The sequence below is a fragment of the Drosophila tropicalis genome, unplaced genomic scaffold, assembly GCF_018151085.1.
Source record: "Drosophila tropicalis isolate 14030-0801.00 unplaced genomic scaffold, ASM1815108v1 contig_573, whole genome shotgun sequence".
Taxonomy (NCBI): Eukaryota; Metazoa; Arthropoda; class Insecta; order Diptera; family Drosophilidae; genus Drosophila; species Drosophila tropicalis.
The window spans coordinates 103,316-379,673 of NW_027173049.1; the positions used below are offsets into that span (position 1 = coordinate 103,316).

Genomic DNA, 276,358 nt, shown 5'->3' on the forward strand with positions numbered 1-276,358 from the left:
ATATCACTGTGTAGATGTGTGTGTGGGTGTGCCCTACAAAGCAACCTTTTGGTGTTCCAAAGTACACACAGAGCAACAGCAACAAAAACTACTGCGACTACGGCGACTCTTTGGCTGCCTCTTCTCTCTGTGTGTGTATGTGTGTGAGCAGGAACCGCAGTTACGTAAATACGAAAATCCGATATTACGTTTCCATTCGTCGGAAAGTGTGTGTGTGTGTGTGTGTGTGCTTGGGTGTGGGTGTATATATAAATATATATATATGTATGTGAATATTTGCTTGTTACACAAGTGCTGCGCTTTGGCACTGCACACTCTAAAGTATGGGAGCTGGGAATGAATCTGGGACTGCGACTGCCCCTGCAACAAAAACAACAACAACGGAAAAAAAACAGAAGAAAACTTTGCACGCAAAACCAAAGCCAAAGCCCTCATTTCGAATCCTTTTAGAAAACACTACAAACCGAAAAACCCAACGGTAGAAGCAGCAGCTACAAAACAAAAATTTGAAATGGCAAATTCAACGGCAAAAGACAAGCAAACTCAAGTCTTTTGGTCTCTCAGTCTGCGTCTCTTGGTGTGTGCATCGTGTGTGGGTGGATGTGGATGTTGATGCATCCAGCAGCCACACCCAATACAAAACGTGCCAGGAAACTGCCATAGCAGCTGCTACCGAATGCCAGAAGCTCTGCTGGCCCTAACCAGACAACAAAAACGAAACAGACATCAGTATAAACTTGGTCTCATCATGGTCGACTGAGTGTTTACCCTGCAGTAAAGTGGGAAATGCTTTACGAACTTTAACTGATATTCCAAGGGATTTCGAAAAGTGAAGACCTTCTGCAAAGCAAAGAACCCACTGAAATTTACTTTGTGTCCGTTATCCGATCTTATATGTATCTCAATCGAATCACATTGCTGGAAACTATTATCGAGTGCCAATATACCCGCCACAAATACCCTATTTGACGATAACAAAGAAATAAAAAACTGAAAACTTGCAGTACATGCAATACGGCACAGAAAATGTTCAAGAGTGTGCCCGGGGCCAGTCAGAGAGTCAGAGTCAGTTGGCAATGGCGGCAGGGTCGATTCGACTGAGGTAGATTGGATGGGAGGAATTGTGGGGGCACTGTGGTGGTGAGGGGGGCCGTAGAGCGGGGCAACGGCGACGACACCACCTTTGTAACTTTCCGCAGACATTCAACACTTTCGAGGAACAAGAAAAATGTAAAAAGCAAATGCAAGTACGAGAAGAGTATCTGAAAGAAAAGAAAAACAGAAGGCAGGAGCCTTCTGGTGAAGGCAACGGGCAAGCAGCAACAACTTTGCAAAAGATTTCAGCACATTGTTGTTTTATGTTCCACTGTATGGGTTGTTGTTGTTGTTGTTAGTGTTGTTGTTGTTATTCAGGCACAATTGCTGGCACATAGCGAATGAGAACGAGCTGAAAGTTTTCAAGGAGCACTTTGGACCTTCTTCGCGCGTCTCCTCTTTTTGCTCTATATGTTTGTTTGTTATATACGCGTTGATGTATAAACATGCCACACAGATACACACACACACACACACACACACCTAGAGAGACATACAGACATAAATGCACACGGCAAGGCAGGTGGAACCCGCAACTCAAACGTAAAACACAGCCAGAGCACTTTTGAATTTTTATTCTGAAATGCGAAACTCAATGACAGCCATCGACAACGATGTCAGCAACAGCAAAAGCAACGGCACCAACATCCCCAACAACAGCCCCACCTCATCCCCCCATCCATGAGCACTCGTTGGAACACATAGAACCCCCTCAACTTGGTCTCCAGCAGAGTCATTGTGGCATAAAAATCACATTGTCAACTTGAGAGCATCTATCAATTCTTTTAATTGATCCTTCTCCGTTTTATTTTTTTCTTCGACATTACCAACGAGGACGAGGACGATGACGACTACGAAGACATCGAAGATGATGACGATGATGGGTGATGAGAATGTTGTTCCCAGGCTCATGTATGTACATATGTATGTATGAATTCCACATGGAAATATGAATGGAGTTGAATTTGAATAATTGCTGCCAAAGAATCGTAGGCTATTTGAATATTGTCAGCCGTAATTGGAATAAGAAAACATATATTTAAATATCCATCAATCATTCGAATCAGCAGGCACAAGTTCATTTATATAAAATTCTAAGCCAACCAGTTGGGAATTACAACTAAAGTCAACCTTATATTTTAGACAACTCTTTATTCAAAGAAATCTCTTTTGAATACATTTGTCACTATATAAAAATTGATATTAATCACAGAGTTTTCAATGATATTATTGAAACTTAATCTCTTAAAAATTAAATTATCAATAACCTTTAATTTAAGTCTTTAAGTTAGGCTAAAAGTCTAAAGTTAATAGTTGCCATTCAAAAAGGTTTCAAATTGCAAAATATTTATATATTTAAATAATAATTTAAAGCATTTTTCGATCAAATTGCATGAATTTACTAACATAATACATTTAAACTGTTGCCAAACAATTTACATATTTTAAGAAATCAAAAGAGAAAAAAAATCAACTTTTACACAAGTATTTAAACATGGAAAGGAGCGGATCCAATTGTAAGAGGTTTTTCCTTATAGACAAACAAAATACCAACAAAATTCGAAAGAAACTACACAATTAGAAGCCTTAAATTTTAATTTCTCTTCTCTTCACTGACTAACACCCCGAAAATCTCTGGTTTTTTGGTAGTGATCAAGAGATCACATCAAGGAAGACCTTAAGTTGGTAGTTTCCACATGATTTAAGGAAGATTGAACAATTGAACAGATCCAAGAGAAGAGGGGCGCCCAAAACAAATTCAGCCCTTGAAATCCATCACTGATTGCAGATACTTCTATATATTAGGAAATGTATACTAAATACGAAAAGCTGACAATGCGAATCCGATACTTACTGCCAAAAAAAAAATGAGAAGAAAGAAACCCCCTGAATACGCCCTCTCCACCTCCCCCCGTTTTCTTACTCTCTAGTCCTCCTAACCCACCTCACACTCTTCTCTGTCCCGTGTCTGAAGCTGGTTGTGTTTCATAAGCCATAAAAGCAACAACAACAAAAACAACAACAATAAGAATGCAGAAGTGGCAGTAGGAGCAGAAAAGAAATCGACAGCAAAAAGAAAAAAAAAAAAAATAAAATAAAAAACTTTAAGAGAAAGATAGAGACAGAGAGAGAGAAAAGGAAGAAAAAAACACAAATAAAAATAAAAGAATAAAAAAAAATATCGTAAAATGCTCCAAAGCAAAAATCTAAATAAATAAGACCTGCTCGATTTTCTTAAAAAAAACTTTTTTTTTGCCTTTTACAGCAGCAGGAGCAGGAGCTGCCGCCGCCGCCGCCGAAGGAGTCCAAGCCCAGTCGCCGCCATAGAGATCCAAAGGCAAACACACAACCCCAACCCCGACAACAACAACAGAATTAACAACAAGAACAGAAGAAACAGGCAGCGACAAGCAAAAGTCTTCTTACTCTTATGTACCCAGCCCAGCAGCCAGCGTCTTCTGTGAGAGAGCACACGTTTATTCCTGTCATGGGGTCCCACTGCTCCCCTTCCCCGACTCCACACTCCCACTCTTGAAGCAAACGCTATGAGCGAAGCGGGGGAGAGCATATGCGGCAACAACACCACGCCCACTTTGAAGAGAAAGAGAGCGACATACTAGCACACACGCAAATGAGCTGAGAGCGCCGCCATTTGCCGCAATGGCAGACAGGGAGAGTAAAAGAGTAGGCAATACGAACCCCCAATACCAGCACCAACACACGCACACACGAGAGTACAGACACACACACACACACAGATACAGACACACAGATACGAACAAACGAACGGCTAGCTACGAGAGACCCAGAGCCAGGGAGGGATTACGTTCGAACGTTCTGAGCAAACATTCCCAGATACGCAGCTCTGCTGACTGGTTGTGTGCACGCGAGAGCTCCGGTTAACGGGTACGGATACGTTTATACGTCGAACACGAAGTCGAGACTGAGGCTTTTGAGCGAAGTCATCGAAACTGTTTTTTGTTGTCGCGTGAAAAGAAACAAGAAAGAAAAACCGTCGTAACTCTCACGTGTGTGCGTGGATCTGGAAAACGTGTAACGCGGAAGTTTTTCCCCATTTGGCAGAGAGCAAAATCTTAGTGGCTGTTTTGCCGCGGGCATTAACCACTACTCTATCACCTTCTGTCTGCAGCACCTTTTAACCTGACCCCCGCCGGCGGCGTTTTGCACGACCTATGACCTACAGGCAGCTGCTTATTTAGTTATCAAAGGAAAAGAAGAAGTCACCTAAAATACGATCGGTGGGATCTGTCGGCAATAAAGAGCTACAAAGCCGAGGCGCATCCGCCTCACTAATGCCTTATCAGTAGCAAACATCTTGGGCTGCCGTACAAACTCGAACCGATCTCCGATGTGTCCTCAAGCAAACACACAAAACATAACGACCCACTACCACTCAATTTGGATTTCGGAGTGCCATTCTCTCGCGCTGTCTCGTAAATTAATGTCATAAATTAATTTGGAACTCTCTCGCTCTGTCTCTCTCACTCGCTGTGTCCGTCGTTGACATTGCAACCGGTGTCGCTTGTCCGTTCGCCGTTGCCATTGCCGTTGCCGCCGTCGCGATCGTAGTCCGTGCGGCCAGGAGCCTATATCTACCAATATCTACCTGACATCGAGTCAAGTGAATTGTGTCTGTGTTTGTGTTGTTGTTGTTGTTGTTGATGGTGCTGTGTGTTTTTTCGTGTGATTGTGTGTGTGTGTCTCCATCATCGTCATCGTCATCGTCATCGTCATCTGTGTGCTCGTGTGTGTGACCCTAATGTTCCTTAAATTACCTTGAATCTAAAAAAATACAAAAAATAATAGAAGATATCGAATCTACATTCATATTTAGTGAATTAACCAATACAATAATAAATCTCAATTTATATACACGCATACACACACACACACACATCTGCAATAAACGCCTTCAAAAGCCAAGCGAAGAATTGTTAAAGTCAAGAAGAGAAGATGCCAAACATGCCAATAAAAGTGCACATAAAATCTTAAGCCCATAAATCGACAACGTTCAAAAGAGTGTTTTCGCCCCAACTCGATCGTAAATTAAGCTGTCTCTATCTGGCAGGTCCAAGTGGCAGCAATAACAATCATACGCAAATACCCAACATAGATATATACAAATTTACATACATACTTATACATATATGCGACAAGTGTCAGGATTAATCAGGACCAATATACCGCCGTAGCCTTCTCCAATACTCAACACGTCAAACGGATAAAAAGCAACGAACATACAACCCGAGACAGACATCATCCTTGGAAATAGACCTCGTGTCATTCCAAAAGACGCACATGGGCGTCTGCACCGAGGAGCGCCCTGTGATGCATTGGGTAAGTTCCAAACCAATCGAGTCAAATGGAATTGGGATTGGGATTGGAGTTGGAGTTCAAATTGGGGGGCAGCGTCCACGATAAGCCCATCAGACATCCCTGTCAACGATTATGCCTGACAAATTTATGAAACATTTCATTTCAACTCATTGTCAGTTGTGATCGTTGGAACACACACTTGACTCAGCATCGGCAGCATCAGCATCAGGTCCACGATCCACACAAAGTGCTGATTAATTTGTGATTTATCTCGCAAACCCGGGTTACCAATGTTATCAATACCAGACCGAAAAGCTAGCACAAACCAAGCACAGCAATGTATGTATATAGCCTAGCCCGGTCCCGGCAGACAACAAATCGAACGGACGGAACGACGCACCGACGGACGGCGACAGCAAAGGCCACTGCCGTACTGATAAGAAACCCCCTTGTGCATTTGGAAATCCACATCGTGGGTAGTATAATTCAAAGGAATTCTCGTACTATGGGGAATTTTGTGTGATTACCAGTGCACTTGATGGTTGTGTTCCCTACACAACAGATCAGATTCAGCTGAGATGAGCTTTTCGAACTCATGAGCTTGCCCACAGCCCAAGGGTATCGTCACAACAATGAGTGTGTCAGAGCAAAGTGTGTTCTGTGCAGTTCAAGCCCATCTTATATTTCATTCCGAAAGTGTGTTGTTTCTACTATCTATCAAGATTGCTTCTATCCGGACATAATCGTCACATTTTATTATCATTAATCTACGATTCGTCCGTATTCCAACTTCAGTGGGATTATTTCTTAGCAAAGTCGAATGAATAATAAGTTCTCTGCACTAAATACACTTTCTTAATATGTTTGATTTGTTAAATTTAATGCAATAATACTTCCAAATCGTATGTTATTCAAGTTCAAGTTAAGTATTGGGTCAGAAATCAGTTGGGCAGATAGAATGAAGAATCTGTAGAAGTTATGTCCCCATATCAGTTATTCAAACAACTTTATTTATATCTTTGGGGCATCTAGGGAGGTCCTGGAAATTTGACTTAATACTTTAGTGACACAATCAAAATCATCAATGAATTGAATACCATTTAACCTTTAATATAACCAAAAGGATTTAATTTTTGGTTAGTTTCTCCTCGACTCTAAAATTCTAATGTGACTGTTGTGATTCCCAACTAGTTTTAGCGTTGATATGTTTAAAATCTACCTGATCCACCTGATTCAAATTGTAGGTTTGGATGATATCTATCAATAATAATTCTAATAACTGGCAATTAGATTGGAATCAATTATTGTCAATTGGACAATAAACCAGGTATCATTATACAACAAGTGAGATACTGTTAATAATAGGATATTGCCGGCAAATTAAGACATAGAAATTTCAGTAAATTTTAACTTAATATTGTTTTATTTGGCTATATAACTGGTTTTATCCAATCAAATGTATTAATTGTAATGTACAAATCAATTGAATAGAGTGTTTAAAATTACTTTTACTTTAAAAGGCAGTAAAGAGCAATTTATATAGTCATTAGTACAAATTTTAAATGAACTCATCGTTTTAAAACTTTGTTGAAATGCTTTTGACTAGAGATTTATGATTCAGAATTCAAAAAAGTTAACAGAAAGCAATTAGATGCCATTTTTAATAGTTTGAATACTATTTGAAAATGAGTAAATCAATCTTTTTGAAAAGTCTCTTAAAAGTTAATTTAAAACTAATTGCGGCACGTGCGAAACACAAGGTTGTCAGTCATAAAAAAGGTTTATATATTATTCCAATTATTGTCATTGTATCCTTTTAGCTGTGAAATTTGCCAAGCCTTTTTCATTCTAACTAATTTGTTTATAAATTAATCAATTAGAGAGGGCTTTGAAATCATTTTGTAGTGTACATTATAAATATTTAATAAATTCAAGCAGCAGTGAGTCCAGATTTAGCTCAAGTCTTTTGTTCCCTGAATGCTGATTGAACCATTACTCGGAAGGCAAAGTAAGGGAGGGTAACAAAAGTAATTCCCCTATGTTCTTTTACTGGAAAAGTTAACTTTATTTAGAATCGCACAATAACGTAAGAACTAAAACTATTGATCGAAATTGTGACCCCTTTTGAAGATTCTTTTTTAGGTATGAAGTTGAAATACCTCATTAGTCTTGTGTCTGATTAGTTATTAGTTATTTTTGACAAATTTAATAAACTTACTATTATAGGGAAATACTTTATCTTCATATTAGATTTATATTTAAGGGTATCATAAAGTTGGTCTTATGTTTGTTTGCTTCTCAGAGAATGACACGTTTCCGACTCCATAATTTATATACATTCTTGATCAGCATAAGAATCTAAGCTTTACCTACAACTATTTCAGTTAGTCCTTAAATAGATCAGAAGTGTTTTCATTTACTATAGATATTGTTTCCATATTTTAAGCCCCAGCAGGTCCTTAGGCCTTTTTTATTATATTTTTTTGCTTGCTTCTTATTTATTATTAAATTTGTGTCCCAGGAAGGGTATTTGAACACAACTTTAATGTAGGGGATTTCCATACTCTTCGATTATCGAATCTCAAACAAGCTGAAGTTTCTTTCAATTGCACTTTTAAGTTAATTTGAAAGGTTTATTATGAAGATTGAATAAATGAAATGGAAAACTAATTCAAAATAAAATTATGAAATTATTCGGGGCAATGTCATACCTAAATATAGGATAGAATTTCATTCGTTTTCACAAAAAACAACAAAAAAAATAAAGGAATATATTTCTATATCAACATTTTAGCTGGATGGGCATTTAAAGAAAAACCTGCCAACCTGTAATTTAATATTAAATTAACCTAAATAAATAATTAAACAACAAAGAGACACACACTTTTCAATGTACAAGCACTTGAATTAAATGATCGAGTTTGCCTAGTTCTTGTTATTAATTTGAAATACTTTGCATATAGTAGAGATACTTGGCTCACCTGTGCTCACACCTGCACACACTCACACACACACACCACATTGGCTAATACGCACTTCTGTAGGTGTCTAGGTGTTTTTTTTGTTGCAATAAGTAACAACATGTTGAGTTGAGGTTGAGTAATGGGAACGCATTTGTAAGAAATGTAGTTATGCCTTGTCAATGGACATTTTTGTAGATAGCAGTTACTATTATGTAGTGATTCAGGCCTAAAAAGCGAAAACCAAAATGGCGAAATTCGAGCCAAGATGGCAGCCAGAAATGCACGACGAATGTTTTGATATTTTCTGCTCTTTTTTCGTTTTTGTTTTTGGCATGAGCCTCCTCATATGTTGTTGTTGTTGTTCCCCTTAAGGTAACAACGTGTTCCTCAAGCAAATACAAGCAAATATGTACATAACAAAATATTTTGTAAATTTCATAAAATCGGCTAAAGCAATACACAAACTCAGACATGGACACAAAACAAAGTGAAGTTTTATTTGTTTCTACAGAGAAAAAATCACAAAAAACGCAAAAAACCTGTCATCCTTCTAACTCACCAAAAAAAAAAAATGTAACTAAAACAAAACAGACCGAGGGAGATGGAGATTGGCGCACAGTTGCAATCTATTTTCAACTAATTAATCAAAAATAAGTAAACTGGAGCATCGATGATTCGTGGCGAGGCGAGACGTGAGCACAACAGAATTGCCTGTATGAGATCTTTTACTTGGCAAATGTGCGACATGATGTCTGTCTGATTTCTGTCCCAAGTCCCAGTCCCCAATCCCCAGTCCGTGCCCTGTCTCTGCCTTTACTCCGCTCTGACAGCATCAGTAGGTACTCGAGAAATATGGTGTTTTTCAATGAATGCACTGGCATCATCATCCTCATCATCCTCATCATCTTCATCATCATCATGAGCATCGTTTGTTCTGGCCTGGGCAATGGCGTATATACATATGTACGTATGTATGTATGTGTGTAGGACCTGTTCTCGTAGGTTTCCCTCATATGTTAGAGTGTCTCAAATGTCGCGCAACGTTTTCTTGGAAAAACGCGAAAAGTTTTTGTTTCTTTAATTGAAATCAACTTTGACTTTGCCTGTGCCGCCATAGCCATTGAAAATTAAATGCACCATTTGGTGAACAGCCTCGAAAATGATTCTCAAAAAAACATTTCAAAGCTGAGTGAGACAGCAATGAGCCATAAGCGTATCTCACATATCGTGCCACTCCCCCTTTGATTATCCTTCTGGGGTTATTTCTTTTTTTTGCCTGTCCAGCCCGACTATTAACATATGCATAAATCCGTTTTTATTGCTCGCAAATTACAGCAGCAGAGCGCAAGATTTCTTGGGCCCGGCGCAAGGGAGAAAAGTCCAACACCACCTGTAGCACATCAAGGGAGCAATCAATGTGGCAGTGCTGCAGGTGCAAATAACAATCACCCATTGTTTCGCACATGCTCCTCATCCTCGTGTCCAGATATTTGTGATCACAGTACAAAGCCATTTGGCAATGCATACGGCAGCAGTGAGTCATTTAGAAGGTAAGCTGAAACCATTCAACTAATCCAAATGGATGAATCTAGCTAATTTGTTCTCCCTGTGGTGCAGCTATGAAACCGCCGATCGCGCCACATTCGAAGACTCCACGGCCAAATTCTCGATTAGCCGCAGTCGCACGGACTGCACTGAAGTCAGTGATGAGACCACATCGGGCATATCATTCAAAACGGAACCCTACGGACCGCCCAGCAGTCCCGAGTCCACCAACGATAGCAAAATAACCCGAAGTTTAGATGATTGCGCCGGCTGTGGGCGACAAATCCAGGTAAGTGCTTCTTCTTTCTAACTATAACAGAATAATAGACAAATATAGATCAATTTACTTAATGGTTTTTCTACCATGCACCCACAGGGTGAAATGGTATATTAAAGTCGCCAAAATGACAGAGGGAACATTTTTAGATCTTATAAAGTATATTTAGAGACGATCTAGATATGTCCGTCTATCTATCTGTCTGTCCGTTCGTCCGTTTGAACAACCATCAAAAAGTTTTTAAAGAAAGCAAATTATAAAAACTCTTTCTGTCTTTGTTATCATCAAATTTATAATTTACAGAAGTAATTAAACATTTAAAACAATAGTAAAACGATTTTTCGGATAATTTTTAAATAATTTTGATTCTTTTTGAGGAGAACAAAGGAAATTATTTATGGTATACTGATAGGAACAATGACAGACGGACATCTAATTGTTGCTTAATTCATATTAATAAAATTTTGTAGCTAAAATACTAAGGTCTAATTTTGATTATCAACAACTGCCTTAAAGACATGGAAAGATAGTGAAAAGAGATAAATTCGAAGTAAGGGGAATTTCAATACATTTTCAAATTAACTTATTTAAGTATATGACTTATAAGTTACTATTCCATACGATTCTCAAGAGCCGGAAACGGTTAAAAATATATAACCGATATTCATTAACTGTTTCTAACTTTTAAAGTTTATACTATTATAAAGGAGTCATAATTTGAAGTGTTTATTCGAATATGAACATTAATTCTTGTAAATTAGAGCAAAGAATTGCTTGTTTTCAAGCTGATGTCAATAGTATTCTTATTATTGAAGTAAAATAGTTGCCAAATCAAAGAAAAACTAAAATTGTCTTTAGACAACAAAACAAAAATGTTGTTTATAATATGTAACAAAGTTAAAAATAATAAACTAAAGCTCAAAATGCGTAGAATTAATGATGAATTAAGTTGAATTGAATTATTTCAAAGTTTTTCTTACTTAGGTTATTGGTTCTCTGTTAAAAATATAACATTAGAGAAAATATTACAATTACAATTATTTTTTTAAATTTATTCAATGAAAGACTTTGCTTAAACTCTAAACTTCAATTCCATTTCGTTTATAATCTTAACATTAAATATACATTCAAATAAGACAATACTTAGTTATAGGATAATATAAGTTTACTGCAGAGAGAAAAAGTTTAGGAAAAACTCTTACAGAAACACTTTAAACTTAAGATCTAATATTTGTTAGCATATTTTAAAGGACAAATACTTTAAAGAACAGTTTTCAATCTGATTGTTGGCCTTTGACCTGAGCCTATGCATAAATAAGATGAACATTTATCAGCTGTTCTTAAAATATTCTATCGAGCTTCAAAATATGCGTTACTTTAAGCAATAAACAATTAAAGTATTGCATAATTTGATCTCGAAACACAAATGTTCTATAAGGATGGATGATTTTAAGATTTAGCCACAGACTTTCACTTTGTGTTTATTGTTTGATTTTAAAAGATTTCCCTTGAGTGCTTTTTATTCTTCCCGAAAACGGCATCAAAATGGAGTTCTTTATTTAAACCGGTTTAAAACCACAGCGAAAAAGGAAGTTTTAGCCATTCTGATTAAGCCATTTCGCTGGATTGGTAAGAAGGGACTATTCTTAGTTAGTATTAAACTCGTCTCTCTCCCACTCTCTCTGTGTTTTCATTAGTAATTATGGAAGTAATGCAAATGTAATCTTCTTAAGCTTAAGAAAAGCTTCTTAATTATTCGAAAGAAGTCGTTGAACTATATTGAATGATGATGGCGGATGCACGTCATAGTTTAGTGTCTATGTAGTTGCTATTATTAAATTAAAATTTCGAGTGTAAGATATCATGTGGTTATAAACTCTTTGTCGGAACCATTATGATCCGCTATACGAATTCATATGTAATCTGTCATTTATGGAATGCACCCCGCCTGACCGCCTCTCCCTCTCTCTCTGTCTTTCTTTGCAGGATCGTTTCTACCTCTCCGCTGTGGAAAAACGCTGGCATGCCAGCTGCTTGCAGTGCTATGCATGTCGGCAACCGCTGGAACGGGAATCCTCATGTTACTCACGTGATGGCAACATTTATTGCAAAAACGATTATTATAGGTAAGTCGCAGGTCGGAGTGCCAAGAGACGACTTCTGGGAAGTGACTTTTACACTTACTCTCAATGAGTGTGTGTGTGTGTGTGTGTGAGTGTGTGTGTGTGTAGGGAATAGGGCGCAATGGGGCCTAAGTCTGATGAATCAGATAAAACCTCAAACCTCCGTGGCAAGACATTGACTAGAAAATGATTGCCAAACACGCAAATGAAATATTTATGCATGCAGCTTTTCCGAAAGCCCAAAAGCCGCCAAGAGCCACCGTCATTGTTTTGCACCACTGTGCGAAGGCTAAGCGTATGACGGTGACGAGGCGAAGCAGACCGCAACGGAGATACCACCAACACCACCAAAACCAAAACACCAATTTCCAATGCCATGCCCATAGACACACTACCAACTCCTCCGCGTGGCTGAATGGGTCTGCGTGTGTTCTGCTGCTTGCATTCCGCTGCATTCTCAAGAACGCTCACTCACCTCGGCGCACGCTACCCCTACGACCAAGACGGCTAAGATGTGGCCTGAATGTGAGGCCTGAAACCCTGGTTGACACTCTTTGCTTGGGTGGGTGCCTACCGCTCTCTTCATTGTTTGTGTCCACTCCCCTCTGCTCAGGTCGGAGTGCCTACTTTGTAGTGTGGAAATAGGAAGCTGCAGCAATGCAATTTCACGCGCTGCAACAAAACACGCGAGAATAGCGCATCGACAAAATGGAAACAGAAACAGGTTATAATTATACCAAAAAATATCCAGATCCGCTGGCATTTCCTTCAATTGTATGAATTGTATTCCCTCCCATTTCCACCTCTCAGCGTTTTGTTTGTAAACTCTTCTGGAGGAGAAGGAGGGGAGGAGGAGGAGAAGGCAGCAACACCTGCCTTGAAACTGCGTAAATCAGAAAAGTTTATCATTGATGCGGTGCACCGAAAAACTACAAATATTCTCTCTCAACTTTTGCCTTCTGCTCGGCGTACCATAAATTCAATGCAAGTCACGCTCGTCACTCGTATTTCCTCTCAAATGATTCTTGTGACATTTATTACCGCTCCATATTTCAAAATATATGTATGTATGCATCATCGTAGTCGGATTCCCAGTTGCCATAGCCCGTTGCCGTCGGAGATGGAGTCGGAGTCTGCGGCTGTGGCTGCAACTGCAACTGGGGTCGGTTTTTGGTATGAGTATCTGTGTCTTGTTTGTGGCGCAACCGCTTCGCTCCGCTTCCACTCTCACTCACTCACTCACACACACACACACAGACGGGTCGGATCTGGTCTGGATCTGTCAGCTTTTTCTTTTGGGGGGGATGCGCTTGGCGACCGCCATGTCATGTCATACACAATCCATTCCGCCGTAATGTTTCATTTCGTTTCGTTTCATTCCGCCGGCTTTGGCATTATCAATCAAATCGAAACCCGTGGCCATGGAGCGACCTCTTATCCCCCTTCTCCATTGTCATTCTCTCTCTATCTATCTCTCTCCCTTTCTCTTATCATACACATTTTCTCTTGATTTATATTGCACATGTCAAATATATGACAACGCCGAGTCGGGAGCAACAGCAAAATTTATGCCCTATGCACCGTTAACTGTATGTAAATCTTGTGGGTGTTTTCGGGTCGCAGAGTTGGAATGGGAATAGGGATGACGATGATGATGATGATGATATTGGGGACCAGGCACAGGGATTCCAATGAACCAACATCAACGCATCCAATGAAATAAATTCATGTTTTGTCAAATTGAAAAGCAAAAAATAACAACAACAGGGAACGGCGCGGCGCGGCGAAGCGTCGGTGGGCATAAAAACTCATATAAAATATCGCATACAAGTGAAACATATGTTTTTCCCATGCTTTATATGGAAATAACGAAAAATGAAATAAAAATAAAAATCATATATTTAATACACGCTTGAATTGGATGGCATGCAAAGCCCATCAATTGCCAAGTAACAAGTCACACAGAAACAAAAACAAAACAAACAAACTTTTGAAATACTTTACGAAAGTGACTTTTAATTAGACTTTAGGTGATTTGCCCTATTCAAGTGGTATTAAAATTTCATTCATGTGTGCTGATGGCATTAGTTTTTCTAGATTTTACATTATTTGTAAGTTTTTTTTGGCAAAACATTAAATATTTCATAAAAAGCTTTATTTAAATTGAAAATATCAGTACAATTAAAGATACTTCTTACATTCAGTTTATATACATTCAGTTATTCTCATCTGTAACATTCTATTACTCATAGATGCTAAGTATATAAACAGATGAAAGTGAAATTCAAAATAGAGGGAGATGCAAATATTAATTCTTGATTATAGATTTTTAAAATATATCGAAATAGGGCAAAGGATATCTATGTCTTTTGTTGTTGAACTAATCTGACCCGACAGATATTGGACTAACACTGTTTAGACCAATTCTAGCAAAAATATTTATCTTAAAATTTAGTAACAAGTCTTCTTTAGTGAGGAACACTTATCTTAAAATTCACTGTTTGGTCCTATACTGGTTAAAATAATATAACTTTGACATATTTCAATTTAGTTCAACTCAATTTACTTCATTAGTTTGTAAGAATATAATACTGAAAGGATATCTAAGGTCTTTCGATCATTTCTCGTAAATTATTTCAAGTCAAATATAAGGTGGGCCAAAAGAAGTCATCCGATGTTATTTGGTTCTATATTTGGCTATAGATATCTGGCTATACTCATAGGATGAAATGGTATATCAAAGTCGCCTAAATGTATGTAACAGGCAAAAAGAAGCTTTTCCGACCCCATAAAGTATATATGTACAAACCTACATATATTCTTGATCAGCATCAACAACCGATTCCGTTCCTTCCGTCCGTCCGTTTTAACACCTAGATCTCAGAGACTCTTAGAGCTAGAGTCACCAAATTTAGTACGTAGACTCGTGTGGCAGCAAAGGTGGTAAAGTTTACTTCAAATTTTCGCCACGCCCACTTCCGCCTCCGCTATTTCAACAAACTCGATTTTCTTAAAGACTATAATATCTAGACTCATCAAATTTGGTATGAATAATCCTTTAGTAAGCGCGCAGACATTAATTATTTGAAAATTTAGCCACGCCCACTTATGATAAAACCTATTACTACTTTTATCTATATTTGAATATGTTTTTTATTAGTTTCTATCCACAATTATTCTTATGAGTTTCTTTCTTTGGCATAATATCATGATTATGTCCTAATTTTGTAGCTTAAATATCAAATTTGGTAGATTTTGCAAACAAAAAAAGAATAGAAAAGAATAAAGAATAGAAAGTGATTGAGATTCTCTAACAAAAAAGTGTGGTATAATTTATAATTTAAGATTAGTTTTGAAGCATATCTTTAACCCGTAGTAGGTTAGAATTATATATAGATTATCTTTGACCTAGTAAAAACACAATCTAGAAACTTAATTATATACACCTTTAGCCATTAGTTTTTGGACTAATCGCTTTTGTTTATTGCTTAAACTTTTTAATTTTCAAAACACAGAAAATCTTAAAAACAATTTTAAAAAAATAATTCTCTATACAATCTGTTCTTTAACCCTGAAAGCCGAACAAATAGTTTTGAGAGATTGTTTAAAAAGTTACATTCTAAGTGAAGATGAAATTTTCATTGTACGCAAATGAAGTGAATCAACCCATTATTTACTTATTTATTAACTAAATTAAGATTTTGACATCAAGTGACATGACCAGATTTACTATAAGTTTCGCAAAAAAAGAAATGATTATAAATTTGAGAAGAGAAGAGAAACCACAGAATTTGAAACGACCTTCATTGGTGGAAACCATTGGTAATTGGTTCACAGTGGAGCACTTAGTGCCTAAGATGCCAATTTGCCGGTGAACAAAATATCCGATAAGCTCTAAAACATATGTTCACCTGGGCTACCAGTTGACCAGAAATACATACAAGCATATTTTACATAGATATGTATATGTATATTCACTTTTTGTCTCTCACTAATCTCGTCATCAAAACACATGTTCGGCATCGCCACACCGCCTCCGTTAGCCATTGCCAGTTCCAGTTCTGTGGACGGTGGTGCTGCTGCCATCGAGACCAGGCCAAGAGACCCGTTCATAATTTCGTTGTTTAGGTTTTAAGCTCTCAAAGCAAATAATTGGATTGTTGTGGATTATACGACACCGTTGCAGTTGCATGGTAAGCTTCCCGCTCTGTTGGTATCCGATCGTCGCTATGTTCCCCCAACCCATTCCCATTCCCTTCCCTTCCCTTGACTTGTCCCCCCTTTCTCAATGAAATTTTTACAATCATGCAGCACCACCGTGTGTACCTGTTTTGCTATGCAATTCTTGTTTTTTCCTACCCATGCCACTCGACAGTTGGACAGACCGACGAAGGAGAAGAAATAAAAATTGTATACTGTCACCTCATTTCTGCATATTTCGTGGCCACATCTCGTGGACAGTGTCATAAAAGTCCAAGCAGCAAGTGCTTATCTATCACGATGATGTTATACTGATGGCAATAACGGATAAGGCCAGTTGGATTTATCAGGCGACCGAGGACAGACCGAGTAGACATATAGGCAGGTGGCCTGTACAGTGAGGCTTCTTCTTTCCGTACCCCCAATAAACTGTATTTCGATGCAAGCCCAGTGTTATAAGTTTTATCTCTATATTGGGGACTGGGGATTGGCTTTTCATTCATTGAGAGGAACGAGAACTCATCCACTGATTGGCTTCGTTATCAGAACTCCACTCGAATGGGTTTTTTTTCCTTTTCATTTTTGGGGTGAAGACTAAAAAATGTCTTAATCAACAACAACAACGTCGTTCTCTACCTCTCTGACGATGATGGGGGGACACGACCAGTGACCAGAAGTAGGCAAGTGGAATAAAAATAAAGAAAAAAAAAAAAAAAAAAAAAAAAAGTTTGGCATAAAATGTTTACAGTTTTGAAAGTCAGCCAAGCGCGTCCATTTAATTGTGGCCAACGAGCAGGAGACTCGAGCACCGAATTTACGACCACTCTGAAATCGCGCGTTATGCAATAAAATAATTTCTTGTAGCCCCGTAGATACAGATAGATATAGAGATAGCCGAGATGGAAAGCAACCCAAAATTTCTGGAATCTAAAAAAAAAAAAAAAGAAAACGTTAAAGAATTCATTAAGTAAACAGTGCAAATGGCATGAGTATTAACTTGAGGGGGTCCAAAACCTCTGACGAAAAAAAAAAAATAATAAAAGAAGGCCCAGAGCGTTTGAAATTGAAAAACAACCAGACAACTGGAAACAACAACAACAAGAACAACCCAGGTCAAGCAGTTTAACGATTCAATCTCATGAAGGTTTTGTTTTCTTCTTCATTTTTATGTTCTAGCCAGGGGCCGCCTTGGCCGCCCCCAAAGCCAAGACGAAAAAACGGTAGGCATCTACCTCAAAAACCCTCTTAGAGTCGTCTTCGCCTTGTGTTGGCGTCGTCAGAAGATTGAGCAAAAGTTCAGGTTGTTGGAAACATGCACACAGAACCACAACAACAACAAAAAGTCTGAGAAAAAAGCGCAGTATTTATATTTTATGAGCACTTGTCAGCAGTGCCGTGTCCCATGTAGCGCCGCAATATCACTACTACCTACAATGGGCCCCATCGCCTAAATATGTAAACAGAAAATATCTAAAACAGAAAATTAAAATCACAGTAGATTCAATAAATGGGTATCCTTGGGCTTCTCCATTGTGATGGAAAGGTTCCTCCCTCTCCTCCCCCTCCTCTTTAGCCTTGATCATGAGGCACCGCAGGCCATTCGCTTGGTTAAACTTTTCTGGACACTTGCAGCTGGCAGAGATGGGAAGAACAAATATAAAAAAGAAGTAAAAGAACAAAAAAAAAAAACTATTCACAGCGCGCAACGCGATAATTAAAATGTTTAATGGGCATCTTAAAAAATCATTTTACGCCGAAATGATATGATAGAGACAGTGAGCAGGGCGGAAGGGAGGGGGGATAGATAGGTCGAAAGGTATGAAAGGTAATCTAATCAGCTCGACTATAAAATTATAAACACAATTTCACTGAGCATAGACTGGGGCAGGGGATGGGACTGGTCTTCTTTAGTTTTCTTGGAAGCCGGAAAACTCCCATTAAAGAACGTTTAAATATGTAAATCAAATTGTTTTACTATTGAGACCGTTCATGCTAATGGTCAGCACCACACAAAGGGCACAAAGGGCTTAGGAGATCGTTTGTTTATGCCACCGCAAACCTCAACGAAAAGACAACAAACCCGAACTAATTTTCCAGGGCATTTAACACGTAAAAAACACAAATATATAGAAATCTCTTTCGAAGAGGATTTATCAATGGCTTGCGAGAGTCACAACAAAACCAAAACATAACACACATTACCAGTAAGAAAAAAATGCAAATAATTATTGTATAAGTTTAGTTAGGGAGAGGGAGAACCTAGAATCGAATTATCACCATGGGATGTCCAGAGCCCTTCCCTTGGTTCAAGGAGAAACTCTCACGGCAGCAGCATTAAAAAACGAATACGAAATATTTGCAAAATGCATTGAACGGGGTTTATTTTCTGGGGTGATGTTTGGGATGGATGGGGGGTTTTTAGGTAGTCCGTGCTGCTGGGAAATTCAAAGTTGCAGCCCCCGATGATGTTGTTTTTGTTGCTGTTGTTGTTTGTCCTCCTCCCGGTGTTGTTGTATGTAATCGGAAGAGCCAGAGAACCAGCGGGTGGCACTTGAAACTTTAGCCTGAGAGCATCGCAGCGCAAAACAGCGCCGTCGCCGCTCAATCCCAATCCCGATCCCTCAACGCGTTACAAATGCTCTCACGTTACAAAACGTGGCCGACGTCCCTGCCGGTTGCGCCACACGTCGGTTTTACACTTCACTGTGCAGGAGTGGTGCACTCCTTCTTAGCCTAGCCGTATTCATAGGTACATATACATATGTATATACAGAGTGGTATTCCGCCTTCCAAACAACCAGAGTGTTCTTCTCTCTCTTTGTCTCTTGTCTTTAGCTGCCTCGGTCTATTCAGGTTTTTGCTGCCCATCGAGATCAGGCCATCGAGTGGCCGCGAGTGGCCCATTGCAGAGTGGAACGCTGTGCGCCACTTAACCACGATTTCGATGGTGGTGCTGCTGTTATCGTTATCATTTCAGACGCAGACGCTTGCAACTTATCTATTTGCGTAATCAGAGGCAACAAAAAACTTGACTTTTCTGCTACAGTAACATTAAATATGAGACAGATACGTATAGACACGACAATACATATCAGACAAAAGGCATCTGCATAGTGACACAAACACACACACACACACACAGAGTCCTCTTAGTCCTTCCCCCATCACAGATGTGAGGCAATCTGAGTGGGTTACGCCTACTCTGCTGAACGTTTTCGGGTCACAACGAAACAAGTGCAGGATACTGAACGATCCGATGCGGTTAACCGAGGTAGTTGATGTACTGGACTCGGTGCCGGGTCTCAGGATTGATGTGGATGTGGATGCGGATATGTGGTGGGAAATAGTAGTCGTAACTGCGGCCAGCTCAGCAACGCCAGAAGCCAAAACAGCTTCGGGGGCACACAAAAACACAGACATATCCACATATCCGTGTAGATATATCTACATACATCACAAAGCTGACGTTGCGGTTGAGTTTGGGAGGCTGGGAGCTGATTGGGAGCGGAATGGGTCGCTCGGTCGGTCGGTCCAGTGTTAGTGTGTGAGAGTATCAGATTTCGAGCGTCGAAAACATAATCATATATTAGGCGTTGTCACTTTGACATTTTGCCTGCTCTTTTACATGGCAATAATCATAATTCATTTTTCTGTTGCTCTCTCGCGCGGGTCTCTGTGTTACTTTTTGTTCCCGGGAGGGGGCGCAAGGGGCGTGTCAGCAGCGACGGCTGGGGCCCCATGAAATAAAGTCTGCAGAGGCTGTGGCCTGAAACAGTTTTATGAGTTGGTAGCAGGCCCAGCGTCGCATGTTGACGCTGCCTGCTGCATCCATGTTTAATATTATTTATGGGGCTTACGTCTTGCTCAGCGCAAGGTACACACATACCCCGAAAAAAAGGGGCGGGGGCAGCGGAGGGCAGATGTAGACTGGAGACGATCCAAGTGAAAGATCGGGTGAGAGTCCATCGTCGCCGTCGCCGTCGGAGCCTTCCTTGTTGTGGTGTAGCTACAAGATGTGCTACAAGGCAATGTGACAAAAATCTCAGCGCCTCATCCCAAATAATTTTCAACCAAAATGAACACACACACACACAGACAGAGAGAGAGAGAGAAAGAGAGAGTGTGAGGTATGTGGGGATCTTAAAGTGCGCTCTATATATGAATATGATAAATTTATATGGAATTGTTTTTGGTGTCTACTTGTTGGTGGAGCTGGAGCAAGGAGCTGCCTAGGCCCCCTTCTCGGACGACAAAATGTGAGAATGAGTCTGTTGAGCGAAGTTGAAGTTGAAGTGAAATGCGCCAATTATTTTGATTAATGTCAAAGAAATCGCGTGTCTCGTGCATTTGATGTTTCATTTCCTTTTTTTTTTTTTGCTTTGCTTTTGGCTACATAGTCTCCAGCATAGTCCATAGTCAATGGCAAATGGCAATGGCAGGCTCATCATTTTTGGCACGAAACCAGCAAAGAGCAAGCAGCAACTCCCCAATGATTATGGACCTCGATGTTGGTAATCTTTGATCTGTCATTTGCGAAAGTGAAAACAGTAGCCCAAGATGATGATGATGTTGGGTGATGACTGGGATGACGATGAGTAGGCGTTTGCCGGCCACTCATTGTCAGATCGAAGAATCCAAATCTCTATCTGTCTGGGATGCCCCATGATTACTATTACTGAGTTGGCGCGGGTTGTTTCCTGCCAAACATGTTATTACTTAAGAAATCATAATTTAGTGGGATGTATTTGGGTTTTGAAGTTTTCGAAATATTTCTCATCATCATCCTATATAATTGTGCTAGCCCAGAGAGAGTGAGTGGGGGCTGAGGTCGATTGGAAGTGGAATTTAACCACTTTTGATTGTGTTAATGACATTCCCCTACTTCTTCTTCTTATTATTATTGCAGTTTTTTCGGTACTCGTCGATGCTCGCGCTGCCTGGCCTCCATTAGCTCCAATGAGCTAGTGATGCGTGCCCGCAATTTGGTCTTTCATGTCAACTGCTTCTGCTGCACGGTCTGCCATACCCCGCTCACTAAAGGCGATCAGTATGGCATAATCGATGCCCTCATATACTGCAGGTGAATACCTTGAAGTTCTCCTTGTTATTCAACATAATTAACCTTTCTATGATTACCACTATTAGAACCCACTATAGCATCGCAAGGGAAGGAGATGCCGCCTCATCCAGTATGAGTGCCACATATCCATATAGCACGCAATTCGGTTCACCGCACAACGACTCCTCGAGTCCACACTCGGATCCCAGTCGAAGTATTGTTCCTACGGGCATCTTTGTGCCCACATCGCATGTCATCACCGGACTGCCACAGCCGGCGCGTCAAAAGGGTAGACCGCGCAAGCGTAAACCCAAGGATATTGAGGCGTTCACCACGAATATAGGTGGGTACACACTACTACATGCTGCAAAACGATTGTAAAAAACTCAAGCCATAAAAGCAGCAAGAGGAGCATTGGGCATGCTGTTCTTGTGGTCTTGGTCTTGGTCGTGGCTGTGGCCGTGGCCGTGGTCTTTATAGCCACTACGATCTGGACATGGGGCATGGGTGATGGCGCCAATCATCAGCAGCAGCAGTCGCAGCCATAAAACGGCGGACTGCTTGGGGAATGAGACGCTGTAAAATGAATACATACGAATTTTTGTTGTTTTGCAGATCTCAACACCGAATATGTGGACTTTGGGCGCGGTTCCCACATGAGCGCTTCATCGCGTACCAAACGTATGCGTACATCGTTCAAGCATCATCAGCTGCGCACCATGAAGTCCTACTTTGCCATCAATCACAATCCCGACGCCAAGGATCTGAAACAGTTGTCGCAGAAAACTGGTTTACCAAAGAGAGTCCTACAGGTAAGTGGCCTTGATGATGGACCTAAACACAGATTAGGTTGATGACAGTTACTAAATAAACTCCTATATCTTCTTCAACAGGTATGGTTTCAGAACGCCCGGGCAAAATGGCGCAGAATGATGATGAAACAGGACGGAGGACTGATGGAAAAAGGCGATGGCACTTTGGACCTGGATAGCATTTCTGTGCATAGTCCCACATCATTCATAATGGGCGGTCCGAATAGTACTCCGCCACATAATATGGACTAACAGCTGCTGAGGGAGAATCACGAGACATCCGCCTACGGACTGCAGCTCGCCAATGACAATTGCTCCTGTCCCGAACGAAGCTAAACAACAAAAGAAAAGCAAAAGGATATCGAATCAGACTACTCCATGTCACTCACATGGATGGATAATACCCAAATATATACATACATATTATGTCTAAAGAATGATGTTGTTAGACAAAAGCTGCTAGCTGTTGAAATGCGCATATATATATATATATGTCTTTATATATATCTGATATGTATTTTTGTAGCTGCTTCTAGCCCATAACGCCAGCACTTTGCCCCGACAACTATGATTACTGGGTTTCAGAGAGCTCCAGAACTCCGCCGTTGGCTTTCGTTAGCATCAAAACTCCAAGGTCCTCAACTCCATCCCCCACCCTCCGATACCTACCTACCTTCGTCACCAAGTTGTTTCTATAATTCTATCGTTCATTTGTAAATATGTACTGGAACCTTATAGCATATGTATTTGCCTAGACACACGGATATTGTTAATATTATTATACATAGCATAAACATTAGACTATATACATATGTATGTATGCACGTATATATGTATATCTATATATGTATACATATAAATTTAATATTTATTGCCCAGATTTTATAGTTAGAGATGAATTTAGTTTAACGAGAAACGATCTATATAAATACAAAAACAAAAACAAAAATAGTGCATATATCGTAGTATTACTATTTGCTTCGCAAAACGCTGAAAATAACACACAAAAACCCAATCCAGAGATCAAGTTATGAGCAATGAAGGAAACGCAATTGAAGCAAAGTATATAAACAGAGAGATTTGTACTTACAAATAGTTTAAACCATAAGTCGTACCATAGAAGCCAAATAAAAATTATTAAAACAAAAGTCCAAATTCTTGATTTACTCATCGGATTTTAGCCAAAGCGATCAATAACAGCTTTCACTTTCTCCAAATATAACAAAAACTGTTTGGAAAAATGTAAGTACACATGAATTCAATGGAAATTCGCTTTTCTTCCCAGTCATTTTAGATTTTTCTAAATTCAAAATTTATAATAATATATACCATGCACCAACTGACTTAAATACCTTATACTATCTCGTTCACTCTTACCAACACTTAAGCCCACTAGCGCCGCCACTAACCTACGGCCAGTTTCACCCTTATGGACACTTCTTACGATTATTTGGTATCTTTCTAGTTCGATATTAATAAAATTTGGTTGGTTGGTAAGAATCAGTAAGATTAATAAGTGTTCTGAATCCGTTTTTTCTAACTTATAGATACGGAAGTGGGCGTGGCAAGACTTTTAAACAAAAAACTCTGGGCGCCGACTAAGCCATGATATACGCCAAATTTAAAGTCTGTGTCTAATATAGTCTTTGAGAAAATTAGGTTTTATCTAATTTACGGCGGCGGAAGTGTGCGTGGCAAAAATTTAAAATAAACTTGATCATTGTACACACTACACGAGTCTACATACCAAATTTGGTGGCTCTCGCTTTTATAGTCTCCGAGATCCAGGTGTTCATACGGACGGACGGACATGGTTAGTTCGTCGTGTCGGCTGTTGATGCCAATCAAGAATGGGTTCGGAAAGGCTTCCTTCTGCTTCCTTTCCCTTCCCTATGGGTGCATGGAAAGAAAAACTAATTTGTTTGACTGAATTAATAAAAGTTACAAATTATTAATAATTCTGGTCTTGGGAACACTTCTCAAGCAAGCAAGTAAATTTGTTCATTTGAAGTTTGTTTCGAGAGTAATTTTTATTTCAAACCCTAAAAGTAGGTTAAATGGTGAAATGATATATTATCCTCCGTCTATATAAATACCTAGATCTCTCGAGCCTACAAAAGCGAGAGTCGCAACATTTGGTATATTGACTCGTGTGGCTTAAACGCAACTCGCGTTTATTTCAAATTTATTACTACGGCCCGCAATCATATTTTCTCCTGAAGTTATATTAGTACAAGATTTATAAGATTATTTGAAAAATGTGCCAAAAAACTATCTCGAAAACGGTGTTTAAGACAGATTTTAAGTTCCTCGAAATCAATCAACCAAATTGGAGGTCCATCAATGTCATTTCTAGTATATACTATATGCGTATTGTCTCCCCACATAAATGTCACATGAATAGTAAGGTATTGACTTGGTCTTTGTATTGATACATTATGTAATCATTTGGCAGAAAGATATTATGGTCGAAAAAACATTGTTTAAGTTCTACTTTTCTCATGCTTTGATATATTTGGCCTAAAAATTATTTTTCAAATTTCTTTTTTTTTATCATGGTAACACTTCAAAAAACAAATGTTAACTCTTACATTAAGATGTGTCAAATGGCATACTTTTGACTGTCGGACTCTGACTTATCATTATTAGTATTGGATTCGCAACAAATAATTATTGTTTTAAAATGCGTAAGAATTCAATCTATAAGTTCTCTTTTGCTTTGCAAAAGGATTCAGCAAGAAATTTCTTTGGACTCGAAGCCAGAACGAAACATCGATGTATACCATTATATAGGATTATTTGAATCACATGCCTAAGTACTAGCTTTTTACGAAAACCTCGAAAACGGTGCGTATGAAAAATAAACGGATATCACAATCGAGTTTCTCGACTTCCGGTTATCGCAGGCAAGTCGTCATCATGAAATAATTATAGTAATCTTTTGTTATTCATATCTATAATCATGCCTATATCTATTACAACTAAAATAAGTGCCATAGTCGGTTGTTTTTTTTTGTGGCGATCTGTATGAACATAATGTTATGTCTTCATATTGTCTAACTTGAATTATTTAAAAACTCAAACTGAAGTTGAGAAATCTATAAAAAAAACATAAAATAATGGGTAAATTATTCTGAAATTATACAAAAAAAAAAAATTACTGAAATATTTAAAGATAATTTTCTAATGTAAATGCAAAATGGAGTATCTCATTTCCTAAAATGAAACTAAAATCCATGTTTTATTTCAAAATTTCTAAACTATTGATTAAGCATTGTTATTTCACTTTAAAGACTTTCTGACAAAAGAAATGCATTATTGCCGCAACTTGAATAGAGTTCTATGGTTATCAGATAATGCAAGACAGACTTCAACTTATATAAACTCTTTAATCATCTGTAATAACAAACCGAATAGTTGAACGTGGTATTCGATATACTAGTGTAAATATTATGTCTCTGATCGATTACATCAACATGTGGTTTTGAAAAGTCGTAGAAATGCCAGGATCGTTACCTAATCATTGGATTTCCTAAGAAAGTCTGGTAAGTCATATAGATATCATTAAAGAGTTTATTGTTTTATAGAAAAATGACTAAACAATATTGATTGCATTATGAGTGAAAAATAATTTATTACAAAACATTATAAATTAATTGAGAGTGAGATTTCCTTAACTTAGAGAATAATAAATCTCATGACATCATGCATTTTGTTAATATGCCAAAAATAAGTAAGTTTTTTGTGATTTTCATATATTAGAATTTAGATTCGTTTCGTTCATATCAGAGGGGAAAAAAAACGAAATACATTAAGATCAATTGTTGTAATACAAAAATTTGTTAATTTGTTGCTCAATGGTTGTACTTAAATTTCTATTACACAAGAATAAATGTCTTTTATAAATGTAATAATGTAATTACAAACAATTTGATTTTGTTTTAAGAGTGCACAGCAAACTTATTAAACGAGCGAAAATACACCCAGATAAGGCAAACACTGTTCATTATTCATGGTTTTGTATCGGTTTTTGTTTTGTTTTGCTTTTTATAGTTAAATAATTTACGGCGTAACGCTCTATATAGATAGCTGCATTCTTCCTAGTTGTGACACCTTGTGACACTTTGCTACTGCTTGGATTATGCAATTTGAATTAGAAGCTCCACTTTTTGTATTCTTTTTGCCTGCGACTAGTTAAGGATTAATTCAACTAGGAATTTCTAAGCATATGTTGGTTGTATGAGTGTGTGTGTGTGTGTGTGTGTGTGTTTTGAAGGTGTATGTAAGTAATGTGTTAATTAAAATAAAATACATGTATAACTAGAGAGCATGTGTTGCAATTTTGCAGTTCAGCACGATTCAGCTGCAGTTGTTGAGCTCATTGTTAATAGTACTACTGTCACCGATTGAGTCCTGCAACTCGGTAGCGCCATCACAGGCTGTTTGATTCTTATTCGCAGCTGCTGCCATTGCCACTCGCCGCTGCCGTTTCATCTCCATCAATTGTTTCCTTTGGGCTTCCCGTTTCAACGCTGCCGCTGAATTGGCGGATGCCGTCTTGGAGCTATTTACATTTGCATTATTGGTCGTTCCAGCGGATTTGGCTTTTGATATTGAATTGACAGTCTTTCCAGATTTGGGTGTTTGTGCAGCTGTGGCCTTAGGCAGCTCAACCAAACGCTGGCAATTGAGCAAGAAAAAACATTTGTATAAACAGAGGTTTAGCAATAATAACCCAAATGCTACTCACCTTCCAGTCATTGCTTTTCAATTGCTCAATACTTGCGAATATGGAATCAACTTGCGCCACTTGCAGATAAACCATATCCCAGAATCCTTGTAAATCATCCACGGTGGTTGGAAAGGCATCTTCCGGCGAGCGATTTAAGTTATTGTGACAAAGACCTGGCAATGAAATTAATTAAAATGGACAAATAAATGGTTAATGTCATTCACCCAGTGTGGTAAGAATCAATTTGGACGATCAAAGATCTAAGGTCAGAATATTTTGCATTGTGCTAATTCAACACTCAGTACGATTGCAATTTCCGGAAGACTTCAATTAGCATCGTTAACATCTCAGCAGCATTCTGACTCGCATTTTTATTTAGTGACTCAGAAGTTGACTCTAACCTTTTAATGAGTGAAAGTCTATTTAATACACTTGGTTATTACTTTTCATTTTGCAATTTAGAATCATCGCCTTGGGCTATAGATGGGAGCGGCACTCCAGCCCACCCCATTATATCATCTTCTCTGTATTTGGACTAATTGTATCTGGCGAAAGACCAAATGCAGAGCAAACGAATTGACATATTGATAATCACACAGCTATTAACATTAACAAACAATTTAAATATTTAATGGTTTAAGTGACGTTAATATCCGCGTGTAAAATATATATACAAAAATATATATAACCATCCCAAATCCAATGCAGTGCGAATTGAAACGCCTTTCACTTTGTCGAAATCGTTAATTACCTTCAAACTGCTTCATTTTCTGAGAGACTAACAAGCGCGCTTTGCCGGACGCCGATCGCAACATGCCGAAAGTGTCTTCGTTTATGTCGGGGTTATTCTGCAAGAGATTAGACATGGATTAATGAATCGTTAGGTAGATTTCATTGCACTCACCTCCAAGGCATCAGTATATTTCTCAACAACAGCGGCAAGGGCGAGCAGACGAGCTTGTTCTTCTTTCAGTACGCGTAGAAAATAGTTGCCATCCTTTTGGACAGCCGATGATTGAGCTGCAGTGGTTTCTGAAGACTGATCGCCTGCTGATATTTTTGTGGTGCCAACATACTCCTCCGAACTCAATTGCGCAATTTTCACCGGTTCATGATCGACAACATCCAGAGGAATGGGTTCTGTCCGTTCTACCTCTGGTGGAGGTGAGCTGCGAGGTACATTCCTTTTGGGCGACACCGTGGGTAATTGAGCCCGAAACTCGTGACTCAAATGCCTGAAGACAGGCAAATCGACGTCACCATTTTTGACCACTGCTCCTGCCTCGGGCTGTTCTGGTCTCTCCCGTCCCTTATCTGTCTCCGTTCGAGAGCAGTTGTCCTGCAGCTTTTTCCGAAACTCGCCATAATCCTTACTGGGCGAGAGTTGCTTAAATTTGCGTGACAATTCAGTAGTCTGTGGCGAGATCACCTCCAGTTTTTGTTGCCTTACGGATGACAATCCCTGGCCATGTTTCTTGGGGCTGTAGAAGCCCTGAGCCAAAGCACCTGGACCATAGAGACGCTCCACACGCTGCTGAATGAAGCTGCTGGTGGCCCCGCTAGAGCCATTGCCATGCGTACCATTTTCCACCGCGTGGCCATTGCTTTTAAAGTTATTGTTGTTGTTAGCTTCCATCAACGATCCCGTGGAGGGGGGCTGCTTTGTGAGTGGCATCCCACCAGCGATCACTAGCTGTGGCGCCGCCAGCGAGTTGTGACGCTTGCAATACTGCAGACTGCTGGTAGAGGGACGGATGGGAGAGACCTCTCGCGATTTGTTGATGTCCTGGCGTATCTTTGAGTCGTAGGTGGTCAAATTCGAATAGCCGTTAACACAACAGGCCAGATTCAGATAGCTCGGCTTCTTCTCGGCTGCGGTGACTGCTGAGTGGTCAACGGCATCTGCTTCGTTTTCTGCATCGACATCCACGTCCACATTGACGCTGGTAGCGGCGGCGGCGGCGGGGGGTGACAGCACCATGCGCACTTTACCCGTAACTGGATCCACGAACGCTGTAGTTGTGTGTTGCGGCTGCTGCGGTGACCGGAGCGTGCAACGCTCACGAATATTGGCAGTAAATTCTCGCGTTATATCCTTCACAGATAGTGGCGTTGGAAAGTTCAGGCTGCCACTGGTATCTGGAAAATGGACCAATATTCAACCATTAGAAGCGTCGGAATTCAATTTAATCAGTTGTTCAACGATGCAAGACAACGGGGGAAACGTAACAACGAAAGCAATCATCACAAACAAAAAGCAATCAAAAAGAAGAAACGGGGCGCCCCTCTCACGTAGTGTGTGAGGTTAGGGCTTGTTAGGAGGAACACAGTGAAGGTGAGGGTGAAGGGAGGATACCTGATATTTCGGATGAGTCGGCATCTACATCGAGTGAACAGCTGCCGATGGAATCCAAGCTGCGATCCATGAGAGATTTGCCCAGTGAGTTATACAGAAAATATATAATTTGTCTTGCTCACAACACTTGTGTGTGTACACTAATTTTTAAGTGCTACGAGATCTAGATGAGATTTGAAAAGTTGGAAAGGAAATGAAATATGTAACTCGGATTGCTGATTGCTGGTATCCGGATTCCGGATGACATGATATTCGTCGTCGCTCCCAAGTAATGAATTGACGCCTACTGCGGCTGCTGATTTCTGTTGTTGTTGTTTTTTGTTTATTATTATTATGATTTTGTGCAAAGGCAAAGAGAAATGCAGTAATTTATTTTATAATCGCAAAAGCAAAAAAACAAACACGAAGCGGAATGGCATGGAGGGCGCGAGGGCGGGCTGGTTATATGTACATATATTTCTTGCGATTGGGGCGATGGCTAATAATTTGCCATTTATGCAAAACAGAGCCCCCAGTGCAGCTTTTTTTTTTTTTTGCCTTTTCTGTCTTTTTTTTTGGACAAATGATTAACTGTGACTATGATCGAGTCTCTCGAGGGCAATTAGACAATAGAAGCAGCGGCAGCAGCAAAAACAACAAGTATGTATCTCTAGATATGCGCCATATTTGCTATTGTTCTTGTTGTTGTTGTTATTGTTGCCTTGATCGGGCTGCTCTAACGGCACTGTCATCTAAATTTCCAGTTCCGCTTTGCTAGCTCTTCGCCGTTGGCTTTTCTGCGATGTTGTCTTCTCATACACTCTGGCCCAAAGAGCTTCGCGATTTCTTAACATATCTAACGATACTTTTTTTTGCAAATTAAGCTGTTGGAATTTATTGCATTTGCAGTATCTAATCAATAATTCATTAACGGCTTGACGTGGCCAATTTGAATGATCACTACCTAATTCCTATAAGAAAACAACTGAGTTTGCCCTTAAGAGCTGACATTTGGCATACTCCTTTTTAAGGGTATTGCAACTTCGTTGTGGCCAAATTGGGAGCGGACCATTACTTTTGTTGTTGGTTCTTGCCACTCCATGTCTAATTCCCATGCCAAGTTGGAACTGAAATCAACTCCGGCACTCACTCACACACACACTTGCACACGCATAACTATTTATAATCCGGCACAACGACATAAACGGGAACGGGAGTCGGAGAAGACGGAAAGAAGCAACACAAAAACATGACTATGACAATGCACGCAATCTGTTCTATTTTAATCGTGGAAATGGAATTAATTTAACCTTACGAGACAAATACACTGGGGCTCCTGCTCCTTGAAGGCCTGGCACATTTGGGCCACGGCTCAACCAATTTATTTCCAGCAAAACTTAATAATAAATATATTGAAACAATCCGAAAAACAAAGTTGACGCGACCAAAAGTTACAATTTAGTCCATCGTGTTGCCAGATGACAAGCAGTCCACAGCGTTACCAGATGGAAAGCAGTCCATAGAGTTGCGTTGGGCGTTCACATTGGCAATGCATTAAAAAAATAGTATGCATTTAGAAAAAGTCGAAACTTTAATACACCATATACAATCGCCTTGCAAAAAGCACTGTTAAATGTAATTTGAAGATTTTTTTTTGATATTTACTTAAGCTTCTAAAGATTTCAGTGTGGGAGAAAGATGGCGCTAAAAAAATTAGCTAGATCGTGGTGTTGGTAAGGAGATTTTGGTGTTGCCGAACTGACTTGTTTTTTGCCGCGAATTTTGAACTGTATTTTTAGCGCTCCAATTTAAACCGTGTTATTAGTTTCAAGTAGTATAATGTTTTATCCCAACCCAGTATTGCAAAAAAATAAAAATATAAATTACTTAAAAATAAGACTTAAAATACTGATTAAAAAACACATCTTCCAGTATTTAGACCAAAAATCATAACAAAAAAAGCCCAAAACATAAGCGCATCTTTATATTGATTAAATTATAAAACACACTTACAAAATAAATTGTAACAAAAGTATTAGGACACAATTATAAAAATAGTAAGCAATCATTAGTAACTACTACTAGTTAAGTAAATTAATAATGTCAAAAAAATGCAGTATCTGATTAAATCAGCTCTATTTTAAATTTAACCAAATAATCTAATTTGTAGCCTAACTAACGCATTAATTATAAAGTTTTGTCGTTGTATTTCTATGATGCCACGAACAACTAAATAAAAATTAATTTATTTCACTTTCAACTTTTTAAAAATAGTAAATATTGCATCTTTGAGTTTAAATTTATTAATAACAAAATATATAATATTTAAACGAATTTTTATATAAATTGAATTTTAATGGCTGTCGTTCCGACACAAAAAGTTTCTATAATAACGCTTTTAAATTGTAAAACACCGGAATTCTACATTTTATAAATCCTTAAAGTGACTAGAACAGCTTGGCAGAAAATATTTTCGATTCCCTTTCTTTTAATTTAAGTTCAATATTTTATTAAGGTTAATACATATGCATACATATGTATGCGACAAGTCCATCGTAAAAATAAATAAATTTTTTATCAACAATCTATTTGAGTTTCCCGCAATAAGTAGATATGGCGCCAATTTTTTAATGAATATTTGGTTTCTGGCAACGCCGTGCATTCTAACATTGTCGTTAAATTTGGTCACACTACTTTAGCGGGAAAAAACTATATTAAGCTGTAGTGCCGCTAAAATCGAAATTTTTCTTTTGATAATTGCACAAACACTGCGAAACAAATCGCCAACCTGAGGTCGTACTCGTTTGATAACAAATTTATGTAGTTTAATGGCGTTATGAGCCCGAGCCCGTTTTACCCGCTGTCAATCTCAATGCAGTGTAAGTACGGCATAATTTCATAATCATATGGCCACACTAATGCTTCGGTGTCGGTCGGAATTTTATATTTAAGCGGTTGCGTTCAGAATTACAATTTAGTGATTGCTTTAACTACTCGCTAGCCAAGTTGACCAGAGTTCTTCAGATCCTTACGATAAAATGGCAGAAGTACCGCTACCCAATGAACTGCAGCAGCTTTTTGCGTAAGTGAAAGTATTTTTGCGTGAGTGAGTATGTGTGTGCGTGTGGGTGGTTGGGATGCGGATGCAGGATGATAAGTTATCTGCTTATATTTGTCACTTATTGTGGGTTTTATTGCTCGATTTTGATAATAGAATCGCCCTCGTCAACAACATGAAACTTTTACAATGACAAAGAGTAAACACGATAAGGCTGGCTAGGAGAAAATAGAAATTTTGCACGTCCATCTTGCGGTACATATCTGTATACCCTTTCTAAGCATTGTTCCATTCATTTTCTAATTCCATTTAAAACTTCAACAATAGTTTAGATGTAAAAATTAAAATATTGATTTGTAAGTTTTTTACTTTATTGTCGTTGTTTTTTTCTTAACCTATCCTACTTTCTTTTTTCTATGCTTAGTGCCTGCAAAGAAACAGGTTAGGAAAGATAAATTAGTTTCTTTGAGAAGAATGTTCCAATTAGAACCCACTTGTTGCACTTGAGAGTGTAAATTGAATTCGTAGCATGCGAAAATAAATTAATATTATTATTTTTTATTAATGCACGCTCACATAGATATGTGCAAAATGTATATAAATATGTTATATATGTATGTACGTGCATCTCAAACACTCACACACACCCCTACACATAATACAAGCAAACAAAGGTGATTTGCATTTTATCTTGGACTAGTGCTAGACTGGACGAACTGTTATCGTCTGCTTCGCTTCTGCCCACTTTCTTTGTTAGAATTATGTGACCCATACAGTAGTTTCGTCTACTGCCCCTCCCTAATTGGGGTAACCGCATTCTGACATGTGGTTACCTTTTAATCAGTTTCACACGCCCCATTTATCGGGGATAAGCAAAACCCAAAGTTCTTATCACTCTGTCTAATCAATGTATTTTTATTATTTTTAGTTTTGTGGAGGGAAAGAAGGCTGATTACATTGATACACTCAAGACCGCTGTGGGCATTCAGTCGGTATCGGCTTGGCCAGATAAGCGTGGAGAAATTGATCGTATGGTGGACTGGACCGCAGATAAATTGAAGGCATTGGGCACTGAAATAGAATTTGTTGATTTGGGTAAACAAACGCTGCCGACGGGCGAGGTTATCCCATTGCCAAAACTATTGTTGGGCACGTTGGGCAAGGATCCCAAGAAGAAGACTGTGTTGGTATATGGTCATTTGGATGTGCAGCCAGCTTTGAAGGAGGATGGTTGGAACACAGATCCTTTTGTCCTGACTGAGGTCGATGGCAAGCTTTTTGGACGCGGTGCGTCCGATGATAAGGGACCCGTTTTGTGTTGGATTCACGCAATCGAAGCATACCAGAAGCTGAACATTCCACTATCTCTTAATGTGAAATTCGTCTTCGAGGGCATGGAGGAGAGCGGAAGTGAGGGTCTCGATGAATTGCTTATGGCAAGAAAGAATGATTTCCTTGCCGATGTTGACTATGTATGCATATCGGACAACTATTGGCTGGGTAAAAAGCGTCCCTGCCTTACATACGGCCTCCGTGGTCTGGCCTACTTCCAAGTTGAGGTAGAATGCGCCACCAAAGATCTGCACAGTGGTGTCTTTGGCGGCACTGTACACGAAGCAATGCCCGATCTCTGCTATCTACTAAGCCAATTGGTTGATAAGGACACTAAAATTTTAATACCTGGTGTCGATCGCGATGTAAGTCTGGATATTTTTCGTTTAACCCACTTGCTGTTGCTAATGCTTCGTATACCCCAAAAAGGTTGCTCCACAATTGAAGAACGAGGCGGCAATCTATGAGAACATTGACTTTGAAGTAGCTGAATACAAGTTAGTTAATCTAATCGAGTGTCTGATCGTAAATCACTGCAATCTACAAAAATGTCTCTAATCTCTCTCTTTAGGAAAGACGTTGGTGTTAACCACTTGCCACATAATGGGGACAAGACCAGATTGCTTCAGGCCAGATGGCGCTATCCCAGCTTGTCCATTCACGGCATTGAAGGCGCCTTTTATGAACCTGGAGCAAAGACTGTTATCCCCAAAAAGGTGATTGGCAAGTTCTCCATTCGTCTAGTACCCGACCAGGATCCAGACCACATCAATGAATGCGTTACCAACTACATCAACCAAAAGTGGGCGGAGCGTGGGTCGCCAAATAAGATGAAGGTTTGTCCTAAATCATCCAAGTTTTTTGTACAATCTATTCACAATGGTTTTTTGCAGGTTGTTATGCTGTCTGCTGGCAAACCATGGACTGAGGATCCCAATCATCCACATTACGAAGCTGCCAAACGGGCTGTCAAGCATGTCTTCCATGTTGAACCCGACATGACCCGTGAGGGTGGTTCCATTCCTGTTACTCTTACCTTGCAGGAGGCCACTGGCAAGAATGTCATTCTGGTGCCCGTCGGTGCCTGCGACGATGGTGCCCATTCTCAGAATGAGAAAATCGACATCTACAACTACGTCGAGGGTGTAAGTATAGAAACCTGCCATTGGAACTTCGATCTCTGATTCGCGTTATCTTTGGTTTCAGACTAAATTGCTTGGTGCCTACCTTCACGAGGTTGGAAAGTTGTAATCACAATGGAACGAAAGATTCACACACAAACATAATCACATTGAAACGTCACAGCTGTGCACTTATTTTTATAAACTTCTCTTTATTATACAATGCATGAATTTAATGTTTTTTCAAAGAAATAACGAATCGAAAATGCATTTATAAAGCAATTATCACCAAATGTGTGAATAAAATTTTTATTTCTTAAAAAAAAGAAGTACCAGTGCATTATTTTTCAAAGTAATTGAAATCATTGACAAAGGCGAAAAATATTCATGCCTGATCTCATTTATAAATTTATTTTAAGCATACATCGGACTAATATGCAGAACGTTTGAAAATGTAAAATTAATTTCGAAAACGAAAAAAAAACCTACTTGGCTTTTTGCTCCGATGAAATTAAAATATAAATAATGAAATTGTTTATTTGAATATTAGGCTTGTTCAAAAAAGTAATTGTGTATATTGAGAGTGTTTAGTTTTTTTTAGATTTGAAAAGGCTTTAAAAAGTTTACAAGTTTTCCAATGACTTAGAGTCTTGTCGACTGCACAGTTTTTTATTACATTAACTCCAACAAGGTTAAAAAACTATTTTATTAACTTTTTGTGGTCAAAAAGAAAGAAAGTTTTGTAATATCCATGATTTGAATTCTTTCCTCAAGAAAAAACACATATTGATCTACCACTGATCACCAATGTATTTTGTTTAACTCCATTTAACGGCATTTTTGCTTTTCAAATATTACTCAAACTGAGCAATGTTAACTCATGCTGTTAGACTGTTAATTAACATAATACGTTACCATGCGATAAAAGATTGGAAATAGAAAATACGACACGATATTATCTAAATAATTTTTCTTTATTTAAAAATTAAATTAGAAACTAAATTTAGACGCATAGACACTTTATACAACATGCTTAGTGCTTGTATTACATTATTAACATATTACGATATAGGAAAAGCTTTAAATAACAGTAAATGTATGTGTGTGTGTGTGTGGATGCAGGTGTGTTTGTGCAGGTGTAGGTATATGTGTGGGGGGTGCTGTATATAGGCATGTGTTTGTGTGTGTATGTGTCCTGTTGAAGGACCTTAAGCCTAAGACAGAATAATAGAAAATTGAACAAAAAATATTTATATAATCTCAATATTTAATAGATCATGGGGCGGTATGCTTGTGCGTGGGTCTAAGGGGAAGGTGAGGGGCTTATCAGGGAGGGGGGAAGTAGATTGCGTTGTCCTACTATTGGCAATTCTTGAGTTCGTTTTAAAGAACCTAAGGCTTATGATTAAATATTTTTACCCATTTCTTTCCTGTTTGTTTCTTCTTTCATTTTGTTTTTCTCTTTTTACAACTTGCTGTATCTGTTAATCCGTTTACATTAATTTGAAGTGAAGTTGAATTCGAAATTCGTTTTGCCACACCAATGTGAGGCACTGGTCCGTGTGTGTGTTGTGTGTTGTGTGTGTGTGTGTGGGGAGCATTGTGACTTTGAATAAATATCTATTAAGTGGGCGTTGGGACTATGAATAACAGCAGTGTATGAAACGTTGGCTAAATTACAAATAGTTCAACTAAAAACGTGCGATCTGGACTTCTGGACTCCTTAGACACTTAGTTACTCATTCTATCGATTCGTGCATGGACCTAGAAGCGTTTCAGGAGCAGCGGCTTGTTTCTATCGGCAAACGCCGTGTTGATCCATTTGATATCTGGCTTGGCAAATCGCACCGACTGACCCTCACCGCAGTTGCTCTCCCCGCTGAAGACACCCTTGAGACGGACATTTGACCCACTGCCGCAGGCCAGCGCACTGCCGACATCGAATTCGCAGGCATCGAATTTGGTGGCACTGCAAACGCCAGTGTTATCAGCTCCGCAATCGCTGCGGGCCTGTGCCGAGGTCTCGGTCACATGCATAATAGCTCCTTCCTCATGGACTGCGCAGATAAAGAGAGACCAATGATTAGCTTACGAACTTCAACCACATCTTTCTTATCAACTCACTTGAGAGAGCCTGTTTGCCCCAACCGGTGGTCACACACTGCTCCGATGGCTTGGGATCTTCGTCACTAATGCAAATGGGCTGGATGTGGGTGGCGAATTCGAAACGCTTCTGGAGACGAATGATGGCCATGTCATTGGCATTGGTTGCCGGATCGTAAGCGGGATGCAAATCAATGCTTTGTGCTCCAACCAATTGGAAGGGTAAGGGTTCATTGGTGCTGCCCAATTCCCATTCGCCGGCCTTGATGCGTACATCATTAACAGGAACACTAAATGAGGAGTAAAGCCAAATAGAAAACCGCCCAAATCCTGACATGTATTCCTTAAAACTTACCCGTTCAGACAACTGGCTGTGCTCAATACGAATTCATCACCAATGATGGCACCACCACAGAGCAGAGTCTTGCTGGATTCACGCAGGATCATTGCTTGCCATGGAATTTCAGCAAAGTTGGCATCCAAATCCTTAATTCCAGTGGGCTTGGTACTATAAAAGACCGCAAAGAAAATTTTAGTCAGTCAAATCTCTCGATTAGATCCTTTCCACTTACCGCTTGTTGCGAGTGGCACAAACTCCAGCCAGATTGACGGGCCAAGGGTCGACATAGTTGGGATCGCGACAGCACTTGCCAGGAGCTCCATTCTCGGGTTGCAGACAATCGGTGAGTGGGACACGGAAGGCCGCCTCCATGGGAGTCAATTCGATGGGGGTCTCACTGAGGACACCGATGGCATTGCAATAGTTTTCAGCGGTGCAGACGAGAGCGGAAGCGCATTTGGCAAAGTGTTTGGGCACCTCAACGGACTTGGGAGTGGGGAAAATCTGGGGTGAAAGCAATTCCTCGCCACGGTAGACAGGCTTCTCGTTCGAGGGCTGTGGCACACGGTCGGGCTCATAACGTGGGGGTTGGGTTGGGCGCTCCCGATGAGGAATCTCGTTCACAGACACTGGGGGCAGATACTCATTGGTGGGACGACGGGTGGGCACTGGCTGGGGTTGTGTTGGTCTTGGGGCACGTGTGGTTGGTGGCTGGGTTGGACGTGGCTGAGTTGGTGGTGGCGTGTAGACAATACGACGGGTAGTCTGTGGTGGCTGATAGGTTGGACGACGAGTGGTCTGGGGGGGCAGATACTCGTTGGTCGGGCGAGTGGGAGGAACTCCAGTCGTTGGTCGATACGTCGGCTGTGGTTGAGTGGTGCGAGGAGCAGCTGGCACTGTGGGATTGGTGGGCAAGGGGAAGTTCTTCTCGGGCAAGTTAAAGATGTAGCCGTCCTCGGTGAGAGTGGTGGAGGGCATACGGCAACAGATCTCCGGAGCATAGCAACGGTTCGGCTGCAACACAAAAAGAGTTAATCGAAAATGAGGGGTTAAAATCAATAGGTAATGGGTGTCAACGCATGCTTTGCCACATCGATTTGAAAAAACCAACACCAGCTACATCACCAGCAACATCAGCTACGTGCCAGCCAAGTCGTGTCGTGGTCGTGCTTCGGAGTCCATGAGCCAGCGCATTAAATTACACCGACAGCAGCAACCAGCAACAACCAGCTAACTCTGCTAACAACTTGACTGGCAATGTGTTGCTACCTGGTCATTAAAATGGCCAATGCTGTGGCTGCTGTCAATTGTTTTTGCTTTTTTTGTGTCTCTTTGGTGTGAATGTTAACCCAGAAAACTTGCAGTTCCATGGTGCAATCCCCGCCGGAGGTGGAGTTTTTCGAAATGCAGATCTGATCTCCAAAGAGAGAGAGATGCACATGGTAGAGGAAGATTGAAATCAAGTTTGTCGTCCAAGTCCAAGTCATGCTTTTATTTCACTTAAATGATCAACTAGCATCAGAAATTTCAAACACATTTTCGAACAGTGTATGCAAACACACACCCACAAGTCAGTCAGTCAGTCAGTCATTCAGTCAGTCCGTCGGTTAGAAGATTTGCCATTTAATCGAATCGCAGAGTCAAATGATGGCAAACGGAAAACATTTGCCATCGCTCTGTGGGTGTCTGACAATGAAAATTGATGACTAAATAAATATTTAAATCTCATTTTTTTGTTGTCGAAAATTATTTGTATAAACAATAAACAGCAAATAAATAGATAAATGTATGTATTTATAGAATTGTTAACAGGTTTATTTATAAGCAATTAGTTAGTGGACACCAAATTAAATAATTTGTATTATAGATCTCACACATACACACACACGCACACGAACAAGAATTATGTTTAAAGTCGCGGAAACATAATACAGACTTAATAACATTAATCGTAGCCGCTGCCGAATTCCATTCGAATTTACAACATAATAATAATACAACAAAAAAAATTTATATATAATATTAATTTGCATACATTCTGATCTAAACAGGGGCGGTTCAAAGCATATTGCGGATATGCCAAACTCTCCCTTTAAATAAACTTCCTTGTTTGACAAATTTTCTAAGCCGATTACTAATTTGAATCATTTTAAAGGGCTAACAATTTAAAAATTTGTCAAATTATAAGCTTAAGCTTTATTTTTTATAATTTCGAACATTTTGCAATTCACATTAAACAAAATATGATCAGAATATATCTCTTAGGTAAATATCTATATTCTTTCTACATTTGTGGTAACTTATTTCGATATCTTTTGTCTCTCAATTCTAAAAACAAATACTAAATTCCTAATAAAATATTAAATTTTTTCATTTAAACACTTTGAAGAATGTCATATTTCAGATTTTTCCATTAGTTCCATTAGTTTCAGATTTGATTCCGGAATCTTTCATCATATTATACATTTCAGAACTATTCCCGAATCTTTTATATATATACAAAGGTTCTCTTAATTCCGAAAATAGTAACGAGATCTTAAAAGTAAAGAACTTCGTGAAAGCTTTTCTTTGAATCACATTGTTAGCTCTACTATTTAACGTATGTATCTTGATTAGCTTATTCCTAAATAGAACAAAAATTGTGTAGGATCTAATCTAGCTCTGAGTTTTTAGACGAGGATATTAAGTGGTAGTTAAACGAATCATTTAGGTCGTTAGTTTAACTTGATAGATTTTGAGTTGTTTCTTTCTCACTCTCTGTCTGCCCCATGATCCGCCCCTGTTCCTGATGATGATACCAACACACAATAACAACAACAACAACTGCTATTTACGAGTATTCTTTAGCTGCCAGCTTACGCAACCTTTTGTGATAATCATCAACAAAAGAATTGAATAAGCTTGCACACTTTTGTGGCCGACTGGAAGGCTCTAAGCGAGGTGTTGCTGGTCTTTTGTCGTTGGTGTTGTTGTCGTTCCAGGTATCTTTTCCCACACGCAGTCGTCGCAGCCCAAGTCAAGATGTCAACGGGACACGACCTTGTGGTTTATTGTTTCGCGCAATTTGTAACTCATAATTCAGACAGAGGCAAGCCTAAATGATGGCGTGGGTAATGGTTAAATAATGTGCTCATTTGTTAAAAATTAAGCAAAGTACAACAAAAAAAAAAAAAAACAAGAGAAGAGAAACCAGAACGCTGAGACTGTCACTGGCAATCTGGGCTGAGAGTGAGATAAATTAATTTTAATAATTAAAATATATTTTGCATGTATACATGTATGTGTGTGCTTCCGTTTGACAAGTCTGTCTGTCTGATTGTCTCTCTGTCGCTGTCACTGTCGCTGCCGTTCGCTGCTGACCTGGCCCAATTTTGCATCATTAATGGAATTGACCATTATCGTTCGCCTTCGATACTTGTCCTTCTGCGGCCAGCTACATTTAATTTCACAGCATTATCATTAGGCGCAACTTGGCGACTCGATGCTTGACCCTCTGGCGTAATTTTCATCAATTAAGCGTTAATCAAATGTTATCTTAATGTAGACATCAATCCGAATGGACGAGCGAGCAGCTCACGCATTTTATTTAGCTTTATGTAATGTATGTTATCAATTCGGGATGCCCACAGATGCCCGTCCAGATGCCATAAATATGTACATATAAATATATATAATTTTGATCAATGACAACAACAGGCTAAGGCTGAGGTCCCTGCGATGTCGTCGTTGTCATGTTGGTCGTCTCTGTCGCCTTCCACCTGATCAACGATTACCTGCATTGCTTATGATCAATCATTTTGCAGCCAAGAGATAACAAAAGCGACAACAAAAACCACAAGCTACTTGTGTACCAAGCGACAGCTAAAATATGTAATCATCAATAACAACAACAACAGCAGCAACAACAATGACAACAACAGCAACGCCAAAATGCTTTTAATAAATGTTGTTGTTGTCCAGACAAGACAACTTTGCCCAATGTTGCCCATTGCTGTCGTGCTGCTGTTGTTGTTTCAGCAGCTCTTGTCTCTTAGATTGCCTGGCGCAATTTGTTAATAATGTTGCAATTACTATAAGTATGTATACATTAATAAAAATGTATACATATACAGGTTTCTCATACAACATAATGCCATCGCTAAGTGTGGCCAAACAGTTCTCAAGTTCAGTGTGTCCCAGTGGCTGCAGCAGCAGCAGCAGCTAAAACAAATGACTTAGGCGACAAACCTCCAAGAATTCAAATTTTGTTTGGTCTATTTGCTGATCTTTGTGTTTGTATGGGTGTGTGTGTGTGTGTGGAAGATGATTTGCATATTTCGTATTCGAAAGAGTCTTGAAATAATTTTAGCCATCAAATTGTTAATTGATTGTAAATTTATTGAGGTATACCAACAATCGAATCGATACATCAAAATGGTTACAAATGCGACAAAGCATTGAATAGAATCTTTAAATTAAAGTCTCATTAATCATCTGAAACTATTTGATCTCTGTGCTAAGCCTTTGTATTCATTCATTTCGTTTTCGTTGGCTCTAGATCAATGATCAGTATCGGTTTATTTTTCATAAATTATCACGACTCTGGCCATAGATTATGTAACACTTTCAGTGTCAGACAAGAGAATAATTTCTGATTCTGTTTAACTATTATTTCTATTTCCCTCTTGATTTAAGGTTACATCTTTCTATCTCTTGAGGACATCAATTGACCCACCTTAAACTTACTATAGACATGACAAATATCTAGTTACTTAAGGCAATGCCACATAATATTGGAATGAAATTCTATTTGAAAACTTGTTGAGCAAACAAGTAGCTAGAAACCAGAACAAATATAGCTTTGATATAATAAACTATGGCAATTAATTGAAATCTCTTAATTAATTTGCATAGGGTTATGGTTGCTCTCTATATAAATGAAATTTATTATTTTCGTTTAAAATCAATTTGCAATAAAGTTGTTCAATATCTTGTGTTGCAATGCCAAATGTTTATCCCATTTCCCATTGACTGAGAGAAATTTATGATCCAAAATGTTCCATAGTAAACATGAAATTGGTTTTTATGACAGAATTAATGTGCTACTAACATGGCACTAAATTCTTTCACATAAATTTTTGAAGTAGTTGTTGGTGTTGTGGTTATTTAAGCCAACAATTTATGCACCTATAAAAACACACAATGTTTGATATTTGCTATTGCTATTTTGGTTGTATTTTTGTTTGTCTGTTGGTGCCAGTTGGAAGAAGCCACAGATTTGGCCCTGAAGTGCAAGCAGATTGCCTGCATTTTTATGACACAGGTTTGTCTAGATACATAAATATGTATGTCTCTACACATATCTTTGGGTATGTGTATGTATTTTCTTCTTTATGCAAGCAACTTCTAAGCAAAATTTATGCCCAAGACTATATAGACATGGGCAGTGGGCAGTTGAGTTAACTTAAGTTGATAATTTATGTGCAACCCGAGGTGTCAAATAAATTCGACTAAATTGCTTCGACGTAGCCTTACAAAAAAACAAAAAAAAAAAAAAAAATTTAAAATCAAATACATATTAATTATATGCTCGACAAAGTTGTCATTAAAACCAAATACAATACACATTTAAATTATAACGAAAAGCGACAAAACAAAATCAGACATTGCCATTCGAACGATAAACGCAATTTATGCGTGATCAGGCAAAACGAAGCAAAATATAATTATAATACGTATAATAAAAATAATAAAAAACGCATTAAAGATATGGAAAATCGCCATCAACACACCCAATCGAAAAGAAGCCAATACCAATAACAACAATGCGACTCTCCACCACACAATATGCCACAATATAAATAAACGTTAAACGCTGTCAACGACTCTGCGGTGTTACCACTTTCCGTCTGTTGACTCCGTCCCTCCTCCCGCACCGTCATCTTTTGTAAACGTCTTGGCTAAAGTTCGACCTAGACCTTGACGTCGTGTCTGCTGCTGCATATTGACGCGCAGAGCGGACGTGATGCTCACGATATGCTCTGTTTGCTCTCTATTGCCGTCGTTGTTATGGTCGATGATTCTGTTGACTTATGTTTGCAGGGTGTCAAATATGGCAGTGGTGGAGTTTGTTGAGGGGGTTCGACAGCTTCACTTGTGATCCAACCCCCAAACCATTAGCTAGCCACAACGAACTGGGCCTAAAACCTTTCTAAGTTAATCCACTTAAAGGTATCACAACTAGTTTTCGTTCTTAGTGTTTTTCAGATTCTTAGTCTGGTTTCTTTCATTTTTAACAACCAGTCAAACTACTTGACCTTGCTCTAACTAAAAATCATTTTAGTATAGCTGTCATTGATTTACGATAGCTTTACGAAAGCAAGAAAAAATAAATCTCTAAAACTTGAATAGGAATATTTATATATTTCAACTAATATAATATATACAATATTTCTATTTGAATTCTTGAAGCACACACACACACACACATATTCATATGATATTTAAAAGAAACTCTTGGCAAAGTGGCAAAAATTATCTATATTAATTTGCATTTAAAGGTTTCGTACTTGGTTGTTCTTGAAGTCAGCTACAGAAATAAAGTACAAAACAACTAGCAAAACTAAGCAGCTTAAGAGGAAGAAGAAAGAAAAAAAAACCGGTAAGTAATTCAAGTAATTCTAGTAAGAGAAATCCGGATTATGGAAATGTTTAAAACTATTTGATTTCCAATAGTTTGAAGCAAAAGCAGACTGAAATGCCCGTCGAATAAGTGAAGTGAAGTCTTGAATCTCTTAATTGATGAAATAATGAAGGGTTTCCAAAATAATATAAGACTTCTTGGTCTTTTGTTTATCCTTTGGCTGTTGCTTGTGGATCTCTATGATCTAATGATAGATTGCTCTTTCTTTAATACTTTTCGTTTCGGATAGTCGAAAAGAAACAAAGTTTTTTCCTTCTTCCTGTTAACTCAAGAACTTTTTTCGATTGGATTGTGATCCTTGTGTTACACTTAAGTGCCATCTCCTGTTTAAGCATAAAACTGGCTTTATACCTTTTGCGTTTTATGTAAATCACTTGAGACCATGACTTAAACTTCGTTCTTCACGCGATGGCACGCAAGTTACAGAAATGTAAAACATGCAAGGCACACACGTTCAGGGGACACCGCAAATGAAATGATAAATGGACGCATTGGAAATATGCGCCATAATAATATTCATAATTATACTATGTATGCCAGTGTGTCGGGAGCTCGAGTCGAGAGAGCTCGACGGTTTGCGTGTATCCATTAAAACGATGTTTACAGGCAGGCGTTTAACTTAAATCTGTTATCGGGTTGCTTGCAGCCAGTTTTCCACCTCAGTCCACCTCTGACCAAGTTTAGAGACCTTAAGGTCGGTCAATAGCATGAAAACGGCAATAGCATTACAATCCGGGAACCAGATATAGTCGCATATACATACATCTGCATATATGTATACTTATGTTATATTATTGGTATGTCGGGATCATGTAAACATTAATTGATCAGATATGCGCATTAAGCTCAGGCCCACCAAATCAAACCGAGAAAGCATTGCACTAGGCCTGCAAGAAATATAGCCACCAACTGATGTGTATATAAGTATGTAGATGTAGATATATATATGTATTTGTATGCGTATTGCATTGCCCTACTTGGATGTCAGCCTTCAACGACCTTGTCGTGCATTCCGCACATTTTTCACTGTTAAACTACTCAGTTTATCCTCTTCGCACTACGACTCACTCCTCCTCATCCTCCTCCTCCTCCTCGTCGTCTTTGCAAATTAGGGATACTCGTCTCGCCAGCTTCAACTGGTTGTCCCTAAAGCTACAGCTGTTGTTGTTGTCGTCTGTCCGAACACTCATCAGAGTGCATCACAGAGTGGTTGCACACCCAGTCCCTAGAGTGCATTTTGTTGCATACCACGCAATTGGCGTCAATGCCTGCATAACTTAACGAGTTCGATGCATTATGGTGCGTAATTGTCGCTGAGCGGACGGAAATTATGATGACCACCAACCCGAAATGGGGGACACAATGGGGGAATGGAAATGAATGCAAAATGAATATTCAAAGACATTATCGACTTTGATTTCACCCTGCAGACAAAGATACCAAGTATCAAAGACTCAACCAATTAAATTAACCGATTAAACAATTAATCTTTTCTCTTTAGTTTTGTTTGTTTGTGTTTTTCTCCTCCTATTCGTGATGTTGCGAAATAACATGATAAGCTGGTTAGGGCAAATTTAATGCTCCGATCCTGAATGAAAATAACAACAACAACAGCAACAAAGATACAATACTAAAAACGATTTCGCTTTAAGTGCGATCTGCAGCTGTTCCGTCCGTCTATCTGTCCGTCCGTCAGACAGTGTGTCTGTCTGTTCGTCCAGGTCTGGGTCGCAACATAATTCACTTGCTGTGCTGATTTTTTTACTCGTTGCATGCAACGACAACAACTGCAACACGGTAACGCGAGCAACGTACGCAACTGACCCGTTTTTTGTTGTTGTTGTTGTTGCTGCTGTTGTTGTTGTTGTTGTTGGCTATTGCATGTAAACAAATTATGCAATTGCAAGAGGCTTGGAGAAAATCTCGAGATCGAACCCGCTTCAGCTTCCAGCTCTCACTTGCACCAATCTGTCCCCTCTCTAGTAGGCCGTAATTTAACACTTTTGTTGTTGTTGTTGGGGTTTTTGTTTTTTTGCATGCATATTACATTACTTGTAGATGGCTCAACTGCATTCCAACTTGATTTTGATTGCCGGCCTGATGGCAGTCAGAGACGTCAAGTTCGTTGCCAAAGTCTTTCGTTTATGCCATTTGCCCACCTTGCGGCTTTTCCGACAATGTCATTGCCATATGAACTGCCACGATAGACATTTTTTTGTTTGCGGTCATTAGTTAATGTAATTGTCAATGGAAATTGGCAATAAGAAGTTAATAGATGTTTTAACAAGCTTAAACAAAGCCAAGCAAGTTCTTTTCAACCATAAATCTTTCAAAAGAAAGAAGCCATGAATGATCATGGAGATGAGTGGGAATTAATGAGAGGTTGCCTACTGTCATTGAATTAAATTTAATTTAACTACTAGCATAGACTTAATGGCAGAAGCAAACATTTCGCCTTGGTTGCCATATTTAATGACAAAACTAATATAATCCATGGACTAATGAACCATAAACTTTATGTGTGTGTATGATAAGTAATGTCAGCAAGAAGTATTCTATATATGTATATGTCTTCAGTCCTATTACAAATTAATGACAGATTACAGAATGCAAACTGAAAAGAAAAAACATTTTGTTATGTGAAAAGTCCGAGAGATGCTTGTCTTTGGTTTTATTAGTCAATTGAATTCGTTTGTGAAAAATTCAGAGCAATAGAATTTTTCAGGTCTCGTCTTTGGAGCTAATTGTGTGTTAATAAGCTGTCAGAGCTGTTGTTAGTTTTTCCTTTGGCTAATGCAAAACTGTTTTGCTGTTTCGATTGCTGCATCGCTTGTGAAATGTTCGCTGTGATCGTTCAGAGATTCAAGACTGAGACTCTGAGATGAACTGCATCTGCATTGGCTGTTGGCTTTTGTTTCGGTTTTGCTTTTTTTTTTTTTTTTTTGGTTTTGGTTTCGGTATCTGTCTTCTGTCTCTCATCATTGGCACATCAAAATGCGATTTTATGCAGCTACTTTTCGTTAATGGTTTTATATTTCTCATGTCAGAGACCAAAAAAAAAAAAAAACAAAACAAAAATACAAGGGCCCAGAGCATTTTGGGGGAGCTTTGCGTACTAATGATTGTTTTTTTTCCTCCTCCCTCTACTCTCGGCTGGAAAAATTTCACAATGGTTTTTCCGTTTTTTCTTGTAGGTTTTTCATTGCTGCTGTTGGTTTTTTCGGTTTACACCAATTAAGCAAATCGACAAATGACTTCTGATTGCCAGCAGCTCGACTAACTAACTAACTAACTGACTAACTTACCCCTTGCTTCTTCACATAGTTGATGGCACTGATTTCGCCATTGCGGCAATCTTGTGGGGCGACACAATCGGAATCCCTTGGACAGGTGGCATATGGTACAGGTGTGGTGGTTGTTGTCGTTGTTGTGGTGGTTGTTGGCGGGGCACGATAAGTGCAGCAAATATCGGTCTCTGGTTCACAATTCTGTAATAGAAGAATGACTCAATGATGATAAGCTTATAAAGAGATTCAGCCTACTCCCAAAGTGACAAACATCAAGGTGCCAATCGGCACAGCCACTCACAATCAGTTGGGTATAATTAAGATTTGCTGTTGTAGCCGTTGTTGCCATTGCCTCTGGCAAAAGGTCAACATGGTGCAGCCACTTGCATAAATGATGTGTTAAAATGCAAAAATCCCCTCATTTGCCTGCCCCCTTCTCGGCCCGAACACATTTGCATTGAACTTTGCCGCTGTTCTAGCAAAACCTTCAGCGACATCATCTGGCTAATTTGCTGTTCTTTCGGAGTCTTGGTCAGTTGGCATTTAAACAATTGCAAATTAATAACTTTGTCAAGTCGACAATAGCCACAGAGAGACAAAGTCAGAGTTCATCAGTGGCCAAGGTGTTCGGTGTTCAAATCGAACAGTAGCCGCAGGCGTGACTCAGTCCCACCTCCCTCTTTGAATTATGTGCGAAAAGCCATTTGCTGGTCACTTAAATGCATCCCAAAGCGAGGCAAGAACCGAAAGAATCTTTCATTAATCTTAATTATGCAATTTTTCAAGTTATTTCCTAGCCAACTACTGAAGTCATCATTCATTTCATTTTGTTTTTGGCCATCAGAAGACAAACCAGTTCACACTCTCTTGCTGTCTGTCCCTCTCCTTCTTAACTATTCCCATCTCTTTCAAGTGAATTCTTGTGAATATATCAATCAGCAGCAGCAGGCAGGCAGCACAAACAAAAAATATTACAATTTAAACTGTCCAAGCCAGAATTGATGGTCGTCTAATTTATGAGCATTTTTTATTACCCGATTCGAAACGTATTTAAATAAGTGTTTCAATGCCTTCTGACCTTGACAAATCAAATAAAGAGCTGGAACTAAAACTAATGCCCGTCACAAAGCGTGTAGAACACGATTTTCGTTAGTTTTGTCTAATTCTTTCTTTGGCTTTTGAAAGTTCTTAACTTAAATTTAAGGTGATTCAAATAAACCTTTTGATTGGCATTTCGAGAAGAGACACATCTTGCTGTAGCACGTGGCTAATGACCAATTTAAATGATCTTAAAATATATATACATATATTCCCACCAAACCGGAGATGTTTTAGTTGACTTTTGACGTAACAGATACAAACAGGCTTTAAATAGGTTGATAAACCCTTCTCAAGTGAGAGAGAGAGAGAGACGAATTACTTGCAAACTAATTGTTAACTGCTTACTTACTTACTCACACAACTGGCAATAATTTTTGACATCATCGTGCTGAGAATTTATTTTGTTCGTATTTGTATTTTATAATTGCCTGGTGTGCTCAAATATATTTTGCAATCATTTCGTTAATTATTCACATCTACATTTACCCAGTGACGTTTGAAAAATCTGTATTTTTGTGTTGTTTGTTTCAACTTCTGCTTCTGCTTCTGTTGATTATTGATTTAAGAGCTTTACACGCTATTCGCGAGACCTGAGACAATCTCAAAAGAATTCCCCCCCAAAAAAAAACCAAAAATTTCCCGCTCGTTTCACATCATTAAAATGTGTGAAAAACCAAGCCGATTTCCTTGCAATTAACTCCAAAGAGGATCTCATCATATTTCATTTAATAACTAGATTCTCGGTCTCGATTTCAGTCTGTGAGTCTGTGTCAAAGTCAAGTTTAGCCATAGAGAGACAAAACAAGTTACTTGATTTGGCTAAACAAATCCCAATGTGTGAGGCACTGACTCAGAACTACTTCTTGGACACCCACGCGTCTTGGCTGGGATTTGTCATCCATCTATTTGGGCACTAGTTAGGTTTGCCATTCATTGGCTTGGCAATTATTAAGTTTATTGATTTGTTTGCTATTGAAAAGTGCCTCCAATTTCCAGGTTCAATGATCTAAACTAATTTAATGGTGATTAATTATGTGCTTGCTTATGCCATTTCGGACGAACTTAAGCTCCTATTAGTGTCAGCAATTTAACATGATTCGCATTTGGCTATAATCCAATAGACTTAACTGTTGTTTAACCATAATTTCTGAGTCTTTTGTCTCTAATTTGGGTTATCCCGGACCATTGGCGATATCTCTGCTAGGCCATATCTTTGTTTATTTTTCTAGTTGGTGTTGAAATTTTACTTAAATTTTTTTTCTCTTTTAATTGAGTTTGTCACCAATAAAATTGCATTTGTTGTTATTGGAGTTGCCAAACTTGTCGTCGTCGTTGCTGTTGGTGTTGCTGCTGTCTTCATGTGGTCAATGGGTCAAATGCGCACTCCATGGCAGCAATAATTTTTAATTAAAAAACATAATTCAAGTATTTTGCAATGCCAAATAAAATGCATATTTTATATGCCCGGTAGGCAGGTTTTTTACTTCATCGGCCATGCCTTTTCTTTGGCCTTACAATTGATACAAATTGTTGGGCATAAGTTTCAACTGACAGAAATTAGTAATCTGAATGTTTGTTGGCTAATTTTAATGGGCTCCAAACAAGTGAGAGATATTTCATTGATGTCTACTAAAAGCTGAGGCGTCTGTCTTAAATGATAACGTTGAAAATAAGACTCTTAATAGTTGATGGATAGTTAAGACTGATAGACTGAAAGTCTTTGCCAATTGGCAATCATTCTAGTCGAATATAATTTGTCCTCTTTTTCTTACACTGGTGAGTCATTCCCCCTTTTTGATGTCTGTCATTGTTGATGTCAGTGATTTAGTGCCTAGTCAGCTACTGCAAATAAGGAAGCTCATCTTCATATGAAAAGAGAAAACCGCACATTCATTTCACGGCTACAGACTCCCTTTACATATACAGGTGTACTCGTGGATGGGACAGGTGCAGGTGAGTATCATCAATGTGTTGCTTGGAGTTATTTATTGATGCTTAAAGCAAACGTTCAAAGCCAAATAAATATGCAAAAGAAGGGGGGGGAAGCAGCAGCAACAACAACAACCATATTTACATTTACATAAATTTCTTTTTGGGTTGCGAGGTGAACTTGGCGAGGAGCAATTAAACATGAACTTCGCATTTTTTTTCTCTTGTTGTTGCTGCTTTCTGTACGAATATTACGAAATTGCCGACGAGCGGTTGTCCGGCACGTACAAACCGGAAAATAACGGTAACTGTGCCAAAAAAACAAAACCAAAACCAAAATATCGACTTGGCCAACAACAACAACAAGCAGAAAAATGCAGATCAGGCTAATCAAGCAGCAACTACGACTGCAATATTTTCAACGTTATCATGGGTAGAGACAGGCTTTTAATTTTTTGTGTTCAGGGCTTTTGATTTGGGGGTGGGGGCGAGTAGAAGGGGTATTCGAACTGGCACTGGGACTCAGACTCAGATTCGGATTCAGATTCGGATTCGGGTTCGTAGCTGCCTGTCAAGACGATGCCATATTTATTATTATATATTTAGCTTGTTGTTATATTGGCTTTCAGGTAAAACCCAAATCAATGCCCAATTATGCAATAGACAACTGGATATTGAAAAAACAAAACAAAACAAAAACAAAAACAACGACAAACAAATAAACAATAGCCACAATGAGTATGTACTTTCCCCCTCTGATCACTCGTTTGCCCATCCAACTTACCTGAATTTTAGGCAACTGCTGGCTATAGAAACCATTCTGACATTGACCCTGACGCACACATTGCTGACCAGGAGCACACTTTAGATATTCCTTGGGTGGCAGATATGTGGGTCCTTGGAAGGGTGAAGCCTGTCGGCTGATGATGGCATGATTGAGAAACACATTCGATGTTGGATTAACCGAGAAATGAGTCTCCGGCTGCTGGCTGATGCCATTCCGATATTGGCCATTGAGGAACATATTGCCCTTGTAGTTGGCATTGGCCAAAGCCAGCATGGCCAATGGCAGGACTAACGCGAACTGCTTGCGACACCGTGACATAGTGGGGAAACTGCTCTGAAAAGAAACGGAAACCAAAATGTTGAAAGTTACACAATTAGAATAACAATTATCGGAGAATTGTGCCAGTCATTTGTTAAGAATTTAAATAATTCCAGTTGATGTCGTCACTTGGCTAGTCGTGATGACATAATTTCGCAACGGGAATCGTGCAAATGCCATAAATGGCCACACGCAGAGGAGGCTTAGTTCTCTCATGAGTGTGTGTGTGTGAGCCTGAGCATGGCCAGGTATGGATATGGAGATTTACCCCCCGCAATATCCATTGGTTAACACGGCAAATGGCACTTGTTGCTGCCGCTGCTGATAGACTGGTCGTCCAACTAACTAACCACTCTGCTAGTCTAACTGTCTGCCAGAGTTTGTTGCAGGAATTTCAAAGTCTCTGGTAGTTACATCTAAGGCAACTGGCAACTGGTTATGGCCAGGCCTAGTACATGGACTCCAACTTCCGAATAGCTTCTTGCAAAAGATATAAGCGCGTGTGCAGTATGCAATTTGTCAAAGATTCTCAGTTGGATAAATTGCAAGTTGGATGCTCAAGACTCATGATGAATGGATTACGCAAAGGGGCGTGTCTTTTGTGGGCGTTCAATGCGATAAGGTAATTTCATAATTAATGCCAGCTGACAATTTAACTTGCCTAAATGGACTTTGCTTTGATTGATGCGCACACACACACACAATTAACTATTTGATGATATTTTGATTTAGCCTGACAACTGAATCGAAATCCGGCTTGCAATGATGTTGCTGAAAAGTTAACACCCCCCGCCCCCCAATGTCTAACCAATTGCTGACTCAATCGATATCATTATGCTATATATAAATCCCAACTATAGACTTCTAACTCGTAATTTGTCAAACTGAAACAAAATTTGCATGCGGCCATAAACAAAATCTAATCTCAACAAGAACCGAGCTCAGCCGCCAAGCGATTCGACTGGAGGAAGCGATTGGCAAAAACCTCTGAGCTAAATTGCTGGATGCGTTCGGCATGAGTCAATGCTAAAAATAGTTGAATAGCCGCAGTCAAAATAAATACCTACGAAATATGTAGACAAATACAGGCAAATCAAATTGCTGGTTTTTACCATCGAGCGAAATTTGCATAAAATACAATATTCGATTGGCCATTAATTTGTGGCTTATAAATAAAAATGTAGAAATTCTGCAAAGTTTCTTTTCAACTTTCTATTTCATCAGCGATCAGAATTGTGTTTTGACTGTCCATATTCATAATTTGTTGTCTTGTTTTTGTGTGAGAGCCGCGGGTTGTTTCCTACAATATCATTGACATACATTTTAACCATAATTGATGAACTGAGACGTTTGTCTGGAAAAAGAAACTAACATTTTGTTTGTCCATCTTTTGTTTTTCCCCTGAATTCGGACAATGAGCCACATTTTTATGGTCGTAGACAAAAAGTTCTAATCGCATCACGCCACAGTTCTTTCCACTCGACAGATGCAAATTTTCTCTCTCTCTCTGTCTCTCTCCCTCCAGTTTTCACATAAATTAAAACTGCAAATGTTTGTCTTCTTGCATTTTGCAACAATGCAAAGTTCAGATCGCATCTCTAACAAATAAATTTCAACTTAGTTAAACACAATGCACAGTCGAAATGGTGGCATACAGACAGGCGGACAGGCGGACAGACAGACCCAGACAACCACACAGCCGCACAGCCGCAGAGCAACAACTGAATCAATCAAACCATCCATCAATCAATCAACCGCAAATGAGTTTAATTTCCCACCAACGCTACCCACAAAGTCATCGTCATTGTCCCAAGCGAAAAGTCAGCCACACAAATTTCAAGTTAACTTTGCTTCACTCCCTCATGTTTTTTTTTTTTTTGTATTTTAGAGGGATTGGACGGAATGGAGTGGAGTTTTTGTGAAGTGTTGTTTATCCTTGCATGTCCTTTTAGCTTTTTCTTTTTCTCGATTGGAGTCACTTGTCATAATTGTTGGATAAAGTCTTTAAAGCACTTGAGTCTAAACCTTTGTTGGCATTTTTTTCGTTTCAGTTTTTTTTGTAACATTTTTTATAACACAAATAAGTACTATTTAATTTTTAGTTGTTTAATATTATTTGATCTTTGGTTTCTGATGCTTACACTGAAAAAATACCAAAAATCTGTAAAACTCGAACGCGCGTACGAACAACTTGAATATGATTGTGAATATTTTTACCAAGATCGCCTGTTTTATATGCGCCCAGCAAAAGCGCTGGAAGCGCGTCGTCTCTGTTGCAGCGCTGCCGCTGCGCAGCTTCAACCGGCAAAGCCATACAACGTCTAAAAACAAAACTAAGCGAAAAACAGCAGCAGCAACAACAACAACAATCGCAGAAACAATACCGTGGCAGCATTTGCCGCTGAAGATGCCAACAAGTGAATTAAGTGGTAGTAGGTGCTGCTGGCAACGTTGGCGCCGCAGTCGCAGTCACAGTCAACGTCGACGCTTAAGATGAGCTGCTGCTGCTGCGGCCGCTGCCGTGGCAGCTCTGCCAACTGTTGGCTCCTCTCACAGTGCTCACTTTCGTTTGTGCTCTCAGAGTTGTCGGAACCCCTACACACACGCACACACACAGAAATTGAGAGCTTGATCTTGACGCCGTTTTGGGGCTTTTTTTTAGTCTCAGTTTAAGCTGAGACTCAGTCTTGGGAATCGGAATCTTCATCTCCAGACCGTTTTATTTTTTTTCGTTTGACTTAATTTGATTTAGTTTTTGCTATTTGAACGAAGCTCAACATTTTTATTAGTACCAACAATTTTGGCTTGCAAATTGATTTTTCGTTTTATTTGTTCTCGACTTAATTTAGGAAATTCGCTTGGAATTTTTACCATCTACCTACCGTATTCTAATTCGGTGTCTTCATAATGATAAAGGCCATTTGTCAAAATCGCAAGTGCCCGCAGTTTTAGTGGAGCCCACGCAAATTTTCGCTAGACATGAACACACAATTAGACCCAGTCGAATTAAATAAACAGACAAACGACAAAAAAATAAAAACCCAACCCCAAAATAATTAAGTTTTAAATCAAATCCGGGTTGTTCTAGTCAGTCAGACGTCATCAAGTTTGTCGCCTAAGTCATTTGATTTGCTTATCGGACTCGACATAACTTTGCGCTGATTCATGCAGTCGGCTGGGCAAGCCGAGACAATAAACTTCAAGTCAACATAAATTAGCGAATTGGACTACATTTCGTGATGGGCATTAAAACCTCAGTGTTCGATCAAGTTCGTTGTCTAAGTCATTTGATTTGATAAGAATTAGCACCAAGTTAATATAAAGTTAAATATTGTTTAGCATGTGAATTCTTAGATTCTCCAAGTTCGTGTCTTAAGTCTTTTGTTTTGCTTATGAAACAACACTAAACATAACTTTGCTCTGATTCATGCAATCGTATGGGGAAAACTGCAGCAGAATTGGTGATTTTCATTTCATTGGAATACACTTAATGTTCTAGTCAGGAGTCACCAAGTTTGTTGCTTAAGTCTTTTGATTTGCTTAGCAAAACGCCATGCACATAATGGGCTGCCGATTCATATCATTTAATGGGTTAACCCGAACCCATTACTAAGGGCTCGCACTCAACCATGGAGTACTTTTTGCACACCCTTTTTGAGTTGAGTCGAGACAGAAAATATAATAATTTTAATTATATTTATTGAATAGATTAATAGATTATCTCTTAATACTGAATTCGATAGAAGTAATTTCATGTAGTCCAATTTAGTTACAACTTTTTAATGTGTTTTTTGAATTTGAGTTCTTTTTTTTTTGTGGGTTAATTAAGAGTTTGGGCCTTTTCCTTTGAATTATTCCCCATTGTGATATCACAACATTCAGAATTTGTTTAATTTATATTATCTATAGAAATAGAAAAGGTTTCCTGGGTAAATAAAATATGGATGACAAAGGTTTTCATCAAGTGTTCTTTTGTTTAATAAAAACTGATGTCGAAACTTTCAAAGCAGAAATAAAAAATGGAACAAAAATTAAGCAATAAATGATCACTAAAATGGATTTTTAATGTCTGAAATCAAATATAATACATACTAATGGATACCTTAGGTTACTTTATAATGAGACACATTTAAGGAGGTTTTTTTGCTATTATTATTACATTTTAATTACATTATTGAGGACAAATTTTAAATAGGTTGAAGTAAAGTTCCAAACAGATAAACAAGATCTCTCATAATATTTCAAAACTAAATAAAAACTTTACATTTACAATAACAACTATTTGTATTTTTGACTATTTCCATTTTTGATTAAACTTCCTCGGAAATACTATTATAAAATTTGATCATTAGTTAGTCCTTGTGTCTATAAATGCATTTCTGACAAAACCATTTTCCCTTCCTTCGAATTCTAGACTTCCTTTTCAAATGAATGATGTTTAAGCGCTATGAGTAAATAAAAAACTGATGTTTTACTCCACACCTAAAGAAAGTATACCCCATTTGGCAAGGGTATAGTAATTGTATCAACAGGTAAGATCATGTCGGATGTAAGTAAGTGGATATGCAATATGAAGTTCGTGCAAATCGTCACGGAAACCACCAATGAGCATCCATTCAGGTCGGGTGTGGTTGGCTGGGGAAATTGAAACAACATTACTGCACTCTACCAAACAATAAAAAGACACAAAAACTGTGATGAAATTATTAAATTCCAAAATTTTTAATCGAAATAGCCAAAGCAATGGCATCGTGTTGTACAAATTGTTGCATAAATTGTTTATGTTTTTGGTTTTTGCCGTTAATTTGTTGTTGTATTTTAAGGCCATGCTAATTATCAGTCGCTCTGATTTTGCATTTGGCAAAACTGCTCACTAGTTGTTGGTTGATATGGCGCCATAGTCTTGGGTCTTAATGGTCGTGTATGGTCGACAATAAACATGTGTATACCCTTAGCCGCCAAAAAATATTTGTTACGCTTATCAAATGTTAGCACAATTAATGACTAGTTAATGGTGCCAGCTGGAAGCTGTAGCTGCAGTGGTAACAAGCGTTCTGCTGCTGGCTGAAATGTTGAGCATGGTCACTGGGAAAGCGGGTCAAGGTGACTACATATCAAAATCTTCTCTTTCTGCAAATCATTTGATCTGTATTGACCAAAGTTTTTTCCAAATTGTCCAAATCATTTTCCAGCATTTCTCGTAATCAGACACATGTCAGTAGTAAGTCCAATTGTTAGACCCTGTGACAAAAAAGAAAAGAGTCATGACCACGTTAGGAGTTGGTGATATTCACTCTCCTGTCGAGACTCATTGTGATGAATTCAATGCAACTACCGCCAAAAGCATGTTTATGTCTTAGACAGATTAAATGACATAATAGAAACATAAAATTATCAAACTATGCACTGTAAATTTTAGATTTAATGATCTATACTCTATCTCTATAGACCAGCATAAATGCTAACTTGGCCACTTAGCCTTAAAAATAACATCTAAATTTAAACATCTTTTTATTTTGAGTGAAAAATGGCAGCAATATTTGGCATCTCTCTTGACCAAAAGTAAACTTTGCTTATAGTTTTCATTTGTTCTTTTTGATTGAGTTTTCAAAATAATAAAACTGTTAAAATTTTGATCATTAATTTACTTGTTGGCCAAGCCCACCTAAATTTTGGCATGGTTTGGCATGGCCAATACATATAATTAATTAATATAAGTTAATTAATTAGATGCCAGTGAGCTAAACGAGCCACTAGAGAGTTTAGTTCAAAGCAAATCATCCTAATGAAAGTTCCATTCTTAGTTGAGCCTATAACTAAAATTCATTCACTTACATGGTTAATATTTGTATTTTTCTGTGTGTGTGTGTGTGTGTGCACACTTATTGACTTATTTGAAAAGAGTCTGCGATTGCGTCAAAGCAATTTCTGATTTTTGGCCAGCTCACTTGAGCATTGTGATTGTGATTGTGATTGCGGTTGTGTTTTTATTGGGACAGTCTCGGGGGCTCCAATTGATGCTATTTGTGTCCGATTCGACTCCGAATTCGTATCGTGGAAGCACTCTGATGAAAGCCATCATCTTGTGTAATTACCAACGCGCCGGGTCAATAGCAGCTTAATTCGCAAATCAAATGCACATTATAATTATCGCGTTTCGGTTAGGGATCGCAGCAATTTAGTGAGCTAAAATGTGGTTCAAATTCGATTATAATTTTGTTCATATTTCACAATGCGATACATTCACAGACATATATAAGTGCATTCATTGATTGGCTCTTAATTAATTGATCATTATGTTGTTGGTCACATTAACGTTTCTGGGTCACTTCCACCCTTCTTCGACGACCAGTCATCACATACATAGGTGGCTAGGCCAACACAATCTATCTGCTAACTATCAATTAAAGTTCCCCTGACGACGCCTTTAGAATCACAGTGTCCACATCATAGAATCAGAACGGGTTAATTTAAATTTTCAAATCATAAATATTTATTAGCGTATCGCCGTACCGGTTCTAGTATGAGATCCATTAAAGTTCAAAATTCCGAAATGCTACATGAATGTCCATCGTACATATGTACGTATGTGTGTATAAAATACAATTTGTTTTAAAACTATTTAAATAAAAGAAAACAAAAAACTAAACATTTGCATTTCAATATAATTGACTAAAGCTGATTAGTTTGCTCAATTTACACTATTCAACAAGTTAGACAAAGATTTCCAATAGAGACATCAATTCACACATACATGGATGAGGTTGACAGGAAAATGTGAAGATGAAAAGATATTACGCAACAATGTTTAATAACCAAATATGATTCATTTGATCTAGAAAAATGTTATAACAGGTGAATGAACCATTAGCGTCATTGATGATGGCATTATTACTCATGGGTCATTCTTAAGACGTTCGCTTTTGTCTTTGAATCGAAGGTCATCCATGGACTCGCACCTATTCTGATTAGCCACATTGAATTGACTTTGAATTTGATATCGATTTAGTTATGCTCCATGTGTTTGCAGTGAATCAGCATGAGTTGGCCCCTAAGACAAAAGGCTGGCCAGCTGATCGGCTGACTGTCTGACGTAAGTGATTCAATCGTGTCTATGTGGGAGATAAACACGCCCTGCTTCATGTAGATACTTTCACTTGAAAAAACACAAGATTGATGGGGGACCCACCGCCACCATCCCCATCACTTTTTGTGATTGATCAATTGGGTGGGGGGTGGCCGTACAAGATCCTGTTCTAATGGACAGATGCACAAAGAAGAACAAACATTGGGTAATTAATAAAGCTTAGTTTTAGCCCAGGAGCTGCTTAATCGAATCATTTGTTTCATAAAACGCTTCAAGTTAATGACTCAACGTAATTTGAATTTGTTACTCGAATTTGTTTATTTCCATCCATTATATCAGTCAGTATTTATATGCATATATATATATTTGTAAACATATCGTATATATATATATATATATATATATGGGTTTATTGGTTGTTTGGTTTTTTCGGTTTTTCGTTTCTTCGTTTGTTTCAAAAATGCCGTGGGTGATGCTAACAGAACTAACATCAGACAGAGAGAGAACAACAAAACTATAAAATAAAATAAATTAAATATTTTTATTTTAACGGCAAACGGAACTAAATGCTTTGGCATTGCTTTGGCTTTTAATTTTATTTGTAGTGGAATATTTTGTTCTTCATCTTCTTCATTCTTTATGAAAATGGTTAATTAAATTACATTTTTGTCTCAAAAAAAAAGAATTTAATTAGAATAGATTTCACATTGAGCCAACTCCATCAAAGTTAAGGCACAGAATTTATGCAAAGTGCGTGAAAATTGAGAATTCGAATGGGCATAGTTACCTGGTGCTAAAAAGATCGTAAAAATCTACAAGTTGTAAATGGATTTTTAAAACACGCTAAACGCACCATCGACATCGAAATGAAAATGGAAATCGGCCCCAACTCTGAATCGAATCGAATCGAAACTGATGGCATCGTATCAAGTTTGACTGGAAGTATCTGTTTTCGCGGAGGGGGTTGAGCTTCATTAATCAGAGTGCTGACAAATGTCTTTGGGCTACCGTGGGCCACATTCTTGGCGCCGCTTTTTGGTTTTGTTTTGACTGCATCCAAGTCCCTGCGGCGCTGTGATTGTCGCCGATTAACTTTTTGGCCCATTTCCGGTAATGTGCGAGGTACGGGCCTCGGATATACATATGATTAGGCCAGATCGCTCCGCATTTGTCGGCCCATAAACTCTCGCAACTTATGTGCGTCGTGCCGCTGATCTGACATAATTGCTCTGGCTCTGGTTCTGTCTCTGTCTCTGTCTGTGGCCCAAACTGGCCGCCACACACACACACAAGAAGAGGCGTCGATATGATTAGCATAATCAAGTCATATGGATTTTGATACTTTGATTTAATTTCCTCCAGAACTAGAACCAGAATTGAGAATTAATCTTCCATTTGGGATTGCAGCTGCTGCCCCTAGATTTGGCTACAACTAGAACTGGTTCGTCACTGCTTGTAACATCAAAGAAATAGTTTTATGTACCCGTTCCCATTGGCAAGAAGTATGAGGGCTTTCATGTGTGTGTGTGTCTACGTGAGACAAGACATTGCCAGAGTTCCATATTCTCAGCCAGCTCAGTTGAAGATGCCAAAGTCATGTCTTGGCGTAGTTCCGCCAACAATTTGTAATCGTGGTTGGTTATAATTAAATGGGTCTACACACATTTTACAATGTCAACTTGAAGAAGTCGCATTTCGTATACCCTATAGAATGAAAATCTGAAATGGAATTCATAATACATATACATATTGTAAGACATTCAATCATACATCATTTCAAAGTCCATCAATTTAGTCATAAATGTATAAGTTGAACAAATTTAGTAATTTGATAACCTTTTAGAACTTAAAATACAATTAAAACAAGGGTCTTAAGGGCTTTTGGTATGACAGAAATGCCTCTAAAAATGTCGTACTTCTTTGAATTAACTAATAAGATATTAATCGAAGCCTTAATAAGTAATTCGTATGATGTACTTTGATTTTCATGACTCGACAGGAACCACAATCGATTCTTTACAAAGTTTGAATAAAAATTTATTGCATAATGATAAAATATACTTAGTATAGTTGGTTATTTTTAGCGAGCATTTTAATTCATTTCAAACTTTTTGTTTGCCGTCGCGAGGTCGATGAACGACCTATAGTAATATATAGTATGATAATATGATATGTTAATGCAAAAATACATATTCAATGAATATAACAAAGTACTATATTCTCTTATTTACTATTCTCACTTGTTTACAATGTCTTTCTTCAACTACAAAATTGAGATTTTCCTCTTATTTGCTACTTTTTGATGGAACACTCAAAAGTGATCTCACCTCGATATAAATGTTGTACTGGAATAGATATTGAATACATCGAACCGATATGCCCTAATCAAACGAAAGGGTATAGAAGTCACACAGTCAACTATAACCATTTCTTCCATTTCGTTTCACCTCAGCTTCATCACATGCTCTCTATGTGAAGCTAACTTTAAATTGTTGTGGTCTTCCAAGTCAACAAACGGCCTTGAGATGTGGAAAATATGCGCTTAAGATCCATATTATTAAGTCTGTGGCAGCCACTTGACCAGAGTCAAGGCCAATCTTTGGTCATGGTCCTTCTGCGTGTGGCAGGGAAAACCTACAGAGTCTAGTCTGGGTGGGGGTTTTTGCCTTTTTTTCTCCTTCGGAATGCAGTGGGACAACTTTGGATGAAGTTCTGGCGGATCTGTGTTGATTGTCCATATTGTATTTCTTGTGAAAGTTTTTGTTTTTTTCTTAATTAATTAAATGCTGCAATTAAAATTGTTATTCATTTGGCTGATTGTTTGGCAACGATTTTTGCGTAGGAAATTCCTTCGGCTCTGTTGTCTGTTCTTTTCTGCTTTCCTCCTTCTTTCGACTTCGCCTCTTGTGCAGATGATTGGGAACCAGTTTGGGACTGAAAGTGGGCGTCTGCGATTGAAATTGGATTCACATTCATATTCAGTTTCAGTTAAACTTCATGTCAATGACGGTCAAATTCATAAATCGCTTGTTTTGCTTGCTTCTTGACAAAAGTGAACATTTAAAATGAATTTAATAATTGATTTTTATCATCCATTTGGCATTTCCGAAATGGTAAATCCAGCATAATGTATTCTGCATACAATAGCCTAGTACAAACAACACAAATGGAATAAATAATATTACCTAATAACAATAATAATCGAATAAAAACAGAACGCATTGTCGATTGAAAAGTTGCCATTCGATTTGTTGACCATTTGCCATCGGATGATTGATGTACAGTGGACTCCAAACAAACAAACACACACACACACACACACACACTTGTGTTTTTGGAGTCACACATGTCAAAGGCTTAACGAACCGCATCAAAATCAAATATATTTTGCACACTAAATGTCGTTTTAATATGCAAAAATCATAATGGCTGGAAATCAATCAAACTATAAACTCATTTAATCACGATGGGAATCCGCTGAACAGTGGGCATATTCTGCACAGTAGCGTGACAATTTTCATCTCACCTATGCTCCCCACCTCCGTCTTCCATTCACAGAGACCATTTTGAAATTCGATAATATCAAAGGCATTGGCAAGGCTGCAACATCGACATCCATTGCATAGATATGTACATACATCTTGTATGTATGAGAAATATTTGATAAACACAACAAATAATGTTAACTTGTAAGAAATTGACAGCTGTGCATGCGTCAAATGTTGGCCAAGTGGCCAACTCCAAGGCGGAGTTGGAGTCGAGGGAGGAGTTGAGGAGTTGGTGGTGCATTGGTTGGCTGTCATTTGTTGCAGTCTTATGACAAATAACCGTTAATATTATCATTAGCATAGGTCAGCTATGTACATACACGAGGATCCCCTCTTCCCCCTCTTTCGCCTTTGGCTCAGAGTTGTGTTCTCCAAACTCGAGTTGTGTGAATGGCATTAATTATTCAATGCGCCTGGGCGAAACCTTCATGAAAATGCCATTAGAATGGGAATGGCTCTTCTTTGCACAAACAGTTAGTCCGAAAACTGTATATACTTTAATTAAAATGCAGCCACTAATTGAATAGTAACATTAGACACATTACTTTCAAATTTCAAGTATTTCTCTTTTATGTAATTACTATTTAGTATATAAGTAGATTACACAACAGGTAATTAAGTGGACAGAGTAGTAGGTTCCATTGAAATAGAGCTGGCGGATACTATGAGCAGAACGTGGCCCAAATTGTCTCCTACGACACCAGGACAATGCCTGTTGGCGAGGGGTGCAGCCTTATAACGCGACAAAACAGACAAACAAATCATAATACTACAGCTATCTATGAAGTATGTAGGAGAGGATAGATGTTTTAATTAAAGTAATTAAAGACTTCGAGCAGATAACAGGGAATCGAAACAGAGCACAGGACCCTAAGTTGGAAAAGTATTCATTCTTTCTTCGTTCATTCTTCATTGTGAAAGTTCTTTGTCAGTAAATTATATACGAATGCAAGTATCATTGTCAAGATAGACGAACAAATCATCATAATCACTTGGCGTTGGGAATACTTTTTAAGTAATTAAAGTCTAATCGAGTCTTTGTTAGTGCTTGAGAATTAAAACAAACAGATTATCATGGGGTCAACCAAATTGGTAATAATAGGTACTACCTATCCATATCAAATTGAACAAACAAATTTCGGAGAGGCTAATCGCAAGACCAAACTGTCAGTTTATTGTGTGATAAAGCTTCTTGAGTTAGGGAAGTTCACTAACGTTGCACAATCCAAAAGAACAATGATGGTAAAGAATAAACTGTAAAAATTTGTCGGGTATACGATTTACTTTAAAAGACTTTGTCCCAGAAGGAGTCTAAAGTTTTTTTATTTCCATTTACTATCTCAGTTTATACTATATACAGTGCATTGTTTAACAAACATTAACAAAAAGAACGAACAAAAGAAACATACTATAATTGGGATAGACTTTAAATCTAAAGTGTGATAGAGCATTTGTGCTTGATTCGCATTAAGATCAGTGATGGATCCAGGAGTTGGTTATTGAGATTAAAATAGGGCCAGTGAAGGTTTCTAGAAAAAATATAAAGTTCGAAAATAAAGTGGAAAAGTATTTCGGTATACCGATAACCCTTCAAAGTGTAACCACCTCCACCTAAGGACAAAATTTCTTTTCTCTCTGAACCCCTTTACTTTTCCAACTCCTTGAAATCAAAATGTGATTGTACTAACAGCAAATCCTCTTCCCTTCTGTAAACGTCCTCACACAAGTCTCTCCAATGAGGTGTTCGTTAGAGATCTGACCACATCCACATAAAAGATTCTAATTTGGTCACTCCTACTCAAATTTTAATTCCTAATCAACTATAAAATTAACTTACTTTTTATTTAACAGGCAGCTAAAACGTTTCATGGTGATAAAATTTAACAACCTAAATTTAATTTATCCGGCGGAAATTTTAAATATGACAGTAGAAATTTATATTCCAGAGCTATTGAAAAGGTGTTAAAATAAAAACCAGATTGTTTCAATATAATGAGGGAGTTTCAAACAAACCTACTAAACGTGTTCCTGGAAGTTTGGCATGTTATCTTAGTGAGTGCATTTGATTAAAAGTAAGTACCCATAAAGTACATACCCATAAGTACATTGTCTTCAACAGGATCTTGAGCATTCTAGTGAAATAAAATTGTCAGTATATGAAAACTTTTCAGAGTTTCTCAACATGAAAAGTAATTTGCTTTTAATGAACCTCTTGAAAATATATTTTAATTTTGGTCAAAAACTTTAATAGCCACAAAAATAAACAATCTATTATTGAGTTGCTATTTTATTCTGCAAGTCATAAAGACAAATCAAAACATTTTTCTGCTCTGGAGATTAAATTTTTGGGGTTCTTTTTTGATTCAACATTCTTTTTTCCCATTTTTCAGTTTAGTTTCGGTTGCGATTTAAAGAGAAGAAAGACAAATTGTATGACACAGAAAAAAGAATGCCTGAGTTAAGTTAAAAATTAGTCAAGTAGCCTTAATTTTTGGTAGTGATAGTTTATTCGTTCAAAGTCTTTATAATAACAAAAGGGGAGGATATCCTTCTAGATTATGGTGTCTCCTCAGCAGTCTCTCTTACAGAAATCAGGATTGTGAAATCTTTCACAGAGTTGAATGCTTAAACCAGTTGCGAATTACAACTAAATCGAAGGGAAAAGGTGAGGAAAAACTTACAACTCATGAGCTCTCTTAATTTTTTGACTCTAATATAAAATTTTATTTATTTTCAGTTAAAATTTTTTCAAACATACTGTAAATGCATACCTAATTGTTGTAGTCCATCTGAGGTCAAGTATGTTTTGTAGGGGGAACACTTCAAAGAGTTTCAATTCAAATGGCTGCTCTTAATTTAATACGGGATGTATGGTTGGTATGAACATTATAAGGGCAATTTGTTTTAAAAATTATGCCTGCTTAGGGAATTTGATAAGTAAATAACCTTGAAAAGAAAAATGACTCAGACATCAAAAGCAATCAACCAGATGGCTGTTAAATTAGAATGCATCGCGCGCCACACGACGTATGCGTAATTTTAAATATGAGAACAGTGACCGCATTTTAAAGTATTTCAGTTCGAATTTGGCGGAGGAGAGAAAAATAAAATGGAGAACCGGAGCAGATGACAAGTCGGGTTAACTGTTGATGTAGCTGGCAATTTTTTATAGTGCCAACCCTTTTCATTTTGATGACAATTGCAACGGCAAATGAATTTGGCCATTTATTTGATGCCATTTTTTTTGCATTCAGATTCAAATTAAGCGTAATTAATTACAATCTAAAAAGATTATTTAGTCAAAACAAAACGTTGTCTCTTAATGTGAGCTCATCAATTCAATCGCAGCCGCCATTTGGCCAAAAGAAACTTCTAAGAGACCCACCAGACCAGGCCGGGCCGGGCCCACACGAAAAGCATTTGTTGCACAATAGTTGAAAGCAATAAACAACAAGACAACCGAATTAATCAGTTTTCGAAAGATCTTTAGAAACAAAAAGAGACGTCGCCTATGTGACGCCAACAACAATGGGAAGACAGTGAAAAAGAACTACCTGGAAGAGGAGCCAAGGGGAAGCCGAAGGAGGAGCTAGTGGACAAAGGGGCTTGGACAATAAAATGAGTAACCGGTAGCTGCTGCCGTTTCGGACCTCATTCTTTGCTGAAAAGTAAAAGTTGCGCTTTCAATCGCTTAAAGTTTTTTTTTTGTTTTTATGGCCAACATATTTAAACTTATCACTTAATAAGTTTGGGCATTTATGTGTTTTTTATAACGTAACAACATGTCGCATATTTATGCACTCCGGCCGTATAAATAGCTATGGTTCAGTTTGGATTTTCAGAACAAAAGAATTAAAATTGATTTTCAATTAATTAATATTAATTTAGCAATTCATTTTTTGTTTACGCTGCTCGAGCATAAATTAAGTTTCTCGCCGAAAGAAGAATCTGGCTTTAAATTTGATTTTGAACTCAGTTTGTCTTGATCGATATACGTTTGTCTTCCTCAATATTCGATTTGTATGCTATTTTCGATACCCTTCGAAAAACTAAAGGTCCATGCACTCTGGCAAGAGGTTTGCAGACAGAGAGAAACTAAACAGACTAACTAAATGTATTTAGTGGTTACTTAAAGTAATATTTGCTGAAGAAGTGAATAACTTTCGGACCCTCAAGATTTCTTGTGTATTTGCTTAGATCATTTAGATAGGATTATTTGAATTAACTCAGAGTCAGTAAGGGTGTAGAGGAATCTGTATACTTATAATGCCGTCCGGCCCTCTTTTTTTCCTTTTTGGGTTTTGTTTTTGCTTTTGCTTTTGCAGTGGCATTTGCCTTTGTCTTGGCTTAAGAATTCAAATTTTGGGGGGAACAAAAATGTCGATGAAATGAATCGAATTTGCATAAACTAACAAACACGTTACCAAGTTGATTATATACATACACACACACACACACACACACACATACATACATATGTATATATTTCAAAACAGAAAACAAAAAAACGTACAAATTAATAAATTATAAATATGTATATATTAAACAAATGTGAGAGATTTCTATGCAAATCCAGCAAATGCGGCACTTAATAAAGCAAAACTCAAATTGATTTTGAATAAGTAAAGTAATTAACTGCAGATAAGAGTAATTCACTTAAAGAGTTTCCTTTCCATTACATGAACATCACTTGCGATGTCATTGCCTTCTGTGGGAATTAAGTTTCCGGGTAACTCGGTTACCTGACCTCGTCCAAAAAAGTAAAAAAAAAGTTGTGTGACAATTATTAAATTATATCATTAAATTCAAATTTGCCACACTTTACCTATGGAGTAAGGCAAGGACATTGACATTGAGGGGGAAACCTCAACCTCCAAATAAGCCAAGTCAGACAGGTGCCAAGTGCCAAGTGTCCAGTGACAGTGACAGGCACAGCGACTTTGATTGATGGAAATAAATGTCGCATTCAAAAGCCATACGGCTGGAGATAAAGAAAAACACATTTGTATAATCGCGCCAACAAAACGGAAAGTGAATTAAAGCATTTAAAAACAAAACAACAATTCGTTATGACATCACTACCAAGCACTCTGATGAGGTGGGCGGACGATAAAGCCGCTTTGCAATTGGCCCAAAGCCAAGGGGAGATGCGAGTACTTGAGGTGACTTCGACCCTCGATTTGAATAGATTCAATCAAATTTCTTGGGGAGGCCATTTGCCAGACCCGAAAGCAATCGCCTCAGGAGTGGAATCCGACAAGTTACCTAATTGCATTTATGGGTTCATCTTCTACTTATCAACTTAAAGCCCTTTTACGCTTTCGGCCACGAAGGTTAGGAATAGACAAATACTTTAATGGAGATTTGTGTTTCATATTAAATTTGGTTTTTACATTTTGGAGTAGTAAAAGGTCCAATGAAACATTGAAACGAATAGGTATTTCTAATAGAATAAAGAATAACAAAACTTTTTTAAAGTTTTCCACTGACTTCAAAATTCTATTTATATTTATTACTTCTTTATCAATTTACTGACTAATAACAATTATTAGTTAACTTGCAAAAATATAAATTGGGAAAATTTTGATTTTTTATTGTTTATTTATAATAGGAAAGAATACAACCCTATAATATATATTTATATTGAGTATGCTTATATTTTAACACTATTTATATATATATATATTTTTTTTTTTTTGTAGCTATCGTCATTTGCAATTTGTTCAAAATGAGCTAATTTAAAAATATTATAGTGTTAATATCTCTGAAGAAGATGGAAGGATAGGGAAGCAGTTCATTCCGAACGATGACTACGTATTGGAATCCTGAATGGGAGCCTTTATCAGATAGAGAAGTTTCTTCGTGAAACCAAGGGACTCCCATTAATTCATGGAGCAATCAATTTGTAAACCTTCGTGTAAGGACTCAGTTTCAACGACTGAAAGTACTCAAAATTTAAGTCTGGTGAGTACACTGGTTCCTCTATAGGCCTTTCCATTTAATAGATCGTCTAGCCATGAGACAGAGGTATTTTAGATTAGATGAGGCTTCCGTGTCATCCTTTTATCGTCCAATTTCCAATCAATTTCATGTCCTTTCCGCTTTTAGGTTTAGTTTAGTTTCATATTAATGGAAATGGGATCATCGGACTCATCGGAATTGTCTGTCATGTTCCATATTTACAGATAGTTCCAGAAGAGCCATCAGTAACTATACGATGAAATAATTATGATAGACAATTCAAAGATCAAAAAGTAATTTGCTGTGTTGGGTATAAGTAGTGAAAATATCGTTAAGACGAGTACTTCACAATTAAAATTATGGCTAATATTGTTTATTATATGTGTGTGATACTTAAGAACAGATTTCAAATATTCACCAATTCCTGACTAGTACAAACATCAAGTGTTTTCGCTGTAATTTTATAAAATATTTAAATCTTAAATAAGATAAAAAAGAACAAGATTTAAAACCCTTTCAAACTTTTTACATACAAGAACGTATAACCTAAACCCAACCATATCTAATAATTAAGTTTGAAAGGGTTTTAAATCTTAAATAAGATAAAAAAGAACAAGATTTAAAACCCTTTCAAACTTTTTACATACAAGAACGTATAACCTAAACCCAACCATATCTAATAATTAACTTCAGTCAAAGTTCATCTTTAAAGAGGGCCTAAACCACTATGGGCCTAATGTTCTTCTCTGTTCAAATTCAGCTTTTTCTTCTAGGGATTTTGGGATTCGAATTGGGAATAACTTATACTTTAATGTTTGTGGTCGAGTGACAAAAAGCCACTTGGACTTCATTAGGCGAAATGCGATCTTTGCTATAATTTGTTCACGTTCGATTTGAAACGGCACATTTAGAAGCATTTGGGTGATAATGATGATGATTATAATACCGGCGGACGACAAAAGCCGCGAAACATCAAAAGTTTGAGTTTTTGTGCAATTTGTATGTAAATCGACCTGTTGCTGGGTTCAGGTTTCCGTTTTTTAAAATCAGGGAATGCCAGAGAATTGACAAACGTTTATCAGAAAACCCAAAAAACTCACCTGATACAAATGAATTAAATTTAATCCAAGTCCAAGTAGAATGTATGCTAAGTGTGCTGCGGACCCTCCATACGAGTAAAAATTTTAAATGTTTGAATTACGCAATAGTTGAGAGTGAATCAGAAGAAGCGGGCGTGGGATTTGGCTGATCTAAACGGAAACACCAATGCAAAAGGCTGTGGCTACATGCTGAGCCAATGTGTGTGGTGGTGGTGGCTCCACCATGGAGATGGGAGATGGAAGATGGGGGATGGTGGTGGTTTATTGTGCGTAAATAATGAGCGACATTAAAAGCTAGGCGTCGCCAGTATCGCCATTGGCGAGTATCACTCATACGCCCCATTGCTTGGTGGCCGCATAATAAAATTGCTCATTTTACTAGACGAGAAAATAATACATCGTCGCCGTCAGCTGCAAGAATGTTTTGTTGGTCAAAAAAAATAGAAACCACTAATTAATTAAGCCTCGTCAAGGAGAGACAAGTTGAAAACATTTCAGACGCCGCGCCGTCACGTCGCGACACATCAGAAGTTGGAAGTTGGTTGCTTGATGATTGTTATTGTGATTGTGATTGTGTGGCTTCTTCTATTTTGTCGTGTCTTGACTAATTCGCATTGATGCGACTTGAAAACTAATAGATCAGTTTCATATCAATCACAGTTTATGATCATTGAACTGGTTTGAACACGCACACACAGACAGATTTTACTTAGAATCCGCAGACTCCACCAAGGGGCAGATGAACATGAAGCATAACTCGTTTTATGCACGCACTATGTGGCGGTGATTATATGGAAAACGCTAAAAACTAATGCCAAATAAACATTTCTGAAAAATTCATTTGGCGCCAGCTGGATCCAGCTGCTTATCGCACTTGCCTGCCGATCAATAAATAAAAACATTTTGCCGCTTTAACTAGAGTTATGAGAGAATTTCAACAGCTCCGCTCAAGAGGGGGAGAGCGAGTTGGAAGGGACAAAGCAGCTACTGTTGTGACCTCTGAACTTTTCGTTAATTGAATTGCCTAAAAACGCCAAAATATTGGCGCATTAGCCATCGAGGAAGAGGAGGGACGGGCAAAAGCTTCAAGGCTGTTGCTGAGATCAAGTCTACGGGGGGACCTAAGCCAAGTTGAACTTGTTTGTGCAAAAACAAAAAACGAATTTAAATACCACAAGAGGGCGGGACCAGAATCACAACCAGAACCAAAGCAGAACCAGTTCAATTGCGACAAATTAGATTCTTTGTGTTTAATGGCTTATTGCATTTGCATTTCATAACTTAATGTATTTCCCAATATGTATTCAAATTCGATTTGAAGTACCCGCAGCCGATTTATCGGAAACGAGTTCTGCAATGAAATTGAACTGAAACCATTTAATAGTACTCAGTCGACTGAACAATTAATTGCCAGTCAATACATTTCGAGACAATTCAAATTGAAAGCAAGTCGCAGGTCTCTCGGTCTCGTCTGGCCCTCTGTTTGATGGCACTTTTGTTGTTGAGGGTCAATTTCTTGATAGCAATCATCTCTCATCGGCCGGCTGCAACATGCACATCGACGGCGTGACGACACCAACAACATTAACAAAATCAAAAAGCAGAAAGAAATCATACCAAATCCCATCCAAGTGGCCACGGAATCAAGTGTGATGGGACAGCAACTGTTACGGCTCATGTTGATGGCTCCAGCAGCAGCAGCAGCAGAAGAAGATATGTTGTCGTTGCTTCGTGGCTCAAGATGTTGTGCATGTCACGCTTACGCTTGACCTTGACGCCTCCACCTCCACCTCCACCTCAGCCGACACCACCAGCACCACCACCACCTCCACAGACATCTCCTCCGCCTTCTACTCATCCAACCAAGCAAACGAATCGCTCAGATAATCGCTGTGAAAATTAAGTGACACACGAGCACATCGAGTGAATTTTGTTTCCCTTTTCATTGTTTTTTTTCTCGTTTCGTTTTGTCATTTATTTAATTTAGTGAAAGAGCCAGAAATGACCTGTTGATACTACCTACATACGTAGATTTTGCTTTATTTCAACTTGGACTCATTAATACTGAAATCATTTTCTATTCTAACAAGTCTCGGGTGATGCCATTGACTTCCTTTAGGTTCTTACACACTCTGACTCAATGTCCGGTCTGTTTTTTGTTTGTTTTTATGACCCGTAGACTTTCACAAAAGACTAACCACAGTGGCTGTCATATATATATAATTAAGTATTATTATGATCCAATACACAGAAAAGCATTTCTGAACTCCAAATATAGACTTTTGAATACCTCGTAGGGTACGAGGTCAAACGTTTCTTAGAAAGCGAACAAGTTAGTTCCTTCTGAAAGATCTATTACTAATTGAGTTTAAATCCGGATAAGTATATTCAATGGAATTGATGTAATCAAAACGGCGAATATGATAAGTAAGTAAGTACAAGTTTTTCGAATGAATTGTGAATGAATATTATAAATATCATATGGAGCAATAAAAAGTATTCGTTTTTTAGCGATAACTTGGAAATTAAGATAATCAAAGATTGGCAAAACATAAAAGGTTCTATGACAAATATTTCTTTCTTATTTTGAATCAAAGTTGGTCCTTTTAAGTTCGTTTTGTAATAAATTTAGCTCGATTTAGGTTTTAGGTGAAAAATTGGCGCCCTCCAACTGCTGTTTGCAGAACAGCACAAAGTGAACATGTTCCATATCTTCAGTCCTAAGTAAAACACGCCAATACCAACAAATATATGTAGGTACTTATATGTACATGTCTTCAACGATTAACGTAGCAATCTATATCTATATCGATATCCAGGATGTAGCAATATATTTATAGTTACGATTAGGTATTGTTATAAACAATATCCCCTCTATGATATTGTGCTCGAATTTCAATAAGCCAATAACTTTTTAGATGGCTAACTTATAAGCTTCCCTTTACATACCTATATGACTTTGTCGTAGTTGAGAATATTATTAATTTTGTATTCATTTTGATCATAACAATTTTAACTGGGGAAAGGAATTAAGGTATTTATTTGTTCTTATCGAGTGGGTCAAAATGTTTAATTTACTTTCTGTAATTGTGAGTAGGTTGAGTAGTATCTGCATTCAAAATTGCATATTACTATACTGTGAGCCTTCTAGTCTAGATCTCCTTCTTGATATTCTTAGACCTCTAATTCAATAGATTGACGAATAGATTAATCGTTTCAACTCAAACTAAATTCATAAATATGTTTTGACAGGGGCCACGCGGGTCTTGGCCGTTAATAGATGGACGCTTACCTGATCGCAATAACTGATCCGCACATATAGGGTTGCTCCGTGTGCCTTCTGGGACGCGTCACAAAGGCCATGAAGCTCCTACTGGAGAGTATCGCTGTTGTTTATCCAACGGGGGATGCGGAGCCAAGTTCGTTCAACCAGATTTGCTGCATGAATATCTTCGCTCGAATAACAAATGGGGCTGGTTAGCCTCGAGAACTTTCCTCTTGAAGATCGACTCCTTCAGTGGTGGCTCCGCGACAATGAAGAAGAAGACGTCCTCGGCGGCTTGCCAGCGATTAACGTAAGTATGTGAAGTTTATAAACAATGAGGAAGTCAATCGAGAATGTTTGTCTTTGTTTTTTAATGTAATTAGGCAAATATCATTTTGACTGCATCCAATATTTGCACATATTTATGTGGCTGATTAGTAAATCAGAAAATTGATTAAAAATTCCAAAATGTTTGTTTTCTGTTGCATCAAATTGTAAATTTGTCTAGAAGCGGATCGTCATGTAATTGATGACTTTACTATATAAGCGTATTTACCCTTAGCTACTATAGTGTATTTTGAACCATTTTATTATGTCACAAATTAAACTTCTGTGGTTATTGATTAACATACAATGTGTTCTGTTAACTCAAATATTTATTTTTAGAATTATATTTTATTTTGTGAAATTTAAGCATAAACATTTTCGTTTGAGCCATTCTGAGATTGATTTGGCTTGACTAAGTCTAGATTTTATGCCTATACAAGCCCAGCTAATTGTGAGAATCAATAAGGAAATGTTTACAATCAACTTCTTGAACTGAAGCAAGAAGTTACTGCCTTTGACCAACTTGAATTAGCCAAATTTAATTTCAATTCAATTTAGTTTTACTTCATACTCCTATAATACGATTTGCCATTTTAATGGGTATTGTTCAGGAGCGGATCGTTATGTGTGGACACACAAGTTGTTGAAGATTAACTTATAATAAATTGTTTAAAAGAAATAAAGTACTTTATTTCTCTCCATCGTTTTGTCTTAGTTTAAGTTCATCAGAATCTTACTCCCCCTTTAAGTTCTTGGAAAGTTTTTGAGTTTCAGAAATATTTGTATGATGAGCCATTCATCTTTTTATAGATGGAATAATAATCAATAAAGACTTCATTGGCAGAGAATTCTGGGAATCCCCCCCACCTCAAAGTCCGGCACTGTTGGTGGCTTTTATTTGCACGGAATTCAAATGGCCCCTCAAATCATATTTTTCGAGGCATTCGCAATTCTAGAGATTGACGTTTATGGCATAATTAAAGAGAATAAAATTTTAATGATAATCCATCCAAGTTGGATTACTTTTTTATTTTGTTTTATGCTTGTTGTGGGCATTCTGATGAGCTAATTGAAAAGCGAATAAACAAACAAAAGCAAAACATCCAAATTCTCAGCCGTAGTTCGGCCGTAAAATCAATTAGAAAGGTTAATGGTGTTGGCTTTGTTTTGGATTTGTCATTAAGGTAAATAAAACGGTTCTATTATGGCTGATAGTTCAGTTAATTTTGCAACAGTTGCCCAACAAAATGAACCGCAGAACGAAGTAGAAGAAGAACCCCAAGTCCATGTGAGGAGATCTCAAGAAATCAAATTTGCAATGTCTCAGGCGCGTTAAACAAAGCGCTTCCGTTCGGAATGGCCAAAAACCTTAGCTGGGCATGGGCTGTGGCATCCACATCCACAATATACAATATACAATCTCTATACCTACATACATACAGTTCCACAATGTAACTGGGCCAGCATATAAACCATGGACCAAGCTAGACACCACCGTTGTGCTTCAAGTTCATTTCAACGGCTGGTTGGGCAGCATTCGCTGCTGCAGAGACCACAAGACCTTCTCCAAAATAACACACAAGAAAAAGAAAAAGAAACAAAAACAAAACAAGAAAACAACAGACAGCTAAAATCCAACTTTAACAACCAACATCAAGCAACTATCTGTGGAAAATGTACGAATAAACAACCAGCAGATACAGATACAGGTTACTATGGTGCTTCGTCGTCGCACAGGCTCTAATTTATTTGTTCATCTTGATCTATGAGAGCATAAAATTTAATGGAGAATTATGAAAGAGTTGGAGTTCGTAGAACAAAAGATGCCACATACCGAATATGAGACGCGGCGGCGGCAATTAAAAGTGGGTAAAAGGCCTGGCTCGGAGCCAAAAGAGACAAGCACAAGTGTACCAGCACCAGCCAAGACCAAGTGTCCATGTCTGGGTATGACAAGCACTGACAGCACGGACGCCATGGACAGGCCGGTCAACTCTGGACAGCTGCACGTCACTGGCGTCACTTTGGTACGGGTTAAGCATCATAAGTAAATGAAACGCATTGCGCGGTGTTAATTGCAGATGCAAAATGGCAAATGGTCAGCTGCTGACCCCCATAGCGGGGGTGGGTGGGTCTGGTGGTGGTGGTGATTGTGAGTGGGGATGACAGCCAACAATTAAACTGTTACACAGACACTCTGCAGCTGTGCCTTCGGCTTAAATGGCGCCAGTAATGAGTCTGCAGAGAAGTGATTAGAAAAGCATCTACTCACAAGAAAAAAAAACCAATGAAGCTCTTCCACTTTATGGTGGAATGTTTTTTATAAAGCTCCTTTGGAGTTTCAGCACTAAAAACTGGTTTTAATTTACTTTTGTATCTGAATGGTAGTTGCAAAGGAATTTCATCCTCATGGACCATTCGACAGAAAGATTACAAACGGCTTACTATAGCTTGATTCCATACCTTAAGCCTGGTATTAGTCCCATATTTTACATTGAATTTGTGGTAGAAATATATCAACTATAGAGAAGAAAGTAAAAAGGGGGAAACAAAACGTGTGCTATCAATTTCAATATCAATATTGACTAAAATTCTTTAAAGTTCAGATAAGGGGGAAATCTCAGAGATAATCCCCTTTAACAATTACTAATAAGCTTACACCTTTAAGAGAAAAATTATGAAATTTTTCTAAAAAAGCATTCGTTTTCTCTTTAAAAGTAAATCAGGTTTATTTTTAGAATCATTTCAGTTTAAGAATTCGTATATTTATTGGGTTACACACTGACTAAAAGTAGGAAAGTTTAAAGGAGAAGAATCTGGACAATAATAATAATGTTTGAGACTAAAGCAAAAGTTTTCTACATTCGTAGCGTAGTGCTTGGTACTATCTTAATCCTCAGACTTATAATATGTGAATCCTATAGGTGAATCCTATTATTATACTGAGCTATTAAACCAGTCAAACCTATCCGTACCCCGTAGACCTACCAGAAAATTTATTCCTCTATCTTTAAAACACTGTATGCTTTCCGTGAACCTCTTCGAGTCCTATGCTCTGATCTATATCCCGTAATCAGATCAGAAGTCTTCCTTTTTTATCTAAGAATCTCGAATCTGTCACAATTAGCTCGTAATTGGCTGTAGTTAATATTATTTTAATTGTTTCTCTACGCGATCGTGCCGTCCAATATAAGGCTGCGCCCCACGGCCGATCGGGCGGGAGGTGGGTAGCTCTCTGCTTGGGCTCGCGCGAAACTGGCTATCCTGTTGAATTGTTACTCGAACCGATATCGAGATCAATTCCTGATGAGTTAATATCAGCATCATCCTCTGCTGTTACAGTCAATTTCCCGATAAAGAAAGTTCCAACGTAGCATGATATAATGGGTTTTTTCTTCTTCGTGCTGGGATCACAATTCCCATTTCTATCACCAGGTCAGCATACGATATTTTTCCCTTTGACGACATCAGGACACATTGCCTCTCAGACATATGTAGGCGCCTTTCGATCTGTTGTTTAAGATATACAGTATATCTACTGTCTTGTAGGAGACGACCTTGAACTCCACTGGCTACTTCGAAAAAAGGAAACTTGGTCATACACTTACTTTCTATGTCTATGCTACTTGTACGTACGTTGCTTTATACGCGTCCAGACAAACCTAAGTAAATACAATATTTTCATTTTGTTGTAATTTACAACTAGTTTTAGACTTGAAACTTATTCACGTCGCCATAACTCGTGCTAAGCTAAAATTGAAGTAAATGAAAGAAGTAACAATCGAGTTTAGATGTTGTTTATGTCAACAAATGGCCTGATAGTTAAGTTTTATACAAATAAATACAAGAATGAATAAGAAAATAAGAAGGAAAGTAAGATATCAAATCATAATTAATTTATGGGTTTTTGAATTTATAAGTTATATATAGGTCTTATTCTTTGTTATTACAAATTAAAGCCAAGCCCAAACCTACAACTTTCGTGTCGTGTTGTAAAATGTTGGGAAATTCCGAAAAATGCAGAAATTTTCCAATGTCAAATGCAAAGGTTACTCAATTTTAATCCTGCTCTTAACAGTTTTCCATTTCTCAAGCCCAGATTCAGTGAATGGTCAAAGACAAACTGTATATTTTTGTTTGGTTTTTTTTTTTGGGTTTTAGGCCGACACTTTTGTTACGGTTTAATCAAGTTTCTCCACCCCGTCAACTCTCGTGCTGAAAAATGCCCTAAATTCATTATTGTTTGGCATTAGATGATGAGCCGAAAGTAAAGACAGAGTCGACCAAAGTCAGTTCCAGATCCAGTTCGGAGACGGATGTGAATTTCGGGTTTTACCAACAAAAACAACTGGCTGTAAGTTTTTGTTTCTCTTTGTGGTTTTTGTTTTTGTTTTGTTTTCTTATTTTTTTTTGCTGTGGTTATTGTTGCTCTTTCTGTTGCCGAGCTGTCGCTGAATCTTCAACTATTTTTGTGGCTTAAATCTAGAATTTATGGCCAAGTGTGGGGGCTTTCGTTTTGCCGCTTTGTAAATTACCTGTGACTGAATCTTTTAGCTGCTAAACATCAATTTAGCCACATTTCATTACTACAGAATATAGAAACCACAATATCTATTTGATTTGATTAGGAAATATGAAAAGAAGGTCAACATGATTCACAGCCGCAAGATGGAAAACCTACACACACACACAAACACACATATATAGATACCTAAAAGTCATCAGTTCTTAATTGTTATTGTTATTTTTATTGTATCCATATATGTATCTGTATCTATCTAAATCGTTGTGTATCTGTATCTCATCTGCACAAGAAGATGCATAAATTATTTCAAAAGCATGTGTCTACCGCTTTTTGATGTCTGTCAATGGGGCAACAACAGCAACAAAGGTAGAAAAAAGTAACATTCAAGACAAATGCGTACCTACCACTAATAAATACATAAGATACATCTAATCGAAAACATCCAAACAAAATCGCCGATCGCACAAAAGATCTCAAACGCACTGAGGGCTATTCATTAACTTCATGTTACCTGTCAGCATATTAGTTTTTGTATTCATTTGTGTTAAACAAGTGAAGATGCTGGAAGTCCAACTTGTAAAGATGATTTGTGTTGATGCAGGTTCAGATATTGGGGCGTACCATGTATAGGATTGGCCATGTACACGTGTACCCTTAGTTGGTCATGAGAAATGAATGCTGTCGCTGAAGGTCACTTGTAATTGGAAGAAGTTCATCGAAGGTTTTGTCTAAAGCTTACATGTGTAATCTCTAAGAATGCTCCCATCCAATAGACACAGGTCTGTAATTACTCTGGTTATGTGTTGGACTTGGTGTAGTAGTGGAACCTGTTCGTTCGGTTGCTTGTTATCTAAATTCCATTTCACTTGGGCAACCCCAACGTAACTGGGGCAACATATGTAAGCATCGCATTGGCTATCATTTACAATATGCACATTTACTCAACACAAATTGTAACCGTAAAAACAGTGAATACTGCCTAAAAAGAATCAAAAATATTTAACTTTACATTGTTGTAAAAATTGGATTAATTGGCGTATATCCTAGGTTTCTGCACTTCGCCAAAACCTTTTATGATCGTGGTGTCCTTACTTCCTGGGCTATGGTAGGGTCAAAAGCATGAAGCAAATGGATTAAACTTGAATTTGCAGTCCATAAAGATGACATCATCATCTCAGTTATCTATCCTGCGCCATATGAAAGAGATATAGAATCTACAAGGGATTTGTGATCTCTCTAATTATCGGTTTATCATTTTAAATAATCTGTCCAAGCAGAGACAGTCCATAAATTGTCTGAAATGATCACTACAGATAGTAGGCGCAGCTGGTAGTACCACCATTTGCCCCTTGATGTATGCAATATACGCAATATGATATTCATTGTTTTCAACCAATTTAGAACTTTTCGTATGCCTTGCAATTTAAAAAGACTCTATCGTCAATGTTTGCTTCGAAGATTGTTATTTACGCACCGAACATTCTAAAAGTTCGTTGAATACTTCAAAATTTAAATTTAAAGTTAAATTTCCCCCATTACACAGCCCTGTATCCCCGTATGTTTAGTAGTAGATAGTTAGCTTGATTATAATCAATGCCTTTTAAAATGTATCTTAAAATCTTAGTAGTTCTGAAAGATCATTACTATTATGTTAACATTTAACTATCTTCTAATCGCTCTCTGTTTGGTCTTACATTCAGATCTCTTCATCTCGTTAACAGAGCCTTCTATTAGCAACCCTTTGTTTACCGACAACAGATCCCTAAAGGGTATTTAAGAGATATAATTAGCTTTCAGTACCTTACTGTAGAAAGGTAGAAAGGCTTAAAAAACTTATTCAAGTGCATTAGATGTTGGTCTACAAACTAGAATCCAACAATTTGCTTTTCTTGAGGAAGGATGCTTTACCCAGTAGGCTTCACTGTAGCGTACAGTTCGATCTCGATTGTATTGAATATTCATGGAATCAACCATTGTCCGATCATCGCTCAAAACGAAATACGCCCACATAAATTAACGAGCATTTAATTTACTTCCATTCGACACTTTTACTACATGGGATGGCTCTCTTTTATTTAGTTTTTTTTCGGTGGTTTTTTTATTCCTCAATTTGGCCTTTTCATTTAGTTCCATTTATTGGACATATAAATTTCATGCCATTTTAATTTGCCTGGCATCGACGGCGGCAACTCACTCACCTCACCTCATCGCACATTTGCATAATTTTTTGCAACAATGAGTTAATTTGCTCCTTTTTTTTTTTTGTTTTTGGTGGCATGCCGCTCGTGCTACGTTTTAAATTTAACGTTCAATTAAATTTTATTGTTTCGTACATAATGAAGAAATAAAATGCGCCGCAAGCTACCGCTTCATCTTCCATCTCGCATCGCCATCTCCGAGTGCAGCGTGGCCAATCGCCACCAAAAACCAACCGAAATGTTGCGTCTGACCTTCAGACCTCGCACTGCACTTGATTTTCCAATTTCGACTCGGTTGGGGGCTATCATCCGTTAATTATGCGTATTATTTGCAAAAACTCCGCCAGTAATTTAAATTCGCCACTCAACCACAGCGGGCAGAGAAGAGTTCCATACAGAGATGGACTCCACATCGAGAAAAGTGTGAGAGAATCGATAGGTTTAATTTGTCTTTGCTTTTTGGACTAACTTAATTACCGATGCGGTTTAACGAACTTCACTCTCAAATGGCAAGGACATTTGAGGCACGTACCACACAGATGCTGAAGAAGCATTTATTTAAATTCAGAAATATATATATAATACACACCGTTAAGGTTGTTAATAATCAATTAATATTGAACAGCCCCAGCTGCCCCAGCTGCCTTAGCTTGTTATGGCCAAGCTGAACAAATGCGTCAACATGCTGTTGTTAAATTAATGATCTCTTGATGACTCTGTCTGCAGACCTTTTGAATGTGAGTGTTGTTTCATATCAAATATCTCTAGTAATTATCTTATAAATGATTTCGCAATTTGCAATTGACACACACACACACACACACACGCAGAGAGAGAACCCACCACCCCCGCCACAACTTGGTCGATTCCACTTTAAAAAGCCTCTCATAAATATATGTATCCATTTGCTGAACTTGAACTTTGCATTGGTCAAGCATTTGTCTTGTAAATCGCAATTAAACCATTGATATTACTGACCTTTGCAAGCGAGCCAGAAAGAAGAATTTATCCACAGCTACTGACATTTGTTTTTGGTACTCCTAAGGCCAAAACCCAAACCCAAAACAAATGCGAAGCAATTAGCAATATTGCAATGTTAAGTGGCGATGCTTAAATATATATATGTATACATATATATTGTATATTTATTGGCCATAAAATACTCGTTATAATTATTCACACTCGGCCAAAAATGTTCTCAATGACAAGTCTGAAATAACTACCAAAAAGGGGCAATTCAAGCGTAACAAATAGAGGTTAAAGCAGCGGAAACATTTATCAATGTACATCGAATTTGGTATTACAGTTAGCTTTAGGATATTAACATTAAATATCCATTAAGTATAAATATTCATATTCACATTTTATTCAACTTTTACCTCCTAAAGTAATTGAAGTATCAAAACTCTTTGAGTCAGGAGGAATCATTGAAATCCGGCAATAGTCTGAAGCTATATCCAAAAAAAGTAAGTATACAACAACCATTATGTTGTGTATAAAAACCAAAAATAATAATTAAAAGTAATTGTGTTTCTTTGAAATTATACACCTATAATTATATAGAATTGTATAGTTTTCATGATTTATCCAACAAATGTTTTGCATTCAAATACTAAATGTAATTATAATTATTTTCTGAAAATATTTCATCAATTTGTATTTTATAATCAATTAACTTAGATAAAATATATATTTAGGCGTTTTAAGTTTGTGACAAAAGTTGATGCCAAACAGTTTATAGTGAAACTTGGCAATTCATAATGATATTCAGATCGGGAAAAAGAATATTCGAATATATATAAGTCTCAAATTGGATACCTTTTCTAAGCTGAAATTGTTGTAAAATACAAGATTTATTTAGTCACTGTCATATGGGTACATATGTCCGGAGAGATGGCAGACCTAGAGGCTGTGCGATAAAGTGGCACCGAGAACGAGAGAAGGAACGATAGAGACCAGGCGTATAAGCAGGAGGTGTTCAAAAAGTTGCTAAAGTTGTCATCTAAAGTTGTTTTGTCAGAGTTCTTTTAATCCTAAATTGTTCAACCGACTATTTTGCTATCTAACCTTATTATATCTAACTTATCATTAACGTTAATAAACAATAATTATTGTACATGCACAATAATTCTTACATGTACTATAAAAATTAAAAAAACATTTTATGAGTATATTCAACAGTCCAAACGAGACTTTCACATACAAGCTCATACAGAAGCAGAGCGGAAAGCTAGAAATTTAAGTTTGTTAAGTATTAAATGTCTACGACTTAAAAGTTCATTAAGTTAATTGTTTACAAATTTAAACAATATTCGAACTGAACTAAATTATTTGTGTTATTGTAAGTGAATACTTTGGGGCGAGTGGGGCTAAAAGGCGCGTGGAGCAACCCTGCGCAGTCGAGTTATCAGCACGATCAGAAAAAGTGATAAGATCGCACTTCGGTAGGGTATATTCGGAATTATCCATAATAAACTTAGACGCATCCAACTCGTAGTGTCCGAAATATTTAGGACTATTTAATTTGTAAACTCGAAAATAAGTTTTTGCTCGCCAAGAAACGTTTCAAAACTTTTAATTTTGATCGATCCTAACTAAAATAGGTTCGGAAATGTATAAACTTATGATGTGTAATTCACTAATTTCAATTAATTAACACAATTTGAAATTTTTGAGTTTTAAAAACTAGAAGCTGGGATGGGTAAAAAATATCACACTATGAGAAATTTAAATGTGGTGCTTTGGTGCCAGAATCAGAAGGATCAGAATACTATATCTAAAGCATATATAGCTGACATACAAACTATGAAGTCGACATCGACCAATCAACATTGTAAATATTAAACTATATTTTATTATTTTTTTCGAAAAATTGCTTTCTTTTAAATAACAAATTGGTAAAACGCCGATGCGCTACTTTGCCCCGCTATTTTTGTTAACGCCCATTCCGGGTATATTCGAAAACACCGCTATAGCATGGAAACGGTAAACATCATCTAAAGATATCTTTGATCAATAGTTGCACAATGAATTAATCATTTATTTAACAGCCCATATGATAGGATACGAGCTGAGAAACTATAAAATAACAAAAGATCTTAATTCTTTCCTGGAGTCCTCTAACTGGTCATATGAGTTATCAGAGGTAAAAATGTGTCTAGATGAGAGAACTGTTTCAAAAAAACATTAAAATGGAGAAATTTAAAATGACTTTAAGATTAAAATGGGTTAAAAAAAGATGTAAAAAGGACTGATTAAAATAATATTAATATTCAACTGACAACAGGTTAATCTATTGTCTTGTGTTTATCCCAAGTCAATGGTGCTAAAAATTCCCCTTGGGCACTTCATGCTAATCAGATTTTTGACACCATGGAAAGCCCAGTTTGGGGGCATTCCTTCGGATCATCGGAGACTGCTCAGTCTCTGTGGGTCATGTCCACTATCAATCAAATGCCAAAGAGGCGCATCCCATAACCTACTATTAATACATATTTATCGTACGCAGAGTGACCCAAAAGGTCACCGAAATGCCGCCTGTGATGTATGGTGAAAGTATGTATAATAATGCCCCGTGCCCCATGCTTCCTTCATATTTATATAACACATGATATACACATATTTTGTATATGTTGTATTTCTTATTAACTTAATTTAAATGATGCGGTCGGTCGATCTGTCGCAAAATTAATTAGAAAAGTCCAACGACAGCTCGGCCAAACCATACGCAGCCTTTTATTTATGGCAACTACGCCAACGGCAAATTAGTCAAAGCCATAACGAAACATGGGTTCGAGATAACCGAAACTGGTTCGTTTATTCATCTTACACTTTAGAGGGCCATCGAGTACCATCATTGTGTGTACTATGTAGTACTTGTCAGCGTCTGTCTATTGGCATAGCCAAAAATAGATATTTCCCTTTTCAGAGACGTCGTTAAGTATCGTACACATTCTTCTTGGTGGGTTTCATTTTCGTTCTTACTTCCGATTGCTGCGATTGAACAAAGACTCACGGAGTCAAGAGTCGTGCCCATGCCAAGAAGCAGGAACCAAAAAAGTAGTCGAAAGGCGCATGACATAAGAAAATTGTTATGATAATTTGGCTAGACGTCTTTCAGAGCAATGGAACACTTGATCATTGTAATAAACGCCGACGGCTTTAGCTTTGGTCTTGCTGCCGCACGATTCGTTTGACCTCAGTGTGTGTTAATTGCTATTTTCCAGCAATTGCACTCTGGGGCTCCAGCTTGGGTTAACAACTCTTAATCTCCGCCTAAATGCGTACCCGCGGCGTAAATGTAAGTAATTGTGATGTGGATATGGTGTGGCCCTTATTGTTGTACGTACTTGCTACCAATTCCACAATTGACCTCGCCTTTGTCTGCGTGTCCAACCCACTTGACCACATATATATATTTTCATACCCATTGATCACATTTCTTTGCCAGTTGGCAAACAATTTTTGAAAATCATATATTTCCTTGCCAAATACATGAGTAACTAAAAACCATTCCTAATAGATTCTCAGCATCGTTTATAGTTAAGTTTGGATATAAAAGGGTATTCCAGATTCGTTGCTATTAGGTGCAGTTAGTTTAATTTTGCCTCTCCAGGGAAATTGAGTTTTCGGCTACTATTTTCTTCTACTTTTCGAAAATAATCAAGGTAGGTTAGTTTTAAGGGCCTGCCCTCTAATATATCTCAAAACTTACAACGGGAAATTGCTGCTTTAACAATGACTTGCCATTTAAGATTACATTATTAAAGATTAGTTGTAACAACTTAATAAGTTTTTCTCCCATGACCTAGCTAAGCGTGAAAGTATAGTCGATGGTCAAGATGCTGAAGTATATCCATTGAAAGAACTACAAAAGCAGACCTTATGAGAATACAAAGTATAAAGGTAAGATTTTTCTGCTATTGCTATGACCAAGTCAACATTAGCATTTCCGTGTATTCACTATCATAAGTATCTAGCTTGGATATAAGAAGATTCCACGAAATTAAAATTATATGTTATTATATGTGAGGCATTCTGTTTTCATATAACCCATATTTATTTCTTCACCAAATTTATGAAGTTGCTCAATGAGATCACAATATTGTTTGGATAATTTGCTGTTTGCCTGTCAGTTCTCTAGCTTGAACCATTTATGCTTAAGTTTATCTTCCGTACAAATTACAGGCGTAGTTTGAGCAAATACTGACTAAAATATCATTTTAAATTTGGCGCTATTTCAAAATTAGTGTGGCATTCAATTTTTAAGCATGCCGTAAAGTAGGCTACATCTAAATTTGGAACTGCCGCTGTTATGTGCACAGTGCTCGCAAATGATGCTGTTAAATTAAGGCGTTAAAATTTCAAACTTTATTTTGCAAAAGGACAGACTGCTCAGCATAATACGAACTGCTAAGAACAGCTGACAAGTTGTAGAAACTGTTGAATAAATTTTAGTTTTACAATTAAGACTAATTTGTTCTTTTTTTTCTTTTTATGTCCAATACTTATTATATATATGTTTGTATACACAGATTTACTTGCAGGACTCGACAAAGTAGAGGCCTGGGACCAAAATAATGTTTTAGGCAAGTTTGTTCATACTTAAATTATTGAAATTATTAACAATATTAATGTTTGTTAAATCAATTTTCTTTATGAATTTTCATTACAATTTTCTTATCAGAATATTTAGAACTTAAATGCACAGTGGTCCAGAATTCTAAATAGCTCTCATAAACTGCAATTGAAATGATAGAACTCTGAACTTGCAAGCAGATTAGTTGAACTGAAATAGAATTATGGTCCTTAGTAATCTTTGCATACTTTTAGGCTTAATTTTTTATTTGTTTTATAGAATTGTTGAAAATTATAATAGCTATTAATAAACCTGCCATATTTGTCATAAATTCAAATCTTATCATAAAGATGAGTTTGAGCATTTATTTAGACCTTCAATGGACTGGCAAAAGAGTTACTTTCCACCTTATTTTGGAGTACAATACGATTCAGAAGTCAAGTACTTTGAAATAGATTTTTCTGTTCTTGGAAGATACAAATAGTATTCATATACAACATGAAACAAACTTTACTTTGAAATGGTTATTCTTCGGGTCTGTATTAATCATATTTTACAATATTTATTTATCACACGGAGATCACAAGGGAATACACTTGAACTAAAATTACAATTTACTGTCATTTAATTTCCGACTTTATGTCAATTGTCTGGAATCTGGTTCACTGTGGAATGGCTATTAAAGGATTGAGGAGTTGGATAGTTGTTTTTGACCCCCTCTCTGCCTTCTGAAAGACCCCTCTCCTTTCACGACTTGGATTATAAAAAAGATCCAATGAAGTATTTTTCAACCAAGAGACTTTTAGATTTTCATGTCCCCATATAAATTCCATCACAAGCTGAGTTCTTCGCTGCATGACGCTTCCATTGGGGTTTCCTGTAGGCATAGCGACATTCGAATCGACTATGAATACACAAATGCATATATCCTTAGATGTAGATGTCATACAGGCTCATAAAACGTGAACATGCAACATGGTAAAGTAAACAACGATAGGCACTTACAGCTATTGACAAATCATTAGGGTACGAGTGGCACACCATTAAAGGGGGACATAGAGAAGAGGGTAAAACTTTGGGTTCCAAATACTATTGTTATTTTACTTTTTTTTTTGCAATTTCAAGTATACACACGCACACACACACACACACTAGCAGACACGCACACCCACTCTTTGGGCTAAGGACCAAGCACAGACAGAATGGAAGGTTGGCAGGGTGGTAGAGCCCCTGGGGTGTGGGGGGTGTGTACATGGACATTGTTTGCATTACATTTCCCGGCTATTTACTTTTGCTTTTTAATGCTTTTATTGCTGGCCATTTGCCCAATGAAAAGGAAAGTAATGCCAAAAATTTTACCAAAATAAACGAACCCAAGAATTTAATAATAAAAGCTTGTAAATAAATATGTACATAAATTGTTTCAGTAAATGTATTAAAGGTATAGTCAGAAGTCGGTTGAGATGATCGCACATACAAAATAAGTAAACTCTTCTCATGGACCTGGTAAAGCTGGATTAAAAAGAAGACTGTACCGACTTATCTCAGTACATACAAATCTAAGGCTACATTATCCCCACAAACCTTCCGTTTGACCATTTTACGAATTGATATATATATCAGGACTATACCGATTCCAATTAAGTTAATTTCTTTAAGGCCGACTCAAATTACTTGGAATTGAATCATTGGCCTAGTAATGAACATGAAGTAGGAAAGTTCCACCAACTTTTTTATACCCTTGCAATGTATCAATATTGGACAGAAGTGTGCGATGCATAGAACGAAGCATCTCCGACCATATAAAGTATATATATTCTTGATCAGCACGACGAGACGAGTTCATGTAGCCATATCCGTCCGTCTGGATCAGCACAAACTCCTCCTAGACCGTCGAAGCTACAGAGCTGAAATTTTACATGTAGGCTTTTATATACTACACAGTTTCTATATCTCGGACTCAGCAGGATCAGACCACTATATCCTATATGTATGTAGATCCCATACAAACTGCAAAGTTACAAACAAGGACTTTTCTACATAACTTCGCTCTTTTCTGAACTATTGTCGTAATATTGGTTACTTTATTTTATATACAAACGACTTTGCCAAATTTGATCAAGACCGGGTGACTATATCATCCGATTGGTCAAAGACAGTGTCTTTTATCAATTAAGTCTTTACTTTTGACGGTATTGCTTTATGATTAAACATTTGTCAGTTTAACATAGCTAATAATGACTGTGCTAAATTTGATCAATATCGGATGACTATATCGTATAGCTCCCATAGGAACGATCGGTCGAAAACAGTGACTTTGATCAATATCTTAGTTATTTCCTATGCTAAGATTGTAGGCCGTCCATTAGACTTTTTAGATAAAACGTTTTCCACTTTGTCGGCTATAGACAAGGAAAGATTAACAAAATAAACTTGCAAGGGTATACAAACTTCGCAAGTTAGTCTCGGACCTCTGTTTTTGATAACCTTCTTGGGCTTCTATTTATTGCGGGGATTGTTCATTTCGAAATCATATAGCTCCCATGAAAACATCAACCATCACCAACGGTGACTGAAATCGCATACCCAGAGGACTTTTCTGCACATGCTCACCGGATGTCCTTCCCTTCGAGAATGGAGCACATCAGAGGTAAGGTTCAGAAACACCAAACGTACTACCCGCTCGGCTACCACTGTATTGCGTAGAGGGTCAAAACGAACTGATTGTCATTCTAAATCGTTTTTTAATCACAAGGCTTAAAGAATACTTGATTGTTACCAATAAGTGATCATGAAATCCTATTTTAAAAACCGTTTATAAAATACAAGTCCTGTATAATTATGAAAACTGAGAATCCTGTTATCTGATCCATTAGGCGATTCGAAAACGTTTTGAAAATCAATTTTTCAGGCAGCCTGTTTTCATTCTGACCTCTCCTCTTTGCGACTACCAGAACTTTATGCTAACATCATAAATTACAAAGCAAATAAAGGGAAATTTTCATGGTATCCAGAAATATAGAAATCTTTTTTGTGAGGTTCATTCTTTCAAATTGCTTAGGTATTCAATTTTCAAATGCAATGTTTTCGATCTTTGATGACTTCTTTCACTTTGAATTCATACCATATCGAAACAAGTCGCTTTCCCCCATATATCCTCGCCACGAAAGTTTTAAACTTATCAACAAATAATTCTATTGCATTGAGTGCATTTCAATTTTCAAAAGTTTTCCCACGCATTTTCTAATTGGGGAAAAGCCATTCAACATAAATCCGTTAACGAATCGAATTATTATTAAGATAAACCGCCGAAGGGTGCGACATAAATGTTCCGAATATAGAATACAGAGAAACTAAAAGAATCATCCCCTACAACAACAACAACAACAACAACAATGTTCCAAATGTGTGTGTTCGTTTATTAAATGCAAAACTTTAACTTTTCAGGTTGCCCTTTTGACTCTTTGACTTTGAGAAGAACTTTTACAATTTCCGGAAAATTGTCTGCTCTGACCGCACAATGAGTGTCTGTGTGTGTGAGTGTGTATTGCCGAGATATAAATCGTTTAGCCGCACTCTTGAGACAGTAATTATTCTGAAAACACACACACACAAATTTCCGGTCACGGTCTTTCTTTTCATTTCTTACCTGGCCATCAGATTAGCTCTCGTCTTGACTATTTTAAATGCAGAAGAACTCGACTGGCTGTTTTTATGATTTCGTTAGAGTAGAGCAAAATTGAAGAGTGGTCCTCCGAGCCGACGCAGTAAATCACTTTTTATGATTCTAAGTGCCCACACAGAGTGACACAGAGGTCTTTCCAATGAAATCCTTAGAGCGCTGGCAATTTGCATAGAAAGGGACCTTTGGAGGGCGGCGCCAAAATTATCATTGAACAAACGCTCATTAGAGGGCCACGTGGCGCGACGCCACTTTATCTTAAACCTATCCCTTGTTAGTGCCGACAACTGTTAAGCAAACCCAGAAATTGTACACCTGGGGGAGAAAAGCTCATCCATCCCCAATGAAGTGCAAAATGGACGTCATAATCAGCACATTCAAGGGGCATTCTTGCAGCTGAGATTGGATTCGTTCTCGAAAACCCTTGGCCACAGCAGGGGGTGGAGACAATGGAACACATTTTCACATTTCCCTTTCGGCAATCGGTTGACCAAAAAAACTCACCTGCCTGTGATCTCACAACCATGCCATTTATCATTGTGGTGCAGTGGAAATCGATTCGGGTCGCATTTTCACAGTAGACACACAATCCACAATTGTTCACATTTGTCATTATGTTTGACAAAAAACAGCAAGTCATGTGAAAAGATGCAAAAAACGTGAACAGAGAAAATCCCAGACCTATTTAGAGTTGATTCTGAAAGGAATAGAAATTTTCCTACAATTACAAACGATCTGACATTGAGTTGTTCCAGCCAAAACAATCGATTTCTTCTTTAGAGTCTTCCTCCGTCTATTTTCGGAATCGGAAAACGTTTTATAACCCATCAAACGAACAAGCCCTGAAACTTGGCAATAATACAATAAATTAGATCAAATGCCTGACAAGCATTGTGGGGATATTCCCTGAGCATGAAGACCCAACATTCGTGTGCCGTAAATCGTTCTCCCCGTCTCCCCAATCAATTGGTTTTAAATTTAGCCATTTTTTTATTTCTCAAAGACGTCTGAAAGGAAGGAGAACAGAAAAAAAAACTGCCTGATAAGCAATGGCAAAGCCAAAGCCGCATCCTGTCTTCCGCCAAGTCCTAGACCCCAAGTGAAACGCAATTCAATTTGCCAGACTTAGACGCCGCCGTTGATGCCATTTGCCGTCACCAGGCTATGGAAAATTAATAGCCAAATCACATTAGCACGCGACGATGGCACATTACACGGCCTAGAGTATTTTCTCTCGATAAAAAGAGAATCAAAAACAAAAAAAACGGGGTAGGTGGTGAAAAAAAAGGAGGAAATCGCAAATGTGAAATCGCTTTTGCCAAAGCTGTGACAAATTGATCAGCAGCAATTTGCCAAAACCTCAATACTCTATCTAAAGGATAGAGAATGTGTCTGTAAGTAATAGCAAGGACACTCAGGCCACAATACCTCATAATGGGTCGAACTGGTAGCAGATTCAGTTCTTCAGTTTGCAACCGATTTGAGGCGTTTTGTAGGTAAAGAAAACCTGTGAGAACACCATTGAGACGGTTATAGTTAGCCATCCAATCACGTTATGAAAAAGGCTTTACTTCACTTCCTTTAAAAAATAATTTTGATTCTGACAAATTTATTTGGAGTCGACGAGAATGGGAACAGACATTATGTTCTCAGCTTCATAAAGAAGAAAATATTAGGAAGGAAGTTGGCGCCTTTTAATGATTTGCCACCATGGACATTTGCCCGACTGTTGCCATTATAAACCCAAGACTATACCTATGTATATATTTCAATCTGAGTTTTTGTCTTGAAGGAAACAACAGCCTTTTATGTATTGGATTCAATTCGATTTCAATGAACAGAAAAGTCAGAATGATTCCAACTTCCAACTTTCGCTTTTCACTAAAATTTTTTACTGAGGCAGTGAAAATTTTAACATCAACTTCACATGTGATAAAAGTGAAAGACAAACTATATTTGATTCGATGCAAAAGTAATAAAAAATCAAAAGAAAAGTTGTTGATTTATTGACTTGCTTTTATGTCTCTCGAATATGTGTCTCTAATGCCAAGCAAAAGGCAATAATCTTCTCTTAACAATAGGGTATACAATTGCAGCATGTATGAACAATACAACCCTCTAATTTCCTTAAGGTTCACTCAACTTTGACAACTGTTGTGAATCGCAAATTGATGATGGCGTTTAATTGAATAGACTCTGATTAAAGCTAGCATACAAGAAAACTTGAATCAACATCTTAAACTATCTGAGAGAGATAAAATATATATCTATTAGTTTATCTGGATGGAGATTTACTGATAAAATGTGTGTCTATAAGGTGGTGGTCTTTTTTTTTTGCCTTTTGGTGTACATTCTCACATAGTTCACGTATGTATCTGTCTACGTGAAGTATTTGGTCCCAGCGGAACGAGTCTTAAGGCCAATGTCTTCAATAAAACCCATAAGAATTGGGGAAAAAAAAGGGGCTGGGCATCTGAGACCACCCCCCGTTGCGGTGGGAAACGTGACAAAAACAGACTTTTGTAGATTAGTTAGCAGAGCCAGCCTGGAGACGTGAGATGTCTCTCCCACTCCTCCTCTATTGCAGCTGGGTTGACTTTGCATCGTCAAGGCTTTTCAATCCACTTAAAAATTCTGAAAATTTGTTAGGCGCCTGTGAACCCTCGGTTAATGCACTTGAACTTGGCGAGCCAACAACAAAAATCCAAAGTCTCTTAATTTCTTCAATTAGAAAATTCAATTCAAATTGTTGGATTTTCCGTTTTCCAACCACTCGTATTAATTATGCACAAAGGCAACGATAAGACGGATCCGAGAGGCGGTGGATAAGGGATCGACCAAGAGACAAATCCACTTGAAAACGATTCCCGTTCCTAGCATTTTCCTAGTTATTTTCGTTGTGGTGGAAAATTGATTTTATTTTAATTATTTCTCGTTGCAGTCGAGTGCATTTTACAGTTGATGCATGAGAGAGTCGTTTACCCATATGCGATATGGGAAATGCTCAAGTCCTTTTTTTTTCCTGTTTGGAGATAAATTCATTTGCCTTTGGGTAACAATATTTATCGATTTTCTAACACACAACATCCGTCCATCGACTGGGAAACGTCCCCCCTGGTGGACTCGCATACTACTATCTCATTCCCTCGCAGTGGGTGAGCTCAGAAATCCAAAAATCCAACTCGCAATTCATGGCAATTTATTTGCCTTCGGCCTGCGCCTTAATAATAAAGTCCTTTAAATCTTTTTTTTCTCTTTTTGGTCAAATTGCATTTGGGTTTCAACGTTTCGACGAGGCAAGTATTAAAAGGATAAGGGACAAAGTTTCCCTCTATTTCATGGGGGTTGATATTAGATTGGCCTGGCAATGTCAACAACGAATGATGAAGGAACAAGCAAATTGTAATTGTAGTGGGAGGCGGAATGGGGAAGGCAGCGAGTTTTAGAAAGAAAATATATTACATTGCTTAAGGATCCATGACTGATGGAGGTATATAGATTTTGTGGCCAACCAAACACACCTGGATGGACTTAAGAAATCTTCAATCGTTCCAAATAGTTACTCAAATCTCATATGACCCAATTTATAGTGAAAACAAAATTGAAAACGTAATTCCAATAATAACAGTTCACAATAGGATAGGAAGGGGAATGACGACGATTTCTCATTGTTATTTCAAAACATTCATCTTCATTGACATCCTCGACACATTTACAATGAGCTACAGATAAATCTGCGACTCTGTATGAAAATGAAATGTTTTTTTTCGGTTCAATGAATTTCAAACAAGACAAATAAACAAGCAGTACCCCAGATATGTATGTATCTGTATCTCAAAAGACGGCTCAAGGTACATCTCAAAGATACATACATACAAATAAGTAACTCAAAGACACATGAAACCCATGTTCCAGCCCCTGCCCTTAGCTCTGTGTCTCTGGCAATTGTTGTGTTAGATTTGCATCTAGTTGGGTATTGGGATTATGTTTGCCAACGAAAGAGATTATGTATGTGAGATAAGCAAATTTAAATATTTCACTACGCACTCGTATTGTTCTATAGGGATCATATTGTATTTCAGCTGCTGCTGCTGCTGACGCTGTTGTTATTATTGTTGGGCTTAGTTTTTGGTGTGGCAAAAATGCCTTTTGAAAAACGAACAAATCGCGCTCATTTGGGTTCTCCTTTCATGTTTGTTGTTGCCATTGCCACTGGGCACACGTGTTGCACACGTCCGGTCGGTGGGATTAACAAAATGGGAAGGGACCGTGGGCCATGGCTGTTGATTTAGCACCAGATTTTCCAACACCAAATAAAGAAAGTAACGGCATATTAACTTCATTAAAGACAGACAGTGATCAAAGCTTGTCTACGGAATTCTTAATTAAAGAATTCATTGTTTCAATTTAGACGAACGGACAGCTGTCGATGCACAGATACACACACACACACATTAGATATCCTCATGCATGATGAGGGATGACTTAGGATAATGGTCTCAAGGCGATATCTCATCTTCATACGCTGCACACTTTTCACAGCTGTTGTTGCACTCTAGACGCACAGGACCCTGCCACACATCCTGCCGCAAGACTTCTCATGTCATGACTTGCGGTTTCGAATTTCACTTTAAAAAAGGCAATCAATGAACCATGTTTTGAGGAACCCAACCCTATTGTCCATTAAGTTTTTGGGTTCTTCTTTTTCTGATCGACCAAGGGAATGTGAACCAACTACAACTGAGTAATGTGCCATGAAATGAAACGCCCAGAAATTAAACTTCAATTTGTGCACAGGATAACAACAAAAAGGAATCTCTTTTCAAACTCAAGATAACAACAACCAAAATGTTGATAATGAAAAGTGATGAAAAGTGCAAAAAATGTTTACAAATGTTTGAAAGGTAATTTGAGAATCTTTCTCTAAACAGTTCACAATCAAATTTAGATTCAGAAGTAAAAAATGTTAACTAATTAAGTAATCAACTTTTAAGTAATTGCAAGTGATGTAAAGAAGATCATTTTACTTTGATTTGAACAAATTTTTTGTTATCATTTAGACTGAAAACTTGTTCTTTTCTTTGTGGGAAAGTAAGTAAAATTGGAAATTCCTATAAAATTTTTCTTTTGTCAATTCCCTTATGCTTAATTTAAATACTCAATTTGTTTCGAAATGAACTAAAAATGTCTGTGATTTAGAACTGTTTTAAGGTGTAGATTTTGGTTGCCTGTCCCCTGGGGGAATCGAAGGAAAATCTTTACGATCTCAGGGGAAAAATTACCACAAACGATCCGAGAGATCTTCGAGAGAACATGTGTAAAAGGACACGTTCCCCTACATTAAGCCGACTATTTGTTACACTAATAAAAATGCATCTGACCAAAACCCACTTGAATTAGCTACCGATTCCTAATTCAATTTGACTTCTATTTCTACAAAGGGGTTTGGAGGGTGTTTTTTAAAGGGGCATTGCAACCCCTTTGGAAAAAAAATTCATTGGAAAGCCACATTACTAATTTTCTTGTCATTAAGCATGACCAGAAAGGACATGCATTAGCTAATGTATATAATAACAAAGTACAAATTATGGACACAACTAATATTCAGTTAGAGTTCAGTCACCAGACGCACAAACTAGCCAGCCAAGGCTGAATAGACCTGAAAATTAAAGAAAATTCAGTTAGGGTTTGGACCCTGAGGAAAATTAAATAGATGAAACTGTTCTTAATTAATAGATAATGCGAATTTCCCTACAGCAAATGACGGTAATAGTCTCTCACAATTAACTATGCCGATGGTAGCCAGGTAGGCATAATTTTCATCTATTGACCACACGGCAGAGAGCTCAGACAGTCAATTATTTGCAGTTCATCCATCAAACAGGGAAAACAAAGGATGCCGATGCCAAAGTCGACCCGGATAAAAGTGAAGAAGAGAAAATTGAACATGTGTTTGGGACTGCCACTGCCGCTGCCTCTTCATGTTCTCCATTTCATGAGGTTGCAAATTTTCCTTTTATATAGTAAATATTGGAATGGTTAAAATATGACAGCTGCCAGTAAAAAGCATCTCAATTTGGCAAAATATTGAGGCTTTTAGCTCGTAGTACAAGTACAAGCAACCCCAGAGACAGGCATACAAACCCCGAACCCCGAGGTCCGAACCCAAACCCAAACCCAACTATTTGCAGCATTCGAGTGTGAAACAATAAAAATTGGTTGTATTGTCTTCAATTTGACAATAACGAATTTCACACGCACTTCTCCACCTCGGCAGGCAGACAAATGCACATGGAAAGTGTCACAAAAATGAAATGGGATTTGGTCATGGAATGGGAATGAATGTAGAGGATGTGACGGAAGATTATGCCAAAAGACAATGTTCGAATCAAAGACAAAGAGTTGTTGCATGAGAGCATCGGAAACAATGACCAGAAATTTGTCATAGATCTCTCTATATGTATCTAGAGATACAGATATATCGCTTTCAGTCCATTTGCAACTCTCCCCTAAAGAGTTTTCCGGTCGATACAGGGAGGGGAGGGGAGGGGAAGTGAAATGTTCTGTAATTAATGTGAATTTTGCAAAAACTTTATTTTGTTTACACGGAAATTCTATGTGTCTGGCTTTTACGTTTGCTTTGACAGGATGTGCGCAACTTATCTTTTATCTAGATGGAGGCCTCCATTAACTGAAATTTGATTAGGATTAAGTGCCCCAATGCAATGCACAATTTGGAATGGATGCGAACCGCATTGAGGGAAACGCGAGAGACAAACGGACGGATGGACGGAGGAGTCCTAAATAAATAAATGCTTAACTGCCTGCCAAGTAGCTGCCGGTTCCTAATGAGACCCGAAGATGAAACCAAAGATGCATAAGGGGAAAAACAATTAGATACGAACTGACAGACAGCAGACATGCCAGACAGACAGACAGACAGACACACAGACACTCGGTCAAGACAAGGACGAGTTCAAGACTCGAACAGGCAGGACTCGGAATTGGCGTACGCTGCATTGCTGCCACATTTTTTTGAGAGCTCCTTTAGCATCAACATGTGTGAGTGCCGTTGCCTGTTAGTTTGGCCATCTTGCAGCCTCAAATGCATCCATCCAACCATCTCCCTCTCTGCCTGTCTCATCTCCGATTTGGTCCCTATGTAAACAGTTGCCATGCCGCTAAATCAGGCGTGTACAATTTCTGTATGCTACATTTTATGCCACACATTATGCCGCCTCTTCTCTCCTCCTCTCATCTCTCTCTGCCACGACCATTGTACACTTAGTTTCATTCTCCGTTCCTGCGACGCCCTCCGTCTGGTCCGCTGTGCCGTTCTGAGTTTTTGGAAAGAAATTTCAAATGTTTTGCAGCAGATGTTTTTGTTCCTTTTTTCGAAAATCGGCTTTTATCTCTTTTCTCATTTGCTTCAACTCAAAGGCTGGCGATGATGCGATCTGTGGTCTTTCATGCATCGCCTGAAACGTTTTCCCCCCTTTCCGTTGTTGGTCGTTCAACAAAATTATGATAATGATAATACATACGAGAGTATTGGGCCCATTCCTTCTGAAAGAGCTAGTTGAGATCCTTTGTGCTGCAGTCCTTTGACACCGTGTTCGGGGCTGGCCTAATGAGCCTTTTGTTGATGCTGCTTCTGCTGCTGATGCCAAGAATCTGATAGCTAACCGAAATGCAAGAATAAGAAGGCGCGACTGATTTGTCATTTCAATTATGGGTTATAGTTATGAAAGCTTCAGTAGGTCTCGAGGTGGGGGGCGTGTCTAGATATGCACTTATTATTTTGAAAGGAATTTAAATATTTGAAGAATTTTTATTTTCATAAGGGTCTTCTGCGTGATCAACGCACAAGATAATAGTTAACAGTGCGAGGGTTGTTCAGAAAGTTGTCTTAAACAGAGTTCAGGTTTATCGGGACCGACGATTCATCGACGTCCGACGATTCGACAACGTCGTTATATCCGGAAGACGTACAAACCAGAGGCCCTTTCATATAATTTTGTATTGGGACCAACCATCACTCATCGAACTTGAGTCGCTTTAACTGGACGGACGTTATAAGCGGAGTCGTTATAACCGGATTCTACTGTATATATATTCTTGATCAGCACGACAAGACGACTTTAAATAGCCATATCCGTCCGTCTGTCCGTCCGTCTGAATCAGCGCCAGCTCCTCCTAGACCGTAAGACGACTTGTGCACAGGTTGTATATCTCGGATTTAGACGGATCGGAACACTATATCATATAGCTCCCATACAAACGTCAAAGTCATGAAAAGTGATTTTTTTCAATAACTTCGTTACTTCCTGAGCTATTGCCGTGAAAATTAATATTGGTTAGTTTATTACACCTATTAACATTTGATAAGGATCGGGTGACTACATCATACAGCTCCTATAGGAACGATCGGTCTAAAACAGTGACTTTTGTCACCAACTTTGTTATTTGTTAAATTATAAGTAGATAAATCAATTTGTGTGATTTGTTTCCTTTTGCAAAGAATTATTTGACAAACTGTATGTGAAAGACAGTCGGTAGTCCATTAATATGACCGAGCCAGTGAGTCAAAAAGTATTGGCACAAGCGAAAAACTTTTGAGTGCTGTAACTTTTTTTTGAATACAGCTAGAAATAAATGAAAAACGACTTCGTTTCTATGAAACTGTCATCGAAAATGATAATCTTTCGAATAGTTTAGCTAAAAGTCAAATAGTCGATAAAAAATACCACTCGGAATTTTCATTCTTTCATTTTTCATTCCAAATATTCCGAAAATTCTAACTTAATTTAAACATTTCTCTCTACGAGCATAATATGAATGGGAACACTTATTCCGAAAACTAAATTAAATTCCAGTCCAAGTTGTGGCCGAGTTCTATTTCTCTTGTAGCCGGCTAATTTATACGGCTAATTAACAATTTCATGACAGATCCCATGCATTCACACACTCCTATGTTATTTAGCTAAACAAATTGCAAGTGGTTGTAAATAATGCACTCCGGTGGAAAGCAGTTCCGCTCCAGAGCGGAAGGAAACGCTGTTTTTTCTGGTCTCTTGAGGGGTTAAGGAAGGAAAACGCGTGCCGATCGCGTGTGAATCGAAGCGAATGAACCAAAGTGACAGAGGAAATATGCAGCTGATGAATTTCTACATTGACTTGGCGACGGCTGCACCAAGGAAATTTGAAACTGCAGCCAGGTCCTGGCAAAAAAACAGCTGTGATCCCATATGGTATACCTGAATTTGCATAGAAAAAATGTGCAAATTTTTTGATTGAATTCTCAGCTGCAGAATGAGTTGCAGTCTGTCACTTCCGTTTCCTTGTGCAATTTTTCCAAACTTCAGTTTTAAGGCTCTGCCGCTGTTCCTGTCCTGGCAGACATCCTGTTGACCCTGACTCCGTGGGTGTTCCCATGGCAGGCATGTATATTATTATTGGCATGCATTTTAGTTATGGTCATGTCGAGCATTGCCTTCTGCAAATACGTCAGGGTAAAGTCTGGCCCGGTGGAATATTGAAATTTAACTATGACTAGGCGTGCGTCAAGATAATTGTAATTTGAACGGGCTGCATTTGATGGTGTCAGAGGTGTCTGTTTACTTGAATTACCAGCCATTGAAGTCATGGAGGAAATGTCTCTCTGCATTGAGAGTAAACACCCGCCCCCCTACCTACCAGAACCCAGACACGGTCGGAACAAAGAGTGGTCGTAAATCGATTTGATTGTTCTCAACAAACACTACAAATGGATTTTAAATGGCTGATTAGACTCAGATACTGCTTAAAAGTTATTGAAGTGATATTCTCAAAGATTTCAATCTGACTATCAGAGATCGAAAGGTATACGGAATACCTGCACCTACAAGAAAAAGAAGTATATGGCCTAAATGAAATAGTGTTAAATGGAATGCAAATAGTCATTTAGTCTTACTCTCGATTAGCAGTGTGAATTTTAGACTTTCTACTATTTTAAGAATCAGACTAAGATGAATAGCTGACACTGCTGAAGGTGCTAGGCAATGGAAACTAGAAACTTAGTATATAGAAGTAGAGGCCACAATTAAATGAATTCTGTTGGAATTTACAAGTTTCGTGTAAAAACCCATAGAGAAAGAACTCAAATTCAACAGATGTTCTGGTGCTAAAACTGAAACAATAACAAAGGTGTTATAATTTTGCCATCGATAACATTGAACTATATTTCCAATCAACATGCGGAGGTGGGTGAGCTCATTATATACCCAAGTCGGCCTTGGCTGGAGTATAGGCACATACAACAATAAAAACAAGTTCATTATGTCTGACGCAACACATCGACAATCAATGGGCCTAATCTAATATGTAATATGTCAGTATGTTTATATCGAAGAGATCGAAACAACAAGCCAGAAAATTACTTGTGGGTACATATATTTCTTAAACAAAAATAAAAGAAAAGGAAAATGAAAAACAAAATCATATTAATAGCATTTCTAATGCACGCTGTGCACAGTTTGCTCTCGAGCTCCCTCCAGTCGGAGTGAAAACCAGGTTTTATGTTCGCTCTCATATGCAAGACAAGCCGGCATAAATTCTACGAGACGACGAGTATCTGAATCTCTGTATCCATATCAGAGACATGACAAAGCTGGAGCTAATGAAAAATCAATTTGATGCTAATGCGGCGGGGGCTAAGATGAAATCATGGCTAACAGTCCGCAACGGAGCACAGAGACTCCGACTGTTGCGCTCAAAAAGATCTCAGACTGTTTGGGTTCGGTACAATACTTTTTAGCAGCATCATAAAAGTGTACACACATCAGTGTACATTTTCAAGATACATATCTATGTAGGTATGTACATATATACTACGGAGATGTTTGTATATATGTATCTGATGTTTGCTCAATACTCACGTGTTGCATGATTCTTCGTCGCTTGTGAGCGATAAACAAACAAATCGTCAAACAAATTTTCTTTGATAATCAAAAAATTTTCAAACAAACCATGGTCATATACATAAACACCTACATCTACGCATACATATATAGAACTATTTCCTATATTGACGGAAACTACTTTTTTGACCCAGAATTTACAATTGTACTGACAATTTTGTCAAAGATCTCTTAGAAGACTATTTTATCACGATCTGAGATTTTAATGTCTCAGCAAATGATCTGTGAAGAACTCACAAACTGTTATTAGCGGAAATTCTTTGAAAGTTTTTATTATCAATATCACAGTAATTACTGAATTGACGATGATGTCTTCTGGGCCCAGTCTCTTTGGTCTTTTTACAGACACCTTGGCTCCTACAGACGTGAAAGCTGCATTATGTGTCCTAGATCTGCTATCTTGAGTCCTGTATCCGACGACATTTTCAAATAGAAGTCGAAATTGAAAATAAAAGTAATTTTTGGCTCCTGTTTCTGCATTTCGTAGTATCAAAAATGATTAACAAAAATCTTTTCTATTTTAAATATAGTACAATATACTATGACAAAAATATTTGGGCCCAACTGTTAGTTGTTTAAGACGAAATCCTTACACTAATTCTGATGGCGCCCTAGCGTATGCTGTGCCGTTCTTTTTTTTGCTTCATGTAGTTTGAATTCCCAACTACTTTTAGCAATGGAGATTTGGTATAGCCATTACAACTCTGGTTCCTTTAGCGAAGTCTGCTAATGATAGAACTTGCTGACCTTTGGTGTTGCCTATGATTAAAAATCTTATAAATTAGTAAGATTTATTCACCTCAAGCCGGCTTAAAACCAGTTTTGATTAATTTCCAAAAACAATATTACATTTTATGATATAAACATACATCATGTTGGAATTTTCTTTACAAATTCTCAATATATTTTATTTCAAAAACGTATTCACATGTTCCTAGAACCTTAAAATAAGCCTAGGAATCCTTTGAACACATTACCTCAGCAAGTGGTGCTATTATTAAGTTCGCAACTGTATATATATTGATATATATATTTCCTTTTTAGGTTTACAATTTGTTTGACTTTAGTTTTATCATTCTAAGATTTATGATTGATAAAACTAAAGTCAAACTAATCATTCTAAGATTTATGATTGATTACAGACAGAAGAATGGAAATCGTAATATCAGGAATACAATCTTTTAACTACTAAATACTAAAATATTTGGGAAGACAAGATACATACTATACAAATATAGAAACAAATTATTTCCAAATTTATTAGTTATACAAACGACAAACTATAAGTTTTAATACCCTATGGGTACATTGGTTAACAAAGACAAGAAATTGTATCATGATCATGATACACTGTCTTCAAGACGATCGCTGTAATAACGAAACGATCACTTAGATTTCGAATTTTGATATGTTGTAATCCAAAATTCAGCCAAATCGGCGATTTGCACGTTTGCAAGAACTAGATTCGGTGAACTTACTTACTCATATATAGTTTACTTCAAGTTTTTGGCACGTACCAAATTAGATTCATTCAAAATCTATGGAACATTTCATGAGATTTCCATGAGACTTAATGATGGGAACACTGAGTGCTTACACTTTTACTAGACGCTTAACTTCATGCAGGGTATTTTTAAGTCGAAAGTCGACTTGTGTTTGTCTCATGGGAGCTATAAGATATAATATTACGTTAAGTTTATGTATTTGAGTATCATTCATATTTCTGACTAACGAGTTTGGATGGAAACAAACAAAGAAATTTAATATTCAACAAAGCTGTTTCCTTCTGTATTAGACAGTTATTTTTTTTTTTTTATGGCATTTGATTTAAATAAATTTAAACTTTGTTTTCATTAAGATGCTAACAAAATTAGTTTAAAACGGAATGCAATTAAATTAGGAATTCATTTAACTATTTGGTTGCCCCAAAAATATTTGCATGAATTCCTATATATTAATCGGATGCATTAGTGATTTGTGTGATCATTCATTAGTTAGCGGTTAGAAGAAGTGAAGTTCGACCGGAAATAATGGAACTTGTTTTGCAAGGCAACAACAACATGCTGATCATCAATTCTAGAGATCGAACAAAAGTTAAGAAAAAGAAAAATGTTTGAGGTTAAGATACATACATTCGGATGTATGTATGTATGTACAATATGTAATTTGATAAGAGTTGGTCATACAATAACGTGACCACTACAGAATGCACGAGACAGCAATTCAAGCATCTAACCACCACATCCATCAACTTGGCCCTGGCCCTGGCTCTGTCTGGGATGCCCAACATCAGCAACATGAGCATGAACATCATCCCGATCCCTGATGTGTTGAACGATGGCCGCAGCGAAAAAATTGAAATGCATCTAATTGGTAATTATGTATAAGCTGAGCGCGTGCTTGTTTGGAGAAATAACGAAGCGGACAAAAGTAAGAAAAGGGTCCAAAAAACCTCCAAACGATGGGTCATTCAAAAACAGAGAGAAAGAGGGAGATCCAAAAAGGCTGGAGCCACATGAGTCTCTCTTTGTCTTATAGGGATTGGCTGGACTTGGTCAGACATTGGCCGGCCATAGCGGCTAATTTGCGCATTTGTGCTGTATCTTATGATTATGCCTAATTTTGGGCCTTACCCTTAGTTTCGAAAATTGAAATTATATGCTCTGACCAGACATATAAACACAGACACACACACATACATACATATCTATATAGACACCTAGTCGGTGATTCAGTGGAGACCTACTAAATCTACAATTCTGTTGTTCTCGAGTTCGAACCCCGGACTTAGATGGATTTTCCTACCGATGAAGCAATACTGAAAGGTAGTTCGGGGATAATGGAAACGATATCTATATAGAGAAGGGAAGGGCAATGTTGGTTATTGTATATAATATGTGAATAGAGATGCTGATTGTGAATAGTTTTCCAAGTAGCATTTAAAAGGAGTTTTCCACAATGAAATATTTCAGATTTATTTTAAATTTTTTTTTGTGAAATATTAAACGCCTTCGCCCACTGTGTTAGGGTTCCTAGGTTCTCCTCAAATTTTTTTTTTGTATTTTCTAAACACTTTAGGAATCGGAAAATGAAAAGTCTTCATTTATGGTTGTCCTGCAACATGACAATATATCACCCTCTAAAGAATTATATATGTATATACATAAAACTGGTATGCGTGTGTGCGTGTCTCTGCCTACACACACACACACACATCATGTTGTACATTGGGATTTGTGGTGTTTCTTCTCTCCACGGTGTTTGTTTGGCTTCATATTTTTATACTCTAACTAAAGAGTATACATTAACTTTGGTGTACATATGTTTCAGATGAAAAAGTTCTTCAGCTTCTCTGTGCTGGATCAAATTGGTCTATCCTTATCTTGAAACACATTTTAGCGGAATATTGTGACTATATTTTAACAAGATTATAAGTAATTCGATAGTGTACACCTAATTCGTTGTAAAATATTGCCTCCTCGGTTTTGAATGACTCTCATTTGTAGGCCAAGAGGCAGGGATGTTGAGTGAAGATACATGCGGGAGCAACCATTTTACTATAAGTTCAGGGAATACTCTCTTGTCTGTATCTGTTGTAAAGTGTGAAAAAGAGCAATGACTTCAGGAGCGGATCTGCAACTCCAAAGGCATTTGATTTAATATTGTTATACATATATATAATGCCATTGTCATGTCATTCATTTTTACATCTAAGAATATTATAAAAACAATAATAAATTAAAAAAAAAGCTTCTGTGGGTAAGCACGAAAAGGTGGACTTCTGTATTGTAGGCTTCGACAATCTGTTTTCGCTTCATTTAGTTGCAATTCCCAACTAGTTTTAGCGTTGATGACATGGTAAAGCTATGGCAATTCTGGAGTTATTCAGCAAAGTCTGCTGATGATAGAACTTCGTGGTTTTTAAAAGACCTCGAGCCGGCTTAAATTCAAGGTTTAACTCAAATAAAAAATTAAAAAGACAAATAGGGAAAAAAAACCTAAGAATTTCGTAAATGATAAAACAAAAACTTATTCATTGTCCAAGAAAGATCTAAAAAAGATTCGATTCATTTTCCGTTTTTATCTAAATTTTCAAATGGAAAAGTTATGCTAAATTTGATATTTTTAAAGTTGGACTTTCTTCTTCTTTTCGGTCTGTTTCTTTCTATAAAAATTAGACAAAATTTAAAGTCCATTCAAATTGTTAACCTAATGGAATGACTATTTAGCTCTGAGGAACCAAAACCTCTCCTGGTCTGTCAGCCCTTCCAAAGGGAGAGCAATGGCCAAATGGCGGAGAGCGACAAAGAGAGAAGGCGAGGGTGAGTGCGAGGGTGTCTTCGATGTGCGTGTGTGTGTGTGTGTGTGTGAGAGAGTATTACTGTGACGTCGTCAATGAGATGCATCATCGATGCCAAGTCGGGTGTTGGTGGTGGTGGTGGCTGTTGTTGGCCAGAGTCGAGTCATATAGCCACGCTACAACAACAACAGCAACAGCAACAACAACAACAGTGCACAGACATTAACGACGTCGTTGCCGTCGACATCGTCACGAACTGAGAGAAGAGAAGTTGAAAAACAAGAAGCAGAAGAAGAAGAAGCCGTAAACACAACAAACGCAGCAACAATACAAATCAGTTTTTGGCGGTTCGCGTTCGAAGAAGGTTCACAGCCAACGGAGCGGATATTTTTGTTGAAAATTTCGAATACAACAATCCACAGAAAGAAAGAGAAAAATAAAACCAAAAAACGGATACAAGACTCGTGCGTAAAATTGGCGCGTAGAACGTGTTTACCTCTTAGACAGAGTGTAATGTGTGTGTGTGTACGTTTGTGTGTGATACTAGGGAAATAAATTAGGCACTTGGTTTAAGATTTAGAATTCCGTGAAGAATTCAACCAAAGTGAAAGGCCTAAAGTTTTTGGATAAGCAATATCTTATTACTGATATCTTGATTTCGATATCGACATCATGACGACGACGACGTCGCCAACTCCCATTGTTTTTGAGAACGGCACGATGCTGGGATCGATGAGCCACGACCATCGTTCGCTGACAAAGCTTCAGTTTCCGGGCAAACAGTCGCCGTTCATCATACCGGAAATCGTAATTAGTTCGAGCCAGAGCAACAATAGCCTCCACCGCAGTCGTTGTGACATACCCGAGGAGCCCGAGGCGGAACACACCGCCCTTTTGGATAGCCAGCATCGGGAGCGAGAAGAGGAAGCCGAATTCGAGCAATTCGTGATGAATCGCACCACCTCCGAGAGCAATATACTCGAGTCGAGCATCTACAGTGAACTTCAGTTCCCACCCTCGCTGTGCGTGGCTGGACCGCAGACAGCTGTGGGAACGCCGCCTCCGCCAACGGCGACAGCGACTCTTAATACCAGCGCCTGTTCACGCACCGATTCCGAATCCCGGCAGGGCAAGCGCACGCGCCGCAAAGGACATAAAAGCAAAGCTAAATGCAGCAACAACTCATTGGCTGGAGCTGCAGCTGCAACAACTGGAGTCCCTGGTGGAGCACCTGTTGCCTCTGCAGTGGGTGTGGGTGGAGTGGGCAGCTATCCACCACAATATACGACCATTTTTCTGGATCCCCATCATCATCATCATGTTGGCGCAGCTGTGGCCACCAATCCCCCACTGGGCAACACGACATCCCAGTTCCTCGCTGGCCCTGGCAGCAGTGTGCAGGTCCCTGGTAGTTCCGAGGCGGCAAGCTATTTGCAATATCATCAGTATTATCAGCAACGACCGATAATGACCAACGTGGGCCAGCAGTTTGGACATGGACATCATCATCTACATCATGCGCGCAGGTAAAACCGCAAGTGCCATAAAACTGACATAAAAACTCTTTAAACGACAGTAGCCGCCGCCGGCGTTGGCTTGGCCATTAAAAATGGCTTCTGTCTGGTTACCAGTTAGCTCCACGATCTCCAGCTCTCGCTGTGTCTGCCCGAAACTGAAAGTTGGAGACTGAGACCATCGCTTCGCAACGCATTTAAAATTATAATTGGCGTGCTCCCTTCCCGGCTCCCGGCGAAAGACGGAAAGACAGCCGGCCACTTCTGATGAAAATTGAAGCATTATCGTTCAACGAAAATCATGTCATGTTCCATCTTCCGTTTGCTGCTGTCGAAATTGTCTTAGCCTTTGCCCCACTTTACAGACACACACGCCTATTGTTGTGCTGTCGAGGTGGTGGTTGGGGGGGCGGGGTGATCCAGGTCGGGCGTAGCCAACAACTTCTTGTCTTGTCTTGTGTCTTACATGCTCCTAGATTATCACAAATATTTTTCTTGGAATTTCCAACACGAGCAGAAACATTTAAATATATAAATTTAGAACATGAAAACACTTTTGATTAATTGTCATGCATATTTTATGGGTCATTCTACACGGAATACGTGAATATTCCCATATTCTGTGTAGAATTATTAATATCCAAGACAAACTTGAAACTAATCCTAACATTCCGTCTCCAGACACAATCTAATCAATGTCAATAATATAGCAAACAAATGATTATATGCTAATTGACAGTCCAGATTGAGAATGCTAACGAGACGTTTCTGATAGTGTTCCGAAAACTTATGACTGACCTCAAGTGACTCTTTCTCCCCCTCTCACCAACACTCTATTTCTGATATGATTTCTTTTCCAAATGAAAAAGCCAATAAATGACACTTGTCTGTTAATTGAATGCATGTTTGTTGTACCACATGTCAAAATATCAATATCAATTTCGATTTACAACAAACTTTCAAATGGAAAACCATTTTGTTGCCAACGAGCGTTTTTCATTGGAACTATATATTTTCATTTGGAAGCGAGGCTTTTGATTCGAAGCGCCTAAACAAACTTTAACCAACTCACATACTTCTGAGTGTGTGTGTGTGTGTGTGTCTTTTGGTACCTAATAAATTGACAATCTGTTTTGATAATGAAACTTGCCATAGGGAGAGACGGGGTTAGCAACTCAGAATCGATACTTTTGTAACGCTTGAGCACCCTTTAGATTGATCAACCGGTTTTCATTCTTTTAAGCCTCAAGAACGCATTCTTCGCGCTTGTCATTTGACACCGTCAAGGGTAAAGACGAAAGGAAGTACATCAATAGTCAGTTCGGGTTTCACATAGTTGCTGTGGTTGTGCCGCTTCGTCGGTCAAGGCACTTAACTGGCAGTTGCCTTTGCCTGAATGAGGGCTCTCCTGTATCCAGTCAGTCACATCCTTAAGCTTGAATGAAGGAAATAAGTTTTTTACCTTCAGCCAGAAGACTTGAGAAGTATCTAATAACAACTCGTCAATGGGTTGCTCTAATCTCTGCCACGCACTCAAGGAAGAATGCCACCCTTAACCCCATTTTGCCTCCCTTTGCTCAAAAATCATATTCTTTTCGAGTAAATTGAATTTATATTACACATATTTATCACCCACACAGAAAAATATAAATTTAAGTAGATGCGGGTGTACAACCGATGCTGAGCATCCCCCACAAGCAGCTGATAACCTCTGTTCCCTACCCCGCGCGCTTCGCTAGTACTTGCCTAAGGGATGCACTCACTCTTACACTTGGAATATTTCCTGATTTATAGTATAATAATGCATTTTGGTGTCCAGCACCCTTCTTATCGCTGACTGACAGCATTTACCGTTGCTGTATTCTCCAAGTCACCAAGTCGCATTAAATTTTTCCAATAAAATTACCATGTGAAGAGCAAAAAGCCAGAGAATCCATTAGTTGAACTCCAGTTGCGGTCCAATGGCCCCGCTTCGACTTAAGTACAGTCTTAATGTGGGCATTCATTAACAATAGAATCGAGACTGGAGACTGAGTGGCTCGAGGCTATGATAGTGCACAGCTTAGACAACATGGGGCTCATCATCATTTTTCTTGTTTCCTCTCGCCATGGCGAGACACGTGAGCAATGACCCACAGAGAGAATACCAGTAGCCCGGGCTTTACTCGAGCTCGACTTTGGGCTTTTGAAAATGGGTGGCAGACCTCATTTCCATTTCGTATTGTTGAGACGCAAGCGGAGCTGCAAAGAATAGACCCTAAATATCATCATTATACACCTAAGCCGATCAGCCAGTTTAAGAACCTTTTCTCCCAACATCTGCTTGCTCGCTCGCTAGCTACTTACTGTCATGGGCTTTGTGACTGCCAACGACTTACGACATTTACTTAAGACTTTTATTTATAAACGTAATATATTTTTAATAACTTTCTCACAGCGACAGGCAAGAGCGGTTAATTTCAAAAAGATATTCCCCCCTCAAACCCAAAAACCCATTCCCAGTCTCATCTTAATTGTATTCACATTAAAATTATTTTCCTTCTTCCACGTAGACTTCGTGGTCTCTACCCCCTACCCCCTCTCTCTCTCTCTTTTATTTGGCACCCAATCACTTTATTCTGCTATTGTCGTTCCTAATTACGCCCCAGCGCTGTGTTGTTCAGTGTCTTTTACAGTTGCACAAGCTACGCATGCGCAATGCTAATGTTTGTCTAGAGAATGCCATTAGGGAAGTAATTATGCCTAATGGCTTCAGCTGCGGTTAGCGTGGCCCAAAAACTAGGCCAGCAAGTGCTTAATGTGGCGGCAAAGAAAGTCAGCCAGGTTAGTCAACAAAACGGAAGTTGATGCAGCTAGTGCAATCAACTTTGAGTGAAAAAAATTATAATTACAAAATTCATAAATCTAGAATTAAATGATAGTTTGTCCCCATTTCGAGAGTTATGAAAGTAAGGTGCCATGAACAAGTAATTACCTGAAGTACTTATAAATCTTTGTCTTTCAAAATGTTTCTTCCAAGTGTAAGCCAGATGTATGTATCTTTCTCTTATTAATTGTATTTAGTATTTTAATGATTTTTTCTGTTTCTTTCATTTGACCAATTTTCTTGGAATTCCCAAGTGGTTTAGGAATTGGAATTGTCATATGGCCATTACCAAACTTTTTAGTATTACCCCAATTGTAAGGCACTCTTAGTGAAAGAACTCAAATGTTTATAGCCTACGATAGACTTTCCATAATATGTGGTAGTCATGTATAAGTCGATTCAGAAATCTTCTATTGAACTCCATTGTTTATCGAGAGTATCTAATTCTTGGCATTCTGAAACACAAATCAACAGACTATAAAATATCATTCATTGGGATATATACTCTTTCCATAATCCACTCTATTACCAATCTTTTGTATTCAGTATGCCTCGCCTAGACAAAAGATCATAAATTAGATGCCAAGAACAACAGAACAAATGGTGGCATAATTTCCCCTATGCTTTTGCATATCTTGTGGCTTAAGAAGTGTCAAATAATTCACTCACTTCCTATTGACAAATGATCTTTTGGTTTAATCTTATAAATACTTTAATTTTCTAAAGATAGCTTCACATTTCCATTGCCAAAAACTTTAAAAACAAAGAGAATATCTAAGTATACCCATTTAGATTTTTCACAAGTTGAAAGCAATCTTCAATCTACTGTGGAAAATAGTCGTAATGTCTGTGGTTCAGTATCCTAAAGAATGGGAATAAAATGTAAAAAAATATCTTTTAGAAGAACTCGTTGCAGTCTAATGAAAGGGCAGCAACTCGCTTGTTAAATTCGAAATTGATGAGTCTCCCCCTTTACGCTTCAGATACAATGTGGAGACATTTGTACTGGCTTTTGCGGTGCTTTGATACATTTTCGTTTCTAGTTTTTATTCTTATTATAAGGAAAGGCAATTGGGTGTGACGATACTGGGGATATATTCCCCCTTAGTTGCCCGCAGCTGCTGGCGCCGTAAATAATTTAATTAAATCTCAACAAATTCTTAAACTCACACTTAAAGCTAGTCCCAAGTTATCAAAAAGCTAAAGTTATGCAACATCAGTGAGGAATGTTTACGGATATATTTGTGTATAGCTCAAATTGATAGAGTAGAAGTCTTCTACCTGTTGCCATGTCCATTAAAATACCCTTCGGCCAAGAAAAGTAACCCAAATCAAAATGAACTGAAAGAAAGAAGAAACGACAAATAAACAGAAAATCAAAAATGAACAACAGCTGCTAGTTTCTTTTTCAAATGGGCCACACAAAGCAGACAAAAAATAACTCGGGACTCGATCTTGTTGGGTCCAGGGGTAGGCAGGTGCAATGTGTTCGACATTAGAATCTTCAATTTATGCGGGCCATCAGACAAAAGGGATCGAGAAGACGTTAAAAATTATCAATAGGGAGCATAGACAAAAACGCATAGGCAGGATAATAACAGGAGAAGTTTTCGGGGCAAGGATAAAGGAAGGCAAAGGGACACAACACATTGATTTCTGGACAGTGATGTAATGTGCGGGGTGAGCAGGTATAAACCATGTACCTGTTCAGATCTAGTTAGATAGCCGCACACCAGGGAGTCTGAAAAACGCACTAAAAACTGAAACTGAAAGATTACTTTTCTCTTATCTTTTGTTACAGAACCCTCCTGGACGTGGCTGTACCGCTGGCCGGCAGCAATGTGGAAACTGGCAGTCATTTGGCCACTGCGAATGTCTCGACGACCCAAGTAGAGCTGACCGGTGGCTACAGTTTCCGCAAATGGTTCGCGCGACCCTCGCTGCCCTTTGTCATTGGCATCTTTGCCCTGGGTGGAGTGGCCTGCACACTGGGCGGAATTGTACTTGGCAGCACTGGATTGATAGAACACTCAACGCAATATCTAAGTGCTGCTCTGCTGATGATTGGCATTGGTGTCTCTTTGTTGGTTATATCTGGAGCAATTTGGCGCCTCAGTCTACCCGATGATGTGGACGATTGTCCCTGCTTCCGACGCATGGAAACGTGTCGTAATTGCAATAGTCCTCACTGTAGCAATCGCCTGCTGCCAGGCAGTTATCTCTATCCTGAGTTCCAACATCGCCCGCCGCCTCCGTCATATCTGACATCCTTGAATGAGTATGCCTTTGTATATCATCCTAGTTCACATCCGACAACTGCAGCTTATACAGCAGTTAGGATGAACACTCCCCCGCCGCTCTATCGATCCACCTATTCGCTAAAGTAAGTACTTCCTCTGACCTTCTTGTAGACAATTTGCTTACAACTGTTTTCCCTTCGCCTTGCAGTACCTCAGCTACACATGGGGCATCGCCTGGTCTCACGTTGCCGCGTACAAGCGAACAACCAGCAGATGAACAGGCAGCCATCCTTTTAACTCGAGAAGCCATTAGTCAGACCTCATTTAAGGAAATCGAGATCGATGAGATTGCCGAAGATCCGACGGCCATTCCACTTAGAAGGGAACCCGAAATTCAAACACTTTACAAAGAAGCGGAGCTCGATTGAGCCAAGTCACACATATCGCCCCAATCGAGGAGTCTTGTAGTCTAATAAGCTATACAATTTAGTTATTTATTGTCTGACTGATTTACAAATGTACATATATCCTATCTATCCAGTATATCGGGGTGTGGTTATTTTTCGAAAACTGTACAAAAACCGAAATTTTGTAAACATTTACACAGTCATTTCTCATGTGCACCTGTCGTACTCAAATGTACATTAAGTTTTTTATTGAAGCGAACGATCAACATTTGGTCTTAATATTATGTTGATCATATTCTAAATGCCAAATTTATGACTAAATAAAATTACAACAGTTATGTGATTAAGTGGTTAAATAATGACTTTGTTTTTTCTTCCATAAGCCTCAAAATGGATCAAGTATTATGAGGAATCAAACTAATCTGTCTCAATCGGGAGGCAAACATTTAAAACATGTAGAACATGCGTGGCAGAAATATTTAACCCTAAATATCTGCGCACTAACTAAGCGAGTATATGTAAATATACGGGGGCGTGTCTAAAATTCCAATTTACTCTATATATTTATAAACTACACGAGTCTGAATTCCAAATTTGGTGGCTCTACCTTTTATAGTCTCTGAGATCTACTTGTTCATACAGACTGACAAGGTTAGATCGATTCTTCTGTTAATCCGGATCAAGAATTTATATACTTTATGGGGTCAGAAAAGCTGCCTTCTGCCTGTTACAAAATCTGGTAAAAAACGAGAGACTCCGGCCTATGTCATATGTGATTAAAGATACTCACGAGACTTAAGATAGGTTTCTAATATCATTCCCCATAGTTGGCAAACGATGCAAGTTCTGTCATCCTTTGAATACTTTTAGGAAATGGCATGCTTTAAAATTGGACTCATCAGTTTTATAAATTTGCTTTGTCCCTTCCTTGAAAAGAACTATTCTGGGTCACATAATAGAGAGATATCTATAAGATGGAAAAAACTTACTTACATATACGCGGAATTTGGGAAGAGGCAGAATGGTCAGAGAACTCTAAAGGCGTGTAAAGTTGTAACCAAAATAGGGCCTTAAAGTCAAGTTCGTTTATAATTGTTTTCTACATATTTATGTAGGTTAAGTGACCCAGTCATTTGGGCAACTGAACAACGAGGACCCGGGTTCGAATCCCAAGTATGGATGTAGTTTTCTTCCAAGCCCAAGGCCTTAGTTGCCAGTGCTTGTAAAATTAGTTACGTTGATAGATTACAACTATATACTATGTAGGTATGTAGGTTTATTGAAAAAGAGCAAGATTTAGGTGTTTTTTGTTGAATTCCTTTGGGGGCCTTTTAGCGGAAATGCCAGTAACACCATGGATCACAATGAACGGAAACTGCAATGAAGGATTTAAATTTCCCAAAGTATATGAACAAAAAGAAAAATTAAAGTATCTTAAATTACGGAAAAGGTTCATAATTGTTCTAATTACAAATTTAAGACTGTTCTACGTCAGTCACAAAACTCTATACCCTCCAAAAACTCTATACACAAACTGGAACCGGTTCATATCGTTTCTTTGAGAGATTGTTAAGTGGTTTTAAACTCGGCTAAAATTTACTTCGGCTATCTACAATAGCAAATATAATACTTTCTGTGGCACTAATCAGTTTTGTTTAGAAGATTAATATATATTATTATTCTTTTTCGTCAAATTCAATCGAATACAATAAAGAGTAGCCTTAAAAGGTCTTCTTAATTATTGGCTAACCACTTACAATGCTATTCACTGATAAGATAAATTGATCTTTCCTTAAAGACCATAAACGGAACGAAAGCAAAACCTGAATCAGAAACTGTAACGAGCCATTCCAGTTTTAGTTGATTAATTGAAAGCCAAATAGAGTTCATGAGTTGGTATTTGATTTATTTCTATAAAAAAGTCAGTAAAAGGGTCTCAATTTATATTTAAACTCAAACTTATTCGACATTAACCTATAGCACTTTTTAATTTTAATTTAAACTTCAGAGAAGATTTTTAAGCCACATCTGGAACACATTATTTAAGTGGGGCTCGACGATCAGGGCCGGACTTTGAGATTTTGGGCCTTAGGACTAAACTGTTGGACTATTCTAGGTACGGTTTAAAGAAAACTATTCCGAATTTCCTTAAGCCGTGTTTAAAATTTACCAGAGCTCTTAGGTAATAATAAAATGTCTGCTTGTAACAAATATTTTCCGTTTCTCGAAGTCGAAATTTAATTTGAATTGTAAAATTGTTGGAAAATATTTTTGGAACCTATTTCACTTCTTTAATACTTATTCAATTTTTATATTTGGATCATGGTTTGCACCCTCACTAAGCTGGAGTATAAGACACACAGCTAAGACACCAACCACAACAAACCAAAAGCTCACCTGTTGCTTCGAATCTAGAGGAATAACACATTTTTCCATTAATTTGTTGCTACAATATTTACATTTTTATGCGCTTTAAATTAGCCTAATTAATTAATTGTCATCCGATTTAAAAACCGACCCCTGGACATATCCGCAGGTGCATATATAAATTGGTTACGTGGTAATGATACATTTTAAATGAAATTTATAGTAATTATTTTGCTAACATTTCATTAAATCCCTGTGAAAATATGGGTCTAGGACATGTTTATTAGTCTAGTCCGTAATACTCACTTATGGGCTCATTAAATTTTCACTAAAGTTCAAATACCAATGTGACCCATAAATGTGGCACGCCACGAAGAGAAAGGACTTCTATAAATGTGAATAGTCCAACGATAAGGGTCTCAAAAGCCATCCGACAGTCCAGGTTGTCATGTATTTGAAACTTATAATTGGGTTCTTTCTGGTGCTGCTGCAGGGCGCACTTATTGGATTTTTGGGCTTTCCAGCGGCCTTCGATGGGCTACTTCGTGGGGTGAGTAGAACTAGAAGACAAATAGTTATGTTTTTGAGTGAGTTTTTCTTGCCTAGAAAATTAATTTGAAACCAGGCACTCCATCACGTGTTGTTTGGGAGAAACTGCCATTTCCCATGACCTACAAAGTTTATGTTTTCAATGTGACCAATGCGGATGAGATAGGTCAAGGAGCTAAGCCCAAAGTGGCAGAAATAGGACCCTTTGTCTTTGAGTAAGTTCCGAAAGAGTGAATGGCAACTTCTAGATAACTTTGCCTTTGCAGAGAATGGAAGGATAAGTACAATGTAGAGGATATAGAAGATGAGGATGCTGTCAGCTTCAATATGCGTAATACATTTAAATTTCGTCCGGATCTGGGACTTGATGGGGAACAACTGATAACTATGCCCCATCCCCTGCTACAAGTGAGTTAAATTATCTAGGACAGAGTAAATTACTTATCCTGTTTGTTGTACAGTTTATGGCCATCACTACTTTACGCAACTTCCCCGAAAATCTTCCTGGTATGGCTATGGGGCTGGATCTCTTGTTTAAGCCGCAAAACGCTTTCGTGACAGCATCATTCATGGATCTTTTCTACCGAGGCATTGATGTCAACTGTGTGGATGAGCATCCTGCAGTCCAAGCCATTTGCGGGAACTTCCAAAAAGGACTTGTGCCAGGAGCAATTCCTTTGAATGCCACCCACTACAAGTTCTCACTTCTGGGATCGGTAAGAGCACGCTATGATCTCTCCAAGATGTAGGCTAAAGCAATTTGTTTTTTTTTTTTTTCAGAACAATCACACAAATGCTGGAAGGTTTAAGGTATCTCGAGGAAAGTCCAAAAGTTTCACACTCGGTCAAGTACTGACTTTTAATGGCCAGGATAGACTTAACGTTTGGCCAAACTCAAGCACGGGTAGCTGCAATCAATTGAGTGGCACAGACGGCACCATCTTTGCTCCATCCAAGCGTCTCCATAAGAATCTTTGGAGCTTCTCTGCAGCTCTTTGCTGTTCTGTCAGTTTCCGTCTAAGTGGTCACACGATCTACAATCATCTTCCAGCTTTGCGGTACGACCTGGATTTCAGAGAGCCAAATGTATGTTGTAGATCCTCTAAGGACTGGATAAGTGGTACTGTGGACCTTGAGAAATGCACTGGCACACCCATGTTGGCTTCTCTACCGCATTTCCTCAAGAGTGACTTGCTGCCAGACAGATTGGTGGACGGATTAATGCCCAACACTGGGAGACATTCGAGTGGAATGGTATTTGAGCGGGTTTGTAGTGAGATTTGCAAATCAATTTACAAGTATTAGACGAAACTTTTACTCAGATATCTGGCACAGTGTTGGCAGTCCACAATCGTCTGCAGTTCAGTCTACAAGTTGACCCGGTTCCTCAAGTTGCTGTCATGTCCAAGCTAAGGACTCATGTCATGCCCTTATTTTGGATTGAGGAGTCCTTAGAGTTGAATGAAAGTTTTGCCAAAAGCTTGTACAAAAAGATATTCTTGTAGGTTCCATGAAATTTTTTGTTGACTTTAATCATTAGTTCCTTTCTTCCTTACTAGACCCATGAGCATCAACAATATTTACCGCTGGATCTCGATTGTCATTGGTGGCTTGGGCTTGGCCGTGGGCATCTTCCTCATGTATAGGCAACAAACTGCCCAAAGAGTTGGAGCGACTTAAGTTTACACACAATTTGGAGGTATTTTTTGCAGACTTTGGTTTTATTTTTATCGTGTTTTTTTTTCTTCTTTCATTGAGCAAAATTCTTCTAGGCTATGCGAAATGTTTGTACCGCTTCGTTAATTATAAATAAAGAAAATATATACAAGGCTCTCAACTTAAAAATAGCCCAATCACAACAAAACCCGATTTTAGATCAATTTGTAAACTGCTTTATAGCTAAAGTGATTGATTGATTACAGCCTTTTGGCCTTCTTCTTGGCTGCTGTTGGTGAACTGGGCCCAGTCACGTGGAGGCTGCGCACCTTTTCTGTTCGAAAGTCGAGTCGTTTTAGCAGCAGGACGAGCACGTAAAGGGACAACAAGTAAAGACCCACCACATCCAGAAGATAGTATTGCCACCAACTAAGCAGATAGAAGAGAGAGCTTTAGAAATGTTTATGACAATGGATGGTATCGCTTACCTCAAATTACGTGCTGGAGCCTGCAAGTGGTAGGCTCCTTTGTGTCTCAAAACGTATTCTGTCCAATATATGGCCGTCTCCAAAGCTGTAGATCTTTGATCCAGCAATAGATTTTGCCGATACCTAGCAGCATTTCTGTACCGCGGATCGTGTATCACCTTCATAATTGCTTTGTAGAGTTGATTTGTTGACAGAGTTTCCAGGTCCAGCTTGATGGCATAACCATCAACCTCCGCCTTGGCCGAATTGACATCGTGATCACAGAAAACGGGCATTGTAACCACGGGCACTCCATGGTACACAGTCTCGAACATGCTCAGCAAACCGCCATGGGTGACAAAGGCACGGAGCTGCTTGTGACCCAAGATGTCCTGTTGGGGTAGCCAACGTGAGAGCTTTACATTTGGTGTTAGATCCTGCATATCTGCGGCGCTGCCCTCGTATTTCCACAGCACTTGATAGGGCAGTCGAGCGAATGTCTTGACTAGCATACGGCGCAAGGACTCTGGCATATTGGCCGCCTTAACAGAGGAGCCCATCGACACGTAGATGAAACCAGAAGCTCCCGAAGCATTTATGAATTCCTCCAGGTCCTTGGGCAGGGCTCGGGCTGGCTTACAATGAATGCAAGCCACCTCTGCCACATTGGGATTGAAGGCTCGTGGATATGAGACAGCTGCATGACCGTTTTGTAGAATAAAACTCACATTCCTAGACATCTCGTAGGGATGTGGAATATTCTCGCCCAGATGATCGCGTACTATCCGATAAGTGCGTCGTATCACATACTAGATCGATGAAAAATTAGTTGAATATAGTTTCTGAAATTTATCATAGTCAATTTCTCCACTCACACTGTGCATTAGATTCTGCCCAATCTGCATGCCCGTGTTGATCGCTCTCTCATAGAGACTCATGTTATCCGTGAAACGGGAGTAAAAGTTCGGTGTGATGGCATAACTGATCGGATTACCTGCCACGGACAAGCTGCCCGTGTAGAAACCAACTGTATTTATGTACATGAATGGAATCTTATATTGATGCACCATGCCGAGCAGGCATTCCGGATAAGCTCCATCTAGAATGGCCAGATCAAAGCTACGATTCGTCAATTCCTTGGTCTCAGCATCGCCAAGCATTGCATCGCAGGACTGTCAATAAAAAGCATTTGATTAATAGGAGATAAGTATTTGCTGTATCCATCAGATGCCTAACTCACTTCAAAAGCATAACGTATTCCATCCCATGGTTTAATGGGCATTTCTCCTGCCATTCTCGAACCCAAGAGATCCCAATTTGTGTAATTGTGTATGAACTCCACCAGGCCAGCTGGTGTTACCTCATGCAATCCGTCCAAATGGAAATCGGCCGGAAAACCACTAAGGAAGGTGATGTTGTGACCCCTGAAAGATACAACAAATTGTGCATTCTGATGATATCACTTCGTAATTGAGACTAATGCATTCCATAGACAAAGTTCTGTAGAGAAACAATTAGTTTTGTTTTTTGTGTTTTGTTTTTCGGAAAAGTAAATTTTCTACTTTACCGGACATGTGTCAATGCCTTTTAGTTCAGCTATTATTCAAGTCCAAGTCCGAGAGATTAGTCAACCCAACAGCTAATTATTCACACTTACATTTTTATATACCCATGTATATTATACATAAATGCAATAATTCACTTTGATCTTGAAATGCAATGCCTTCACTCAAGCCAATAAATATTGACCATATTTCACAAAGAAAAAACTTCAAACAAAAGCATCACATATTATTTTGTTTGTGTCGTTATGCAAGTTTTGCGGGCCTTTGTCAACTTTCTGGCCAAATCTTTTGGCACTCTCGGCTTTTCCATTGTCTTTTTGATGAATTGTAGGTAGTTTGTTCACTTCACTTCACCCATACGCACCTGGCTATCAGTCCTTTGGCCAATTCCCAGAATGGGATTTTGTGTGACTTGGTGCCACCCATTGTGGCCATTAGAATGTCGGCGGCCAGAACGCTGCTGGTGCAGACGATCAGTAGTAAACCTCCCAAGTATTGCATCGCTGGTTAGCTGTAAAAAGTCCAATTAAATGATTATAATCCTTCGTAAGCCAACTCCTTGGTAGTTTAAACTAGAGTCCAGTGGGCCTGTACCTTCGTTAACCGTATTAAACCGTTTTCGTCGACTTCCGAACCGAATTTAGAACAAAATTTAGTTTGTCGTTGGACTTTATAGATAGATTTGATATGTAAGTACTTTTATTTTTGACCAGCAACATGCGCAGGTTATTTAAGTCACTTAATCGAGCGTACTAAACGCGGCCCAAAATGATATAATGCTCGTATAATTGTTGTGTTGTTGTGTCGCCGTTTAAAAGGAATTTTTCACTAATGCGCGCTCACGCACAGTGTCAGCGAAAAGTCAACGGGCAATAAACTGAAATTCCATATCACCATTTAATGCAGCCGCCCGTGAGTGTCAGGTGCCACATGTGACCGCAGCTGCTTGAGCCCGATGCCTCCCTCCACCCAAGACCTTAGTTAAGGCTCCCAGTGGGTACTTAAAATAATTGGTTCTACTTTTAACCACGGAAACAAAAGCCCTCCAAGTCTAGAAGTTATGACGTCAGTTCGTCCGTTCCGTTGACCAATAATAAGTCGGTCCCAATCGACTGGTCAAGCCACGCGAACATGCATAATTAGACATGGCCGGAATCATATTCCCATTTAGATAAGGTGGATCCATTAGGTGACAACATTTTTGGTTTGTTTATTGATCCATAAAAATTGCAATCTGCCAAATTATTTCGATCAAGTAATTTCTCGGACAAATGGGAAAGTCTCTTCTAATGCAATATTTGCACATATCGAGTTCAAGGCAATGCACCATCGAAACAATCGAAACTAGATTAAAACTCGTTGCTTACTATTGCAATTGCAATTAATTTTCTGTTTTTGGACTTTGGTTTGGATTACAAAATGCGAGACTAGACTAAAACACAACTAACTTTGAGTACTCGACTTTTGCCGTGCCTAAAAGAAGTCACTCGAGCTCATATAGTAGTGGACGGTGGTGAGGGGAATAGGGGACTATACATATTTTGTAAAACCATAATTAAATCAGCTAAAGTTAAAAATAATAGATTATTGATTTCTTACTTTTTTTCTTTTTGAATAACCAAAATAAATGACGGAAAGAACTTATGGCTTGTCGTTTATAGTCATTGAACGGCTATTAAAAACACATTTGACTCCAACAAAAAATTAAAACAAATGTTTTTATGTATGTGTGTATGTATGCATGTATGTGTGTCTGTTTGGTAGACTTGCTCAATTATTATCTACAATTTAATGTCAACAAAGATTTTTAACAAATTTCAAAACCAAAAGCCAGAGGGCAGGGTTAATAACGACCATAACAAAGTTTCTATGCCCTTGCCAAATTTAAGTTCATCCGATTTGACAGTTGTGAAAATAAAAAGTTATTCACAGAAATTAAAGGTTTGGACCTAAAATAAACAGATTAGGTTTGGGTGATAATATAATCGGATGCTATTGCGATGAGAAGAGAATCTCACTCCATACATACTTCCTCTTCACCTGCTAACTGCTTGTTTAAGTCCATGTGCCTCGAGGCATAAAGGGTATACAAAAAGGGGGGGAAAAATACCAATTACGCCAAAAGAAGCAGCTGAATGAATATAATAACGAAGAGCGGTTTGTCAAGTTCAAGGCAAACGCTGTCAAAGTCAAACGGATGCTTGTCCAAACTCTTTTGTTATTTCGCTTCAAGTTGATGGTTTTGCTTAGCCGCTTGGACACGGCACATACAACAACAACAACAACAAAAAAATAACAACAAAAAAAGGGAAAAGCTAATGCCAATGTTACGCATTCCAGATGAATGAAATGGTTAAGTTGTATTCATGTGCTTACAACTTGTTAACTTGATTAAGTTTATCCATATTTACATAAATACATGAAACAATACACAGATTTTTTAATTCGAAATTCAAAACATTCACAACGTAAATATATATTTTATGAAATTACCTTAAGTATCTAAAAATTACACCCAAATGCTGAAAATTCCAATATATTAACCCTTATCGGGGTACCTTTCTCTGTGATAAAAGATCGTTTGTTTGAACTTTTTTATCTTTTCTGACTATTCAAAATTGAAAACTTAAAATATCCTTTGTGCAATCTTAGGACAAACATTTTCAAAATTATTACATAACTATAATCATAACGATCTGTATGTACGTATATGTATATTTGAATAACTAGCAAAGTCACTTGGATTAGTTAATGCCACATATAATCCAATAAATGGAAGACAAAACTGAGAAAAACTTGAATTAAGTCAAAATTTTTAGCTATGAATTTTGAAAATAAAAAAAAAAAGAGAAACAGTTACAAATTTTTAAAGGATTTCTAAGATTATTAGAAACTTTTTGAAATAAGTTTGAACAATTTTACCACTGTCTAAGTTTTGGTCGATTTCTAACCGACTTTCTAAAAGTGTATCTCAATTTGATAGAATATTAACATACAGTTCCTCGGTTAAGGAACACGTTTAGTTTTAGCCCGTTAAGGGAAACCACTTTTCCCAATTAAATCAATATAAAATCCAAGTTGACAAATAGTTTAATAATTACATGTTTCAATTTAAACTGCTATTGAGAGAAACTAGCATAAAAACTTTTGGAAAACTGAATATTCCGCCTTATTTTAGGTTCAGCTTTTCTGAAGAGTAAAATGAAATTTGTAACACTTTTTAAAGAACTGAATATTTATTGGATGGAAGAAAATGTCTAAAATAAAAGAAGAGAGTTTGGAAGAAATTTATTTTATAATGGGTAAAATGGTCACACTATGTCTAGAGATGTCTCTTTATAAGGTATATTTGGGATTTTTCCCCATTTCGTTGATGAAAACAGACAGAAATATTACGTGCAATTAAGTTTTCTACCTATTTGCGAGGTCGTTAACCGAAACTTCGTTCGTTTTCTTCCTAAAAATATCTGTTTGTTATCCGAAATATTGGTTGTCTAAGGCATTTTTAAAATATTTTTTTCAAAAATTAATAAAAAACCAGAGGACAATTTTAGCATTCGAAATAACGTTCAATAACTTATCAAAGTCACTATTTTCTATGCGTGAATAGTGATAAAGTGATATAGTGGTCCGATCCGGCTGAATCTGAGATATAAAACCTGTGCAGTGCAACAAGCCTACGTGCAGACGCACGGACAGACGGACGGACATGGCTATATGAACTCGTCTCATCGTGCTTATCAAGAATATTTATACTTTATATGGTCGTAGATGCTTCCTTCTATGCTTGGCGCACTTCTGACCAAAATGAATATACCCTTTTTGCAAGGGTATAATGATAAGTCTTCTGAGCTCACATATTTTATAGCTTTCGGGTTCCTACAATAATCAAACTAGAAAGTGCCTAAGAATAATGGAGTAAAGTTAAGTTTTTCTTTCATAAACTGATTTGGATTAGAAAAAGCAAACATTTTTATTTCATAATGTATTTACTTTGGACGATCCGAATGTTGTCAAATATGGCCATCGAGAATATTTATCAGATGTTATAAATCTGCATATGTATTAATAAACTTGGATCTGGGACAAAAGCAATTTGAATGGGTTTCAGGGAAGTTGCCATTAACTGATTACTATCTGATTCATTTGCATAACCTTTGCGGTCAATTCATATCTGTCCCTAGCTTTATGTGCTCCACTTGAGCTTGACAACATGAAATCGGAATTTCACGCCCCTGATTGAACATATGAGTCGACTTAATGCCCGACACGTTCAATTGCCAAAGTTCGCGTTTATGGCCAAAGATTGCAGCAGTGCAATATAGTGAATAAGTACCGGCACCGATAAACCAGACAAACCGACCATCAAAATATATATACATATATATGTATGTATATGTATGTATATGTATACGTGCGTACCAGTAACCTGTACCATCCAATCGATTTCGTAAGCTCTTTTATGCGTATGCATTTCAAAAACCCAAAACGAGCAAAGAAACAAAACAGAAAATAACAAACAATATTTAACAAACGCAGAATGCGTAACAAAAACAAAATAAAAACAACAACAACAACATCTAAACGATTTGAATGCGGCTTTTTAATTGGTCATGGCATCAGGCGAGGCGTCCATGTACCTCATGTGTGTGTGCGGGCTTTAGTGTAGGTTAAATCAATAATAAAACGAACAGAAACAATAAAAAAACAAAAAAGTCGAAAAAATAGTTTAATTAAAATGTAATGTGGCTTTCACTTTCCATTGTGCCCAATATTTGCTTATTGAAGTTCGCTGGTCAAGTGTCTGGACTTGGGGCTCCTGTGAGTAATTAGGCCTTAAAAATTAGCAAACCAGCGATAGAGAAAGGGGGAAGAGAGAGAGACTCTGTTTGGGGGGAGAGCAAGGAAATCGAACTGCATTGCTGAGAGCCTCTCGGCAAACACTCACAACAGCTAAGCTGCATTTCACTGCAACTTGAGGCAACTGGTTACAGCTGCAACAACGGCCGACAACAGCAACATCATTATGACGCATGGCCGAACCATCATTATCATCTGGGTAGGATCAGGTTGAATGCGCTGAAAACGAAAACGAAAGTGCAGGCGTTTCAGGCGGCGACGTTCAGAAAATTGAAAAGTCTGCATCCCCCCGCCAGCCCCAGCAGCAGCAGCAACAACCGCAGCTTACACATACAAACCCAAACTACTCGTATATACTACTTGTATCCATCTATGTACATGAAAGTATTTATATAGTTACATATCTTTGTACGAGGTGGAACGCCTCATTTAGTCACAGCAGACCGACTTGCTGAAAATGGCATAACCAAAACTGCTTTTAGCCATTGGGCCTACCAAAAAATGCTTACCACAGACAGCTGAGCTGAAGTAACTACCAACTTTAGAGATCAGATGCTATGAGCATTGTGTTGACACCGCTTGTTGTTGGCCAGCCAACTGACTTGACCTAGAAAGTGGGACTCTGATTCCCCTACCAGTCGCCCTTCCTTTCCACCGCCCGCCCCCCTGGCGTAGAACATGGAACGTGCGGTGAAAGTGAACTGTCAAAACAAGGGCAATGAAAACCCATCAGCAGTCACCCAAAGACAGAATACTTTGATCCTGCGCAATTACAAAGTTGCAAGAAAACTACACTGAGAGAAAAGCTTACAAAATGGACTCTTATCTTCCTTATCTTAGCAAATAATTGGATACTTATGGTGAGAACTTTAAAGTGTCTTAACTCTTAATATATAAATTCTATCTAATATTTTGAGAGGTGTTTAAGTAACATTAAACACAGTTTAAATCTGCTTAGATAAAATGTTTCTGAACTTATTTTCAAAGCAAGTTATAGTAAGATAGTAACTAACATCGAGAACGATCTAAAAACAGTATAACATAAAAGAGAGGTATCAAAATGAGGAGAGATATCTAAAAGTAATTCAAATTACATCTATGTTTACTCTTATTAATGAAAGAAGGACTTCAGACAAATCCTTATACAGAGCACAAGCAGAATAACTATGACCTTTTAATGATCAACTTAAATGGAATGATCCATCTATTTTATTAATTAAGTAGCTAAAGTCATGAAAAAGGGGTCTAAAAAACGTTTGTATACATTATTGCCCCCATTGGAATCTACACCTTTGGCAAACGGAAACATTTTAGCAAGTATTTCGATCAAAGTGTTATTTATGGGTTTTGTTTGGGCGACAGTTGCTTTCTTTTACAGCTTTTGGACGATAAATGGACAACTCTGGCTCACATAATGCCATCTCGTTGGCATTTGTTTGTTTCAGCCTTTTGCATCACAGACCAAAAGTAAACTGGCAAACGCAAGTTTTGCTTGGTCTTTTTGCTCGGCGGCGGGGATGACTCAAAAAACAGCAAGAAATAAAACAAAAACATATCATAATACTTTTGTCGCTGATATGCAAAATTTGCCAGGTTTGGCTACGCCTGGCCATTAGCCTATAGTTGGCACCTTTGCCATGTGGCATTTGCTTTTATTGATGCTCGTATGTAACCCAGATTTTGTGGTCGCCGCACCGAAGTGGCCCCACCATGAGCGCAAAATGTTTATTATTATTTAAAATATACATTTTTTTTGTCTCTCCATCAACTAATCAAATTGTCAATATTATAATGAAACGGGAATGTACAGAAAATCAGATAAAACAACAGGTGGGCTGACCGGAATCGTTGACGAATTTCGTATGCCCTAACTACAAGCCGGGGAGAAGACTTTCCATTCGACAGACTCAACGATAATGGTTTACTCCACCGAATGGAAACAGATGGAGATAATTCTATGGACATAATGTGAATAAAAATTATGCATTACTAAACGAAATTGCAAACTTACCCATCGCTTGCGAAAGAGTAAAACAGAAGATAAATTAATCAAATGAAATAACACAATTTGGCTATTTGTTAGTTATGCAAAATACTCATGTACTTTGAAGACGCATCTTCATCATCCTCCTACAGAGCAATGCCAGGTAAATTATCAATCGTGTAGAAGACGCAGCGAAAAATAAAAAAAAAAAAAACGTTGGTTTCTCGTAATTTCTTTGTCATTTGTCTTTCGTTACTGGGACATTTAATTATGCTAAAGAAATCACTTCTCATAAATTATATAGAGATGAGACAAAAAACAAATGACAGACGCGACAATAGCCAATACGCCGTGACCTTGACCGAATTTGCCTAAAATTTTGAGCATCTATATGGACTTGCCCTAGTATACATATGTATGTATGTATGTGCATAGCGAACTTGTACCAGACGTATTAAAAACAAAAAAGTTAAACTTATTTTTATTCCTTTATGTAATTTAGTTAATTTCGTTTGTAGCTCTTTTTGTTTTTGTTGCTCGATTATGACAAGAGCAACAAGTTCGTGCCTTAAGTCTTTTGTTTTGTTGGTTCCCTTTTATGATCTTCTTTTAACTATGTGAGCAATTTTTTCTTGCATTGCTTGTGACCTTGCGGCAACACCGGCCCAACGCACTTGCCACACTCGACAATATAGTTTTTTTTTTTTTTTTGCTATTTTCCGGTTTATTTTCATCTCCCCATTTTGTTTATAGTTTACGCAATTTGCCATGCTTATCGCCGATGTAGACGTCGCGACGTACATATATGTATGTACCTATATATTATATATTTTTTTGCTTTTCAGGTAGACTTCTGACAGCTTTAGTTTAGTTTTTAAACGCGACCAATTTCAGTTGATTGTTATAGCACCAAAACGGAATTACACGTCCGTCTCGAGAGACATCGATGTCGTGTATGCGCATGAGTGCCAAAAAGTTAACCACACTCATTTAGCGCAATTTAGTAATAGACTTGTTTGGCAATCTCTTGAGTTATGTAAATAACCAAAATTACAGATTGCCCAATACGTTCTGTCACTCACTTTGCGCTTACGTACGCTGTATATTGATTGGATCAATTTCGTGAATTTATATTCATACCTAAATGCAAATGCGGGGTCTTGACTTTTGTGAATTAAGGCACTCTATTTGTTGGAGTTTTTCTCGTGTGTCTTTTCGCTTTGTTTGGAGCTATTCGAATTGGAGCTGCAATCGCATGATAAATGTTATTGGTTTTCAGTGGACTGCACTTTTGACCTGCTCTTCACTTCTCTCCGGCGTTTGCATCAATGTGGCCTCGGACTTGGTCGGCTTCGTCCGCTTCGTCATTCATTAACTTTCCGTTGGCCGATACAATTTACTCTCTTTGCCGCACTCTCTCATATATGCAAAGCTGTTAACACACTTTCACCAATGCAAACGTATTATTATTTAATACACGGCTTTAATACTGTGATAATGAAAACGCAACATATTTCGGGAACAGTGTTAACGCACTTCGCACTAACAATAATCAATGACTAGTGCCACTGCTGGTCACTGTAATCACACACTGGGGAGATAGGATCAGAGTGGCAATATCGTAAACACTTGCCACTTTCGTGGGGTTTTTGAAATTTATGCTTTATGATTTATGCGCTCTAACCAATTGAACTTATTGGCCAATTGACACTTGGCTCGGACACAAAAAACAACAACAGACGTCACTCGATCGTCCGACTTTTCACTTTTCTTTCGAGCTCAAGCTCGTAGCACGTAGTTTCTCCGCGAGTTAACTAAGACCAACTGAACAGTGGTGTTTTGATAAAAGCGTCGTCAAGCTTGCTTTTTGGCGCTGTTTAACGTAACGACCAGGCAAAGCAGAAAATGCTGCTGCTTTTGGTTGCTTCTGCGGCTACTGCGGCTGCTGCTGCTGCACAAGCTATGCAGGGCCGGATTGTCAAGATCCACAGATGGTTAACAATGCAATTGCCAATCACTTTTTGAAACCTAAGTAAAATCTCCTTGATAATAGAATATACAAGCGATGACTGTCTCAGACATCCGCTTTCTTCATAAACAACGAGTTATTCCATATGATCTTTAATTGTTAAATAGTTTTGGATTTTTATTTGTTTTAGTTGCTGTCTTAGTAGCTACATATTACATTAACCAACATCTAACGTCTTATGTCTCCCCATATTCTTATCAGTTGGCTATTTACTTCAACTCGTTACCCATCCCTGACAGCTTAAGCTGTTGGTTCGGGCAAAACTGGCAGCTTGTGCAACTTTTGGTTGCAACTTTTGTTCAAGCTTTACTTTATTTATACCCTTGCAGAGGGTATTATGAAATTGGTCAGAGGTTTGCATCGCAGAGAAGGAAACGTTTCCGATCCCATTGGCGGGAAGCTAAGTCGTCCGTCGGTGGGTCATTCAATTTAAAAGCTATTTGGATGAATCTTGATATTAAAGCAGTTTATAAATTGGGTGAGATGAAAATCAGCGGGATCGAGTCACTATATCATCAAGTGCTATACGTATTCTACAACATTAATAATATCGATTAAGTATAACAAAAGTTATAATGACCATAACCCAACTTTGTGATACTCTCATTCTGTCAATTTTCGACCGATTATTAAAAATCATATATCAGTTTATGTATTATAAAGTAAGCTTTAAGTTTACTTTAACACTGTTGATAAAGGCACGACTCGATCTGACAAGAAGTGGATCGAAGAACATCTCTTCCTGCTAATCCATATATCGCCTTATTTAGCCTCAACACCTCCCGTAAATTTTGCCTTATCCACATATCCCGGAAGCTGCCTCATAAAGACGACTTCACCTAGGTCACTGTTAAGATAGGCTGTGCACTCATTCAATTGGTGCAGATTTATTTTCAGCTCATCAGCACATCTACCACTCCACACTTCCATCGCCTTTCCGTAAATCTAACATTTTCCAAGTCTTATTTGCTAGCGGAGCCTCATATTCCTTATCCATAGAAGTCTTTCAAAATAAAGATAGTGGCAAATTCAGTTCTGCGCTCCTCCAGAGACACTTACACCAATTACGGGTCCAACCGGTGGACAGCACACAAACGGATAGTGAGTATTTGGTACTCTACTCGAATGCCGGAAAACACTATTATCCCCGTACAATACATCTGCGAACTGTTCAACGATATAATAAAACTTGGATACTTCCCCAAAGCAAGGGGGAAGCTATCATCATGATACCTAAACATGGGACAAAAAAACAAGAATACCGTAGTATTCTTTTAGTTTCAATGCTGTTCGAATTTCGGATGTTTTGCGATTGCCAGTACACGGCTGTTTTTCTCGATGTTGCCCAAGCTTTCCCAAACAACACCCACAAACTTATGAAATCGGCGCAGTTGACTTTAAAATCAAAGTTGGTATACCGCAAGGCAGCGTACTTGGCACAGTGCTCCATTTACTTACTTACCAACGAGCTTAGGGCTTACAACGGGGCCACTAAAGAAGGCTAACTTTACGCAAGAACATCGAAGCTAAGAAATCACTGCTAAAACTGATAGGGATTAGTCCTCCTATACAATTCCGTATCAAAGTTGAAACCTTGAAAACTAAAATTAGGCCAATTTTCGTAAAAAACAAATTAATTTTTACAAGGATAATATTTAAAAGAATGAAATATTTTTTTAAATAACCCTCATCTTTGTGAACCAGTATTCTCCCAATTTTCGACCTTTTGTTAAAGATTGAATTTAATTTAAATTTCCGGGCTGAAAGGTTTGTTAATTATTCATAAATCAATTTCTTAAAGTCAAGCTAATAATGTTAATACGACCTTTATTCGACCGGCTCTACTTGAACTAAAGAGAAATTTCTCAGTATTTCTCTAGTTTTGTACTGAGATCGCTGCACAGCTATATGTTATAGCCACTATTAAGTTTTATGGCTCTATCGTCTCGCCGATTAAGAGTCTACTCGTCATGAGAAAGCACAAATCACCAAAATTTATAATCCAAGTAACTTTTTCAAAATAATTATCATATTCCTTATATTTTAAACAAATTGTTATGTTGAATTTCTAAAATTAATCAAATATTTTCATAGTCAAATTCTCAAAGTCATACAACTTGTTTTAGATAATATTTTTCAATATATTAAAAAGTAATTTAATAATGTTTAATTAAATATTAACATTAGATTAAACTTTTTGGTTCTTTATTTTGTACTTGTAACATTGAAGGATATATATTGCAAAAAGGTATTTAAAACGTAAGTTGTTTTCAAAATTACAACATTTAATTAAAACATTTTTAAAAAGCGATTAAAAAAAATAACAATAAACTATCGCAATATATCAGTGCAATCGATAGTATCGATGAATTCTCCAGCTCTAGCGTGACTTCGCTCGATAAGAGCGATAAGTAATCGCATCAATCTATCGCTGCCTTCAATGGATTTGCCATCTCCAATTAATTGGATGTTGGGCTCATCGGTTGGAGTTCGGATCATCGGTTGCAGTTCGCCTCATCGGTTGGGCTCATCGGTTGGAGTTCGGATCATCGGTTGCAGTTCGCCTCATCGGTTGGGCTCATCGGTTGGAGTTCGGATCATCGGTTGCAGTTCGCCTAATCGGTTCGAAGTTCGATGTTCCGGTTCGGTTCGGTGTGGTTCGGATTACAATTAAAAAACAACTTTATTATTTACAAACATAAACATCGCAGAATCCGAAAATCTTGTATTTTAAACGCATTTCGATTTCAATTGAAACCACACGTGCTGGCACGGACAAATCCTTTAGTAGTGAAATAGAGAAATTAAGAAAATTTAGAGGCAAAGGTGCGCTTGTTGTTAAAAGAAATGCATTTGGCGTTTAAGTTACGTAATCAACGAATGGCAAAAATAATTTGAATCGACAAATTGACGAAAATCAAACAGATTTCATCAGCCAAAAGTGGGAGAGGAATAGAGACAACCCCACAGCGCATTAAAGAGAAGAAATAAGGCAAAATAAAAAAAAAACTTGTCGACCAATACAACAATAAATAAATCAAAATAAAAGAGATAGAAAATATGAGCTGGCCAACAACAAAACAAAGGCAGAAATTTGTGAATAGCAGCAGCAGCAGCAACAAAAACGGCAAAAAGTCTGCGCCTAGAAACAAGATAAATTTAGCAAACGATTTTCTTTGATTTTGCGTTAATGTTTCTCGCACAATTTAAAACCAAAGAGTGTAAATAGAAGTAAAGAAATTAGAACAAAGAGAGAAATACGAAATACAATTAAATTGTAGCTTGAATTTCACGCACAACAAAAACAAGAATAACAGCAACAAATTCATCGAGTTAAGATAACAATAATACAACAAAGAGCAAAGTGTTGGAAAAAATAAAAATGAGCAAAATGAATTCTACCACTGGACCCGGAGCCGTAGCTGCTGTAGTTGCAGGAAGTCCCAAGAAATTCAATGTGTTTGCCCATCTTAAGTATGAGCATATGGTGGCGGGTGTTTCCGGCGGAGTGGCCTCTACCCTAATATTGCATCCACTGGATTTGATTAAAATCCGTTTTGCTGGTAAGTTTCAATATATCTACATAGTGTAAGTAATGGGTATCTGAGGGTCTCCATCATCGGGTTTTACTGTAGCTTGTAGCAGCACGTGCAGAGACGTTTCGCGACTCGAATGCTATCAGGGAAAATTTTCCATGGAAAGTTTAGTGCATTTGCCGCCCGAGTGTTTGTCGTCTGCTTGTGCGAAATGCAATACCCACCCACAATAACGGCTCCAAACTATTCCTTAATGGCTGGCACGTGGGGAATTCTATAATTTAGTTTTTTTTATTGCTTGTTTACTTTTTCCATATACGCTGTTCTGCGTCATACGTTTGTTACGGCTGCTTAATGCGAACGATAACTGGCGGAAATTTATGGATTTGTTGACAAATTCCTTCTCCCCGCCAACAGTATTTTCCCCTGATTATTTATCTCTATTGTTCTCGATCAAAGTTCGTTATTAGCAATTGTAAACTAATTAGAAAGAAGAAAACTATCAAATTTCGCCCTAGTAACGATTTTTAAGGGCAAGACAATTATCAGCTGTTTGATTCATGCTATATCAGCTGACTCAGCAATTTGTTTATGTTTTTTTTTCGTAAATTTTTTTTCAATTTTGTTTTCTTTGTTTTTTTCCCGCATAGTTTTGTCCTCGTTTTGCTTTGCTTGGACAATATTTCCGTATTTTTTTTCAATGAGGGGAACAAGTTAACAATAACAAAAAATAAAGTAAATTCAAAGCTTGTTTTTGTTAATTCATTCGATTGTTTTTGTTGTCGTTAAGCTTCAGCGTAAAAGTCAATAACAACAACAAAATTAAGTTGTTTATGCGAAATGGCACAAGCAAAAAGAAAAAAATCACACCACACATTTTCGGGCTGATAAAAGGTCTAAAACAAATAATACAGCCATTTTGCTTGCGACCATAAAATTTGGCATCTTCTACTGGAGTAAACAGCTGTTTTCTTCGCTTCTCTCCCAATCTCTTCGCTTTTTTTTCTTTTCGGTTTCTTGGAACTTGCGCAAGGTCTTTTGGCTGACGCATTTTCGTTTAGAAACTTGTTTTCGTTCGTTGTTGGCATTCTCCCTGAGTGTGTTGTTGTTGCCTCACGTGACCAACAAAATGTTGTTGTTGTTGACCAGCAGCCAGTCAGCAGAACTGTCGACTGTACATTTTGCGTGCATGTGTGTAACGGCAACTTTCAGTGCCGCGTCGCCCCCAAACTGGTTCCATTTGTAAGCTCATTCACTTGTTGCCAAGCGCGCAAACTCAAGTACTGACTCATACATGTACATATCTACTGAAATATCCCATTGTATTGCCATTAAAAAGGTATATTGATTAGTCTAGATCACTTGGCTAAAATGGTATTGATGAAAACGGTCGATATAATAAAATGCCTTAATATAAAAGCAAGGCATAACCACAATTAACCCCGCCTGCCCTCCTATAGTTTGTCTTATCAGTTTCTGCCTTAAGTAACGAATTCTGATCGATGCAATGAGTTCACTTTTGATACCCCCTCCCTCTCTCTCACTCTCTATATAGACGTTGTTTTGCCTGGAATTGAACTTTACTCAAGGTGAACTAAAAATAAGTTTTGCTTGGGAAAAATATGAAAAAATAAAATAAGAAAAAGTTTTATAACCACATCTAGAGACGAGCCCCTCTTTTTCTAGAATTTAGAGCTGTTGTCAGGCAGGCAATTATTATTTGCTCTGATACACTTATAAATAGAAGCTAATGGCCCAGCTAAAGACTAGAGAGCTAGATGTTTCGTTGTTGTCTTATCGCATCCGTTGGCTATTAACGCTATCTGTTTTCGTGTTTTTTTGAAATGTTCTTTTTTTTTGGCGAAAACAACTCTAGCCAGGGCCTGGATGGAGTCAACAACTGATTCGATTTGCCGTACAGTTGTCGAGGTGATATCTGAGTAAGCAAATTGTGGAGATGACGTAGACCCAGACGCCAGACAAACCCAAACAAACAACCCAACCCTTTTTCTTCATTTCTCTCATATGACTTTGCAAGGCCAACTAGTCTAGACATAGTTATTAATTTTAATAATCAATTTTTATTTTTAGTTAATGATGGACGCACCGCTGCAGTGCCGCAATATCGAGGCCTGGGCAGTGCCTTTACCACTATCTTTCGTCAAGAGGGTTTCCGTGGCCTCTACAAAGGTGTAACGCCCAATGTTTGGGGCTCGGGCTCCTCATGGGGACTTTACTTCATGTTGTAAGTACCAAGAGTTAAGCCAAATTTATGAATTCAAGTATTAATATATTTAATTCTGTTAATCTTTAGCTATAATACCATCAAGACGTTTATTCAGGGTGGCAACACGACCATGCCTTTGGGTCCTACAATGCATATGTTGGCTGCTGCTGAGTCTGGTGCCCTAACGTTGCTCCTAACTAACCCCATTTGGGTGGTGAAAACGCGTTTATGCCTGCAGTGCGATGCAACTTCCAGTGCTGAATACCGTGGCATGATCCATGCCCTGGCCCAAATCTACAAGGAGGAGGGTATTCGGGGTCTATACAGAGGCTTTGTTCCCGGCATGCTAGGTGTCTCCCATGGAGCCATACAATTCATGACCTATGAGGAATTGAAGAATGCTTACAATGATTACCGCAAGCTACCCATCGATACCAAGCTGGTGAGTGGGTGTAGCCAAAGCGAATCACATGACCAACGCGCGTGGCTATATATATGATATTTGCATATATCCGGCCGTAGCTGGTTGGCGGTGACGTCGGTGTGGCGTGGGATTTGGCACTTGTTCAACATTATTTCTCTAACCGAATTTCAAATTTTGTTTCCCTCGCTCTCTTTAGGCTACTACAGAATATTTGGCCTTTGCCGCTATATCCAAATTGATAGCTGCTGCGGCCACTTATCCATATCAGGTGGTACGTGCTCGTCTACAGGATCATCATCATCGCTACAATGGCACCTGGGACTGCATCAAACAGACTTGGAGGTACGAACGTATGAGAGGTTTCTATAAGGGCTTGGTTCCCTATTTGGTCCACGTCACCCCCAACATTTGCATGGTCATGCTCATATGGGAGAAACTGACCAGTTAGAGGAAGCACAAAATGCAGAATAGTATTAACCAGATGAATCTGCGGCAGAATTTAAGCACCTAGAATACATGAATCTATCTATCAATCAACCTATTCTATATAGTTTTCTATCCTCTATTTTTTTTTAACACAAAAAAAAAAAACATAGTATAAGTCTATCAGCAAGAAAATGACAAAAGAAAACCAACATTATCTTATGAATTATTGTTACAAGTTCGATGGATTTGACTAGTTTTGTTTTAATTATAATCTTTAGTTTAAGTGTATTCCATATATATGTGTATATCTAAACTTGAAAGTGATTGTTGTGATAGCTGCACTGGCAATTGCAAAAGTTATGAAATCTAATTTCAAAGATGCATTTCTTCATTAACAAACAAAAACAAAAAACACGCACACAACATTTAGTTTATAGTTTAGTTAAATTATTTATTTAATAATGAAATTGTTACACAAAACAATAAGAAAAGAAAAAATTTCATTTTGGCAAAAAGATTCTTCATAATTTTGCATATGGTTTTATAATTTTTATAAACTTGACATAAAATATTTGTGTAAATAAGCATAAAAGTAAATCCAATCGCATTGTGAACAAATACGAAAAACCAAGCAAGAAAACAAATGAAACAAGTGACAGCAAATTGAATCCTAAAACAAATGGAAAGAGAATTACTTAATTACAATTATGCTTAACTATTAAAATGCCAGGAAGGCAAAAACAAGAAAGAAAGAAAAAACTATCTTAAAGTCTCCGCTTGCAAGACGAGTCTTTTCATTTACACCTTTACCAAAAAGAAAGATACGGGCTAAAAGGGCAGCTTCCTCACTCACCTGTTTGTTGTGTTGTAAGTAGTTCCCTTTGCACCCCACTTCCAAAATTCTGCAGAATCTCTTTGCTAATCTGAAACGTCGTCGTCGTAAGTCTCGTAATGGTAGTTTTCCTCGCACAGAATTGTATTAACCGCCTTCTCATTTTGCTTTGCTTGCAGGTTTGAAGGCATGCCCGGCTTCTATAAGGGATTGAAAGCCAGTCTGGTGCGTGTGGTCCCAGCCTGTATGATCACATTTCTGGTTTATGAGAACGTGTCACATTTCATGCTGGCGCGACGAAAGGACGCCCCTAAAATTCAAAACCCAGCCACTCAATCTGGTCTGGACAAAAATCAACAATTAGAGCCACCAAAGCCCACTAAAAATTAAGGAAATTTCCGTGTTTATATATTGTTATTAAGATTCATTTTGATAGTCAACTACAAAAATATTCAAAGTGTATATATTTACTACCTCTGAACACATACCTTGTAAAATATTCGATAATGCTGAGCATTAATCATTTTTTACACTAAATGATAAATTAATATAAGATTTTTTAGTTCCTTGGTCAAATTATTAGAGATTACATTTAAAAGTTGAAAATTTACCAGTGATATATCTCAAGATATAATTCTGTTTACAAACTGAGCTAAGTTCTCGATTCAAACTTGTTGGAAAAGGTTTAGTTGGATATTGCTTATGATTCTTAATCGGATCTGTGTACAGATCCAACCCGTTAGTAATAATTGTAGTTTAAATAATTAATTGTATATATGTAACTTATTTAAAAAAATAAACTAAAAAAATGTTAAACAACAAAATAAAAAGAAACCAATTGTTTAATTTCAACTGATCACTTTAACTAAAATGTTTTTGTTTTTTAATGTGGGTTACATTATCGAATTTTAAGACTCGAAGATTTTTTAAAATTATTTATATTATATTATAAAACGTTCAGTTAATTAAATTTTAAATTTGCTTTAATTTTTTTCTTTGATAAATTTGGACAAAGTTAATTAACATTTAATTTAATTTATACACCGCTCGCAACGGCGAACTGCAATCCACACGGCGAATACCACTTGGAACGGCGAACTAAACTTGCTTGGAACGGCGAATTCAACTGTCAGTTTTCAAAAAAAACATTTCGGCTCTGTTTTGCTAGAATTCAAGTCGAAGGAATAAGAGAGGATTGTGGAGTTAAAGACCCTGGGTATCCCTGATTGGCTCGACAACGGCAAATTCATCGGATACCACAACTTTAACATCCACATTTCCCGAAAGACTTAAATCCCAGCCGTCGTTTGGACAAAATTTATGCAAATTTTTTTTTTTCCAAACCAAGAGTCTGGATCCCTATTGTGGACTCGTGGGTGGCGGCCACCAAAATGGCAGCAGAGGCCATAACTAAAGCAATGAAGGAAATCGGTATGTATGTACATGATTTAACTTGCTTTTAACCAATTATAACTTTATGGTTTCCAGAATTGAAGCTACTCCAGACAAGGAGGAGGTGTCATCAAAGTCCCGCCTTGACCTTTTTTTCCGGAAAAGGGAAGTATTTTGGATTACAACTATGCGACTTGAGGTTCTAGAATTATTTTTTCTTTATTTTCAGTTGCATTTCGTACACTTTGTTTGTTCGCGAAAAAAGAAAGTATCTGTATTTCGATTTATGATTTATTTTTGATTTATGATCTAAAACTAATTTCCTTTATTTTCAGCTGAATTGAGGTCGGGAATCGTGTCACAAAAGGAAAGTATTTGGAATACTATATAAATCAAATTTAATATTCTCTTTTTTCGCTTTATTTTCAGTTGCATTTATGATGATGAAAAGGGACAATCTACATATGTATATATAAGTTTCCTAAAATAAGTTGCAATATATTATCTGTAAGTTAGGCTTAATTGAACATAAAAACAAACAAACAATACTGTACTATAATTTCTACCAATTAATGTATTAACACTAACACATAATTGATAAAATATCACAATTTTGTTCGAAATGTGTCATATTTTTGTTTTTTAATATATTTCAGAATCGAACCACATAGGGAGTGCCCACTGTTCCAAGAGGAAATTCGCTTTCGCCGTTAAAATCGAGTGTTGCTCGTTGGCGAATTCAAACTGTCAGTTTTCAAAAAAACCTTTCGGCGTTAAGACGTTATCGCGCCGCGTTCATTTGTTGTCGATCTTTGTTATTATATCTCGTCCACATATGTTATTGTTGGTTTTTACGTATTTTTGCGTGTCAAGACTCCACTCCATATGAATGTACCTACCTATACGTGTGTGAATTGAATTCCCATGCTGAAAGGCAACAACAACAATTTACAAACCATTTAAAACTTATGCAATAAATAAGCTTGAAGCTCTGTGACAAAGTGCTCTACATATCTTTCGCATTTGGCTTTAGGGGGTTTAATGCAAAACCAGTTTAATTCGCGTCCGAAAAAGTGCATTGGGCAAAAACAAAAGTTCAATAAACCTGTCCAGAGAGCTAGATAACCTTTTGGTTCACCATAAAAATTCCAAAAACCGAATTGCGCAGGAGTTTTTGAAATCTAGCCAAATTGCCACAATACGGATTCGGTTCAAGTGCATAGACAAAGCTTTAATTGCCGTTTCGAATTGAGCTAAAGCGCGTGCAATAAATACCGCACAAAAAGAGGGTGATAATGATAAATGTGAAGAAAAACCACATGTTGCCGATTGGCATATGAATAAACTGAACAAAAATTTACGTACATACAAACAAACACATAAAGGAAGGGGGACGTTAGGCAAACAGAAACTCTTCGAGAACACAAAACACACAGCCAAAATTAGATAAAACGCGTGCGAATGACCTTGAGTGGAACTGTTAAAGTTGAAGCTGCTGGTGAAGGAGGCTGCTGGAGAGGGAGGAGTCTCAGCTGGTAGTGGTGGGAGTGTGATAAACAGAGCGGCCAACAATCTCTAGTCGAAGCCATTTGTCAAAGTCGAAAGAGCAACAAACTCCATAGCAAACTCGTATTTATAGTGTTTGTTGTGTCTGGTCTTAGGTTCCGGAGTTCGGTGAGTGCATGGCAACTAGCGTCATTTCGAGCGTGGTCTCAACCTCCGTCGGACGCCGAAATATCTGTGCTGAGTTTGCCACGCCATCGCTGACACAATCGAAGTCCAAATCGGTGAGCAATTTGGGTGAGCCAAACACCTGTGCTTGCCTCCGCTGTCAGTATCTGGCCAAAAAGGTCAGAAGGTCACAGTCCACCCACTACTCATCTGACGACACGTTGCCCGTGGAACACAAACATCAGCCCTTGAGTGCCATTTCCCTGGGCGCCCTCAGTGCCAAAGAGTCACCCATATTCATTCGACGACAGCAACTTCATTTGCCTGTCCCCGCATCCTCCCTCCCAATCCTCCTGCTCGTCGCTATTCTCCCTGCGCAGTATCAATCCTCAACCAGAACTCGATCTCAGTGCCATCGAGGCGCTTATAACAGAAACAGAGGAAACCTCCAAAATGCCCGCATCTTCCACCCGTAACAACATGGATATCAATAGGAATAATGGCTATCTTCAAAATGGAGTAAGTAAAATGATTTCTACCTTCTCAGTTACACATACATACGCAAGTGTGTAAATAAACAGCAAAGCAGCTGGAAATGTAAATCAAGCCTAGAATTTTCCTAACGTCAAGAAGAGGGGGTTTTCCAGGTATTGACAACTAGGGGAAAAAGTCAAGCAAATTATTACATTACACAATACACAATGCTCCTAATAAGATTCGATTTTATTATGCATAAATAAACGACTAAGGTTCATATAATTTCTGGCTAGCGAAAAGTCGTATCAGGTTTGTTTGTTTCTCAATCAACTTGCATATTCAATTTGTATGCAAATAATTATACGCAATTCTAGATTAGTTGGAATTCATCTAGAATATCAATTCATAACAAAAGGCCTGAAACATTGAAACATAAAATGAGAACATTGCACATTAATTGTTTACATTACGCAAAAAAATCTCTTGCATCAACATTTTTTTTGTAAATTCAACATTATTTTCATCGACATTTGTAGCCAATCATTTCAAAATTATTTCCAATTGGCCATCTATTAATTGAATTCAAGTGAAAAATTGCTTTATTCAGTTTCCTACAAGAGATTTTGATTGGGGATTCATTTCATTAATGAAATCACTGGATTTTTTAAGATTAGATTTTGATTCTGTCTGACATCATAAAGAATACAGAAAATAGTCCTTGTCTGATATAAGGAATACAGAATATAGTCCTTGTCTGATAACTTGAATACATGTTTGCCACTTAAATAAATTGAAACCTCAGTTTTATTTCGACAAAAGCATAAAAAAAGCCTGTGAAAAAGTCTGAAAAACTTTGATAAAGTAACAGTTTGTCATCTTTCAACTAAAATAATGCTTCTTGAACTAAATTTGTTATGTTTTTAAAGCAAACAGGTAAAAACTAATTCAAGGTAAACCTCAAAAGTTAGAAACTAATATATATTCCCAAGCATTTATAGAGTACTCAGACTTCGTCAAGACAGTCTTTGTTTTTGATATCTTTAATAGTTCATCTCTAACTTTGCTATTGACAAATTAAATGAGAAATTAAATGCCGAATCGACCCCTGTCGCTACTGACTATAATAAAGCCCCTTGTTATGGCCATCGACAAATTTCACTCTCCATGTGCTTCGAGTGAGTGGGTGTGGTTGGTTGGATACTAGACATACATACAAACATTCCAAGCGTCTGTCCCTTGGTGTGGATACATTATTGTGGGTGTATTTTGGGTCTGGCTACCCGTTCTGTGGACACCAGAGACACGTTTTGAGGTCAAACAAGCGAAAGTGAATGAATGAAGAAGATAGAGAGACTCAAACCCTATTTTAAATGCATGCCATACAAATTGTTGTCGTTCGTCGTCAATATATTGATGAATCACTAAAAATACATAACACAAGGTCTCATGGCTGCAATTGGAGGACAATCTAATCATTCCCCACAAATTTCAGCTATTTCTTTTATTCTGTTTTGGGCGCTGATGACTATTCAAAATGATAAGATAGGCAAAAGGCAAAGTGTAGCGGAGTATGCTTAGTTCATTGAGCGTTCACAATAAATATATATACATATCTATGAATACATAGTATGAATGTACATATGTACATATTGTATATGATGGATCCAACTATAGAGTATGCTTTAATATAATCTCCGTTCAGACTTTGCCAGAGACACTCTATTCGCATCGCTGATTAAGACAATGCACTTTGGGTTTATTTTGCTGTTTAAATTAACATGACAATTGCATATGACTGATAATTGTATTTATAATCCACATAATACCACGAGTCAGATGAAGAAATCTCTGAATTTACCCATATATTTGCATAGCACGCAAGGTCACAAGTGTCATGTATTACCTGATTAATATGTACAAACATATATGTAAAATAGATATAGTTGCGATACCTTAAAAGTGACTGCAATGAGATTAGATAAAGCTAAAGGGCAATAATGCTGAGCCCGCCAAAAAGTATGCTACATAAAATGAAATTCTACCTAAACCAGATCCGGCCACAACGAAATCCGTTTCAATCCGTTTTATATCTATACAAGTGTTTGTTTAAAATTTAAAAACACATTTTCGTGCCACATGCACACAATTGGAACGTGTTTTAGAGCCAACTCCATCAGGCGATGGTTCGCCTCACATTTGTATCCGTACGTATCCTTTCATTCTTTTTGTTCTCAAACGGGGTCGTTTGTTGTAATTGCAAACGTTTACAGGAAATATTCTCGCCATTCTCTTTAGGCCCACTTTCTTTTTGTATGTAGACCATTGCGTGCAAACATTTGTTGGCCCAAAAGAACCCTTTCATTCCCAACACTCTAACGCGTGTGTGTGTGTGGGGGTTTTAGTCTGGAAGGAAAGTGAATTTGTAATGGTATACATTAAAATCGAGAGCAAGGATTTTCACTCGTATTTGGAATCTAACAGGAAATAGTTAAGCTTAAACCATAAACTCTGTAATAGATATTGGAGTCAAATTACTTGCAAGGGTTTTGCAACTAAAGTTGGATCCAAATCTTGCAACAAGAATTGAGGTTTTGGTCAACATAAATAAATTGAAGCAATAGATCAAGTCTGCAACCACATTGATCGGAATTTTCGATTCTTCAACCTTTAAGCAATTATGTTATGATTAGGATATATTCTAGTCCCTTATTCCGAAGACTGGAACTAAATACCACGAATATGTTTGTTTATCTACAGGAGAACCTCGATTATCTGGTTGTCACTTAAAAGAAAACGATTTCCAATTTTTTCACCAAACGTGTGGACAGCCAAGGAGTACTTGAGACGTACAAACATCAGTATAGCCATTTTTTAGTCTAAGAAATTCTAAAAGAAAGTACTAGTCAAAGAGTATTCGTTGTGGGTTTTTCGTGTTATCCAAACTTTCGTTTATCCGTTAATCTTCTCTGCATATTATTTCAAATATTTACTTGACTTTGTATATATCCAAGTAGAGTTGACTGTGTCTACTATTTTTTTTACCATATCTCGTTGTCGCCTGCAGTCCCCCCCAGCGTCGAAATCGCAAATCCCTGTGAACTCCAGTTTCGTTAGACTTCATCATTGGTGGTCGACAGATTGCTTCCGACTCTGCCTCCACTAAAATGACACGGATGGGCACAAACCAGGTGATCACGTCTTCTTCGATCTTTACTGATTACAAACGCGTCGTTAATAGCCAACTGGGCTAACTCCGCCAAAAATTGGAACTCTTGTCTCTTTTTGGAACAGGATGTAACTTTAATTTTGAAAGTAATTTTAACCCGTTTTAGGGTTTTAAAATCTGCACTTGATTTTCGTTCCAAATTCGTTAACTGTTTTTGGCCAAGTTAATGAAGGGATTTCCTTGTTACATTATTTCTATCTTTTGACTAAGCTTCTCTTAATCGAGATTGAGGAAATTAGTAAATTCAACTCGCTCTATTCGAAATTGGCTATTTCAAATAACGATTCTGTATCGAGAACGTCCTTGTATATTTAAAAAATGAACTGATCGTTTGTTTTCATAATTTAAAATGGCATTAAACAAAAACAAAAAATAATGACAGTTTTTCTAGAATTCATACTCACAGGAAGAATTGCAGTACAAGGATCGATTACATAAGTTTTTCATTTTGATTTAACCGCAAAAACCTCCAACCAAACAATATTACATAATAATTACTAAGATTGATCGCATTAGATGATGCTATTTGCTATTTGAATTCTGACTTCCGTATGTACGTACAGATGTTGGCTATAAATAGTTAACTTGGAGACAACCAACCTAGATTTGAGGTAATCTTATATTTTTCTTTCTCTCTCGCGCGCTTTTTTAATCACTCACTCACTCGCTCTTTTAGTCACTGTGGTTGGATTGTGGCTAATGTTAACCACGTTTTGCAATAAACGTAATTCTATATAGTCACGTAGAGACGACATAGACAAACCGCCCACTGTACCACCTCATTCATGTCTTCCACTCTGAAGCTTTTCGGACAAGTTTGAGATGCGTCAAATCCTCAGTTTAAAGGAAGCCAGTGAAATGCGTGTCAAACAGCTTTTGCAGCTTGAATGGCTTTTCATGGACTGCGATTGAAACTTGGACTGAGACAGGGGCAGGTCATTCAGATGCTACAAATAAAGAGATGCATAGAAGTGCCGCTCGATTGGTCGCACTTTACCTCGGACACAGGTTATCAATTGCATGTGCAGTGTATCCATAACTATAGTAACCTTGATCCTATTGACAAAGTCGATTGATTACGAGAGCAGGGCCAGTATAATACAATTCAGCTACATTCTTTGTCGGGGCTTGGTCAAGAAACAGACACTGGCCACAGATTGTGGCCGAAGATTGCTTGATAAGCGACTGTCTTGGACTCCAACGGGGCAGTCAAAAGACAGCGCCGCCGACGTCTTTGCTCTTCTCACGTTTATTTCGCAATATTAATTGCGAGCCAGTGTTGGTAAGTGCATACAGAGCTTGTAACTGTAATGCAATACCCTACCCATTTGGATTTACCGCAGACCCACGTCCCACCGATGCTCTCTATGGATGGTGGGTGGTGGTTGGTGGGTAGTGTGGAAGGGGGAGGGGGTTAAGTTATAAAAGCCTAGACGTCAACATTTTAGATTTCAGTGCGCGTTCGTTTTCATTGCATTGCGGTTGCTGCATATTTCGAATTTAATTCGCTGGGAGAGCAGGATAACTGTAGCTTCCTATAGCCAAATGGAAGCCCTATAGCCCCAACCGCACCCTGTATTCCCTTTGATAAAAAACCGACGATATGCAAAACGCTGAAAAAGTAACCAAAACCACAGAGAAAGAGGAACTAGAGGAAAACTTAGAAGAAGATTCAGAACGAGTGGCTAGCCAAGAAATCTCTCAGCCCAGAGACAAGGGGGGAGGAAGTGAAGACCCGTTCACGCTTTTCATCCGCCTTTCGCAGTCTTTCGAAGAGCAAACCTAAGAAGGATAAAGAACGCTTGGAACGTGATAAGAGCAAAGAGAAGGGCTACAAGAGTAGTGACGGTATTGAGGATCTTGCTGGCATAGAGCCAAAAGAGAAAAAGAAAAGTCTAACCCGTCGTCTACTCTTGGGCAGTTTGCGTAAATCGGCTAGAGTGCGGCCACACAGTCTGGCCACCAGCGATGATATTAGCCTGGGCACAGCGGGCACTCTCTCTCCGACACCATCCACCAGCAGTAGCACCTTGCAGATAACTATAAGTGGCAAGAAAATTGAGCCAGTTGGTAAGACACTTGGCAGCAAGAATCAGAGTCGCAGCTCAGCAGCCAGCGAAACGGAAACCACTGGGGATTACCTGACACCTGAAGCGATAGCAGAGGAGGGCAAGGTGAGTGGGAGTAGTGGAAAGCTGAAGAAGAAGAAGGCGGCGACAAAGGTGACAACAAAAGACACAACGAACACGACGACAAAGACGACAACAACGACGAGCACCACCAAGCTAATTGTGGCCAAGAAGAGGCAACCGCTGTCAGCCACGGCCAGTGAAGAGAAAATCGTTATCACCGAGAGCACACGAGACACGCCACCTCGAGAGCGAGCCCCAGCGAAGCCGAGTCGCGTCAATCAGTCGCAGTCGCTATCTCAGTCCCAGTCACAGTCGCCAGTTCAGTCTTCACTAGGCACTGGGGCGGTACGCAAGTCCAGCGGTAGCAGCAAATCGAGCAAGTCCAGCAAGAAGCTGGAATTGATGCAACAGCAGCAGCAACGTGGTCATCGAGTCATCCCTACAAGACCAGCGACATTAACAGTGGCCGATCCGGTGACACCAGACCAGGCTCTAGAGCCAATAGCACCCTCATATCCTCCCCCACCTCTGCCAGCACTAGACGAACAGCCCGGAGACGGCAGCGGTGACTTGGACGGCATATCATCGGCAGAAAGTGTCCAAACGCATCACCAAAGCATTCCTGTGGTTCGGTTCGCTGTTGGTAGTGCAGTGCGAAGTCCTCTTAGTGCCTACGAAGAAGCCTTGGCTGCTGCAGCCGCTCAACAGCCTAGTTCTGGGGAAGAGCCAAGCGATTCCAGCCTCAGGAAAAGACTTAACTTTGCCCAACAACAACAGCATCTTCTCTTGGGAGATCACGATAGTATAGAAGGTAGACGGGAGACATTACGCTACCAATCAGTAGCCAGCGAATTTCAGGTCTCGGGTTCTTCTGAGGATAGCACTGAGGATAAGGAAATAGAAGCACAGCAGCAGCACCAACAATCCATGCCGGCCTTTGGTGACCTGACAATGGAAATGGAACCGGTAAGGTGTTGCCTCCAAGTGTTTACCTCGCTCTAACAGCGAAGCCGCAAAAGTGTCATGTCGTGTCGACGGGGTGGGGCCGAATCATCTTACCACCCCTCGTTGTCTGTGTCATTCAACTAGGTAGCGAATGGCGTTTAAAAGGGAAAATTTAATTGGTCCAAGTGCCGCAAAGACTGAATAATACAAAATCCTTAGCTTAGCAATCTATAATCAAGATTATCACATACTTACAGCATGAGAGTACCGGAAATGCAAAATTACTTAAGAGCTTCATATAAACAGAGTGTGAGACTGTACTTGATCTTCCGCGATTGTTTTAGCCTTTAGACAGCAAAATTAGTTTACAGGATAATGTTAGTTTATTGTAGTAGGGATATCCTAATAGAAATCTGTACTAACCGAATTGGTTCGCCAATATTACTTATCAATAAACGTTCTGAAACCATCTTTAATTTAATTCTTATTAACCATATTTTGATTGTGTTTTTCAGGCCATCATGACTTCCACCAGCGACAAACGAGAACATCTATACAAAATTCTAGTCATTGGTGAATTAGGAACTGGCAAGACGTCGTTCATTAAGCGTTATGTCCATCAGTTTTTTAGCCAAAATTATCGAGCCACCATTGGTGTGGATTTCGCCTTGAAAGTCCTTCACTGGGACGCCAATACGATAGTTCGTCTGCAGCTCTGGGATATTGCCGGACAGGAGCGTTTTGGCAATATGACGCGAGTCTATTACAAGGAGGCAGTGGGAGCTTTCATTGTCTTTGATGTGACGCGAAGTGGCACCTTTGATTGTGTGAGCAAATGGAAAGAGGATTTGGACTCTAAAGTACAGCTGCCTGACGGAAGTGCCATTCCCTGCATATTGCTGGCAAATAAGGTGAGAAAGAGCTCTAGTGAGCAGAATGAAAGAGAAATTAATCCTGTTTTCCCTGCAGTGCGATCAAGAGAAGCAGGGTATAGTCACGCAGCCAGAAAAAATGGATGAGTATGTGAGGGAAAATGGTTTTGCCGGCTGGTTTGAGACATCTGCCAAGGAGAATATCAATATTGATGAGGCGGCTCGTGCCCTGGTGAATAAAGTAAGCAATCTGATATTGAGCCTTTTAAATTGTAATTTAATTTAAAATTTATTGTTTATTTTCTTATTATGTAGATACTAATCAATGATAAATTAATTACTGCCGACTTGGACGATGGAGATAAATTTAATTTGAGCAACTCCAATGATCCAAATGGCCAGGAGGCCAAGAACAAGTGTTCCTGCTGACCAATAAGCCGAGTCTAACCAGCTGCATGGCCCATTAGCCTTCATACCAAATTCCCAGTCTGAGAGCATGTACACATTGATGCCTTAGGATGATTTTTTATGTAATATTTGTCTAAGACTTAGCATTCATCCCCCTGCCATCCGTCATTAACGTTTTTAAGATCATCGTCAGCTTATCAGGAGCAGTGCGTGAATTTATGACTCCCTCGTAGACCCACGCCTACATAAACTTATCTCATGCTATTCCACATATGCATATACATACATACATATTATAATCAGAGGTCCATCTGAGACCCCGTTCTTATTCCACATTTTTAATATTTGTATGTGAATCCGAATGGTGTTCGTGTAGTTTATCTTTTGTTTGTTTTTTATTTGCTTTGGTAGGCGAGATGAGATTGTTTTTTTATCTTAGATTTCACACACACACACACACACACATGCATACACCTACACACATTGCCATCATTATTTGCATTTAGATAAAAATGTACGTACTTTTTATGCAATATAAAAAAAATAAAGTTTTTAATTGTAGTTAAGTCAAAGTGGTGAATGTTTTATTGTCTGCTTTTTAATTGAAAGAGAGGTAAACCCCATAAAAATTCTAATTTATAAATTCCTCTTTTTTTAAATTACGATAGATATGTGAAGTATGTAATTTATAAAAGCAACTCCAAAACACGAAAAATACGTTAATTTTTCGAAAGTGAAATTCGGACAGAATCTTTAAATTTTGTATTGAATGTTTGTTGGAGTTGTTGTTTTCTCTGAAATGTAAATTCTATATATCAAATATTTCATTTATCAACAAGAATATTAAGTAAACGTTCATAAATGCAGTAAGGAACTATTTGTGTAGCAAAGACAAGTTTGAATCAAATCGACCTGTTCCAAACTACTGAAATGCTTATAATATTCAAAAACAATGTCATTTTTGTCTAGAAAGGTTTAATATTAGCTTTAATATGTAAAGTTAAGTGAAAATAATTTTAAAGTTAATACATACTTAAGGCGGTATTCCTGGTTGAGATAATTATACTATACGTCCATAGTGTGAAATGGTATATTAAAGTCGGCAAAATGTATGTAACAGGCAGGAAGCTTCTCCGACCCTAAAAAAGTATATTTATTCTTGATGTCCGTCTGTCTGTCCGTCCGTCTGTATGAACACGCAAATCTCGGAGGCTATAAGAGATAAAGCCACCAAATTTGGTATGCATACTCGTGTAGTATGTAAATGTATAGAGTTAATTAGAATTTTGGCCACGCCCCCTCACGCCCCCAGGAATCACATAAAACTGTTTTTCTTAAAAAGTATAACAGCTAGAGACATCGAATTTGGTTTATACACTCGTTCAGTTAGCGCGCAGAAATTAATTGTTCAAACTTTTTGCCACGCCCGCTCCCGAAAATGAAATAAAACTGATTTTCTCGAAAACTAACAAAACTAAAGTCATCAAATTTAAAATTTTATTGAAACGTATTTTACTACGCGATCCATAAGGGATTCAGAATTGGCCGTTGGCTGGTGGCGGCGCTAGAGTGCTTGTGTGTTCATTTAAAATTTGAATTAATTTTAGAGGCAATCTTTACATCATACATCAATTTCAAACGAACAGTCCTCGTACCATTGAAAAGTTTCTTTTCCTCTTCAACTCATTAACTTTTAATAATTTTAAGAGCTCTTTTCATTTTCAAAAAATTATTTATTAAAAACCACTTAACTTAATTCAATTTGAAGAAGGAAGGAATAGGAGAAGCTTCTCCTACCGTCTAAAGTATGTACATATGTATGTATATATTTCTGTTTTGCAGTCCTCGGTAGATGAGTTGTCTATGCGCCTCAATCAGGGAAATTAACAACAAGGATCTGGGTTCGAATCCCAGTCTAGTGTATGGTGGTAGTTTTTGTCTAAGCCGTATCCCATATTGGGTAAAAATAAATATATTTCTAATCAATACGACAAAACGATGAAATCTGGATCCATAGACTGCAAGTATGAGAGATCAGTAACACAGTTTTCTTGAAGGGATTATCATATTTAAATACTTACATATACCACGAAATAAAGAAGCAATTTTTTGTTGCCAGGGTATATTTCATTTGGCGATATTTATTAAAACTATTAGTTTGCGATTAAAACTTAAACCTAAACTATGGATTTGGTAGTGCTTGAAACTGCCTCACAATATGACCTCTTGCAAGCGGTAACAATCGGAGGCGATTTTCCACTTGTCATTCTGTGCCGTTATAACAAAAGATTGTTGGAAAAATTTAATCGGTTGTGAAGCATATTTAACAGTGCCACTGGCTAGGATTACGTAGGTCATTTGATTTGCCACAGCTGCATCAATAATTGGTTGGGCGTCCAGGGTGGTCAACTGATGATTGGATGTGGGCAATTCCAGAAAGTAACGCTCGATCATTTCGCGCCCAGTTGCTCCGTTGCCATTATAACTGAAGATGGCAGTGTCTATATAAAGCCGTCCAATCTGATGGCGTCGTGAATCGAAGGAGGCATAATAAATGCGCGTAAAATCCTCTGCTGTCCGTACACAGCTTTCGACGCGGCCTTTTAAGTCGGTGGTCATTTCTTTACTTCTTGCGATAGCAACCTAAGGGTGACTATATGGCACTCGTATTAGTGCTATGAAGGATTTTATTTTATTTTTGTTTAATGCCGGTTAAAAATTTTACACGTTTTTGCATCAGCTGTCGAAATGCATACATCCGAATTGGTCGTGACAATCGATACATACTCGATTATTTATCGATATGTTTTTTGCATCCCTGTTCGGTTTATTCGCGGTGTTGCTGTTGCTGAAGATTGTTTATTGCGAAAAATTGCAGATTCAACACAATTCTTTTCCATTCGCCACAAAAAAATGCATTAAATAGTACAGGTGAGATATATAATGTAAGTAAGGGCTTCCCCCAAAGAAGGCAAATGGTCGTTGGAACGGCGTTTGAGTTGGTGACGTCTGGGTGCTCTTTGTTGGCACACAAAGCTGCAGCTGGTCGCTGATATCTGCTGCTGCTGCTTCTGCTGAGCAGATAACATTTCCATTTAATTAATCAGTGCAGTGTCCAATTGGAAATGTTTGGCAGCCCCATTGATGAATCAGCTGAGCGTTACCGCCTATAATTAACATTACCAAAAAAAAAAAAAAAAAAACAATTTAGATTCTTTTCTTCTTTGTATCTTTTACACAGAGTTTTCGACTATTCAGTTGGTACTTAAATGCAAGATAAGATGTCGGCCAGGGAAAATGTGGATTTAGAGTGTTTCCTGGTCGTGAAGCATTCGTGGAAGGGGAGGTATAAGCGAATACTCTCGATTGGAACAGTTGGCATATCCACCTACAATCCGGACAGATTTGAATTGACAAATCGTTGGCCCTACTCAGACATTGTTGCCGCCGCCCCCTCAAAGGGAACAAATGTAAGACGTAGTTATGTTGTGTGTGTATAAGGGATAAATTACTTTTATTTCTGTCTTATTTAGATACCAAATGAGTTTTTGCTGACTATTAAGAAGGACAAGAAATTGGATACAATTAAATTGTCATCGGAGTATCGCCACGAAATACTCAGTTCCATATTGAAATATTACAAAGAGTTTGCTGATAAGCCGAAGAATACTCAACGCTTCAATGCCTACAAATATCATTGGTCTGGCATCAGTTTGCCCACTGTGCTGGAGGTAACACCGTGCTCCTTGGATCAATTGGATCCGACAACCAACGATGTGCTTGCCAGTTACATGTACAAGGATATCGAAGGCATAATAGGTACCTATAGATGGAATGGGCATGGAGAGGAATCTCACATTTGCACTTTTAATCCATTTATTTCTTTTATTATCCAACTTTTAAACTCACATCCTTTTTTTGTGGCACATTTTTGAAGCAGGCATCTCCGACTATGAGGGAGGGATTGTAATGGCCTATGGCGGGTTCAGTCGTCTGCATTTGTTCAAAGCATTAAATCATCATGAGATCGTACAAAATATAGCCCAAAAATCTTCCCAATATCTGGGCATTGAGACCAAAATACTCAAAAGTCAGATAACATTGGAGCAGTTCGAAAGACAAAGATTTGGCAAGTTTAGGTGAGGCTTTCAATAGAAATTAAGAATTGCAATTGTAACTGAATGTATCTTTTTACAGTGGCGATCAATTTCAAACATCAATGACCGAATTCACAGTGCAAAAGTTAACACCTCGCCATCCGGATCCTGTTAAGCGTATTCTCTGCCTCACCGAGGTCACCTTGCTGGAAAGGGATCCTCAAACATATAGCGTCTGCACACTGCGTCCACTTGCCGATGTGTTTGCCCTGGTGCGCGATAAGGACAATTTGCAACGCTTCAGCATCGAATACAAGAACGGCATCGTTCGCAGTTACACTACCAATGACAGGGACTCACTGCTAGCAACAGTTCTGGATGCAGTTCGCTCAAGTGGCAATCAAGATGTTCACATACGTATAGGCAACACACCCAGAGGCAAGCGATATGTCCCATTGAGTAGTTCAGTGGATGAGGAGACTGAAGCGAATCTCCTGCGTTTGGTTATTAATAATTTCCAAAATCCCTCGAAACGTTATGAGATCCTAGAGCGTTTCAATGCCAATGTGCCGCACAGTGGTCTCAACTATAGTGTTACCCAGGATGTAAGTAGATAAGTTTATATAGATCATCTGGCAATCTAAATCAAATTTTTTACAGAGTTTATTTGCTGAGAACAAGGAGAAATTGATATCAAGCGCCCTGCAGGCTTTGGCTCAAAAAGAATTAGATAGCCCAACGGCTCAGTTATCCAATTTAGAATTGGAGGCCATATTCCATGCCTTGACGCGTCTGCTGGCCAGCAAAGTGGGCTATGCCGCCTTTACCAATCTCTCTGGGTAAACTAAACCTCAGTACTTTACTCTTGCCAATTTCCTAAAGCTATTATGCATTCCAGATTTCGCGAGATAATTGGCACCAAGGTGGTGGCTGCTTTGAGACGCAAGGATTTGGCAGTTACCTACTCGGCCATTGACATGATTAACTCCTTGATGCATTCTGTTAACACCGATCATGATCTCAAGCAGGAGCAGTTGAACAAATCTTCCATTTTATCATCGAAATCGTTTTTAGAAACGTTGCTCAATATGTGGACTAATCATGTGGTCAGTTGATTAAAGTAGCATACGCTCGGGAAATGTTTCCAATACCATTTTGCCCTTTTCTAGAGTCATGGTAGCGGCGCCTTGGTCTTGTCTGCAATGTTGGATTTTCTCACCTTTGCCCTGTGTGTGCCTTACAGTGAGACCACAGATGGCAAGCAATTTGATACTCTGTTGGAGTTGGTTGCGGAACGAGGGCGCTATTTGTATAAGCTGTTTCAGCACCCCTCGTTGGCCATTGTAAAGGGAGCTGGTCTGGTGTTGCGCGCCATTATCGAGGAGGGTGAACTGCATGTGGCTCAGCAAATGCAGGCATTGGCCTTGGATGAGGCGGCTTTATGTCGTCATCTCCTGGTGGCCCTATACACACCATCCAATGACCCAACATTAACCACCCATCGTCAACTGTCTCGCCACCTCATTGGTCTGTGGCTTACCGATAGCGAGGAGGCTATGGAGTTGTTTAAAAGAATATTCGTAAGTTCCAAATTTTTCCTGAATGGCATAGAACGTTGATTCCAGTTTTCCCTATCCATTTGTTTAGCCCGCTGGACTTTTGACTTTCCTGGAGTCCGAGGAAACAGTGCCAGAAACGGACATCGAAGAGGATAAATTAAATTTTCGCGATAATCTCAAATTCGCAATACAACATTCCAATAAAACTCGCAAGAATGTGATAGAAAAGCATTTACAAGGCATAAAGCATTGGGGCATGAATCTAATTGAGGCGCAGGATCCAGCAGCCCAGGCTCTAAAGAATCGACCAGTAGTCCTACGCAATAGGCGGCAAAAGAAAAAGACTTCCGATGTTGTAGTGAATTTGCCTTATTTCTTTTATAATTTTGCCAAAGATCACAGTTTGCCCAATCTCATATGGAATCACAAGACCCGCGAAGAGTTACGCATGTGCCTGGAGAATGAGTTGAGGCAGTTCCTCAACGATCGGGACTTGGCTGGCCAAATGATTGTGGCCTGGAATTATCAGGAATTCGAAGTAGCCTATCAATGTTTAGCTGAAGAAATCAAAATTGGTGATTACTACATTCGTCTGATCCTGGAGAAGGATGATTGGCCTCAAAATTTAGTGAAGGATCCGTAAGGAAACATTTGAATGCTTATCTAGAATTGTTTTAATATATTTACGTTTACAGTGTTGAGTTATTTAATGCCCTATATCGACGTGTCTTATGCCGACAGCGTGTAAATGATGACCAGATGACTGTGTTCTCTTTGCAAGCACTTGCCAAGGTTTATAGACGTTACCACAAGGAAATCGGTAGATTCAATGACATGTCCTACATTCTCCAATTGAGCGATCGGGTAAGTTCCCTAATATAAAGAGAACATTTTCGAATAAATTTTCTATTTTTATCCTTTTTATTATGGCAGTGCCTTTCCCCGTCCATGCGTGATGCCTTGATCAATTTGATATCTTGCCTGGTTTTGGAGAAATCCAATTGTCGAGCTCTCATTGATCATGTTCAGTGTCTGGTGGATTTAATCACCTTAGCCCATCTACATAAAGGACGTGCCCAGCTAAATACCAAAACGAATGTGATTGAAGCTGGCCCCAATATGTCCAATTATGAGGAGAAGGATTGGTACTATAATATCGAGAAAGATGGTCAGAAGCCAGAGCGCCAGGGACCCATTACCTACTCCGATTTGAAAGAGCTATGGCAAAAGGGCCAGATAACGCCCAAGACCCGTTGTTGGGCCATTGGCATGGATGGTTGGCGTTCTCTGCAACAGATTCCTCAACTCAAATGGTGTCTTATTGCCAAAGGGACGCCACTGTACGACGAAACGGAGCTGGCCTCTAAAATCCTTGACATTTTGATTAAGTGCACCAGCTTTTTCCCAAGTCGCACACAAAATGGGGTGGCAGTGCTCATTCCAGGACCAAAGTTATCGAGGAAACTTTCCGAATTCATTTGCCTGCCGCATGTGGTGCAAGTGTGTCTCACCCATGATCCGGGACTCCTGGAACGTGTGGCCACTCTGCTCTGCCAAATAATGGAAGACAATCCGGAGATGCCCAAAGTCTATTTGACGGGTGTCTTTTATTTCATGCTCATGTACACGGGCAGTAATATCTTACCCATTACTAGATTCCTGAAAATGACCCACATGAAGCAAGGATTCCGCAGTGAAGAGACCTCCCAGTCGGGAATCATGCATCGCAGCATTTTGGGTCAACTTTTGCCCGAGGCCATGGTTTGTTTCCTGGAGAATTACAGTGCCGATAAGTTTGCCGAAATATTCTTAGGCGAATTCGATACGCCTGAAGTGATATGGAGCTCAGAGATGAGGCGTCTCCTGATTGAGAAGATTGCTGCCCATATAGCTGACTTTACACCACGTTTACGTGGCCATACAATGGCTCGTTACCCCTATCTGGCCATTCCCGTGATTAGTTATCCCCAATTGGAGCATGAGCTCTTCTGTCACATTTATTACCTGCGCCATTTGTGTGATACACAAAAGTTTCCCAATTGGCCTATATCGGATCCAGTGCAATTGCTCAAACACACCCTAGACGCCTGGCGTAAGGAGGTGGAAAAGAAGCCACCACAGATGACCATCCAGCAAGCCTATCACGATTTGGGAATTGATTTAACCAAAACTCCCGACCTCAAGCCAGATGAGTCGATGATAAGGAAGAGTTATTACAAACTGGCTCAGATGTATCATCCCGATAAGAATCCCAATGGACGCGAGATATTTGAGAAAGTCAATCAGGTAAGAAAGGAAACTATAATTAAAAAATCATTAAAAACTATCAATGATCCTTTTTGTTAAAACAGGCTTATGAATTCCTCTGCTCTCGCAATGTATGGAGCTCCGGTGGACCAGATCCCAATAATATTGTGTTGATATTACGCACTCAGAGCATTTTATTCGAACGCTATCCAGATGGTGAGTAACGATTTTCCTTATAAATTAAAAAAAAAATGTTATCCTAGTCAGAGTTAAAAGTCAATCGACATCAGTTCCACCAGTTGTTAAACTTAGTTTTCTGCATTTCGAGCGAATTTTCACTCAATTTAGTATTACAAGTTCTGTTTAAAACATTTTAGTTTCGCAGACTGGCTGAGCTGCCCTGGCTTCAATAAATTATTTCCAATAATTATTAATTCCATTCCTAATTTCAGTTCTGCGTCCGTACAAATATGCTGGTTATCCGCAGCTGATTAAGACAATACGTTTGGAGACACGTGACGATGAACTCTTCTCCAAGGAGGCTCAGTTGTTAACAGCTGCTTCGGAGTTGTGTTATCACACGGTACATTGTTCAGCTCTCAATGCGGAGGAGCTGCGTCGCGAAGAAGGTATTGAAGCTCTGCTGGAAGCCTACTCCCGTTGCGTATCCATATTGGGGGTCGATTCCAAGCCCGATTCTCTGCATTATCAAGTCATTTCGAATGTCACACGATGCTTCGAGGTGGCTTGCAACTTTGAGAAGTGCAAACAGAAGATCATTCAGTTGCCTCAACTCCTTTCCGATGTGTGTCGAGTGGTCTACTTCAAGCACACGTTGTCTGTCAGTTTGGTTACAAGTCTGGCTGCCAATAACTATGATCTGCAGTGCAATCTGTCAAGGAACGGAGTTTTGTGGTCGCTGTTACTGTTCATCTTTGAGTACGACTACACGCTGGATGAGAGCGGAGTCGAGGTTAGCGATAAGTCCAATCAACAGCAGTTGGCAAACAACTTGGCCAAAATGGCTGTTCTGGGCTGCATTGCTTTAGCCGGATACCAAATGGAGTTGCGCCACAAGCCGATCACAGGCAGCGAATCGAACTCGCCGGCCCAGGCACCACCGATTAAACCTAAGCCGGCAATCATCTCATCCAATTCAGCCACCAACTCTGCCTACACACAGAATGCACATAATCCTCTTCAGGGCAAGCAAGCAGCGATTACTATGGGCAAGACGGAAAAAGAGTCAATAGATTCATCGAGTAGTGGAAATGGTGGTGGTGGTAACGGAGGAAGCAGCTCCGACACCTCCAGCTCAACGCCCACTGATGGTGAACAGCAACAGATAACTAAACCCTCGAGTGCTGCCATTCAGCAGAAATACACTGTGACAGGAGAAGCTAAGAATTCGTTGATCAAGCAAGTTCTGGATCGTCTGCTTACTAAGTATATAGCAAATCAATTGGCCACCGCCCGGGATAGTGAAGTACTAAAATTGCTTACGGCTAATACTCGTAATCCCTACCTCATCTGGGATAATGGAACAAGAGCTCAGTTGAAGGATTTTCTAGAGCAGCAACGATTAGCGTCCGCCAAGGAGACACATGAGGATGTTGCTCAGGTGTATGAACTGGTCTCCAGTTTCGAGTTTGATGCCCACAAGTAAGTGAACTTCAATTTCCTGATAGTTTAAAGCATAATCCTTTATTCTACTTGCAGAGATGAACTGCAGATTGGTGGTATTTTTATAAGAATCTATAACGACATGCCAACCCACCCGATTTTGCAGCCCAAGCAGTTTATTATGGATTTGTTAGATTACCTAAAGCATGCCTATCAGTTCCTAAACCAAAAGAGAAATCCTTCAGCTGCTGCTGCATCAGCGCCTACGCCAAAAATGGGCACCGATGGCATTCTGACACTATGTGGGACACTAGCACCCAATCATCCTCAGCTGCAGCAACAGCAACAACAGCGGACACCAGGCACTACATTTGATGAAGTGCTTAATGCTTATAACCGTTCCAAGAGCCGTAAGAAACTGGAATCGGATGCTTCGGCGGAACAGCAATTGGCCTTGCAGCAATGCAAATATGATTTCGCCAGTGATAGCCAATTGGAGGCGCACATAACCATGGTACTCCGAGCTCTTATTGCAGTAGTCAAGTCCAACGAGGAGGTGGAAATTCAATGCATAGGAAATTTCGATATGATTTTCGGTTTTCTGGCCAACAATATTTTCCCAGATGTAAGTACAGCATGAAATAATAGAATTACTTTACATTATTTAATTCAATTCAATTGCTTTGCAGAATTCCATTGTTAAAGCAGCTGCCCTTGAGGTGGTAGCCCTTGTCTCACGCAACAAGGAATGCGTCTCCGAGGTGGCCGCTTGTGAAATTCTCGGCAATTATTTGGTTGCCCTTAAAGATCCCGAGCTTCGTGCTAGCCAAGTAAAGGTCTTGGAGACTCTGTCGGGCTTGATGAATGTCCAAGAGATGATTAAAGAGGCCCAGGCCAAAGGTGCTGCAGTATATCTGCTTGACATGTTCTGCAACTCAAGAAATCCACAAATTCGCGAAATGTGCGCAGAGATTTTGGCCAAGATGACAGCGGATCGCCTGAGTGGACCCAAAGTACGGATTACCATATCAAAATTCTTACCAATGTTGTTTATTGACGCCATGGTGGAATCGCCGGCCACATCGGTTCAACTATTCGAATCTATTCACGAGCATCCCGAATTGATTTGGAACGACAATACCCGCTCGAGTGTCTGCGATGCCGTAGCCGAAGTTTGTGACAGGTAAGGAATCCATTCAAATAGTATTAATTGGACTGCGATGCTTATCTTTATCATCTATTACTATTCTATAGATTCTATCAACTGCAAAAGTCCAACTCCCGCCATATATGGAAGGATCCGGAAATCCTTAAGGACATTGTATCAAATGAAATTGTTGTAGCCGGAGTCTACCTACGTCTATTTGTGGCCAACCCTGCTTGGACATTACGCAAGCCCAAGCAATTCCTCTCAGATCTTCTGGACTTTGTTGTCGAGCAGATCAGCAAAAGTTCATCAGAACAGGATGTTCTGGATCTATCGACGACGGCCTTGGTGGAACTATTGCGTTCGCAACCAAATCTGGCGGATGACATTCCCGTCCTTGGCCACATACCAAAGCTGTTCAATCTACTCTCTGTGCAGCCAAAGAACACGCTTTCAGTATTACATCAGCTATCGCTGTCTGAGGTGTGATGATTTAATCAGACTGACTGAAAGTGCATATTAATCCAATCCCCCCATTTTTTCTGCAGTTTTGTGTGTCAGCCATTTCCCAAACGGAGTGCGTATCTCCGCTGAAAAAGTGCATGGAACATAATCGGGATTGCATTGAGAAAGCCTGCGAGGCTCTGAGTCGCCTTTTCAAGCATCAACACGTGAGTCCTTGATCTCTGTAACTTTTATGTAGTAAGCGTAATGTGGTATCCATTTTCTAATAGGACTCTCTGATCAGTCAATCGTTGGAAGTGGGTCTCATACCTTTTCTACTTGGCCTCTTGGACAGTCGTTTGGAATTTGTGGAAAATCCATCGGCAGTTAAAGCACAAATTGTCGCTGCTCTCAAGGGCATGACACACAATCTCAACTACGGTGATCGGGTGACTCAGATATTGCTCAAGCATCCCGTATGGGCAGAATTCAAGGATCAACGTCACGACCTCTTTATCGCCGATACCAATATACGTGGCTATTTGACAGGTGAGCGAAGCAAGTCTTAATTTCAAATTTGGCCCATCATTCCCATTATTATTGTCAGGTATTAATCCAACTGCTGGCTATCTGACTGCGGGCCCCGCTCAAAGCGTCGAAGTACTAACCTCACCACCTCCCATTGATCGTGACGATCCTTCGGCTCGTCCTCCAGCCATTGACTAACGGCTTGTGTTTCTCCAGAGCAAGACAAAGCCGCGTTTATGATTTGGAATTGTCGTTTGCCATGAACACTTGGCATGGACCATAGGTTTTCCCTTTATTGTATTAAACGTTTACATATTTTTTACCACATCAGCATATTATATGGAAAACTGTAACAAAGTTGAATTTTTTATATTTATAAATATTGTATAAATACTTAGTTAATAGTTTATATATACACCACACACATATATTAGCTACATAACACACAACCACACATCCGCTAGAGCATGCATAAAGTGATTATATAAATATTATGATTATGAAATAAAGCAGAAAGCAAATTCATTACAAATGAAATAATTGTGATCACTCTTTTAATTAAAAATCATTGTTGATGTTTGTTAAAATCAAAATATGTACATTTTTTTTAATATTCCCGCCTTCGATTAAACAAAGAATCGATACGGTTATCGATTATATCTATCGAATAGACATATGGATATATTCGATTTTCGATAGGTTTTGCTCCAGAATGTCGATTAACCGATACAATGATTTGTAAACAACAGATTGTAGTCGTGACACATCACTGACAGAACCACATCTCTATTAAGCAGCATAATAAACTATTGTGGAATCATGTCGTTAGTTGCAGATTATAGTGATTCTTCTGAAGAGGACGAGGAGGAAACCAGCAGTCAGAAGTCTGATAATAAGTGGGTACCCATTCATTTAAAGACCTGGATATATTACTACAACTTTTATTTTTATAGTTCACCTCCTGCAAAGCCCCTTACCCAAAAGTTACCTCCCCCGCCAATTGCTTTGCCCAGTGCCAGCTCGGCTTTGTCAAATGCAAGCAAGAAAACTGGAGAAGTTTTCAGTAATCCCTTCTTGGAGGCAGAGCTGCACAAGACTGCCTCACTGGAGCGGCACGTTAAAATGGTCAATAACGATACGCATCTGCAGTTAAAAAATGGCCGGAAAATCTGTTGGAATTATAGAAAAGGACGCTGCCGCTTTGGCACTAGCTGCCAATATGCCCACGACTCGGACTTGTCGGTAAATGAGGAAAAGGAAGCTAACCAGGAGCCGACACAAATATTAAAGAATGCAGAGCCTGCTCATTCCAACAATACCAAACGCAAGCGACCCGGTTTGGGAGACGGACTAGAGCCCGGAAAACGTGTGATGAAGTCTTACCAGCAACTACAGCGACGTTAAACGATTCCAGCTTGTGAGACGCACAAGTGGCAGCTACCTCCAGCCGGCCCATAAGTATTGTTTATCACATTCAGCACTCTCAGGCCATCATCAACTACCGTGTCAATGTTACAATCATCGTCCTCCGGGTTTGGAAGCTCCAGGGACATGCGCAACGTACACACAGACTTCCAGTAGAGACCCAATAGGGGTTCATATGGCCCTGTACCGCCGGAATCTTCTGAGATTATATCCCCTTGCTCTTCAACGATTTTTCCTAAACATAATGCAAAAGAAAATCCTCAGTAAAGAATTATATTTATCATAACATAACATTTGTGTTGATACTTACCTAATTCATCCCTAGCGAATGATGCGTTACCCACAATACAGCCCACTCCACCTGTATTCAATCTTCTCAGCAGGGATGCGACAGATGTTAACTGGGCATTGGCCAGCATCCGCTCATTCTTGCTGCGGAAGTGAAGGAAACAAGCCGGCAGGCAATCAATTAGCAATAGTCCAATAGACGATGCTTCCTCCAAATTCTCTAATCGCTGCTTTAGCAAGGCTTGTAGCACGGCAATTATATGTTCATCGGAGAAAACATTTACTACTTTTATGGCCTTCATGGCCTCTTCCTGTTGAGGATACTTCAGCTCCTGCAATATTTGAAGTATTCGCTCGGCATCGAAATCGCCCTTGCAGTCGATGAACAGAACGGTTCGTGGCCGTTCCCGCTGCTGGCATACAAAATTGATTGCAAAGGTGTACATCATCTCAGTTTTTCCCACGCCTGCTTCGCCATAAATCTCCCAGACTCGAGGGAAGGGTTGTTTAATTGCTCCCAGTAATTTATCTAGTCTTGAATACGGCTTCAATTGATTACAAATGATCGTGTTAATAGTGGGTCTACCTACTCTTCTATGCCCGTTCCATGGTCCAAGTTGTTCTGTTTTTCCTCCTCATATAAAGTAGCGAATGTGCACTTTTTTTCCCTTCCCAGCAAATCGATAAGTTCCACTTTAATGTCATAAACACTGTGAGGTTTCTTAATGTCCAGAAGGACTTGCAGCTTTGGCAAATCTGCCTTTAAAAACTCCTGAACCGTTTCGATGTCATTCTTGGCTAACAAATTGAATTGATATTCGGTTAGTTCTTTGCCCCGTGAGGTTTGTTTTAAAAAGTTTTTCAGATCCATGAGTATAAAAAACTAAAAACTTGGAATTGAACTGCAACTTGAATTTGCCGTAAATGTGAAATTCGCCGTACCAGAAAGAGGAAGAGCTTTGATCAACTTTTTATTCTGGCGCCAATTTTAAATTTTGAGAAACATTTTGGTTTCATTGTGAAAGTATCTACACATGTTGTACATATTTCTTTTTTATGTATTCTAGGTTTTATGCAAGTTCAAGAAAATTGTACAGATTTACATAAAGACTGTTTAAATAAAAAGATAAGGCACGTTATTGAAATAAAAAGTCCCCAGTTCTGACTCACTATCATTTGTTACAGTGGTCATGAATTATCATGGAAACATGAAATTAAATGTTTATAAGTAAATTTTAATAAATCATCATTCAATTATGCTAAAAGACACTTTTCGTTTGGTTTTTGAACTAAATTCAAATACTTGAAGCAAATCTGAATTTTGCTGAACTTTGAAGTGGAAAACCATTTGCCATATTTCATTATAAGCTAAATAATTAAGTTAATATTAAAAATTTCAGGCAATTTAACTAACTTAAGTTAGATAGTCAACAACTTTGACAACTTCGCCTGCAAGTGTATTTACTTTAAATAAAATTTGGTCGTCTTTTTAATGAATGATAATGGCGACAATCTACATACACTGCAAAGTTGTGTCCAATCGCAGTCCCAGAAAAAGATGTATATGTATATGTATATAGGATGGAGCAAACGCTTCAATGTAAATCCCATTTAGGAGAGCAAGCACGTCATTTACACACATAAATATAAGTCGGTACTTTATCTAAAATCGTGCCTTCATCCGTTGATTTCTGGAGTGAATAATTAAACATTAACTGGATTGGACTACTCAGTCGCACAATGAACGAGGAACCGTATGCCCATGAGAATTTGGTCGCCAAAATTGAACCAAATCGAAATGATCCTGAGGCAAGTGCCGGCAATTCGTGCAGCACCAGCATTAGTGAGGAAAGCTTGGCCAGCCAAAGAAGCAGTAATCCCATAGTGGCAAACGATACTCAACCGATAGCTCGCTGGGGAATCTATCTGATTGAGCCCTTGATATTGATACTCTTATTCGCCTACAACTTCTCATGTAAGTTCGATATAGATTTGGAATGCGAAATCACAGCTTTGTCCTTGCAGCCACCATATTGAAGAATCAAGTGATATATCAAAGCTGCACAGCGGGCTTGGGCTATCCAGATGCAGTGTGTCTACTCTTGGGCACAAAAAACTCAACGAATGAGACAAAGGCAAGTGAATGAAATTTCAGGAAGTGAGCACACCCAAAATGAATCATTCTCAGAAAATTGAAGCCGAGGTTCAGCCATATGCAGCTCGTGTTATGCTGACAATCAAATTGGTGGAGTGTCTAGTTCCAGCATTTTGTGGCCTCTTTGCCGGTGCCTGGGCGGATCTCTATGGACGCAAACCGCTACTAATGGCCTCCTTTTTGGGTAAGTAGATCGAGCCAACAGCTTATTTCTTTGGCTAATAATGTTAAGATCCTAGGCTATTCGATGCAGTACTTAATTTCGTCGATCATTGCCTATTTGGCCATGGAAAATCAGGGCATGATTAGTCCCTGGCTTTACATCCTCACCATAATACCTCTCAGTCTGATGGGAAGTAGTGTAACCTATTCCGTCGCTGCTGTCTGTTTCATTGGCGATGTCTCCTCGGGAAAAATGAGATCCTATAGGTAAGTGTGGCCCTTTATATACAAATCGAATGAACTAGTATATGAGATAATCTGCCCTATTTGTAGTACATACACCAAAGTCTCGGTTTCCGTAAGCTTTTAACGATCAAATATTGAAAACATGAGTTTGATTTTTCACAAAATAGTGATTTGATTACAAGGTATACAGCATTCGAGGAAAACCCCATCTACAACAAAAAATATTTTAAGCCATTTTGTTACAAAAGGTCGTCGGGCTAACTTCGGTAATACCGGAGTATATATACCCTTGCAAGCATAAAAAATTACGCTGGAGCTGCAATTGGCCTTGGGTCCTAATTTCCCTAACAGTTTCTAATTGTCAAGAAGACATACATAGATGGGAATGCTCTAAATAGAGATAATTTTTTACCAAAATAAAGGTGATATTTCTGAATCGATTCATTCCTTTTAAACTATTTAGTAAAGTCTGGAAAAAGGACGAAATATTTTACTAGGGAGTACTAAACGAACAAATTTTAGTTTTATTTAATTTTCGTGGCGGAAGTCGTGGCAGAACTTTGAAATAAAGTTGATAATTGTACATACTATACAAGTCTACAGACAAAATTCGGTGACTCTATCTCTTTTAGTCTCTGAGATCTAGGTGCTCTTACGGACGGAAACAGGCCAAAACAACTCGGCTGTTGCTGATCAAGAAAATATATACTTTATGAAGTCGGAAAAACTTCTTTCTGCCTGTTACATACATTTTGTTGACTTTAAATACCACTTTACCCTATGTATGTGTGCATGGTGTTTGATCCAAGATCTTAAGTATTTTGAGATCTGGAACTAAGAAAAGTGTGTGCAAATCATTTTCGTATTTTTTATATTGTAAACTCGTCATCATATCGAAAGTTCACTTCTTCAGGCGTGTTTATTTCGAACTCAGCTTCAAAAACGAAAACGATTAAAGGATCACTCGGAATTCAAAACAACAAGTTTGAAAACGGAGCGGAATTGCTTTCGATATACTTTGAAATTTGATTTCTCCAATGTTAGCCATTGAATACTTTTAGGTTTAAGTTACTGGCTAAGTTCGTCTCACACATTGGCATAGTAAATGATTAATTGGTCAAATGTTTTCTAAAAAACGTGTCAAGAAACTTTTCAAGTTGAGTATTTAACTCTTTCAGACTGATTGCCTATGAAACGTCCATTTATGTAGGCTTGCTCTTTGGAAGTTTTGCCTCTGGATACGTTTATGAGGACCTCAATTCGCAGTCTTACATCGTCTTTGCAATCTCCTCTGTCTCAATACTTGTCGGATTGTTTCTGATGGTGCTGTTCCTGCCCGAGAGTTTACCTACCCAACCACAAGTGGCACGAACATCATCCCCAAAGTCTTTGATTGGCTTGCTCAAGGACATGGGGAGAAGCTGTTGCAAGCCTCGAGAATTCAAGGATCGCTCGATTATCATATTACTTATGTGTATTTTGCTGTTGACTGCTTTTGTCGCCGGTAAGATTGTCAATCTAAGTAGCTGAAGCTTCATAAAAATATTCTTATTTTAAAGATGGCAGCAATTCTGTGTTCTATTTGTTCATGAGAGCTCAGTTTCATTGGACAGTCAAGGAGTTTACCAACTATGAATCTGTCAGCATTTTGGTGCCGGCTTTAGCGGGATCTGGTGGCATGCTCTTTCTCTGGTCACTAAGAAAGGTAAGTTATCAAAAAGAGAATTTTAAAATCTTCAAGCTATTTTATTAGATAAGTCATAGACCCATTAGTATGTTCCAGGGATAACCTATGATCACTTTGATGTTAGTATCAACGGCAGATTTATCCATGTCAGTCCGTCTGTTTGTACATTTAGATCTCGGGAACTAAACGAACTAAAGACACCAGGTAATTGTTGTAGCCTCGTTTAGGCCTAACTCTGATCGAGTTTATTTTATTTATTCCTTGGTGTAGGGTATAACAAAGTCGTAGCAGCGACTTACTAACATCCCTTTTTTTAATCTTTAATTTTGTTATCTTATTGTCAGTTTATGCCTTCTGTTCAAGGCGCATTCGAAAGTTGAAAGCGAAAATCCCCACTTTAACAATCTTCCTAGAAATTTCCTAATAATCAATTTTCGTATAGTATACCTTTTTGTTTAGTTATAGTGAGTTTATTTAAACAACTAAATGATAGATGGATTTAAATTAGATGAATTACAGGGAATATTCAGTTTTTTTTTTTTGGGAGAAACCTAAATTTACAAATAAACAACAAGTTTGGCAAGCCGAAGATTGAATACCCTTGCATGTTGTTGCGATCCTCACAGTCGTGGCTACAATTTTAAGACTGTTAGCATAAGTTTTGGGTCTTTTGAAGTTAGAGAATTGTGTCCCAGAAAGAGTTTTTATTGAAATTCTGTTTTTTTGATGTTTCGGATTGTTGTAGTTCTACGATGCTTAATAATACTAAAGAAACTTTTATTTCTTCAACCACAAGAGATAATAAATCATATTCCCCGACAAAGAGATTCAGATTTAAGTATTAGGAAGTGTTTCAAACGACAAAAAGTCGAAAAGACTTTAAATTGCATACAACGAAGAATTTCAATGGTCCACAAAAATGATTCTGGTGCTAAATTGGGTATTTGTTTTCTCTTGTTGTCTTTTCTACTAGACAGACATTGTTTTTCAAATGCACCAATAGAAAAAATGAATTAAAATGAAATTGCCACAATTAGTTTTTTATCGATTTACTCCAATGACCAAATAATTAGAACAAAATGACTTGTGGGGCTTAATCTTCTGACCACCACTGTGTGTTAACTATGTATGCAAAACACAAAAAGTGTTGTTGCTTTCCTTGGGTTCTCCTAAAAAGTAAGGTATAGTCATACGATTATGAGTTATGTAACATACAGAATCCCAACTTCGATTGGGGTATGTCAAGATTTATAATAAGGAACCAAACTAAGGCTGAAGCGTCCATTAAGATGAGTTGAGATGAAAAGGACAATTCTAAATAAGTTTGGTTTGTCTTCTTCAGATAAAAGTATAGATATTCTGCTTTCTTCTATGTATATGTATATTACTTATAATTATTGCCGATTAAGTCCGTATTCCCTTCATGCAGAATGGAAAACCTTGATCAGACAGATCAAAATGTTGAAATAGGGCTTACTTAACACTCATATTCCAGTCATGCAAACTAAACGCTCGATTCATTTAAAATTCAATTGATTCTCTTTCGTTTCATGGCCAATCAGTGCACCAGGAATTCGGCTATACTTTGGCTGGCCTTCATTTCGCTGCTGAGTCATGTGAGTAGCAGTCTAATGCGAGCTTTTGCCTTTGTGGATTGGCAGATCTATGTGGCCATCGGACTGGGGGGCTCTCAAATCTCTGGTGAATCCCATGTGTCGATCGGCAATAACCAGTCTCTTGCCAGCAGATGAGCGAGGTTTGTTATTGTTAGGAGATTGTCAATTTCCAGTCCTCTGCTAATTGCCTAACAAAAAATCTATTTTAGGCAAAGTATTTGCCCTATTGGCCGTAGTACAGAATCTCACCCCGTTCGTATCCTCGAGTGTGTACACTGTCATCTATAGCCTAACATTGAGCAGTGCTCCAAGTCTGTTCAATTTGTTCACTGCTAATTTCTATGGACTGGCCATTGCTCTGTTGCTGTAAGTCGCATATAATTATGATTTAGACGGAATCATCTTATAGTCTATATAAATATGTATTTCGCAGTGTGGTTTGGCGCTTGAAATCATCACAACAATCCGAACACTACGACCCGGTTTTCAAATGATCAAAATCAACCACAAGCATGACTATTCAAAACGAATTGGTTGGGTCTTTTTGGGTACTTCCCTCATTAAGTTTGTATCTAAAATGTATAAACTTATTTGCATAAACGATAGATAATAAATCACATATGTATGTGTGTTGTGTGTGTGAACATTGTGGTTGGCTGTGAGGAACATTATAATTAACTATAATATCCCACACAACAAGCCAGCAACAACACAATCAAGCGGTGCAAAGGATGCACCAGATACAAGATATAGCCGAGACACAAACCAAACGTACGATATACGACCGAATCCGCTGCTGATGGATCGAACCGATTCGATATAAGTGGCATACGATCAAACGTGGCCAGTCTAACCACACGCAACCGTCGGCGATTTCGTACAAGCGGGAAGATGCGTGGAAAGCATAATGCAAGAAACCGATATGCACACACATGCGATAGGCAACCAAGTCCAACATGGCTCGATCCCATGATTTACGATCAAACATGGCCGATCGAACCACATGCGACCACTGGCAATTTCGTACAAGCGGGAAGATGCGTGGGGGGCATGCATGCATTATATGAAACGATAATGGTTTATGCATTGCATAGGGGAATATGCGAACCGAAGGGGAAGGGATGAACGATAGGGAAGCCCTCTATCTGATAGATACGATATACGTATGAAAGTGCATTGCAGGGGAAATTAAACGAGTGCACACAGCACGCGTGCATCGCGACCCATATCACTGTTAGTCAACTAAGCTACATACGTCTTTTATTTCCTGTAAACACATTTAGCCATGTAAGCAACTTATGTTTATGCGACCCTAGCAAAATATGTGACCCAAGACACACTAGGTACTTCACTTCCCTTTTCTAGCATAAGCACTTTTTAGCCTAGCCATTCTTTGAATACTGCCGGTAAGCAGAATTCGCCGGAAGAGGCGACCCACTTCTGACACGATCCCAACGCCGCTGCCAACAGCACGACGCCGCAGCCAGCGCCCTATGGGCATCTCGGGATATATTTAAGGGACCACGCTCGACAGAGCCGGCAGTCTTAGTTTAGACGTGGAACTAATTGACTCAAGTATACAAGTCATGATCAACCAAGGGAGTTTTTAAGGCCTTACGAGTAACCTTAAAGGCTCAGACTAGTGAAACAAACAAGTGAAAGGATCAAGAAAAGTCAGAATAATTCGAGACGGCCTTATGAGTAACCTCTCAAATTATCCTGTAACCAGCAAGTCCTTGGAATAGGACTAAAACACCGTGTTTAGGCAAGAATCGAGTAAGGTCAAACTGCCCCAGGACGATCCCCAGCATATTGGAAGGTACAAGGATATATCCTGTTACCGAAATTCCAGGAAAGAGCTCGGGACTCCTCTAAAAGAAACTTGTCATATCCAACCAAGCCCATAAACAATCGTAAATAAACATACCACCAAAACAAATCATTAAACAAACCTGTTCTAATTTCACCGGGGCACAAAATAAATTTTGTTGTGCCGAACCTAACCCAAGAGATAATTGTAAATATCCCGAAGGACGAAAAAGGATCGTTACAACTGGCGCCCAACGTGCTATACTGGTGAAATTTTAAACAAGACAAAGTTTGAAAATTGAGAGGAAAACATCAAAATGGGGAAAGGATGGATGTACCACATGAAGAAGGAGGATCTGCTACAAACAGGCCAAAGGATCGGAGTCAACATGAACGGCACGGTAGAGGAGATGAGAAAACAACTCGGCGAATGGATAGACAACCACGAGTCTGATCCAGAGTGGGGAGAGGAGATAAGAAGATTAGAACTCAAGTTCACAAAAATGTCCAAGCAAAAACCAGAAACAAGCGCAGCACAGTCTGGCGAGAATGGTGAGAACAAGGAGGCCGAGGAGTTCAAAAAAATAAATATCGCTACGCTAGCGATTCCTCCATTTGCACCACCAAGATGGGGAAGCGAAGGAGCATTAGACGGCACCGACACAAAGAGGGACCTAAGGAGACAAACGATAGACCCCAAGAACGCGGCACCACACACAACAAACAGGACCACCGAATACGCCAAGGTGGCAAAACAAGTGAGGGAGTGGACTTTCAGATTCGATGGCAATTCCAGACCGCTAGAATTTATAGAACAAATCGAGTGGTCAGCAGACATGTATGGCATCGAGCTGGACATGATCCCAAGAGCAATGCCAGAACTACTGAAAGACAAAGCACTCAAATGGTACCTCGCAAACAATAAGCAGTGGCGATCGTGGAAGGAATTCGTTGAGGGCTTCAGGAAATACTTCCTGCCAAGAGGATTCTTCAACAAATTGGCTGATCAAGTAAAAAATCGCAAACAAAACAGAAACGAGTATTTCAAGGACTATATGGTCGACATGCAAACAATGATGAGACCCCTTAAAATACCAGAGTACGAGCAATTGGAGGTTATATTAGAAAATTGCACTCCAGATTTGAGGATATTCGTTCGGCCCCACAGAGTCAGAAACCTAGATGAGCTGATGCAGTTGGCGGAAGAACATGAGATGCTTGAACAAGAACGATCAGATTTCCATCGCCCAAACAATGCTCAAAGAACACACAACAACCAATCAAGCCATAGAGGAGGAAATAATTACGGGCCACCAGTCACACAGTGCCGAAGATGCCAAAACAACAGCATGGAGAACAATTCAAGACCAACCCAAGAAAATAAAAACTTCCAAGAGGGAAGAGTCTTGAACCCAAACCAGGCATGCCGCAGATGCGGGGGAGCCGGACACTGGGCAAGGGAGTGCAACAATCAGAGACTCAATTTCTGTTGGCAGTGTGGAAGGATTGGGAAAAGAACTAAAGAGTGTTGTTGGAGTTCGGGAAACGAAAGGCGGTTCCAGCCTATCAGGGGCGAGCAGGGACCCAGCCAACAAGCTCCTCACCACTGATAGGCCAACTAATAGAGGAAGAGGATCAATTGTCAGCAATTATCGAAGTAGCAGGAGTCCACATAAAAGCGACAATTGACTCCGGAGCCACGAGCAGTTTTATCAGCAAACAAATGTTGGAAACGGTGGAAAAGAAAGGAGACCGAGAGACCACGAACAAGCAAGTATACATGGCGGACGGGAAGGTGAGAGACATCAACGAGCAATGGACAGGATACGTTCGATTCGGAAACAAAGAAATGAACATAACATTTCTCATCATGCCAGACGGAATAGATGCTATAATCTTAGGATGGAATTTCCTAAGGCTGATGAATACCGAAATAGCATGCGGAGGCCACAGGATAAAAATTCCAACGGTGAAGAGGATGCAGGACAGGATAACCGAACGCATATCGATCGTGGTGACACAGAAGGAAGAGCAAACAGAAATACAAAGGTTTCTAGAACACGAACTGATGGAATTGGGGAAAATCAAGGGAACATCAAAAGTAGGTTTACACAGGATCACAATGAAGGATGATATACCAATAAAACAAAGGTATTACCCAAAAAATCCAAAAATACAGGGAGAAATCAACACAAAGGTCGATGAGCTGTTGTCAAAGGGATGCATCGAACCATCACAAAGCCCATATAGCTCACCCATAGTGATGGTGAGAAAGAAGCAGACGGGCAAATGGAGATTATGCGTAGATTTTAGACAGATTAACGCAAAATCTATAAAAGATGCATACCCAATGCCCCGCATCGATTACATCTTAAACCAACTACGTGAAGCGAAATTTATAAGCAGCCTAGACCTGAAGGACGGCTATTGGCAAATTCCGTTGGAAGAAAACAGCAGACCAATGACAGCATTCACAGTCCCAGGGAAAGGTTTATTCCAATGGAAAGTGATGCCATTCGGGTTACACTCCGCATCAGCAACGTTCCAACGGGCACTGGACCAAGTCATTGGCCCAGAAATGATACCAAATGCGTTCGCCTACCAAGATGACATAGTGATAGTAAGCAAAACAATCAAGGAACACATGGACCACCTGCAAGAAGTGTTCAGGAGATTGAAAGAAGCAAACTTAAGAATAAATGCTGAAAAGTGCCAATTTTTTAGAAAAGAGCTAAAGTTTCTAGGCCACTTGGTAACAGAAAACGGTATTGCAACGGACCCAGACAAGGTGGCAGCAATAGCTAAATTGAAGCCGCCCACGTGCACAAAAGAATTACGGCAATATCTAGGAGTGGCTTCATGGTACAGACGATTCGTACCAAATTTTGCTATGATAACACACCCGTTAAACGCTCTGCTCAAGAAAAAAGCCAAATGGCATTGGAGCGAAGAGCATCAGGCAGCATTCGAATCGGTAAAAGAAAAACTCACGAGTAACTCAGTATTGGCATGCCCAGACTTCACAAAAATGTTCGTACTCCAGACGGATGCAAGCAACATAGGATTAGGGGCCATACTAGTACAAAACACCGAGGAGGGGGAAAGAGTGGTTTCATATCTGTCGAGAGAGTTGAATCAAGCGGAGAAGAACTATTCGGCAACAGAAAAGGAATGCCTAGCAATAGTGTGGGCAGTACGCAAGCTGAGACCATATCTCGAGGGATACCGATTTAAGGTGGTGACAGACCACATGGCGTTGAAGTGGTTGAATAGTATAGAGAGCCCCACGGGCCGCATAGCTCGATGGGCACTGGAATTACAACAATACGATTTCGAAATAGCATATCGAAAGGGTAAATTAAACATTGTCGCCGATGCACTATCAAGACAACCGATGGAAGGGTGCAAAAGAATAGTAGACAATGGCGCCCGATTACGACAAGCAAACAAAGAATGTGAGTGGATTCAAGATATAATAAAGAAAATACAACAACAACCACAGAAATATCCAGATTACATAGTAGAAAACAGCCAGGTGTACAGGAATATTCCGCATAGAGCAGGCCAAGAAGAAGTAATATCATGGAAATTGTGTGTGCCCAAGACGCTACGAAACCAAGTGATGGAAGAAAACCACACTTCCATAACGGCAGGGCATACAGGAAACAGGCGAACGATCGCTAGAACTGCGTCAAGATATTATTGGCCAGGAATGCAACGAGATATCAAGAAATTCCTGGGAAAGTGTACAACGTGTCAACAATACAAACCCAACCAACAGCAAGCAGCAGGGAAAATGCTGACGCAAATACCGGATGAACCATGGGCCACCGTCTGCGCTGATTTCGTCGGACCCTTACCACGGTCGAAACATGGAAACTCAATGTTACTAGTAATCATTGACCGATTTTCAAAATGGACAGAACTGATACCCATGCGAAAGGCAACTGCGGAGAATCTAATCAAGGCCTTTAGGGAAAGGATTCTGTCGAGATTTGGAGTTCCTAAAGTGGTAATAACGGACAATGGGGTCCAATTCACTAGCAGAACATTTAAGAAAATGCTAGAGGAATGGGGATGCCACCACCAATTAACAGCACCATACACACCACAAGAAAACCCAACCGAAAGGGCAAACAGAACAGTGAAAACAATGATTGCTCAGTTTACCGGTGAAAATCAACGGAATTGGGATGAGAGCTGGCCGGAAATAACACTGGCTGTAAATACTAGTCAATCAGAGTCAACTGGATTTACGCCAGCATATGCGATACAAGGACGTGAACCTAGAATGCCAGGCGCGATATACGATAGTGTCACGACAAGCACAGGAAAGCAAAGCGTACCACCAGAGGCGAAGGCAAAACAAGTACAAGAGCTGTTCGAGCTAATAAGACGTAATCTGGAGACGGCGGCACAAAATCAGGCACGTCACTATAACCTAAGGAGGAGAGAGTGGAGACCAACAATTGGAACCACAGTATGGGCAAAAGAACACCATCTCTCGAATGCGGCCGAAGGATTTGCAGCAAAGTTGGCACCAAGATTTGGAGGCCCCTATGAAGTGACAGGGTTTTTGTCTCCAGTTATATGTAAATTACGGCACAAAGAAACAGGAAAAACCAGGCAAGCACATATCAGCCAGATAAAACAACAAATTTGCGAACAAACAGATGGCAAGAAACTAGATGAACAATGAGAAGGACGACTCTGATGACATGGCAGCGAGAAAGAAATACACATACAGAAAACAAACACAAGGTACAAGGGACAGGGGAGGGCAAATCACTCCCGAAGAAGGGGGGAGTGTGAGGAACATTATAATTAACTATAATATCCCACACAACAAGCCAGCAACAACACAATCAAGCGGTGCAAAGGATGCACCAGATACAAGATATAGCCGAGACACAAACCAAACGTACGATATACGACCGAATCCGCTGCTGATGGATCGAACCGATTCGATATAAGTGGCATACGATCAAACGTGGCCAGTCTAACCACACGCAACCGTCGGCGATTTCGTACAAGCGGGAAGATGCGTGGAAAGCATAATGCAAGAAACCGATATGCACACACATGCGATAGGCAACCAAGTCCAACATGGCTCGATCCCATGATTTACGATCAAACATGGCCGATCGAACCACATGCGACCACTGGCAATTTCGTACAAGCGGGAAGATGCGTGGGGGGCATGCATGCATTATATGAAACGATAATGGTTTATGCATTGCATAGGGGAATATGCGAACCGAAGGGGAAGGGATGAACGATAGGGAAGCCCTCTATCTGATAGATACGATATACGTATGAAAGTGCATTGCAGGGGAAATTAAACGAGTGCACACAGCACGCGTGCATCGCGACCCATATCACTGTTAGTCAACTAAGCTACATACGTCTTTTATTTCCTGTAAACACATTTAGCCATGTAAGCAACTTATGTTTATGCGACCCTAGCAAAATATGTGACCCAAGACACACTAGGTACTTCACTTCCCTTTTCTAGCATAAGCACTTTTTAGCCTAGCCATTCTTTGAATACTGCCGGTAAGCAGAATTCGCCGGAAGAGGCGACCCACTTCTGACACGATCCCAACGCCGCTGCCAACAGCACGACGCCGCAGCCAGCGCCCTATGGGCATCTCGGGATATATTTAAGGGACCACGCTCGACAGAGCCGGCAGTCTTAGTTTAGACGTGGAACTAATTGACTCAAGTATACAAGTCATGATCAACCAAGGGAGTTTTTAAGGCCTTACGAGTAACCTTAAAGGCTCAGACTAGTGAAACAAACAAGTGAAAGGATCAAGAAAAGTCAGAATAATTCGAGACGGCCTTATGAGTAACCTCTCAAATTATCCTGTAACCAGCAAGTCCTTGGAATAGGACTAAAACACCGTGTTTAGGCAAGAATCGAGTAAGGTCAAACTGCCCCAGGACGATCCCCAGCATATTGGAAGGTACAAGGATATATCCTGTTACCGAAATTCCAGGAAAGAGCTCGGGACTCCTCTAAAAGAAACTTGTCATATCCAACCAAGCCCATAAACAATCGTAAATAAACATACCACCAAAACAAATCATTAAACAAACCTGTTCTAATTTCACCGGGGCACAAAATAAATTTTGTTGTGCCGAACCTAACCCAAGAGATAATTGTAAATATCCCGAAGGACGAAAAAGGATCGTTACATGGCCCATGTAAACAGACGAGTTTCAATGGACACATCCGCAAAAGAACTTTCTTTCTAACAATGTTGTTCTTTATTTCAGTTTCATCATTTTGTTATTTTTCATCATTTGGCGTGTGCGGAGTCACTTGACAAATTTCCTATATATATAAATATATTTGTAGGTACATCTACATATACATACATACATATCTCGAAGCGCAAGTCCTAATGATTGGTGTTAACTGCCGATTTAAATTGAATGCTAATTTTTTTTGCTAATTTCAAATGTTTTTGTTTTACACCCTTGATTAAACAAAAAAAATAAAGAAAACAACAAATTAAGAAAAAGTTATAATAACACACATTTTTTTATTTTTTTGCATTTTTCGTTCTGTCTGCTCAAATTTTATGCCTCAACGGAGCATAACGAAATGACGATCATCTAGTTAGTTATCTGCCATGTGTAATTGAATTTAATAATCTAGTGATTAGTGGAAATATTTGATGTTTCAGCACGTTAACATATTGTAGGTGAAGTTTTTTAAAATTTAGTTTAGTTTTTCAAAAATAAAAACATATATATTTGCCTTAGTTTTTTTCGATAATTTGTTGTTTTAAGAAGCAAAGCGAGTAAATACTTTGATTTCATTTTCAATAATTGACCCTTTAATTGAACATTTTTATAATAAGAACTAAAAAATTAGCAAGAGGTACTATTGATATGAAATGATTAGCAATTGAATTCTATTTTTCCTTTAAATGAATATATAAATTTTTATATTTAATAATATTACGATCAGAAAAAGCGTTTTTGATTAGTTTTTAAAGATCTTTAAATTTTATGAATCAAGTTAATATAAATAAATCTAGCCACTCATGGATTTATATGTATTTCTAGTTAAAATTTTGAAGGCAAACAGTTCTATAGAATATTTTGAAAATATTATTTTCTATAACCAATCGATTTTTTCTGTTTTGCGAATAGATTTTAAAGATCGAGAATTACGAGTTGATGTTTATATCGGTTCTCCGATCTGATTTTATTTAGTTGTTTGTCTTAATCCTCAAATAATGATTAATTAATAATCCATTAAACCTTTAAATTCAGAAACATCTTGGATAGGCCTTAGGCCTTATATCCACGAGAATCGCCCTGAATGAAAGTTACTAAAAAGTATTTAAAAATTAAAAAAAAAAAGACATCAATTCTTTACCTTGTATCTCTTTCTCTGGAATAGTTCAGTCAAAATATCTTAAAAATGAAAGTATTATCTTTTTTTCTATAAGACTTTAAATATTTAATACCAAAGCTATGGGTTCTAAATATAAACTTTGAGGAGAAATTTCACCGAAATGTAAACATTAAATACAAAAATTGATTGATTAATGCAATTTTGGCAAGAAATTAATATTAATGTAAATTAATATAGGGTATATTGTATATTTACTATATACATACTTTATATATCTGAATGTGAACATGTGAATGATGTATCCACAATCTATCTAAACTACTTTTTAAACACTCCATAAACATTCCTTATCCTATATAATATATGTATATGATCTTCTTATTAAAGACTTTAAGTTTGATCATCTTTGTTTTGAGCCACCCTAATACTAAGCGGATATACATATGTACAAACATATGTACATATGTAATCTATAATTATGACCATCTTCGACTCGTGCTATTCATTTGCCAGAAAAATAAACAATTTTTGGGATATAAACAAATGGCCAAGAACTAACCAGATCCATCGGATAATATACGATAATCTCAAAGACAACTTCTGAGACTTCAAGAGGTTACAGAGATACAGAGATTAGACTTTCTCATTTTCTCCCACTTCTCTCTCAGTCTGTCTGGGATTCGTAATACATCGGAACACCTTTTCTCTATTTGATTTTGAGGGGGTGGGAGTGCCGTGGTGAGGGGAGGCATTGGATGTAATGTAATTTTCAAATGAATTGCCACAAGCTATCGAATTTTTGTGTATTTTTTTTTAAACCTTTTTCCTACTATTATTTTTCTCTTGTTTTGTTGATGAACAACTGTTTCGACGCCGTTCATGTTGTTGAATTCTGTGAACGCGGCGTATAAAAACGCTGGGACGGAGCGAGAGCTTCTCATTTCGAGAATCAAACTCTAATTGCAAATAATTGTCGTCAGTCGCTTGGTTGGTCGGTCAGTCGGTTGATCGGTTGTTGGTTGTCGTTTGTCGTTTGCCGGTTTCATGTCGCCCCAGTGAATCTATCTAATTTTGGATCTTGGCTAATATGCATGGCAAACACTCATCCGAATAAATAAATAATAATAATAATAAAAAAAAAAAAAACATTTAAAAATCAAACTTGAGCTTGAACTATTGAGTGCCCTCATCATTTAAATTTTACAGGGATTTCCTGATTACGTGATAAGTTTAATAATGTCCAACTAAAAACCAAGTGAAACCGATTAAACTGAAATAAACATAAATCAATAAATATTTACAAATTTTCGGTTAACAAATATTTGACCTGAAAATATGGTTGAGAAGGCCTCGCCCACCTTGACACTCGAGCGTCTGAAAAATCTGCAATGGCACAAGATATTCCATATGTTCTATATAGAACCGGTTGTCTTCATGTTACTCTTCTCGCACACACTATCGGGTGAGTGAGTCCACGGAGACAGCGGATCATCGTGCTCAGATGCTAACACTTTCAAATTAAACCCAAAACAGGCACAATCCAACGTAACCAGGTCATCTATCAGACGTGTACAGTGATTTTCCATTACAACGAAACCGATTGCAAGCAGTTGGACAATAAAAATGCTAGCGCTGAAATAAATGTGGGTATGAGACTCGAACGAAGTTGGGCCAAAAGAGATTTCAGTTCCATTTCCGTCCAAACAAAAGCCACTTTTGAATGAATTCAGTGTATTCTCATTCAGCCATTGTTAATACAATGAGTTAGATAGATAACTATTTAGCATAGAATAGGTAGACACAGAAGCTTCAATTATCATAGCCGGAATTCGCAGTTTGTGTGTACTTTTTGAAGTTCAATTGCTCATAAAAGTGACTAGCAAATTTCAAGTCGATCAAGTCTTAAAATATTTTAGATTATTTTATGGTCTATTTTGTATACATTCATGATAGCATCTAGAGGAATATTATCAATTTTCAAGTGCTTCAAGTTTGAACACACAAACACATCTTGTCGGCTCCAGGATCAAAATAAAAATAGGTTTTATATATTAGTATTTCCAAGTAGAGGCGTGAATATCAACGATTGAATACATTACTTCTTATTTTAATATATACAAGATGTAATAATATTATATAATATAGGTACATAGAATCTATTACATAACTTCCACAGACGAGAAGGCATTAGACTTAGATATCCAGTTATTTAAATACTTTTGTCATTAGAATAGATTTGCTTTACTTAACTACTTGTGATGGAAATATAAACCATTTGGTAGCTGCTTAAAGGCCAAGGCTCAGAACTATTATTATAAACTATATACTATCCTATTCTAATCAGTTTGAAGAAACTTTTGATAAGTTTTAGATCAGCTCCGTTCAGTTATTCAGATGAGGAGCAAGTATATCCCATGTCATTTGCCCACTTTTGTTTTCAGTTCCAGAAGAAGAATATTAATTCTGTTTATATTTTCGCCATTTAGGCCATTGAAACGGAGTTGCAACCGTATGTGGCCAATTTGTTTCTCACTCGGACCCTTCTAGAGAGTATAGTGCCGGCTTTTTGTGGTCTCTTCATTGGATCCTGGTCAGATCACTATGGAAGGAAGCCTTTGCTTGTGGTGTCTATGATTGGTAGGTGGACATTTTGTCAGTCTTACCTTTTCACTCGCATGATCACTTATTCATTTGCTCACTTGTTCAGTTGTTCGAATAGAAACATCCATCAAAAGAATGTAGGCACAACTAAACAAGTGAGTGATGAGTGAGAGTAAGTGAACAACTGATCATTTTTTTCTTAAATGGAGTATTTCTCTGAATTTGCAGGATTTTCCGCCTCCTTCTGGCTAATGGCTCTGATATGCCAATTGTCCAGTTACTATGTTGTCAACCCTTGGTGGTACATTTTGGCTGCAGTGCCTCATTCGCTTCTGGGAGGCAATTGTGTGTTTTCGGTAGCCGCTTTTTGCTTTATATCGGATATTACCGACTGCAAGACGAGACCCTATCGCATGATCTTCATGGAGTCGCTGTTCTTCATTGGCCTGACCAGTGGATCCCTACTCTCCAGTTTTGTATATGCAGCGACTAGTGCGGCCGTAACCATTGGCCTGTCCGGGTGTATAGTCACAATTGCCACAACATTTATCATATTCTTTGTGCCCGAAAGTCTGCACTTTCGTCAGGAGCAAGATGCCAAACTGGAAAAGAAAATGGCCATGGAAAAGGAAAAAGAACTGGACAAGAATATGCCAATGACTGAGTGCAATTTCATGGGACCCGTACTGCACAAGCAGACGGGCCAGGAATTGCCCACTCCGGCCACACCCGCCATGACTTTCGATGAAGATCTGCTGGCCAAATACGTGGAGAGGTTGCCAGAAAAGGCCGAACAACGGGCCAGAGAACTGGAGGTGGCTGCGGGGCCCAAGGAGAAGGCCGGCCTATTCAGTGTGGTGCACATCAAAGACATGATTAGCACCTGCTTCAAGCCACGCGAAAATCATGCTCGTGCAATTATTTGGCTTGTCACATTTGCCATGTTCCTGTCCATCTTTGTGTTCGGTGGGTTTCAGTCGACTGCCGCGTGTTTCTTGTCGAATGTAATGATAATTACCTCTTTTTGTTTTTGTCAGATGGCGTGATGACTGTCATGTATTTGTTTGTCCGCGAGAAATTTCATTGGACTGTCAGGGATTACACTTTCTATGAGACAGTTAGCCATCTGGTGCCCATGGTGGGAGCTCTTATTGGTTTCCTAATTCTGAGAAAGGTTGAGTGCACTTAGAACGAGTTAAATAAGTTATCTGATTCTAATATATGTATTTCGATTTTCCTTGAAGGTCTTTCGTCTCTCGGTGGTTACTTTGGCCTTGCTGGCCTTCTTTTCGGAAATACTCAACAATTTGGCCAAGGGTTTCGCCACCTTGCCCTGGCATATGTATCTATCGGTGGCCCTGGGCGTCTTTCGTTCCATTTCGGGTCCCATGTGCCGCACCATTGTGTCCAATATAGTGCCGCCTTCCGATTTGGGTAAGTGATTCAATAGCAAAAAGGCTTCAACAATTTTCTATTTGTTATTTTTCTAGGTAAAATCTTCTCCATAAAAAATGTTTTGCAATCGTTTGCACCTTTCGGTAAGCAATAAAATCTGTAAATTTTTAAATATTTTTTTGCCTTATTAATTAGCGAATTTTTTGTTTTCAACCCAAAGTTGCCGCCCCCCTCTACACGTTGATATACAAACGTTCCCTAACCACATATCCGGGGCTATTCAATTTCGTTAGCTCCTCGTTATATTTGCTCTCGTTCGTGTTTATGGGGTAAACTATTAAGTTCAATGTCGGCAATTAGATCAAAATTAGAACTAACTATTTGCCCCATTTCAGATGGGTCTTGCGCATTAAGTTCATGCACAAGGATCATTATGCCAAAGTCCTGAAGTGATCCCAAAGGAATCGAGCAGCTCGTAAGCGTAGGAACTATTTATTTTGTGATGCATCCAGCCCCTAATTAATAAACGTTAACTTGTAGTAGCTAATATAAATATGTACATATAATAAATTACACATATATAATTCATTCCACTCTTCCGATAAAGATCATAATAATACTTGAACATGGCGGCAATTTGGCTCGTTCTGTGTTGTGGATCATTCCGTTGATTTTTGAATGCAATAGACAAAGCTGTAATTAAACAATTGTCGATTAGTCTTATATAAAACTGACAATGAAACTGAATGATTGCGAATATTAGATAACGTAATGGCAAACTGTTTTAATGTAAACCTGGGGAATATTGTAAACTTGGGATAATTTCTATGTATCTTGATCTAAAACGACTCTAAAATGAAATGAATAACTTTAACGTTCGTAATGGAATGTGAAATGTGAATATGAATTTAAATACGGAATCAGTCATTTATAAGTCCGGCTCTCTATGAGAGCCGAAAGCCCCAATGACTATGTTTATAATCTTGATTTCAATTCTCGATAGTATCATCCTAAAGGAACTACATACAGTGGTGGACAGTAGGTTAGCGCGTTTTTTTTTTTTTTAACTTTGAATTTAATTCAATGAACAACTTTTATCAGTAGTTTGTTGATAATTGTATTTAGATAATGACCCGTAAGTGTCGTCCTGCCAGCTTTCGACTTGTTTTCTACAGGTTGGTTTGAACAAAAAACCCTCCTTTCCAGCTGGTCAGTTGTTTAGCGCAGTCTTTCCAAAATCTTAAATAGATTTGTGTGCTTTTTGAAGAAGTTGCAGATTTAGGTAATCTATGATGATGCACACCAAATATTTTCAAGTTAGCCCAAGCATTCGTTTTGGGCTTTGTATGTAATTCTTGAGGTCTTTTGGCTTGACGTCGTTTTATACCACCAATTTATACTAAAGGACATTTTTCTTGATCTATGTATGAATGTGGCGATGTCAACTGATTCCGTTTAAACATAGAAAGACAAATATTTGAGAACGTTTCATACAAATCAGAGGAACTATATTGACTTTAACTGATAAATAAATTGGACTAAAGCTTCTTTTAAAAGTTTGATGTCTGATATTGATTAAGAAAAGTATGGAATATATCTAAAAGCACAAAAATGAAACATTTACTAACATGTGGTAGTCAAACTATTCAGCAGTGGCTCCAATTTTACTTTTCGTCCAAGGGGCGTAAATCCCTTACTAGTTGGGACCTTCTATCTATGTTAGTTTAATTGGAAGTGCCTTCAAATTTAGTTCCTGATTGTTATAGAAAAAAAAATATTATATTCTAGTATAATATTATAAAACATACATATATGTACATATATTATTATAATAGATTATAGCAAAGGAAGGAATCCAGAAATGAAACGGATCATGTGTGACAAATTTGTAACCGCGAGGTATATATAAATCCTTTGTGAAATTTCTAAGAAAAATTGGAAATTTTTGAGAAACCTTCGTTGTGTGTGAAAGTTAAAAAAGATATCCTTAGAAATTAAATAAGTTTGGAACACAGAACCTTTAAAATTCATCAAATTTTCATCTTGATATCTGCTGAAACTATGTAAAACTTGTATATATTTAGCTATAACTTTCATTCGAAAACTAAGCTTTTTCCTAAAAAAGATTGTAAAATAAATCGATTGGCATTGAAGGGTTAACATTTAATGTGATTTCGTTGGAAAAGTTGTCCATTTCTCACTTTTAGGAGGGGAAAGCATAGTGACTTAACTGTGCTCTGTTTCATTGTTCTTAGCATACTTTTAGGAACAAGGCACCGAACAATTAGACGAAATCTACATCCATACACTAGCCTGGGATTCGAACCCGGGTCCTCGTTGTTCAGTTGCCCAAATAACTTGGTCACTTAGACAACTCATCTACCGAGGACTTACCTCTCACGATGATTGAATATTCGTGTATATTTTATACTTACTTCATTAAGATGAAACCGAGGAAGTTCAATCCCAGACTTATCAAATTAAAGGCTCCAGGATAATCTTCCACAGTGGTTTTGTAAACCGTTGTATAGAGAGGCACTGCTAGACTGGGAGTAACTGCTTGTAGTGAGCTGGACAACGCGAATACCTTGCCCATTTCGGCGCTGGGCGTTACTTCCGATAGAATAGTCTTGCTCATGGGCCCCAAAACACCGCGCATCATGCCCAGGACCAGAGCTAGGTATATTTCGTAGGAGTACTGAGCTGTGGCCCGTGTTGTACTTTCGAGGACGATGCAGCCGAGGCACAGAATGGCCACGCCATGAATGGATAGCTTGAAGAAGCGACGTAGGACGGACAGAACGAGAATACTCCCCAGAATTTGAATGAACAGCCGGGCCACATTGAAGACACTAAAATCCTTGACAGTCCAATCAAATTTCTCGCGTATAAACAACAGATTCACACTATTGTCCCCCTCCGCTGCAAAGATGTGAATGGTCAGGGCCAGCATAGTCAGCCAGATTATCAAATTTTCTGAATGTCCTCGACTTTGGCAACATGTGTGCCACAGATCTTTGAGCAAATCCATGCGGAAGAGTTCACGTAGGCGGTGCTATAATGAAAGACCATGGAAATTATTAAGACTCTCTGATTTGGGACTTGGACCTTACGCTGGAGGGTACATGCTGAAGTCTTAAGCTTTCTGGCACCCAGATAATTAAATAGATCAACGATATAGCCATTAGAAAACCCGAAATCATGAATAATGGAGCAGCTGTGGTCAGCTCATAGATGTAACCACTTGTCACAGTCCCGCCTATCAATCCGATTGAAATAGCTGCGTCCATTAGCACCATCCTTAAGAAGGGAAGATTTATAGCAAATATATGTACACATATTCAGGTGAAATCGGCTTACCTCATGGGTCTTGTCTTAGCAGTTGTGACATCGGATACATAACAAAAAGACACGGCGCACACCGAGCAAAATCCCCCACTGAAGATCGACGGCACCGAGTATAGAATGTACCACCAGGGACTGATACTTTCTCGCAAGCTTATCTGTGTGATGACGCTCAGAATGACGCTGCTTGAGAAGTACCCTGAAACGGATTTAAATTAATCACCCTTTCAATCGAATCATCTTTAACTTGCCCACAAAAGTTGCCAACAAAATGGGTCGTCTGCCAAATTTATCAGACCAAGGACCGTAAAAGAGGCTCACCACAGCTGGGAAAAAGCTCTCCATTAGGGAACTAACCATTATAATGTTTGCCGCATATTCCTGAACTTCTACCTCAATTTTCTGCAAAATCACAAGCATCAAAGATATGATAGTATACATATAATATAAATGGATTTCTTCCGACATTTGAATGACTATCGGGAGAAGATGGTACTTTATGATCCTTTGAATCAGTTTTGACTCCTTTTGAAGTTATATTTTTAATACATTTTTTGTTTTATATTATATATGTATATAAATCAGATTGTGAGCATATGAAAATACTTTGATTGACTACTTTTAAATTCCCTTTTATATAATTTTAAAATAAACATTTGGTATATATTTGCCGATCTGGCGCTTCGAAATGGGAAAACTTTGCCCCTTAAAGTATACAATATGCTGTAATTTGTAATTCTTGGATTGTCCATTGTATACTTCAGGGGCGAATTTCCCCATTTTCACAGCTCAAGATCCGCCACTGCGTTTACATAGACAGAAGTTTAAATACTGACAACCTTGTATCAGATCGCCCAAGTTTGTATATTTGCTGATATCATATGAATGTCAAGTTGGCTGAATCTAATATGATTCAAAATTATGATGTTTAATGAAAAGATCTCTCTAAGATATAAGATAGAAATAATGTCATGAGGGCAAAGTGGCAAACGTTGATACTCTTTGAATTGTCTAACAAACATTTCACAAAGTGGCCAAACAAACTTTCGTTACAAAGTAGTGGAATTTATTTAAGACAAACTAACAAGTTGTCAAGAAGTTTTAACCGGTTTTGATTGACATTTTTCGTTGTGAAAGTTACTGCTACGTTAAATACGACCAGTGCCGGACTTAAAGAAGAACTGAAGAGGGCCCCTTGCCCGGGAAAATAATAATTTTATAAAATAATAACATTCAGTCTCCAATATACACAAAATATATTGTTCTATTCAAGTCTCTCGGACTACTTAGATCAACAAATCTCAATCGTTTGCAGATAATACTATTAATAAACTTTACGATACCATCTAATCGTTTAAGACGTCATAATTTAGTTGTTAAACTAAAAATCAGAAATAAATACATCAATTAAAAGTTGCACTTTAAAAAAAATATATTATTACGATGGTATTTGATGGGGTGGGACATTACAAGGTATAAGTGTCTTTAAAATAATCGAAAATGGTCTAGAGTCCATATGAATAGTAGTCCAAAAACATAGAGTCTCTCAATTACTTCGGATCTAAAAGTTATATCTAGTTAAATAGTTAAATTGATAGTGAATAAATGAAATATATAAATAAACCTTTACATTCGATAATTCCCAACTATAAAGTTTATTTTATAAATAAGTATATAAAATTGTTTACTTGGCCTATCTAGAATGTGTATTCATATTGTTATGAAACTCCTGAGATGTAAATTTTAACAGTAATAGAATCGATTATAAATGGTTATAATAAAATTAAAGACTTTAAAGTATTAAAATAGTCTATTGGAGGGTGTTGCCTATAGTTAGTCACTAAACGAAATATTTTATTTCCATTCGTTTGGAGTGTCGACTAGCTTTTATTTACCCTTTGTTATCTCTACAAATTCAATAATGAGCTACAACTGCGTCAAAACAACGTGTGCCAATTCGAAAAGGTCTCTACGATGCCAAAGGCATCCAAAACGCAGTTTCCATATATGTACATATATAGCAAAGCAAACCTACCTTTGACTCTTCAGAACTGCGATCGATGCCCAAAAACGGATCACATTGTGTGGAATTGTAGTGCAATGCCTGGAGGCAAGTTTGATAGAGTATTTGATTTTGATAAACCGCATCTGAGAGAGTTGAAAACTTGTATAAATTTTCATATCTGACCCACAGTTGGCTTACCAATCAAACATCTGGCAAACAAGACTAGAAAAACTGCAGGCTCTAACACGTATCCGCCTAGTAGTCCATTACTGTGTGCATGGGGTTCCGCGTCCGTCTCATCTGCTTTGTTGTTAATCAGCATGGGTTCATTGCCAAAGTCCGACATGGTCGTGTACGTAATACTGACTGATATCAACTTCAGTGCATTACAATAGAAAACTTCCGAGCTCGCCAAGCACTAGAACTATACTGATTCCCACAGAAATTCGATGCGCCATAGAATAAAAATGAAAACAATAATTAATACTATAAAAATTGTGTATATTGGATGCTAATTCGTAATACTATAAAACAGTTTCTTATGATTAATAAAAATGTACAAAATTGGTATAATGGCTACAACTAAACATCAACCTATTGCCTGATACACATTGCTGGGACTCGTTGATTTCTGGATGCCAAAAATTATACTGTAAAGAAAGGAAATCGGATTAAAATATTATCTATTCGCTTTGGAAATGCACATTCACTTACGCCATTAGAACATAGCCCAAGAAGTAAAGTCCCACACTAATGAAATTAAATGCTCCGGAATAAACCCCAACGGTGGCCTTGTATACCGAGGTGTAGAGAGGAGAAGCAGCCACCGGGGACAGCGATTGCAATGATGTGGCCAGAGCGAATATTTTACCTAATCCAGTGATGAAGCTTATGATCATTTTCTCTACACGCTTGACTTATTTCGACAGCACTTACCGAATTCCGAACTTGGCGTCACATGCGACAGAATGGCTTTGCACATGGGCCCCAGAACGCCACGCATCATGCCCAGAAACAGGGCCAAATACATTTCCCCGGCATATACAGCTGTTCCCCGCACAGTGCTCTCTAGGACACTGCAGGCCAAAGCCACCATGGCCATGCTGACCACAGAGATCTTCATGAAACGACGTAGTATCACCATAGCCAGAATGCTGCCCACCACTTGGATGACAATGCGAGCCACATTGTAGACACTGTAATCTTTGACAGTCCAATCGAACTTCTGACGCATAAACATGTAGTTGAGAGTGCTCTCTCCCTCTATAAAGTAAATAAACAAATCGGTTAGTGTTACTTAGTTCACACTCGAGTGATATGTAGATTCACCTAAACTAAATATCGAGACTGTGAGAGCGGTTATAGTTAGCCACAAGATCAGACGATCGTAGTTCTCTCGCTTCTTAAGTGAAGTATTGATCAGATCCTTGACCAGGTCCAGGCGGAAAAACTCACGAATTCGTGACTAGAAGGAAAGAATTCATTAGATTCCATTAGGATCTTATATGATCCGAATCTTACTCCAGTGTGTATATTCTCTGGCTTAATACTTTCGGGTACGAAAAATACTAAATGCACCACGCCCAAAACGAGAATGGAGCAACTAATGGTATAGATGATCATGGCATTTGTGGCAGCATAGATGTAACCACTGGACATGAGGCCACCGAGAATTCCCAAGCCCAACATTGCTTCCATGAGAACCATTCTAAATACAGAAAACAAATAAATAAACATATAATAAAAACTTTTTGGGGGTCTTCGTTTGTTTACACTCACCTCATGGGTCGCTTATCGTCGGTGGCCACATCGGATACATAGCAATACATTATGGTGATGAGTGTGCAAGTCCCTCCACTCAAAACTGAAGGCACTGAAGAGAGCAAGTACAACCAGGGACTGATATTCGTGCTGGATGTTATCCCAGTGAGTATGATTAGGATTATGGAGCTAGAGAGATAACCTAGAAGAAGATCAACCAATAAGTCTCAAGATTGGATCGTTTGCATGGGTACTACCAACCTATGAATATCGAGAGCAATATTGGACGTCTGCCAAATTTGTCTGACCAAGGTCCCAGAAATAGACTTAATACTGCTGGCAGACAGCTCTCGAGGAGTGAAGACGCCAGCATTATGTTTGCCGAATATGTCTGCACTTTGACTTCGATTTTCTGCAAAAACAAAAAAGACACAAAGTCACGTTTCATTATCGATGAGTCAGAAAAACTAATAGGCTTGGGGGTTCTACCTTACATATCTATATCCCGAAATTATTAACACGCATTTCCTTATCAGACATGAGTCATTTGGAAGTGCTTTTGTCTGCATTTTACTGATAAGTTCATTAGGTTAATTCTGTTTCATTTGGTTGATTAAGATCAATTGGTTAAGTAGTTACAAACCTTGGAGTCTTCCGTGCCGGGCTCAATGCCGAGAAATGGCCTGCAAACAGATGCATTGTACTCCATGATGGTAACACAGGTCTGATATAGAATTTGATTCTGATAAACCGCATCTGTTAAGCGAAATGAATACATGTATAACAAGTTTTATTTTAAAAAACAAAAAGGCGTACCCATTAAGTATCTGGCGAACAACACCATAAAAATGGCTGGTTCTAGGGCAAATCGCTGTAAACGACATTTGAGACTAGGTTTAGGCAAAGACGTTGATGATGATGGTTGTAGAATCTCAGTTTCCGTTTCTTGTCCATTGTCAGTCACCAAAGGCGCCTCATCGCTACTCGGCATTGTACTCGATTTGAATCAAAGAATGCGGGCTTCGGGCCAGTATAATTTATTTTAATTGCTCTCACTGACAACAAAGAAATTAGCGAATCACGATTGCTTGTTCTTATTAAACTAAACAATGCATTGTTTCTCAATAGATATTGCGCGCCAGAGAACTGCCGAACCCGTCGAACTCAGGCGATACACTAAACGCTAACAGCTGTTGATATTCGCGATGTAAACGAAACCATAAAGCACGCCTCTGGCACTGCCCCTGCCCCTGCCACAGCCCAAACCAAGCCCCTTGTATGGCATTCTTATCTGGTAGTCATTACTGATTAGAAAGTGAGGCTAACCAAAACAAACTACAAACACTGAATGTTTTCAGTTGGATATACAAAGATTTTGTATGTTTCAATATATATGCATGTATGTAAATATTTACAATTTATTAAAGATCTGTACATTGTCTGAGATAAAACATTTATAAAGATAATCATCGGTTTAATACTTGAATAAGCCGTGTCCAAACACAAAGTTAAATTAAGCTAAGAGATATCGTCTGAGAATGGTTAGCTGCCAATAGCCTTATAGACACTGCTGCTGCCCATTGATTTTTGTATGCCAAATATAACTCTGGAAGAAGAAAGAGCAACATTTTAGTTAACTTTCCACCAATGCAAATTGAAAGTTGAAAAACTTACGCAATCAAAACATAACAAATAAAATATAAGCCAGCACTGATGAAATTAAAAGCCCCGGGATAAACTTCAACAGTCGCCTTATATACGGCAGTGTATAAGGGAGCAGCGCCCAATGGTGAGAGGGATTCCATCGATGTGGTTAGAGCAAAAATTTTACCTAAATAGTTTCAAGTGGTAGTATTGATTAAATTTGCTTCCATCGTGGGCATTTGCGTTAATACTTACCCACTTCTGTGGGTGGTGCCACATGCGAGAGAATGGCCCTACACATTGGTCCCATAACGCCACGCATCATGCCCAGCGTCATGCCCACATACATCTCCTGCCAGTGTTGAGCTGTGGCCCTTACTGTACTTTCCAGGACGCAAGCGGCCAGCGATAACATTGCCATTGTTATGATGGACAGCTTAAAGAAACGACGCAGCACAATCATGCCCACAATACTGCCCACAATTTGGATCACAATGCGAGCAGCATTAAACAAACTAAAGTCCTTGATGGTCCAATTGAATTGTTCGCGCATGAACATATAATTGACTGTGTTCTCACCCTCTGATAAATCAAATAACACATTAGTGAATGCTTTGAGTATGCAGAAACTTAAATACAAACTCACCCATATCGAATATGGCAATCGTCAGGGCAATCATTGTTAACCAGATAATAGTCCGATCAAAGTTCGGACGCCTTTGGAAGCAAGTCCGAACCAAATCCTTAACCAAATCGAAGCGGAAGAACTCGCGAACGCGAGACTATTAAGAACAAAGCGATTAGTTGTAGTTCCAGATATATAAGAAATCCGTTTATCTTACCCCCCGTATGAATATCTTCAGGCCTGAGACTCTCTGGTACAAAAAAGAACACATAGATTAAAGCTAAAGTCATTAGGGAGCCGGCAATGATGAAAAGCGTAAGCGCATTGGTTGCCGCATAAATATAACCACTGGCCACATTTCCAGCCATCATGCCAGAGCAAAGAGAGGCTTCATTAAGAACCATTCTGCAATGAAATTTGTCTCAACTAATGCTAATAAATACGTTTAAACCTGTTACTTACCTCAAGGCTCGCTTTCGCTCTTTGGCCACATCGGATATATAGCAATAGATGCCAGTTATTAGGGCACAAGTTCCGCCACTTAAAACTGCGGGCACTGACACAAGCAAATAGAACCAAGGACTAATATTTGTGGTGTCTGTAATCTTAGTGATAACAATCAGGATAATGGCACCCGTTAGATAACCAGAGAATGTGGTCAATAAAATTGGTCGTCTGCCAAACTTATCCGACCAAGGTCCCAGAAACAAACTAACAAATGCTGGAATTATACTCTCAAGCAGAGAGGTAGTCATCATTATATCAGCCGAATATTCCTGAACTTTGTCCTCAATTTTCTGCAAATTTGAAAGTGCATTTTCAATTACTCATGGTGTGGTAAATGGTTGAATTGGATTCTACTGACAAACTCAATAATAAAAGCAACTTAACATAAATTTGCTTAATTAAACAAATTATTGGTGCAATCGTTTACTGATAAACTAATTTACTCTAATTCTAAACTTAATCGTCTCCTATCTCTAAAAAAAAAACATTGTAATCTGGGCAAAACAAATAGTTCTTACTTGAGAAAGTTGTAATGATTAAACCTAAATTCCTAATCGTAATCCATAATCTTCCAATTTGCTTATAAGCTTGGCAAGGCTGTTCTATATAGACTCTTATCGGTTAGAATTAAAACAATAAAAGTCATATGCATAGCCTACTTATTGTTATATTGAATTACACCTAATCTCAGCCCCTCACTCTCTCTTCCTCTTACCCTGAGCTCTGGTTTTGTTCCGCTCGTTGAACGTTTGCAAAACATACATACATAAGTCATACGCAAAATACAATAAAAACAAAGTCAAAATATTACTACCAGACAGAATTATCATACATGTATACTATATATGTATACACAAAATTATTTTATATAATAACGCTTACTTTCGCTTCATCCGTTTCCCGATTAATGCCTTTAAACGGTTCGCATTCTGTGGCATTTAGTTCCATGATGGTTACGCATGTTTGATAAAGTATTTGACTTTGTAAAACCGCCCCTAAAAATAACGAAAATCCAAATATGATAAAGATTCATCGTTACGGAAGGGAGTCATCCCGCATACCTATTAAATATCTGGCGAAGAATATGAGAAAAACTGCTGGCTCCAAGATGAACCAACGATAGCCATTTTCTTCTACAGCAGGGGCAGGTGGAGGGGGCAATGGAACTTCCTGCTGGTCCGGACTTGCAAATGCAATGGTAGCATCTTCCATGTCATCAACCAAGGGCTCATCTCCATCGTCACGTCGTGGCATTTTTTATCCGTATCTTTATCTTGATTAGGGGCAAACAAAGAATCTAACACTGATGTAAAGAACAATTGCAATTCATTCTCTTGGAAAAGCCAGCCAGCAATTTCACTCCCTCACGCCTTCAGCTCGAGTAAGACACTAATCAAAACAAAGCTTTGTTGAATTTGCAATAGTAAAATGATTAAAACACTGTTTCGCTGGGTGATTAAAAGCAGTGTTTTACGACTATCTCACTTGCACTTGCAGTTTTGGAAAGTTTATTATTTGTTTACCAACGAACCAGCTGTGATGCTGCCAACCTGTTGCAATTTAAATCAAAAAATACTAAACTCTGATTTCTGTTTTGTTTTGGTATTTAGTGAAAAATATATGCACGATATAAATTAATATTTCTGTTTATTTTATATATATTTAATATATATGTAAAATGTATATTTAAGAATATTTACATACTACACTCTCTAAACCTGGTGAATTTCTATCGATAGAGCCGAAATCACGGAAGTTGATTATCGATGGCTATTGATGGCGCCTTCTAGGTCCATCCACTCGCCGTTATTAGGATATGATGATATAGCAGTCTGATCGTTTGGATAATGACAGGAAGAAAGATATTACTGTCGTTGGAGATGTAGACAGACGTAATATGTACATACATATGTAGTTGAAATTTACATATAGTTAAGTTAATTACAGTTTCATTTGTCCAATATCCAAATAAATTGTAACTTATTATTCTCAAAAACGGTTTAATCAATTTCTCTTTGAACTACGACCTTTTTAAAATTTAGATCAAACTCATCAGTAGACTTGGCAAAAGAACTTCAAAATCTTCAGATGCAATTACCAATGCATAAAATTAGTTGCGAATGCAGCTGAATAAAGCGAAATAAAATTGGCAAAGCTTACAAGCCAGGTCAAAAGCAAACATATGAAAGGGTTACTTTATAACAATATTTTTCCAGGAACTAAGTCCAGACCCTTAGATCTTCCAGGAGAAATCTGACAACTACTTTTCTAATAAAGAGATTCCAGATTACTAGGCGAATGGGATCGACTGCTGCGATGACAACGCCTGAAAGGACTTGGCTTTGGACTAGTAGTCACTCCTACATTCTTTTGATTTGAAGAATTCAAAGATAGATACGTAAAGGCTTGTTAATTATTGGATTTTGGTATTCTTTCGTGTACCTTGTAATTTGTCATTAAACCTAGTAAAAGGATTTGGTTAAATTGTGAGTAAAAAAAAACGAAAGGGGCTAAATATTCGTTATGTATTATATATCTAAATATATATACAGTCACTTTATTTTTTCTCGATTCAAATAGGCTAGATCCTAATGACTATACGTAAGATTGAGTCAATAAATTTGGTAAATTTGACTCCGGGGGATAATTGCTAACAAAATTTGTTTCACATTGTAGTTCAGCTCGAAATTTTTCTCTATCATTTTTCCATAAAATATGTCCAAGCAACTGACCTTTACTTCCTCTTTCAGATGTCTGCAGCTCCAGGCACTGGTCTTTATACAAGGAGCATTGGATGTCTTAAGAATCTACGCCAAGACCTTTTTTAAGTAGGCTTGATTTATCTCCGTATTGGTCGATCCCGTTCTCTCCCACGGTCTCTATCCCGTTCCCTCTCCCGTTCTCTTGCACGATCTCTATCCCGTTCCCTTTCCCGTTCTCTTGCACGATCTCGTTCTCTATCCCGTTCCCTTTCCCGATCTCTTGCACGTTCTCGATCTCTTTCCCGTTCCCGCTCCCTCTCTCTTTCTCGATCCCGCTCTCTGTCACGGTCCCTGTCATGACGTCCTCCTGATGGGGCATGCCTCCGATCGTCTCGGTTTCTCACTCGATTACGTTGGCGATCGTATTCCTCCAGTTCGTCATAGTAGTCCCTGGAACGGTTGTTGCTGGTGCTTGAATTTCCTTGAGTAGCCGCCGGTTGCCTGTCCCTTTCACGACTACGAGATCTTCGTTCGTCGGCTTGCTTCTCATCGTCACTGGCCACTTCGTCGTCCAGGTCCTCGTCTAGTACAGATACTTTTGGCTCAATTTCATTGTTTTCCTCCAGAATGGTGCGCTTTTGAATACGCGGCAGTATAATGTCACAGACCCGATCATTCCGCAACAGTTCATCAATGTACTCGTCCATGTAGACAATTTCAAACTGCCCAGATCGATTCTGCCGTCGTAACTTGCGATTGTCTATATAAAGAGGCTCCAGATATTTGTAGCAGTCAAGGGCAGCACCGGTCAAACGCAAGTAGAAGGCGCCCAGTGCTCGGACGTATTTGAACTCCTCGTTCTTAATAAATTCTACTACTATGTCCTTCTCTGGCTGGATTTGCAGCATCTTTAGAGTAAGGCATAGGAACTGAGTGGGCTTAATATTACCACCAAAGACGCCTCCAACGAATCGCAGTTCCATGGCTTTATCTACTAGAAGCTCCGCAGTCAAGGCGAAGCATTGTTCCTTCCAGTATTTTGAGTCGTAGATGCGAGAACGGATGATCTTTTCTATTAAATATTGTGGATTCGTGCCGTGCACATTCTTTGCCTCCTTAACCGTGCGATTTGCCATCTTCCGGCACTCAGTTTTGACTCAATTTTCCACGAGATGCCGAAAATGAAAACAACACAAAACAAAAATTTCGATATGTTTTCAGATGTGACCACCGACAATCGATAACTCTTTATTTGTTAATCGATAACATTTAATTCAAAATTTAAATGTATTGGAAAAATAAATATGAAAATAATACCAAGTCAAAGGACCATTAAATAAGTTTTCATGTATGTTATTCCCTCCAGGATGGGGTTTGGATACTTAGCTGCCAATAGCTTGATAGACACCATCGTAGTCCATTGACTTCTGAATTCCAAAAATGATTCTGTAAGATAATAAAATATATTTTAGTTTTTCAATAAACGTCTTGCATTATTATTTAATTTTCTCACGCGACTAGTATATAACTGAAGAAGTATAATCCTGCGCTGATAAAATTGAATGCCCCCCGGATAACTGTTTACTGTGGCCTTATAAACGGTTGTGTATAATGGAGCAGCCACTAATGGTGACAAAAATTCAACTGATGTGGTGAGCGCGTATATTTTTCCTAAATTGTTTAGATAAATAAATAGTTGAGTATGGTAAGATCCAAATTGCTTACCCAGTTCTGATATTGGGACTATATGCGATATAATGGCACGACCCATGGGCCCCAAAACACCGCGCATGTTTCCCAAGGACATGCCAAAATACATTTCCTGCCAATTTTGGGCAGTGGCCCTTACTGTACTTTCCAGGACACAGCAGGCCAACGCAAGCATAGCCATTGTTACGATTGACAATTTGAAGAACCGCTGTAACATAATTGTGCCCACAATACTGCCCACAATTTGGACAACTATGCGAGCTGCATTGAATAAGCTAAAATCCTTAACGGTCCAATTGAATTTTTCTCGAACAAATAAATAGTTTATAGTATTTAGACCCTCTAAAAAAACCGAAATAGAGATTAGATTGTATGTGGCAATGTCTCGTAAATGTTTACCCATATCAAAAATCATAAGAGTCAATACGATCATCGTCATCCAGATGATAGCTCGATCATAATGTGGCCGAATTTTAAAGCATGTGCGAATTAAATCCTTTACCAAATCGAATCGAAAGAATTCACGAATACGGGACTATAAAACACAAACATAGAAAAGGTAAATAATAAATATTTCAAAAGATTCCTTAAGGATCAGGCATACCCCTGTTTGAATATCCTCAGGCTTTAAACTCTCAGGTACAAAAAATACTATATAGGTTAGAGATAGCAGCATGAGGCAACCAGCAATGATGAAAAGGGTCAGCGCACTTGTTGCGGCATAAATATATCCACTAGCCACATTACCCATCATCATTCCTGAACACAATGCCGCCTCGTTTAGGACCATTCTATATGAACATATCACAAATAAGTGTCAATTAAGAAAACCTACTAGTCTAGTTACCTTAGAGCTCTATTCCTCTCTTTGGCCACATCACATATGTAGCAATAAATGCCAGTTATCAAGGCACAAGTTCCTCCACAAAAAATAGAAGGCACTGAGTATAGAGTAAACCACCAAGGACTGATGTTAGTGGTTTCAGTAATGAAGCTAAGAACAATTAGCGCGATGCAGCTAATCAGGTAGCCAGAGAATGTGGTCAACAAAATGGGTCGACGGCCAAACTTATCCGACCAGGGGCCCAGGAATAGAATGATAATGGCTGGTATAATGCTATCAAACAAGGAGTTCGCCATCATGATGTCTGCCGAATATTCCTGCACTTTAACCTCTAGCTTCTGAAAAAAACAAACTGAAATTATTTTAAGAACAATGCACATATGTTTTTGCATTCGTCACATGTCATTTCTGCAATGAGTCATAGTCGAGATATAATAAAATAAGCTCATTCAACTATGATAGAATTTAATAATCAAAAAGAAGAAATGCACTTAAACAACTTACTTTAATTTCATCCGACTCCCGATTAAGACCCTTCAGAGATTCACATTCAGTTGCATTGACCTCCAAAATTGTGAGACAGGTTTGGTAAAGGATTTGATTTTGATAAACAGTCCCTTTGAGCATATAATTTAATCATTTAATTCATTTGAATCCAAGATTAATTTTTTGGTTACCTGACAAATATTTGGCAAGAAAGATCAAGAACACTGCGGGCTCTAAGATGAAATAACGAAAATGTTCCTGTTCTTCGGCAGGAGGTGTTATTGCACTCCATTGTCCGGAATATGTTGCATCATCTGAGTGGGTGGCTAAGTGCTCATCATTAGCAATGTTAACCATAATTAAATCTTTATTATATATTTTTAACTTTATGATAGGATATAATGAGCCCAGTAACAATTCCTGTTCACAACTCGCTGAACTACAGAAACAGACTAAATTAAAAAGCTGTAGAAATGACTAGTTTTAGTTGGCGGATTTTTATTTGCAAAGTCAGTTGCCAATTATACATTAAAATTTTAATTCAATTTCGCCAATATGACTCAAAATCGAGTTTGCAAGCTATTTTTGTCCATTCCTTCGAAAATTTATAGTTATCCATTGATTTAACATTTTTTTTTAAGGGCTCAAGTCAATATTTAAATATTTAAAATAACCGATAGATTAAAAATGTTTCGCGTAGTGTTTGGTAATTCCTGTATACCTTGTGAGTTAAGCAACACTGTTCCCGCCTGGCAGAGTACAACAAAAACGCGCGCAAAATGTCTAAAGAGGAATTAGAAGTTAAAATAGAAAAAGATGAAGAAAAGCATCAAACTGAAGAAAACGTCAATAAAATTACATCCTTAAAATCTTTGGGTCCCTTCATATCGGCCCAAGAAAACAGTAAGAATACAATTTATGTCAGCGATGTCCCTGACATTTGTAAAGAACAGCCCTGTATGCTTGGAGTTGATGAGGCTGGTCGTGGTCCAGTTCTGGGCCCCATGGTCTATGGCATCTCATATTGTCCATTGAAAAGCAAACAGGCTTTAATTGATCTCGGCTGCGCAGATTCTAAGCAGCTGACCGAGGAGAAGCGCGACATTATCTTCAATGAGTTGAACACTCTGGACTATGCCACCGAATGCATTGGCTGGGCTGTTGAAATCATTTCTCCAAATGTCATTAGTTCAAGCATGTATCGACGTTCAAAGTGTTCACTTAACGAGGTGTCTATGGACTCCGCCATGGGACTTATTCAACAGGCTATTGACGCTGGTGTCCAAATAGCCGAAGTATATGTAGATACAGTGGGACCGCCGGAGAAGTACCAGGAGAAGTTGTTAAGAAGATTTCCCAATTTCAAAATAACAGTGGCCAAAAAAGCTGATTCTACGTATCCAATTGTTTCTGCAGCTAGTATCTGTGCCAAGGTTACTCGAGATCATGCCCTAAAGGTTTGGAAATTTCCAGAAGGTCTGGTGATTAAGGATAATGCTTTTGGCAGCGGTTATCCCGGTGATCCTGTGACAAAACGTTTTCTCGCCGAAAATATTGATTTGGTATTTGGATTTCCGCGTCTTGTGCGGTTCAGTTGGTCCACAGCTGAAAATGCTCTGGCGGATAAGGCCTATGAAATGGAGTTCGATGAACCAGAGTCCGAGAAACCGAAATACGCCGGAGCCAAGCTTACCAAATTCTTTAACAAAACTACAAAATCTGGCGAGATAAAACGAGAGGAGTGTCGCTTCCTTAGTCAACGCCATTTGTGTAGTGTAACCGATTTTTAAGCATTTCATTGAATTTTAGATTTTTAGACTAAGAACTGTGGAAAATAAAGATTTATTTATGTATTGTCGAATCTCATGTACATCATAAATTAATTGAATTAGAAGTAAAGTAATCAGATGTTATTTGTTTATAATAGTGATGATGCATGATCGCGATTGTAATGAACAGACTTGACAACATAAATACGTTTTAGCATTGGTGCCACCTCTAATTTCCAAGAGTATTTTGTCACACTGCATAGTTCAAAATTAGGCAACACTAACATATTAAAAAAAAAAAAAACAGCCCAGACATAAAGAAAATTGAGTGTGTGTTGTGTGTGTGTAAGAGTGAAGGTGACGCACACTAGTCCAGACAGAAAGAAAACAGAAGAGAAACGAGCGGAGCACGCAATTAGGAAAATCTCAAATTCTAGTTCATTACCAGGTGTGCAAATCCCAACAAAATAGAATCAACAGGATGAGTTTCTTTGGCAAGATGTTTGGGGGCAAGAAGGAGGTGGCTCCATCCACAGGCGAGGCAATACAAAAACTGCGAGAGACAGAAAATATGCTTATCAAGAAGCAGGAGTTCCTCGAGTCCAAAATTGAGGAAGAGCTGAACACGGCACGCAAGAATGCATCGAAAAACAAAAGAGGTGAGTTGGTCATCAGTCCTCACATATCTGTGTGGTCACCAGTAGCCGTCATATCATTCTTCATCCCCCGCCTTCATTGAGGCTTAAGATGTGTGTGTTGGGGAAAAATTATGACTCATTGTTTGTTGCTGTTGTTTTTGCTTTTGTTGTAGCATTAGATTTAGGCCTTGCCGTAAATTAATAAGTGATAACGCTTGAATAGAATTTTGTCCATTAAAACAATTTGTATTTCTTCGACTCTCTTCCTGCCATCAATCCATATTCGATGCCTCAATGCCTGGATGTGGCCCCATGCTCAGAACGTAATATAAACAATTCACTAATAATGTTATTGCAATTTGTCAAAGTAATTGGAAACCAAAAATGAGAGCTAAACAAAATTTAATTCCTTGTCACATTTTGCACAATTTGCTCGTTTTGTTTACATTATTAATATATAGACATATTTTTTGTTAATCTCATCTACATCTCCATTTTCAGTGGCATTACAAGCTCTGAAAAAGAAGAAGCGCCTGGAGAAACAGCTACAACAGATCGATGGCACCTTATCGACCATTGAAATGCAGAGGGAGGCTCTAGAGAGTGCCAACACGAATACTGCCGTATTGACCACAATGAAGAATGCTGCCGATGCCCTCAAATCGGCGCACCAAAATATGTACGTACTTCGATCTCACTTTACTTTATCCATTTGATCACATGGCTTTTATTTATTTTTTGTTGGTTTCCAGGGATGTGGATAAGGTTCATGACATGATGGATGATATTGCTGAGCAACAGGATGTGGCTCGCGAGATATCCGATGCCATTTCAAATCCCGTGGCCTTTGGCGCGGACCTGGATGATGAGGATCTTGAGCGCGAGCTCGATGAGCTGGAACAAGAGAACTTTGATAAGGAAATTATTGGCATTCCAGAGCCAACGCACACGCTACCAGAGGCACCTACAGAGGACTTGCCCGAAAAGGCCAAGGAGAAGAAGAAGACACCAGCAAAATTATCAGAACCTGAATTGGATGGTTAGTAAATTAATAACTGTTCTCACGAATTTCCTACTAATCGAAACTCTCTCCCTGCAGATGATCCCGACATGAAGCAGCTCTTGTCCTGGGCCAATTAAATAATGAAATCTCCCTCCTTTCTGCTGCTCCCTTCCTCCTTTTTCTTCACCAACGTCGTCATTTTTGCAAAGTTGCCCTGTGTTTTGTTTTTAAATTAAATATGCAAATACTATTGAATAAGTATATATATAAAAAGAAAACAAAAACAAAACTAAAAACTAAAATTTTTAGTTCCGACATCGAGGAAATTATCAAATGCTACATACAAACATATAAATAGGAATGTGATTTACAAATAAATAATAAATAAAAGTCAGGCCACTTGCAGTAAAATAGAGAGAATTGAGTATGTTTAACATTCAATGATATATTCTGATATTTTTTGAAGTATTTTTGCACTAGTTTAGTTTGAGTTTTTCCCGCTTTGTTTTGCCAAAATTACAAATACCAAAAAAAAAAAAAAAAAAAAAAATAAATAAAAAATTGAATATTTTATTTACAAGGAAAATAAGTACATGGTTTCACTTATTAAGGAACAATCTTGTAAATTTTTAAATATTTAGTTAAAGTTTTTCAATTTCTAGGTAACTTTTTCGGTTTCAGACGATTACAAATCGACTTTTATCTTTATACATTAAAATTGCATTATGTTTAATTCATTTTTTGTAATATTTTGGATAAACTGCTTAATAAGGAGGTTTTCCATAATGGCGATTGGGATAAATTGAGTTATTTTCCACTGTCTTAGGAAATATAAGCAAATATACATACTTAATGCGATCTGGACCACTGGACCTTTTTGTTTAAAGTCGTTATTTCATTTACCCAGATCTGATCTGATTATTTGATAATGGTTTGGGTAATAGTGATAATGAAGTCTATTGTAGTCGGTATAGATAAAAATATTTCACCTAATTAAAATTAAACCCCTTGTTCACCTAGAAAGACACAATGTCTTAACCGCAAAACATTACGACTTTAGAGACATTAGAGCTGGTCTTAACTGTTCGTTTCTAACTAATAGCCATGTCCCATAGGACTCTTTAAGTGTCTGGAGGAGATGTGCTCCATCTTACATTAGGAAACTACAAGTATTCAAAATAAACCAAATCTTCTTTCGTCTTACCAAACCCTTGCCACAGATCTATGACTCGTTATGACCGTTCGTCATGCTTGGATTATATCTTCTTTAATACCAAAATCTGCTATGAATCCCAGTAGTTGTATTAAAAATTATATAATCACAACCTAGGCGTTGCTTTTACGATTAATTTTAATCATTTAAAAATTGTTAAGTTCTCAACGAAAGTTTGAAAATATTTTACTTTTTCACAGTTTTGAAATCGTGACACTTTTTAAAATTAACTCAATTTTTTGTTTGGCTATTTTGGACCATCAATTCTTTAAACATTTTCTTAGCAGTTCTATATTTGTCTGATTTTAACTGTTGTATCATAATTAAATTTGCTTAACTTTATTAATTTTAATTATTTAAGAATGATTTAAATAAGACATTATTAGTTCTGATCGTTCCATGTCGACAAAATTAGTCTTATACTTATTTCCTTTAATTTTTAAAACTAAAAATCTTATTGATGCTGTGATCAAGAAGTAGAATGTTCTTTTAATTGGATAAAAAACCCATGTTAATGAGGACTATAGACTGAATGGATTGAATATATTTGGTGTCTGATTGACTTAGATTTGACATTTCTCAAAAGCATTAAAACTCGTTTCTATAAGTTTTTTCAACCTTACAATTAGACTTGATGTTATTATTGTTTTAATTTAAAGGTACAAATTCTTACATTATTCAAAGAAAGTAAATTTGGCCCTACCAAAACCTCGATTTATTTTTTAACGTGTCTTATGTTTTGGAGCAATGCCAAAAAGTCACTTTATATGCTCTCCTGACCAAACATTAATTAGCATTAAAATTCAATTCCATTCAAAGATGATTGACAAGCGTCGTTTGGACTAAATATTAAATTTCCATAGGGGCAAGAACCAAGACAGAGACAGAGAGAGAGTGAGAGAGAGAGGGGGAACCGGTTACTAAAATGCATTTCAGTTGCATTTTGTAAATTGCAAAATTTTCAAACTTATGTTTTCAATATGAAAATATTATATTTCTTTTCAAGGTTCGCCCCATTTCGAGAAAACAAAGAGACTTCATTAAGATTGCAGATCTCGACAATGGGTCGTGGTCAGCTAGGTGGAAATGCTTGCCGACGCAGCCCAGACGCCGACGGGTGCTTCGATTGGAACGCCTATGCGACATGCATATCAATTAATTACAAATGTAGCGACCAGTGGAGAGTGTGTGCAGCGGCTGTGTGTCATGCGGGATTGATTGGGTAATGCGGTATTACAACAAAATACAAGAGCTGGGCTTTTGATTACTGGACGACATTATTTGGCCACCGAGTTACAAGAGCCGAAAATATACTCAGCCGAAATCAGTTGAACTTCATTTGAGTTGGTGACGAGTCGGAAGAGTCCGTGTCGGTTCGAAAACGCATTCGCAATGTGCAAATTTGTCTTAATTGCAATGGCCATAATGGTAGTGTGGAATCAATAAATATATCCGAATAATTACCACATTAACATTGCCCTTGCTTGCAGTGCCTTAGCCAAGTGCCGCCCACAGTCCGTGCTACATTTCACGACTTCCATGAGGTCTTTGACTTCTCCAACTTGGATTTGGTGAACTTCGAGTATTTCAAGAATCTTGACTCGCAGGATCCGCGTACTGGTGCCCAGGCCAATCCCATAATCGTGCACTTTCAGAAGAAAAAGCCGTATTGGATTATATCGAACGTCTGTTCTTGGGCAACTCCCCATTCCAGCAGGCCAGCGAGATACCTTTCGATCCGCATTTCGGAAGAGCCTGGCAGCCCAACTATGAGCGCAAATTTGGCCACCGTGGCGAGCGTCTAATAGCTGCACTGGGCTCGGGATATTCTATCAAGGAGTTGCGTTATTTCGGTGCAATACCAAGAGAGTATGGCACGGGCAATCCTCACTATCCCAGTTGAGGTTGAGATTACAAAGAGGATTATTGGATTAGAAAGTGATTTGTTTGTTGTATTTATTTTATGGAATAAACTTAGATATTAAACCCTTCGCTTCTGCGTCGATATATAGAGCACATTGTTGCCGCGGATGAAGGCATCGCCATATTTATTCTTGAGCTGTCCATTAACATATTCCTCTGTCTGCTCGAGGCAAATGTTCATATAGCCATCCAAACACGCCAGGACACCTGTAAAATTGATAAGTTGAATTGGTCAAAAAGGTCAAATCGGGATGTATTCTGTTCTCCCCGCTGTTTATTTATGGACTTAGGTCCATGCCGGTAAGGACTTGGTGGGACGACTAGGCAGATAACCGGATTCTACACAATGTGGAATCCAACTGAACTATTCAAACCATTCCGAATTAACATGAATTGTTGTGTCTTCAATACACAGTCTCCTGGGCAATGGCCTGGCAAACTATCTTTCTATTTGGCAAGTTAGCGAAAATTATGTTCAATGGTGTTGTATTTACCTCGATAGTCCACTCCATTATTCAGCTTGACCGCCACAGGACGACCATGGATTTGGTTAATAAATTGTGAGAGAGCTTCCTTGCGAGACATTTTGTTTTTATTATTTTAGTCTAAAGCCGATTGGTGGCAAAAACAAACTCAGCAACACTTTTTTTTTTTTTTTTTTTATATTAAGTTACTTCCGAACAGAAGATTTCTTTGGCCTCCCCGTGTATAACAGGTTAACGCCACAGCGTATTCGTGATGATGAGTTTCGTATTTTGGTTTTAGTTGTAAATGAATTATGTAGCTATTTAATTTAATTTATTTATAGTTGGATTAGATTGTTATTAGAGTTCTATGTTGGCAGCCTTAGTAAATTGTGTTATCGATTTGTAGTTGGCGATAGGCTCTTGCGCGAGTAATCGATATATATCGTTGTACTTTGTTGAACTATTTAAAATAATATGTGAGATATATCTTCTGCAATGTTACAGGTGTCGCATAAGTTGTTGTCAACGACTTTCATTTTGAATAGAGTGTTTTTGTCAAATGCGTGACCGCTTAGTATTCTGTTTAGTTGTTTTATCTCCAGTTTAAGGAATTGGTCTTTTCTCTGGAACCATGGTTGCGATGACACATAAGGATATAGAAGGCAGTATCCTTTGTTTCGATTTATACAAAATTCATTGTACGCTCTTTCCCATTTCAGTTTTATTTTGTTGTACATATGATTGATAGCATCGTTGATTGTCCAGCTTATGTGCTTATGTGTGAACACTCCATCGTGTCTGACATTTTTGGCTGCGGTATCCGCTAAATCGTTTTCTCTTATGTTTGAGTGACTAGGTATGTGGTGTACTTCGACTGAGATGATATTATAACTATTTTCTATATTTTTAAGGATTCTTTGAGCAAAGCAATTATTGTTGTTGGGGTTTCTAATTGTTTGGGTTGCTCCAAGAGTGTCTGTTAGGAACGCTACTTTGCAGAAGTGATTCCACTGATCATTGTTTCATTTGCATCTCTTTTTGTTTTTAAAGGCACCTTTCGAAAAATTGGCATCTACGAAGATTTTTCGTGTGCGTATAGGAGTTGACTCTATGGGTGTAATGTTGTCCAGGACATCTTTAAATTCAGCATACACTTTGGCATAACTTGTTTTATTAGCATGAAAGACACTGGACAGAAGCGACGCCGCTGGCAGGCCATAAGCGAAGACCTTCACCAGTTCTTTTGCTGTGGTAAATTTAATTCTATACTCTGGTGGAAGTTCGGCCGCTAGGTGGTATATTATATTAGTTGGAGTTGATCTAATAAGCCCCAAGGCCTTCCTTAAGTGTGAGTTAGCATGAGTATTTATGATGCCAATTACTGTTTTAGTTGCTTTTGCAAATGAAGAGCTTGCATATTCATACCTGTTCCTTGTAAAGGCCTTATAGAAAAGAATTGCACTTTTGGGATGGGTGCCAAAACGACAGCCATTAATCATATAAAGAAACATATTTGTTTTGTTTGACTTAGCAATTGTTTCCTTTATGTGTTGGGTCGAAGAATTATTGGTGCTAATCAGTCTTCCTAAGTAGTTAATTTTATCTACGTCCCTTATAGCTACGTCTTAAATTAAAATGTAAAGCAGCAGATTTGTTCGGGTTGAATGACAGGTTGATTTTATTGCACATTTTACTAAATTCTGTAACTTGTCTTTCTAATATGTTTTTAGCGTCTGAAAAGTTTTTATGGTAACATACCAGCAAAAGTCATCAGCATATTGAAATAGTATGCTGTTAATTTGGTTGCTTATCTTGTGCAGCTCAGCTGTGTATAAATTGAAAAGTATTGGACTAAGGCAGCTACCCTGACTTACTCTATTATTTTTATTTCTGTTATTCCCATAGTCAAAACTCTTTCTTTAAGGTATGTAGTTGCAAATGAATTGTATGTGTCTGTGATCGAAACCTAAATCTATTAGCTTGTTGCCTAGAATGGGAATATTAGCAGAGTCGAAGGCTTTGCTTAGATCCAATACAGATGCACAAACGTGCATGCCCCTAGCTTTCAGATTTGCTATATTGTTTAAAACGTCATTGATGCAGTGCGATGTGGAGTGGTGTTTACGGAAGCCGTAAGATCTCGGGGGCAATATATTGTTGTTGTTTATATGGTTTTCCATCCTTGTTTTTACCAATCCTTCTAAGCATTTGAAAACTACGCTTAGTAGGCAATAGGTCTATTGTTTGTTATTATAGCTGAGTCTAGATTCTTTTTAGGGACAGGTACTACTTTTATTTTTCTCCAACTAGCTGGTATGTCACCGTTGTCTAGAGTCTCATTTAGCAGGGATACCAAAATTTGAATTTCTGAGGGTGGTAAGGCAAGAAGCATTCTGTATGATATATTGTCTGGACCTTTTGCTGAGTCCGGGTTGCGGGAATTCAAAAAGTCAAGTAAATCGTTGTCAGTAAAGTTTGAGTTGCTAGCGGGTAGTAGCCAGCTGTCAGGTGGGTTCATTTTTTCATATTTTTTGGCAAAATCCATCCGATTGACTTTGTTAGCCTCAGATATGAGAGGCTTCTTTCGTGCAACTCGAGCATATAACCCGTCCTTTTTGAGTATTTTTCGGATTTTGTCGGCATGGAGATCTTTGCCAAACTTCTCCCTTATGTCCTGACCAATCATTGGAGCTGATATGCCAGGATTTAAGCGCACAGTCTTTAAAATGTCTCTCTTCTCTACATATACACGCATTTTTGTATCATTTTTACTTTTATTGTGGGTTTATTACATATGAAGGAATGTATCTATCGTTGTGTGTATAAGTGATGGAAGGGTCGGCATGTTCTTTTAGTCTACTGTTGCAACGCAAATACTGGCCTCAATAAGATCACTAATATTTACATTCAATACGGGGACATCTACTTCGCTTTCATCGAGATTGCTCTTGTATTGACGCAGCAAATTTACAAGATGTTTAGGATATGCTGCAATTGCAAAAATAGACAAATGAATCAGCGTTGGCTTAATAGAAAAACTTTACATACAGATAACGTTAATGGTTATGATTTTGGTGCGTCGGTTCACATAACAGCAGGTGCCAGCTAGAAATTCCGTTTGTCCAGATTTCGGACAACCTTTAACCTTTGGCAATTTGAAGACTATGGTGTCGCCTTTGCTTGGCAGATTATTTAACTTAACTCCATATTGCAAAAGATCTGATATTACATCTGTAGTTTCAGATTTTCTGGAACCTGGAAAAGCAGACTAATTAGTTCGTTCCATCGTCTTTTTGAACTTTAAAAAAACTTACCCACGACTGGGGCAACGGGTTGTACATCAGAATCTGAATCCTCCAGTACCATAACATCATCATCCTCGGAATCAGAGTTACATTTTACTACATTGGCAGTATTGACCTCTTCGATGGCTTCTTCCTCCTTCTCTGTTGATTCTATTTTATTGATTTGGGATTCAGTTGAAGTTTCCAGATCAGGAGTTTGATCCTCGGTTTCAGATTTTTTTGCTGCATCTCGAATGGGTTCAATGTCCTTTAGTTCCATAGTTGCCAATGGTCTCGGTGGTATAATAATGTTCTCCAAGATCTTAACAGGCGACTCTTGTCTGGGCAATTTGAATACCCGTGGAGTATCCAACCTTATTTCCAAAAGAGCGCAACGCAGGACCACTTCGGGGCACCTAGGAATTGGTGGGTCTATCACGCCGTCTTTATTACTTAAGTCTGCTTTTAGGTTTTGTGTAGATACTAAAGGAGATTCCTGCTCCGTGACCGCAATCTCGAGAGTATTTTCCTTGTTGCTAAGATCCTCCTTTATGGGATTTTGAAATTTAAATACCCTAGCAGGATTTAAGAACAAATTTAGATGTACATACATATCTATTTAATAATTAATGTATATCTACTTCAGGGCATAGGTATCTCTTAGTACTTCTATGGATTCCTTTGGCGGCAAATAAGAGCCATCGCGGTCCAAAAGGCTGATGCCATTCTGAGAAAGTAAAATTGGTTTAACGGATGAGTAATTACAAGATTGTTCCTAGAACTTACCAAATGAAAAAGATTTTGTATATGATCTTGCAAGTTCTTGATATTTTTCCAGCTCACATCGAGAAGGATCAGGGAGCATTTTCTTTCGTCGGTAAAAAAATTGGAAAGGTCTAATCTCAGTGGTTTATTGTGCATTGTGGCTAACTAGTGCAACAATATGCACAATAGTAGAATTTTTTTTTTTTTTTTTGATATTAACAGGTTAACGTCACAGCGTATTCCTGATGATGAGTTTCGTATTTTCGTTTTAGTTTTTAATTTATTTTTAGTAAATTTTGTTATCGATTTGTAGTTGGCGATAGGCTCTTGCGCGAGTAATCGATATATATCGTTGTACTTTGTTAGTCTTGGGAAGTTCATTCGGGTGTTTGTGTATTTTGAACTATTTAAAATAATATGTGAGATATATCTTCTGCAATGTTACAGGTGTCGCATAAGTTGTTGTCAACGACTTTCATTTTGAATAGAGTGTTTTTGTCAAATGCGTGACCGCTTAGTATTCTGTTTAGTTGTTTTATCTCCAGTTTAAGGAATTGGTCTTTTCTCTGGAACCATGGTTGCGATGACACATAAGGATATAGAAGGCAGTATCCTTTGTTTCGATTTATACAAAATTCATTGTACGCTCTTTCCCATTTCAGTTTTATTTTGTTGTACATATGATTGATAGCATCGTTGATTGTCCAGCTTATGTGCTTATGTGTGAACACTCCATCGTGTCTGACATTTTTGGCTGCGGTATCCGCTAAATCGTTTTCTCTTATGTTTGAGTGACTAGGTATGTGGTGTACTTCGACTGAGATGATATTATAACTATTTTCTATATTTTTAAGGATTCTTTGAGCAAAGCAATTATTGTTGTTGGGGTTTCTAATTGTTTGGGTTGCTCCAAGAGTGTCTGTTAGGAACGCTACTTTGCAGAAGTGATTCCACTGATCATTGTTTCATTTGCATCTCTTTTGTTTTTAAAGGCACCTTTCGAAAAATTGGCATCTACGAAGATTTTTCGTGTGCGTATAGGAGTTGACTCTATGGGTGTAATGTTGTCCAGGACATCTTTAAATTCAGCATACACTTTGGCATAACTTGTTTTATTAGCATGAAAGACACTGGACAGAAGCGACGCCGCTGGCAGGCCATAAGCGAAGACCTTCACCAGTTCTTTTGCTGTGGTAAATTTAATTCTATACTCTGGTGGAAGTTCGGCCGCTAGGTGGTATATTATATTAGTTGGAGTTGATCTAATAAGCCCCAAGGCCTTCCTTAAGTGTGAGTTAGCATGAGTATTTATGATGCCAATTACTGTTTTAGTTGCTTTTGCAAATGAAGAGCTTGCATATTCATACCTGTTCCTTGTAAAGGCCTTATAGAAAAGAATTGCACTTTTGGGATGGGTGCCAAAACGACAGCCATTAATCATATAAAGAAACATATTTGTTTTGTTTGACTTAGCAATTGTTTCCTTTATGTGTTGGGTCGAAGAATTATTGGTGCTAATCAGTCTTCCTAAGTAGTTAATTTTATCTACGTCCCTTATAGCTACGTCTTAAATTAAAATGTAAAGCAGCAGATTTGTTCGGGTTGAATGACAGGTTGATTTTATTGCACATTTTACTAAATTCTGTAACTTGTCTTTCTAATATGTTTTTAGCGTCTGAAAAGTTTTTATGGTAACATACCAGCAAAAGTCATCAGCATATTGAAATAGTATGCTGTTAATTTGGTTGCTTATCTTGTGCAGCTCAGCTGTGTATAAATTGAAAAGTATTGGACTAAGGCAGCTACCCTGACTTACTCTATTATTTTTATTTCTGTTATTCCCATAGTCAAAACTCTTTCTTTAAGGTATGTAGTTGCAAATGAATTGTATGTGTCTGTGATCGAAACCTAAATCTATTAGCTTGTTGCCTAGAATGGGAATATTAGCAGAGTCGAAGGCTTTGCTTAGATCCAATACAGATGCACAAACGTGCATGCCCCTAGCTTTCAGATTTGCTATATTGTTTAAAACGTCATTGATGCAGTGCGATGTGGAGTGGTGTTTACGGAAGCCGTAAGATCTCGGGGGCAATATATTGTTGTTGTTTATATGGTTTTCCATCCTTGTTTTTACCAATCCTTCTAAGCATTTGAAAACTACGCTTAGTAGGCAATAGGTCTATTGTTTGTTATTATAGCTGAGTCTAGATTCTTTTTAGGGACAGGTACTACTTTTATTTTTCTCCAACTAGCTGGTATGTCACCGTTGTCTAGAGTCTCATTTAGCAGGGATACCAAAATTTGAATTTCTGAGGGTAGTAAGGCAAGAAGCATTCTGTATGATATATTGTCTGGACCTTTTGCTGAGTCCGGGTTGCGGGAATTCAAAAAGTCAAGTAAATCGTTGTCAGTAAAGTTTGAGTTGCTAGCGGGTAGTAGCCAGCTGTCAGGTGGGTTCATTTTTTTCATATTTTTTGGCAAAATCCATCCGATTGACTTTGTTAGCCTCAGATATGAGAGGCTTCTTTCGTGCAACTCGAGCATATAACCCGTCCTTTTTGAGTATTTTTCGGATTTTGTCGGCATGGAGATCTTTGCCAAACTTCTCCCTTATGTCCTGACCAATCATTGGAGCTGATATGCCAGGATTTAAGCGCACAGTCTTTAAAATGTCTCTCTTCTCTACATATACACGCATTTTTGTATCATTTTTACTTTTATTGTGGGTTTATTACATATGAAGGAATGTATCTATCGTTGTGTGTATAAGTGATGGAAGGGTCGGCATGTTCTTTTAGTCTACTGTTGCAACGCAAATACTGGCCGCAATAAGATCACTAATATTTACATTCAATACGGGGACATCTACTTCGCTTTCATCGAGATTGCTCTTGTATTGACGCAGCAAATTTACAAGATGTTTAGGATATGCTGCAATTGCAAAAATAGACAAATGAATCAGCGTTGGCTTAATAGAAAAACTTTACATACAGATAACGTTAATGGTTATGATTTTGGTGCGTCGGTTCACATAACAGCAGGTGCCAGCTAGAAATTCCGTTTGTCCAGATTTCGGACAACCTTTAACCTTTGGCAATTTGAAGACTATGGTGTCGCCTTTGCTTGGCAGATTATTTAACTTAACTCCATATTGCAAAAGATCTGATATTACATCTGTAGTTTCAGATTTTCTGGAACCTGGAAAAGCAGACTAATTAGTTCGTTCCATCGTCTTTTTGAACTTTAAAAAAACTTACCCACGACTGGGGCAACGGGTTGTACATCAGAATCTGAATCCTCCAGTACCATAACATCATCATCCTCGGAATCAGAGTTACATTTTACTACATTGGCAGTATTGACCTCTTCGATGGCTTCTTCCTCCTTCTCTGTTGATTCTATTTTATTGATTTGGGTTTCAGTTGAAGTTTCCAGATCAGGAGTTTGATCCTCGGTTTCAGATTTTTTTGCTGCATCTCGAATGGGTTCAATGTCCTTTAGTTCCATAGTTGCCAATGGTCTCGGTGGTATAATAATGTTCTCCAAGATCTTAACAGGCGACTCTTGTCTGGGCAATTTGAATACCCGTGGAGTATCCAACCTTATTTCCAAAAGAGCGCAACGCAGGACCACTTCGGGGCACCTAGGAATTGGTGGGTCTATCACGCCGTCTTTATTACTTAAGTCTGCTTTTAGGTTTTGTGTAGATACTAAAGGAGATTCCTGCTCCGTGACCGCAATCTCGAGAGTATTTTCCTTGTTGCTAAGATCCTCCTTTATGGGATTTTGAAATTTAAATACCCTAGCAGGATTTAAGAACAAATTTAGATGTACATACATATCTATTTAATAATTAATGTATATCTACTTCAGGGCATAGGTATCTCTTAGTACTTCTATGGATTCCTTTGGCGGCAAATAAGAGCCATCGCGGTCCAAAAGGCTGATGCCATTCTGAGAAAGTAAAATTGGTTTAACGGATGAGTAATTACAAGATTGTTCCTAGAACTTACCAAATGAAAAAGATTTTGTATATGATCTTGCAAGTTCTTGATATTTTTCCAGCTCACATCGAGAAGGATCAGGGAGCATTTTCTTTCGTCGGTAAAAAAATTGGAAAGGTCTAATCTCAGTGGTTTATTGTGCATTGTGGCTAACTAGTGCAACAATATGCACAATAGTAGAATTTTTTTTTTTTTTTGATATTAACAGGTTAACGTCACAGCGTATTCCTGATGATGAGTTTCGTATTTTCGTTTTAGTTTTTAATTTATTTTTAGTAAATTTTGTTATCGATTTGTAGTTGGCGATAGGCTCTTGCGCGAGTAATCGATATATATCGTTGTACTTTGTTAGTCTTGGGAAGTTCATTCGGGTGTTTGTGTATTTTGAACTATTTAAAATAATATGTGAGATATATCTTCTGCAATGTTACAGGTGTCGCATAAGTTGTTGTCAACGACTTTCATTTTGAATAGAGTGTTTTTGTCAAATGCGTGACCGCTTAGTATTCTGTTTAGTTGTTTTATCTCCAGTTTAAGGAATTGGTCTTTTCTCTGGAACCATGGTTGCGATGACACATAAGGATATAGAAGGCAGTATCCTTTGTTTCGATTTATACAAAATTCATTGTACGCTCTTTCCCATTTCAGTTTTATTTTGTTGTACATATGATTGATAGCATCGTTGATTGTCCAGCTTATGTGCTTATGTGTGAACACTCCATCGTGTCTGACATTTTTGGCTGCGGTATCCGCTAAATCGTTTTCTCTTATGTTTGAGTGACTAGGTATGTGGTGTACTTCGACTGAGATGATATTATAACTATTTTCTATATTTTTAAGGATTCTTTGAGCAATGCAATTATTGTTCTTGGGGTTTCTAATTGTTTGGATTGCTCCAAGACTGTCTGTTAGGAACGCTACTCTGCAGAGGTGATTCGAATCAGCAAACTCCACTGCTTTTTCCAAAGCTGTGAGTTCCGCAGTCAATGATGACAGTTTTTTATTGCTGTAATAGCTTTTTGTGGTGTTGGAGCCCAAGTGAAAAAAAAGCACTTCCAGTAAAATCATCAGAAACTGAACCATCTGTGTAAATCAGGTCAAAATTCTTTGAATTTAAGTTCATAATTTTTTCTTTATACAGGGAGAGTATCATTGTTTCATTTGCATCTCTTTTATTTTTAAAGGCACCTTTGGAAAAATTGGCATCCACGAAGATTTTTCGTGTGCGTATAGGAGTTGGCTCTATGGGTGTAATGTTGTCCAGGACATCTTTAAATTCAGCATACACTTTGGCATAACTTGTTTTATTGGCATGAAAGACACTGGACAGAAGCGACGCCGCTGGCAGGCCATAAGCGAATACCTTGACCAGTTCTTTTGCTGTGGTAAATTTAATTCTATACTCTGGTGGAAGTTCGGCCGCTAGGTGGTATATTATATTAGTTGGAGTTGATCTAATAAGCCCCAAGGCCTTCCTTAAGTGTAGGTTAGCATGAGTATTTATGATGCCCATTACTTTTTTAGTTGCATTTGCAAACGAAGAGCTTGCATATTCATATCTGTTCCTTGTAAAGGCCTTATAGAAAAGAATAGCATTTTTGGGATGGGTGCCAAAACGACAGCCATTAATCATATGAAGAAACATATTTGTTTTGTTTGACTTAGCAATTGTTTCCTTTATGTGTTGGGTCGTAGAATTATTGGTGCTAATCAGTCTTCCTAAGTAGTTAATTTTATCTACGTCCCTTATAGCTACGTTATTGCATATTATTTGTAGGGGTTTACGTCTTAAATTGAAATGTAAAGCAGCAGATTTGTTCGGGTTGAATGACAGGTTGATTTTATTGCACATTTTACTAAATTCTGTAACTTGTCTTTCTAATATGTTTTTAGCGTCTAAAAAGTTTTTATGGTAACATACCAGGAAAAAGTCATCAGCATATTGAAATAGTATGCTGTTAATTTGGTTGCTTATATTGTGCAGCTCAGCTGTGTATAAATTGAAAAGTATTGGACTAAGGCAGCTACCCTGACTTACTCCTTTTCTTATTTTTATTTCTGTTCTTCCCATGGTCAAAACTCTTTCTTTAAGGTAGTTGCAAATGAATTGTATGTGTCTGTGATCGAAACCTAAATCTATTAGCTTGTTGCCTAGAATGGGAATATTAGCAGAGTCGAAGGCTTTGCTTAGATCCAATACAGATGCACAAACGTGCATGCCCCTAGCTTTCAGATTTGCTATATTGTTTAAAACGTCATTGATGCAGTGCGATGTGGAGTGGTGTTTACGGAAGCCGTAAGATCTCGGGGGCAATATATTGTTGTTGTTTATATGGTTTTCCATCCTTGTTTTTACCAATCCTTCTAAGCATTTGAAAACTATGCTTAGTAGGCAAATAGGTCTATTGTTTGTTATTATAGCTGAGTCTAGATTCTTTTTAGGGACAGGTACTACTTTTATTTTTCTCCAACTAACTGGTATGTCACCGTTGTCTAGGGTCTCATTTAGCAGGGATACTAAAATTTGAATTTCTGAGGGTGGTAAGGCTAAAAGCATTCTATATGAGATATTGTCTGGACCTTTTGCTGAGTCCGGGTTGCGGGAATTTAAAAAGTCAAGTAAATCGCTGTCAGTAAAGTTTGAGTTGCTGGCGGGTAGTAGCCAGCTGTCAGGTGGGTTCATTCTAATACAATCTGGAGTGTCAGGTACCAACGCCATTTGTTTAAGAAATTTTTCATGATCCTCATCAGTTTTTTGGTTTTTTGTCGGTTTAATTTTTTTATATTGTTTAAGGGCTGCAATTTTTTGCCACATTTCTTTTGCTGAATTAGTTTTTGAAATTTCGTCCATTAGCTCGTCCATATTGTTTTTTCTAACTTTATGTAGGTAGTTGTTCAATGTTCTATTGCTTTTTAAATAAATTAATGCGTCCGTGTGAAGTTTTGTTTTATAATATTTCTGTCTGCACGCGTTTCTAATTCTAAAAAGTCTGTCACAATGTTCGTCCCAATATTTTTTTGGTATGTATCTATTTTTTGGGTCTATTGAAATTGTATTCTGTCTAGTTATGTTTTGTGAAGTTGAGGTCAGGTTGTCCAGTGAAGAAATGTGAATTTTTGAGAAGTCTTGAAGTATTTTCTTGTGATTTGTCCTTTTTTGATTCTGTACTTCGTATGTTTCGTCTAGTTCTAGTATAATTGGTAAATGGTTGCTGTTTGATATTTTTGCGTTTGTCACTGTCCACTTTGGGTTGAGGTTGTAGTTGTTAATTAATGTGATGTCTAAGGTAGAAAAGTACGATGTGTTGTGTGAATATGTGGGGCTGCCATTGTTAAGACAAGGTTGTATAAGATGTATTATAAGTGTGTAAAACAGATATCCATGAAATCTACTCTCGATTTTGAGAGTTATAAAGTCAGATCTTTTGAAAAAAAAAGTTTAGAAAATAAAGAACAAAATAAGTAACTATAGAACTGTAGAATTTCAAAATCTGGAACATTTTTTGCGAGAAATGATATTAAATTGTTTACAAAACGTCCAAAATTTTCATAAAATGAAATCTTTTTAAAGTCGAAAAGGTTTTTAACTGGAATCTTCTTCTTTGACTATATAAAACACTTTAACAAAATGCAAAAAAATGCATGATAATTTGAACTTAATTAATCTTTATAAAATTTACTTCGTTCTTTTAACAATTTAGTTTAATTAATTTTGTCGAAATGTCATTTGTAAGTTGAATTACACATACATATATATAATATAATTATTAACAAATTTCAAGATGGTGCGTTTTTTTGCGTTTATAAGTATCTCTTACTAAAAAGTTTTAGAAGCGTTGTTTTAAAAAATGACTATGTTTGACAGCCACTGCAAGTATGTTTGACAGCCACTGCGAGGTATGTTTGACAGCCACTGCAAGGGGGGTCGCAACTCGATGTCGCAGCTCGATCCAACATGCAACCCGATCCAACATACAACAAAAGAGCGCTGTTTATGCAAAAGAGAGAAAAAAGAGAGTAAAAATCGTGAGAAATGGTTGGAATCGAGCAAAGGAGTCAGACCCAACCACGCTGTCGAGCAAAGGAGTCAGACCCAACCACGCTGTCGAGCAAATAATTTTATAGCTGGGAATAGAGATGGGAATTTGGCCTTTTTTGTTTATGCCGACTTTTTGATAAACAAGTACTGCCAACTTGAGTTAATTTTGTGTACGGTTGGCAGCGCTGCCACTGTTTTTCCCGCTTACTTTTCATATTTGAAAATTTTTCTTTAAGTATAAGCTTAATTTTGTTTGTTTGTTAATTGTTAAATCTCATTCGTGCGTTTATCTAATATTAAGTGAGCAACAAAAATGAATCCAAAATATAAATATAAAAACGATTAATTAAATATTTGATGTTTATACCAAAATAAACATTTACCACATTTTTCTTTAAATTGGTTTAATCTATTAATCTATTGATTGGGTAATAATAATATTAATATAGTTCACAACAATAACATATGGTTCTTTTATGTTTACAGTTATATTTGAAAAGTGATATAAATTATTTAGGTTACTTAGCTTAATGCACATTTAAAGCTTATAGTTTCTGTATTTTAGTGAATTCCCTCTAGGGGAGTGTATGTTTTATATTGATACAGTTCCGGACCTCCGTAGCCGTAGAGAAGTTTTCCTCGTCCATGTTCATCATAGTAGGGATAACGATATTTGGGTCTAAAACAACGAGCAGCGGAAATATTTAGTTAAGAAAAATGGTTTATAAGTAAATACTACCTTTCAAAATATTGAAAATTTGGCGCTTTCGGCTGTACGGTGGCAAATGCAGAGTGGGCAATAAATGCAATTAACACAAATAAAATCTGCAAATATATAAACACATATAAATAAATAATCAAAGGTAATGCCGGCTCATTAGTTCAGTGTGTCAGACAAATGTATAAGACATGAATTTGTAATAAAGGCTCTCAAGGTGTGTGTGTGTGTGTGTGTGTGTGGTATGAGCAATTTCGTGATTTTAACGGACGCTTGACTTGCCCCGCTAGTTATGCAATGCAGCAACAACAACAACACTTGATTACAACCTGCTGCTGCTATTGTGGCTCAAAGATTATGACACAATTTGTTTGGCCAAAGAGAAAGAGATCAAAAGAGAGAGAGAGAGAGAGAGCGACAGTTTAAGAGTGCTCATTATTTCAAGGTCTCTTTCACTTGAAATTTGGCACAAATTTGAAAAAAAAGCAAATCCAATACCAAACAAACCAAACTAAAAAAAAATAGAAGAAGAAGCTAGTTCATTGAGAATTCAAGTCACTGCTGCAACGATCGTTCACAGTTTTCTTTTCATTCCTTTTGCGTCTTTTTCTGTTTTGGTGTGAAATTGTGTCAACCTCTGTGGTCCGTCGGTTGGAACGTGCGACTTTTTCTTGGGCCATGTTAATTGAGGGTATAAATATTTAGCTGTTGAGATCTTCAAGTGAAAATCAAATGGACTAAACTCACGGGCACTAGTAGCAGAGCATTCAACTTTGCCATGGTTTTTCAACTATGTGCGTTTGTTTATTTTGGTTGAATTTATTTCTCAAATTTCAAAACGGAATTAACGGTAACTTTAGTTAAGCGGGGCGTTAGTTGTTGGCTCTAGGCGTTTGGATTGGTAACTGAAATGCACTGCATTTGACTTTGCAGAGGTTCAAAGAGACTCCACGAAAAGCTCGTCTTGACAAAGCTTTCGCAAGCTTGGCTTAGTCTGTTTCTCTTCTTGGCTCTTTTAGAGTCTCGTAACGTATTTTGTTGGCCCAAAGTGGGATTTATCTTTTATCGCTTGTCGAGTTTATTCAAAACGTTTTTGCAAAAATAAACACTAGACAACTTTTTAATTGTTTTCTTTTTGGGAAAGTGAAAGTCCTGTTGGAGTCAGCTGTTCCGTAGAGCTTTCTGTCTTTTCCCAAAAGTTGCCGGAAATTTGAGTTTTCTTTTTTGACATGAGCCAGCTCACGTAGGCTTTGGTCTTTAAGAGTTTGTCGGAAGAGTAAATAAGCCAACTGGCGAATTGAGGCCAAATTATGGCTAAAGTGGAAGTGGAGAAGCAGCCTGGTTTTGGCCCGATGACTCCCGCTGAAGATGGAGATGGCAATGACGTTGATGACGCTGATGATGTTGGTGGGAATTATGTAACTTTTGCCACAATAAACCAAACGTTTAACCAACCAGTTTTTGCCTGCCAGTTGTGCCATTTCTATTGAACTCCAGCGCACTTTCTTTACGACACGACAATGTTTCCTCCTCGTCTTTTCTTTTCTTTTGTTTTGGTTTTTGGTTTTGTAAGCCAAGTGCCACTAACCTTTAACAAATATGCGGCTTTTAGTTCCGTCTGCTATGAAAACCAATTTGGTAAGACATTAAATATGGCCATAAAAAGATATCAAAATAAAACACAAACAAAATAAAAAACATACAATTAGTTTTGCATATTTGGCTATCACAAGGCTTCCCAAAGTACTTTAAACGAACAAAAAACGTATTTCTCACTCAAGGTCATCATTAAAGTCAAAGATCGTGTGTATCATCATTTTTGGGGAAATTCAACCAACAAACACTGTTTATAACCACATTTTGTTGATCTTCATGTTTGTTAAAGATTTGTAAGTCAAATTTAACGGATTATTTGCTTGCTCTACTCCATTCATCGCGCTCTTCTCTCGGCTTCGCTCTCTCAAAACGTTTGGATTGCCATATTTTTGATATTTTGTTTTAACTTGTCGGTTGGCTGCGCTTTATGCAACTTCTCCAATGTGATTGTCTATATCCACCGATTTCAGTGATCAATGGTCCAGTGACTCGAACGGCCGACGACGACGCTTTACAAATTTGTTGCGGACAAGTTTACAAAATAAATTCACAAAATGTTACAAGTGCGAGTTGTGTTTATCTTGGCTGTAAGTGTCAAAATATTTTCAACTGATCTTTACTCAAAAGCACTTATTTGTGACCAGTGTGACCATAGTTTGAGTTCACCAAATAACGGCCCTGTCAACTTGACTGACAAGTGTCAACTCTCTTGAAGTCATATTTTGTTCGGATGTGTTTGATGTTCTTGTTGTGGGGCTTAATTGATTTAATAAAGTGTCTGTTAGCATTAAAAATCTCACAAAAAGACATTCTAAAACATCTAAGCTCACTGAATATTTTGTTGTTGTTTAAGTTCAAAATGTTAGAATACGAGAAAGACTTTACATTCCAGTTTAGGAGTTTAGCCAGTTTGGACAATTTTGTGTCGAGTCATATTTTTACTTAAATTTCACCTTTTTTTTAAACAACTTTTTCAAAAATCTTGCAATTACTTTGGTAATCTGGCTAACTAACAGCCAAAGAGATTGATATTGAATATAAAGTAAAAACTCATAGTTGAAAAAAAAATATTTAAGCTTTTCGTAGAATGTTCTTGTTTCAAGTTTTCTCAGGGACGGATTTCTTTAATGTTTTAAATGTCGTCCGGGGCAAAAAAAAAGAAGTGCTTCTTTTCTCTTATACTATGCCTTAAACAAGTAACACTTCGTGGGTATATAAATACATACATACATGGTTCTTATATATGAATGTTAATCGTTAATAGTTAAAGTAAATTTAAATCCAATGAAACACATTTTGATATAGATTAATCAAAATTGTGCCTGGCCTGCCAAGGATGAAGGACTGTGAATTTTGATACGAATAAATATGTTCCTCTTTCTAAATTTAAATATAATACTAACCAAGCGGATGTTTTTGTTTTTACTTTTTTCCCACAAGATAACCACACAAAATCAAAATTTTAAAAGTTTATATCATTCTTATTTTTAAATATAAATGGAGTAAATGCAAGTAAATTACATGATGTTACCAAAATGTTTTTAATCACAATCTAAAATGATATAATATTATTTAATGGGTTATTAAAAGGGCGCCAAGACTGTTGTTCACTTTACTCATGTTTTTTCTAGTTTCCCCTTTAGACTTTTCATTTTCACTGTAACACTTTTTATTTGTAACTGTTTGGCCAGTTCCCAGGGGGTTTATTGTTCTGAGCTCTCTAGTCCGAGGCCGCTCTTCATTTAGGACCTGACCTGAAGACAGCTCTCAACATTTTTCTATGTTTAACTAAGAAATTGCCATTTAAAATGTTGGCTTCGATCACCTTTTTCATGATTTTTAGCTGTAACATTTAAATTGTCAACTTCTACTTTTTTGCCACAAGCAACTCATGTCCTGTGTGTGTACATGGGGAAATGTTTGTTCAATAAGAGTTTCTTGTGAATCAGCGATTGACCGCTCACTGTTTCATCTGGTGTCTCAATTTCAGGTAGTTGCACTTTTCTTGACATGCAACACGCGTTTCATTAGCTTGGATTCTGGTTCTGGATTTGTTCATCGTTTCTTCTGGATCTTTTATACTTCTATTATATATAAATTTTCGGGCTTACTTCTACCATTGCCGTTCCCATTCCCAAAGTGCCATTAAAATAAGTCTCCTAATTCGATGAAACAGAAAAAATTGGTTTGGGTAGTAATTGCCTTGCCTCGTGCATTCGTCCGCAAGTTACAAGTATCCCAAGTTTTAATTTTTTAAATGTTAGTAGTCTGTTTTTTGGTCATCATACTGAATCTCCATTGGAAGGGTGCTTTTGTCACATATTAAAACCGATTGAGGGAAATGGAATGAAATAGATGTTCTAAAAGTGACTTGAGCTTTCATAAATTAACGCTTAGTTACCGCCTTTTTAGTTTGAATTTAAATTCTCCGCCGAAGCAGCAATCGAAAATTCTGGTGTGACCTCCAACAATTCCTTTATTAGCAAGTTACATGTCCATCACCATTGAAGGCAATGATATTTGCATTCCTGGATCTTAATGAAATTATCGCGTAACTCGCTTAGAGTATTGAAAAGTTATCTTTTTGGTCTTTTGAATGCTCAATGCCGTAGTCAGGTGCATGTTTGCAGACAGTTTGACCGGGCAACGTGCGTCTTATTTCTCCCAATAAGTAAAAGTGAAGAAGTTGGTACGATTCAACTTTCATAGCTATATTTCTTTTTGAAAGCAGCCCCTTCACATCGTGGTTTGTTAATTTAGTCATCGTCTCTATCAACAATGTCTACAGAGGCACTACATAACCACATAAGGATTGTATTAATCTGGCCTGCAAATTAATTTTCCGTCATAATTTGAATGTGTTATGTTGTTCCATGTTGTTCCCACAATTGTGAGAATATTTTTCATTTTGATTTTTAAGTTAATCACTTTTTATTTAGAACTGTGTGGTTAGTTCCCAGGGGCTTATTATTCTGAGCTCTCTAGCCCGAGGCCCCCCTTTATATAGGACCTGACCTGAAGACAGCTCTCAACATTTGTTGCTAGGGTTGCTTAGATGCTCAACCAGGGCTACAACTGGCACACCTGTCAAACCATTGGAACTAACTAGTAGGCTTTGACTTATGTGTCAGAATTGTTATAAAATACGACCCTAACGATTACAGGTTTTAACGATTAGTCCTTTTGTTAATAAAAGAGAGAGAAGCTTAAAGGTAGAGTTTACATTTACCATCTTTTTCATTTCTAGTGCAGCATTTTGTTGCTTCTGCATACATCTCAACCAGCCGATGGCTTCATCCTGAGACTCATAACAGAGACTCTGCAAAACAATGTGGCCGGCGAGCCCATAACACATGAGCGAACTGAGTGGAACTTTGATCCGGAGGCTGCCAAAAAGGCGCGTGCCATATACATTGAGGTTGGTAATATTAAGAACATCCAGATATAGTCTAGATATTTTTTGGTGTAATTCATTTTTGATTTGCAGAAAAATGGTTTCCGTTCTTCGAAATTCATCGAACGTTTAGGCGTGGGACTCGACGGCTATCACGAGGAGCGTCGCAAGGAGCAGGGCGAACGTGATTTGGGTCGCTTGAATGGTGAACATAATGTTAATTATCCCCCCCCACCTGCTTAAATATGTATAAAAACTTACGCCATATGTTTTTGTTGTTGCTAAACTACTTCATGTACATTGTATAATATTTAATACTAATGATAAAGATGAAAAAATGTAATTTATATTTCATTTCGTTAAGCCTAATCCTTTTGGCAGGGCATAGTCAGCAGTCAGCAGCGAGGAGCTGCAGAGGGAGAGGGAACAGAAAATCTAGCACATTGTCATCATTTTAATTTGCAGCGATTAATTGTCATTGTGCGGATAATGCGCTTCGCAAGGATTTGCATAATTTGCCAACGTTACACATGCGAATGCATCCCATCCATCCATAGCTTCCAATCCTTTTTCGCTGCCTCTTCATCTGTATGTGTGTGTGTGTGTGTGTGTGAGGGATTCTCCTCTTGTTGCATGTTGTTGTGGTTTTAATAAACGTTATTAGCGACTGCCAGCGACTGCAAATTGCGGCAATTACATTTGGCTGAAGTGAGCGCAAAAGCAAAAGCAGCTACTTACTTTCGTAATTTCATCATACTGTGCCATAATTGAAGCCAATTTTCCGCCCGTTCATAATCAGGACAATGCGCCAAAAGAAGACGAAGAGGGAGAAGGTGACTGGGAATTGGAACTGGAGCGGGAGGTAGCCAGAAATCCATTTTGCAATCATATTGCCCAGATAATTTCTCTTCGAATGCAATATGCTGAAAATTGTGTGGCCTACTTTTGGGCGTTAGTGAATAAGTTGATGCCAAATGCATATATTTGTAAGTAGGTATATATACTGAATACCCTTTCAGAGGGTATTATCAAATTGAGAGAAATAAAAGGAAAGCAATTAGTAGTCGATTCAATTGGGAATATTCTTTCACTTATCTTATTTTGGAGATGACGGAAGTTTCTTGTAGTTTTGGAAAAATTGACTTTTTCAACTTTCCATTGCATACTTTAGGGGGCAAATGTCCTCACTTTTGTTTTGATGTTAAAACAACATTGTATTCAATGATCAAGGATAGTCAAGGGCATATAAACTTCAACCTACTTGAATATACATTGTTTGGTTATTTATTTGAAACAGAAATTCAGTTGAAAAGGTCCGTCAGAATGTGCAGGAATTCGAGACCGACAATCACTGGATTAACACTCGAACAATGCAAATTGGCAACGGAAATTAACTGGCCAACTGCCAACTCGGTCAATACATTCAGTCGTCATGATGATGCTGCTGATGATGATGGCAAACTGCGTTAAATAAATAAAATTACGCTCAATTTGGTAGACATGAGGAAATGCATAACGGAAATTACATTACAACTGTAAATCAGGGCAATGAAAATGGAAATGTCATAGCACTCGGCTACAGATTGAGTCCGGATAGGAGAATGGCCGTGCTGGTCCCGTTGTATCAAATGGTTATAGAGTATAACACCATAAAATTGTTTAATAAGTTGTTAATACCAGATTGTAAATAAAATTCCATTGATAAACGTGCTGTGGGAACCCAAACAGTTGTCCTTGTTCTCTGTTCTCTCTTACCTGTTCGCTGGTTTGTGTTTATGACACTAATTTAATACAAAATCAAACAGCCATCATCATCATCAGCTAATGATAAGAGACCTGACAGGGTCTCCCCCACTCATCATGTATTCTAAGTGGAGGCTATATTAAAGCTAAAGCCGAAATATGTGTTGGAGTAATACAATCATAATGAATATATTTTTTCGCCAGCGACAACATCAAATACGACCTTTATATAGATATATTTGGTGATAATAATGCCAGTGTTGAGTGCTCGTCTTATCATCATGATGATGATGATAATGACAATGATAATGATTGTCGTATAGGCCCGTTGTTGGGTATTAACTTTCATTTTGTGACAACGATTCCGCCTCCTTCCGACATCAATTGCTGTGAAAGCGGATTACTTGTCATAAAAAAGAGACAATCAAAAATAAAAATAAACAGAAATAAATTCATATACATGTATTGAATGGAATTGATATTATTAGCCAGTTAAAGGGACCAACAAATGGGGCCATGAATAGATTTTCCAATCTGAAATTTTCCAGTGAGCGAACCGCATGAAAATGTCATCTGTGTATAAGCCATTAGCTGAAATCCCATTCGAACTAATTATTATTTTCATTTACAAAATATTGGCTAGACATTGCATTAGCTTTCAGTTCGTTTTTAAAAGCGTTCAATGCACCTGAAGGACACACACACACACACACACACGGGAGGGGGTGGGGATGGTTGGGGTTTTTAATGCATTTCCGTTGTGCAATTGAAGTCAAACTCGAGCCAAGGACTCGGGACTAATGCACATACATACATCTAGCAACAATAAATGTCAACTTGTCCTCCTGCTGCATGCAACCAAACGAAACGAAACGAAACCCAAAAGGCAAATGGCACAAAAGCTAAGGACGAAATCAGCTTTGCCTGCCGCATAAAATGTAATTTATAAAATGTAATATAATATCAACAGCATACAGCAAAAGCAAACGATCGAGGGGAAGTGGTGCAGGGGAACGGGAAGGGGTCATTCTTAACAATGCCATAATGTCAACTGCCTTTTGTCCTTGCGGCTGATGCTGGCGACCTGCTGTTGCTTCTGCTTCGAGTTTCTCTACCTCTTCTCCATCTCTCTGCCCCCCTCTCTCTCTGTGTGTGTGTGTGTGTATGAGTAGCATTTATTTTATTTCATTAAAAGCGGGCAAAAGCTACTCTCCACCAGTCCCTTCTTTGCAGCCCCCCTCTCTCTCTCTCTCTCTCTACCTTTCTCTGTCTCTCTGCTGGGGGTCTTCTATAGCACATCCTTGTGCCTTTTTATTTGAGGGTAATTGCAATGCTAGCTGGGCAATTTTAATTTTATCATTGCGCCCGCATCTGTCGCTGACAGATTAGTTAGTTGCTGCCCCCCACCCCCCAACCTCTTTTTGCTCCTTCTTCTGCTTGCTCCTACTATTACTCTTATTAAATATTATCCTTTCTTACGTTCGCCTTATATTATATTTCTTTTTTACGATCTATCACTCATTCTTTTAAATCCAAAAATTCTTAATTTTCATTGAAATTTTTCCCATTTTACAATTCCTTTTTAAATTAAGGATCTTTTTTAATGTTAATCCATACAAATGGTAAAGATTTTCCATCGAATTAAGGATTTTAAGTGAATTCTAGATAAATATTTTCCGAACTGCAATTTTCCTTTCTATTTTACACATTTTTCTTATTTGAAGTTTGATTATCAAAATATTTCCTATATTTTGTGACTATTCAAAACATTATTTTACACCTGAGAACCGGTCAAAAAAACACGTCTGGTTTATATACCCTGCACCCATAGGATGAAATGGTATATTAAAGTCGTCGAAATGTACATATGTATCAGGCAGAAGGAAGCATTTCCGACCTCATAAAGTATATATTATTGATCAGCATTAACACCCGAGTCGATCTAGCCATGTCCGTCTGTCCGTCCGTATGAACACCTAGATCTCGGAGACTACTGCCACGAAATTTGGTGTATAGACTCGTGTAGTATGAAAAATGATCAAGTTTTTTCCACCTCTTTTCTCAGATGCTTAAGTGAATGGGATACTGAAATTTGCTTGTAAAAAGCCAGCAAACAGAGTTTATTAATGGTATACCCAAGTCGGCTAGACGACTAAAATGATCCTGGCATAGATATATCTACAATGACTACTATCGTATCATTTGTTTCCATAGTTGATAAGAAAATCTCATGAACATAATTTAATCAACATTTGAAATCACTAGTTTCACGGTTTTAAAACTAAGCAAAAAGCAGTTCGCAGCTACTTTGAGGTTGTTAAACTCTTGAATTTGTGGTAATGTGTAAGCCGATGGTTATATTGTGCCTAAAAATGTATAAAAAGTTGTGGAACTGCTCTATTTAAATGTCATTAGGTTTAGGATCATCAACCTCAATTTAAAGTTACCGCACTTGAATGAAGCGATTACGTATCTCATTGTTAACAAAAGAAAACACTCTCTAAAGAAGGAATGTATTTCTTTTTAAATGTTAGATTGCTTTAAAACATAAGAATACTAAAATGTACGTCAACCTAAACACTTGAGGCTTGTCAGGGCGGGCAGGAATTCATTTTAGACACTATTTCTTGGCGAAAATATTTAAGAATTCTTCGAATAATCCGAATCTGGTGGACGACCTAAAATACATATATGTCGGAGTAGGAGATGCTATTTTACTTTTAGTCTATTAGATATTTCTATTAGAGATTAGTATTGGCAAAGCATTCATTTAGAATGACTAGCAATGTTGCTTGTTGGTTGCTGTTGGATGGAATGACTGGAGAACTGTCATCGAGCAAGGTCCTGTATGGGTAAGCCGTCGGCGAGTGGGTAAACCAGTCAGATTTCGACCACAGCAGCAGCTAAAATGTCCAGCAACAACCTGCCGGATAAAGACATTCCTCCAGAGGACCTGATGAAGGACAAAGATATTCCTCCAGAGAAAGCAGAGATAACTCTTCTACTTCTGACACAAAGCATCTAATAGTAAGGGCTACATATGTTTAATTTGTATTGATCTCTGAATACCCATTAATGAGTACTCTTATGCGAATATAGAAATCAATGAGTTCGAATTCTGAATGAACACTTGTTTTAATAATTATTCAGTATTAAAGAAATTTATGGTCCCAACATTGACTTTAGAAGTAGTCGAATATACGATTAGAAGTGATTTACAGATGAATAACTATTTACGATCGTTATTGTTATCTTGCAATATCCCCTTAAAGCATTAACGGAACAGTTTGTACCCGATTTGATTGCGACTGTAAAGTGTTTGAATAAGAATGGAATGTGAATAGTCTCTCTTTTATAATCTGTTTACTCTACCATGAATATAGCTAACTATTTGTATCTACCTACAAACTTCATATATGACTCGAAGCCAATTGTAATACAATAAAGAACTAAAGATGATTTAAAGGGCTGACATCAACTACTTCTTCAGAAAGTTTGTTGACATATGTGATCCCTTTATCACTCTATTCTATTACTACAGGGTATCACATTGTAGAGGAGTCGAACCAGAACCAATCAGTTGTAAAGCTTTTATTTGCTCTTTTCCGGAATATCTAAGACGCAAGAAGGACTCGTCACCTTTGCGTTTTCTACCAGGCAAGACGTTTTAGGTAAAATAATAAGTATGAATTCCATTTAAATGACGAGAACAAGCTCAAAATTGCAGTTATCATTGGAAAAGCCAAATGGAACATTTCCTGCTGCCGCTCCCATTGGATTTCGTCCTTCGGGTTTTTCCCCGCTTTGCACTTGAATTCACTTGATTACTAAGTAATTTATTGGAAAAACAGGCAATGCCAACCAGAAGTTCCACAGAAGCCACAGCCGACGACAACACGATGAAAAAGAAGATAGATAAACAAGAGACTTGTCTCAATGACAGAAACCTTTCCTCGAAGCTTCATCTCGTCCTGGTGCTCCTTGGCTCTCTGTCTATCCGTTGTGCATACGAAATGCGCCAAATCCCAAAAATCAACAAACAAATGAAAAGAAAATTCAATAAAATGCGAGAGACGAATTCGATGAAAAAAAGAAAGAAAAGAAAAGGACCAACAAATACAAATCCAAATCAAAAAAGCAAAAAAAAAAAAAAAGAAAGAAAGAAAGGAAAACAAACTTTTCGCAAAAACTAATTACAACCCAAAAAGCTAAACTGAAACTGCTACTTCCCAAAAGTGGGCGTGTCAAGCCCCCCACCCCCACCCCATGCTGTCATCCAAGTGGGATGTGTCTTTTCTTTCTTTCTCACGTTGCTTTTTTTCGCACATTAAGCGTAAGGCGCATTTAATTGCGTATGGCAGGCGGCATTAGAAGGAGCAGGAGCAGAAGCAGGACTCCTTTAGCTAAACTCGAAACTCGAATAAAATTAATTATTTTGTCAGTTGATATGGCCACACACCAACACACACACACACACACCCCAAACAGTTAACTGGCCCCTCCCAAATGTCGTTTCTTCTTTTGCTTTCTTTGCCTTGCCCTTTTCGGAGGACTCTTTTTGGCGTTTTTTGCCGCCTGTGACACCAACAAAGCCGCAGGCCACAAGGCCACCGCCATCATCGCCACCTGCCACGAGAAAATTGGCATGTTGTGTCAATATAGACAGCAGACAGCAAGGACGAGAACGAGTACGACTTAACTAAGCAGCAACCCGCAGTAAATCCAGTACAGAAAAAATCCAGCAAGGACCTCTAAGCATCATCCTGCCTGTGCGGCCTGGTCCTTCTCGTCTCTTCTCTTTGCTGCGTGGCCTGCGGTCATGTTATTTTTTTCAATTTAAACGAACTACGAATCCTGGGCTTAGAAAGGGCCCATCAAAAAAAGGCCAGGACATTGGGATTTGGGTTTACTCGTAGCTTTGGCCATCTTGATTAAGAGAAGATTTACCCAATATGTGTTTGTACACAGTTTTTATGAGTTTGATTAGCCCTACAATTAATTTGAGAGAGCCGAATCGAGGACGACATCAGTCATAACATTATGTTTGGAATGGGAAATGATTTAAAAGAAATATCTACAATTTATTTGCAAATTATGATGTCAAAGTTCAAGAAAATAAAAAGGTTTTCAGTTCAGATTCATAAAAATTATGAGAATTCTTTCGGGAGTACAGAAACATTTTGGACAATAAGGGGACAAAATAATAAGTAAAAGTGAATACTTTTTGTGGTAAGCCTGTAGACCGACTATCTCAAAGCAAATCACACTGTTTTTTTAATGTTTTAAAAGTGAAATAGAGCAAAAAATGCAGTTTGCCTAAGTCTAGTTTAGTATTGCGAGTCGGAGCGACGAAAATGGTCGAAAAATTACTTTTCTAACATTATCTTTCGAAACTTATTTCAACTCGATAGAAGAAAGAAAGTTTCTATGCCATGGAATAGTTTTCCATTTGTTTGTTTTCTTCTTACAAGCATCTAAAGGCTCAAGGACCTCTGCAGAAAATCATGGAAACGGTTTTTCTTAGACATTTTTGCTAAATGGACGGCTTCATGGATCAGCTTTTGAACAGAAATATGTCTGAAATCTATTCCTAAAGAAAGGAAAAGTATGTCCTTGTAACTCATTTATTGCAAACTTACAAAAATACAAATTAGTGCGAGTATCTTTGAAGAGAAAGTTAAAGTATAATTTTATAGCCCATTTATTTCGAAAATAGTGTGGACCATAAACTTGCAATTAACGCAATGTCCTTGTTAAATTTTACACTTTTTTACATTTTCACATTTTTTCCATCAGGGACCGAAGGATATATGTTCATAAAGTTAATGCAATGTTCCAACAGTAAATAAAATTTGATCGTACGACTTGTTTGTTTCTCCCCCACGAACCATTAATGAGGTCCACCCTGGGTTACGTCTGGTCTTCTGCCAATTCACTTTATCGGTGGTTCGCTACTCCGCCCCAACACAAGCCCAAAGTCAGACGACCAACCACAGTTTTCCAAACAATTACAGGCAAATTGCGTTGAAATGAAATTTTCAATGTTTCGATTTTTTTTTGTTTTTTCGTTTTGTTACTTTTCCGCTTTGCCAAAAAAATTTCATTACAATTCTGTCAGAGACCAAAAATAAAAAAAAACCAAAAGGAAAGGAAAAACGAGGCAACAAATACGACGCACAAAAGTATGCAACGTCAAAAAAGCGGCAACAACTGCAGTTCAGACAAAGATTAAATGAATGCTAAACTGGCAAAAAGGAACAACAAAAACCAATAAAGTTTGCCTAAATCCGACCAAGTGATACCCTGTAACTAGTTGGACACATTGCCAAATTTGTTCCTCATAAAGGTACCCTTCCTTTATTAGCAGTTGTGAGACGCTTTAATAAGCCTATACTATAGATCCTTGGTCCAAGAGAGAAACTGAAACTTAAATGTTCATCGGCGGCGATTAATATGGAAATCTACTACGGATCGCACACCGTCTATGTGGATGCTCTCCTTAAATGTTCATCGGCTGCACATTAAAGTCTTCTCGATTTGTGGAAATCAATGAAAAGCAGAATAAGTTGATCAATTTTAGGGTGAATAGATATACTGTATAATCTTTCGACCCTAATACTATCAACCTCTGACCCTTATCTACTACTTTACTTTGCTTTTTAAGGTCGTTAATGACTTGACTTGTGCTTGGGGAACTATATTGTTTACACTTCTCAAAAATAGATAATATAAGAGATTGATAGGCGAGACTTTATAGATTTCTTCAAACTCGTCTCGTCAATCAACAAAGTATTGATCTTAAACCTATTTTAATCTTTACTTTTTTTGACAAGAAGTTAACCATACGAAATGGATAACTTTACAGATATATCAACTTGAAAGAGCTGGTCTTATGATATTGGAGAGTACGAATGAGGCCTGGCAACCTTTTATACATCAAGTATAGACTGATATATAATATATGCATCTCAGTTGAGCTTCTTGTGTCATTTGGACTTTTCTTGGCTATTATTCATTAACATTAGAGAAACAGGAAATAGGGAAACGTTTTTATTTCATTGGGAATACAAATGATTCACCTCATAAATATGCCTTGAAACAAAGTCACTTACCCTACACAAAGATGGAGTCGAACTGTACCCCTTATTCTTCTGCCCCCACTCCCCTAACACAAGCCATCTATACACACATCGTCTGCATATGTATGTGCTAATCTCTGGGCGTTGATTTTGGTTTTTTTTTTTTCCCAGTTGTGTGTTCAGTTTTTGGTTTTTTGTTGCAGCTTTTAGGCGCAAACGTTTATTGCATTTAGTTTTCATTTTCTCGTTGCCCGAAAAAGTCAAACAAAGACCGTAACGAGAAATTGCACTTGCCAGTGTCGGTATATGGGAGGGGTTTTTGGGGTGGAAGGTGGGCGGTGGGCGTGGGTGTGGGGTTCTCTAGTTATTTGCACATGCTGGGCAAAATTTAAGCGCTTTTAAACACAATTGTTATAAATAAACAAAACAAAACCGAATAAAAAATGTAACAAATTTCATTTTTGCAACGTTTTTGTTTGAGTTAAAATTGTATGCAAGTTTTTATATGTATACGTATATATGTACGTATTTTTTTGGGGGGCCTAGGCAAATAAGGAAATTTACAGCACTTATGCAAACTCACACACACACACACACACATCGACACACACGCCCCTCTTCACACAGACACAGACAGTGGCAATTGAATGCAATTTTGCCTGAGATATTAAAAAATTTTTTCCTCCGCTTCGTTTTTTTTCTCTATTTTTTTTTTTTTGTTTTTGTTGGTGCCAATTGTGTGTTACATTTCCGTGGCTGAGGCTAAGAGGGTAGTCAGCAGAGGGGGAGGTGCGGATGGCGGGAAAGGGGATGTCGGTTTTTGAGATATGCACTTTTTATTTTATTACGCGCCTACATTATGAGATACCGAAGCAACAATAACAAATGGAAACCGTTTTTAATGAAATTTTTGAACAAGTTTCCATCAGACCACAATTAAGACGAGACGAGAGTGAGTGGGTCGGGTGAGGGGTGATGGAGGGGAATGGGTGCCAATATTCTTGCCTGCTGATGAGCCTTTCATTTCCGTATCATTCCGAATGATTTCTCAATTGTTTCATTTGCCAATCTAGAACAAAGGGCGAAAAAATCTCCACACACACACACACATGTCCACACCCACACTCACACCCACAACGAGTACCGACGTATGTGAGATTTATCTTTTTGGTTTTTCTTTCAAGATTTCCTACTATAGCATTTTTCTTCTTTTCGGTTTTTGTCGTTCTCGTTTTCGGGGCACGCTTTTCACACAGTTTATAACAAAAGGTGTGTGATTACAATTGTTGTTTGGCTTGGCCCAGACACGCCCACACACTCACATACTCACACACATGGCCATAAGCAGAAGGAGTTCATACAACGATCAAGCGCCTTATTGTCCTGGACTCTTAGAGTCCTTTTTTCGGCCACTTGGCTGTTATTTGTTGTTTGTTTGGCTACAGTTTTGCATATATGTGAATCTTTCCTTTGTCCACCTTTCTTTCTCTCTTCTTTTTTTGCTGTTGCTACTGCTCATTGTTTGCCATTTTTATGTAATTCAAGTGCACAGCAAAGACGTGTGTGTGTGTGTTATGTTTTCCAATGAATTCCACACACGCATCCTTGTTCCTGTTTCCCCTATGATGAGCACAAAAGGTGACAGAAGCTGTGCCGCATAATTATCTAGAAAATTGTTTCGGCAAAAATACTTTCAAGTGGCTTCTTATCGAGGAGTAGGCCAAAAGGATAATGCATATGCATATCCATACATGGATATACCACGAAACGATATCAATCTGAGAAAGAAGTGTGCTATGCAGTCTTGATATCTCTATATCTAACCAACAATCCTGTATCCTTCTGGTATTTGTTCTCCTTCAGCAGCCTCCGGGCTTAATATAAACGTTTCAATATATTTTCTATGCTGTATTGACGAGGGGCGAGAAAGAGCGAAGATATGTGAAGGGGGAGGGGATGAAAAATTCCATGAAACGAAACTTCAGTTGGGTATATTTATATGCGGTTTCTCTAGACGGAAGGAAGGCTTTATTTAGTGTGTTCTCGCATTCACCCTCATGTCCTGGTCACTGTTGGCATATTAAATTATGAAACTAAATGTCAAACAAGTTACACTCAGTGCCGTACCACACATCGTCCTTATGAGGGGGACGCATGTTTGACTAAGCAAAGGATATTGAATAATTTTCTATGTGGGCAACCTCAACTTTAGCCAAGTTGCTTACTTGTTGTCACATATTACATTTTAGACCAAGTTAACTTTGTCACATGCCCATACACATGGATATACAGGGTGTCCTTTAAAAAGGATTTAGCTGCATTTGGCTATTAATTGCGAAATTATGAAAAATCTTGTCAGCAACAGCAGCAGGAAAGAGTATCAAAATCGAAAATAGAATACCCCAAATGCCATAACAAAAGGCATATCCCCTCCATTTCCCTCCGTCTCTCTGTCTATCATCTACAATGTAGATTCAGATCCGCCATTCCGTAAAGGGAAGAACATCCGGCAGACAATGCCAGGCAGGAGCAAAAACGAGGGGGAGAAGTAAGGACGGTCGACGAGAAGGCAGACTGCAAGTAGACGAAAACTTGTTAGTTGGATTACCTAAGGGAAGAGGAGAGGAGTTGATGAAAAGAGAGTCAACACACACACCCCCTCCCCCTCGTCTTACACCCTGCCATCCGCAGTGAAATTCGTTTTATTACTTTGATATATTAGATTTAATGGTTAAGAAAAATGTTGCCTCCAACTACTTGCCACCAATCTTAGCCCACAGCTATCGCAGCACACCCCCAGACCCCAACGCACCCACCCACCCACAACACACACACTCACACGCACACACTTACACAATGGGTTTGTGTTGTCGTCGTTGCAGTTAACCTTATTAAAAGGTGAACACAGTCATGGCACCAGAGAGAATTGCCACAATGTGTTTACACGCCATGGCAAGGGATGAAGTGGCGGGGAGGGGAGGGTGAATTGGAGCTGGAGCTGGGATAACACGATAATGACCTCGTTGGATTGAGTTGCTCTCTTTCCCTCTCTATATATATCTCCTACTCGCTCTTACTCTCTCCCTCTGCAGTTGTATGGATGAGTGTGAAAGGTCGAAATTAACCAATAAGCTTTCACCTCAACTGCGCATGGCATAAACCACAGAGAGAAAGGTACAGAGAGAGAGAGAGAGAGAGAGCATGCAAGAGAAATTGTTACTGAGAGCACATCAATATACGTATTTAGCCTCCTCTCCTCCCCCCAGTGCCACCAATGTGTCCAATTGCTGGGCTAATTTAGAAATTACAATGAAGTGCAAGTCAGCCTTCAATGAGTTTGAATTTGAGTTTGATTCAATTTGTCATTTCACACTTGGCTTTTAAGTTGTCAATTTGGAGTGGTAACAAAGTAGACCAAAGCAAAAGAGGCAAGACGATGGAAGAGAGCCCAGAAGAAGGGCGGAGGACACAACAATGAAGTGAAAGGCTCTCAAGCAAATTAATTGCAACTAGAGAAATTATCAGAACAAAAGGATTCGGAACTGAAATTACTAACTTAAATATTTAACTAAAATTAGCCACTGCTTGAAATAATCTGAACTAAATTTATACAAGAAATTTATACAATGAAGAAATTAGGGATAATTTTAAGGATTTTTGGAATTTTCAAAAACGTTTATGCTATTATAATCCAGGACATTTGATACAATTCAACTTAGCTTACTTTTAAAATTTTATGTTTTCTATAGAACGAAAAAACGACTCTTATATAGCAAAAAACTATAAATATTAAATAAATATTAAAAAATATTAAAAATATTTAATTGATTTTTTACTTGTATTTGTTCAATTAATTCTAAAACTAAGTTATTAAATAAAACTAGAAGGTCGGGTTAACTTTGGCCACGCAGAAGTTTGTATACCCTTCCCTGTGTATGATTTTTTTTAATAAAGTTATACAATTTTGATCAAATTCGGCACAGTCTTGAGAAGGCATATTTATCTGTCAAATAGTAGCATTTGTAACGATTGCTTTGAAAATAATAAAGTTATTGACAAAAGTCACTGTTTTCGACTAATCGTTCCTATGGGAGCTATATGATGTAGTCAACCGATCTTTATCAAATTTGGTACACTCCTTAATAAGTTTACAAAACTAACAAATACTAACTTTTATGACAATGGCTTGGAAAACAACAAAGTTATTGAGTAAAGTCACTGCCATTGACTGACTTTGCCATTTGTTTGGGAGCTATACGATATAGTAGTCCGATCCGTCTGAATCCGAGATATACAAACTGTAGCTCTCAACTCTGTAGCTCTTCCAGCCTAGAATGGGTTCGCGTTGATTCAGACGGACAGAATACCAAAACTAGTATACCCTTTTGACAGTGGCAGTAAGATATAACAATAAAGCTAACTACAAACTATTTAGTGTTTAACAAATAAAGGGTCCAGGTCGGAAAAGTAATATCCATACATAGTTTAAAAACCTATCTCATGGAAAACTAGGCAAACGACAAATTCACCATACACATTTAAAACTAACTGTAACACTAAGGCTTATACTTAACTAATTGCTTTGACTTTAGTTTTTGAAAGTCACAAACTAATTTTAGAAATATTTAAAAATCTTAAGAATTATCTGACAATATTAATAGTAAAACAAGTAATTAAAAGTTAGTAATTAAGTTAATAATGGAGGAATTCAATATCAAGGGGAAGTTGGATCAAGAACTTAAGCCTAAGTTTTGGGCTACATTTGATCATCGAACTGAACTAATTGAACCTAACTAAGGAAATAAGATCTCAAATACTTAACCAAGGATAAATGAGAATACACTGTACAAAAGTGTATACAAAGTTTTTTTTATGGGATGCCTAAAAAATAAAATATAAGTACCTACATGTAATAATTAAGATTGGGCAATTGAATTCCTTAAAATGGTGAAAAGTTTTGAGATCAGCGATAAAAACACTAAATAGGTGATTAGGAAAACGAATAGATCCAGACCACAAACTGATGGAAACCATAAAAAATGGAGAAATTCGATCATGAATAAACCTAAATGGAAATTGGCTCAATCCACGCGGCAATTATCCCGGAGATCGTAACTTGTTTGGGCTGGGCTAAGTGCCTACGATCGATGACAGTGCATAAATAATGGTCGAGAGACATTTTGATCACAGATTAGACGGGGCAGAGATCTGGGCAGGTACAGGGAATAGGGAACAGAATTCCGCCTTGGCTAAGTCTCCTCCCCGCCGAGGAGCTCTAAATTAAACGAACATGCAATCGGATTGAATGAATGAAATCTGCATAAGGAACGCATCCTATGAAAATATGATTAGGCGCTAATGCGTTGTGCGGCGATCTTAATCCCGTGGCTCAGTGGTTGGTCCATTATTTTTATTTTTTGTTGTTTTTCGGTTTGCTTCTGGTGTGGATTGGTGTGTTGTGGTGTGTGGCGTCACACATCTGGCATATTAATGAGTTTGGTCAACGCGTTTTTGTCGAGTGCGATTGCGATTGCGGAGTGTACTTGTTCGGACTTCTTGGGAAATTACGTGTATTCTTCTCGTTGGCTTTGTTTGGGTTCAGATCAGATCAGATCACAAAGGAATTGTGTAAGATTTCCATGCAAAATCATACGAAAAAGAGACAAAAGCGCGGCGTTAGAGAGTCCAGACTCGGCGACTTACAAGAAAACAGAATACGCCATTTATCCGAGACTATGTCATTTTAGCTGCCCTTTGTACTTTAGCAAGAGTGTTAAGTTATGCAACCATTAGGGGCATTAGGATAAGAAATTCTCAAAATGAAGTAGGTATACATATAGAGATGTAGGGGAAACTGTTCCAATTTAGCCTACAGGTGGTAAGGGCCAACTGTACTCAATTCTCAATCCATGGAGATCAGTTTAATCAATGAATTTAGGCTAGGTAGAAATCCAGACTTACTCCTTTGCTCGAACCTTTCCTAAGTAAAGGGATTCATTGAGCATTTTGCGAGGATTGAATCAATGAATCTTACTCAGATCATACTCTTCTACCTTTCAAGGTGGGAAAACGGAAATGGAAATGGCTGCCCAGAGGACAGGTAGGAACTAACCTGTTTTGTGATTTGCTGAGGCCATCTATTAGGACAGAAGAGCAAAAGAGAATGGGGAGGAACAGAAACACAAAGAGCGAGAGAGAGAGAGAGAGAGAGAGACAGACTGAGCAGATGAAAATCTAGAGAAAGGGAGAAGAAAATAAATTTAAGTTTTGTACACAAAATTTAATTGTCTAATGTTAAACTAAAACTAATTTTGCAAATAAAAACAACACTGAACAGGGAACAACAAATCAGGCAGAGAGGAAGAGAGAGCACAGAGGGTGAGAGTAACAGAAGAAGAGAGAGAGAGAGTTATAAGTAACACCCCTAATGCTACCTGCTCTCACACACACAAAGGCACATGCACACAGATAGGCAAACCAACCCCTCTCGAGCAAGCGAGATAGCAGACATTCGACTGAAGGATATCCAGGGGCGAAAACTGGTGAGTGAGTTCAGTCAGCCTCGCCCATTTCATTGACGACACTTGCCACACATATAACAACCAGGCTCAATACCCAAACTGGCTCAGTCGGTGGTTGTTGATCGAAACGAGCGTCACGTCCTCGTATTCTCGTTCTCGATATCGTTTCTTACCATTATAACCGTCATTATTCTTCGTTGTTCATCCCAATCGTCGCCGTGCAGTCAGTCAACCAAGTGCATTGTGCAACCTAAAACAATATTTAAACAAATCATTAGAAACAATTTCCCCTCAGTTAATTGTGCATTAAGATTGCAAACCAAACAAGGGATATCAATATTGTGTGACTCGTGTGTGTGTGCGCCAACAGTTCGGTTCTAAGCCTGGTCAAGCTATGATGACCACAACAACAACACAGCATCATCACAATCAACATCCAATCATGCCACCAGCCATGCGTCCAGTCCAAGAGAGTCCTGTCTCCAGGCCCAGAGCCGTTTACAGCATCGATCAGATCTTGGGAAATCAAACGAAACGAAGTGGTAAGTGCAAAATCGTCAAATTAATATATCGATCGAGTAAAAATCGAAATAGAATGTTTCTTTTCTTTAATCGAAACCAATTTTTGCCGCCGGCGATCGATCATATCTCTTTGGAATAACAATATTTAATAGTCAATCAATTTATATCTGAAATTTTTGAGAATGATTAAGCAAACTAAAAGAGCTCTATAAGTGGAAAGTTACCTTTTAGTTTCAAAAAATCTGAGAAAATTATAGAGAGATAAAAAGTTTGAGAACTATTCTTCTCAGAACTCAAACTCTTTGGCTTTGCTTTTCGAACGATGAAAATTGTAAACTGGAAAAGTATTTTCTGACTAAGTTTGGTCTGATATTCTGATATAGTAGTTTGAAATTAGGCAAAACTCTATAAGAACTTCAATCTACATATCAAATATAGTAAATTTTATCCTCTAAAACGAAAAGATCCATAAATATTTGCAAGTTTGTGGATTTTTTAAAAAACCTTGTCCAACCTTTAAAAATCTCAACTTTTGGAAAAAAGGTTGTTCCTGTGGGTATTCCATCTTTAAGTTTACTAAACTAATATTTTGTTAAACAAGAAAAACCGAAGCAAAGTTGAAAAGTAAATTGAATTTGAATATTAATGAGTTTTGTGAAAATGTTTTGGCTGTCCATTAGATGGAAGCACTTTTTAAACATGTGTACAAACATGACAAGGTCCTTATCGTTTACATATTACGACCACAAAAACCACTTCAAAGTCCTGGGCGAATATTTATCTTGGACCCCAAAAACCCTCTCCAAATACCCGCATATGCAAATTTCTGGTCCAAATAGTTAGTTAGCCGTGACAAGCCGAACGGAACATCATCACAATGGGCGGTAGTAGTGATATATATACTCTTGTTAGGGGCGTGGTTTATAGCTTAGCATGAGGCCGCACCCAAAGAGGTCGTTGCTTGTTAGTCAGAAATAAAAAGGATATCAAAACATATATCGCACAACTCAATACACACGACACACTCAGTTGTAATGAGAAGGAGAGCATTTGCGTCATTAGACCCATAATTAGATTGCAGATGGAACCTCTAAAACGGGCACCCATCTCAACCTCAGGCGAAAGGTTACAATTTGGTGACAACGTGCAAAGCCCTGCAGGACATATCCTGACATCGCGGGTAATTTGAAGCTAGGGAAAATTACCTTTTTCGCCGCACCACTCTACTCACAATCACAACAAAAACGGGCAGAATTGTTACGAAATACGATAAGGATAACAAAAGCTGAGCAAGGCAGAAATGGAAAATGTCCTGCTGAGCGACAGAACGTACGCGTATCCTTGCAAGCATTGTGAATATTATTAATTTGAGGTTCATTAAATTTTGATTACATGCTTCCCAACACGAGAGAGTGAGTTAGTGAGAGAGTGGGAAAAGGGGACAACGATTTCTTCAACTATGAAACTAAAAACTTCAAAAGGATTTCTGTGTGCATATATAATTATTTGTGTATTGATTGCCAAATCAATTTGCGTGGCACTCGAAATGTGAAACGTTTCAAGCTTTAAGTATTTTTTGTCGGTTTTTTCCTTTACCCTTTTTTTTATCGAGAGTCAGGGGTTAAATTCAGGATATTACTACTTGAGTTACAATTGAATGAATTTTCGATTTATTGCAGCTGGTAAAAGTTTAACTCCGTTTTCATTTTGTGTGCTTGGCTTTTTGAACTTTAAACTTATAGCTCTTGAACTTTTTCGTTTCTCGCTCTTCTCTTGCTGTAGATACGCCAAGTGAAGTCATGATTACGCATTCCCATCATGCCCATCATCAGATACATCACTTGCACCAGCAGCAACAGCAACAGCAGCAGCAGGCACATCAGCAACATCAACAGCAGCAGCAACATCATCTATTGCACCAGCAACAACAATTGCAGGCAAAGCGAGAGGACTCACCAACGAATACTGAGGAAGGCGGCCTGGATGTTGATAACGATGATGACTTATCCTCCAGTCTCAACAATGGTCATGATCTCAACGATATGGAGAGGCCGCGCAAAGTTCGTAGGTGAGTCGAAATCCGCTTAACATTAGACAATAAGATGAAATCGTATTTACCCTATTGTTGGGCTATTAAAAAACATCAGCTAATAAGCCGTCTCCCATTCCCATTGCTCTTCCCCCATTCCCGTTTGATAGATCTCGCACAACATTTACAACATTTCAATTGCATCAATTGGAGCGAGCCTTCGAGAAGACACAGTATCCTGATGTTTTCACAAGGGAGGATCTGGCCATGCGTTTGGATTTGAGTGAAGCACGCGTTCAGGTAACTACAAACCAAACATAAACTAGAAGGGATAGAATATGGAAATGTTTATTGTATTGCAGTTGTTTAATTAGCTCCAAAATTGCCGCTGCAACAATCAGTTGAACCCAATCTCAGTTTGCACAAAATAGCCTTTAAAACACTTAAGACCCACTTTGTATATAAACAAGCTTAGAGATCTAGTTAGCGGAGGGTTGCTAGTCCCTTTTTTGTCCTGCCATTTAAGGGTGGCACAAGGACATTAGATATTGTGATTTTCCAAATGATTAAATTGGTCTCGTCGGCTCACATGGTGTTGGTATTTTTATTAACTCAACTTTTGGGTAAACAATTAAAGTGGCTTTGGGTGCACAGGACACGCGGCACACACACACACACACACACACACACGTCTGCACATGTAATTAGGGTGTCCTTGCGCAATTTGATTTCAGTTTCAAAATGCTTTCAAACACTTCACTTTTGATTGAGCAGCGATTTCGCTTGTTGACAGGGAACAAAATACAAAAGGAAAAAAAAAATATACCGAAAAATGTAAAACAACTTGACCTAAGCGCACTTCGTTCATCGCTTCTCATAGTAGGGGATTACAGACACACACACACACACCAGCAGGACCAACAAGGACTGAGATTGGAAATGGGTGTGGGTCTGGGACTAGGTTTCTGCATACAAATTGTCCGTTTCACGGTTCTTCATGTATCTGTTGGCAGATTAAGCGTAATTGGTCATTGATTCGCATATATGTATCTCGTCTCGCATGTAACAGATTTGCAGTTACTTTTTTTTTTTGTGGTGTTTTGTTGCCGGTCATGAGTAGATAGAAAAAGTATCTGTATCTTTATCCCCGCCTGTTGTTTATTTTTTTTTGGCGGGGTTGATGAGTGGGCAATTATTTTGGGATTTGTTTGATGCAAAATCCAAAAGGAAAAAAAAGCGGAAAAGGAGTAAGCAATGGAATTAACTTGGGGTTAGTCATGTTTATTTGGCGGGCACTTTATACAAAAGGTCGTAGAAAATGCAATATTACAAGAATTATGTTGGACAAATAACAAATCAGACAAAATTATAACATTTTGATAAAAAGCTAGTATAAACACTTCATATTAAACCTTTTAGTGGTTATCTAACATCTGCTGAAAGTTTTTCATCATTCGGATTCTAGCAGATTGAATAATCTAGTTACTTATGGGCAGAATCAGAAGATTCTTAGCTCTTTAGGCAGTTTGTTAATTTCAATGAGAACAAGTCCTTCATGATGATTCTTTCCTTTTTAAGGGAACTACATTTCAAGTCTCGAATAATTCATAATGGTTTACCAAAGCCTTTTTCTTGAATGGAAACATGAATAGCTAGCTTATATTTGCCATCAGGACTTGAGGTTCTTACACTGTGGTTTCATTTTGGTGAAGTCGAAAACCATCAATTAGAGAGGAATCCATTGTCCTTGTTCTTACAAGCATATTTGGAAACATTTTTGCATTGCATTTTGATCGCAAATGTGTGATAAATGCTGAACGGATATCCGTAATTCAACTTTTACTGCCTCGATGATTATGTAAAAAGTTGTCCACAATAATAATTGGCCTGCCTACTAACAATTAAAAATCACACACACGCACACACACACAGGGGGGATGGTAACAAGAAAGGGGCGTGGGTGGTGGCGGGTGCTAAACAGACACAGGACAATAATTGGCAGCAATTATAGCAAGGAAATCGTTGCTAATTTACTACTCGCTCGGCTAAACACATTGTTGTAATGAGGATGATGTGGATGAGGATTGGAAGGAGAGCTTGAATATGCAAAATACAGGGTGCTTATAATTGCACAACTCTTTGGGCCGTCAGCTGTCAAGTGATTTCAATTTACAAACAATTAATTTTCGTAATGTACCAAGACTTGAGCTGACTTTTGCCCACTGTTCGCCCATCCATCTATTGGCCTTGTTCCTTAGCCAGTTGGCAAAGTGTCAATGGAAAATGCATAAGACTCAAATGTGGGGGGGAAGAAGTGGATAGGGTGGTGGCTAACTTCCGATTGGATGCCATTGTATTCGGACTTATCTGTCGAGTTGAGGGGTGGCAAATGGCAAGGTCTCTCCGAGTGTGAGGAACTTTTGATAGATTTTTGATCAAAGACATTGAACATACGCAAAATTTGCATACTCAGTCTGAAACTTTTGTGTGAATTTTCTCACCTTTTGCAGGTCTGGTTCCAGAATCGTCGAGCGAAATGGCGAAAACGTGAGAAGTTTATGAATCAGGATAAGGCCGGTTACCTTCTGCCCGACCAAGGTAAGTCCGAATTATACACATATTGCAACATAATTAGAAATTATGTGATGGCCACGCCACGTGTATGTGGGATTTGGAATCCAATTCTGATTACGCCCCTCTAATTAACCTTTTTGCTTGCCCTCCTCTCTCTCTTCATCGTTTAGGTCTGCCCGAGTTTCCGCTGGGCATTCCCCTGCCGCCCCATGCGATTCCAGGACATCCGGCTGCTGGTCTGCCCACCGAGTTCTGGCCACCACACTTTGCCTTGCATCAGCATTTCAATCCCGCTGGCCTGTTGCCCCAACAACTGATGGCGCCCCACTACAAGTTGCCCAATTTTCACACTCTCCTCTCCCAGTACATGGGTCTGAGTAATCTCAATGGCATCTTTGGCGCCGGAGCTGCAGCAGCAGCTGCTCAGGCAGCCGCCGCTGCCGGCGGCTATCCGCAGAATCTCTCCCTGCACTCCAGTTCGTCGACAGCCCAGGTCAGTCCGCCGTGCAGTAATAGCAGTCCCAGGGAGAGTCCCAACTCGCTTGTGCCTCATCCGCATCCATCGACGCCCACATCATCGAGTGCTGCAGGCATCACTCTGATCTCCACCACAGCCCAATCCCCCTGCAGTCCTCTCATGGGCAGTGCAGCTGGTGGCAGCAGCAGCAATGCCTCCACTCCCGTCTCCGTGGTGACCAAGAGTGATGATTGAATATCTGAGAATATCGATTGAGAATCAAACTTGTGATGATAGGGTAGGGATCTAAGGATCGATCTTTATCTCTATCTGTATAATATGTGTGTATAAGCTTAATATATGTACGATATAATTTACCTTAGCTTTAGCTTATGGCCAAAACAAAATTAGTCTTATGCTAATATGATTTAGTCGAAAGTCTAAACGAAATATGTTTAGCAAGTGTCAAAAATAAATTAAGTAAAATTATATTGAAATAAATGAATGAACAATGAAAATCTATATTTCATGATTTCAATTGGTATGGAAATATATGTACATATATTCTTTTTTTTCTCTTATCATCAGTTGATAATTTGTGCATTGTGCAGTGACAAAGCTCAAAATGAGATCCGTGATCGATTGTCCTTTGAAGTCGCCATAAATTTTAACTGAGCTTTTTAAGGGATACATCGATTCTATGGAATACGTTTCACTATCCTCATTTTCACTATCATCGTTATCATTATCACTATTAACTTCAATCTCATACTTATTTCTACCAAGAGTGAAATTGTCAATGAATATACAATTCATGTGGCTGATCAAATGAAGAGGAACAGCAACATTTTCCTTCCATTACCCATTTAATTTATTATACTTTTGTATGTTTAACCGACCAGGACTAGCTAAACTGTTTTCGATCTTTAACTATTTAATTTTTAATATTTAGCAAACAAAGTTTCTGCTTCGTCGGGGTGGCTATCTTTGTCGTGATCTTCAAAGGGTTCATTTGCAGCACTTACTCCATTGATGGTACAAGATGCTCGTCCAAAATTTGTTGGTACTTTTTGGCGTTTACTGTTCCATCCAAAGTAGGAAAAGCATCCCCAGACCATTCGGGATCCACCATGCCTGACCGTCTGTCGTAGGCGCTCATTTTTAAATCTTTCTCCGACTTTACGTCTCACGTAGGCCATACCATAGGAACCAAAAAGGTTTATTTTGGACTCATCTGAAAATATCACGTTTATCCAATCTTCTAATGTCCAAGATTCGTCAAAACTGTTTTTTCTTGCTGGTCTGCGTGCATTAAGTCCTGCATTCTGAAACCGTCTTCGTACTGTTCGAGTGCTAATATCTACTCCTTCCGACTGAACAAACTCAAAAATAATATCTTCTGCAGTTTTGAATCGATTCAGAATATGGTTTTCCTGGTCATTGGTCTTCTTCTTTCTTCCTGTCCCAGGATTTCGCTTCAGCGTTCCCGTTTTTTCAAAATTCTTTAAGAAATGCCTGACAGAAGGCTTACAAAACCCAACTTTAGCGCTTATATCGCGCTGGCTTAAATTTTCCGATCGTAAAGCCAATATGGCCTTTAACAGATTCAGTCATTTTTGACATTTTTTACTTTATATTTTTTTTTTCACTTCAAAATCTAAATACTTAGTAGATAACGCAAAAAAAGATCCAAACCGATTGAACCGTACACATTTTACGCTCGTTAAAAGTTTGCATACCGAGGTGTCCGGATTTCTATTGTCCTCAAATGTCCTGATTTGGTGTCTGAAAGCTCTAATCTTATCAAAGAATAGGACTCATCCAATCAAGTATTCGCATTTTCGAGTTCATTTTCATACTTTGATATTATTTGAGCCATGATTTCATAATTTTTGGTCGTTGTTGGTTCTAGATCTGAGAAGATGCTGGGTTAACTTCCACCAAAGTCGTAATAAGATTCTCAATTTGACGATCTTCAACAAGGATTCTACCTTCTGCTTACAATTTCCTTCGCAATGTATGTCCAAAAACTAGACTACCTAATATTTAAGGATATAATATATAAATGTTAATAATTATACTAGCTTAACATATTAATTTACCGCGTCGATTTCAGACTCTTCCGAAAGCATACTCAATTTGGACAACATCAGATTTAAAATGGTTTTATCCGTCCTATCTAATGTAAGATAAAACACTTTTCTGTGAGAAACGTGTGTTCCGACCGATTTCAGACTGTTTACTGGTGAAGCCAGAAGGCATAAACGTAATCTCTTCAAGACATGCAAATCAATATAAAAGGATAAAAGCTATCAACTGGGTTAAAAGATTGTTAGCTGATAAGGTGTAAATGTACCATGCTCCCATAGGTTTATATGGTATATCTGAACTAAAAGATTAGAATTGTAAGTTGCAATAGGCGGTGCTTAGACATTCATGTGAACATATTAAGTGGGTCCTATTAATTTTCAATTAGTGTAAGGAAGTCGAACATCTTGCTGCATTCTGAATTGCAACCAAGTACAATGACGAATTACAATAGCTTCAGTATTGCCGGAGAAGGCAGTTTTTATACTATATATATATACATTATATACTATGATAATGAAAAGAAAATAAACCTGATAAGCGTAAGAAGTTGCAATTTTAAACTTGACCGATGAAATTGGCTTTCATTATCATATCATAATAGTTGTCTAAACAAGATTAAACCCCATTCTTTTTAACAAGTTAATCTTCATCACTAACTCAGTCTTAATAATATTTATCTTTTGTTTTGTTTGTATTTCAAAGAAATATGAGATAGATATTTACGTTTTTTTGAAATTAATAATTGTTAATATGCAATTTTCATTAATTGTATGATCATTTGGATCGATATATGTGTTCCATTTACAGCTTTAGTCTACTAATAACTGAATGTTAAGGATATTTTCATCAGTTGATGAACTTCACTTCACTTCTCCTTCATAAAGCAAACATCCTGTTCATCGCTACCGATTAATCGCTTCGTTTCCAATGTTTTGTTCGACCTTTTCCACCTCGAAATGACTCCTTAGGTCCAAAAGTGATCTTTGGAGAGCTACCTATGTACATATGTATGTACCTACCCTCTGCCTGGCAATTTCTTCCTTTTGCAGGACTAACAAAGGAGTTCCAATCGAATAATAATCTCGATATTATGTCAAATTCCAAAGCAGAGGCAGAGAAAGGAAATGTTGCATAACATGTGAAAAAAAAGAACTGAACTCAAAAAGAAGAAGTCGTCGGCAAAGGCAAAAGGTGAAAAGGAAAGGGAACAACAATAATAATGAGAAGAAGAAATCGCATTGTGCCACAGTAGACAGAAGAGAAAGAAACAGAGAGAGGGATGGAGAGGGGAGAGGAAATATCGCCATTACCAACATCATCGAATGCAACTCTCTCAAGGATGTGAGCCAAAGGATTTGCCCGAACATAGAACAAAAATTGGAAAAATTGAAGTGGTGGTGGCTCTCGGCACGCCATGGAGGGAGGGAGAGTCTCACTCGCAACTTCCTCGTGATCCTTTTGTAGTGCCTCGGCCGCATGCGGAGCTAAATGCTATATTGATATCTCGTAATTTGTGCCATAATTACTTTTTAATAATTTCGCACAGCATTCGGCACCGCTCGGCAGGATGTCGTTCTGGGCATTGTGAGCAAGGACCTCAAATTTAATAAAAAACGCCGTCAAGTTCCTGCTACGTTCTCCATGGATTGGGAATTTGATTACACTTACACATTTTCAATTCGCTGCAGGTCAGAATTCAGCAATTCCTTGCACAAATACCGCATATTTAATATTATGAAGTAATGAAACAAAATGCGCGACTTAACGGATTTGTCGCTGCCAAAGAGGACAAGAGTCGCAAAAAACGAGTAGGAAGGACACTCAAGTGAGAGATAGAGAGAGCGAGAGAGTTGTCAAAGCAGCTTTAGAATGGAATTCATATGCAATTGACTTTTTCTTCCCTTTTTTTTTTTTTCCATGAATATCTCTTGTGTGAGGTAAAGGAACATTACATCCGGCAAAATGTCTGCTGTCCTCCGTGTTACGCTGGAGATACTCTAACTTTTCAACAGTTTTTGAACTTGTATTAAACAAACTTGCATTGATTTGGCTAATATATGTATATAATGTGGTCTGTGGTCGATGATTCGTCAAGAAACTTCCTCTTCAGTGGCAGTAAATGTAAGACCTATTCAGGATCATATAACAGGTATTTCAAGTTAGCCAGATAAGTTTAATAGACCAAAATATTGAAAAAATCCCACAGATTGAAGTTTTGAAATATTAATTTTAAAATACAGACTAAAAATAAGATCAAGATCAGTTTTCTGTAAGATTGCTAAGTCACCTTTTAGGGTGAACTTCTGTATCCAATGGAAGTCAACCTCCTATAAAAGGTAACATGCTCAGAGTCTTTGCTTCTTTATTATAAGGTAAAAAAAAAACTGAACAATTTATGATGAACTCGAATCTTAATAAATTATTGCCAACATCCGTTGTCTGCATCTCGCCAATAGTCACACAATTTTAGGGTTAAGGTAAGAGTATCTGAGATTTTTGTTAAATCTCTTAGATATATTTATGTGGTTTGTATGTAACTCTCACATCTTGTTTCCTATCAACGAAAATTCAATAAGTTGAAGTAGATCTTTTATTTGAGCAAGTGTTTGGCCAAGCTGCACACAACAACAAAAAGAAGGAGTCAAATAAGTATTGGGAGAAATTGTGGGATGGGGATGTGATGGGAAAGGGGCCGGTAAGAGGATGAAGGACTCTTATAAGTCGCCCCATCTACTTTGTACACTTTTGGGCCAACCGAAATGTCCTTGTTTGGGTGTGTGTGTGTGTGTACTCTCGGCATTTCATTCAGTGTGCAAATGCAGTAGCGTCACTCTGCGGGCTATAAATATATGAAATTTATCAAGTGGCCTTTTGAGTTTGGTATTTGTGTGGCTCTATGAAATTGAGTGACGAGTATTTGCATTCAAAGTGAGAGAGAGAGAGAGAGAGAGAGAGAGAGGGAGAGACATCCTCACCTTCGTATAAAACATAATCAAGCACATTGCCAGCAACACAATGAAATGAAAAGAAAAATCAATTTCATTTCATTTTTGGCCTGCCACTCGAACGTATTAAAAATGGCAACAGTTAGACTAGGGGCAGCGGTCGGGGGGTGGAAAGAAGGCAATGCACTTGATAAACTGGCAACATTTTCTGAGCCAAGGAAACCGAACACACGAACCCAAAACACCCGGACCCAACCCTGTAATGAGCCACCGACGACTGAATACAGCGGTAATTAAACAAGTTAAATCCGCTCAACAGACGCTCAAGTCAGACGATTGAAAGGCCTTCGCCAGGACTGCTCCGTCAGCCGCAATGTTCATTATGAACACTTAAAAAATTATTTAATTCATCAAAAAGTTGTCAGCAAAATAATTATGCAGATTGTCTGCCTGAGGAGGTGAGAAGGGGAAAACGGAAACGCTAATGAGCACCATTTTGTGACGAGAAACATAAAAATTGTCGTAATTGCAACTATTTGAGAAGACGCAGCGAGGATATCATGTGTCCGAAGGATTTGATCGTTTAAAAATAAATTGCCCACATACCGCAACATGCCGCGACAACAAAAACAACAACAGCAGAAGGAACAGGAGCAGGATATTAAAGGATCTCCATGTTTGATGACAACTGCAGGAAACTCAATACTTTTGTAACGATACTCAAGCTGCTGCTGATGCTGTTGTGTTTCAAAGCAAGCCGACAATCATCTGATCCTTAGCCAAGGACTCAGGGATTCAGAATCTTGGCTGGCGTTGAAAGTGAAGTTTCCTTTTTGTATTTATTTCTTGTTTTTCAACGACTTCAATGAGCTAAGCTGATGCCTTATTTATCGTTTGCTGATCGAAATACTTACAGCTGATCCGCAACTGTCCTTAAGTACTTCTCGTCCTCCTCCTCCTCCTCCTGCCCATTCGTTGTTGTGATTAAAGAAAGAGCAGTAGCCCCGTGGTTTTTGTTTACCGTTTAGCCAAAAATGGTTTCATGCTTGATTTCTCTTCTGGCCAATTAAAATGGCTACCTGGCCAGGGGCAGCTGCTGATCCTACATTGAATTTTCCCAACATTTTTTGCATAGTCTGGAAGGTTATCGAATTGTTGTTAAGTCAAGGCAATGCTTAATCGATATATTAATTAATTTCTATGTGTGTGTATCCACATGTATGTGTATTTTAAAGGATGAATTCATTGGTTATTGCTAATTCAAGTTATAAGTTTGAGTTTTTGGAATGTACATACAAACATAGATCCATGTCCAGGTATATAAAAACAGATATTGTAGTCAAATTTTTAAGGTCATATTAAAGCGACTTCTGACTTTAAATTAATGTTATTAATCGGAAAAGTAATAAATGTCTTTAAAGTGAAGAAGTGTACAAGATTAATGTATTACTTAGTTCTCGTCCATTTTAGCACTAGTCAATAATTTAACATTTAATACAAATTTTTAGTGGAAATGCTGCCCCACAAGGCCATTGTGAAGCCTGTATGGACTACAACTCTTAAGGCATAGGGACACCCTTAAACATTGAAAGTCTGCAGCGATTCCAGACCGTGCGTAACTCAGTCATCCACTGAGATCTTAATGGCATTTGGTACCTCTCTCCTCTTGCTAGATAGCAGCATGCACTTGACCTGCCATTTAGACCAGAGACCCATTCCAAACGATTGATTTATAGCAACCTACAAATAATATTGATAACTTAAAACGAATATCAAAGAAAGATATCGACAATGTCGAAGTTTATATACCCTTGCCGTCTTTGGCAATACTCCTGGTCCTGCTGTGTTCCAAATCCTTCAAGCTCTACCTCTAACCCTCTTAATTTCTTATCCGTTTCCTTGAAAAGTCCAAATCACGAATACAAATGCGTGTGGCGCTTAACGATGTAGTGATTATAAATTGATTGAAGACCAAGTTTCATTCCAATATCTTTTCAAAAGGAGGCGTAAAGTTGTCTACACCGACTTAGATTTTTATTCTGACCAAGAATATATATATTTTATGGGTTCGGAAACGTCACTGCAATGATATAAAAAGGCTTCCTATAGCTATCTATCTTTCAGGAAATTTGAACTGGTTTTCATAAACGGCAGTTTCGGATTAGTAAGAGGCTTCTGCTAATTTATTTGGAAGTGCTAGCACGTAAAATGTTTTCCAATAACTTGAAACAGTTTCCATAGAATTATTTAAAAATGTTGAATTAGGGTATGAGCTTAAGTAAAAAATTACAAGTAAAGACTCGTTTTGACAAAGTCTTTAAATTATTAATAGATTTTTCCTTTTTGTGTCGATGAAATCTTGGGTCCATATACATATATATATGTACATACATACATATATATGCTGAGGTTTTGGTTCGTTCATCAATATAAGCATAAGCTTCTTCCCGCTTTCAAAAATAATTGAATCTTAATTTGCAGAGTTGGCTAATCCAGTCTGTTAGAGGGCTACGTTTAATACATAGTAAGTCTTGCAGAGCATACACATTTCCGTAACGTGTTTGTTCTTCTTGGAACTGTACTATAAAGTTACATATGTAGGACTCTATAAAGTCTCATAAAGTATCATTTACTTAAAACTCTGCCTTATCTTTACCAAGACACAGTATATGTACCTATTACCTAATTGAGTTCGTCAATCAATTTGATTGTTGATCCATATTGTACGTTAAGCACCTTTTATCACATTAAATGAAACCTGTGGAATCTTCCGTTCTTAGCTACTCGTTGAGTTTGGTTTTGTGGTCAACATTTACTCAAGGTAATAGAGACCAAGACAGCCTTGAGTCACATCAATCATGTATCAAACAAAGGGCATAGTTCCAAGAGCACGACCTTGACGCGTTTTTTTTTTTTTTAAGCTATAGAAAAAGCTGTTTTTGGGGTTAAAAAAAACAACCGTCAAATTTTAAAATAGTGTTGGAGATGACCTAAATATGGGCTGCCAGATATTTTGGGTACAGCTGATTAAAAAGTATGCAAGCTTCTTGTAAAAGGGTAAATATTTACTACAGCTACTCGGGCCCAAAACGCGCTTAAACTACATAATTTTTGGTATCAAACGAAAGAGAAAAATTCCACGACTAGTAATTAACAAAAGAAAATTAATATTTTTAGCGGGACTATAGCTAAAAGTAGCTGTTGCCGGCTAAAAAAAGCTGTCAGATTTTGAGATAGTGCCGAATGCCGAAATGCCAAATGCCGAAATTCGGATACTTGAATACACGGGCTTTTTGAATCTTTTGTTCGCACTATTCTCAACAAACGAAAATATTGTTGAGTTTACAATATTTCTTGATTTTATAGAACAAATATTATATTTAGTAGTTTAGAGTTTAGTTTAGAGATTAAAATATTTGGCTACCAGGGCGGTCATACAGCGCGCCAAATCAAAAATAGCGTTTGACAATGAAATATACCTTTAGCCGATTTTTCCACTTCTCAACACTGAAATCTCTAGTAGCTGTAGTAAATATTTACCCTTCCATCAGTTGTTTTGCAACACTTAAAATAAATCGATTGCTGTCCCATAAGAGTAATCGATAACCATTGCCTATATAAACTGGTGCAGCGTTCCTAGAGGTTCACTTATTCTGGACACCTCCGACAATTAAGTTCATTTTTTTCTGGTTTGCCATTTATAGACGTTTTAAAATGGTGTTAGTTTAATAAGTTAAAGTAACTTAACCGCTTGGAGAGTTTAAAAAGGTGGACGGTCTGAATTCGGCTGTTTGGGTTTATAACCTATCACTTAAAGTATTTCCCAAAGTGCCATTAAAATAAGTCTTCTAATTTGATGAAAGGGAAAACCCAATGTTTGGGTAGTAATTGCCTTGGCAAACTTGTCCATTCGTCCGCAAGTTACAAGTATCCCAAGTTTTAATTTTTTAAATGTTAGTCGTCTGTTTTTTGGTCATCATACTGAATCTCCATTGGAAGGGTGCTTTTGTCACATATTAAAACCGATTGAGGGAAATGGATGTTCTAAAAGTGACTTGAGCTTTTATAAATTGACGCTTAGTTACCGCCTTTTTAGTTTGAATTTAAATTCTCCGCCGTTGCAGCAATCGAAAATTCTGGTATGACCTCCATCAATTCCTTTATTAGCAAGTTACATGTCCATCACCATTGAAGGCAATGATATTTGCATTCCTGGATCTTAATGAATTTATCGCGTAACTCGCTTAGATTAATGAAAAGTTATTTTTTTGGTCTTTTGAATGCTCAATGCCGTAGTCAGGTGCATGTTTGCAGACAGTTTGACCGGGCAACGTGCGTCTTTTTTTCTCCCAATAAGTAAAAGTAAAGAAGTTGGTACGAATTAAGTTAATCACTTTTTATTTAGAACTGTGGGGTTAGTTCCCAGGGGTTTATTATTCTGAGCCCGAGGCCCCTCTTCATATAGGACCTGACCTGAAGACAGCTCTCAACATTTTTCCATGTTTAACTAAGAAATCGCCATTGTCAACACCTTCTTTTTTCCCACAAGCAACTCATGTCCTGTGTGTGTACATGGGGAAATGTTTGTTCAATAAGAGTTTCTTGTGAATCAGTGATTGACCGCTCTCTGTTTCATCTGGTGTCGCAATTGCAGGTAGTTGCACTTTTCCTGATATGCAACAGGCGTTTCTTCAGCTGGATTAAAGTTCTTCACCTTCACATGGTGTTGTGATTTGCTACTTTATGTTGTTCCATCGCTTATTATTGTGGTTGTTTGCATTTGTAGATATATGTATGTACATACATAGTACATATGTACATATGTACTTCTGATGACCTCGTCTTGTTGATGTTGTAATGTTTAGTTTTTTAATTACAAAATCCCTAAACATTGCTTATATGTTTATTTTTCAACTAGGATTTCTTAGCCAACGTGTTTTCTTATTGCTGTTCTATGGTTAATGTGTCCGTCTTTATTAATATTATTGCTCATTTTTTTGCTAAGATAAAGTTTTACTTTAATATTTTTTAAGTGTTTAATAATGTACATATATATGTATGTATGTATTAATGGTCGATTGCGCATCAAAGTTCTAGCAACGACTTAGTTTATTTTTATTTGAAATAAAAGTTTGCCTATCTGAAATGTGAAAGCTTTTAATTTCTGTCATTATTTTCTTTTTGTTTCTTTTTTTGATTAAATTATTATTATTCGGCTCCAGCTATTTGCAGTTTTGTGACTGTTTCCTCCTCACCAACTTTTTATTATTTACTTTCCTCACCACAACTCACTCATTCACCTTACTTGAGGGGAGTTGAAATAGCTTCTAGAGGGATTGCTGCCACATGCATTCCGCTAAAACCGCTAGAATTTTTTCCGTGTCTTATCGTTATCGATTTTTGAGGTATCGGTAACAAACAGTCACCAATGAAATTAAATAAATAACAAAGCATCTGTCAAAGATTACCAAATATAACTATTTTAGAAATTTAATTATTGAATTTAGGGAATATATTATTTCACAGTAAAAACTATCTCATTAATATACTCCAACTCCTTAGGAATATATAACGGTGCAATCCAAACGTTTTAACTTAAATATCGAGTTTGATTCCGATAGCTCTCAAATCGGGAAAGGGGAAAATTGGGTTGTCTAGTTTTTGAGTAATTAACAAAACAATATTTTCATTTTTAGCGGCATTGTAGCTAAAAGTATGTTTCCGTCTAAAAAAAAACTGGCAAATTTTGAGATAGTATTGCCAGATACCTCATTTCGGATATACAAAACTTTTGTTTGCACTATTCTCTACAAACGAAAATACTATTAAGTTCAAATTATTTCTTGATTTGCTAGAAACACTGAAATCTCGAATAGCTTTAGTATTATCAATTGTCGAAGCTGATCAACAACATACAAATATACTTGATAAAGTCGGAAAAACTTTCTTTTGCCCCATGAATACTTTAATATACCATTCCACCTCTTGAGTCTAAATGCTGAAATCTAATGCTGGGACAATCACTTACTGGCACTTATCCTTCGCTGTCAGATATTGAAAGTCAAATCATTTCTAATTCCCTTACAAGTCTTGACTGGAGTCGGGAACAGCGGATGTACATATCTTTGAAATGTATTGAGGTTTTAAAGAATCCGACAAAAGTACAAAATACCAGCCACTTGTATTGCTCAACTTCATATACCATTTCAAAGGTAAGACTGAATCCCTTTCCTAGTTCAGTTTTCTACATTACCAGGCAGATCAAATAGAATGACATAAAAATGTCGTAAAATCCTATGTCGACCAAGTTTAGGCTTCAACTCATTCGTGGTGTAGAGCAGATTTAATGTGATTATTATTGGTATAGTTTTTAGTCATGCACTAATACTGAGAATATGCCAATAAATTAAATAAACAAACAAATATATCAAACACCCACATATTAAATAGAAAAAAACAGGAACAACAACAACGAGAGAGAATACTATTAAATTAAGTTAATCAAATGTGTGCGCTGTGAAATTGAGCAGCTGCTGTCCTGTCGCTCTGCCTCAGTCCATATCCCTATTCCTATCCCAATCCATTTTTCGCTCCTCTCGGTATCTGCCCATTTCCACCTTACAACCACACGGGCTCATAAATTATATTAATAAAAACCAACAACAATAATACCAACAAAAGAGTTGGAGTGGGTGTGCGAGTCTGTGTGTGTGTGTCATTGCTGTTAAACTTTGTTTGCATTTTGTTTATTAAACGACGCGACAAACTAGGCGACAGTCATTCAGTTAGTCAGTCAGTCAGTCAGCCAGTGAAAAACCAAATTCGTAGCAGGCACCCGGAAAACCATGTTAGTTGGATACACAGGTAAGTATATGTACATTAGAGTAAACTATCCGAGTCACACCTGACTGCCAATTCGCTACCCTCATTTGTCCTTGTTGTTGTGTGTGTTTGGAGTATTTGATTTTAATTAAATTTCCGTAACTTTGTCACAATTTGTTTATGTTTTTAAGCACAACTCAAGTTTAACCCTTAAATGTTGTATGTTGCATGTTCCATTTCTGGGTTTTGTGTTTGGGTTTGGGTTGGCGTTGGGTTTGGGTTTGTTTGTTTTTCTTCAGAGTATGTGGGAAACCTTTTGGTGAATGTTCATTATTTTGCCAGGTGAACACCTTCGCGGGCAGGTGTTGCATTTAGCATGTTTCTATTGTATTATGACATGCAATTGGAAATACGGAATTCGGTGTTTGTTACTTTATTTGCCCATATCATCATTGGCGGATTCCTTGAGGCGTTTACCATCCCAGCGACCCATTTCGTTTTCCGGCTCGTGAATGGCCTCCAAGTGCCGCAGTAGCTCAGGAGCACGAGACAAATGAGTTCGCTCTGCAATTAGAATCAAATAGATGAGTCTTAAATAAAAACGAGCACTGAAACTATATATTTCGTATATCAATCTATAACACGAATTGGCCAAAACGTTTTCTAAGTAATGAAATCTAAAGTTAAGCAAATTTACTTATTTTTTAAGCTTTAAACTATTTCTATCCACTAAGCACTATATTCTATATACAAATGGTCTATATTTATCTATTATTTACTAAAATCGCTTTAGGCCATTGGCGAGATGCCTTTTAGGGGAGGAAATCCAGAACACTATCGTGTTTGTGGGTGGAAATGAGGAAAATTTCCCCTGAAAGTCAATCCACTAATTTTTTACATCAGATGCATAGAATACATGGACTATAGTTATATAAAAATTGGCCTTAATACATACAGCTGTGTTCAAAATAATAGCAGCGCATCTTTTTCTTACAAATATGACTATATTTTAGCCATGTTCATTTATGAAGATCAAGCACTGATGTATATTTTTTGTAGAATAGGGTGTGGGAAAGAGGACAACGAAAAAATCACGTTAGAATTGCTTTTCTTTATCTTTCTATCGATAATTTTGTGTGAATTGGCAGAAATTGTGGTGTTCAAAATAATAGCAGAGCTTCATTTCAATATTAAAAATATTCAACTAATAGTTGTTGGATTGTTAAAAGTAAGTTTAATTATTATTATTTACATGGGAATACACCAAAATAATGAAAAAAATTGTTCTTTAGTGGGTAGAGGCAATCCTTGTTCAAATGAAAAGCGCGCATTGATATTAAGCCTCAGAAAGCAAGGGAAAAATGATTAATAATGCTATTAACTATCAGCACAACGCCGAAACCCGCGGCAGGCAAAGATCTACCACTGACATTGATGACCGACACATTGTGCGCTCCAGCAAAGCTAATCCACTTGCGTCTGCGGAATCAATAAGAGCAGACCTAAGCATATCAGTAAGTGGCGTAACTGTTCTGCAAAGACTTCTGGATCATAAACTCAAGGCCCGAAGTCCAAGAAAAGTGCCGCTACTAACTTCAAAACTTATCAAAGCTTGACTAAAGTTTGCTAAAGAGCACCTAAAATGGCCCTTAACAAAGTGGCGCAACATACTCTGGACGGACGAGAGTAAAATTGTATTGTTCGGTGGAACTGGATCTAGACAATATGTCCGTCGCCTCCCAAACACGGAATATCAGCCTAACCACACTCTAACCACACACACAAGCAAGTAAGACATGGTGGATTGAAAATATTAATATGGGCCTGTTTTCATATGGCGGATTAGGCCCTATCCACATGACTAATGGGATTATGGATGCAAATGTTTACGTGGATATACTACAAAACGTTATGTTCATTATAAGATTTACATTTATTCAATATTTGCCCTGTAGTTTGATTTAAAAAGGATTCTTCTGGATGACTACTGTAGTTTTGTGTCCAGTTAAAGCCAAAATAATCCATTTATATCTTAATATGCACAAGTCCTAATTCAAGCAAAGAATTTCAAATGAGAATCTCTAAAGTGTCCTATGGTTGGCAAATATTTTACGGACAAATAAGCGTATAAACTATACTATACTTCGCTTGAAATAATTCTTTTCTTGACTCTACTTTGAAATAATATATAACGATAAACCGCAAGATCTTTGGTTTCCATATGATATTAGCTTTGATGCTACTCAATCCTTGGGAATCCCTTTTACTCAATGGCTGATTAAGTGTCAACTGTGATAGAATGTCTATGACTAAGCATTGGAAATGAATGGGTGTTGATCAATTTAAGAAATTTTAAACCCTCAGTATGAAAATAAGTGATGGGGCTCGAAGCAAAGAGGGAAAATTATAGCCACTTTTAACTTACCCAGCTCAGAGGCAATATCTTCGATTGTCGTCATGGCCATGGGACGCTCAGTTCCACCAATATTTGACATTTTGAATGGTGTTCGGATTTGTTTTTGTTAGAATTTGTGTAAATTTTTTCAAATGTGCCGAAAATTTTGTGAAATGTGAGCTGGCTCTTAAAGCAAAGCCTGCCCGACTCAGTCAGTCCGTCTGTCGGTCTAACTGACTGTTCTCTAGGATTGACAATTGTCGGGTTCACGATATTCTTCATTTGTGTGCCGCCTGGGCCAATTATTACGCCTGATTTAATAAACTCAATGAGGCTCTTAACTGCTGCAAAGTGGCTGCTAATCGTTACGGTTACGAATGGAAATGTGAAAATGGGAAAGCACATCAAACGAAATTGATGACAATTACAATTGGAGCTTGCCACCCAAGTTGGAGGAAATCTTTCTCTCTTTATGTGTCTCTCTCTCTCTCTCTCCTAAACAGAACGGAAGCAGGAAACGCGCCGCAAATTGCAAAGTTTGAGCCGAACAATTGTTGCTGCCATTGCCACTGTCTGGGCCCGGATCTGGTTCGTCTTCGTCTTCGTCTTTGACTTAATTTCATTTTGGGTTTCTTCTTCGATGTTGTCTCCCACGTGGAGCGAGATGGCAGAGATGGGAAATTGACAGCAATTTTCTTTGCACTTTTCCCATTTCCTATTATTATAATAAATGCGAATTTCCTTCTCTGCCGAGATACATTTTTATTTTCTCTCTTTCGCTCTGTGAGGCGTGGCAAGAATCTGAGACTTTTGATTGTTCTTCGCAGTGAGTGCAGCCATTTTGTTGATTTCCTTCAAGGCCAAATGAGAAAACACTTGAGAGAACAAAACACACACACAAAAAGAAGGAAAAATAAAGGAAAATATAGTGAAATATCAGAACAAAACCAGGATGAGAGTCGTCTCATTGCCATAGTGAAATTGTCATTTGTGTGAAATTAGCCAGCCATTTGGAGTTAAATCAGCCGCATAATTATGTTGTACGCACACACACACACTCACATGTGTGTGGCAGGGACAGGGTCAGGTATTAGCCGCATCCTTCAACATGTGTGCAAAAGGTGCAAAAAAGGACCTATAAGGGTCGTGTGTATGTGCCATTCATATGCCAAATAGCTGTTAAGTCTAGGCATTATTTTCAACTAATTTGTGGGCACTTAATAGATGCAAATACTTTTCACACTTGACGTGTTTGAAAGCTGCTTAAACTGCTCGAAAGAAACCCGAAACCAAATTCGAAATACCTTCTTAATACCCAATTCACACCGTCTTTGTCTCGAGAATCTGCTCTAGAAAACTGAACAGAAGAAACTCCGAAATTTTAAGTTCAAGTTTCAAAACCAATTTCACAGAGCTTAACATGGATCTGAATCCTCGGACGTACAAAATCAATCGAGCAACCCCCGAAAATTGTTGGGATGCAACAACCCAAGTCTATTAGAGTCAATTAGCGAGCGATTATAATGACGTCAGTTCGCCCGACGCCCTTCGTCCATATACCCGTCTCCTCATTGCTTTAAAGTCATTGAAAAATTTGCACATAAATTGCGTAAAGTGCAATTTTTTCTGCCCTAACACGTTTACACAGGCATCAGTCTCGGTCTCGTCCTCTTCCCTGTTCACACACACACGCACACACATAAGCACACGAACAACCACACACCAGTACGCACCAATACACACACCAAATGGCAATCACCCCCATCGTTTTCCCATCCTTTCACTGAACTGAAACTGCATGGGTTATCCTGGCCTTTGGTTGGGTAAACGACATTCCGCATATTCCCTTTCTCTTTTGAGCCTTTTTATTTGGTCAGCGAACATTGTCAGCCCAATTTCACATCACACACACACACACACACACACATACGTACAACACACACCACACACAACACAAAAAATGCAATCAAATGTGACGCTTTTATTATTCTTGCGATTTATATTTTTATGTCCAAATTTGAGAGTATGAGAGAAATTGAAATCAATCAAATTAAATTGCCTTGTTCTACAAAAGGGAGAGAGAAAGGTGCGAGGAAAGGGCAAAAGGAGCAGAGAAGCGTATAACAAAGAAGGAATTAACATAGAAAAGGCTTTAGTCATGGTTTCACTAACGATACTTCAATCACATTCATAGTCCTGTACAGTTGCGTTTGAGCAACTAAGCCAAAGTGGAAGACATTTTGTAAGTAAATTGGTACTTTCTGGCCAAATCTAGAACCCTGACTAACCTGCTACTCTTTTTGTATGAAATCAACCCTGACTTTGTTCCTGACACGATGTTCAGAAGACGCATTTAGTATCCTTCAGTTCTTGCATAATTACTATATATTTTGGGTTTAGCTAGGATAACTAAGAGAGGTTTTTCGACTAATTGCATATTTCAAATTGCGAGAGTAGCCAATATTAGAACAGATTTAAGTAGGAATCTCAAACAATCACAAAACCCGATAAATAACTACAAAAATAAAATGTATAATATAATCAATTACGATCTCTTGACTGAGCAGGATCGATGTCATTCTCGGGAAAAAAAGAATCAGAAGGTTGTCTATTTCAGGAACTACAAAGGTCTCTTATCAGCAGACTTTGTTAAGGAACTTCATACTGTATACAAGTAATATTATAGCACGATACTTTCACTAACCTGTTGACGGTTTTCGATATCTTGAATGAACCTTGGGGTTGTAAGCTATGCTTGCCTTCTTTCACTTCATCCAGTTACAATTCGCAACTGGTTTTAGTGTTGATGTAATGGCATGGCCTTGCCATTCTAGTCTTATCCACTTAGTCTTATTCAAGGGAGCTGTTATTTTAATTCTACAGTTAAATAAAAGCAACATTCCAGACAAAGATGGTTTAGTTTTTGTTATATGTTTGCTGATGTTTTCGCTGGTGCATTTGAATTCAAACGGCTCCAATACAGACTTGGCAGACGAGACGGAAACAAAAATTTACATAATTTGTTTTTATTCGTTCTGGTATGTTAAAACTCTTTATACTCTTGACTTGGTTTTAATATATATTCAAAGTTTAATGATTTACCATGAGAATACATACATAAAGTTGCCAATTTATCAATTTGTTTAATGAAGAAAACAATAATTATGAATGAAGTACAAAAAAACGATGTTTATTTTCGGTCACTTGAATAAGAACACTTGGTGATAAACAAGTTTTCATTTTTTTAAAGTAAGCTTAGAATATTTATAACGATTTAATAGTGGATCGACCTGCCTTTATTTACTATTACCTCGTACATTCGATTAGGCAAAGAGTCGTATAGGCTATTTAGGTAATTCAGAGAAATTTAAGACCATGCAGCTTTAATGGCCTTTATTAGCGACTCTTTTGTGTCGAATTGTTTACCTGATCCATAAACTTTCCTAGAAAGCCAACCCCAAGCATTCTCAATAATATTGAGGTCAGGTGAATATGGCGGCCACTCGAGCAAATCGACGATTTGGGTCTGGATCCACGCTTTAACAACCCGGGGGTTATGAATTGTGGCATTATCCTGTTGATAACGCCACTTGAGACTTCCGAACAGGTTTTTCATTTGAGGAATGAAACATCATTTTGGATGTCAGAAAGTTAAGATATGGCCCCCCCAGACCATAACACCACCTTTCCGGCTATGATGACGGTTTAAAAACTCCTCTGACTTTCGCAAATCGTGGAAATAGTTCTTAAATCCATCTGGCCCATCCAAGTTGTGTTTCCATTCTGATTTCCACGCCATATGGGTGCGGGAGAAAAGACGTCGAGCCGATTTCAGCCTCCTTAAATGATTGCTTGACCCTATAACTCGATGAACTGTCGAAACACTGGCTTCTATACCTAAATCGGACTTCATTTTGCCTACCGAGTGGCGAGAATTGATGGCTTCTCTTAAAATAGTCAATGAACGGAACTTTTGAATGGTAAATAATTAAAGTTCGTTGATATAGAGACGGAACAGAAAAAAACACAAGAGTGTTCATATTCAAGTGGCTGGCAGTGTATGTAAAAGATTTAGGATAATAATAAATGTGTAATCAATCCTTAAAATATAAACTAAATTTTTAGTCATCAGTTTCGCGACGTTTTGATACTCATTGAGTCATTCATTCTCTGATCATATTATTAAATATTAGTTCAAGTATTTAATAGATACTAGAGTATATACCAAAGTCATTAAATATCTTTGTGTAAGTTTAGCATTTTATTTCAAGATTGAAAAAACTAATTTGATTTTTCATTTCTCTCTTGAGAACCTTCAAAAAGAATCTCAACTTTCAACACTTTCCGCTTCGGTGATTTTAATTTTCGAGTGGCTTTACGAACTTCATCGATAATAATTGAAGTGAAAACAATGTCTGAGTGTGTGTGTGTGTGCAATTTTTAGGGTGGTACCAGAATGTTGTAAAAGCTCCTTGAAGAATTCTGATGCCTTTATCCTCCGATTCCGAATTCAATTCTCATTGTTGCTGTGCTTTGGCAGTCGTCAGTCAGAGACTAATTGACCATATGGGCATACTTGAAATCGTCCTATAACATACACTATATGTATGTATGTATATACATTTGTGTGTGTGTGTGTGTGTGTGTGTGGTATATGGATGGATGTGTAGTCGAGTTTAGGTTTGTGTAAACTCTTTATTATTATGAATTTTAAATCGAATTTGTATGGAAATTAAGAACTGAAAATTGCATTATGATTGACGACAATTGTATAAGTGTGTGCATCTGTGAGTGTGTGTATCTGTGTGTGTGTGTGTGTGTGTTTGGCTCGTTTTACGTGTTCGTGTTTATTTTTGTTTTTGTGCAAATTGATTAGTGGGCTGAAACCTTTATATTCACTTTTTTGGGGGGTTGCACGAGCTGAAAACTGGTATTGAAAAACTGGGCTGGGTCTTGGGCTCATTTCACATTTGCGCCAAGTTTTTGTTGTTGCTCACAGCCGCGTAAATTGATTCGCTTGAGAAAAAGCGAATTCCCAGTTTGGCCTAGCAGACATTTCCCTATGCCTATGCCAACTCATTAGCGTCATCTGCTGCTGTTCTTGGCTGGCCAAGTGCCAAGGATTCGCGCCCATTAATTAACCATTCGCATAGGAGGCAGATGCAAATGCTGATGCATTCGAAAGAATCCCATTCATGAAGATCGAGTTTGAATTAAATGCCTCAACGCCATAGTGACAAATTACTCGGTGTGTGTTAAGATGTCGACAGAAACTGATGCCAGTGTCAGAGCCAACAGAAACGATAATTTGTTAACTCAAATGGTGCAATGTTAGAAATTTCTACTAAAATTCATAACACAGAGAAAGGTATAACCAGCAGACATCGTTGAAATCGTAATCAAACTCATACCGTAGCCACACCACTGGTCAATAAGTTGGACACACTCTTAGTTTTATTCACATTTCGCTTTTAACATTTCTTGCAAAAAAATTAATTATTATTTTTTATTATGTAAAATATTCTTAACTTTGTACAAATTTCAAAAAACTAAGGATGGAGACTTATAATTGATGAGTAAGTATGAAAGTAAGTTTCCAAAATTACATGGACCTTCTTGTTCTGAAATAACAACACTCAGGACAAGCTTAATTTCTCGTATATTTTGTATGACACTTTAATCAAAGCTTAGAGTTACTCTTAATGCCAGATTGACCTTGGATCTCGTTTGGGTCGCTTTAGAATACTTAAATATTTGACTGATTCAGTACTGAAAAAGTATAAGGAAGGATATGGCATTTCAGGTCTGGAGCTATCAGCAAGGTGGTTCCACTTTATTCTAGATACACTAATTCTTACACTATTTAACAAAGTTCATACAAATATGAGACAGAAGAATTGGGACATGATTTCACCTAACGGATTGAAGTGGGTGTCGATGAGTAGGATGAGTGCTTTCATATGAAGTGAGAATCACAAAAGTGTACCAAATATATCTCTTGATGTGTGATTGTATGTTTCGTAATAATGGGTATTTCAAGTAAATTAAAATTTACTATAAAGCTAAGTTCAATTCATGAAAAAAGCATTACGAATACATACATACATCTTTTAAATGACTAAAATGAATCATTTGTTAGTCTTTATATTAACTTATCTAGTATGTATATTAAAATGAAGTAAGTAAGTCGTTTCGTCGACTTATACATATATACCTTACACCAGTAAAACAAATATTTCAAATTTATAATAAAAAATATCAAAGAAGTTAAATTCGGCTATGCCGAAGTTTATATACCCTTGCAGTCCTTGACAATAATAATTTCACATGTTCAAAATTTGTTTTCTGCTACTCAATTCATTAATATATGTACAAACAAAACAATTTTACTCTTCATACTATGTACAATTTCTTCTTCTTCTTCCCTCATTCCCTAAGCAAAGCAACGCACGCATACACATACAGTTTATGTAGCGTTGCGTCTGTGTGTGTATGCATGTGCTCTGTTGATTTGATGATGACGTAGTAGGCAGAGCTGCCGGCAGCGATTGAACCGATTTATATAGACTGTAACTTGTGTTCTATTTATCCGATCAGGGTCAAATTTTGGGATCTGAGATTTTATATCAAATTCTATTATATTGGTAAATTTCATGGGGATACTCCAATTTTTGCAAAAATTTTTGTTCCAGAGTTATATGATATAGTAGTCCGATCCCAAAGATTTTCATACTTTATCTCACCCGGGTAAAAAAAAGCTCCCAAAAAAAATTTCATCCCGATAGCTCTTAAGATGGCTGAGTAAAACGCGTACGCACCGACGGACAGACGGACAGACGGACAGACGGACATGGCTATATCGACTTAGCTTCTCATGCTGATCAAGAATATATATACTTTATGGGGTCGGAAACGTCTCCTTCTGTGCGTTACAAACATCTGACCAATTTTATAATACCCTCTGCAAGGGTATAAAAATGCATTTACGTATATCTTAGTATCTCGCTCAACTAGTCATATGAGCACCCTACCGCCCCCATAAGCCAACGGCCAACTCCAGCCCTATGGATTAAAGTTTATATGCATAACTCGACTACTTTTTGTCCGATTTTGATCAAATTTGGTATTTTGCTGGATATCAAATTTAAGTGTGCCAAATTTAATTGCACGAGCTAGAAAATTACCGGAGATAATCGAGTTTTTTAAATCACGGGGGCGGAAAGGGGCGTGGCAAAATTACATAAGCCAATATACATACCAAAAGCTACAACAGTTTTTGAGATACACTTCTTTTTCAAATTGCAGGGGCGGAAAGGGGCGTGGCAAAAATTTGAAATAAACTTGACCTATTTACATACTACACGAGTCTACATACCAAATTTGATGCCTCTAGCTTTTACAGTCTCCGACATCTAGGTGTTCATACAGACGGACAAGTCTAGATCGACCAGGCTGTTGATACTGATAAAGAATATATATCCTAATGGGATCGGAAAAGCTACCTTCTGAATGTTACGTACATTTTGGCGACTTTAATATATCATTTCACCCTATGGGTGTATGGTATAATGATGGCGACTCTTATGAAAACTGAAAGCGACTAAAGTAATACTTATGTTAATAATATTTGAATTTATTCATTTGTCATTTGGCCTTATGTCTTGAACCGAGAATCAATTACAATTGACGTTCTTCAATAAAGTTCTTTTAATATTTGGCCAATTCTGAAGTTGGTACCGACTTGAAAAAGCTTTTTGATGATAACAATCTGTTTCAGTAGTAATATTTCTTGCTTGACGAAGTCTATTTATGATGGATCCAAATATTTTTTAAATGCAATAAATAATTCAAGGAATATTGCCAAGAATAAAGTGCTATGCATTGCCTTTCAAATCGATTTACTTAGAATTTTACTATCAAATTCCGAATGAATATTAATTTTAGTTCTCAGTAAAAGACTTTGGTAGAGAAAATTGTCTGAAAATTCGCCTAACCCATGTTTTTCGATGTTGTCAGGGCCACCGATAAGTGAGGCCCAAACATGGTTACCCCCGGGCCCTGATTTTCTCTCTGCGGCCCTGGATGTTGTCAAGTATTTTGAATTTCGTTTATTTTAAATACATGCAAATATATTTAAATCAAAGAAAAGTGTACTTCAAAATCTTTAAATGGAATTACTTTGTTTACAAAACAAAAATTACATCAAATCAACTTTAGAATCTCTTTAAGAAGTATTGGTTCTGCCCAAACTAAAATAAGTAGCATTTTTTAATTCACAGATTTAAATTCCTTGTATGCTAAATATTTAAAAAAACAAACCGCATAATATTACAAAAATAAACTTCTGCAGCGTGGTCGAAGTTAAATTTGAATTAGTTTACTTGATGTTATGAAATTTGAGAACTAATTATATTGATATAACTGACTACTGCCTCACAACATTTTATAAGTCAATAGAAACGAGCACTTTAAGAAACAAATTATTCGAAATTTAATCTTAAATACATTTTCTTAATAATCAGTTATGACATGCAAACACAATTCAATGTTTTCGACCACCAAAAAGGCCAAATGTTGTTTCAGAATGCAGTGGAAAGGTCTATTGAAATCTAGTCTAGTCTAGTCTAAGGGTATAAAATAATTGCAGTACAGTTGCCGAAATAGTTCTGTTGACTTTCTGGTTCACGACTGATTGTGAGATTGGCAATTTGTTTTTGTTTTTGGGATGCTTTTGATCTTTTGCTAGTTTTCCCTTTGCGTCATCGTCGTCTTTGGCCTCTTGGCCGTTTGGCCTATCCGATTTCCACAAATATTGTTCTCTGCTGTGGAATGCCAATGCCTTGGACTAAAAATAGTATGGCCCATAGCAAGCATATTTCAGAAATGCGGGAGAAAAAGCCAGTTCGAAAATAATTTTGAATACCGAAAAAAGCTTAGAATGAAGTAATAGGAAATTCGAAACGCATTATCTGGAGGAATCGAAAAAGCTTGGTCGATAACTGAGGCCGAAAATAGAATTTGATTCGGAAGCCGATCGAAGAAGAAGACGAATCATGTGTCAAAAGCTCATGTCCTGTGGGAGAGCTTAGAAAGCTCTGCAGGTGGACCTCTCTGATATGGCCAATCCCCACCCATTCGTAACCCTTGTGTATTAAGTTTAAAATCTAAAAAATCGTTTTTATTTATAAATAATTATAAATTGTTTTAATTAAAATTACAATCAAATGATTATTTTGCAGTTATGTTGTAGTCAATAGACCCCATTGCCCTATTGATCAGATATTCTTTGTACAAAATCATAATCTGTGGCTGGTGGATGGTAAAACAATCAAATGGCATGATCAACATTGATGATGGAAACGCAAACACGCGAGGTACTACATATGAATCTATAGAGAGACAAGTGAATGGTGGTTTGGTATGGGGTTCGGGTTTGGATTCGTTTTTATCATTTACATTTACATAGATAGTGTTTTGTTTTGTTTGGTTGTTTGTTTCAGTCAGTAAAAAAATAATAATTATTAATCTGGATGACATTCAAAAACATTCAAATGGGCGGGCATCTCTGATGTTGGTGATGTTGTTGTGCACTCGGGAGAGCCACAGCACAGACCACCAGCAGAAGTAGAAACAAAAGATGGTGGCCAGGGCTATGGATGGAGTGCTGGAGATGATTGTCTGTGTCAAGTGGATGCTTAGAAGCACTTGCGGTGGACAATGCCAGGGCCGGACTCGTCGTATTCCTCCTTGGAGATCCACATCTGCTGGAAGGTAGACAGGGAAGCCAAGATGGAGCCACCGATCCAGACGGAGTATTTGCGCTCTGGGGGAGCAATGATCTTGATCTTGATGGTTGAGGGAGCCAGGGAGGTGATTTCCTTCTGCATACGATCGGCAATACCGGGGTACATGGTGGTGCCACCAGACATGACAATGTTGGCATACAGATCCTTACGGATATCCACATCGCACTTCATGATGGAGTTGTAGACGGTCTCGTGGATACCGCAAGATTCCATTCCCAAGAAGGAAGGCTGGAACAGGGATTCTGGGCAACGGAAACGCTCGTTACCGATGGTGATCACCTGACCGTCGGGAAGTTCATAAGACTTCTCCAGGGAGGTGGAGGCAGCGGCGGTGGCCATCTCCTGCTCGAAGTCGAGGGCAACATAGCACAACTTCTCCTTGATGTCACGAACGATTTCACGCTCAGCGGTGGTGGTGAAAGAGTAGCCACGCTCGGTGAGGATCTTCATCAGGTAGTCGGTCAAATCGCGACCAGCCAAGTCCAGACGGAGGATGGCGTGGGGAAGGGCATAACCTTCATAGATTGGGACGGTGTGGGAGACACCATCACCGGAATCCAGAACGATACCGGTGGTACGACCGGAAGCGTACAGGGAGAGCACAGCCTGGATGGCGACGTACATGGCTGGGGGAGTTGAAGGTCTCAAACATGATCTGGGTCATCTTCTCACGGTTAGCCTTGGGGTTCAGGGGGGGCTTCAGTCAACAAGACTGGGTGCTCCTCGGGGGCAACACGCAACTCGTTGTAGAAGGTGTGATGCCAGATCTTCTCCATATCATCCCAGTTGGTGATGATACCGTGCTCAATGGGGTATTTCAGGGTGAGGATACCACGCTTGGACTGGGCCTCATCACCGACATAGGAGTCCTTCTGACCCATACCGACCATCACACCCTGGTGGCGTGGACGACCGACAATGGAGGGGAAGACGGCACGGGGTGCGTCATCACCGGCGAAACCGGCCTTGCACATACCGGAGCCTAAAAATCACAAAGAAAAAGGCGACCATTATAGGGGGGGGCGAAACCAAAGAAATGGGTCTGTCTAGCGTTTTCTTGAATGAAAATTTGCAAAGAATTCGAAAAATTACGTCGAATGAATCATGGCAGGAGGAACGCCACATAAAATTTGTCACATTTTCATAATGAAATGTGTCGAATAGACTAATTTCCGCAATTAGTGAATTGCACCAAAAGTGGTTGGAAATCGGTAAAAAATGTCAATACCATGACACTTGATGAGATTTTCTTGTGTGGGAATACTTTGTCGATGACGAATTCGATGATTTATATTCCGTTAGGAATTGAGAGGGAATTCTCTAAATTATTTTCTTGTGTGGGAACACTTCTTAGATGTAAAATTTGATGATTTGTATTCCATTCGGAATCAAGAGGGAGATCTTTTATGATACTTTTTAGTATTTTTGATATTCTTTCGTGGAATTCCAAGGAATTCGGAAGATTTGGCACTCTGTACTATGTTGAAGTTCCTTTATTATTCCGTAGAATTGGGAAACATTTTCAATTTTGATTGAGAATTTTCGAAAGTGGAATTTTTTCCATTGAGAATTTCACTTTTTTGCACTTTTGCACTACTATTAAGAGAGTGTTTTTCGGTTTATATTGTAGTATCCTTTTGCAATATTCGTATAATCCAAGTCAAGACTTCCTTCCCATGGAAGGAGTGAGGATGGAGGGGGATACGCACCATTGTCTACGACCAAAGCAGCAACCTCATCGTCACACATTTTGTTTGAGTTTTGTTTGTTTTACGGCACCACGGGTGAATAGAAATCAAGAATTACGACAATGTGTACGCTTTGGAACACAACTGACTGACTAAATTATCGCCGCGTTGGTACTCGGATTTTATACCGCAAACCGAAATGTCTTCTTGGTCCAAAAGAAACTCAACGCCCCCCCACCGCAAGCACCAGCGGCAGCAGCGCCAACGGCAGCGGCAGCAGCAGCCACAGCCCCTACACCAAAAACAACAACAGGAACACAAACACATACATAGGCATTCCAATGGATGCTGGTGCGCATCTTTTGCCGCCCCCGTCTCACAGAATCGCCTCCATCAGCGGCAGGCAGCATCGTTTCTTCGGCCGAACACTACTAAAAATAGATCCTTAGCATAAGAGAGGGAGGGGGGGCCTTTGGAATATTTAGCGAGCTAGAACGAGAGAACGGCAGAAGCAGCGCCAACCGAGAGCAGTTCGGCATGATCGAGCGTGCTGAACGCGATCGTGAGCAATGCCCGAAGATGAAAAAAGTGCCGTATAAGGCAAGACGGCGCCTCCAGCATCTGCTCGTCTCTCTCTCTATCCTTCTGACCCATTCCACCGCTCTCTCTCTCTCGCTCTCTGTCTTGCTATGCTAATATGTATGCGGGTGTGCGTGAGCAATATTCCGTTTTCATTTCGTTTTTAGGTCGTGGGGGATTTTGAAAATTCATTTATTTCTTTTTAGCTGCCTCTATTCTTGATCTCAAATAGACACACATACATACATATATGTATGTATGTAGGATAGGATATGTGGATGTGTGTATTCATATATGTACATGATGTTTGTTTGTTGCCTTTATTTTTGTTGTTGCCTTCTATTTTTCATTGGCGTTTTCATAACTTTCGTGTTTTTCATGTGTCGTAATAAATTCATTTGCTATTTTCGATATTTCTTTTCGCATCGTTTCACAAAATATGCGCGCCCTGGCAGCCTTTTGCACCTTTCCTTTGCTCCCTCTCCTGCCTTAGGCAACCATCTCTATTTTTGGTCATATTTCCCACTACCTTCTCTCTCTCTCACTCTGACCGGCCCACGCCCCATGTAATGAGCATAATTTCACTAATTGTTTGTTTACAACACTTCTTACATCGTTTCAAGAATGCCAAATGCAATGCACAATGCAATGCACTTGTTCCTTTCCATGTCCCGTTACCCGCTGAAAATGCATAGTGGAATGGAATTGTGGAACGTTTCTCGTTTATGCTTTGCAGGGATGCTTTGTGCTCTCATTTAATTTGGTTCTTGAGACTATTTTGTGCCGTTTGGAACATTTTATTTTTAGATCCCACAACTAAGTGGGGCATGTTTACGTTCTATGGCATAATCGGTGCGATATACACAATATATGTACAAGGTATTTACGCATAGGATTCTGCATATCGATTGATAGTGAAGACATGGATGGAGATCATGGCAAATGACTAATCCATGAAAATGGAATTGGATTTGGAATTTGCAACAAGATAATTGATCAACAGATACATATGTATCTATGTATGTATGCACGTTTGTCTATGCGGATATATGTATATACCTATACACACATCGGAAACGAATACATAAATATGTATGTACATAATATATCGATGTAGTTTTGGACTATTTTTAAGCATTTCCAGATGCTATATTTATATCAGATGGCAACTAGTTTGCACCATCAACTACAGTTCCCAACCAATTTCCATCCCCTTATAAATTGTTATTTGAAAATTCCTTCTTCCTTTCTTAATATCCTTCCATCTAAAGGAGCCTTTTGCATATGTTCATGGCATACTTTTGTGAGCTATGAAATCGATCTCCTATTAAGCTAATTCACTTCTAATTTACAAAAACATATTAAGATGTACGTCTAAGTAAATATTGCAACTTGAGGTATCCAAATACTCTTCTAGATCTAAGCAAGAGTCTAAGTTTTGATAGAACTAGGAAAAACTTTACTACTAGTAAAAGAGATTTTAATTTAATATCCAAAGCAGGAGTAAAAAAGGATATAAATGAGTGTGTGACAAGCAAACTGACTCAATAAGTCATAAGAAACTGAGTTATCTGAGTGAAATTTGAATGATAACCCATATAAGAAATGATCCTCATATCTATCTCTACTATATTCTTCTTCTATTGCCTTACGAAAGCAACAAATGCATTTAAAGATTTGGCAATGTTATTTAAAACGCTCATGACAAGTTCTATGCATATTTAGTAGTGAATACTTATATGAGAAAACCATTAAGCAGATACCAAATAAGTCTTCGATTTCGACTGTTCCACTAATAAAACAAATAGATAGTTTTGTAAATCCTGAAAATCTTCACATCAAAACAAATCAAATTCTGTTGCAGCTGGTTTTAAGTTCCGAGCCTAGAGTAGATGGAAATTTCTCTTTGATGAAGCAGTAATAAAAGGTATAGATCCTTACATACATCGGGGATAATGTTCAGAATTCCAAAATGGATTACTTCTCCATAATAAAATATACGGATCGGACTTGGTTAAGTCCTCGGTCGTTTATCCTGTTGGTTGTTAGGATACATCCTAAGTTTATATGATAGAAATGGGCAATGTTCAGTTTCTAAATCCAAATTTCCATTTCCCATTGATACTAATGCTGGAAAGTGCAATAATCAAAAGTGTTGGAGATGCATTAAATCTAAATAATTCGTGATATCATTAAGGTATCTCTTTGATGTTGTGGCTTACAGGTCGTACAGGTTTTCACAATTGTTTCTTCCATTAGAGCCTTTAGCAGATGCTGATCAAGTAATTTTTAATCAAATTTAAACTTTAAGAGCTTAAAACTAACATCAGTGAACGAGGTTTGTTTAATCCCTTAGTCTAATCCGTCATCACGTTTATGAAGAAAAAATCACGTTCCGTTATCATTCTATACTTTGCTTACTTCTAGGCACAAACTTATATACCCCATATGTGTAAGGGTATATATTTGGCGACCTACAAATATATTTGCCAAATATAACTTGTCAGGCGTCAAAAGGTTTCATTCTTTTGAGCACTTCCGGATAAAAATAATGGCATGTTTCAATTGCAGCCACATAATGAGATATCTGGTGTCCGAAATGACAAAGCTTCGACATCCAAGAAGAAAGTATAAAGTATGAAAAAACATTTGCCAATTAAGAGATTGGAGATCTAGAAATATATGACTTATATTGTAGGAAATGTTAATACAGAATGTGTACTCTAATAACGCTTCTAACAGATCATAACCACAAGATATACTTTGAAACTGCAAAACTAAAACATTTGTTTATATTCAATTATACTCAAGATGTTTCGTTTTATAAATTAAAGAAATATTTTTAAAGACAAACACAGCCGTATTTATTTGCTCAAATATCTTCCTACAAACCCCCGAAATCGAGATTAGCACTAAGCGCGTTTTTCAGGACTTTTCCCTATAAAAGCGTCACCAATAAATATTTTGTGATTCATCTCGAATTTAAGTTTCTGTTTTTTCTATCTAGTTAATAACAAATTTTTAGACCATGTACCCAGATGGCAAAATGGCTTATTAAAACCCGCAAAATCTATGTAACATGTTGAATGAAGCTTCGCCGATCCCATGAGGTACATATATACCTACATATACATATTCTCCGATTGTCGAATCTATCATTTCTTAATTGATTCTTCTTAATATTGATTGTATATTCTAATTTCTATACACTAGATATCACCTTCTTCCTTATGCTAAGTGGCGATTTGGTGTCCAGTATCCAGTTTTAAGATGTGGTTAAAGTCTTTTGATCTTTAGGTTAACTTTCAAATTGTACTCCATTTCGAGGACTAGATAATTTGGTAAGGCAAAGAGTGCTTAAACTTTTCAAAGATATAGTCTTGGTCAGTAGGTTTTTTATTTTTAAACTTTGAATTTGATTTTCACGGCTCCCAAGAAATTAAATGAAGACATTTTATTTGTTCAGTTATTTGTTGGTCATTGTATTTAGAGGATGACACGTTATTATTGTCATGTTAGCATTTGATGTTTTTTTTACAGATGCGTTTGAACAAATAGCCCCCAAACCAATAATCGGTCAATAGTTTAGCCCAGTCTCTTCAAAATCTTTAATATTGTATTTAGATAGGACAATTCTTTGAAAAAGTTGTAGATCTAGGTAATCTAAGATAAACTGCATGCCAAAAATGTTAAATTTAGCCTTAGTACCTGTTTTGGGGCCAATCGAAATTTTGGGTTTTTACCTGAAATTCTTGAGTTTGTTTGGTTTGACGCCGTTGTACGATACCAATGTAAGATAAAATACATTTTTCTTGATTAACATATGAAAGTAAATTGAATTTCCCGTCAAATGGCTCATGTTTTTATAAAAATCCGACTAAAATTAGATATGATTCAACGCCTAGACGTCCCTTCATAAATTAGTTTCAATTATAACAATTCTTTATTGTTAATAACTATTTATCGATCCCAAGTCAGTTTACTGTGCGGATCGTAGGTGCTTAAAGTACCTACTCAAAGATGTTTTCTTTGCAAGATACAAGATACCGTCTAAAGCAGCCACACCAAATATTAAAATATTATATAATAATACCGAAATCTAGAATGGTGATCTTTAACATTGGTTGGATCAAATAGGCTGTGACATAGAACTGTTCCTTTTTTCTAGTTTTTGTTAACTAAAGGTGGCTAAGATAAGCTGTGAGGCCACTAATATGTACTTATTGCAGATGAAATAGTTTCTCTTTAATATTTTGATGAGACATCTTCGAGAGGATTCAGTGGAATAAGTCAATAATTGAACCTCATTTTTAGTTTACACATTTTTCCCACAATACGTAATAAATATTTATACCTAAATGCATTAGATCCCTGAGTAGATTCGCCTTCTAAATGAGCAATCAAATTGTCGTTGCTTACAAAAATGAAAAAGAAAGAAAATAATGCTGCCCTTTTATGATGGCCAAAGGGCAAATTGACGTTTGGCTTTGCCGTTTGACAAATCAAAACTTTATCGTTCCAATGAAAATAAAAGCCAATTGCAAATAGATTATATATAAATGGCTAAATCAAAATTTAATAAAAACCCAGTGAAATGTGATGTCGCCCCCCTGGCTGCGTCTTGCGAACCGTGCAGGTCGGCCAAAGTCGTTGCGGGCCAAAGGAATTTTAATAATGAGCCACGTATCCTGGCAGCATTTGGAATTCTGTTGTTTTAGTGCACGTGCACCAATTGCCAACACTAAAGGGATTCATTTGTGTGAATTACCCAATGCCAGATGCCCAAAAACTTGCGAACTGCTATGGTACCCCCCACCCTTCCCCAAAAGACTCAAACCCAATCCCAAAACCAAACCCAATCCCTTCCCGAATGTGCCTAAACAAACAGCGAACAGTGAGTCAAAGCGAGTCGAGTTCAGTTGAAACGAGACGAGACGAGACGAGGTCGAGGCTGGGAATCACCGAAAACAAATTGCAATTGAGCCCTGTAAAAGGACATGGTTTGGGTTTTTGGGGTTGGGCAACCTTTGGCGTTTGAGTTTGAATTTTGGGTGGGTGACAAAGTGGCCACCACATCAGAGAACGAGAGAGAGAGAGAGACGCGATGCGCATTTGACAGCTCAAGCGTAATGCACACAGTCGCCGACAACGTAGTAGTAGTAGTAGTAGCAGGAGGAGAAGAAGGACGAGGACCAACACAGGCACAGGGTGATAGCCATGGCAACAAGCCATCATGATGGATCTGGCACTGACCCACCCCCCTGCGGCGGTTTAAATGCTTTGGATTCTCATGAATTTGCGGAATTTTTATTAAGTTGCCAATTTGCCAGACGACCAAGGGAGAGACAGTGAGTCCATCAAAGTGAACAACAATATTTCCCCCACACGAGTTAATTTCAAATTAGTTATTGGATTTCCTTGGCACCGTGTGAAACAAACAATGCCAATTGATGAAGTGTCCCTCCAAGCGACCTCAAACAATCGAAAGGGTTAACCGCAATTATCCCCTAAATAGACCTAATCGCCTGATGATTTGTTTAGCGCATTAACACTTCATGGCCATCAGAGTGACCGCTGTCCAGGTTCCTGGATTCCTAGGCCGCAGCAGCTGCGTCGACGGCATCTGCATTCACTATTGTGGCTCGTGTTTATCGTAGAAATGCCACTTGGCAGCCCATTTCAATCGTAAATAGCATCGATAAGTAAATCAGGTCAACCCAAATGTCTATATAACACTCGATTTTCAATCTGATGGGATTGTGTTAATGGCTGGACAAGGGGTGGGGGCGAATGCATTCATATTCATTGATTTGTGTTTTCCAAACGTCTAAAGGGAAAATAGAAAACACTTTTTAGGGTTTCGAGTGCATCGGTTTGAATATATATATGTATTTATAGCCACCAAAAGATACACACAGATACACATTGAGCAGAATAGAAAATCTGGAGAGGAAATCTTTCAACTGATACAACGAACCAGTGGAAGGCCGATAAATATACATATATCCAAAACTATGTATATACATATATAAGCTTTGATATCTATACCATTCCAAATTGGGTGGATGTCTGCCAATAGAACACATTATAAGGAAACAAAAACGAATTTTGTATACACTTTAGAGTTGAGATGATAATTTGATTTTTTAACCCAAAATTATCGATTTATTATTATAATTCCAAATTAATAAATAAACTAACATAACAAAAAGGTGTAATCTGCAGTTGCAAGGTTTGCCGTTCTTTTCTCGCTTCAAGTAGTTTGAATTCCCAACTACTTTACGCGTTGAAGATATGGTATGACCATTACAACTGTGGATTCTTTAGCGAAGTCTGCTAATGATAGAACTTGGTGGTTCTTGAAATGGCTATACAGACAACCTGCTTACGTTTTGTGCTGCCTATGATTTCAAATCTTATACATTATTAAGACTTAATAAGGTCTTAATCTAGACCTATAACATTTTTAATAATATCCTGAAGTCTGAATTATCACTTCTTAAGACACATAATTACTTTAACTTAAATGAAAATACTAAGGACACGAATTAAAGGTTTTTTTTTTCTTTTGATTTTAGTTTTGATTTTCTCGGCTCCTAAATAACTTAATGGAATATTTTTTTCTGTAATTTGTTGGTTATTGTATTCAGATAATGGACCGTAAGAATGGTGTTCATAGTTTTTTTCACAGGTGCAATTGAACAAAGAGAAGCCCGTCTTTGGAGGGACGTTTTTTCCAAAATCTTAAATATTAAAGATAGACGTTTGATATCTTCGTAGAAGTTGTAGATCTAGCAAAACTAACATAAACTGCATACCACAAATTTTTGATTTAGCCTCAACTTTCGATTTGTAGCCAATTAAAAATCTGAATTTTTTATGGAAATTTGGTCTTTTGGGCAAGGCTATTTTACAACACAATTTTGTACTAAAGTAATATTTTCCTTGAACTACGAAAGAAAGTGAATTAAATTTCCCGTCAAATGACATATTTTTTTTTTAAAAATCGGATAAAGATTAGATAGTTTTCATCGCCATATACTTATATAACAAATAAAGGATTGTATTATGCAAGACCATAGCCAGGAAGGACATGCATTTAAATTAAGATAATATTTCGCCAAATTTTGTTTCTAATAACTTGTATAATCACTTTTTTTTTAATTCTCATATTTTTAGACTTCATTACTTCAGTCAGTACTTCTTATTGTTAGTAAGAGTGTAGAAATTGCAACCTATAAGAAATCGTAAGACAAATTTATATTTTATTCAATTTTTCAACTTTTATTTATTATTTCTTCAAATGAAATATAATAAGCAATTTATTAAAAAAATATTTTCATTATTTTTCAATATTTTCCTTTAGCAGAAATGTGAAAATTTATGTTGACCTCAAAAATTTCTTAAATACGAAAAGTTAAAAGAAATCTTAAGGAATTTATAAGCAATTAATTAGTAAATTTACACGGAGATTGAGGCTCGGATCGAGTTATATTTTGTATAAATTTAAAGTTAATTGCACTTAAGGGATTTCCAACCACTCCTAATACAGGTTTAGTTTGAGGACTAAAATAAAATTTAAAGAGTTTAATGTCCTAAAAACACATAAATATTTATTTTTTTAAGCTTTCCATATTTGGAATTTTTCTCAGTTGATCTACCCATTCAGAAGGGCATCAAGAAAGAAGGGCACAATAAAAAAATTTAGAAAAAAGTATTTTTAAAATAAAAATTCCCTAGGTTTAGGTTTTCCAAAAACATTGTACGATATTTAAAAATGTATAAACTTGTTAAGAAATTTATTTTTTTTAAATGTCGCAAGAAAATCGTAAAACAAAATTTATGGGGACATGAAGAATTATTAATTTTTTTTGTAAGTATTGGCATATTCCAAGAGATTTTTGATTTAATTATTATGAATTTGAATCATTTACTTTGATAATTCGATGCTGCTGTTGTCTGAATCGGGTGTCTATATACACATATGTTTATATTAATATATATATCCGATCTGTATTACCTATACAAAATCAAATAACAACAAAAAGTGACGCGGACATTTATGGTGTGCGCTAAAACAGATTTCTATTCGTACAGTTTGCAACACACACCCACACACACACCCACACACACACACACACACACACACACATACACACACCTACACTGTTGGGCAGGCAAACCAACAAAATCGGAACAAGTATTCGAAAGAATCAGAAAATGTTGTTCAATATATGTACATATGTACATATATGAATTTTATTTTTAACATTGTTATTTTATACATATACACACACAAAAGAGAAAAGCCAACGTCGGCAGCAGCCGCCGCAGCGGCAGCAGCAGGAGGAAAAATCAAGAAAAGCAAAAAGTAAAGATATAAAATAAAAACGAAGGAGAAAAACAGAAATACCGCCAACGCTTTCATCATCGACCAAACGGTCGCTATCAGCTGTGTGTCGTCAATGTGCCACATATAGATCTATGTAGATATATATCCCTCGATGTGGATGTGGATGAAGATCGGTTAGGCCAGGGGGTTGGGTGGACGGTTAGTTGATAAAGATATTTTTTCATATTAATTTTTCAATTGCTCTCTTATAGAGATGATGTGCCCTCGTACATCGAGATGATAGGGAAAATCGGAAGATTTGTTGGCTGCTTCCGCTGCCTTGGACCCAATCGTGGCCATGAGATTTCTTGGTCTTGGACTCGGTGGTTCTTTTATTTCTTTTTTGACAATATCTATTTATAGTCCGCCCCTCTCACACATCGGTCTGTCTTCCATTGAGTGCACACACTTGTTGTGTCGCCGTCTGGTGCTCATGATGCTAATGATGCCAACGATGATGATGATGTGAATGTGAATGTGGATGTGGATGATGATGTCCAAAAATCCCCATGTTCTGTAGCAAAATAATCATTTAGGAATTTTAATTCGACTTCTTTTTTTCGTCTCTGTGCGCCTCTGTCAAGTTCAATTCTCTTGGACTTTGCCTTGCAATTGTATTTCCGACTCATCTCATCCGACTTGGGGATCAGTGTTTTCTGTTCGGCACTATTCTCCTTATATGGCATGTGCTTGGCACAATTGTTTATTTTGTTGTATATTTTTATAGATGATTCATATGACCCTCTTGAATGACTGATGCTCGACCCCCGCAGTCCTCAACCTCCTCATCGTAGCCCTTATCCACCTCTCCTTTCCACTGCTCAATCATCGGTTTGACTCATTTGCAGTTGGGGGAAAGCCAATGCATTTTTGGCCAGGTGCACTTCCTCATAGAGCAATACAAGATTTGTAAAAACGGAAACGTTGTAGGATTTGAATTTGATTTCTTAAGCTTTCCAAAAAGCTTTCTCACCCTTCGGACTTTTACACGCACCCTCAGGACTTTTACTCTCACCCTTAGGACTTTTACTCGCACCCTTAGGACTTTTACTCTGACCCTTAGGACTTTTACTCTCACCCTTAGGACTATGTTAATTCGAATATACGTTACATTTTTTTAAAAAATGTAGAAAATTTTGTATTGTTTCTTAAATGAATTGTCTGAAGATTTTAAAAATATAAATGTTGGTTAAATTATTTTCATTTGAACTCGAAGATTTAATTGCTGCAATCCTGGAATATTTACAGTAATCTTCTGAAATAAAGGACTCGTTATCAATTGGAAAACAATAAAATAAATTCTTTTATCACCAGAGTTCGCTAACCACTCTAGAATTACTGGCCCAGAACCAATTGGGAATTTCAACTGTATGAAGCAAATCTTACAACTCAAGAGATCGGCGATACAGATTGATCTGTTTCATTGTCAGCTTAGTTTTTTGTACGAAATATCATATATCAGTATATATGATATTTCGTACAAAAAATCCAAACTGACTATGAAACAGATCAATAAAAATCATACTAATAGATCCTTCTCTAAATACTTCTAACAGGATTGAAACCATTTTGAAAGTTGTCATTTTCAAGGCTGTGAAGAACATTAGAAACATAATTTATAAATTTTTCGAAAGATCTCAATTATCACGGGCATATTATATAAGTATAAATATAAACGAAGGTAATCTCAATTTGCCTAAGCACTTTTGGCCTCATTCAGTGACTCAAATTTTTATTCACGCAACTAAACTAAAATGTTAGCAAGAGTTAAGACTCGATAGAAAATACACAACAAAAAGGAGAAAAAACTTGATCAATTATTTGACTCCAATTAAAATTGAATCTTGTGGTGTTGTTTCAAAAATGTCTAATGTCGGTAAAAAAAACCATTTCTGAAGGGTTTTTCAATAAGGAGGGAGATGTTGAAATGGAATAAAACAATCTGTGTGTAAGGTATTGACAAAATTATTATTTTATTTAAAAGGCGCATATATGCCATTAAGTGTGGAATGTGACATCATTCAAATGCCCGCCTCGGCTTCTTGCCGTGGAACGTATCCGAGTGGTTGAACTTTCAATGACTATTCCGCATAGATCCGGCTGGATTTGAGCGATGGCTTGTGTTATGATCACCTTTAAAGCAAAAAACCCCACAGGAAAAAGTCCGCATTTGGCCACCAAACGTTGAAGAGTAGACTGTGAAGAACCACCAAGCTTTATCATTTGAACGTGCTGTTCCTTCGTGTAACTTGCCATGACGATTTGGCATAAGCAACTGAATAATAAACAAAAGAATTGACAGATGTCATTAAAACAAAATGGCTGCCACTGAGCGAATCGATCCGCGCCAATTGAAAAATCCTTTATATAAATTGATTTATTGATTCTTCTGAAAAATATGCTAGATAGAAGTTGTATAGAAATTTGAAATGGAAAAGAAAAAAGTTATTTTATGCAATGAAGATAAAAGATTTGAACAATTCAACTACAAAATCTTCAAGGAACAAAAATTTTTACAAATAGAAAGTATAACCCAACAAATTTCACCCTCACAACAATTAGATTTCGTTTGTCAACTTCAAAATATAAATTTTAAAAATCAATTTTATGGAAACTTAAGGTAAAATTAAATATATTCTGAAAGGAATTCATAAGCTTTGAAGAGGATAAATAATCCTAAGAAGATAAGGCAAACAGAACTTTTTCCTGTTTTTGTTCTTTTGTAAGAGAT

At 38.0% G+C, this 276,358-nt stretch overlaps 31 protein-coding genes and 2 long non-coding RNA genes across 47 annotated transcripts; 16 read left to right on the forward strand and 17 right to left on the reverse strand.

Annotated features, from left to right (window-relative positions):
* The first annotated feature begins 3,980 nt into the window (after positions 1-3,980).
* Positions 3,981-23,560, forward strand: ap (apterous). The gene is made up of 8 exons (XM_068288055.1): positions 3,981-5,454; positions 9,732-9,946; positions 10,014-10,230; positions 12,205-12,344; positions 21,448-21,621; positions 21,687-21,943; positions 22,216-22,412; positions 22,494-23,560. The coding sequence occupies exons 1-8, from the start codon at positions 5,416-5,418 to the stop codon at positions 22,662-22,664; spliced, it is 1,410 nt and encodes a 469-aa protein (XP_068144156.1). The 5' UTR covers positions 3,981-5,415; the 3' UTR covers positions 22,665-23,560.
* A 2,461-nt stretch (positions 23,561-26,021) lies between these two features.
* On the reverse strand, positions 26,022-30,954 carry vlc (vulcan). 3 transcript variants are annotated; one of them, XM_068287754.1, is made up of 6 exons: positions 30,795-30,942; positions 29,501-29,663; positions 28,049-29,283; positions 27,896-27,992; positions 27,163-27,317; positions 26,022-27,092 (listed from the first exon to the last, which is right to left on the reverse strand). In XM_068287754.1, the coding sequence occupies exons 2-6, from the start codon at positions 29,568-29,570 to the stop codon at positions 26,772-26,774; spliced, it is 1,878 nt and encodes a 625-aa protein (XP_068143855.1). In that variant the 5' UTR covers positions 29,571-29,663; positions 30,795-30,942; the 3' UTR covers positions 26,022-26,771. The 3 variants fall into 3 exon arrangements, with proteins under 3 accessions (XP_068143855.1, XP_068143856.1, XP_068143857.1); XM_068287755.1 differs by lacking the exon at positions 29,501-29,663 and having other exon boundaries at positions 30,795-30,954; XM_068287756.1 differs by lacking the exon at positions 29,501-29,663 and having other exon boundaries at positions 30,790-30,946.
* A 1,446-nt stretch (positions 30,955-32,400) lies between these two features.
* On the forward strand, positions 32,401-35,283 carry Cndp2 (Cytosolic non-specific dipeptidase 2). The gene is made up of 6 exons (XM_068287659.1): positions 32,401-32,561; positions 33,466-34,234; positions 34,299-34,366; positions 34,441-34,705; positions 34,763-35,014; positions 35,076-35,283. Exons 1-6 carry the CDS (start codon positions 32,518-32,520, stop codon positions 35,118-35,120), a joined length of 1,443 nt encoding a protein of 480 aa, XP_068143760.1. The 5' UTR covers positions 32,401-32,517; the 3' UTR covers positions 35,121-35,283.
* A 662-nt stretch (positions 35,284-35,945) lies between these two features.
* Positions 35,946-53,726, reverse strand: scaf (scarface). 2 transcript variants are annotated; one of them, XM_068287671.1, is made up of 7 exons: positions 53,679-53,726; positions 51,217-51,547; positions 47,421-47,603; positions 37,666-38,447; positions 37,449-37,601; positions 37,115-37,383; positions 35,946-37,047 (listed from the first exon to the last, which is right to left on the reverse strand). In XM_068287671.1, exons 2-7 carry the CDS (start codon positions 51,535-51,537, stop codon positions 36,755-36,757), a joined length of 2,001 nt encoding a protein of 666 aa, XP_068143772.1. In that variant the 5' UTR covers positions 51,538-51,547; positions 53,679-53,726; the 3' UTR covers positions 35,946-36,754. The 2 variants fall into 2 exon arrangements, with proteins under 2 accessions (XP_068143772.1, XP_068143773.1); XM_068287672.1 differs by having other exon boundaries at positions 51,217-51,552; positions 53,679-53,722.
* Positions 53,727-104,438: 50,712 nt separating this feature from the next.
* On the forward strand, positions 104,439-111,313 carry LOC137575252 (uncharacterized). The gene is made up of 3 exons (XM_068287711.1): positions 104,439-105,592; positions 110,248-110,829; positions 110,895-111,313. Exons 1-3 carry the CDS (start codon positions 104,739-104,741, stop codon positions 111,112-111,114), a joined length of 1,656 nt encoding a protein of 551 aa, XP_068143812.1. The 5' UTR covers positions 104,439-104,738; the 3' UTR covers positions 111,115-111,313.
* Positions 111,314-113,908: 2,595 nt separating this feature from the next.
* Positions 113,909-115,689, forward strand: LOC137575443 (sensory neuron membrane protein 1-like). The gene is made up of 7 exons (XM_068288023.1): positions 113,909-114,010; positions 114,067-114,224; positions 114,276-114,417; positions 114,471-114,725; positions 114,790-115,275; positions 115,332-115,510; positions 115,569-115,689. Exons 1-7 carry the CDS (start codon positions 113,909-113,911, stop codon positions 115,687-115,689), a joined length of 1,443 nt encoding a protein of 480 aa, XP_068144124.1.
* Positions 115,690-115,723: 34 nt separating this feature from the next.
* Ugt50B3 (UDP-glycosyltransferase family 50 member B3) lies at positions 115,724-126,348 on the reverse strand. Of its 3 annotated transcripts, none has more exons than XM_068287792.1 (6): positions 125,682-126,348; positions 118,062-118,208; positions 117,373-117,556; positions 117,008-117,304; positions 116,154-116,941; positions 115,724-116,094 (listed from the first exon to the last, which is right to left on the reverse strand). In XM_068287792.1, the coding sequence occupies exons 2-6, from the start codon at positions 118,196-118,198 to the stop codon at positions 115,926-115,928; spliced, it is 1,575 nt and encodes a 524-aa protein (XP_068143893.1). In that variant the 5' UTR covers positions 118,199-118,208; positions 125,682-126,348; the 3' UTR covers positions 115,724-115,925. The 3 variants fall into 3 exon arrangements, with proteins under 3 accessions (XP_068143893.1, XP_068143894.1, XP_068143895.1); XM_068287793.1 differs by having other exon boundaries at positions 126,226-126,339; XM_068287794.1 differs by lacking the exon at positions 125,682-126,348 and adding an exon at positions 118,292-118,312.
* Positions 126,349-129,136: 2,788 nt separating this feature from the next.
* On the forward strand, positions 129,137-134,466 carry LOC137575431 (solute carrier family 25 member 32). Its single transcript, XM_068288011.1, has 5 exons — positions 129,137-130,133; positions 132,198-132,351; positions 132,421-132,775; positions 132,954-133,099; positions 134,195-134,466. Exons 1-5 carry the CDS (start codon positions 129,953-129,955, stop codon positions 134,403-134,405), a joined length of 1,047 nt encoding a protein of 348 aa, XP_068144112.1. The 5' UTR covers positions 129,137-129,952; the 3' UTR covers positions 134,406-134,466.
* Positions 134,467-136,165: 1,699 nt separating this feature from the next.
* Rab32 (RAS oncogene family member Rab32) lies at positions 136,166-145,710 on the forward strand. The gene is given in 5 exon segments (XM_068287720.1): positions 136,166-137,389; positions 137,391-137,597; positions 144,374-144,769; positions 144,828-144,971; positions 145,046-145,710. Coding segments are annotated over 5 exon segments (1,161 nt in total). The 5' UTR covers positions 136,166-137,089; the 3' UTR covers positions 145,160-145,710.
* On the reverse strand, positions 139,311-141,304 carry LOC137575578 (uncharacterized). Its single transcript, XR_011032197.1, has 2 exons — positions 141,186-141,304; positions 139,311-139,958 (listed from the first exon to the last, which is right to left on the reverse strand). It is a non-coding gene; the product is annotated as an uncharacterized lncRNA (long non-coding RNA).
* Positions 145,711-146,850: 1,140 nt separating the features above from the next.
* Nxt1 (NTF2-related export protein 1) lies at positions 146,851-147,909 on the reverse strand. Its single transcript, XM_068288265.1, has 2 exons — positions 147,220-147,909; positions 146,851-147,156 (listed from the first exon to the last, which is right to left on the reverse strand). The coding sequence occupies exon 1, from the start codon at positions 147,755-147,757 to the stop codon at positions 147,350-147,352; it is 408 nt and encodes a 135-aa protein (XP_068144366.1). The 5' UTR covers positions 147,758-147,909; the 3' UTR covers positions 146,851-147,156; positions 147,220-147,349.
* Positions 147,910-147,937: 28 nt separating this feature from the next.
* Rme-8 (receptor mediated endocytosis 8) lies at positions 147,938-157,323 on the forward strand. 3 transcript variants are annotated; one of them, XM_068288259.1, is made up of 19 exons: positions 147,938-148,069; positions 148,380-148,608; positions 148,672-148,957; positions 149,076-149,277; positions 149,336-149,840; positions 149,896-150,074; positions 150,134-150,341; positions 150,405-150,815; positions 150,883-151,433; positions 151,490-151,658; positions 151,728-153,080; positions 153,146-153,257; positions 153,494-154,703; positions 154,761-155,289; positions 155,354-155,847; positions 155,919-156,294; positions 156,360-156,482; positions 156,546-156,804; positions 156,863-157,323. In XM_068288259.1, the coding sequence occupies exons 2-19, from the start codon at positions 148,408-148,410 to the stop codon at positions 156,979-156,981; spliced, it is 7,287 nt and encodes a 2,428-aa protein (XP_068144360.1). In that variant the 5' UTR covers positions 147,938-148,069; positions 148,380-148,407; the 3' UTR covers positions 156,982-157,323. The 3 variants fall into 3 exon arrangements, with proteins under 3 accessions (XP_068144360.1, XP_068144363.1, XP_068144362.1); XM_068288262.1 differs by having other exon boundaries at positions 149,079-149,277; XM_068288261.1 differs by having other exon boundaries at positions 147,987-148,083.
* Rad51D (Rad51 recombinase D) lies at positions 157,017-159,388 on the reverse strand. The gene is made up of 4 exons (XM_068288263.1): positions 159,087-159,388; positions 158,519-159,030; positions 158,167-158,443; positions 157,017-157,130 (listed from the first exon to the last, which is right to left on the reverse strand). Exons 1-3 carry the CDS (start codon positions 159,365-159,367, stop codon positions 158,184-158,186), a joined length of 1,053 nt encoding a protein of 350 aa, XP_068144364.1. The 5' UTR covers positions 159,368-159,388; the 3' UTR covers positions 157,017-157,130; positions 158,167-158,183.
* Positions 157,520-158,499, forward strand: LOC137575629 (uncharacterized). Its single transcript, XM_068288264.1, has 2 exons — positions 157,520-157,679; positions 157,737-158,499. Exons 1-2 carry the CDS (start codon positions 157,603-157,605, stop codon positions 158,185-158,187), a joined length of 528 nt encoding a protein of 175 aa, XP_068144365.1. The 5' UTR covers positions 157,520-157,602; the 3' UTR covers positions 158,188-158,499.
* Positions 159,389-160,141: 753 nt separating the features above from the next.
* Positions 160,142-164,919, forward strand: LOC137575541 (probable peptidoglycan muropeptide transporter SLC46). Its single transcript, XM_068288124.1, is given in 10 exon segments — positions 160,142-160,471; positions 160,522-160,631; positions 160,685-160,835; positions 160,891-161,080; positions 162,238-162,563; positions 162,619-162,764; positions 164,309-164,428; positions 164,430-164,502; positions 164,572-164,728; positions 164,796-164,919. Coding segments are annotated over 10 exon segments (1,569 nt in total). The 5' UTR covers positions 160,142-160,236; the 3' UTR covers positions 164,857-164,919.
* A 9,587-nt stretch (positions 164,920-174,506) lies between these two features.
* On the forward strand, positions 174,507-178,191 carry LOC137575211 (probable peptidoglycan muropeptide transporter SLC46). Its single transcript, XM_068287648.1, has 9 exons — positions 174,507-175,008; positions 175,080-175,189; positions 176,033-176,183; positions 176,376-177,113; positions 177,185-177,321; positions 177,392-177,581; positions 177,638-177,685; positions 177,763-177,871; positions 177,938-178,191. The coding sequence occupies exons 1-9, from the start codon at positions 174,882-174,884 to the stop codon at positions 177,993-177,995; spliced, it is 1,668 nt and encodes a 555-aa protein (XP_068143749.1). The 5' UTR covers positions 174,507-174,881; the 3' UTR covers positions 177,996-178,191.
* On the reverse strand, positions 178,077-183,342 carry LOC137575213 (probable peptidoglycan muropeptide transporter SLC46). 3 transcript variants are annotated; one of them, XM_068287650.1, is made up of 7 exons: positions 183,091-183,342; positions 182,923-183,035; positions 181,139-181,289; positions 180,903-181,086; positions 180,656-180,842; positions 179,978-180,597; positions 178,077-178,235 (listed from the first exon to the last, which is right to left on the reverse strand). In XM_068287650.1, exons 1-7 carry the CDS (start codon positions 183,236-183,238, stop codon positions 178,202-178,204), a joined length of 1,437 nt encoding a protein of 478 aa, XP_068143751.1. In that variant the 5' UTR covers positions 183,239-183,342; the 3' UTR covers positions 178,077-178,201. The 3 variants fall into 3 exon arrangements, with proteins under 3 accessions (XP_068143751.1, XP_068143752.1, XP_068143753.1); XM_068287651.1 differs by lacking the exons at positions 181,139-181,289; positions 183,091-183,342 and having other exon boundaries at positions 182,923-182,973; XM_068287652.1 differs by lacking the exons at positions 182,923-183,035; positions 183,091-183,342 and having other exon boundaries at positions 181,143-181,219.
* Positions 182,857-183,479, forward strand: LOC137575550 (uncharacterized). The gene is made up of 2 exons (XR_011032183.1): positions 182,857-182,997; positions 183,082-183,479. It is a non-coding gene; the product is annotated as an uncharacterized lncRNA (long non-coding RNA).
* On the reverse strand, positions 183,377-185,816 carry LOC137575212 (probable peptidoglycan muropeptide transporter SLC46). Its single transcript, XM_068287649.1, has 9 exons — positions 185,470-185,816; positions 185,297-185,409; positions 184,915-185,065; positions 184,672-184,855; positions 184,414-184,600; positions 184,222-184,357; positions 183,829-184,155; positions 183,607-183,763; positions 183,377-183,542 (listed from the first exon to the last, which is right to left on the reverse strand). Exons 1-9 carry the CDS (start codon positions 185,642-185,644, stop codon positions 183,482-183,484), a joined length of 1,491 nt encoding a protein of 496 aa, XP_068143750.1. The 5' UTR covers positions 185,645-185,816; the 3' UTR covers positions 183,377-183,481.
* A 231-nt stretch (positions 185,817-186,047) lies between these two features.
* LOC137575301 (probable peptidoglycan muropeptide transporter SLC46) lies at positions 186,048-188,952 on the reverse strand. The gene is made up of 8 exons (XM_068287789.1): positions 188,491-188,952; positions 188,312-188,424; positions 187,385-187,719; positions 187,141-187,327; positions 186,944-187,079; positions 186,553-186,879; positions 186,328-186,484; positions 186,048-186,259 (listed from the first exon to the last, which is right to left on the reverse strand). The coding sequence occupies exons 1-8, from the start codon at positions 188,681-188,683 to the stop codon at positions 186,196-186,198; spliced, it is 1,512 nt and encodes a 503-aa protein (XP_068143890.1). The 5' UTR covers positions 188,684-188,952; the 3' UTR covers positions 186,048-186,195.
* A 988-nt stretch (positions 188,953-189,940) lies between these two features.
* Prp38 (pre-mRNA processing factor 38) lies at positions 189,941-191,325 on the reverse strand. The gene has a single exon (XM_068287682.1). The coding sequence runs from the start codon at positions 191,265-191,267 to the stop codon at positions 190,269-190,271; it is 999 nt and encodes a 332-aa protein (XP_068143783.1). The 5' UTR covers positions 191,268-191,325; the 3' UTR covers positions 189,941-190,268.
* A 10-nt stretch (positions 191,326-191,335) lies between these two features.
* On the reverse strand, positions 191,336-193,604 carry LOC137575444 (probable peptidoglycan muropeptide transporter SLC46). Its single transcript, XM_068288024.1, has 8 exons — positions 193,363-193,604; positions 193,190-193,302; positions 192,689-193,023; positions 192,446-192,632; positions 192,241-192,376; positions 191,857-192,183; positions 191,645-191,802; positions 191,336-191,577 (listed from the first exon to the last, which is right to left on the reverse strand). The coding sequence occupies exons 1-8, from the start codon at positions 193,526-193,528 to the stop codon at positions 191,485-191,487; spliced, it is 1,515 nt and encodes a 504-aa protein (XP_068144125.1). The 5' UTR covers positions 193,529-193,604; the 3' UTR covers positions 191,336-191,484.
* Positions 193,605-193,901: 297 nt separating this feature from the next.
* Positions 193,902-195,032, forward strand: LOC137575338 (ribonuclease H2 subunit A). Its single transcript, XM_068287870.1, has one exon. It carries the CDS (start codon positions 193,951-193,953, stop codon positions 194,959-194,961), a length of 1,011 nt encoding a protein of 336 aa, XP_068143971.1. The 5' UTR covers positions 193,902-193,950; the 3' UTR covers positions 194,962-195,032.
* A 210-nt stretch (positions 195,033-195,242) lies between these two features.
* shrb (charged multivesicular body protein shrub) lies at positions 195,243-197,001 on the forward strand. The gene is made up of 4 exons (XM_068287871.1): positions 195,243-195,599; positions 196,080-196,257; positions 196,331-196,617; positions 196,678-197,001. Exons 1-4 carry the CDS (start codon positions 195,422-195,424, stop codon positions 196,716-196,718), a joined length of 684 nt encoding a protein of 227 aa, XP_068143972.1. The 5' UTR covers positions 195,243-195,421; the 3' UTR covers positions 196,719-197,001.
* A 1,253-nt stretch (positions 197,002-198,254) lies between these two features.
* LOC137575340 (uncharacterized) lies at positions 198,255-199,697 on the forward strand. The gene is given in 3 exon segments (XM_068287872.1): positions 198,255-199,222; positions 199,285-199,456; positions 199,459-199,697. Coding segments are annotated over 3 exon segments (447 nt in total). The 5' UTR covers positions 198,255-199,186.
* A 20-nt stretch (positions 199,698-199,717) lies between these two features.
* Positions 199,718-200,580, reverse strand: LOC137575341 (U6 snRNA-associated Sm-like protein LSm6). Its single transcript, XM_068287873.1, has 2 exons — positions 200,212-200,580; positions 199,718-199,924 (listed from the first exon to the last, which is right to left on the reverse strand). Exons 1-2 carry the CDS (start codon positions 200,300-200,302, stop codon positions 199,776-199,778), a joined length of 240 nt encoding a protein of 79 aa, XP_068143974.1. The 5' UTR covers positions 200,303-200,580; the 3' UTR covers positions 199,718-199,775.
* Positions 200,581-202,938: 2,358 nt separating this feature from the next.
* On the reverse strand, positions 202,939-204,551 carry LOC137575258 (coilin-like). The gene is made up of 5 exons (XM_068287721.1): positions 204,255-204,551; positions 204,110-204,195; positions 203,499-204,043; positions 203,233-203,439; positions 202,939-203,172 (listed from the first exon to the last, which is right to left on the reverse strand). Exons 1-5 carry the CDS (start codon positions 204,387-204,389, stop codon positions 203,036-203,038), a joined length of 1,110 nt encoding a protein of 369 aa, XP_068143822.1. The 5' UTR covers positions 204,390-204,551; the 3' UTR covers positions 202,939-203,035.
* Positions 204,552-206,930: 2,379 nt separating this feature from the next.
* Positions 206,931-208,537, reverse strand: LOC137575441 (coilin-like). Its single transcript, XM_068288020.1, has 5 exons — positions 208,247-208,537; positions 208,102-208,187; positions 207,491-208,035; positions 207,225-207,431; positions 206,931-207,164 (listed from the first exon to the last, which is right to left on the reverse strand). Exons 1-5 carry the CDS (start codon positions 208,379-208,381, stop codon positions 207,028-207,030), a joined length of 1,110 nt encoding a protein of 369 aa, XP_068144121.1. The 5' UTR covers positions 208,382-208,537; the 3' UTR covers positions 206,931-207,027.
* Positions 208,538-208,602: 65 nt separating this feature from the next.
* On the forward strand, positions 208,603-218,227 carry LOC137575442 (uncharacterized). Of its 6 annotated transcripts, none has more exons than XR_011032168.1 (3): positions 208,603-209,022; positions 209,078-209,333; positions 209,422-211,768. XR_011032168.1 is itself a non-coding variant. In XM_068288021.1 (3 exons), exons 1-3 carry the CDS (start codon positions 215,145-215,147, stop codon positions 218,225-218,227), a joined length of 354 nt encoding a protein of 117 aa, XP_068144122.1. In that variant the 5' UTR covers positions 215,074-215,144. The 6 variants fall into 6 exon arrangements, 1 of the variants encoding a protein (XP_068144122.1); XR_011032170.1 differs by lacking the exon at positions 209,422-211,768 and having other exon boundaries at positions 209,078-209,167; positions 209,253-209,269; XR_011032169.1 differs by having other exon boundaries at positions 208,654-208,670; positions 208,886-209,022; positions 209,078-211,768.
* On the reverse strand, positions 212,838-213,884 carry LOC137575586 (uncharacterized). The gene is made up of 3 exons (XM_068288191.1): positions 213,742-213,884; positions 213,016-213,101; positions 212,838-212,955 (listed from the first exon to the last, which is right to left on the reverse strand). The coding sequence occupies exons 1-3, from the start codon at positions 213,772-213,774 to the stop codon at positions 212,838-212,840; spliced, it is 237 nt and encodes a 78-aa protein (XP_068144292.1). The 5' UTR covers positions 213,775-213,884.
* Positions 218,228-233,459: 15,232 nt separating the features above from the next.
* hbn (homeobrain) lies at positions 233,460-239,306 on the forward strand. Its single transcript, XM_068287965.1, has 5 exons — positions 233,460-233,869; positions 235,632-235,917; positions 236,049-236,178; positions 238,389-238,476; positions 238,623-239,306. The coding sequence occupies exons 1-5, from the start codon at positions 233,722-233,724 to the stop codon at positions 239,162-239,164; spliced, it is 1,194 nt and encodes a 397-aa protein (XP_068144066.1). The 5' UTR covers positions 233,460-233,721; the 3' UTR covers positions 239,165-239,306.
* Positions 239,307-250,895: 11,589 nt separating this feature from the next.
* LOC137575552 (uncharacterized) lies at positions 250,896-253,344 on the reverse strand. The gene is made up of 2 exons (XM_068288138.1): positions 253,193-253,344; positions 250,896-251,331 (listed from the first exon to the last, which is right to left on the reverse strand). The coding sequence occupies exons 1-2, from the start codon at positions 253,260-253,262 to the stop codon at positions 251,201-251,203; spliced, it is 201 nt and encodes a 66-aa protein (XP_068144239.1). The 5' UTR covers positions 253,263-253,344; the 3' UTR covers positions 250,896-251,200.
* Positions 253,345-262,634: 9,290 nt separating this feature from the next.
* Positions 262,635-264,823, reverse strand: Act57B (Actin 57B). Its single transcript, XM_068288144.1, is given in 4 exon segments — positions 262,635-263,598; positions 263,600-263,662; positions 263,664-263,950; positions 264,678-264,823. Coding segments are annotated over 4 exon segments (1,131 nt in total). The 5' UTR covers positions 264,718-264,823; the 3' UTR covers positions 262,635-262,857.
* Positions 264,824-276,358: the final 11,535 nt, after the last annotated feature.

Bases quoted from the DNA above. Each gene is read 5' to 3' on its own strand.
- ap (XM_068288055.1), top strand. From the start codon at position 5,416: ATGGGCGTCTGCACCGAGGAGCGCCCTGTGATGCATTGG. The intron at 5,455-9,731 runs GTAAGTTCCAAA...CGCAAATTACAG, and splicing joins AGCGCCCTGTGATGCATTGG to CAGCAGAGCGCAAGATTTCT. The intron at 21,944-22,215 runs GTGGGTACACAC...GTTGTTTTGCAG, and splicing joins GGCGTTCACCACGAATATAG to ATCTCAACACCGAATATGTG.
- vlc (XM_068287754.1), bottom strand. From the start codon at position 29,570: ATGGATCGCAGCTTGGATTCCATCGGCAGCTGTTCACTCGATGTAGAT. The intron at 29,284-29,500 runs GTATCCTCCCTT...TCCATTTTCCAG, and splicing joins CGACTCATCCGAAATATCAG to ATACCAGTGGCAGCCTGAAC. The intron at 27,093-27,162 runs GTGAGTAGCATT...CTCAATTGCCAG, and splicing joins TGAAAAGCAATGACTGGAAG to CGTTTGGTTGAGCTGCCTAA.
- Cndp2 (XM_068287659.1), top strand. From the start codon at position 32,518: ATGGCAGAAGTACCGCTACCCAATGAACTGCAGCAGCTTTTTGC. The intron at 34,235-34,298 runs GTAAGTCTGGAT...TACCCCAAAAAG, and splicing joins TACCTGGTGTCGATCGCGAT to GTTGCTCCACAATTGAAGAA. The intron at 34,367-34,440 runs GTTAGTTAATCT...CTCTCTCTTTAG, and splicing joins TTTGAAGTAGCTGAATACAA to GAAAGACGTTGGTGTTAACC.
- scaf (XM_068287671.1), bottom strand. From the start codon at position 51,537: ATGTCACGGTGTCGCAAGCAGTTCGCGTTAGTCCTGCCATTGGCCATG. The intron at 38,448-47,420 runs GTAAGTTAGTCA...TTTGTGTTGCAG, and splicing joins ACTATGTGAAGAAGCAAGGG to CCGAACCGTTGCTATGCTCC. The intron at 37,602-37,665 runs GTAAGTGGAAAG...GGTCTTTTATAG, and splicing joins TGTGCCACTCGCAACAAGCG to TACCAAGCCCACTGGAATTA.
- LOC137575252 (XM_068287711.1), top strand. From the start codon at position 104,739: ATGACGACGACGACGTCGCCAACTCCCATTGTTTTTGAGAACGGCACG. The intron at 105,593-110,247 runs GTAAAACCGCAA...CTTTTGTTACAG, and splicing joins CATCTACATCATGCGCGCAG to AACCCTCCTGGACGTGGCTG. The intron at 110,830-110,894 runs GTAAGTACTTCC...TTCGCCTTGCAG, and splicing joins CGATCCACCTATTCGCTAAA to TACCTCAGCTACACATGGGG.
- LOC137575443 (XM_068288023.1), top strand. From the start codon at position 113,909: ATGTATTTGAAACTTATAATTGGGTTCTTTCTGGTGCTGCTGCAGGGC. The intron at 114,011-114,066 runs GTGAGTAGAACT...TTTCTTGCCTAG, and splicing joins TCGATGGGCTACTTCGTGGG to AAAATTAATTTGAAACCAGG. The intron at 115,511-115,568 runs GTAGGTTCCATG...CTTCCTTACTAG, and splicing joins TTGTACAAAAAGATATTCTT to ACCCATGAGCATCAACAATA.
- Ugt50B3 (XM_068287792.1), bottom strand. From the start codon at position 118,198: ATGCAATACTTGGGAGGTTTACTACTGATCGTCTGCACCAGCAGCGTT. The intron at 117,557-118,061 runs GTGCGTATGGGT...TGTATCTTTCAG, and splicing joins GCCAAAGGACTGATAGCCAG to GGGTCACAACATCACCTTCC. The intron at 117,305-117,372 runs GTGAGTTAGGCA...TTTTATTGACAG, and splicing joins GAATACGTTATGCTTTTGAA to TCCTGCGATGCAATGCTTGG.
- LOC137575431 (XM_068288011.1), top strand. From the start codon at position 129,953: ATGAGCAAAATGAATTCTACCACTGGACCCGGAGCCGTAGCTGCTGTA. The intron at 132,352-132,420 runs GTAAGTACCAAG...GTTAATCTTTAG, and splicing joins TGGGGACTTTACTTCATGTT to CTATAATACCATCAAGACGT. The intron at 132,776-132,953 runs GTGAGTGGGTGT...CGCTCTCTTTAG, and splicing joins TACCCATCGATACCAAGCTG to GCTACTACAGAATATTTGGC.
- Nxt1 (XM_068288265.1), bottom strand. From the start codon at position 147,757: ATGACCACCGACTTAAAAGGCCGCGTCGAAAGCTGTGTACGGACAGCA.
- Rme-8 (XM_068288259.1), top strand. From the start codon at position 148,408: ATGCAAGATAAGATGTCGGCCAGGGAAAATGTGGATTTAGAGTGTTTC. The intron at 149,278-149,335 runs GTGAGGCTTTCA...ATCTTTTTACAG, and splicing joins CAAAGATTTGGCAAGTTTAG to TGGCGATCAATTTCAAACAT. The intron at 153,258-153,493 runs GTGAGTAACGAT...TCCTAATTTCAG, and splicing joins ATTCGAACGCTATCCAGATG to TTCTGCGTCCGTACAAATAT.
- LOC137575629 (XM_068288264.1), top strand. From the start codon at position 157,603: ATGTCGTTAGTTGCAGATTATAGTGATTCTTCTGAAGAGGACGAGGAG. The intron at 157,680-157,736 runs GTGGGTACCCAT...TTATTTTTATAG, and splicing joins AGTCAGAAGTCTGATAATAA to TTCACCTCCTGCAAAGCCCC.
- Rad51D (XM_068288263.1), bottom strand. From the start codon at position 159,367: ATGGATCTGAAAAACTTTTTAAAACAAACCTCACGGGGCAAAGAACTA. The intron at 159,031-159,086 runs GTAGGTAGACCC...GCCGTATTCAAG, and splicing joins CATGGAACGGGCATAGAAGA to ACTAGATAAATTACTGGGAG. The intron at 158,444-158,518 runs GTAAGTATCAAC...CATTATGTTTAG, and splicing joins ATTCGCTAGGGATGAATTAG to GAAAAATCGTTGAAGAGCAA.
- LOC137575211 (XM_068287648.1), top strand. From the start codon at position 174,882: ATGGTTGAGAAGGCCTCGCCCACCTTGACACTCGAGCGTCTGAAAAAT. The intron at 176,184-176,375 runs GTAGGTGGACAT...CTGAATTTGCAG, and splicing joins GCTTGTGGTGTCTATGATTG to GATTTTCCGCCTCCTTCTGG. The intron at 177,686-177,762 runs GTAAGCAATAAA...TTCAACCCAAAG, and splicing joins GCAATCGTTTGCACCTTTCG to TTGCCGCCCCCCTCTACACG.
- LOC137575213 (XM_068287650.1), bottom strand. From the start codon at position 183,238: ATGTCGGACTTTGGCAATGAACCCATGCTGATTAACAACAAAGCAGAT. The intron at 183,036-183,090 runs GTAAGCCAACTG...CAACTCTCTCAG, and splicing joins GTTTGCCAGATGTTTGATTG to ATGCGGTTTATCAAAATCAA. The intron at 180,843-180,902 runs GTAAGCCGATTT...TCCCTTCTTAAG, and splicing joins GCTAAGACAAGACCCATGAG to GATGGTGCTAATGGACGCAG.
- LOC137575212 (XM_068287649.1), bottom strand. From the start codon at position 185,644: ATGCCGAGTAGCGATGAGGCGCCTTTGGTGACTGACAATGGACAAGAA. The intron at 185,410-185,469 runs GTACGCCTTTTT...TTCGCTTAACAG, and splicing joins GTTCGCCAGATACTTAATGG to ATGCGGTTTATCAGAATCAA. The intron at 184,856-184,914 runs GTTGGTAGTACC...ATCTTCTTCTAG, and splicing joins ATTGCTCTCGATATTCATAG to GTTATCTCTCTAGCTCCATA.
- LOC137575301 (XM_068287789.1), bottom strand. From the start codon at position 188,683: ATGCCACGACGTGACGATGGAGATGAGCCCTTGGTTGATGACATGGAA. The intron at 188,425-188,490 runs GTATGCGGGATG...CGTTATTTTTAG, and splicing joins CTTCGCCAGATATTTAATAG to GGGCGGTTTTACAAAGTCAA. The intron at 187,328-187,384 runs GTAAGTAACAGG...ATTTCATTGCAG, and splicing joins GAGCGAAAGCGAGCCTTGAG to AATGGTTCTTAATGAAGCCT.
- Prp38 (XM_068287682.1), bottom strand. From the start codon at position 191,267: ATGGCAAATCGCACGGTTAAGGAGGCAAAGAATGTGCACGGCACGAAT.
- LOC137575444 (XM_068288024.1), bottom strand. From the start codon at position 193,528: ATGGTTAACATTGCTAATGATGAGCACTTAGCCACCCACTCAGATGAT. The intron at 192,377-192,445 runs GTATGCCTGATC...TGTGTTTTATAG, and splicing joins CTGAGGATATTCAAACAGGG to TCCCGTATTCGTGAATTCTT. The intron at 191,578-191,644 runs GTGAGAAAATTA...ATTATCTTACAG, and splicing joins TTCAGTTATATACTAGTCGC to AATCATTTTTGGAATTCAGA.
- LOC137575338 (XM_068287870.1), top strand. From the start codon at position 193,951: ATGTCTAAAGAGGAATTAGAAGTTAAAATAGAAAAAGATGAAGAAAAG.
- shrb (XM_068287871.1), top strand. From the start codon at position 195,422: ATGAGTTTCTTTGGCAAGATGTTTGGGGGCAAGAAGGAGGTGGCTCCA. The intron at 195,600-196,079 runs GTGAGTTGGTCA...CTCCATTTTCAG, and splicing joins TGCATCGAAAAACAAAAGAG to TGGCATTACAAGCTCTGAAA. The intron at 196,258-196,330 runs GTACGTACTTCG...GTTGGTTTCCAG, and splicing joins AAATCGGCGCACCAAAATAT to GGATGTGGATAAGGTTCATG.
- LOC137575341 (XM_068287873.1), bottom strand. From the start codon at position 200,302: ATGTCTCGCAAGGAAGCTCTCTCACAATTTATTAACCAAATCCATGGT. The intron at 199,925-200,211 runs GTAAATACAACA...TCAATTTTACAG, and splicing joins TAATGGAGTGGACTATCGAG to GTGTCCTGGCGTGTTTGGAT.
- LOC137575258 (XM_068287721.1), bottom strand. From the start codon at position 204,389: ATGCACAATAAACCACTGAGATTAGACCTTTCCAATTTTTTTACCGAC. The intron at 203,440-203,498 runs GTAAGTTTTTTT...CTGCTTTTCCAG, and splicing joins ACCCGTTGCCCCAGTCGTGG to GTTCCAGAAAATCTGAAACT. The intron at 203,173-203,232 runs GTATGTAAAGTT...TTGCAATTGCAG, and splicing joins CATAACCATTAACGTTATCT to CATATCCTAAACATCTTGTA.
- LOC137575441 (XM_068288020.1), bottom strand. From the start codon at position 208,381: ATGCACAATAAACCACTGAGATTAGACCTTTCCAATTTTTTTACCGAC. The intron at 208,188-208,246 runs GTAAGTTCTAGG...TTACTTTCTCAG, and splicing joins TACAAAATCTTTTTCATTTG to AATGGCATCAGCCTTTTGGA. The intron at 207,432-207,490 runs GTAAGTTTTTTT...CTGCTTTTCCAG, and splicing joins ACCCGTTGCCCCAGTCGTGG to GTTCCAGAAAATCTGAAACT.
- LOC137575586 (XM_068288191.1), bottom strand. From the start codon at position 213,774: ATGGCAAAGTTGAATGCTCTGCTACTAGTGCCC. The intron at 213,102-213,741 runs GTGAGTTTAGTC...ATATATTTGCAG, and splicing joins ATGCTCTGCTACTAGTGCCC to ATTTTATTTGTGTTAATTGC. The intron at 212,956-213,015 runs GTAGTATTTACT...TCGTTGTTTTAG, and splicing joins AATTTTCAATATTTTGAAAG to ACCCAAATATCGTTATCCCT.
- LOC137575442 (XM_068288021.1), top strand. From the start codon at position 215,145: ATGTTACAAGTGCGAGTTGTGTTTATCTTGGCT. The intron at 215,178-217,837 runs GTAAGTGTCAAA...TTTCATTTCTAG, and splicing joins GAGTTGTGTTTATCTTGGCT to TGCAGCATTTTGTTGCTTCT. The intron at 218,009-218,077 runs GTTGGTAATATT...TTTGATTTGCAG, and splicing joins CGCGTGCCATATACATTGAG to AAAAATGGTTTCCGTTCTTC.
- hbn (XM_068287965.1), top strand. From the start codon at position 233,722: ATGATGACCACAACAACAACACAGCATCATCACAATCAACATCCAATC. The intron at 233,870-235,631 runs GTAAGTGCAAAA...CTCTTGCTGTAG, and splicing joins AAATCAAACGAAACGAAGTG to ATACGCCAAGTGAAGTCATG. The intron at 235,918-236,048 runs GTGAGTCGAAAT...CCCGTTTGATAG, and splicing joins AGGCCGCGCAAAGTTCGTAG to ATCTCGCACAACATTTACAA.
- LOC137575552 (XM_068288138.1), bottom strand. From the start codon at position 253,262: ATGTCAAATATTGGTGGAACTGAGCGTCCCATGGCCATGACGACAATC. The intron at 251,332-253,192 runs GTAAGTTAAAAG...TTCTAATTGCAG, and splicing joins AGATATTGCCTCTGAGCTGG to AGCGAACTCATTTGTCTCGT.